General features: G+C 42.4%; 1 protein-coding gene, 1 long non-coding RNA gene and 2 pseudogenes across 2 annotated transcripts; 2 read left to right on the forward strand and 2 right to left on the reverse strand.

Annotated features, from left to right (window-relative positions):
• Nucleotides 1–4,851: 4,851 nt before the first annotated feature.
• LOC118972190 (protein Shroom1-like) lies at nt 4,852–116,234 on the forward strand (annotated as a pseudogene).
• A 1,318-nt stretch (nt 116,235–117,552) lies between these two features.
• Nucleotides 117,553–120,399, reverse strand: LOC140846299 (ankyrin repeat domain-containing protein SOWAHA-like; annotated as a pseudogene).
• A 34,644-nt stretch (nt 120,400–155,043) lies between these two features.
• Nucleotides 155,044–161,406, forward strand: LOC140846301 (uncharacterized). Its single transcript, XR_012125329.1, has 4 exons — nt 155,044–155,326; nt 156,510–156,688; nt 158,014–158,436; nt 161,294–161,406. It is a non-coding gene; the product is annotated as an uncharacterized lncRNA (long non-coding RNA).
• A 31,765-nt stretch (nt 161,407–193,171) lies between these two features.
• LOC140846300 (protein FAM170A-like) lies at nt 193,172–204,963 on the reverse strand. The gene is made up of 2 exons (XM_073222170.1): nt 202,715–204,963; nt 193,172–197,103 (listed from the first exon to the last, which is right to left on the reverse strand). The coding sequence occupies exons 1-2, from the start codon at nt 202,914–202,916 to the stop codon at nt 196,316–196,318; spliced, it is 990 nt and encodes a 329-aa protein (XP_073078271.1). The 5' UTR covers nt 202,917–204,963; the 3' UTR covers nt 193,172–196,315.
• Between the last annotated feature and the right edge of the window lie 66,290 nt (nt 204,964–271,253).

Raw genomic sequence — 271,253 nt, forward strand, 5'->3', positions numbered from 1 at the left:
TAAAACTAAGAGCTGGGCTATGCGGTCTCCCGGGGATATAGGATAGATTCCTCTGGGAGCCGAACACATGATTTTTACCTGTCCTTCATAATCTTGATCTATGACTCCGGGATGAACTACCAGGCCTTTCAATGCAGCAGAAGAGCGCCCTAGGAGTAACCCAATGGTATTTGGTGGTAGGGGGCCTTTAAAGTCTGAAGGGATAGGCTGAACTCCCATCTGTGGAGTCAACACTATTCTGGTGGTGGCACGGATGTCCAATGCAGCGGCACCTGAAGTGGCTCTCCTTGGGGGGCCTGGTTGTTCCCGAATGACACTTGCGTGCTGGTTGCCCCATATATTTGCGGGCCCTGGTGACGGGGGCCCCTCTGGGCGTTTTTTGGCAACTCTAAGGGTTTCCCTTCTATATCTTTAATAGACCGGCACTCATTAGCCCAATGCCTGCCTTTCTTACACTTAGGGCACAACTCAGGGGTCTTTTGGGTTGTTTGTTCTGAAGCTGGGCTCCTACACTCTCTCTTTATATGTCCTAATTTCCCGCATTGAAAGCATTTGATACTTCTGTTAGTGATCCTGGCTTGTTTGTGGCTCTGTAATATGGCCGCGGCTAGGCCCGCATTGGTGAGTGGCCCTCCTATTTCTCTACAGGCTTTCAACCAGGCATGTATCCCTTTTTGTTTCCAGGGTGTTATTGCCTGTCTGCATTCCTTGGTACATTGTTCAAACACTAATTGCTCCACTAGGGGCATTGCTTGTTCCTGATCTCCAAATATTCTGCCTGCGGCCTCCATCATACGAGCGACAAAGTCAGAAAATGGCTCGCTCAGCCCCCCGATAATTTTTGTCAAATTGCCTGATACTTCTCCTTTGTTGGTGAGGGCTTTCCATGCCTTGGCGGCGCACGTGTTTATTTGTGCATATACCTGTAAGGGGAAGGCGGTCTGGTCGGCTACCCACTGTCCTTGGCCCGTCAGCATATCATATGACCATGCAGGCTGTCCTTCGGCCGCGTTTGCGCGTGCCTGGGTCATGCTGATATCATGCCACAATGCCTTCCATTCTATGTATTGCCCCATACTAGAAAGGCATGCCTTAGTTACATATTGCCAGTCTGCGGGTGTCATGGCTGTCTCTGTTAATCTCTCAACTTGTGCTAATATAGGACTTTTAATTTAGCTAAAGGGCTAAAATGTTTGTGTTTTCCAAGTTTTGTATACGGTGTTTTCAAGTGTACGTACACACACACACACACACACACACACACACACACACACAGAGCTTGCTGGCAAACAATATTTGTATCACCACATTTCTTTGATGTTTTATGAGATAAACTAGGAAAAAAAAACTGTTAATTTTAAATATGTTTATAACAATAAGTGTTGAGAAAATCTGTTTAGGTTTGTCTATGAAGATTCAAATAATGGTAGATTTTGATCCTTGGCAGTAGGCAAGTCTACATTTTATCTAAAAACATTTGCCTGCTTGTTCTGTGAGATTCGTGGAAAATATTTATTTCCTCTAACTGGTGATATTTCCTATGTAATCTAAAAGGTCCAAGGCACCTTTCCCAAATTTAAGTATGTGGAAAAGGTGGCAAAGACACCAGTTTCAGTTTGAATATTTTTATTTTGATATTAATATTTGAAGCTAATACTTATGGGACTTTTTTGATTTTGCTAACATATAAGTAACTTTTTTTACATAAATGAATTCCTCATCCACATGTCTTTTTCCTATTTTTAGAGCATAATTCATTTTGAAGAATTCCTCAATGGAAGTATTTTATATAATTGATAAAAGAAGCTGTGGAATTATCCCTAAGTTATATTGAAAAATATAGGAGATATAGGAAGAAGCTCCCAAAACAAGTAGCAGAACAGTGTGTCTAGTGCAGTACCATTTATGTAAAAATAAGGATGGATGAAAGGGAGACTATATGAGAGAAAGCTTGTATGCATTTGTTTTAAGCACAAAAATTTGTGGAAGCCTTATTAAATTAAAATAAATATAAAGTATGAAAATAAAGTTAACATTAAAAGAAAGCCAGTGTAGGAAAAGGTGGGAAACAGTTCTCAAGCTTCAGAGAATAGTGCCAATTCATAGATTTAGTTTTTGATGTTGAAATAGTTTGTTTCTCTTCTGTCTTTTCAATTTTTGTGGCATGACAGCACATATGATTGCATTTTCTTTTTTAATATTGTGAATTTTAAAATCTTATTTCTTCAACTGATTTTTATATTACCCACTTTTAAACTTTTTTTTTGGAATAATTTACAGAAAGTATGGGAAGAAAGTGAAGAGAATTTCTGTATATCTTTCACCCAACTTTCCCTAATGTTAACATCTTACATAGCAATGGTATGTTTGTTAAGCCTCACAAAATAACACTGGTATAGTATTATTAACTAAATACAGAGTTCAGTCACATTTTTTTAACTGTTGTCCTTTTTCTGTTTCATGATCCAGTCTAGCACATCACGTTGCATTTAGTTACATCCCCTTGGTCTCTTGTAATCTTTGACAGTTTTGTAGTTATTGGTTTTTATAGACCTTGTTTTTCATGACTTGAGTACAACTTTTGAAGACTACTGGTCAAGTACATTGTACTCAATTTGGGATTCTCTGATGTCATCTCATGATTATACTGGGGTTATAGATTTTGAAAAAGAATACAACAAAGGTGAAGTACCCTTCTATCTTACATCAGGGGATACATGATGTTAACATGACTTGTCACTGATGATGTTAAACGTGATCACCTGCTTATGGTGGTGTCTGCCATCTCTCTCCACTGCAAAGTCACTATTTTTCCATTTCCATTCCCTATTCATTGGAAGTGAATCACTAAGTTAAATACACCTATATGAGGAGTAGAATTAAAATCTACATCCTGGAAGAAATATCTAAATATATCATTAGGAATTTTCTATAAGTGAGTGTCTTTAAGAATTCTTCCTTTCTTCCACACCTTTTCTGTCTAGTCATTTATTTGTATCAGTATTGATTCATGGATATTTGTTAATTTTTTGAGTCTTATACTTATCTATTTTGTTGCTCAAATTGTTCTGCCTTCGGCCTTTGGGAGTTCTGTCAGGTTGGTTCCTGTGTCCTTTGATGTGCTTCATCCTTTGTTTACCTCTGTCTTTTCCTACGCAATTCCTTACTTTCTGTCACTACATGGTACCCCAGACTTATCTTGTATTTTTCCTGCCCTAGTTCTGAAATTTCTCCAGCTCAGCCATTTCTCAAGGCCTCCTGGCTCCTGTTGTTGATGAGTTGTGTTTGGAAACCAAGGTATAGGCTGTTGCTGCTCCTGGGGTGTCACCTTTCTAGGCCCTCTCATTTGGTAGTACTAGAAAGGATACCTGTGTATGCCAACCCATGTGTACACATATGTCTAATTATTTCTGTGTCTGGTTATCTGTATGTATATTAAAACAAAGGAGTTTGTACTGATAATGCAACTATAATCCAGCACCACAGGGTCATTCTACCCTTTCCCCTTGCTTAATTGTAAATTCTTTCTCTGACCCTGAGAAACCTGGCTCCCTATTTGTTCAACCTGAGTATACATGTAAACTAGTTTCAGGATTATTAACTCCTTTAAGTTAATAATAACTCCCATAAGAAACCGTGTACCAACTAGAGCACTATGTTTGTGTGTAGGCCTTTCTGTCTTTAGCCAAACAATATCAAGATAAGATATCATTTTTCAAAAAGGTACTTAGGTGAGCTCTATTTCTTATCATCTCCAGGGAAATTATTTTATATCACTTTTAATAGTTAATTGTTAAAAGTAATGGTGCTGCATAAAATGGTGATATATTTCATGATAACCTGAAATATTGGAAGAAAAATATGTAAGATAAGAAACCTTTTGTAGCTTTTATTTTGATATATTTTTTATACTCTAATTTTTTAGAATTAAGATATACAATCTTTATGAAGGTTTTACCTGAACAACACGTTCAACATTCACCTATGTTATCAAGTCCTCACACCCCATTGCAGCCACTATCAGCGTACTAAGATGCTATGGAGTCATTACTTGTCTTCTCCACGCTGTACTTCCTTCCCTGTGACGTACCAATATTGTGAGTGCTAATTATAAACCCCTTAATCCCCTTCTCCCTCCCCATCTACCTCCCCAACCTCTTCCCTTTGGTAACCAGTAGTCCCTTCTCAGGGTTTGCGAGTCTGCTGTTCCTTCAGTTTTGCTTTGTTTTTATACTCCACAAATGAGTCATCAAATGATATTTTAACAGGAATCTATTACAGGAAAATTTCTTACAGATCTGCATTTTGTTTTTCGAGGTAGTGATCTTTAAAATGGAATTATTTTCTCATATATGCCATCTTTAATATACTTAGATATAATCAGTAGTCTGAAAGATATTACCAATTGTAAAATTATTTTCCTAAAATAAGAAAACAATGTTATTCTCAGATAAAAGTATCATTTCCTAGATTGATAGGACTTTAATTACAGATGAAGAAGTCTATTCTATTTGTCCATTTTACCTTATTTAATCTTAGCTAGCCTATCACAAATGAGGTAATATTACTGTTAAAGACCAAGGATATGGAAAATGAGTTAGGAGAAAAATGGAGAAAAAGTGTTCTGTTTGTACATATATTTAATTAATGGGAAGCCATTTCCTAATCCAGTTATGAAATTTTGTTTAGCTTAATTGTTGTATGGTTTTGAACATCTCATAGTTCTCCTGCTAAAGGTTTATTTAAAAAAATGAACCAAATGTAAATAAGTCATGGTAGTTATAGTTCATCAATCTATTAACCACATTCAAACTGTTTTTTTCTACCTCATATATTTGTTCATACAAAGTGGCTTTTTCAATAGCAAAAATTTGCACACAAAATATAAACTATGGCACATTGTTGAATATAGTTTCACTGTGGAAAGCAGTTCTATCCTCTCTTTAACTTATTTAACACTTTTATTTAAATCATTCTTTTCTGTCATTTAGTAATTGTTTATAAGAAAATTTCCTTGCCAAAGTTACACTTTAATTCTTACTGAATGGTTGTTAGGGGGTTAGATTCCTTGTCCTGTTCTTACTTTCAGTAGTAACTCCCGTAATGGAGACAGGAAACCAGTTTGGAGCTATGCAGTGTTTTATGATTCAAAGGGTGTCTGGTGAATTGTGCTATTGTATACATTTTTCCCCATAACTATCACAAAGTATCCTAGTGCAGAAATCGCTTCTCTGTTTGCTGTCTTCTTCATAAATCTTAAGTATTTTTCTGTCACTTAATGAGATCCTATTTCAGGGTACTTTCCTTACTGGTGAGGAACAAAAGATAGAATCAGAAGTAACAGTCCTGACTGCCCTGGGGAGGGAGTGGAATTGATTGGTTTGTCTTGTGTTTGCTTGCACATGTGTTTATAAAGCAAAACTTTATTAATAATCTTTTATGTGCCAGGCCCTTTGTTACGTAACATAAACACAAAGATAAGGAGAGAACAAGATTTATTTTCTCAAGGGGCACAGTTGAGTTGGGTGAGACAAATGCATAAATATGTAGTATCTGCAGCAGCCCAGAGCCTTTATTGTGCTCAGTGCATTCCTTCCTCACGTCCCCAGCCAGGCCAACTCCACTTTTATTTTTAGCAGACGTAGCGCGATAGCTGTGTTACATCTGATATTTTCGAGAATTTTGATCAGTGGAGTGGGAACCTTTATTTTGAGGACATATTTCTTTTTTACTATTCCAATTCATAGTCAAAAGGAATAATGTTCTTTATTATTAAAAACAAATACCAAAGCCTAATAAATCTAAGTTGTCAATTTCTTCATGCAAAAGACAGAGTTGTCAAAACTCTAATGACCTTTTTAACATTTGTAGTGACTACTTAGCAAACAGAGTAATGTCTTGCTTTATTTTTGGTCATTTACATATAATATCCTCTATAGGATGATTCATAAGTGTAAGACTCATTTTTAGCCATAGATTTTACATTCAGTCAGCAAACAGTCTAAACAGATCACCCTAAATCTGGATATTTGACGAAGACTCTCCTTAATCAAACTGTAGTCAGGTGCCTCTGCATTCTCTTTTTGGCTGGAACTTGCTCTTGAGCTCTGTCCTTTGCCTATTTAGTCATTGTAGGGACTTGCTCTTGGGCTCTGTCCTTTGCCTATTTAGTCATTATAGCAAGACTCCTGTTGGCTTAGTTGGGAGAAAATTCCGTGTCCTTGATGTCTGAAAAAGTTCCTCACCCTCCATCCTTGGAATTTGACCACTCTTGGTATCTGCTGAAATTCTTTATCCTCCATCTAAAATCTTCCCACCCTGGCCTGCCCTCAGCAATAATCCTGTTAAGTCAGTTTAGACAGAACACCCTTAGCCCTGTCGTTTCCTCTTAGTAATTTTCCATCACTGACCTCTACCCTGCTTCTTAACTATAAATCTCCGCTTGCCTTTGCTGTATTCATCAGAGTTGAGCCGGATCTCTCTCCCCTACTTTAAGACCTCATTGTAGTAGTCCCCCTGAATAAAGTTGGCCTCAGCATTCTGTAACAAATGTCATGAGTCATTTTTTCTTTAACATACTATAAGTCAGAATGAGCTACAAGTTTTTATTTCATGTTAATAATTAACATATTAATTAAACGTGTGCATGTGTATGCTATATGATTTTGCTATAAACTTCTCAGTAACCTCCAAAATTAGATATTTAGGGGAAAAAATATGGAAGACTTTGAAATGGACCAAAAAAGATTAGTGGGACTCTTCGATGGAAAACTAAGTACTTTCTAGGATACATTCTTCCTGGTTATCTAATTCAGTAGATTTATGCCTTTAACTGGCTTTGAGCTTTTAACAAGTTTTTTAAATTGTAGATAAGTGATTGAAATGGAAAACTGTTCTTGACCATAGACATCAAATGGATTCTTACAGTAAAGAGACACCTGACCCTACCCCCGGCCCTTGCTTGCCACCCACTTGTGGGAAAAGCCAACAACTGCACCTATCTGCAAATTAATTTAAACATTCCTGATTACTTATATCTCTGTGGTATTATCTGAATTTAAATCTTACTGTGTGCAGAAGAATATGTCCGAGGCTGAACTATAATGTAAGCCTGGACAATAAGGCATGGTTGTTAGAAGTGCAGGAATCATCACAAATACAAGACAAAAACTAGGTACAAAAATTGGTCACTCGATTAATCCTTTTATCAAAGCTCTTTTATATTGAGACACATATTGGGACACAAAGCCAATGTCCTTACAAAACCAGGCCACATCTACCGTCTACAAACGAGTATAATAAAATGAGCATCTTGAAAACGTTCAGAACGCAGGAACTGCTTGCAAAGCACCCTCTGGGGCGCAGGCCTGAGCCCAGTTTCCATAGGAGCGCGCAGATCCGGCGCGTAGGGCTCTGTTCCGGAAGTTATTCCCGTCAGTACCGTTCTTCCTGTCAGAGCTGGTCTCACTTTTCCTCAGGCGTAGGCCGAAGCCGACTGCAGACGAGTTTTGGACGGAAGGGCCTGCCGTATGGGGGCGTGGCCACGCAGCCGACTCCCCGCCAACACAGTTAACGTGCCGGCAGCGGCCAGTCGGTGGCGGCTGCTCTCGCTTTGTAGACCTCTTGTGGCCTGGCTGGGGACTCCGAACCTCAATAACGAGGTAAGTGCCGCGGTCTGGGAGCCGGTGGAGCTCCTTTTCGGGCCTCAGAGCGGCTCTTCTGCGTCCCTCCGTCGAGCGCGTGGTCTGACGCGGAGCGAGAGTGGGGAGCGCAGCTGCAGGTTCCCCGGAGCCCGCATGATGGCAGCAGGACCTCCCCTTCTCGGTCTGTAGGCGTGATCCCTCACACCTTGTGTACCAAACATAATACCCCTCAATCCCCTTCACCCTCCCCACTCCTCCCCTTTGGTAACCGCTGGTCCCTTCTTGGAGTCTGTGAGCCTGCTGCTGTTTTGTTCCTTCAGTTTCGCTTTGTTATACTCCGCAAATGAGGGAAATCATTTGGCTCTTGTCTTTCTCTGTGGCCTATTTCACTGAGCATAATATACCCCAGCTCCATCCATGTTGTTGCATGTGGTAGGATTTCTTTCTTTATTCTGACTGAATAGTATTCCATTGTGTCTATATACCACATCTTCTTTCTCCATTCATCTACTGAGGGACACTTAAGTTGCTTCCCTATCTTGGCTATTGTAAATAGTGCTGTGATAAACATAGGGGTGCGTATGTCTTTTTGAATCTGAGAAGTTGTATTCTTTTGGTAAATTCCTAGGAGTCAGAATCCAGGGTCAAATGGTATTTCTATTTTTAATTTTTTGAGGAACTTCCATATTGCTCTCCACAATGGTTGTACTAGCTTACATTGCCACCAGCAGTGTAGGAGGGTTCCCTTTTCTCTGCACCCTCTCCAGCATTTGTTGTTTTTAGTCTTTTCCGTGCTGGCTATCCTAACTGGTGTGAGATGATATCTCATTGTGGTTTTAATTTGCATTCTGTGATGATTAGTGATGTGGAACATCTATTCGTGTGTCTGTTGGCCATCTAGATTTCTTCTTTGGAGAATTGTCTCTTCATATCCTCTGCCCATTTTTTAATCGGGTTATCTTTAATTTCTCTCATGAATGTCTTGTAGTTTCAGAGTATAGGTCTTTCACTTCCTTGGTTAGGTTTATTTCTAGGTATTTTATTCTTTTTGATGCAATTGTGAATGGCATTATTTTCCTGATTTCTCTTTCTGCTGGTTCATCATTAGTGTACAGGAATGCAACAGATTTCTCTGTATTAATTTTGTATCCTGCAACTTTGCTGAATTCAGATATTATACCTAGTACTTTTGGAATGGATTCTTCAGGGTTTTTTTAATGTACAATATGATGTCATCTGCAAACAGTGACAATTTAACTTCTTCCCTACCAATATGGATGCCCTTTATTTCTTTGTGTTGTCTAATTACTGTGGTGCTGACCTCCAGAACTATGTGGAATAAAAGTGGAGAGAGTGAGCATCCTTGTCTTGTTACTGATCTTGGAGGAAAAGCTTTCAGGTTCTCGCTGTTCAGTATGATGTTGGTTGTGGGCTTGACATACATGGCCTTTATTATGTTAAGGTACTTGCCCTCTGTATCCATTTTGTTGAGAGTTTTTATCTTGAATGGATGTTGAATTTTATGAAGTGCATTTTCGGCTTCTATGGAGATGGTCATGTGGTTTTTGTCCTTTTTGTTGATGGGGTGGGTGATGTTGATTGATTTTCTAATATTGTACCATCCTTGCATCCCTGGATGAATCCCACTTGATCATGGTGTATGATCCTCTCGATGTATTTTTGAATTTGGTTAGCTAATGTTTTGTTGAGTATTTTTGCATCTATGTTCATCAGGGCTGTTGGTCTGTAATTTTCTTTTTTGGTGGGGTCTTTGCCTGGTTTTGGTATTAGGGTGATGTTGGCTTCATAGAATGAGTTTGGGAGTATTCCCTCTTCCTCTATTTTTTGGAACAGTTTAAAGAGAATGGGTATTATGTCTTCTCTGTGTGTCTGATAAAATTCCGAGGTAAATCCGTCCGGCCCCGGGATTTTGTTCTTGGGTAGTTTTTTTATTCCTGATTCAATTTCTTTGCTGGTAATTGGTCTTTAGATTTTCTGTGCCTTGGTCAGTCTTGGAAGGTTGTATTTTTCTAAAAAGTTGTCCATTTCTTCTAGTTTATCCAGTCTTTTAGCACACAGTTTTTCATAGTATTCTCTAATAATTCTTTGTATTTCTGTGGTGTCCATAGTGATTTTTCCTTTTTCCTTTTTATTCTGTTTATGTTAGACTTTTTTTCTTAATAAGTCTGGCTAGGGGGTTATCTATTTTTATTTTGTCAAAGAACCAGCTCTTGGTTTCATTAATTTTTTTATTGTTTTATTCATCCCAATTTTATTCATTTCTTCTCTGATCTTTATTTTGTCCTTCCTTTTACTGACTTTGTGCCTCATTTGTTCTTTTCCAGCTTCAATAATTGTGAATTTAAACTATTCATTTGGGATTGTTCTTCATTCTTTAAATAGGCCTGGATTGCCATACACTTCCCTCTTAGAACTGCCTTTGCTGTGTCCCACAGAAGTTGGGGCATTGTGCTGTTGTTTTCATTTCTATCCATATATTGCTGGATCTCCATTTTAATTTGGTCATTGATCCATTGATTATTTAGGAGCATGTTGTTAGGCCTCCATGTTTTTGTGGCCCTTTTTGTTTTCTTTGTACAATTTATTTCTAGTTTTATATCTTTGTGATCTGAGATGTTGGTTGGTACAATGTGAATCTTTTAAAATTTACTAAGGCTCTTTTTGTGGCCTAGTATGTGGTCTATTCTGGAAAATGTTCCATGTGCACTTGTGAAGAATGTGTATCCCGCTTCTTTTCAGTAGAATGTTCTATAGATGTCTGTTAGGTCCATCTGTTCTAATGTGTTGTTTAGTGCCTCTGTGTCCTTAACTTATTTTCTGTCTGGTTGATCTGTCCTTCAGAGTGAGTGAAGTGTTGAAGTCTCCTAGAATGAATGCATTGCATTATATTTCCCCTTTTAATTCTGTTAGTATTTGTTTCACATATGTAGGTGCTTCTGTGTTGGGTGCATACATATTTATCATGGTTATATCCTCTTGCTGGACTGACCCCTTTATCTTTATGTAATGTCTTTCTTTATCTCTTGTGACTTTCTTTTGAAGACTATTTTGTCTGATACAAGTATTGCAACTCTTGCTTTTTTCTCCCTATTAGTTGCATGAAATATCTTTTTTCCATCCCTTCACTTTTAGTGTGTGTATGTCTTTCAGTTTGAAGTGAGTCTCTTGTTGGCAGCATATATATGGGTCTTGCTTTTTTATTCATTCTGTAACTCTGTGTCTTTTGATTGGTGCATTCCGTCCATTTACATTTAGGGTGATTATCGATAACTATGTACTTATTGCCATTGCAGGCTTTGGATTCGTGGTTACCAAAGGTTCAAGGGCAGCCTCTTTACTTCTACCTGTGTAACTTAACTCAATTATTATACTATTATAAACACAGTCTGATGATTCTTTATTTCTCTCCCTTCTTTTTCTTCCTTCTCCACTCTTCATATGTTAGCTGGTTTATTCTGTACTCCTTGTGTTTCCCTTGACTGACTTTGTGGATAGGTGATTTTATTTTTCAATTAGGTAGTATAGAGTTGGTCTACTGCCTTTGCTGTGGTTTTATTTTCTCGGTTTACAGATATTTGGCCTAAGGCATACTTCCATCTAGAGCAGTCCATTTAAAATACACTGTAGAGTTGCTTTGTGTGAGATAAACTCCCTCAACATTTGCTTATCTGGAAATTGTTTAATCCCCCCTTCAAATTTAAATGATAATCATTCTGGATAGAGTATTCTTTGTTCTAGGCCCTTCTGTTTTATTGTGTTGAATATATCATACCATTCCCTTCTGGCCTGTAAGCATTCTGCTGAGAAGTCTGATGATAGCCTGATGGGTTTTCCTTTGTAGGTGAACTTTTTTTCTCTCTCTGGCTTCTTTTAATACTCTGTCCTTGTCTTTGATCTTTGCAATTTTAATTATTACATCTCTTGGTGTTGTCCTCCTTGGGTCCCTTGTGTTGGGAGATCTGCGGACTTTCATGACCTGAGAGACTATGTCCTTCCCCAGATTGGGGAAGTCTTCAGCAATTACTTGTTCAAACACACTTTCTATCCCTTTTTCTCTTGCTTCTTCTTCTGTTTTTGCTATAATGCGAATATTGTTCCAATTGGATTAGTCACACAGTTCTCTTAATATTCTTTCATTCCTAGATGTCCTTTTTTCTCTTTCTGCCGCAGCTTCTCTTTATTCCTGTTCTCGGATTTATATTCCATTAACAGTCTCTTCCATCTCATCCAGTCTGCTCTTAAATCCTTCCATTGTTTGTTTCATTTCTGTTATCTCCCTCCAGAATTCATCCCTTAGCTCTTGAATATTTTTCTGTGGCTCCATCAGCATGGTTGTGACTTTTATTTTAAATTCTTTTTCAGGAAGATTGGTGATTTTAGTTTCAGCAAGCCCTCTTTCTGGTATTTGAGGGATTTTGTATTGAATAAGGTGCTTCAGCCTTTTCATGGCAATGGAAGTGGTTGCTGGTGAGTGGCGCCTGTGTCAGCTGGGAGAACAAAGTCTGTTCCTGCTAGCGGGTCGCCTTGCCTGTCTCTGCTGTCTATACTGGTTAACTGCACACAGGGAGCTGCCTCTGGGTTAATCCCCTAAGCTGCTGTGGGCGGGGCTGCACTTGGGAAGGCCTAGGGGAAAGGTGGGGGTCACAGATCATTGGCATGTGTTCTGCAGCAACAGCAAAGCCCCTTCGTGCTTCCTGGTCTCTGCACCCATCTCCTCTACTGTGCCAGTCAACCGTGTACAGCGCACAGCCCCTGGGTTAATCCTGTAAGGTGCCATGTGAAGGGTGGCCTTTGGGATTGCCTAGGGTGCTGGTGGGGGTCACTCCTGACTGGCACATGTTCTAACACGAGAATAGAGCCCCTTTGTGCCTCCCAGACTCTATGCCCGTGTCCACTATCTGTGCCAGTCAGCTGCGCATAGGGAGATTCCTGTGTGGTTGCTGTAGGTGGGGCTGCTCTCCGGCTGGTCCACAACAATGGTGGAGACCACCAGTTTGCTTGCAGGTGACACTGGGGAAGAAGGAATGGCAGACTTGTTATTGGTGTGAGGGGCCTTGGAGCTGAGTTGCCACCTATGGCTATAGGGCACCTGAAGTTCCTTAAAGTTTCCACCCTGCTGGGCTGAGTGTGCTGGGACGATTTTGTCCACCTGTTAAACCCTTTTCCCTTTAAGGCTTTTAAAGTGCCTGCTTTTCTTTTGTCCCAGTGCACCTGACTGTGGGAACCTGTTTGCAGTTTTAGTGTTGGATTTTGCTTTTCCGCTCCTCTAATATGCAGAGCACCATGCAATGTGTGTCTGTGCTCCTGGGGCAGATTATTTGAGCTGGTTATTTAGCAGTCCTGTGCTTCCACTCCCTCCGGACTCTGATTCTTTTCTTCCCGCTGGTCAGCTGGGGTGGGAGAATTGCTCAGGTCCTGCAGGGTCAAGGCTTTGTATCTTACCTTTTTCCGTGAGATATTGGGTTCTTGTAGATGTAGCCTGGCTGGTGCACTGTATCTTCTGGTCACTCTTGTAGGAAGAGTTGTATTTGCTGTATTTTTTAGATGTATATGGTTTTGGCAGGAGATATACGCCACCTTACTCACTCCGCCATCTTTTGCTGTCTAGAATTTTTAAATTGTTGCTCATCACAAGTAAAAAGAAGTAAATTCAATAATTTATTCCCCAAATGGCCAAATTAGAAATCCCCATATAAAAAACATAAATTTTGTTAAGTATAAAATATTTCAAAAATGGAAAATGTTGTAACAAATGATCCTTACTCTACCCTGTGTTTAGCGCATGTCAGTATTTTTCTGAATTGTAGTATTTAATTTCACCCACCTTCTTTTCCACCTCAGAGGTAATTACTCTTACAGTGTGTGCTTTTCTTATACATATTTTTCATAATTTTAGTAACATATACCCACTGTATAGTATTGTGTTGTATAGTTTTAAACTTTGCCTGTGTGGTGTGATACTGTGTCATACTACATGTATCATCTAAAAGTGACCTTTTTTGCCAAACATTATTTTCAAGGTTTATCTGTGATATGCTTGCAAGTCCTCTGTATTGATTTAAAATACTACATTGCTTTTGCTTCATTTATATACAATTTTTTATCTCACTTGCAACATTTTATTGTTGCAACATTTTGTTGTGTGACATAAGAATGCTGCCATATAGAGTCTTGTGTGCAGCCTTTTCCTGTTAGGAGAGCTGTGTCTCTGGACAGATTCCTGGAAATAGGATTTTTATTAAATGTTGCTGGAGTTCCCTCCAGATGGAGTATACCAGTTTACATTTCTACCAGCAGTGTATGACCGTGCCTGTTTCCTTGCAGCCTCATCAACAGAATGTATTGTCAATTTTTTTGTTTTGCAATCTCGCAGATATGTCATGAATACTCAGAATTTTTAATGTATCTAAGAAACACAGATATACTCTTTTTTCTTTGTACTGCAGGCTTCCCTAGAATAGTACGAGCTATTGGAATAATTGTTTTCTAAGAACCCTGGGGGGTTTTGTTGCAGGTTAATTAAAATGCATGGCAGAGTCACTGCATTACCAAAAGAGGCTGGCTAGTTGACTGTAGCAGATAGCCAACTAAGAGTCAGTTCAAAGTAGACTTTACCTTTATGTTTGCTCACAGCTTTGTAGATCAGAAACTTATCATTGTTACCCCACAAGTATAGGTCATTCTCTCAAAAGCAAATTCACATGAACTGTAAGCTTATAGAAGTCTGTGTACATGAGAAAGCTAGTTTATTAAGAAATATATCTAATGTAGATAGTAGCGCTCACCTTGTAAAACACATTATTTTCCTTTCCTTTGACCTACATTAGCTGCTTGGAATATAGAGCCACGGAAAGGGTTTTATTTTAGTTGCATGATTCAGTGTTCAGTTATGACACATCTGTTCCCATTATTGAGTTATTCCAGTACAAATTGGATTTTTTTAGTCTCTGAGCAGGGGAACTCTTCTTGGAATCTCCTTGAGTTGGACACTGCCAGCTTTTGCTCTTTGTGGTTCCCTTTTTGTGTCATTGTCTACCAAAGAGGTGATGCAGGTTACATCACCAGGCTAACTGAGGGCTTGTGCATGGCTGGGCTCTACATGACGCCTCCCTTTCAGCACCTGTGTTGTGTGCTCTGTGTGTAAGTCCTCACTCCTCCTCCTGCTCTCATAGATTATATTGAATGCATTCTTTTGCTGTTTGGGCTTGTCAGTCGTAGTGATGACCTACAAGTTTGTCCTTCAGTTTCTGTCTTCATATTTTTTCCTGTCGTTTCTCTTTCATTTTGTTTCTTCTCTGTCAGCACATATGATTTCCATTATTATGCCACTGTTATCGCCCACTCAGTTTATTTCTCTTTCCTTCCTTCTTTTCCATCAAAATCATACTTTTCCACATTTCTAACAATGATAGTTCTGTGCGCTTTTGGTTGAAGAATCATGAAAAAAAAACATTGGCCTTCAAACAGTGCATGGCGTTCTGATGATACTGGGTGTTTTTAGGTCTGTTTGTTGACTTGTAGGTTATCTGTCAACCAACTTCATAATTAGTAGGTGCAAATGCATTGTCAACCTTTTAAATCCTAACTAAAAGGCTATTGGGAGCTAGCTAGCTGTCAGTGGTACAAAAATGTAAATGCTCGGAGGAAACTTAAGTGCTTGAGGTGAGTACTTGTGAGAAAAATAAAACTGTAACTCCATTTTTACATAAAGTGAATATACTTATGTTTTTTATATACTGAGCTTATCAAATTTTCTTGCTGCCTATACACTGGTACTGAAGAAATCAGCATACTGAAGGAAAAGCACTAAAGTCAGTATACATACTGAAAAAAAAAAGGCTGTAAAAGCACTTCTTGGCATTGGCGTGAAACAAAGTGCATGAAACATTCCTTTTGCTTTTAAGTAGTACCCTGATGTAGTACTGGCAACCATAAAACTTCTTCCATTGGAATTTTAAAATTGGAGTCTCGCTTTCCCATAATTCGAATGCAGTGCAATTGAGGACTAACTCTGCAATCGATTAGTTAAGTTTGGTTTATAGTGCTTAGCAAATGGTATATAGTCACCTCAAGCACCAGCAGGGTATAGCACTTAGAAACATTCGTTAATAAATTTTAGTGCATAATTTATCACTTGTTATTAATTATTTTTTGAATGACTCAATTTTCAAAAAAATGTCATAAATCCCTATTACGTTGCTTATAAAATGTAGCCATTCTTTTTTACTTAAACCTAGTCTAATGACTTTTCATTGATGCATGTATTTTATTAATTGAGATACCTAAAATAAAATGCACAAATCTTAGTGTACAGCTTGAGGCATTTTGACATGTATATACATTCATGATCACTTGATATCACTGAGATCAAGATATCAGACATTCTAACTAATTTTTTTCCTCTTTCATCAATTTCACCCATCCCCCTATCTCCTTCCCTGTGGCAATCATCAGTCTGTTCTGTGTTTATGGATCGGTTTCTGTTTTGTTTTCAGGTTCCACATAGAGTATTTGTCTTTGTTTTATTTCACTTAGCTTAATACCTTCTAGGCCCATCTATGTTGCACATGGTGAGATTTCATTAACTTTTATGACTGAGTAATACTCCGGTATATACATATGTACCTCATCTTCCTTATCCATCTGTCTGGTGATGGACACTCACATTGTTTTCATATTTTGGCTATTGGAATTGATACTTCAGTGAACATAGGGGTACATACATCATTCTGACTTAGTGATTTTGTTTTCTTCAAGTTAAATTCTCAGAAGTGGAATTACTAGGTCGTATGGTATTTTTCCTTTTTTGAGAAACCTCCATCTCCATACTGCTTTCCATAGTGGCTGCATTAACTTACATTCTCATCAACAATTTAGGAGAGTTCCTTTCTCCACATTCTCTCCAATTCTTGTTATTTCTTGTCTTCTTGAAATTAGTAGCCAGTGTGACTGGTGTGAAGTATCTCATTGTGATTTTGATTTGCATTTTCTTGATGATTAATGATGTTGAGTATCTTTTCACATCTGTTGGCCATCTATATGCCTTCTTAGGAAAAACGTCTATTTGGGTGCTGTGCACACTTTTAAATTGGACTACATTATTTATTTTCTTTCTGGAGTTGAGTTGTATGAGTTATTTTATATATTTTGTTTATTAGCCCCGTATTGGATATATAATTTGCAGATATATTCTCCCGTATGGTAGGTTGCCTTTGCATTTTGTTGGTGGTTTCCTTTGCTGTGCAGAAGCCTTTTAGTTTGATGTAGTCCTACTTGTGTATTTTTGCTTTTGGTTCCCTTGCCTGAGGAGACACATCCCCCCCAAAAATTACTAATATGAATGTTCAAGAATTTAGTGCCTATGTTTTCTTCTAGTTTTATAAAAACTGTGTTTTAAAGTTTCAGGGTTTATATTTAGGTGTTTAATCCATTTTGAGTTTGTTTTTGGATGTGGTGTAAGACAGTGGTCCGGTTTCATCCTTTTTCAGGAAGCTATCCAATTTTCCCAACAACATTTACTGAAGAGAGTCTTTTCAATGTGACTTTTTTCTACATGGATCTAACTTCGAAACAAATTCTAAAGAGGGCAACATATCTAGTGGGAAAGAAACCTGATGACTCTGCATTCTGTTGGTATATACTTACTGCATTTGAAACAGTGAATGAAAAAATGATTATTGCAAACTTTCTGGTTATTAATTTAACAAATATTTATTGAACAATTACTGTATGTCATCCATTGTGTTAGGTCGTAAGATTCAGTGTTGAGTAAAACAAGATACTTGACCTTCATGGAATTTATTACCTACTGGAAAAAGACACATTAAACATAATTAGATTAAAAGTAAAATATTGAACTAAAACTAACAGTCATGATAAGTTCTAGGAGCACTCTAAGTGTTCACAAATGGAATGATTTACCTTCTCCGGGAGGCCAGAAAATAGTTCACTGAGAAGTGACAGTTGAGCCACCATCAGAGGGATCAGATGTTTACAAGCTAACTTGCATAGAAAGAGCATTCATACTAGAGGATATTGCAAGTATAAAGACTTGGAGGTAGATGTGATCATGGCGAGTGTGAAGGAATAAACAAGGCCCATGTGACCATCCTAAGAGCAATTGGAAGCCACTGGGGAGAGTTAAGTAAAGGTGTGACATCAGATCTGCATGTTAAATAATGTGTTATGACTTAATTATGGATAACTGGGGAGGGACAAGTGTGAGTTGGAAATAATTTTAAACACACTCAAGAGGAAATGCCAGCTAGGCAGTTGTGTATTTAGATCTGGACCTAAAAGAGAGATCACAGACAAAGGTAGAAAATTTAAGTCATCTTTGTTTAGGTGGCAGATTAAAACAATATATACATGTACAATTATTTAGGGTTCAAAAGTATTTTGTGAAGAGTTGCCCTTGAACTCATGACTGATGAGAGGTCTGTGAGCCTTAAAAAACCAAGACAGATTGTGTAGAGAGGCAGTAGGAAAACCAGGAGAGTGATCTGTCCTGGAGACCAAGGACAGAGTGTTTCAAGGAGGAAGCAGTCAACAGTGTCAAATGCTGCTGAGATGGCAAGTAAATGAAGTCTGAAAAATTCCTGTTGAATTTTGTGATAACTTTAAGTGGACCATTGGGAAGGGAAACTGGAATTATGTGGAATGCATGAAATAGTTTGAACTCTTTAAAAGCTTAGCTCTGAGGCAGTTGAAGAGAGAGGGTGCTCCTAGTAAACTTTGTAGTGTGGATGTTTTGTTTTGTCTTTAGTGAAAATAATCCTGGCATGATTAAAAATCACTAGGAAACATCCATTTAAGAAAGTGACAATGCTAGAGGAAAGCAATAGTCTATAGAAAGGCTTCTAGGAAAGCAGAAAAGGATGGGATCCAAAAACACAATTAGGAAACTAACCTGACATATGTGTAGGGGTATTTCTTATAACTTTATTAATAGAGGATGAGGATGCAAGTTAGTTTGTATTTGTGGTAATCACAGATTATGGTCCCCATCTGATATTTACTTTCTCCATGAAATTGAAAAAAAAGAGGGAGAAGGTCTGATGTTTTAGGAAAGCACGCAAAGGTTTATGATAGTTGTTATAGAGTGTATTGACCAAGAAGATACAGTAGGGTTGCTAGGAAGTGTAGAGGCCCATTGAAGGTTAGCCATGGGTGATTTATAGTAGAATCTCAAGTACTTCCTGCCTCCTTCGGGTGCTGTGAAAAAGACTCAGAATGTTGCTTTCATCCAGTATCAACTAGAGGAAGTAAGGTATTGGCAAGTGTTGATCATGTACCCAACCTGGATAAAAGAAGGAAAATTAAAAAAGCCTAATAACCCTTTGAGAGATGGTGAAAGGGGTCAGTGAACTGGTGGTTTCAGTGAAGTCACAGACCATGTGGTGGATGAAGTTGAATAAGCAAGCCAATGGAAGTTGTGCTCTCATTGTGTGGAGTATTTGAATTCATGATTTTAGAAATGGAATAGTTATTAGTGAATGACAAGGAATACAGTGTGACCATGGCATTGGGTGGCTGAGATGGAATAGATTAGGTCATTAGAAAAGAGGAAGTTAAGAAGTGAGGATATAATATCAGATGGGTTATTCAAGTGGACATCTACCTCACCCAGAATGATGGCAAAACTTAGGATGGAGAGAAACTGTAAATTGGTTGCCAATATCTTCAATGGATAAGGGATGAATGATACTAATAGAGGGTAAGAGAAGGTGTTAAGGCTAAATCCAAGAGCCTTGAAGAAACAGGATGAGGTTGATAATGTTATTTTGGTGAGAAGAACTTGAGGGATTGTGTGTGCCAGGCACTCTTGCAAGGCACAGAAACACTGTAAATATTGCAAGGCCGTGTCCTCTGAGAGGAGCTCAGACTATAGAACAAGACAGCCACATGTGCAGTTAGTGACAGTACAGTGAGATCCTACCTACAAAGTATAGTGGGAACCTCAAGGAAGAACAGGTTATGTTTAGCTGAAGAAAACATTGAAGGTTTCACAGGAGAGATGATATCTGAACTGAAGTTTATGTAGTTTCTCAAGTGGAGAAGGCGAAGGACATTACAGGAAGAATTATAAGATGTACAGTTCCTAACAATGACAGAGGAACATACACTCAAAATGATAGCATCCCTTCTCGTACTATGCACTTCGTAATACGGAGTTCTTTATCATTATAATATCTCCATCTCTTTGCCAATAGTTCTATTTTTTTGTTGTAGAGTTCAACATTATTCTCTAATAGGATGAGTGAAAGCTTGTATCTGGTGTATGTATGTCCTTGTGTTTTTGGTGTTTCTTTTAAAATTATGGTTGAAATAATATATTACCAAAAACAAATGCATAGAGGCTCTATAAATAAATAAAATACAATTCTTTGACATTTTTGCCATTGTTGTTACAAACACTCCTTCAGGAAATGAAATGTCTACCATTATGGGTGAAATTCTGTTTTAAACCACAAGGATACAAAGATGAACATGATGGTCTCTGATCTCAGGGAACTTTATTATGATCCAGGAACAAGATGTACAGGTAATATCAATATATTAACCGCAGGGAATGCTGTGACCTTTTTAGAAGTCACAACTTACTTCTCTTAAATCCTCAGACATGTTTTTAGAATGTTGATGAATTTTTTCGCTGTTTATGGAATAGGTTTGACTTCATCAAACAATATAGTTAAAACAAAAATTTGGTTCAAATGGTAGAGTCATCTATAATAAGACTCAAAAGAAAGTATGTTCCTTCTTGAATTAAGAGCCTTCCTAATTTTGGCTTTATTCCTCAAAGGTTGTGAAGATGAGAAAAGAAGTGAAGAAAATCTGAGCTTTGGTTTTCTGAAAATTTGTCAGGAGTGTGAGCAGACTGAAGTCAGAAAAGTTAGTCACTTAAACTAATGGTCCTGGGACTAATGAAATGTCAAACGTTGTCTTTATTCATATTCACAAAAGTGAAGGGTGGGACCTAGAGGAATAATTAAATATCTTACTCATGCAGCACTTTGTTTTATATGTGGAAAGGATGTGAGATCAAATGTGCTGTGTCAGCATGTCATTATATGGTTTGGACCTTACTGACTTTAAAATATGTGATGAATTTTTCTGATTTTCCCCAAAACACTCCTTTTGGCCATTTTGGAATGAAAGCTCTTTGGGGTTGCATATGTGTTTTATGTTACTGGAAGTTAAGATGTTGCTATAGTATAACAAATGTACTAATACCTTGGATCAGTTATAAAGATTTTATATCACTTTATTCCTTGAATTGGTAATTAATTTGAAATTCTCTGTATCTTGTGGAAGTGCTTATGAAAACAATGTGTTCAACCTAATTTTTTTGAAAATATACTTTGTAATTTTAGTTTCACTAGTATTAGGGGCAAATATGCTATTTATAATTTTCATGCTTTAAGGTGTGTTTCATTCTTTTAAATATTTCAGAAGGTAACCTTCCTTTCTAATATAATCAGATTTTTAAGTTACATATTCCATTAATTCTAGAGAACAAGTGTTCATTTAATAAAATTTAAGTCAACCTTTAATTATTGCTTATGAAATTTGTATTACGTTAAAACAATGTGTCAATCTGTTATTTAAAAAATATTATTTGATCATCTTATAAAGGAATAGAAGGCAAACTGTTCTGTTAATAAGTCTTTAATATACTGCTAGTACAATGCTTATCTTTGTGAAAAACTTGAGTTCGTTGATGGAATTGGGGCATGTATTGGGCAAGGGGAGGACAGTACAGGATGACAGAGCGTTTGTTAGTTGGAGATTTATTATGCCTTTTTAAGAGAAATGAAGAGATTTTTCATTTGATAGGAGTCTAAGAGTCTAAGATAAATGGTTTTCTTCGCTACATATTGTATTATCTGTAGGGGTACTGAAGATGCACTGTTAAAAAACCAGAGACGGGCATGATTGCTTGAAGAAATCCATGCCATGAAGGTAAGGACTTCCGTGGGTGTGTACATATGTTGTCTCCATGTCTCCTGTCAGCCTGCACTTTGTGGGTGTGCAGGGGGTAGAGGTAGTGGTTGTATTTATTTGAATATTACTTCGAGTTGACTAAGACTTATTTATATGGGTCTGTTTAGTGCAGAATGTGCACATCTAGAAAATTGTAATGTTTAAGCTTGCCTTTTTCCATGTCTTTTTATGGAATTTGTTAAAGTACTAGACTGATTTGAGCCTAACAGTGCTAAACTAAACTCCTGTATGTTTAATGATGCCTCATGCCTAAGGTTTTTGTTTTTACTGTAACGTTAGCCATAAAGTCTGAGAAGTTCAAGCAGTGAATGTTCATGCTGTTTGGCAGTGTGGGTGGTGATATTGGAGGCTGACATCATGCTTTGCCTATTGCCAACTCAATAAAGTTTTGTGTGGTGGTGTCAGCATTTTATTCAGCTCTGTAGTAACTTGAGATAAAATTAGTGTTGGGTCAAAATGATCCATGTTTTTGTTTCTTTCAGCCAGACTCTTCACTAACATAATTTTTAGGTCTTCTCACTGCTGTTACTTTGTGGAAAATTTCATTTACCAAATGACATACTATTGAATGTTTGGGAGACTGTTTTATTGCAGAACTTAAAAACAGCATTTGGTACCAACAGTTACCTTAATTGTAGGGTCATTTTGCATGTATAGCTGACTGTTACGTTTTGGTATTACTTCTAAGTTTTGAGATAGATAAGAAAGCAAGACAATTCTCCAATAATGCTTTAACTGAGTTAGATTATCAAAACTTCTCAGCATGTTTTCCTTTTGAAGAGATGATTAAGTGTTTTATAGGACAAAATTACCACAGTTAATCTGAGTCAAAGTTGTAGGACATGGTTTTTCTTTGGTGTGAAGTATGTTTTTTGTGAGGTATTTTCATTTGTTTTATTTTCACAATACTGCAAAATTCATGGAATCTATTTGATACATCATTCTCAAAGCTCCAGTCCCCTTTTTATCCAATCATTCAGTAAAAATACCCTATATTTGACTTCTGATTATCATTTGTGTCAATTTGTGTTACACATTGTTTAGGCTTTTTCATATACTGTATTTTTCCCTATGAAATTTCTATGGAAATAAAATCTTAAAAAAAAAAATCTTTAGAGATCTTTGTTCTGAGGATGACACTAAGATGGGAAATTACGATTTATCCTTTTGCCTCTTTCACTTTCTCTTAACCAAGGTCCTTACTAAATTACATTTCTTTATCTAAATTTTTCCATATGATTTCTTCTGAATAGTTTATAATCATAGTCCTAAATTATCCAGAGGCTTTGAACTACTATACAACTGTTGATTTTATTTTATCATGAAAGGATGCATTATATATAATAAGGCTATGTGCAGTATGTGAAGAGTTTGAGAAAAGAAGATTCATTACTGTTTAGAATACATTCCTTCTGTAACTCTCAATAGTTGCTTTAATTTAATTAATTAAAAAAGAAAATCCTATTTGATCTATGTGTGGAAGTTGTTTTTTTCTTATCCTTAAATTTCCTCAGCAGTAAGAAATCAGGCTCAGTCATAGAGTTCATAGGTTTTTAAGACCTTTATGGAATTGTTGCCTAATAGAAAGCTAAAATTCAAGGCAGGTATGTTCCTTGCACTCATAAAATTAGTAGTGTATATGTTCTTTGAATTTGTGGTAGTGGTTAGGGTAGTCTAGATTGGTTGCTGTGACTTCAACACTTTTTGTAATGTTATTTGAAAATTGGATTAAGTTTAAGTGTAGAAACCGGAATAAAAGGAACACGAGGAAGACTGTGTTTGCTTTTGTTACATGTCAAATTTCATTTCTTTTACAGAGTTGGTCTTCCTTTCTAAAAGAGGCAAATAGAGCATTAAAAAATTGAAAGGTCATTTCTAATTTCTCAAGGAAGTGTTTATCATGTACATGGGAATATCAAAGAAATGGTCACAAGGTAGAAAATTCACAGTTTCAATTAAATTTGGAGAAAAACCTCTACTTACTTGTTTTTTTCCAGATGGATTTTTTTCCTTGACTCATATACCACTACGTTTTTATAGCCTTGTGCATGACATACTGTCCTTTACTTGCTTTCTTTGATGATAGGGTGTTTTGTTGCAAGATGACTTCTTTGAAGAAAACCTGAGATATTTTTAGAAATGAGAGTTTGTGTTTTCTGGCCAAGAAAACAAATGACCTGATCTTTATGATGCTATAAAGTCATAGGTTCTAATTTTATAGACTATAATGGATGAATACCAAGTCTTTGTTCATGCTTCTGTTCAAGCAACTTTTGCCTGTGTTTTCTTCTAAGAGTTTTACGGTTTCATGTTTTTGATCTGTTTTGAGTTTACTTTGTGTATGGTGTAGGCACTAGTCCAGTTTCATTCTTTTGCATGTAGCTGTCCAGTTTTCCAAACACCAGTTGTTGAAGAAGCAGTCTTTTCCCCATTGTATATCCATGGTTCCTTTATCATATATTAATTGACCATATATGTATGGGTTTATACCTGGGCTTAATTCTGTTCCATTGATCTATGGATTCTCTTCTTATGCCGGTACTATACTGTTTCTGATTACTGTACCTGTGGAGTATAGGTTGAAGTCAGGGGGGTATTACAGCTTTTTTCTAATAGTTCTCACACTGAAAACTTCAGTATTAGTATAAATACTGGCTTCTGAGATTGTTCCATGTTTTTCTTTGGAAATTAGTTTGTCAACTTTCACAGATCCTTAAGTTACTGAGCTAGAGAAGAAGATGGTAAACTTAAGTCATAAAATCAGTCAATCCAAATGTACAGGAAATTGCTTTCTCCACAGTAAATGTAGTAACTAACTTTTACTGAGCATTTTCTCCATGCCTGGTACTCTATAGTATGTTTTATATTCATTGTTGCATGAGGTAGAGATCATTATTATCCCTATCTTATAGACTAAGAAACAGAGACTTAGAGAAATTAAGAATTTTCCCAAGGTCAGATAGTTGTTCGGTGGTGGACATGATTGTACTGCTAAGGCAAGAACTTCCTGAAATATGTCTGGGCGCTACTCTTCCTAGAGGTTGAATTCTTGAGATAAAATAGTAAATATTGATACTTGACCTCTTGGTGTGAAAAAAGGCCCAAAGATGTGCAATATGTTTGTTTGTTTGTTTGTTTTTTCAGATTCTTTCGTGCCTCACAGCTAAATATATGCAGTTACCTCTGTCTACATTTTTTTTCCCCTTTCTTGTTCTCTGGGCCATTACTTTTCCCTATCCTGATTATTCCTATGCACTGAGAACTTGCATATTCTTCTGTGAGACCTTGCTCAGACTGCTACCCCTTTCTTCTCTGTTTTAAAACTCTTTCTCCCTCTGTTTGATTCTTCCCTGATTTTTACATGCCCAAGTCTGTATTAGCAAAGACATGGCTTGAGCTTGCATCAGATGCTGGGATTGCCGTGCCTCCTGCTCCTTTGGACCCTGTTTCTAAGTGGTTGTCATTAGCGGACCCCAAATAGGAAAAATGATGTAGATTATGATAATTATATCATTTGAACTTTACCACAACCCTGTAAATTAGGCATAATCTTATTTCCGGACTTGCTTACAAGTGTTCTACCCTGCACACATCCGTTGGATTTCAGGCTTATCATCATATATATTAATGTAGTAGAATTTTGGAATACTTCTGGTTATGCATGCTTTCAAAAAGTTGAGATTTCTCTCTGTACTTTCACATACTGTGATTTTGTGAGTTTTTTCTTATGAATGCTTAAAAATAATGCCTTATCCTGTAAGTACACTATGTTAATTATTTGTGTCAAATGAACATTCAGCTTGCTTGTTCTACTAAAATAACGCATAACTTAATCTAAGTATAATTATTTTTGACAGTTTGACCTTTTATTTGTAAGCCAATACAAAGAATCAAGTCAGACTCACATATTAGAGATCTTACCTAAAGTCCAGGTTTACTAATAGTTTCAAAGAAACATGCAGTCAGAAAGCCCAAGTGAAGCAAGGAAGGATCTGGGATTCTGTGCGGTTGGTTCCACATGGCCTGCCTTTCTACACCAGACGTGCGCTTTCCTAGCCCAGAGTGGGTGAGATCTTGAAATGAGGAAGTCTAGTTGTTACCTCATGGCAGACAGTATTTAGATTTTGAAACTTCTCCAGTACCCCAGGGTTGTGTATAAACTTACATGATATTATTTTCCAGTGTGCCATGTCTCAAATCCATGGATTCTGGGTTTATTTAGTATCAGCCTCATTAACAAGGAACATCCTACAAAGAACATTCTTCACGTAAGGACTTTTCTGTTAAAAAAAATCATTAGCCTGTTTCCAGAAGGACCAGTTATTAGTATATTAACACATAGATTAAACTCTGTTACCTACTTTTCCCTGAATTTCCTTCTGGTAAAGATTTGAATGGATCCCAGGACAGCTGCTTTAATTCTCTCTGCAATTTTTAATATGTCCCCTTTAAGCTTCGTTTGTGTTTTCCTCCAACATTTTGGACATACTTCAAACCTACAGAAAAATTGTAATACCACAATATGATGACGATAATAATAATAATAATAATGCATTGTATCATGTCCATGTTTGTCCCTTTGCTGGTGATGCTGAGTTCCAATCATTTCGCTTAGATGTTGTCTGCTGGATTTTGCCATTTTAAAGGCGTGGTTTTTTAATACTTATTAAGTATTTTATGAGATGATAAGTTTGAGACTGACTTTCATACTAGTTTCATCTCTGTAGTCTTTCATTCAGTGATGTTCTACAACAGAATCAGTTAACACTTTTTTATCATTTCTATTTCTCTGCTGGGATTTTTTTTGTTTCTGGTAATATTTCAATTCATTGAGGGGAATTTGTTTTTCCTCTTATATCTATTGAGGATAGTGATAACAGCCATTATTGCCTGAAGAGAGGAAAAATGTTTATTTCTTGGTTCTTTGTATGCTGTGTACTTTTGTATTTTAACCTGGATATTTCAAAGATTAAGTAGTAGAGATTCTGGGTTTGCTTCCTTTTTCTGCAGAGTGGTTGTTGTATGGTTTGGCTTTGACTTCAAACTGTTTTCTTTTTGATAGCAGCTCCAGCCTCAGTTTAAATCTTTTGTAGTGAACTACTTTGAACCTGTTCCTGCATGAGAGGTTCAGGGTTCAGGGTTAGGGATCTGTTACATGGTTCTTCCCTTTGTGGGTTTCCCTTGCTCTCTCCGTGGATAAGCTCTCCTGACTTTACTCTTCCACAGGGTGGTTCCTTTGCCACTGCTCCTGACCATGCAGACTGCAGGTAGCCTCAGGCGAAACTCTGAAGAGATGCTGACTTTGTACAGCTTCCTATCTTTTCTCCCAGGACGCTTGCACTTGCCGTCAGAGTCTGTGTGCTTCCACGCACCCTTCATTACCTTCAGGCAGGACTTTTTGTTGTATGTCCAGGTTTTATGGTCGTTATTGGGGGAGGTGGAAGAGAAGGAGGTTAGTCACATCGTCTGTTAGTATCTTAGCCTCTCATAACCAGAAATGGGATTAACCAAAGTTGGAAGTAATTGTAAATAGCTAAGGAAAGAGGCCTGTGAACCTCAAGACCCTGTAAATGTGAATAAGTAAGAGACTGAAGAAGAAAGAGAACCCAAGACAGTAGGTCTAAGACACCAAGAGAAGAGACTGTTTCAAGAAGGGAGTGATGAATTAGGGCTTTTTGTTGATGATGTTGTTGTTTTTGAAGTTAGCAGTATTATTTTCAAAGCAGAAACTCATATATTAGATCATGATTGATGAGTTTATCAAGTTGTGGTTCCTCTGTGGTCTAGCCTACTTAGCAGGGCTGTGCTGATAGAATCAAAATGGTTTTTGTTGTTATTCATGTGATCTAAGTATATCTTCCCACCTCTCCTCTTCTCCCATCCTGTTACTTCTGTGTAAAAAGAAGTCTAACTAACTCTAAATTCTGAATTGTTTGAGTAGCTTTATTTTCTTCCTTCAGGTCTGAAACCTAGAAGGGAGAAGTGTAATATTTCTTTCTCATTGACTTCCTTACACCGTAAGCCTACCCATATATACCCAGATAGGGTCTCTTATGGCCACATGATCTGCCACAGTCAGTACTGTGACCTGTGAATCCCTTTCATAAATCTATACTTTATAAGATTATTTTTCTTAAATGCATTAAAGAAACCAAATAATAAATAATTTCTTGACATCTTTAGTTCACCTTAAAAATCTCCAGTAAAAACTTTCACCTTGGCATAGTATTTTTACCAAGAGGAAGCACTTACATAGTGCAGGTATCAATGAGAATGGTTCCATCTATATGACTGTTACCTTTATTTATACTTATCCTGGTACATTTTCTCTTCTGTTTTTTTTTGTTTTGGCTATCTCTTATGTTATTGGTGTTCTCTTTTGGTGGTCGCTTGATTAAATAGATAACTAATGTAATAGGTAAATCTGTAGGCTGAACAATGTAAAATTTAATGGCTGTTGTACTAAGGTGAATCAGAAAAAATAGCTGTTCTTGGAGAGGATGCCACTACATGGACAGGCTATTAACTCTTGGAGGGCATAAAAACTGGTGTATCCTTTTGAACCAGACATTTGGCAACATGTGTTGAAATTATTGACTAAGCATTTCCATTTTAAGAATATATTCTACAAAAATACTTGTAGATACACAAGGCTAGAAGGGAATATTCATAAAAATATTGTAATACTGGAAAATACTGTGCTTAGCATAATTTAAAAAAATTTTGAAATCACTAAATTACAAATTCATGTAAATTTATATGTAAATTATAAATCAATAGATTGTAAAATTAAATGGAGAGTGAATAAAATAAGGTGGGGAAAAATATCGACCCTAATGAGTTGTTTCATTTTATACATATACATTTATATATATATATATATATATATATACACACACACACACATATATATATTTTGTTATCATTAATCTACAATTACATGAAGAACATTATGTTTACTAGGGTTCCCCCTTCACCAAGTCCCCCCCACAAACCCCATTACAGTCACTGTCCATCAGCATAGTAAGATGTTGTAGAATCAGTACTTGTCTTCTCTGATATACATGTATATTTAATGGTTTTACATAGAAACAGATACATTCTTCTTATACAGTAGATTTTTATTTAAATAGAGACTTTAAAAAAATGTAAAGCAATATGAATTGAAAAACTTTCCTCTTAAAAAAATATTCATTGTACAGCAAAAATTTATGGAAAGTAAAGACATTATATTGACATCATATGGGTGGGTGTGTGCACGTGTGTGTATGAGTGAGCAGTGCATTTTTTTTCATTATCATTAATCTACAATTACATGAAGAATATTATGTTTGCTAGGGTCCCCCCTTCAGCAAGTCCCCCCCACAAACCCCATTACAGTCACTGTCCATCAGCGTAGTAAGATGCTGTAGAATCACTACTTGTCTTCTCTATTTTGCACAGCCCTCCCCATTCCACCCACCCCACATTATACATGCTAATCGTAATACCCCCTTTCTTCTTCCCCGCCCTTATCCCTCCCTACCCTCCCGTTCTCCCCAGCCCCTTTCCCTTTGGTAACTGTTAGTGCATTCTTGGGTTCTGTGATTCTGCTGCTGTTTTGTTCCTTCAGTTTTTCTTTGTTCTTATACTCCGCATATGAGTGAAATCATTCGGTATTTGTCTTTCTTCGCTTGGCTTATTTCACGAGCAGTACAGTTTTATATCGTAAAAGTTTTGAAAGTTTTAATGTGTTACTATTTAATTTTTTACAATGATTTGTTCTAAACTGACTTTTTTTTGGTATCATTAATCTACAATTACATGAGGAACATTATGTTTACTACGCTCCCTCCTTCACCAAGTCCCCCCACAAAACCCATTTCAGTCACTGTCCATGAGCGTAGTAAGATGCTGTAGAATCACTTCTTGTCTTCTCTGTGTTGCACAGCCCTCCCTGTACCTCCCCCCACATTATACATGCTAATCGTAATCCTCCTTTCATTTTCCCTCTCCTTACCCCTCCCTTCCCACCCATCCTCCCCAGTCCCTTTTCCTTTGGTAACTGTTAGTCCATTCTCGGTTTCTGTGATTCTGCTGCTGTTTTGTTGCTTCAGTTTTTTCTTTGTTCTTATACACCACATATGAGTGAAATCATTTGGTACTTGTCTTTCTCTGCCTGGTTTATTTCACTGAGCATACTACCCTCTGGCTCCATCCATGTTGTTGCAAATGGTAGGATTTGTTTTCTTCTTATGGCTGAATAATATTCCATTGCGTGTATGTTCATCTTCTTTATCCATTCATCTACTGATGGACACTTGGGTTGCTTCCATATCTTGGCTATTGTGAATAGTGCTGCGATAAACATAGGGGTGCATCTGTCTTTTTCAAACTGGGCTGCTGTATTCTTAGGGTAAATTACTAGAAGTGGAATTCCTGGGTCAAATGGTATTTCTATTTTTAGTTTTTTGAGGAACCTCCATATTGCTTTCCACAATGGTTGAACTAACTTACATTCCCACCATCAGTGTACGAGGGATCCCCTTCCTCCACTACCTCGCCAACATTTGTTGTTGTTTGTCTTTTGGATGGTGGCGATCCTTACTGGTGTGAGGTGATATCTCATTGTGGTTTTCATTTGTATTTCTCTGGTGATTAGCAATGTGGAGCATCTTTTCATGTGTCTGTTGGCCATCTGTATTTCTTTTTTGGAGAACTGTCTGTTCAGTTCCTCTGCCCATTTTTTAATTGGATTATTTGTTTTTTGTTTGTTGAGGCGTGTGAGCTCTTTATATATTCTGGACGTCAAGCCTTTATCAGATCTGTCATTTACAAATATGTTCTCCCATACTGTAGGGTTCCTTTTTGTTCTATTGATGGTGTCTTTTGCTGTACAGAAGCTTTTCACCTTCATATAGTCCCACTTGTTCATTTTTGCTGTTGTTTTCCTTGCCCGGGAGATACATTCATGAAGAAGTCACTCATGTTTATGTCCATGAGATTTTTGCCTATGTTTTTTTCTAAGAGTTTTATGGTTTCATGACTTACATTCAGGTCTTTGATGCATTTGGAGTTTACTTTTGTGTATGGGGTTAGACAGTGATCCAGTTTCATTCTCTTACATGTAGCTGTCCAGTTTTGCCAGCACCATCTGTTGAAGAGACTTGTCATTTCCCCATTGTATGTTCATGGCTCCTTTATCGTATATTAATTGGCCATATATGTTTGGGTTAATGTCCGGAATCTCTATTCTGTTCCAGTGGTCTGTGGCTCTGTTCTTGTGCCAGTACCAAATTGTCTTGATTACTATGGCTTTGTAGTAGAGCTTGAAGTTGGGGAGTGAGATCCCCCCTAGTTTATTCTTCTTTTTCAGGATTGCTTTGGCTATTCGGGGTCTTTGGTGTTTCCATATGAATTTTTGAACTATTTGTTCCAGTTCGTTGAAGAATGCTGTTGGTAATTTGATAGGGATTGCATCAAATCTGTATATTGCTTTGGACAGGATGGCCATTTTGACTATATTAATTCTTCCTAGCCACAAGCATGGGATGAGTTTCCATTTGTTAGTGTCCCCTTTAATTTCTCTTAAGAGTGACTTGTAGTTTTCAGGGTATAGGTCTTTCACTTCTTTGGTTAGGTTTATTCCTAGGTATTTTATTCTTTTTGATGCAATTGTGAATGGAGTTGTTGTCCTGATTTCTCTTTCTGTTGGTTCATTGTTAGTGTATAGGAAAGCCACAGATTTCTGTGTGTTAATTTTGTATCCTGCAACTTTCCTGTATTCCGGTATCAGTTCTTGTAGTTTTGGAGTGGAGTCTTTAGGGTTTTTTATGTACAATATCATGTCATCTGCAAATAGTGACAGTTTAACTTCTTCTTTACCAATCTGGATTCCTTGTATTTCTTTGTTTTGTCTGATTGCTGTGGCTAGGACCTCCAGTACTACGTTAAATAACAGTGGGGAGAGTGAGCATCCCTGTCTTGTTCCTGATCGCAGAGGAAAAGCTTTCAGCTTCTCGCTGTTCAGTGTAATGTTGGCTGTGGGTTTATCATATATGGCCTTTATTATGTTGACATACTTGCCGTCCATACCCATTTTGCTGAGAGTTTTTATCATGAATGGATGTTGAATTTTGTCAAATGCTTTTTCAGCATCTATGGAGATGATCATGTGGTTTTTGTCTTTCTTTTTTGTATATGTGGTGGATGATGTTGATGGATTTTCGAATGTTGTACCGTCCTTGCATCCCTTGGATGAATCCCACTTGGTCGTGGTGTATGATCCTTTTGATGTATTTTTGAATTCAGTTTCCTAATATTTTGTTGAGTATTTTTGCTTCTACATTCATCAGTGATACTGGTCTATAATTTTCTTTTTTGGTGGGGTCTTTGCCTGGTTTTGGTATTAGGGTAATGTTGGCATCATAGAATGAGTTTGGGAGTATTCCGTCCTCTTGCAATTTTTGGAAAACTTTAAGGAGAATGGGTGTTATGTCTTCTCTGTATGTGTGATAAAATTCTAAGGTAAATCCATCTGGCCCAGGGGTTTTGTTCTTGGGTAGTTTTTTGATTACCACTTCAGTTTCTTTGCTGGTAATTGGTTTGTTTAGATTTTGTGTTTCTTCCTTGGTTAGTCTTGGGAGGTTTCATTTTTCTAAGAAGTTGTCCATTTCTTCTAGGTTTTCCAGTTTGTTAGCATATAGGTTTTCACTGTATTCTCTAATAATTCCTTGTATTTCTTTGGGGTCTGTCATGATTTTTCCTTTCTCATGTCTGATTCTGTTGATGTGTGTTGATTCTCTTTTTCTCTTAACAAGTCTGGCTACTGGCTTATCTATTTTGTGTATTTTCTCAAAGAACCAGCTCTTGGTTTCATTGGTTTTTTTCTATTGTTTTATTCTTCTCAATTTTGTTTATTTCTTCTCTAATCTTTATTATGTCCCTCCTTCTGCTGACTTTAAGCCTCATTTGTTCTTCTTTTTCCAATTTCGATAATTGTGACGTTAGGCTGTTCATTTGGGATTGTTCTTCCTTCTTTAAATATGTCTGAATTGCTATATACTTTCCTCTTAAGACTGCTATTGCCGTGTCCCACAGAAGTTGGGGCTTTGTGTTGTCGTCATTTGTTTCCATATATTGCTTGATCTTATTTCAATTTGGTTGCTGATCCATTGATTATTTAGGAGCATGTTGTTAAGCCTCCATGTGTTTGTGGGCCTTCTTGCTTTCTTTGTACAATTTATTTCTAGTTTTATACCTTTGTGGTCTGAAAAGTTGATGGGTAGAATTTTAATCTTTTGGAATTTAGTGAGGCTCTTTTTGTGTCCTTGTATGTAGTCTATTCTGGAGAATTTTCCATGTGCACTTGAGAGGAATGTGTATCCTGTTGCTTTTGGCTGCAGAGTTCTATAGATGTCTGTTAGGTCCATCTGTTCTAGTGCATTGTTCAGTGCCTCTGTGTCCTTTCTTATTTTCTGTCTGGTGGATCTGTCCTTTGGAGTGAGTGGTGTGTTGAAGTCTCCTATAATGAATGCATTATGTTCTATTTCCTCCTTTAATTCTGTTAGTATTTTCTCACATATTGTGGTGCTCCTGTGTGAGGTGCATGTATATTTATAATGGTTATATCCTCTTGTTGGACTGAGCCCTTTATCGTTATGTAATATCCTTCTTTATCTCTTGTTACTTTCTTTGTTTTGAAGTCTATTTAGTCAGTCAGTACTAGTCTAATACTAGTACTACAACACCTGCTTTTTTCTCTCTGTTGTTTGCATGGAATATCTTTTTCCATCCCTTGACTTTTAGTCTGTGCATGTCTTTGGGTTTGAGTTGAGTCTCTTGTAAGCAGCATATAGATGGGTCTTGCTTTTTTATCCATTCTGTTACTCTGTGTCTTTTGATTGGTGCATTCAGTTGATTTACATTTAGGGTGATTATTGGAAGATATGTAGTTATTGCCATTGCAGGCTTTAGATTCGTGGTTACAAAAGGTTCAAGGTTAGCTTCTTTAGTATCTTACTGTCTAAATTTTCTCATTTATTGAGCTATTATGAACACTGTTGATTCTTTATTTCTCTCCCTTCTTATTCCTCCTCCTCCATTCTTTATATGTTGGGTGATTTATTCTGTGCTCTTTTGTGTTTCCTTTAACTGCATTTGTGGATAGTTGATTTTATTTTTTGTCTTCAGTTAGTATTTTGTTGGTCAGCTTTCTTTGTTGTGATTTTATTTTCCCTGGTTTCATCTGTTTAGCCTTAAGAGTGCTCCCATCTAGAGCAGTCCCTCTAGAATACCCTGTAGAGGTGGGTTGTTGGAGGCAAATTCCCTCAACTTTTGCTTGTCTGGGATTTGTTTAATCCCTCCTTCATATTTAAATGATAATCGTGCTGGATACAGTATTCTTAGTTCAAGGCCCTTCTATTTCATTGCATTAAATATATCATGCCATTCTCTTCTGGCCTGTATGGTTTCTGTTAAGAAGTCTGATGATAGCTTGATGGGTTTTCCTTTGTAGGTGACCTTTTTCCTCTCTCTCTAGCTGCCTTTAAAGCTGTGTCCTTGTCCTTGATCTTTGCCATTTTAATTATTATGTGTCTTGGTGTTGTCCTCCCTGGCTCCCTTCTGTTGGGATTTCTGTGTACTTCCGTGGTCTGAACGATTATTTCTTCCCCCAGTTTGGGGAAGTTTTCAGCAATTATTTCTTCAAATACACTTTCTATCCCTTTTCCTCTCTCTTCTTCTTCTGGTACCCCTATAATGTGGATGTTGTTCCTTTTGCATTGGTCACACAGTTCTCTTAATATTGTTTCATTCTTGGAGATCCTTTTATCTCTCTCTGCGTCAGCTTCTATGCGTTCCTGTTCTCTGGTTTCTATTCCATCAGTGGCCTCTTGCATCTTATCCATTCTACTTATAAATCCTTCCAGAGATTGTTTCATTTCTGTTATCTCCTTACGGACTTCATCCCTTGCCTCTTGCATATTTCTCTGCAGCTCCATCAGCATGGTTATGACCTTTATTTTGAATTCTTTTTCAGTGCGATTGGTTAGGTCTATCTCCCCAGATTCCTTCTCAGGGGAGGATCACTGGGTTAGTCTGGTCTGTATCAAATTCTTCTGCCTTTTCCTGGCAATAGAGGTAGTTGTGGGGAACTGGCACATGTGTTGGCTGGGAGAATGTCCCTTCTTGCTGTTTTGTGAGGTAGTTGTTGGGAACTGGCACATGTGTTGGCTGGGAGAATGTCCCTTCTTGCTGTTTTGTGGCCTTCCTCTCCTGGGAGAATGGCGACCCCTAGTGGCTTGTGCGGGGTAGTTGTGCACAGACGGGGTTTCTAATTCTTGTCTGGTCGCTGTGAAAGAAGCTCTGCCCTGCTGCCTCAGGCTACTGCTCCACTATGGCGGAGCGGCATCGGAGGGGAAATGGGCAGGAGATATTTATCTCCGTGAGGGGCCTCTGAGCTGCACTGCTGCCCAGGGGGTTAGAGCGCCCGGAGTTCCCCGCGATTCCCACCTGCAGGGCTAAGTGTCCCGGGGCGCTTCCGTCCAGCTGTGCGGTCCCTGTCCCTTTAAGTCTTTCAAAAAGCACTCGCTTTTCTTTTTCCCAGGGGCACTGACTCGGGGACCTACTCACAGGTTTTATTGTCCCATTCCTCTAGTATCCAGTGCCCCACTCAGTGTGTGTCTGCCATCCCCGTGCTAATGGCTAGGCTGGGTGTTTAGCAGTCCTGGGCTCCCTCTCCCTCCCCGCCCTGACTCCTCTCTTCCCGCCAGGAGCTGGCGTGAGGGACGCTCAGGTCTTGCCGGGCCGCAGCTTGTATCTTACCCCCATCGCAAGGCGCTGGGTTCTCGCAGGTGTAGATGTAGCCTGGCTGTTGTCCTGTACTTTCTGGTTTCTCTTTTAGGGATAGTTGTTTTTGTTGTATTTTCAAAAATATATATGGTTTTGGGAGGAGATTTCCACTACTTTCACGATGCCATCTTGGCTCCACCCCTCCACATCCTTTTTATTTCTTGTCTTTTTGGTTCTTGCTATTCTGACTGGAGTGAGATGATATCTCACTGTGGTTTTGATTTGCATTTCCCTTATGGTTAGTGATGTGGAGCATCTATTCATGTTCCTGTTAGCCATCTATATATCCTCTTCAAGAAAATGTCTTTTCAGATCTTTTTCTGCTCATTTTTTAATGGGATTATTTGTTTCTTTTTGGTGTTGAGTTGTATGCATTCTTTGTATATTTTGGGTATTAGTCCCTTATTGAATTTATTGTTTGCAGATAAAGTCTCCCATTCCATAGGCTACCTTTTCACTTTGCTGCTGGTTTCTTTTGCTGTGCAGAAGTTTGATGTAGTCCCACTTGTTTATTTTTGCTTTTGTTTCCTCTGCATGGGGAGGAAAAAATTGCCAATGCTGATGTTCAAGAGTTTAATGCCTAGGTCTTCCATTAGGAATTTTATGGTTTCATGTGTTGTTGTAGGTCTTTAATCCATTTTGAGTTTATTTTTATAACACTAAATCATTTTTGCAAATACTGGGAAACACCCTACTTTATTATTATTTTAGTATTCTGTTGAATTTTGTTTTCTGACATTTAGGATTATTATACCTACTTCCATAAATGAGAAGGAGTCATAGTATTTTCTTATTTTTACTATTTCTAATACATTTTGGTGTTAGATTTATGATAGTTTCTTAAAATAAATTAGAAAAGCAAACATTGGGTGACTTTTTCAACTTTTTCCTTGATGTTGGTGTTAAAAAATTCTTATAGGGTTGACTTTGATCATTTATATTTTTTCCAGAAAATCATCCAAGAGTTTTTGATTCTTTCCTGTATCTGCTTTATCATTTAAATTTTTTATCTTTTTTGTTATTTGCCAGAGATGTGACTATTTTAAGTCTGGTTTTCTGCAAACAACAACCTCTAGTGTATTTATTAGTATTCTTATCGTGTATGAATTATTTGGTTTCTCTGTTCTTCTTGAAATAATCTAATATTTTCAATCCATGTCAGCATTGCCTGTTTTTCACAAAGGTGGTGAAAGTTGGGCTTCCTCTTTGATCTGTCACTGTTTTGCTGCTGCTTTTTGGCATTTCCAGATTATTCCATGAATAAATGCTACAAAACAGAGATCTCTGTTATTTCTGCCTGATCTATCCCAAGCATCTAGCATAGTTCCTGGCACATGGTAGGGGTAGAACAAACACATACTCGTTGGCCAAGGAAAGAATGAATCTGGGGAACTTCCAGGAGGCACCTCTCCCAGGGAGACCTCCTGGATTCTAGGAGGAGGAGGAGACAGGTGACAAGCCTGAATGCCTCAGAGCGCCATTGCTTCTCCCGGCCTCACCACCCCCAGCCAGCTCCCACACAGTGCACAGGAAGTTCTGGGGAGCTGTTGCTGAGGGCCATCCCCTTTTGAGCTCTCTTCTCCCCTGCCTGTGACCTCAGGCGGGGAAGCCAGGAAGATCATGAGTTCCCTCCCTCCCAGGCACATCCTCAGTGCCATTTACTTCCAGGGGCCCTGAAAAAGCTGAAGGACAAAGTCTAAGTTTGTGGGCCACAAAATAAGCTTTGAGAAGCAAGTGTCGTGGAGGCAGTAACCTCTAGGTATCGTCATGGAGTTGGTGTTACCTTCAGACTAGCCTCATTTATTTCTGGCCAAAGGTTAAAAACTATACAAATAATTTTAATGGACATAATTATGTTCTCATCACAAAATAATGTGGCACAGTTCCATAATTACTCAAAAATGATCATTGTGAGGGCAGCTATTAAGTAGTGAATAGCTTTGAAAAAAATTTCATTAGATTTGAGAAGCACTGTTAATAACCCATTGTGATATATCTGGGGGTCAAATCACCATGTTGTGTCAAAGCGGAGATTTATGGCTCCATTTTAAATCCTTTCAAAATAATTAAGAATGTGCTCTGCATCTGACTGGGCAGGTTTGAGGCAAGAAAACCATGTATCTGCATTAGGAAGGGAATGGATCATTTCCGGCCAAAATGGAGATCAAAGCTCTTTGGACATCCATTTGGCAAGAGCATGCACATTTTATAGCTTCTCAGAAAGCATTAATGATTTTCGACAAATAGCATTCAGCTTTTCTTTCGCTTTTCCCATGGCCTTTTTCAAGCCCAGAGAGGAAATCCACATTGTCAGGGACTTCTAACCTTGACTTGGCACTTCAGGGAGTCCGGCCATGTGTGCCATTATTGGCAAACGCAGGGTATTTCTACTCTTTTTTTCTCCAGAGCAGGTCTGCGGGAGGGAGCTCTGCCCTTACCTGTGAGGGAGACACGTACCCTTTTGGTGGGTAGGTTGCTGGAATCCCCTTTGGTCCAGAAACCTTCCTGTCTCTCCGGAGCCTGAAATATTAGGGCATTTTGAGCCTTTGGGAGCAGCCCTTCCTCAGGGACTTCCCTGGACTCCTTATTGGGGAGGCGGGCAGGCAGTTGGTGCTTCTTGGGTGTCTCTGCACCGGGTGCTGATCCGGACACTTCACATGCATCATCTCCACCCTCCAGTGGAGCAGGTACCCTCATCCCTGTGTTACCAGGGAGGAAGCTGAAGCTCAGTGGGCTGACAGCATCCCGCCAGACTGTCTCGGGGAGGAGGTCCAAGGCTGGAGAGGCTCTTTAGGTCCAATAGACCATCTGATCTTTGGCCCCTTTGGTGACTCAGCCAGGAAGAGGTCATCCAGCCCCAGCGTTCATTGCTCAGGGACGGGTGCTCAGTACAAATGCCGTGTCCCATTCAGCATGAGCGATGATTATATCCTCCCATTGTTTAAACCAAAAATGCGTAAAAAGTAAAAGATGATCTTTTCCCCACCTTACAGTCTTCTGATCCTATCTTCTAATCCTATTCGTCAGAGGAAATCACTGTTAGCTGTTGAGAGTGTACATTCCAAATACCTTCCTATGCATGTGTAAACATGTAATATTTTTAGTGTAAGGATCATAAAAACTGCTCTTATGATATGCCTCTCACGCAGTAGGTTATGGATGTGCTTTGGGCATGTATATGCAGTTGCTTCATTCTGTTGATCCGTCATCTGTCAGCTCTCCTGCTATCACCTATTATTTGTTATCTCTCTACTATCTATCTATCTATCTATCTATCTATCTATCTATCTATCTATCTATCTATCTATCTATCAATCATCTATCTATCTATCTATCTGTCATCTGTCTTTCATTCTTTTCTTTCTGTCTGTCTTTCTGAATCCCTCCCTCCCCCCTTCTCCCCTCCTCTCTTCCTTTCCTTCTCTCTTGTCTAGTTAGTTCTCCCTTCATACTGTGGTCTTCAGAACAGATCTGACTGGTCACCACTTCTCCCTCCCTGTCCCCTGTTTCTTTGACTTTGTTCCCACCATTCTCCCCCTTGGTCGCTCTGCTTCTGCTGTGCTGGTCTCCTTGCTGTTCTTTGGACTTGCCAGACATGCCACTGCCTCAGGCCTTTGGAGTCACTGTTTATACTACTTGGCATGTTCTTCCCAGAAAGCCCTGTGGCTCCCTCTCTTCCTTCCTTTCATAGTTGTGCTCAAATGTAGTAAGGACCTTCATGACCATCTCTCCAAAGATGGATATAATTTTGTAAGGTGATTTAAAAAAATCATGTACAGATAACACCCGAAGTCAAGGTCAATATTATCCTTCCTGATGAAATAATAGAAGCTGAAATTTACAAGATAAAAAAGTGGAATGGCCTCTCTATTCATGCACCTGCACCACACCACATGCAGAAGAGGAAGGGAAGGACTGGAGGCCCAGGACCTGTCAGAGTGTCCAGAGAGGCAGTGGTCTGACCATCAGGCAGAAGGCGGAGCTGTGGCCTGAGGGTGAGGCTTCAGTTATTGACAGGGGGCGTGACTGGTAGTGACGAGGTCTAGTGTGTGGCTCTGGGTGGCCACATGGGGTAGAGGAGGAGGACACTGGAATAAGGTGGTCTAGGAAGTGGAGGTCAGGATGCAGGATGGGCCATCCATGTGGGTGTCAGTCACCTAGGAGGGGGAAGGAGGGGAAGATCGTGCCAGGGACCCAAGTTGTGGTGAATGAGTTGCCAGTCATTGAGGAGGTATGGAGGTGGGAAGTGACATGATGGCAGAGAGGAGAGGGACCCCACTTCCCATGCCCAAGGGCCTGGGGAAGTGGCGTCCTCCGTGGGAAGCCGGGTTTCCAGAAAAGGCATGAGGGCTTTTGAGTAGACGCTGATGACACGGGAGAGTTTTTAAATTATGGAGCTGTAGTTCTAGAAAGCCCAGTGGAAGGCTGGGGTTTTTAGGAAGCTCTGTCCTAGAGAACTACGACTACTGAAATTCCTCATTGAAAAATATCTCAGACGCCCTTAATAAGAGAGTGTATTTGTAGCATTTTGTACCCATTTCCCTTCAGCTTACCAACTTAAGTATAGTTAGCATCTGATTTAGGCCAAAGAAATGCTCCCTCATTCCCTTCCTGCCATCCTTCCTTCCTTCTTTCCTTTTTCTTTCTTTCTTTCCACTTAATGATTCCCTGTTGTCTGAGTTGCTGTGTCACCTCCAGCTCTGAATGAAAAACACCTTTGGCTGTAATGGCTCTGCCTCTTTCCTAAGTTCATACCTGTGTCCATGAGCCCAGCTGGGCAGTTTCCCGCTGGATTCTCCCTGCCCCACCATCCTCTGAACAGCGGAGTGCCGGTGCAGACGGGAGCACAGACACAGAGGACACTGGCAGCTTGGGCCCAGGGGGCCGGGCCTCCCTCCTAGGGTCTTGGCTGTGGACGTCACAGAGACTTCCAGAGAGGGCTGTGCGAGCTCAGGAAAGACTGCTCCGAAGATCCTAGTTTTACTCTGGTTCTGGGAAAACTAGCGTATATGACAGAGCCTGTGAAAATGTCCAGCAGGTTTCCTGGTGCACAGTAGGTTGGTTTTTTTTTATTGGTCAAAAGGCTTCTGGTGGCAGTGGGGTGTCCAAGCCATCTGTTCGGCCTCCAGGGGGTTCGCATGGAGCCGCTGCTGCTGCACAGTGAGTTGCTGATGCACAGCCATGAATCACAGCACGAGAGCTGCTCACAATCACCTTATATGTGTTTTCAGTTCTCGAATTTAAAACCATTTACTGCTGGGAACAGATGTTAAATTCAGGACGCTTGTCAATTGTTGGCACTGTACACAAAAAAGATGCTTAAAATTAGAAGCCTGATTGAATTTTAAGTATAGTGATCACAGTGGTTGGAACTAAAATAATTGAAATAGTAAACAGCTTATTGTGGGAGGTGGGAGTAGGCAATGGAAAGAGGGGCTGAACTTGATGTGAAAACCCACTATGCGGAGTTACATGACTGTTGAGTTAATTAATGCTTAATTGTGATGGAAACCCTCCAGCATTGTGTCAGCCTTAACACATTCATTCATGACTTAGATCAGAAGAATAGCCACCAGGATTCACTAATAACAGTGAGGGCGACACCCATTATCAGTGGGCATCTTCTGTGTGCCTGGTACTGGACTTGAACCTTTATGTATCTGATTAATGTCTAAACTGTTTATTTTTTATTTTCCAGGGTTAGGAAGGGCTGACAATTTAGGTGATCTCTTGCTCTGGCCAATTTAAAAAAATGTCATGAAATTTCATAACTCATGACTTCCCATTTTAGCCACTTTTACATAAACAACCCTGTGACATTAAGTACATCGACATGTTGGACAACCATCACCACTATCCATTCGTAGCATTTTTTCATCATCTCAAACAGAAACTCTGAACCTATTACACAGTAACTCTCCATGTCTCCCTCCTTTGGCCCCTGGTAACCTCTCTTCTACTTTCTCCATGAATTTGCCTTGGCCAAACTGGATAAGGCTGATGCCGCCTCTCACTCACTCCAGACCCTCAGATAGAAGGGATCCGCTGTTCTCACTGTGGTTACCCTTTCTGGGATGCAGAGCAAGGCAGGCTGACCCGAGGCCCCTCTGGATGCCCCCGGAGCACCACAAGGAGGGTGTACTCAGGGAAGGCTGGGTCTCAGACCCCAAGGTCTGGGAGGCCTGCTTCCCCTGCAAAAGCCTCCTGCCAGCTCCCTGCGTGGCTCTCTATCCTGTCAGGGCTTGGGATGGCGCAAGTGCTGCAGGCCTCCAGCAGTAACAGCTTTTCGTTCTTTGGACATATGGGTCCTTCTCTGAGGAGTACCTTCTCCCAGGCCCCCACCGTTGCCAAGGTGGCTGCTTCTCCTTTTCATCCCAGCTCAGGAGTTTCTCCAGGAGGCTTCGCTGGGGTTCATCATGACTCTCACTCTCTGCTGGTTCTGGGCACCGCTGGTCCCTCCAGAGAGTTCTGCATGCCTTGCATCCTGGTGCTGGCCACGCGGGGCTGCTGGTGTCTGCTCACCTGCCCATCTGCTCTGCAAGCTTGTGGGTTGTGTGAGGGCCACAGGTCCCATTCAGCTGTAGCCCCGTGCCTGCATGTAGTTGATACCTGGTACGGAAGTGTGGGGTGAATTCCCTCCATGACCTCCTGTTGTGGAAAGAATTGGTGTGTGCCACTTGGCAGCCTGCTTTCACTGGCATCTGCCTTGTGCTTCCCCAGGTTCCTGCCCAAGTACACAGACTGCTGGGCATAGGCGTGCACAGAAGGTGTGGGAAGGAACAGAAAGGTGGGGTCTTAGAGCAGCAAGAGGCCCAGGCCACCTCAGTGGCTGATGTCCCCTGCTCAGGAATGTGCTCTGACCCCTCCAGGGGGAAATGTGTTGTGTGGGAATGGGTGTTGAAATTCAAGTGAGTTCAACTGAGGACTCAGTTTCCCTATTTCTTTATGAGGTTTGTTCCTTAACAGGGCTTCCTGGCCATGCTGGAGGGCTGTGTGCTTCACAGGCCTGCTGGTTTCCTGGTGCTATTGTTGGTGGACTGGGAACAAAGTAGATTTTAATTTTCCACAAGTGGTGTTTCAGTTTGAAATGACACAGAGATATCTATTTCTGCCTTGTTAGGTGCTTCATGTGATAGTCAAGATAATTGTTCCATAAATACTGTTGTAGGCTTGGATCTTGCAATGAGGCACTAAGAGACAGCCAGCTACCCCAGGAAAGTCCTTGGTGATGTTGCAAGGTTAGAGTTCAAACCGGAAGCATGCAGTCCTTGGCGTGGAAGAAATGTGGTCAACAGTGTCTGTTGGTATTAACAGAAGAATGACATCTAAGAAAAGTCAAGAACCCCAATCTGTTTTCACCAAATATCTCCTCTCTCACAAACGTATTTCTCAGAGGCATGCGTATGTAATTTTTTAATTGCAAGAAGGTACACAGTAATTAAGACCTCTAGATTTGAATCCAGATTCTATCACCTGCCAGCCCCAGGCCTCTTTTCCTCTTTGGGACTCAGCTTTACCAGGTATAAAGTGAGGGCGAGAAGCCCAGCATCTAGGGTGACTGCAAGAATGAAATGAGGTGAAGCAAGGGCTCACCCCTGGGCCTGGCATAACACGAATGTTAAATGTGGAATGGGTACGGTTGCAGTTCAGTTTGATTAGAATTCCTCACTCCTACTGAACCTGGACTGCAGTCTCTCACATGATCCCAGACAGACTGTGGTCTCAATCACCTCTCTTCCCCGAGTAGAATCTTCAGTGATTCTGATTGGAGAGTTCTTTACGCCGTGGCCCATAAAAGGCCTTTGGGAGGGTATCCCAGCCAGTTCTGTGCCTTCCTGCTTGGGGAAGACTCAATTCTGTTTCAGGGTCTTCCTGCCAAACGTGTTGGGCAATATGTCTGTGAAAGAAAAGGAGATGTTTGGTGTGGGTAAGGACTGTGTGTGTGGTTGGGGCAGGTGAGAAAGGACCTGTGGGCTGGTCTGGGGGACATGCACTCCTCAGCCGTGCCCTCAGCAGGCGAAGGCTGCTTGTGCTGTGTGTGCATGGTGGGGTGTGTGTGGCTAAGAAGGGGTCTCTGTGCTCAGTGGGAACCTGGGATTCACCCAGCTGATGAATGCTGCTTCTGTGACAGCTGACTTTTTGTTTTGAGATTCATTTTGGGGTACATAGTACAAAAACTTGAGGTGAACAGTTACTGATGAGAGATGCAGACGCTACATGAAAACCGCTTTGCTATCGATCTGAGTTAATGGGCAGATAACCCAGAGTTCTCGAGATAGTCATCTGCCCTCTACTGAGCACAATTTGTCAGTTAATGGTGTGAGAACCTGCTGCGTGGCAGCCTGTGAGGTTTGCAGTTGCTCTCTGAGCTCCAAGGATGCACTGGAAGCTGTTCGTGGAAGTGTCTACCAGTACCCTCCCCACCCACTCTGTCTCAGCCGAAATCTCACCAAATCCTGGTGACAAGAGGTAGAGGGAAAGAGCCAGGCCCGGAAGTCAGGCTCTGCCATTTGTTTGCCATGTGACAACTTTTTGTCTTTTCCTGGCCTCATGCATGCTGGTACCTCTCACTGTTAGGGGCAGGTCCTGCCCGCCCCTCCAGCGGCCCGGAAGCACTGGCTTCGCAGGGCAACAGTTGCTCTGCACAGCTCTGACACGCCTGTGGGGAAAGGAACATTAGGACCCCGAAGCTTTCTCTTCATCTTCCAGACACCCAGGGCTGTAGATCTGGGAGGCGGCCGCTGTACAGGTGTGGCTCCTCTGGGGTTAGGAAAGGTTAGTGGAAGTAAAACGCAATGTTTATTGATCTCCCCTAGTGTTTTATCTTCCAGGGCCTCACTCTCTCTCACTGGTGTGTTGTCTTTAGAAGGTTCTGGACAAGTCTGAAGAATATTTGGCAAATGCAGCCGGAATGCCCATCTTTTCTACAGGTATGTTACCTCCTCAGGACAATGAAAACTGGTTTTCTTGGTAGCCATAGAATTCTTTGCCTTTCTGTGTTTTCCACTGTGCATCTGGAACAGTGTTTCCTCTCAACAGCCTCAGGAGCTGGTTTTCTTAAACAAGTGAGAAAAAGGAAGATGATTAAAATGAACCAAAACAGAAAAAAGCATTGAAGGGTGAGATCTCCATCTCATTTATCTAGCATTATAAAATCTTATTTACCTTGACTAGTATTTCCCTATTTCATTTCATTCCTATGTATTCATATATCAAATCAACATGGTGTTACTTGTCCAATAAAGAGGAACTGAAAGTTAAGATATTCAATTGCCCAGTAGCCACAGGGACCCTTTTCTGTGTAACACCTGACTGGTTAACAAATGGAATTCTGCTTATGGATTCTGAGCTCACAGTGTTCTTCACAAGAACTGTCACAGCAGAAGCATGGCTGCTCATCTGTAAAATCCATATCTGCCTTTGCTGGTTCCCTCAGGCATCTCCCTGAACTTGAGTGGCTGGTGGCAGGTGGGTGCGCCCAGCTTTCCACTCCTGTGTCAGGAATCCCGGTCCTTCTTCCTGGTATCAGGAGCTGTGTCCAGGTCCCAGTACAAAGAGGGCGTCCAGCTCACTGTGGGTCTCCTTGCCAAGCTCCAGGCTTGGCTTGTTGGCTTGGAGAGAAGTTGTACCAAATCAGAGGCTTTCCCTTTTCAGCTGGGCCCAAGTCAATCGAGATTTCCCGTTGCTGAGAAATACTGCCCCCACCAACTTGAGTGCATGTGAACTTCCTAGAGCTCTGCCCTTTCTGTGTTCAGGTAACCCTCCTTTATCTGTAAAGCTATGACCTTGGCAATGGAGGGAGTTGGGGGTTCAAATCCTTTCCCTAAGGTCAGGGCTGGGCCCTGGGGCAAGGGAGGCAGAGGCTTCAAAGTCATAGAGTGGCTGGGAGCTTTGGTGTCATACCCATCACCTCGTTCAGAGGGAGGCGGCCCTTCCAGTGCTTGGAATGAGGGACTTGGTCACCAGGGTGAAGGAGTTGCCTGGGGTCCTGCGCTGTGAGCTGCTAGACTTGGGCCCTATGATCAGTAAATTCTGGGATGAAAGCTGAAGAGAAAACTGACAGAGATTTACCTCTGAGAGTGGCTCCCAGAAGTTCTCTTGTGTTTCTGGAGTCCCCATGGAGTCTGCTCAGGCTTGTTCTGGACTTAGGTGGTTTTAGCCATGCCAGTCTCCTGTCCGGGAGACCCTTCTGCCCGGTGGCTGGGTGGCAGAGGAGCTGATCCTCGCTCGCCCAGGGGCTGTGTCTGACTTCAGGCTGGGAGCTGCGACCGGGAGCCAAGCCCTGGCACACCTGGCTCCCGGAGGACGGAAGGTGGGGCCGGGTGTTGGGTGGGCACAGCAAGCCTCTGCCCCGGCCCCTTCCTCGGTTGTCCGTGCGCCTCTCCCCGAGTCACCATGGGGCAGCTGACCGCACCAGCTCGGCCCCGCTCCTCCTCTGTGCCTCCTGCCTGCTCTCCAGCCCTGTGTTGGCCTCTGCCACCCCCGCTCCAGCTTCTCTGGCTAAGAAAAAGGAAAAAAAAGTTCAGTTTCACAGACACATCGGTTTTCCTTGTGCGCCCCCTTTTCTTCTCTGGGGGTTTCCCAGTGGCTACTGTGGCATCTGCGTGCAAAGGGGCCAGGCTTCAGGCGGAGGATCGGCTCTGCTGTGAAGGCCCAGTTTTCCTCAGTGCCCTTGTCCTGCCTCAGTGGCTGTGCGGGCTAGGCTTGCGAGCCCTGACCTGAGGCTGCGGCCTCAAAGGCAGTGTGGCTTGTAGGGATGAATCCTCTTAACCCCAAATGGCTCCACTGTGGCTTGGCCGCCAGAGCCCTTTAGTGCACTGGTTGTGCGATGAGCCACAGCTGGCGGCCCCTTCAGCCCCTGCCTCTGTGCCCTGACCCCTCTGCAGACAGTGGGCTCCTCTGGCCGGCTCTGTCTCCCCCTGAGGGCTGGGGCCTGCATGCTGGCACCTGGCCACTGCCAGGAGTTTGTGAAGATGCCTAGGTGGAGGATATGAGAGGATCAGGGCGTGGGGGGCTTCACAGTCAGTAACACTGTCTAGGGTGGAAAGAAAATTTTCCCACAGTCCTAGGAGCTGAAAACAAGGGGGCATGTAGAATCAAGACCACTTCCTTTGGGGCTCATGTCTGAAGTGGGAGATGCAGATCTGATCATCAGATTCCATCAAAGTGCCACACGCAGGCCAGGTAGGCTGGTTGGGAGCTCCAGAACCAGGGCGTCAGTCCAGCCTGCAGTTCAATCGTGTCTGATGCAAGGGAGCATGGAGAGTCAGCTAATATCTGTGATTTCCAGAAAAATCAATTTGTGTCACAATCAGACTGCGGAATTAGAGTGAAGGAGGTGCCCAAGCAGCTGATGGGGGTCTTTCGAGGGAAGTGGGTTTCAGTCATGGATTTTACATTTACCAGAGGGGAGCAAAGGGAGCCCAAAAAATCCGATGTCTCTGGCCCTCAAACCCGCCTGGAAGAGCCTGTGTCCTGTTGTCTGTCCCTGAAGACTCTTCATGGTCTGACTCCTGACACCAGCCACCAGCAGGGACGGGAGCTGTTCCTCCACCAGGGAGGAAGCAGGCTCCTCTGTGCAAGGAGTGAGGTTCTCTTTTGGCTGCCCGCGGTCAGGACCCAGCCATTCTGGAGGGCTCTTGGCTGTTCTGCCCGTCCCAGGCGGGGTGGGTCACGGCAATGCTCGTGCTACCTGGAGGCCGGTGCCATGAGAGTGGGCTGGGAGATGCCGTGGAGAAGAGAGCACGGGTCCTGTGGGTTGTTAGAGCTCCTGGGCTGAGACTTGGGCGGAGGCAGCAGGAACGAGGCAAATTGCCTCTGCTGCTGGATGCCAAGCCGACCTTCAAAACCTCTCCTGATGATGTATTTATATTCTTTAACAGGCCATTGCTCTTCGAATGTAGGGAGCTGCAAGGAAGGAAAGCATTAGGCCGTGATCTTCCCATCCAGAAAAATCCTGTTGCTATTATCGAAAAAGAAAGACATTTTTAGAAAACTTAAGCTACATAAAGGGAAAACAGAAAAGCTCTGAGCCTTGTTGCTCTACCCTGTCCTCATAGATAACTGTTACAGTTTCTCAGGGATTCCCTGGGGGAAAAATTAGGCACATACTTGCATATATGGAGCTAGATTCTTTTTTAAACTCAAAAAGGATTATACTTTTCTACATGTTGCTTTTTTTTCCCAAATAATAATTAAGCCTAGAGATTTTCTTTGTCAGTCAAAACAAATCTATCCCACCCTTTTTCATAGCTGCCTAGCGGTCCTTTTCTGAATATATTGCATTTTGTTAGTCCACCTGATGGTCACTCCTGTTGGTTTTGGTTTTGCTCTTACCAACAGTGCTATGACGATTTTGTATATATTTTGGGGGGAAGCTTTGCAATCAGTTCACAGAGTAAATCCTAGTAGTGGAACTACTCAGTCAAAGGGCAGATGATTTTTTTGTCTTGGTAGCCATCATCCTGCTGAAACCAGGATAGGCACGGAGGCAGGAAAATAGGCAGTGGAAATTGGCTTGCTTTATGTTTCTTCTTGTCAATTGTTTACATCTGTATTTCAGTTTCCTATTAAGCTGAGTTTTTCTTATTGATTTTTGTGAGTCTTGATAAATTAGTCTTTGTTGTATATGTTATATATATTTTTGAGGTTTTTCAACTTTCTTTTTGTGGGCATAGATAAATTTCAATGATCATGTAATCAAATTTGTCACTCTTTTTCCACTGTAACATTTGTGATTTGTGTCATATTTTGAAAATTTTGGAGTCAAAATCCTGCCAGTCTCTGACCAGCTCCATGACCTACAACCCTACTGCACAGGGTTATTTGTGGAAAGAATTGTAAGAGGATGTGTGTGTCAGGTGCCGCTGCTTGCCACTTGTGATACGTATGACTTAGCGCTAGACCCCACATTGGCCTACTAAAGTGCGTTTTCCCAAAGAGCAGTCTCTTCAGGAAGCATTTTGCTTCATCTGTAACTCAGTTGGTCTGGAAAGGTGTGAGGTTCCTCTTATGAGTGGGTGATGCAGTGGGTGATGAGTGGGTGCTGAGTGGGTGACGCAGTGGGTGATGCAGAGAACAAATGATCCAAATCAAGGTACCGGGTGGGCAAAGACTGGAGGCAGCAGGGCATTAGGGTTCTGGGATGGGGGACTGGAGCAAATGGGCGCATTGTGCTGTCACCACCTGGGTTTGGGGTGACGGCCCTTCCCTTGTCCTGGGTGTTCTCCTGACCTTTGATTTGTAAATTTCTTGGTAGAAACTTGGGGCTTGTACTCAGGGCCAAGGTTTGGAATTGGAATTTGCAAGATAAGAGATATAATGGCTTCTCTCTTCTCATGGGCGTTAGAGACAGTGGGACTTGCCTGGGGTCCAGGGCCTCGGGACAGAGCAGCTTTCTCCCTATCTGTGTGTGCCCATGTGTGTAGCTGGCTATATGGTAAGTCACTAGGCTAGAAGCCAAGCGCCCTGAAGCGCCTTCCTCACCCTCTGAGTGTCCATTCTGTTCTCTGTGTATCTCTCTCTGAAGAGGTGCTGGGCTTCCGTTGGCCCAGGGCCCCTTGGCATTGTCAGTAGGGCTGCCGTACGGGCACAGCTGCACTTTACTCCTCTGGTGGGAGGGTAGCTCTTGGGCCAGGCTGCGAGGTACGGGCTCTCTGGGCAGAGCCATAATCTGGGGTACAGCTTTGAAAATGAAGGGAGTTTTTTAACCTTGGCAGAGGACATCAATGGGCTTACTTTGAGGGCAGACCATTTAAGCTCGCTCTGGAGGTGCCGGGCCACGCCAGTCAGTGTGTTCATTCTGGCTGACATCTCTCAGACTACGTGTTTCTGAAGCTATTTTCCTTGGTCCTTCTTTCCCTTTTATACAGAATAAAACTTACAAAACTTTGACTTATTAATGTGGAATACAGTAAGAGGATCTATCTGTGCTTGGCTCCTCACAGTGGTTGATGAGGATTTTGTTATAAACTATTATTTAAAAAATATAATTTTAATTACCCCAATAGTACATTCATAAATATATCCTTACTTGAAAAGGAAAATCTTATAAAAAAGGCTGCAGGCCCCTTTGACCTGCCCGGTCTTGGCTCTTTCCCCACTTTCCTAAGGGTTGCTGTGGTACCCAGTTCGGCGTATGTCCTTCTAGACCTTCATTCGTGCACCTGCATACATACACACTGACCCAGGAAATCTGTAGGATTTGTGTGTCTACATGTGAAGCATTGTGTGTCTATGTGCTGAAAACATGAGAGGTAATATACCACATATCTTTCTACAGCTTGTGTTTTTCAGTTAAAAATATAGCTTGGTGATCCAGCCATGTTGGTACCCAGAGTCCACTTCATTTTTAAAACTGCCTCATGGTTGTGGTAGAATAATGTCCTTCTTTCCCTAAGATGTCCATGAAAGAAAAGACCGGGACCGCCTCCATTTTGTGTCCTCCATCATGAATAAGTATGACCCCTACATGACTCCTAGGCGACAGGACCACCTCCAGTTTGCTCTGTGTCCTCCATCTTGACCAAGAAGTTTCCCGCTCAAGCCACGCCCATTCCCGGTCAAACCATGCCCAGCAACCTGCGCACCAAGACCTGACCCTCCCCAGCCAATCAGCTAAGGCCACACCCATCACCCCACCAACTGCCCCTAGACCCCTATAAAATCTGTGCTTTCGAAACTTGCTCGTCTTTCCGGCGTCTGGCTTCGGTGCGCGTAGGAGATTGAGCTCGAGCGCTCGAGTAAAGGCTCTTTGCGTTTGCATCGGACTCAGTGGCAGAGGGACTCTGCAGATGTGATTCAAGGTGCAGAGCTTGCAGTGGGAGATTATTTTGCGTTCTGCGGGCCCAGCCATCACTTGTCCTGAACAGTGAAAGAAGAAGGTGGAAGGACAGGTAAGAGAGGGGTGATGTGAGAGGGGGGCAGGTGCCGGGTTTGAAGATGGAGGAGGGGCCATGAGCCGAGAAGGCAGTGACCTCTGGAAACGGGGGTGGCTCTCAGTTGGTAGCCAGCAAGAAAAGCAACCTGTTTTACAACTGCAGGGAACTGAAGTCTGTCGGCGGCCCGAATGAGCAGGCAGTAGCTTCTCTCCTAGAGCTGCCTGGCGGGAACAGGCCCTGTGATTTTGTCATTTTCACAATGTTATGTAATGGAATCTCTTTTAAGATGTGACCTTTTGAGATTGGCTTTTTTCACCCGCATGATGCCCTAGAGGTGCTTCCAAGTTACTGTGTGTATCAGTAGTTCCTTCCTTTTCTTTGATGAGTAATGTTCTTTCCATGTATCATGAATTAACCATTCACCTATTAAGGGAGGTGTTTGGTTTCCAGTGTTCGGCTGTTATGAGGAAAGCTGTCCTGAACAATCATATTTAAGTAGTGTGTGGATATAAATTGTTATTTCTCTGGGATTGCTTATCATATGATAAATCAATTTTTAGTTTGATAAGAAATTGCCAAACTGCTTTTTGGAGTGGCTGTACCACCTCACATTCCCACCTGCAATGTATGAGAAACACACTTTGTCTACATTCTTGTTAGCATTTGGCAATGTCACTGTTTATGTTACTGTTCAAATAGGCGTGGTGGTAGCTCGCTGTGGTCTTCATTTGCGTTTCCCTCATGGCTAATGATGCCGGACATCTTTTTGTGTGCTTGTTCGCCATCTGTATATCCTTTCTGGTGAAATGTCTCTTCATGTCTGTTTTTTATTTTGAGAGTTGCGTATTAGTCTGGTGGATGGTGGGTAGGGAGGCATGGTATTGTTTGGTGCTTTTTGGTTCTGAATGTAGGAGAAGAATGGAAGCTTCTGATGTTAGGACAGTCAGACATGGATGAAATGGCCATGCTTGTTTATATTTCCCCCAGCACTCCTTTGAGTGCCTGTTTCCCCATATCTTGGTAAATATTAAAGTTATTGACCTTTTTTTTTGTCAATTTGAGCGAAAATAGATCTGCCTTTGAGACTAAGCATCTTTTCAAAGGTTTTCAGCATTTGTATTTACTCTTCCTAGAGTTACCTGTTTGTAGCCTTTGCCACTAAATAAAATTAATCTTTAGTCACACCAATAATTCTGTTACTCATTTTTTTAAAAGAAAATTTACAAGTAAGGCTAATGTACTCCGAGTACCATCCTATTCCTTAACATACTGCCCCCAAACTTAGTAGGGGGTGGGTGTGCCAGCCTAGCTGTGGCCTGGTCGGTCTGGGTGGCCTGCGCTGGAATGACTGCTCGCTTCCATTAGGGTTTTCCAGGAATGTTCTCATTGTGAAGCCCAGCAAAGGAAACAAACATGTAAGCCATTTTTTAAGTCTCTGCTTGTGTCCAGTTTGCTGCTGTCCCATTAGCTAAAGCAAGTCATGTGGTTAAGGCCACCATCAGTGTGCGAGGGCACTGTTAAAAGGCGTAGGTATAAGGAGGCATGAAATGGGGGCCATTATAGAACCAGTCTACCATGGTCCCCCTTTGGCTGCAATTAGTCACATGCCTCCCATATGCAAAATATGCTTTCCCCCATTCCAGGATCCCCAAAGATTTTCCAGTCGTGTCCTTATACTTGGAGCCTAAGATCTCATGCTTTATAATCAGATCTGTATGTGGTTCCCTGGATGCAACTTCTCTTGGTCTGGGCCCTGTGAACTAAAGACAGGTCACAGCTGCCCCCCACCCCCACCTTTTCTTGTGGTGAGACAAGGACAGGACCACAGCAATAGATGCTCTCATTCAAAAGGGGAAGAATGGGAGGAATATTGCCTCACTGTCTGTAGCAATCCTAGAATCAGGTGGGAAAAATGTTGCCAGGTTCCCCTATTTTTGGTGGGTCTTAGCTTCTAGGTACTTGCTGCTTCAGAGGTGGTGAATGTGCCTTGATTCATCATCTTCCAAAGCCTTGGCACCACCCTCCCTTTTCCACTTCCTGCCTTGGTCACTCCTGAAGAGAAAACATGCTCTATGAGCAGTTTCTCATCTTTTCCTATCCATAGGTCACTGCACATTTTGAATAATTTCAACCCAGCCCAGAGGCACTTAGGATAATACAACCTTCTCAAAAGCTTTGTGGGTTTTCTGTGCATCTGATTCCATTTTCCCAAAACCATACCCATGATTGTTTAAGAACTTTGTCTTACCTAGGCTTAGTAACTGCTATTCTGGTCATGTCAGACAGTGTTCTTACGCTTTCCTAGGTTTGCCTATGTTCAGCTGAGAGAGTCTGTGGAGCAGCATCTTAAGTGTTTATTGAATCTTTTGCTTGTGTCCGGTTTTCTACTGCCCCCTTGGCCAAAGCAGGTCACATAGCAAACCCAGAGTCAGTATGGGCAGGTGTTGCAAAAGGTCATGGATTCAGGGAGGTACGAAAAAATGAGGCATTGATGTGTTCCATCTACCACAAAAGGTAATTTTGAAAAGTTTGGTGTGATGTGTGTGTGTGAACATGTTGTATGATATGATTCTGCATTTGTTGTTTTCATTCAGTAGTATCTTTTGGTGTGTGATCTATTCCCTTTTACTGCTATAAGAATGTCACCGTGTATGTATAGTGCATTTTACTGAGCCATTTCTGTGAGGAATAAACATTTAGGTTATTTCCAATTTTTTCACTATTGCTGTATTTCAGATAGTCTAGGATGTACCTTTTTTTCTCACTCTAACATCTCTGATTCATGATGTCTTAAAGTTATTTCACAGGGTTGTTCTTTTGTTGGTACACAAACAGTGCTGCACTTTGCCATCAGTGTTTGGTTAGATTTGATGAAACACGGTATCAGCATTGATGAACATGCTGCATGGACTGATCTCCAAATTCGTTGTAACCATTTATGTTCTTATCCTTGCTCTCTGTCCCTGCCAACATTGGTGCCTGGTTAGATGTTTTCTTGTTTAGCCAACCTGAAAGAAATGAGACGGTATCTCACTGCAGTGTTAAGTGCATATCCCTGATTAAACATGACCTCATATGTACTGGTCATTTATTTTTTCCTTTCTGTGAATTGCCTGTTTAAATCTGTTGCCTGTTTTTTTTATAGGGTTGTATTTTTCTTACTGATTAATAGGAATTCTTTATATGTGCTAGACTCTAATATTTCATTAATGCGTTGCAAATATCTTCTTCCAGTTTGAAGTTTATCTTTTCACTTTAAGTATAGAGTTCTTTTTTATAGATAATTTAAATGTTAATGGAGTTGAATTTTTAAAATCAGTCGTTTCTACCTGTATGCTTTTGTGTCTTAAAAATTCCTTCACTCCTACTACTCTAACTACTAATAGTGGTGTGCACTATTTCTTGAGCAGTTACGGTGTGTCAGGCACTGTTCTAAGTGCTTTACACGTACGTAGTCACTTGTTATCTCAACAACCTTATCAGATAGTAATTATTAACTCCACTCTACACCAAGGAAATGGGGACAAGTAGCTGTGGTAGGTTGAATAATGCCCCCTCCCTCCCACAAAGATAATCACATCCTAAACCCTGGAAACTGAATATTACCTTATATGACGAAGGATGAATATTACTTTATGTGGCTACCAATGTAATCAAGTTAAGGATCAAGGATCCTCGAGGTGGGGAGAGGCCCCACAGTGTCCGGGTGTGCCCAGGGGTGATCAGAGGTATCCTTATGAGAGGGAGGTTTTACTGCACAGAAGAAAAGGCAAAGGGACCGAAGTGGCAGTGAGGTGGCCACAAGCCAAGGAACGCCAGGAGCCACTAGAAGCTGGAAGAAGCAAGGGGCAGATGACATTTTCATGTTGTTGTCCATGGGTTTTGTCTTAAATGAATTATCTCTCTTTTTCTCCTTTTAGGAGGATTAGCTCATCTCTTTTTTTCTATTGGGTGATTTTTGTTCCTAGGAGATCTTTATATGTGTATGACACATGTACTTTCCAATAGGCAACATCACTTTTCACATGGTTTATGTTGTCTTCCCATTCAGACTTCTACATTTTTAATCCAATTGATCATTTTTTATTTATATATAGAGCTGTGATTTGCTTAAGAAGACTTTCTCTAACTTCACATTTTCTTCTAAGGTTTTGAGTCTTTTGCATGTTTAGGTTTTTCATGTATCTGTAATTTATTTTTGAGAAAAGTGGTTGGGGACATAATGTAATTTCTTACCCCACTATGGAGAATCGGTTACCACAGTCCCATTGTTAAAAGGCCCGATTTCCTCCCTCGGACCTGAAATGTCTGTCACACGCATGGATCCCTTTCTGGCCTCCCTGACAGTCTGCTGCTCCGCCGGCCTCTCTGTAATACAGACACTGTTCATTCTTCTAGTTCTACACGGTTTGATGTTCACAAGGCCAAGCTCCCCCTTTTTCAAAATGGTTTTAGTACTTTTCTATGTTTACATGTTTAAAAATTAAAAAGCATTTATTAGAGAAGCTTTAGAGCAGTTTAAGGTTCTTAGCAAAGTTGAGGGAAAGGTACAGAGTTTCCCGCACGCCCGTGGCCCCCGCACATGCACGGCCTCCCCCATGATCAACAGACCCACCAGTGGTGCATTTGTTAGATTCTATGAACTTCACCTGCCACCTTGGAACCACCCAAGACCACGGTTTACATTAGGGTTCACTCCTGGTGCTGTACATTCTTTGGGTTTGGACAAATGTGTGATGACATGTGTCCACTGTTGCCCTAAAAATCATCTGTGACCCATCTTTTCATCCCACCCTCCCCCCAAAATCCTGGCAACCACAGACTTTTTTACTGTCTCCATGATTCTGCCTTTTCCAAAATGTCATATAGTTGGACTTATACAGTGTGTAACCTTGTCAGATTGGCTTCTTTCACTTAGTAAAACATTTAATTTTCCTACACTTCTTTTTGTGGTTTGATAACTTATTTTTTTTAGTACTAAATAATGTTCTATCATTTGGTTGTATTGCAATTTATTAATTCACCTGCAAAGGACACCTTGGTTTCTTCCAAGTTTTGGCAGTTATGAATAAAGCTGTTATAAACATGTGGGTAGGTTTTTATGTGGAGATAAGTTTTCAACACCTGAGGGTAAATATGGAGCACAGTTGCTGGATCATATGGTAAGGCTCTGTTTAATTTTGTAAGAACTTGCTAAACTTTTTTCAAAGTGATTTTTGTATTTATATTTTCATATACATTTTGGAATTACCTTCTATAATTCCTTGAAAAATCTGGTTGATATTAAAATTGCAACTGCATTGACTTTATAGTTTATTTGAGAGAGAATTGATAACTTTGCTATAACCTTCTCCTCTCAAAAATGAGTTCTTTCTCCAGTTAGGTCACTTTTTATTATCTTCTAGTTAAGTCTTATAGTTGTACTATTTCTTGCACATTTCTTATCAGTTATATTCCAAGTACATAATGTACTGATACCTTTCTTTTCCTACTATGTATTATAATTTGTTAGTGCTAGCACATAGGAGCTATTGATTTTTTTTGTCATTAAAGTCTGACTTGTAGTCTTAGTTTTTTCTTTGTTTCTGGATTTGGGTTGTAGTAAGGGACATTTTCCACACTTTTTTTCAGTCATGCTGGATATTCACCCATTTTTTTCCCTAATACTTCTGTGGTTTCACTTTTTATTTTTAGCCCTTTGATCAGGTTGGAATTTATTCTGGGCTTGGTGTGAGGAACCAATCCAGTTTTGCCTTCTTTTCTATGACTGTATAGTGTGCCGCTACCATTCTTTCCTTTCCTCACCAATTTGAGCTACTGCCTTGATGTTGGCTACGTTTCCATATTTCTGGCTCTTCTCTCCCATTGGCCCGTCCGGCGAGGCAGGCGTAGTACCATGCTGTTTTATCAGAAGGGCTTTACAATGTATATCTGGTAGGGCTGGTGTGTACATGTGTGGGTGATTTATTCATTTTAGTGCTAGTGGACCCTTTCATTTTGCAGACACATATCTCTCTTCAGCTGTGGAAGATGTTTAATGTTTATTTTTCATGAGTTTTCTTAATGTAGTTTCCATTATCTTTCAATTCCTTGGTGCCCTGTTTTGAAAGTGTTTCTGCCCCTCTGGTTCATTGTTTAGGTTTGTCTATTCTGCAACTCAGCCCTTTTATTGAGTCTTTTTACTATCAACAGCTCAATTTTTATTTAGATTGGTGTGTTTTCATAACCTTCTTCTTAATTTGCTATCCTCTTAGTTTTCAAAGTATGTAAAATATTCTTAGGATAAAAACTCCTGTCCGAATTGTTCTACTAACTCTATTCCCTTTGAGTTAGGTTTCCTATTTGCTAAGTTTGTCTCTCCCGCACGGTTGTGCAGTTGGGTGGCCCGTCACTGTGCACTTACCTTTAATTGTACGTCCCGTAGTGTCTGTCTGCTGTCTGCACAGGGCGTTTGTCGGAATGTGTGGGAACCGCCACTGCTGCTTGTATCAGGAAGGGTATCGTGGGGGCTGAGCTGATGGGCAGGGGGGAGCCTGGTTCTCTTTCCACTAGTGTCCTTTTGGGATACCACCTTGTCTTTATTACCCAAGCATCACATGCACTGCTCCTCCCTGGAGGCAGACTCCTTCTTGCTGACTCTTGGCTCACTGGGGATGGAGGTGGGGAGGTGCAGGATTACGTCTGTGTTCTTGTTTCAGCGTCCCTGCTAGTCAGTCCCAGTGACCCAAGCCTTGTCTGGCTATGTTTTCTACCATGAGCACGAAGCATCTTCCGTGTTGACACTATTTTCTTTTTTGGGGGCACCTGCATTGTTTTATATCTGGGCCAATGGCATCCCTCTTCATTCTCTCAGTTCTCCTTCTCTCCTTTTCTCTCTCTCTCCCCGTCTAACTCCGTCTCTCAGTCTGTCCCTTTTTTGTCTTTCAGCGTTTTCTCACATTTTGTGGTCAACTAGAGTTTCCTTTCTTGTTTTGAACACAAATATATATTGGTTATTAAAAGATTTTGCAAGTGTTTTTGTGGTATTGTTGCAGGAGGAGAAGGCTGTAGCCTTCATTTATTTTATCATCTTGAAACTGAAACTTCATTATTTTTTCTCTTTTCTTTCCTTTTTCAAATTTTGAAACAAATTTTTGTTTGTTAAAAAAAAGTTTAGAAAATTATAGCTACATCCAGAGCCTTATTTGTTTTAAAGAATAGATTATTACAATTTATGGTATATACTTGGTTAGTTGCCCTTTAAATAATAAGTATAGCAATGAGTTAATTTTTAAAATAGGATATATAGTAAAGTGCAGAGGATGGAATTCTTTCAAAATCCTTAAATTATTTACAGTCTGCATCTAACTTAAAAAATGTGTTCATTATATAGAAGAGAATAGAGACGTGTATAGCAAACACTGATGTACCCTGTTGTCTACTACTCCGGCCTGTCAGATATCCATATCTTGCCACATTTCCTTTAGATTAAAAAATAAAAGGTAGGATGTCACAGATACAGTTGAAGTCTCTTACATGGACTTCCTTTATCCTGTGCTCTTCACTACCGCTCCTAAGGAAACCACTGATGGGGTTATTTTGGTTATATTTATCATGCTTTTGTGCAATCATTACATATGAAAGTATCAACAGATAATGTATTATATTTTCCATGTTTTAAAAACTGTATATTAATGACATCATATTGTGCATATCTATATGTAATTTACATTTCAAATCAACTTTGTTTTATTTATTTAATTATTTATTAATTAAGGTATCATTGGCATACAATCGTATGCTCAGATTTCACATGAGCAACATTGTGATGTTATTTTTCAGGAAGACTGGTTATTTCATCTCACCGAGCCCTCTTTCTGGTGTTTCAGGAATTTTGGATTGAAGAGGGTTCTTGTGCCTTTTCATAGTCCTGGAGCGATGGGAGTCATCGTATGTGAGTGGCGTGGGTGTCAGCTTGGAGGACAAAGTCTCTCCTGCTTCCTGGTCCAGTCACAGTGCCTGTCTCTGCTGTCTGTGCCGGTAAGCTGCATGCAGGGGGCAGCCTCTGTGTTGATCCCCTAAGCTGCCATTGGCAGGGAGGCCCTTGGGATGGCCTGAGATGATGGTGGGGGTGTCAGGTGAACAGCGCGGGAATCTGCCACGAGTTCATAGCCCTTTTACGCCTCCCGGTCACCATGCCTGTCTCTGCTGTCTGTGCCAGTCAGTCACACACCGGGAGTGGCCTCTAGGTTGATCCCCTAAACTGCCTTTGGCTGGTGGCCCTTGGGATGGCCTAGGGAGATGGCGGCGGTTGCTGGCCAGCGATGTGGTTGTTTATAGGAAAGGCAAAGCCCTTTGGTGCTTCCCACTCACCATGCCTGTCTCCACTGTCTGGGCCAGTTGGTCACGCGCAGGGAGAAGCCTTTGTGTTAAACTGTGTAGTTGCTGTAGGCGGGGCTGCTCTCATGCTTGTCTGTAGTAATGGCATGGACAGTGGGATTGTGTGCAGGTACTGGCGGGGAGGAAAGAGTGGCAGGCTACTTATGGCAGTGAGGGACCTGGGGCTGCGTTGCCAATCTGGGGGATGAAGCCCCTGAAGCTCCTGAAAGTTCCCAACCTGCTGGGCTGAGTGTGCCAGGCTGATTTTGTGCACCTGTTCCTTCTGCTAAACTCTTGCCCCTTTAGCAGCCTTCTGACTGGTGAGAAGTCTTTCAAAGCACCTGCTATTCTTTTGTCCCAGGGCATCCTGTTGTGGGAACCTGTTCACAGTCTTAGTCTCGGACTTTGCTTTTCAGCCCCTCTGATCTCCAGAGCACCCTGCAGTGTGGGTGTGTGCTCCCAGGGTAGATTTCTAGGGCTGGGTATTTAGCAGCCCTGTGCTTCCACTCCCTCCCCACTCTGATTCTCCTCTTCTCACTGGTGAGCTGGGGTCGGGGGAGTGTTTGGTTCCCCTGGGTGGCGGGGTTTTTTTTACTTTACCCTTTTCTGTGAGATGTTTGCTTCTCCCAGATGTAGACTGGCTGGTGTACTGTTACTTGTGGTCACTGTTTTAGGAATAGTTAGTTGTACTTGCTCTATTTTCAAAATATATGTGGTTTTGGGAGATTGCCACCAAACTTCTCATGCCACCATGTTTTTCCCCTCTTCAACCTTGTTTTTTTAATTGAAATATAGTTGATATATAATATTATATTGGTTTCAGATGCACAACACTGTGATTCAATAATTATGTAGATTTCTAAATGCTCACCATGATAAGTGCAGGTACCATCTGTCAAAACACACAAAGAAATTACAGTATTATTGACTGTAATCTCTATGCTATCCTTCCATCCCCATGACTATTTTATGACTGGAAGTATGTACCTCTTTATCCCCTTCAGGTGTTTCACCCCCTCCTCTCCCAACTCCTCTATGGCAACCAGCAGTCTGTTCTCTGTGTTTATTAGTCTATTACTGTTTTGTTTGTTCATTTGTTTGTTTTGTTTTTTAGATTCTACCTACAAGTGAAATTATATGTGGTGTTTGTCTGACTTATTTCACTCAGCATAATAACCTCTCAGTCCATCCATGTTGTCACGAATAGCAAGAGCTCATTCTTCATTATGGCTGAATAATATTCCTTTGAATATATGTGCCACTTCTTTATTCATCTACTGATGGACACTTATATTGCTTCCATATCTTGTATTTATTGTAGCAATATTTACAATACTCAAGATGTAGAACCCACTTTGTGTTTGAGATTTATCCATGTTAATACATGTAGCTCTAATTTGTTCACTTAACAATCCATGCTGTAAATATACCACAATTTATTCTTTTGCTGATGGTCATTTAGGTTGTTTCCCATTTGTGTTTATTATAAACAGTGGTGCTATGAGCATTCTTTAAATGTTTCTTTGTGCATATACATTAGAGTCTCTCTAGGGTATATAGTTATAATTGTAGTGCTGGATTACAGGATGTACACATCTTTAACTTAATTAGTTTTTGCCAAATTGCTCTCCAAAGTGGTAGTACCAGTTTGCACTTCCACTTAGAAGTGTATGAGTCCCTGTTTCCACAACACTCATCAACAGTGGGTATTACTGGACTTAATTACTCCCGCACTTAGGAGGGTGAAATTGTATTACTGTGTAAACTTAAATAGCATTCCTGATTATTAATGGAATTGAGTAACCTTTCAATTTTTTATTGGCCATCAGGTTTCACTTCTATGATTTGCATGTTCATTTCTTTGCCCAGTTTTTATTGGATTGTGTTTTCTTGTTAAGAATTTCTTTAGTAGTAGTCTGGATATGAATACTTTGTTACATGACTATAAACATCTTGCCTCAGATTATGGCCTGTCTTTTCACTTTGCTTATGGTATCTGCTGGTATATAGATGTTAAAAAATGTACTTTTAAATAGGTACTATACTCACATGGTTAACAGTACTCTTAAGTATAAAGGAAATGATCTCCTCTCTTGTTCCCCATCTGTCACCCCTCCAGCACTTTTACTCATTTCTTGTGCATTCTTCCAGACTTTCTTTGTGTGCCTACTGTACGCGAGCAAGTACAAATACGTATCCCTCTGAGGGCAGATATATTTGTCTTTCCTTAATGGTTTGTATTTTTAGTCACTTGTTTAAGTTTTCTTACCCTGAATTTTCAAGATGTTTTATGTTTTCCTCTTAAGGTTTTATACTTTTACTCTAACTTTATCATATTTTAATATGGAAAGTTAATTGTCTTAGAACCATTGATTGAGTTGTGTGTATTTTCTCCCTGATTTGTTTTGAGGACTTCCTCTTGTGGTATGTATCTGGCTCCCATTTGTATGTAGGTCTGTTTTGACTTCGTTGCTGCTCAGTTTCATTGGTGTATTTATTCATCCCTGTAGAAATACAACTGTTTTAATTACTATAGCTTTGTAAGAAATCTTAAGATCAATCCTACCATTTCCAACTCCCCTGATTGTCTTAGCTATTCTTGTTCTCATTAGCATTTGGTTAGATTTGATTGGAATGGCATGAAATTTGTATATTAATATGGTGTAGAAGTTTTCTCTTTTGGATATTGAGCCTTCCTAGTCATGAACATAACACATCTAATTATTTATATAAGTATTTGAAGTGTCTTTGGTAAACATAATATTTTCTCTATAAAACGCTTGCATACCTTTTTGTTAGATTTATTCTTTAATACGTTGTGTTTTTTGTGCTATTATAAATTGTATATTGTTTAAAGATTACATTTTCTAATTATTTGTTGCTATTATATAAGATCACAAGTGACGTTTCTGTATTGGTTGTCAAAATCTCCAGTCTCTTTTATTCTTTTTTTAATTTGAAGTATTGATGATATACAATGTTATACTGGTTTCAAGTATAGAGCACAGTGGTTTAGCAGTTACCCATATTATTAAATCCTTACCTCAAGTAGTGCGATTACTATCTGTCAACGTGGGAATGTGTTAAAAAAATCATTCTTAATAGTGTGTCTTTAGAAACTCTCGGATTTTCTGCATATTTACATACAGAATAAATAATGACATTTTTGTTTTTCCTTTTCAATCTTATGCTGTCTGCGTGCGCCTCCCCTCTCCCCACATCCATCCATACCCACCAGTCAGTCACATCCCCGTACTTGCTAGGGCGTCCAGCACCCACTGAAAGGGGAGGTCACTGAACAGTCTTCATTTTCTGACTGTAAAAGGAACAAGTTTAACATTTCACCTTAAGTCTGATGTAGGTTTTAAATACTTCTATTAATTAAGATAATACGAGCTGCTACAACAGGCATCAAAATCTCAATCTCTGTCTCCAAAAATAAGTTTCTTGCTTGCTTAAGTGTCGATTCCTGTGTTTTTGATGAGTGGTCAGTTCTTTAAATGATCACAGAAGGGACCCAACTTTTTTCCATCTAGTAGCTTCCTAGCGTACGAAAGAATGTGGAGGGTCACATACAGGATTTTATGAGTCAGGGCAGAAGTGGTGCACACCACGTATGCCTTCATTCCAGTCGCCAGGACTCAGTCATCTCACCACGTGTAACTGTGAAGAAGGCCGGATTCTCTAGTACCCCTTGTACCCAGAAGGAAGAAGAAAGGTTTGTGAACAGCCAGGCAGTTTTTGCCACAGTCTGCCCTTATCTTTGCCAAATGTCTATTTTATCTTCCTCACCCACATGTAGGGACACACACTAGGTCACATCTAGTCACTATCTTCAGATCAAATTCCAGATGTGGTGATGCGCAAGCTCTCCTTCAGGTCCTGATGGAGGTCCGTGTCATCTCTGATTTATGAAATCAGGAGACAAACCCAGACCACCCCACCCCCAGCAAATGGCCAGTGGGGAGGCAGGTGTAGGACAAGCCCAAGAAGTTTTGTTCAGAACAGGGAAGAAGAGGAGACACAGCAGCCTGTGGTCAGCAGCAGTGAGTGAATGCAGCCAGGCAGGCACTGGGCGGACTCTCTACCTGCTTAGTTTCACATGCCAGTAATGGCACCCAAGGGGCATTACTGGAGATAATTCTCAAAACTGGTTTATGTCCTCGGGGGTTTCCTTCCATTCTAATTTGTTAAGAGATTAAAAAAGGATCATGAATTGGGTATAAAAACTTTTATCAATTGCTTTTCCTGTATCTACTGAGGTGATCACAGATTTTTCTTTTTTAATGTGTTAATGTGGTGATTTACATGAAAAGATTAGATTAGAATTTATTTACACTTGTATTACCGGGATATGCTCTTGAGGTCATGAGATATTGCCTTCTAAAGTCTGAGTTGCTAACATTTTATTTAGAATTTTTCTCTCTATTTTCATAAGTGAGATTGGCACATAATTTTCATTACTTTTCACTGTTCTTGTCTGTCATTTAAGAGTTTACTGGTATCATAAAATCAATTGAAGAGCTTTCCCTTCTTTTCTATTTTCTGAAACATTGTATCTAAGACAGAACTGCCTGTTAAACTGTCTGGGCCTGGTGTTTTGGTATTATTTTTGTGAGTAGGGTAACTATTGATTTGCTTTCTTTTATAGGCTTATTCAGATTTTCCATTTTTTCTCGAGTTTGTTTTGGCAAACCATCTTTCTAGGAAATGTTCCATTTCATTTACCTTTTCATATGGATTGCATACAGTTGCTCAGAGTAATCTGTTTTGCTTAAAAAACTCTTAAGTCTGTGATAACTATTCTTTTTCATTCCTAATGTTGTTTATACTCTTTCCTGATCATTCTTGCTGTGGGTTTGCTATTTTATTAGTTTTTGCGAAGAACAAGCTTTTAGTTTTATTAATCCTTTTTATTGATATTCTGTCTCATTTTAGTTTCATGTATACAGCACAGTGGTTCAACAGTTACCCATATTATTAAATCCTTACTCCCACTAGCACAGATACTATCAACTTATGTTGATAAGAAGGTTGTTACAGAATCATTGGCTTTATTCTCTGTGACCAGCCTACATTATGATTGAAAATTGTTGTGCCCCTTTGATGCTAGGGTTGTTGTTTGTGGAGTTGAAGAATGAACTTCACAAACACTCAAGGTAGGAGAGCAAGTGAGAGGCTTTTATTTAGAGATAAAGTGAGAGTACAGAGCTACTAGCTCACACCAGGAGGGGACAAAAGAGGCCCGGGTTGGTGCGTTGTCTAGGGGTTTTATGGGTGGTTGAGAGACAAAGGGCTAGGGATGTACACCTGCTAAGCGGTCCAAAAATGTGTATCTTTGAAGAGACACTACGTTTCTTATTAGTCTTCTGGGTTATTTACAAGAAATTTACCGCTCTGATTTCCTCCAAGGATAGCAGTTTCCTGGTCTGGAAGCATGTCACTCAAGACTGCCTGCTTTGCTCCCAAGGTGAGCTGAGTTATTGTCTGTTTGTTAAACAGTATGTTAAGAACCTTACTTTTTAACTAATAGGGTTTTTGTTTTTTTATTATTTTTATTTTGGTATCATTAGTCTACAATTACATGAAGGACATTATGTTTACTAGGTTCCCCCCTTCACCAAGTCCCCTCCACATACCCCTTCACAGTCACTGTTCATCTGCGTAGTAAGATGCTGTAAAATCACTACTTGTCTTCTCTCTGTTGCACAGCCCTCCCCATACCCCCCTCGCACTATACATGCTAATCGTAATGCCCTCTTTCTTTTTCCCTACCCTTATCCCTCCCTTCCCTCCCATCCTCCCCAGTCCCTTTTCCTTTGGTAACTATTAGTCCATTCTTTTTTTTTTTTTAATCTTGGTATCATTAATATACAGTTACAGAAAGAACATTATGTTTACTAGGTTCCCCGCTTCACCAAATCCCCCCCACATACCCCTTCACAGTCACTGTCCATCTGCATAGTAAGATGCTGTAAAATCACTGCTTGTCTTGTCTGTGTTGCGCAGCCCTCTCCGTGTCCCCCACGCACTACACATGCTAATCGTAATGCCCTCTTTCTTTTTTTCCCCACCCTTGTCCCTCCATTCCCACCCATTGTCCCCAGTCCCTTTCCCTTTGGTAACTATTAGTCCATTCTTGGATTCTGTGATTCTGCTGCTGTTTTGTTCCTCCAGTTTTCCTTTGTTCTTATACTCCACATATGAGTGAAATCATTTGGTACTTGTCCTTCTCCGCTTGGCTTATTACACTGAGCATAATACCCTCTAGCTCCATCCATGTTGTTGTGAATGGTAGGATCTGTTTTTTTCTTACGGCTGCGTAATATTCCATTGTGTATATGTACCACATCTTCTTTATCCATTCATCTACTGATGGACATTTAGGTTGCTTCCATATCTTGGCTACTGTAAACAGTGCAGTGATAAATATAGGGGTGCATCTGTCTTTTTCAAACTGGAGTGCTGCATTCTTAGGGTAAATTCCTAGAAGTGGAATTCCTGGGTCAAGTGGTATTTCTATTTTGAGCATTCTGAGGAACCTCCATACTGCTTTCCACAATGGTTGAAGTAATTTATATTCCCACCAGCAGTGTAGGAAGATTCCCTTTTCTCCACAACCTCGCCAACATTTGTTGTTGTTAGTCTTTTCGATGATGGTGATCCTTACTGGTGTGAGGTGATATCTCATTTTGGTTTTAATTTGCATTTCTCTGATGATTAGCAATGTGGAGCATCTTTTCATGTGCCTGTTGGGCATCTGGATTTCTTCTTTAGAGAACTGTCTATTCAGCTCCTCTGCCCATGTTTTAATTGGATTATTTTCTTTTTATTTGTTGAGGTGTGTGAGCTCTTTATATATTTTGGATGTCAATCCTTTATTGGATCTGTCATTTATGAATATGTTCTCCCATAGTGTAGGATACCTTTTTGTTCTATTCATAGTGTCCTTTGCTGTACAGAAGCTTTTTAGCTTGATATAGTCCCACTTGTTCATTTTTGCCTTTGTTTCCCTTGCCCAGGGAGATGTATTTATGAAGAAGTCACTCATGTTTATGTCCATGAGATTTTTGCCTATGTTTTTTTCTAAGAGTTTTATGGTTTCATGACTTACATTCAGGTCTTTGATCCATTTGGAGTTTACTTTTGTGTATGGGGTTAGACAGTGATCCAGTTTCATTCACTTACATGTAGCTGTCCAGTTTTCCAGCACCATCTGTTGAAGAGACTGTCATTTCCCCATTGTATGTCCATGGCTCCTTTGTCGTATATTAATTGGCCATATATGTTTGGGTTAATGTCTGGAGTCTCTATTCTGTTCCAGTGGTCTGTGGCTCTGTTGTTGTGCCAGTACCAAATTGTCTTGATTACTATGGCTTTGTAGTACAGCTTGAAGTTGGGGAGCGAGATCCCCCCCCCACTTTATTATTCCTTCTCAGGATTGCTTTGGCTATTTGGGGTCTTTGATGGTTCCATATGAATTTTTGAATTATTTATTCCAGTTCGTTGAAGAATGCTGTTGGTAATTTAATAGGGATTACATCAAATCTGTATATTGCTTTGGGCAGGATGGCCATTTTGACGATATTAATTCTTCCTAGCCAGGAGCACGGGATGAGTTTTCATTTGTTAGTGACCTCTTTAATTTCTCTTAAGAGTGTCTTGTAGTTTTCAGGGTATAGGTCTTTCACTTCCTTCGTTAGGTTTATTCCTAGGTATTTTATTCTTTTTGATGCTATTGTGAATGGAATTGTTTTCCTGATTTCTCTTTCTATTAGTTCATTGTTTGTGTATAGGAAAGCTACAGATTTCTGTATGTTTGTGTTAATTTTGTATCCTGCAACTTTGCTGAATTCCGATACTGGTTCTAGTAGTTTTGCAGTGGAGTCTTCAGGGTTTTTTATGTACAATATCATGTCATCTGCAAATAGTGACAGTTTGACTTCTTCTTTACTAATCTGGATTCCTTGTATTTATTTTGTCTGATTGATGTGGCTAGGACCTCCAGTACCACGTTGAATAACAGTGGGGAGAGTGGGCATCCCTGTGTTGTTCCCGATCTCCAAGGAAAAGCTTTCAGCTTCTCGCTGTTCAGTATGATATTGGCTGTGGGTTTATCATATATGGCCTTTATTATGTTGAGGCACTTGCCCTCTATGTCCATTTTGTTGAGAGTTTTTATCATGAATGGATGTTGAATTTTGTTGAATGCTTTTTCAGCATCTATGGAGATGATCATGTGGTTTATGTCCTTCTTTTTGTTGGTGTGGTGGATGATGTTGATGGATTTTCGAATGTTGTACCACCCTTGCATCCCTGGGATGAATCCCACTTGGTCATGGTGTATGATCCTCTTGATGTATTTTTGAATTCGGTTTGCTGGTGTTTTGTTGAGTATTTTTGCATCTATGTTCATCAGGGATATTGGTCTGTAGTTTTCTTTTTTGGTGGGGTCTTTGCCTGGTTTGGGTATTAGGGTGATGTTGACTTCATAGAATGAGTTGGGGAGTATTCCCTCCTCTTCTATTTTTTGGAAAACTTTAAGGAGAATGGGTGTTATGTCTTTTCTGTACGTCTGATAGAATTCCGAGGTAAATCCATCTGGCCCCGGGGGTTTTGTTCTTGGGTAGTTTTTTGATTACTGATTCAATTTCATTGCTGGTTATTGGTCTGTTTAGATATTCTGTTTCTATCTGGGTCAGTCTTGGAAGGTTGTATTTTTCTAGGAAGTTGTCCATTTCTCCTAGGTTTTCCAGCTTGTTAGCATATAGGTTTTCATAGTATTCTGTAATAATTATTTGTGTTTCTGTGGGGTCCGTCGTGATTTTTCCTTCTCATTTCTGTTTCTGTTGATGTGTGTTGACTCTCTTTTTCTCTTAATAAGTCTGGCTAGAGGTTTATCTATTTTGTTTATTTTCTCGAAGAACCAGCTCTTGGTTTCATTGATTTTTTCTATTGTTTTATTCTTCTCAATTTTATTTCTTCTCTGATCTTTATTATGTCCCTCCTTCTGCTGACCTTAGGCCTCATTTGTTCTTCTTTTTCCAATTTCGATAACTGTGACATTAGACCTTTCATTTGGGATTGTTCTTCCTCCTTTAAATATGGCTGGATTGCTATATATTTTCCTCTTAAGACTGCTTTTGCTGTGTCCCACAGAAGTTGGGGCTTTGTGTTGTTGTTGTCATTTGTTTCTATATATTGCTGGATCTCCATTTTAATTTGGTCTTTGATCCATTGATTATTTAGGAGCATGTTGTTAAGCCTCCATGTGTCTGTGAGCCTTTTTGCTTTCTTTGTGCAATTTATTTGTAGTTTTATACCTTTGTGGTCTGAAAAGTTGGTTGGTGGGATTTCAATCTTTTGGAATTTACTGAGGTTCTTTTTGTGACCTAGTATGTGGTCTATTCTGGAGAATGTTCCATGTGCACTTGAGAAGAATGTGTATCCTGTTGCTTTTGGATGTAGAGCTCTATAGATGTCTGTTAGGTCCATCTGTTCTAGTGCGTTGTTCAGTGCCTCTGTCTACTTAGTTATTTTCTGTCTGGTAGATCTTTCCTTTGGAGTGAGTGGTGTGTTAAAGTCTCCCAAAATGAATGCATTGCATTCTATTTCCTCCTTTAATTCTGTTAGCATTTGTTTCACATATATTGGTGTTCCTGTATTGGGTGCATATATGTTTATAATGGTCATATCCTCTTGTTGGACTGAGCCAGCCCTTTGTCATTATGTAATGTCCTTCTTTACCTCTTGTTATTTTCTTTATTTTGAAGTCTATTTTGTCTGATACTCGTATTGCAACACCTGCCTTTTTCTCTCTGTTGTTCGCATGAAATATCTTTCTCCATCCCTTGACTTTTAATCTGTGCATGTCTTTGGGTTTGAGGTTCATCTCTTATAAGGAGCATATAGATGGGTCTTGCTTTTTTATCCATTCTATTACTCTGTCTTTTGATTGGTGCATTCAGTCCATTTACATTTAGAGTGATTATTGAAAGATATGTACTTAATTGCCATTGCAGGCTTTAGATTCGTGGTTACCAAAGGTTCAAGGTTAACTTGTTTACTACCTTTCTGTCTGACTTAACTCACCTATTGAGCTGTTATGAACACAGTCTGATGATTATTTCTTTCCCTTCTTTTTCCTCCTCCTCCATTCTTCATATGTTGGTTGTTTTGTTCTGTGCTCTTTTTAGGAGTGCTCCCATCTAGAGCAGTCCCTGTAGGATGCCCTGTAGAGGTAGTTTGTGGGAGGCAAATTCCCTCAAGTTTTGCTTGTCTGGGAATTCTTTAATCCCTCCTTCGTATTTAAATAATTGTGCTGGATACAGTATCCTTGTTTCAAGGCCCTTCTGTTTCATTGCATTAAATATATCATGCCATTCTCTTCTGGCCTGTAAGGTTTCTGTTGAGAAGTCTGATGATAGATAGCCTGATGGGTTTTCCTTTGTAGGTGACCTTTTTTCTCTCTGGCTGTCTTTAATACTCTGTCCTTGTCCTTGATCTTTGCCATTTTAATTATTATGTGTCTTGGTGTTGTTCTCTTTGGGTCCCATCTCTTGGGACTTCTTTGTGCCTCTGTAGACTGAGCAACTATTTCCTCTCCCAGTTTGGGGAGGTTCTCAGCAATTATTTCTTCAAAGACACTTTCTATCCCTTTTTCTCTCTCTTCTTCCTCTGGTACCCCTGTAATGCGGATATTGTTCCTTTTGGATTGGTCACACAGTTCTCTTAATATTGTTTCATTCCGGAGATCCTTTTATCTCTCTCTGCGTCAGCTTCTATGCATTCCTGTTCTTTGCTTTCTGTTCCATCAATGGCCTCTTGCATCTTATCCATTCTGCTTATAAATCCTTCTAGAGTTTGTTTCACTTCTGTAATCTCCCTCTGGACGTCTGTACTCTCCCTCCGGACTTCATCCCTTAGCTCTTGCATATTTCTCTGCAGCTCTGTCAGCATGTTATGAGTTTTATTTTGAATTCTTTTTTAGGGAGACTGGTTAGGTCTGCCTCTGCAGATCTTTTCTCAGGTGTTGTTTGAACTATCTTGGAGTGGCTGCCATGCGCTGCCACTCTCCCTCTACTGGGCTGGTGTGTTGGGGTCTGTGCCAGTTGGAGTAACAACTGGCAGGCTGCTTAGTGCTGTGAGGGGCTTCAGAGCTGCACTGCCTCCCCGGGGTTTAGGGTGCCTAAGTTTCCCCGGGATTCCCAGCTGCTGGCTAATTGTGCCGGGGTAAGTTCGTCTAGCTATGGGGTCCCTATCTTTTTAAGACTTTCAGAAAGCACTAGCTTTTCTTTTGTCTCAGGGGCGCCGGTTCCGGGGACGTGCCCACAGGTTTTGGTTTTCTGTTTCTCTAATATCCAGCACCCCATGCACCTTGACTCTGCGCTCTGGGTGTGGATTTCTAGAGCTGGTTGTTTAGCAGTCCTGGGCTTTCACTCCCTCCCCGTTCTGACTCCTTTCTTCCCACTGGGTTTTGGGGTGGGGGAGCATTTGGGTCCCACCTGGCTGCGGCTTGTATCTTATCCCCTTCATGTGATTTTGAGTTCTCACAGATGTAGATGTATCCTGGCTGTTGTACTGCATCCACTGGTGTCTCTTTTAGGAATAGTTGTATTTATTGTATTTTGATAAATATATATGTTTTGGGGAGGAGATTTCTTCTGAACTACTCACGCCGTCATCTCCCGTGATCCCTGTCTTTGTTTGTTATTTGATGGTTTTCTGTAGTGCTGTGGTTGGATTTCTCTTTTTTAATTTTTTGTATCTATTATTATTATAGGCTTTAGGTTTGTGGTTACCAAAGGCTCTAGGATAGCTTCCTTACTGTATAACAGTCTATATTAAGTTGCTGATGACTGTATTTCAAACACAGCCTAAAAGTGCTTTTTTTCCTTCTTCTTCCTCCACCCTTCATGTATTAGATGTCCTAATCAAAACTATTTAGCCTTAGGAACATTTTCATCTACAGCAATCCCTTTAACATCCTGTAATGCTGGTTTTGTTGTTATAAATTCTTTGAGCCTTCCTTCACCTGGAGATTATTTAACCCCTGCTTCAAATTAAATTATAATCTTGCTGGGTTGAGGATTCTTGGTTGAAGGTCTTTCTGTTTCAGTACGTTAAATATTTCATGCGTCTCCCTTCTGGCCTGTAAAGTTTCTGCTGAGAAGTGTGCTCATAGCCTGATGGGGTTTCCCTTGTAAGTCGCAATTTTTTTCTGGATATGATACCAAGCATAAAACACATATGTTTGCAGGGAAGGTAGTGGATACATTTAAACCAAGTGGGTATCATGGCTGCTAAGAGATGAAGGCCCTGAGTAGAGTCTGGGCTACTTCACTTCCACTTTCCTAGGACCTGAAAAAGTCTATATACTTGCAGGAGGATGTCTTCCTGCCAAAGTGTTCTTTGGTCTACCATCTAAATGATCGTGGATTGATTCTCCTCCTTCTCCTCTTTTTCCTTATTCTTATCATTCAGCCAAGCCAGGATGCGATGGAAAACCTGGCAGCTGAAGCCCTCACGGACCGCATTGTCCACGTGGTCCTGCAGGACCTCCAAGCTGGGGAAAACCCGGCAGCAGCCCAGGCACCTGAAGCCACTGTCCAGGGCCACCAGCCACTCAGGCGTCTCGGCCCTGGGGATCCCTTCCTGGGCTGGAGGCTCCCCCGCACTGCCAGCCTGCTCCCTCTCCTCTGAGGCTTCGCTATAGTCGCTGACATCTATGAGTTCCCGTGTAGACAAGCGACTCCATATGTCTGAGGCCTCTTCATGCTTTTTTTCAGCCTCTTCAAAAAAAGCAGATTCTCTTTTGGTCTTCTTTGAGGCGGGCTCATAGACTTCCACCTCATCCCATGACACAGCCACGCCTCTTTTCATCTGGACCGGCCTGTAGTAAATCTCCGTGACGGGTGCCGTTCCCAGGTATGGTGGAAAGGGGTCTTGAGTACAGGTGGAGGAAAATTCCCATTCCTCCAAGGCCTCGGGTAGAGTCATCTCTAGAGGCTGAGTTTGAAGAATATACTGATGCCACTGAAGGATTCCTCCTTCTCCTCCTCCTGGGAAAGGAAATTTCAGACATGAGAAAACTAGAAAAAGTGTGTGAAGTCTGTAGGAGTTGAGATGGTCATGAGAATATTCCTATGTGGGCACATGGCCTGGAAGTACATACGTATGTGAAATCACAGAATGCCGTGTGACATACATTTTATCTGAGGTATGTGTGTGGTGTGATTATGTGGGATTGAGGGTGTGGAGGTCTGTGTATGTTCTGGGACACACCTGGTGAGTGTTTCTGACATTGGTAAGGGTGTGGTGAATGATGGTGTACAGGTGTGTGTGTGAGTGAGTTTGTGCTGATCTGAGGGAAGAGGTCATTGAATTCCCACCCTGTTACCAGCACAGCCCACCATCTCACAGCTGTCCCAGTGGTGTTCACACGGGGAACTGCCCTATCCTTGAAAGCACACCCCCAGTTTGTCCCTCTGCGGAGGCTTCAGTCTTAGTTCCTCTGCCCTGAAACCCTTTCGTGTTTTTGAAAGGAAAGTGAAGTAAGTAGGGATTGGGCCGAGCCACGCCAGCTATTCATCCCGTCCAGCCTTTGTGTCTCCCTTACCGTCCTCAGCAGCACCAGGAAGCTTTCCTGGAGACACGCAGGAGAAATACTCCGAGACAGAGGACTCTTCTCCCGGTGTCTGACTGTGGCCTGGGACCACACATGCCTCCGGCTGAGGAGAATCCTCTTGAGAATTCTGGCATTCTGAGGAATGAATACAAAAAGCAGATGTGGCATTTTCTGGGTTCTCTATCCATTGAAAAAAGACATGTTAAGTCGATTATCAGGTTAGGCATTGAAACCCGCCCCCCACCCCCATGAAATTAAGCATTTGAAACTTCACTTGCTCCAAAATATAAGGAGACAATTATGAAAATTCTGTGCAGTTGATGTCAGTGATACTGGGCATCTTGTGTGTGTTGTTTCTAAAGATGTATACCGCAGTATATCAGAGGCTCAGATTCTCACCTAGTACATAGTAAGTTGCCTGTATTATTTGATGATATTACTTTACTTACTGGAAGAATATACTTGGAGTACATATACATGGGTTCAGTGCTTCCATCTGTCATCTGGGGACCATCAAACAAAAGTGCCCATCTCCTACCCCTCGGGAGAGTCGGAAGGGACAGGAGAGCCCTCCCGCCCACCTCCTGTCCCCGGCTCCTTTCGCAGGTGTCCGCTCTGGGGAACCTGACGGGGGCCTCTGTTGCCAGAGCTGTGCAGGGCCAGGGCTTGGTGGGAACTGCTGAGTTCTGAGCTGGAGTAGGAGACTCCAGGAGGGCCTCCACGGTTGGCTCCAGACAACCGCTCCCAGCGCTGGCCCCAGCCCTGCTCTCCAGAGTGTACATGCCCTTAAATGGCACAGCTGTCAGCGGACTACTCAGTGTGCCACCCTCCTCCGTGTCCGCGGCCCACACAGGGGTCGGACTCGGTAGTTCGTCTGTACTTACCATGCTCATCGCCTATCTTGAATTTTATACCTTCTCAATTTACAGAATACTTCTATGCTGCTCTTTTTTCCCAGTTAAATACATACATTTCTTAAATCTGCTCTACTGTGGATTTAAATACATCCTGAAAATCCCCAGACAGGTTTCCTTCCTCTTCCTCCACATTTCCAATAAAAAGACTATGCCTTCAAATTCACAAACTTCAGTAAATAAATAGGTAAATTCTTATTCCTGACAAAATAACCTGTCCTCTGTTTAAAAACTGCAGCCCAATGTTTACTCTCCAAATTGCATCCACTTTGTCTCTTAGGTGGCTAGAGAGTGTCTGGCGGTGGGGCGGGGATGGGAACATTTGGTGCGCGTCCTATTTAAGTGTGGCGAGTATAATCTGATGTGTATGTGCCTGTCATGTTTCCTCCACAATTTTAGGTAGTGAGTCTAGAGATGAGATGGCCCGGATGTGTGAAGGTGGTGTGATGTGCTGGGTGACATGAAGCATAATTCTGTATTTATGGAGGCAGTGTATCTTCCATGTATTTATGAGTAACCTGTGTTTTATGTGCTATGAAAGTTTCAGTAGTTATATAATATCTATTTGATTTATAGCAAAGACTGTGAGGATTTGAAGAACTTTGTGAGATGTGTTGAGACCGTGAAAGCGTACAGAGTGGCCACGTGAAGGCTAGATAGGAGACAGGTCACTAGATGGATGGTGGAATTTGGGGATTATGTGAAGGGACTAAGAGCCTGGGAACAAAGAGGAGTTTTAGACGTTGTTATACAGTTGTGATGGTTTCAAGCCCTATTGGTGTGAAATACAGAGTGCTACAAGAGTGGGATTATCTGCGGGGTCAGAGACTGTGGTACTGAAGGAATGATGTTAGAGAAAGTAAATTAGAGGAATGTGTGTGCAGAAAAGTGAGGGAGTGATGGATTAACACATGTGGATATCAGCTTGGGCGTGTGCATGTGAGTGAGTGTGAGTAGCTGTGGGTGTGATTGAGTGTCACACCTGTGTGCCGATGAGGACAGGAGGTGGCTGGATGCAAGAACTGAGGGGCCACATTCAAATCTGTGGCCACTCTTCATGCACGAGAGGACACACACATCATGTCTGGACAGGGGGTTGTATCAGCAAACCCCTGTTTGTACAGAGGAGCTTTGCTCTCCTGTGTAAGACAAAGGAGGAGTATGCAGGTTCCTGCATGGGAAAATTGTTCTGGACGTTCCTGCCTCCCTTCCAGCTGGCTGTGAAAGATTTGTGACATGGTGACCAGGGGAGCACAGCTTCCCAGGTTCAGGCTGAGTTAGTCTGCCCGTTTCTCTGTCATTTTGTCAGTTTTCCTGCTTTTTCAAACACGGCCCCGTCTGATACCCTTGCACTTTTGTGCACTTGGCCTTGTTGAGATTTCCGTTGAATCTCAAGGCTGTGTCTTATGTACATGCCCTGCATATCTCCGAGGGCAGAAAGAAACTTTGCTGTGTTTCTGTGTTCTCTCACGTCTGGACAGGGGTTTGTAGCAGCTTCTATCTCCAGTCAACCAGGAAACTAATATACATCCTCTCAGGCCACCGCTGTGAACCCGCTCTCGAGGTACAGCCTCTCTTTCATCGATTCCGTACATTTTGATGGCTCGCTCTGTGTCCTCTATGCATGGAGACTGCAGTCTCTTTTCTGGCCAGAGCGCCAAAATACAAGTATTCAACAGTTTCTGATTTTTCCCAAGTGTTAATGGCTAGGAGGGTATAAAACACGTATGTTGTCTCTATGGACATTCTTGCCCTGTGTCTTGTACCTATGGTGCCACAGAGTACTGATTAGATAAAATACTTTAATATTTGTTTACCTGACTACATATGTCATTGGGTTAAACACACTTTGTTTTAGTTGTCATAATCTGGGTAAGGCCCCCCACTGTTGCAAGATGCCATCTCCTATTCCCCAGAACCTATGAATGTTAACCATAGGAGGCCAATGGGACTCTGCAGATGTGATTAAATTAAGGGAGTATTTGAAATGAGTTCCTGTAGATGGCGTGGAACCAGAGCCCTAGGCTCCCAGATTGGAGAGGAGGAGACTGCGGCTGGGCCCAAAGTAGACCTTTCTCTCTGGCTGAGCAGAGACGCTGAGCTCGATCTCTGCAGGTCTGTGCGGACTCCCACTGCCCTGATCTGCCCAGACTTCGGCAGCTCTTCCTCTCTACTTAGCACCACAAGAGGCCGAGTCAAGAGAGGAGCCAGAGGCGTAGCGTTCTGATTCAGAGGGTCAGTCATGTCCCTCAGGACCCCCAGCTTTGTCTTCCGAAGAGTACCCAGGCGGTGCACCCCATGCGTGGAGCTTTGAGACTCCTGGAAAATGGAGTGAAAGTAATGGAGGCGGCTGGTTCCATTCTGTTCCCTCATACACTCTTCTCCGTAATGTACTCTCCCCACTGTACCTCATGGAAATACTGAGTTTGTAATACACAGTTATCTCTGGCTTGGACAGAGAATTGGCCTATGTCAGCTTTCTGGGTTACTCTCTGGACCCTGTAGTCCAGGCTCCTCACACTCACTCACTCACCTTGCTTAAGATTTTTGGTACCATTGGTTTTCTTCCTCCATCTTTTTGTGGGTGTGCCCTTTTTATTCCCCTCATAGATCTTCAATCTCAGATGGAACAATTGGTGAATTTTTATCTTTGCAGAATTTACCTATTTATTATTAGTCAGTGTCTTTGTTTTGCTGACCAAGCTCACTTTTCCTCAGTGAATTAAGATGACCTGCATCTCTAATGAATGTGTCAGGTGTGTGTATCATGCACACATTGTGGCAGAATGGTATGAGGAATGTCATGTGCTTTGTGTGTATAAATTCTTTAATGTCTGACTGATCTGTTGTTTGCACTTTTGAATATGGGATAGTTTTCTGTGTGTGAGAATGGTATGTGTGCTTTGTGTCTGTGTTTTAGGTCAGCACGTATCTATGCGTGCAGACGGTGTGTCCTACGATTATGCATTTGTGTGCGTGTTTCACATGTTAGGTGGCTTAGTTGTGCAACAGGTTTATTGGGAGTATTCTCTTTGAGACTAGTGTAAGGTAACAGTGAAAGCACAGATGGATATGAAAAATCAATGGCTGTAAGAGAAAGAATATATGAGTTTTCAATTTAGAACTGTTTGAAGATCCAAAGTAAATGAGGGCACAGGACAGAGAGTGCAAGAATAAATGTAGAGTAGCATGTGATTGATTGTATGACAAAGTAAAATCTTGAAAGATTGAGGTTTAAGGCATAGGGATGGAATATGAGCACTGAAGCCTAGCTCTCTAACTCTTAGGCATTCACCAATTAGAAATATATCCACATAGCAAAATACATGTAATAGAATTTTCAGAATATCACCTTTTAGAGTAGCCCCAGATTAAAATAACCAAAATGCTCGTAAAAGTATAATCAATAAAGACACTATTTATATGCAAAAAATGAAGGAACTACAGTCACATATATCACGGATGATTATTACAAACACAAGTACAGGGAGTGAAGAGAAGTTGACACAAAGCATGTACTGTGCATTTGTGTTCATGTAACATTAAAACACAGGGACAACTAATGCAGCACTTTTGTATGGTTGGGAAAAAACAGAGCAGAAAACTCAGATGCATCTGGAATATGACAAGGAAGTGAATGGTGATGATTGGGGGCGCAGATTGGTCTATATAGGGTTGAACTTGCGAACATTGGCTATGAAAAGATATTGCTGTGCTGGGGTCTCGGACCATGTATGTCTCTACTCGGGTCAGGACCTGCTTTAGGCTATTAGTGCTGTCACATCTTCCTGGTAATATAACCTGTCCTTGCCCAGTTCATACTGATATGTTCTTCCATGTTCCTCTGATACAACTCATCCCCTTAGGCCCTCTTCCACCTATTCCTCAAATAACTCTCTGCCCTCCCCTTGTCTCCTTGGGCTCGCTCCAGTCCTTCAAAGTATTTTCTCTTGGGGTTTACTACTTCCCCTGGGGATTATACTAACGAAGATGGAGAAGCATTTTGAGTTTCTTTCTGTACTGGGTATCCTTGTGCTGACTGATGAGCAGAATCACTCAGCTCATCTCTGGGCTCTGCCTAGATCCCCACTCTCTACTGCATCCCATTCAGTGGTCCCTTCTTACCAGGGCCAGGAAGCCTTTCCATTGCTTTCTGGCTTTTGGTTGGGACCATTGTCCTGTGTCCATGCTGTAGAGCTGCTTTTGTGGAAAAATTAAATGAAAATGATAGATGTGGTCCGTGCGTGGTGTTTGTATATTTATCCATCCATTCAATAAACAGTAAAAGTCTGCTATGTAATGTCTTCAGTGAACCCACATAGCCTCGGTTTATGTGGATCGCATAATACCGTTTTCCCTTGAAAATTTTAAATGTGTGGTAATATTGGTTGTTCCATCTATAGATCATGAGTGACTGGATTTCAGAAAGTGTGTCTTTGTAAATGGAACCGAGATACGGAGCTAGCTCTAATGAGGGCGGTAAAACAAGTTACCTGTGTGACAGGGTGCACATTATTTAAGGGTTAGTGTGTAGACAGCAGAGTTTGAGCATGACTCCTTGAGCAGGAAAGGTGTAAGTGTGTATCTATGTAACGCTTGTAGAGAATGGGAAGGACGCATCTGGAATGAAGGCATGTGCATATGAGAGAAAACGTGACAGGAAAGGATAATGGGGCTGTATCTGTTATGAAGGAATATAGTGTGTGTGTGAGTGAGTTTGTGCTGATTCTAGGGAACAGATTGTGATTGAATTCCCACACTGTTATCAGCACAGCCCACTATCTCACAGCTGTCCCAGTGGTGTTCACATGGGGAACTGTCCTATCCTTGAAAGCACACCCCCAATTTGTCCCTCTGCAGAGGCTTCAGTCTTTGTTCCTCTGCCCTGAAGCCCTTTGCTGTTTTTGTAGGGAAAGTGAAGTAAGTAGGGATTGGACTGAGCCACGGCAGCTATTGATCCTGTCCAGCCTTTGTGTCTCCCTTACCGTCCTCAGCAGCAGTTTGCAGCTTTCCTGGAGACCACACGCAGGAGAAATACTCCGAGACAGAGGACTCTTCTCCCGGTGTCTGACTCTGGTCTGGGACCACACGTGCCTCCGGCTGAGGAGAATCCCATTGAGTCTTCTCGAATTCTGAGGAATGAATACAAAAAATCAGATGTAGCATTTTCTGGGTTCTGAATCCATTCAAAAAAGACATGTTGAGTGAACAATCATGTTAGGAATGGAAACCCACCCCCCATGAAATCAAGCATTTGAAATTTCACTTGCTCCAAAATATAAGGAAACAACAATTATGAAAATTGGGTGTAGATGTCTGTCATACTAGGTATCTTGTATGTGACATTTCTAAAGATGTATACAGAATATCCCAAACTAGTGACTAAAATTGGGTACTAGTTCCTTTTTCCTCACGAGAAATTACATAGTTAGAGGACATGGGATACAAGTTTTAAAAGACTTCTGCATGTCTGCCGGCCTGCCTGTCTAGATTGGTATCTATATTGATGTATGGAAAGATCGGGATGTCAATATAGATATAGAGAGGGGTAGAGATACAGCATTTTTGCAGGGAATTCCTGGGCAGCAGCCATGGTGCTGGAGATGCTCTAATGAAGACTTTACACACTTGCCCCAGACTCCTCTTCTGGGAATGTATTTCTATATTCCTCCAAGACTCTCAGCCTCCCTATTCAGATCTTTTGAAAACCTCTTTCAAAGGAGGCAGACACACCCAAGTGCTATATTTCTTCCCAGGGATTGGAAACGGACACCTTGGGCAGTTCTTGGGCAAGGGGTCATTTATGGCCCTGCTGAGGGTAGGGACTCAGTTCTGAGCCTGGGCCATCACGTTGCCCCGTCTCCCCGCCTGGCTCCTCCTCAGCCCCTTCTCGCTCTCAGCCCACACCACAGTGACTCAGAGTGTCTCCAGCAGAGGTGGGGCAGTGGAGTGTGTGCCAGGCTGGGGAGCATGAGCTGCCAGTGACTGCAAGGAAGAAAAGCCTTTCTCCCAACCTGCCCTCTTCCTGGATTTGTCTTGGTTTCACTGGTTCCAGAGGGGGCCAAGTCCCTTGGCCTTGAATGCCCTTCGTCCAGAGCTACAGTAGTTCTGACCATGTGAGCAAGTTTTCTGCAGTGGGAAATGATTGGCAAGGACACGTGCCCCAACCAGGCATAGGCATGAAGTCCTCCTCTGTGCCCCACTGTGTTCTTCACTTTTTTAGCTAACTGGGATGTTGATAACCTAGGGTCTATTTGAAAGCTGAGTTTTAATGATAAAAAGTTTCTATCAGCAGGGAGACTTGCCCTATTCCTTCACATTCACTAATTGTTACCTAAGAAATAGATAGGTTCCTTCTTGCATTAGTTACTCAGGCCTAATCTACTCCAACTACTGAATCTTGAGTTTTGAGAAGCAAATAATTGGACGTGGTACATATTAAGCAAGCCATTATATTAGAAACTGCTCTGTGTCTTCCCTTGGCTTACTTATGCTGTACAAGGCAAGGGAAGACACACGGTCACCTCACAGTCACTACCACTATTTCAGTTTCCCATTTTTCCAGGCAGAGCCAAAGTTTATGAATTCAACTATGGTGCTTAAAAGGGTGTGTGTGTGTGTGTGTGCGTGTGTGTGTGTGTGTGTGTGTGTGTGTGTGTGTGAGTGTGTGTGTGTGTGTGTGTCCTGCTCACATTTACATGTCTATACTCTCACACAATGAAAGAAAGGTCTCAATGTCTGAGACAATCTAAGAAATCAATTCATTTTCTGTATGACTTTACACTCATCCCTGCACCTCCAATTTTAGGCACTCAAACCTTCTTCCTAATTTTACATTTACCTCTTCGATCCATACTTTCATCATTAACTGGAAAAAGTATTATTGGAAAACTTGTAACATTGTAAAAAATGAAATAAAGGGAAAAACATTATGAAAGAAAAATTATACTAATCAATCACTACATCTGTGATACAGTAACCTAGAGCGGCATGATGTAGGGAACACAGGTCCTACGCCACAGAAACAAGGTCCTAATCACAGGAACCTCCTCTCGACCCTCAGATGATCTGACCTCTTAGAAAGACCGGCGCACCCACACCTTTTCCTCCCTCCTGCCTTCCTGCCCTTTCTCTCCCATAGGTAGGAATCTTCATTCCTTTTTTCTTTATAAGACGGTTTCTACATCCCCATTGCTCATAGGTTATCACTGAGACACACCTCCTGACATCCTGGCAACTTTGGGGGAACGTGTGGTTTCAAGATGTTTCCTTTTTCGTTTGTGCTTCATGGCTCAGCACTTCAGAGAGTGACTTAAAATCAGGTGCCTTCCTCCCTGGAACTCTGCCGCCAGAGGTTTAAGTGATGACAGCCAAGAAGCAGGTCAGTATATTCAAGAACAACCAACAACTGGAGAGGCTCTCTCCTCACTCACTCTCTCACTCACTCACTGGCCTGGCTGGTGCTTAAGTACAGCAGGAGGGCCATTATGATGTAAGTGAGACAGGGTTCCACAGCATTGTGACACGTGCATCAGAGCAGGCCACTGCCGAGGGGGGGATCCCTTTTACCCAATACAAATTTTACCATCAACTTGAATTTTTATCTTGAACTTCATATCAAAACTTGAGAAACAATGATATGGATTGAACAAAAGACAATTACTATATGTACTGTATGTATCTAAGGTCACCACATTACTAAATCTCCCCAAGGGTGAGGATAAGGCATTAGCTGAGAGAAACTCTTCAACTAATGAAGGTACTCCGTTAGTGATATAATGAGTTTTGAGAAGCAAATAATTCGAGCTGGTACATATTAAGAAGCCATTATATTAGAATTACTCTGTGTCTTCCCGTTGGCTTATTTATGCTGTATATGTATGTGGGAATTGGTGTGAACGTGTTTGGCATGTCTTGTAGTTTACACAGAATCTCTGAACAGGCACTGTTTGTATTGAAGCTGGATTGCAGACAGACTCACTTCCGAAGCCTCTCCCCAAAGCCCCCCTGGGGTGTGCTGAAATCCAGATGTCACGTTCTCTTCATGAGCCACCACTGGGACCCTCGGTTTTGGTCCTGATCTGTCCCCTCCCGTTCCTGAGCATTGGCTCTTCCTCATAGGACCTGTTTACTTTTTAAACATAAGTCACTGGAAATTTCAGGTTCCCGTTTTTCCAGAAAGAGCCAAACTTTCTCAATTCAACCGTTGTGGTTAAATGGTATTGTGTGTACATGTGCGTGCATGCGTGTGTGTGTGTGTGTGTGTGTGTGTGTGTGTGTGTGTTTGTGTATCCTGCTGGTTTTTTTCCTTACATTTCATAAAGGAGCCTCACATTTACACCTCTGTGCCCTGAGACAGTGAACGAAAGGTCTTTATGTCGGAGACAGTCTAAGAAATCAATCCATTTTCTCTGTGACTTCACACTCTCATCCCTGCACCTCCAATTTTAGGTACTCAAACTTTTTTCCTACTTTTTCACTTATCTTTTTGAGCCACACTTTCTTCATTAACTGGAAAAAATATTACTGGAAAACTTATAACAATATCCATTTACTTAACAAATGGCCTCGGTTATGTAAAAAGGAGGGAAATACATTATATAAGAAAAATTATACTAATCAATCACTACATCTGTGATACAGTAACCCAGAGTGGCCTGATTACTATGCCACAGAGACAAGGACCTAGTCACAGGAACCTCCTCTTGACCCCCAGAAGATCTGATCCCTTAGAAAGACCCACCCATACCTTTTCCTCCCTCCCACCTTCCTGCCCTTTCTCTCCCATAAGTAGGAATCTTTGTTCTTTTTTTCTTTATAAGACCATTTCTAGACCCACAATGCTCAGAGAATATCACTGACACACACCTCCTGACATCCTGGCAACTTTGGGGGAACGTGTGGTTTCAAGATGTTTCCTTTTTCGTTTGTGCTTCATGGCTCAGCACTTCAGAGAGTGACTTAAAATCAGGTGCCTTCCTCCCTGGAACTCTGCTGCCAGAGGTTCAAGTGATGACAGCCAGGAATCAAGTCAACAATTCACGAACAAGCAACTGAAGAGGCTCTCTCCTCACTCACTCACTCACTCACTCACTCACTCACTCACTCACTGGCCTGGCTGGTGCTTAAGTACAGCAGGAGGGCTATTATGATGTAAGTGAGACAGGGTTCCATAGCTTTCTGACACGTGCATCAGAGCAGACCACTGACTGGGGAGGGGGGTGGACAGGGGATGTGGGATCCCTTTTACCCAATACAAATTCTACCATCAACTTGAATGTTTATCTTGCACTTCATGTCAAAAGTTGAGAACCAATGATATGGATTAAACAAAAGAGAATTACTGTATGTATCTAGGGTAACCACATTACTAAATCTCCCCAAGGGTGAGGATAAGGAATTACCTGAGAGAAACAGGCTTAGACCCATGCGTGCCCCATAGAACATGGTTAAGTGTCCTATCTTAGCAGTACCATGTATCTCATGTATGCATGTAAGTTATATGTGTGGTGCATGTGTATAGTGGGTCTGCAGACACCTTGTGATTCCATTCAGCTCCTACATTTATTGAGTTTTCCCCACTATAGGGAACAGGCTCATGTATTTCAACAACCCACTGTGTCTTTTGCAAGTCTTTTTGCTTCACTTTCCCAGAGCCTTCAGGGTGAGAGGAAGACTCTGGCTTTACATCCCATGGCTCTATCATGGCTCATAGGTGATATACTCATTAATTTCATAAAATGTTGGTTAATTGTTCTCCAAAACAGCTACATAGTTCAATACTTCACTTTATATCATGAAGGTTCTTTTTTTTACCCATATTGTTACTATCATTTGTATAGGTTGATGTAATTTTTACCAACTTGGTACCTGTGAGGGATCTAATTTTTGATTTGGGTTTTTCCAATAGCTGTCAAGGCTGAGAATATCTTGGGAAATGTGCCTACTGTTTGGTGGCTGCCAAGAGGCCGAGCCCATGTGGGAGGCACAGCGTGAGGCAGGACCTACTGGAGATAAAGAAGGCTGAAGCTGGCTGGATTACTGGCCTTGCTCTAGAGCAGCTGCTCACTTAGAAGGAAATACACATGGCCCCTCAGGGAGGAGACAGTCAGTGGGAAGTTGGAAGTAGAATAGAGCTAAGTAGAGTTCCAACCCTGTGCAGAGCCATATAATATCCAGGAGACTGGGGCCTAGAACAGAAGCCAGGGAATGAAGTCTTCATGCTTAACAAGCACAAGATTCATGATGAGGGCCATGAGATTTAGTAATGTGGTTACCCTAGATACATAAAGTAACTGTCTTTTATTTAATCACATCATTGGTTCTCAAGTTTTGATATGAAGTGCAAGATAAAAATTCAAGTTGATCGTAAAATTTGTATTGGGTAAAAGGGATCCCCCCCTGGGCAGTGGTCTGCTCTGATGCACGTGTCAGAATGCTATGGAACCCTGTCTCACTTACATCATAATAGCCCTCCTGCTGTACTTAAGCACCAGCCAGGCCAGTGAGTGAGTGAGTGAGGAGAGAGGAGAGAGGAGAGAGGAGAGAGCCTCTCCAGTTGTTGGTTGTTCTTGAATATACTGACCTGCTTCTTGGCTGCCATCACTTGAACCTCTGGCAACAGAGTTCCAGGGAGGAAGGCACCTGATTTTAAGTCACTCTCTGAAGTGCTGAGCCATGAAGCACAAACGAAAAAGGAAACATCTTGAAACCACACGTTCCCCCAAAGTTGCCAGGATGTCAGGAGGTGTGTGTCAGTGATATTGTCTGAGCATTGGGGGTCTAGAAATGGTCTTATAAAGAAAAAAAAGGAATGAAGATTCCTACTTATGGGAAAGGGCAGGAAGGCAGAAGGGAGGAAAAGGTGTGGGTGCACTGGTCTTTCTAAGAGATCAGATAATCTGGGGGGTCAAGAGAAGGTTCCTGTGACTAGGTCCTTGTCTCTGTGGTGTAGTACCTGTGTTCCCTACATCATGCCACTCTGGGTTACTGTATCACAGATGAAGTCATTGATTAGTATAATTTTTCTTATATAGTGTATTTCCCTTTCTTTCATTTTTTGCCATGTTAGAAGTTTTCCAATAATACTTTATCCAGTTATTGATGAAAGCGTGGCTCGAAGAGGTAAATGAAAAATTAGGAAAAAAGTTTGAGTGCCTAAAATTGGAGGTGCAGGGATGAGTGTAAAGTCATACAGAAAATGAGTTGATTTCTTAGATTGTCTCAGACATTGAGACCTTTCTTTCATTGTCTTAGAGTACAGACATGTAAATGTGAGGCTCCTTAATGAAAGAGAAAAACCAGCAGGACACACACACACACACACACACACACACACACACACACACACACACAAATACCATTTAAGCAGGACAGTAGAATTGAGAAAGTTTGGCTCTTTCTGGACAAACGGGAAACTGAAATAGTTGTAGTGACTGTGAGGTGACTGTGTGTCTTCCCCTGGCTTATACAGCATAAGTAAGCCAAGGGAAGACACAGAGCAGTTTCTAATATAATGGCTTGCTTAATATGTACCACGTCCAATTATTTGCTTCTCAAAACTCAACTCAAGATTCATTAGTTGGAGTAGATTAGGCCTGAATAACTAATGCACGAAGGAACCTATCTATTTCTTATGCAACAATCAGTGTATGTCAAGGAATAGGGCAAGTCTCCCTGCTGATAAACTTTTTATCCTGAACACTCAGCTTTCAAATAGACCCCAGGTTATCAACATCCCAGGCAGCTAGAAAAGGGAAGAACACAGCGGGGCACAGAGGAGGACATCATGCCTATGCCTGGTTGGGGCACGTGTCCTTGCCAATCACTTCGAACTCCAGAAAACTTACTCACATGGTCAGAACTACTGTAGCTACGGAGGAAGGGCGTTTCAGGCCCAGGGCCTCGGCCCCCTCTGGAATCGGTGAAACCAAGACAAGTCCTGGAAGAGGGCAGGTTGGGAGAAAGGCTTTTCTTCTTTGCAGTCACTGGCAGCTCATGCTCCCCAGCCTGGCACACACTCCGCTGCCCCACCTGTGCTGGAGACACTCTGAGTCACCGTGGTGTGGGCTGAGAGCGAGAAAGGGCTGAGGAGGAGCCAGGCGAGGAGACAGGGCAACGTGATGGCCCAGGCTCAGAACTGAGTCCCTACCCTCAGCAGGGCCATAAATGACCCCTTGCCCAAGAACTGCCCGGGGTGTCCGTTTCCAATCCCCGGGCAGAAATGTATCATGTGGGTGTGTCTGCCTCCTTTGAAAGTGGTTTTCAAAAGATGTGAATAGGGAGGCTGAGAGTCTTGGAGAAATGCAGAAATACATTCCCAGAAGAGGAGTCTGGGGCAAGTGTGTAAAGTCTTCATTAGAGCATCTCCAGCACCATGGCTGCTGCCCAGGAATTCCCTGCGAAAATGCTGTATCTCTACACCTCTGTATTTATACTGACATCCCTATCTTTCCATACATCGAACTAGATACCAATCTAGACAGGCAGGCAGGCAGACATGCGGAAGTCTTTTAAAACTTGTACCCCATGTCCCCTAATTATATAATTTCTCATGAGGAAAAAGGAGCTAGTATCCAATTTTAGTCACTTGTTTGTGATATTCTTTAGACATCTTTAGAAATATCACATACAAGGTACCCAGTATCACTGATATCTACTACACACAATTTTCATAGTTGCTATTTCCTTATATTTTGGAGCAAATGAAGTTTCAAATGTTTAATTCCATGGGAGGGGTTTCAGTGCCTAATGTGATTATCCACTCAACATGTCTTTTTTGAATGGATACAGATCCCAGAAAATGCTCCATCTGTTTTTCTTGTATTCATTCCTCAGAATTCGAGAATTCTCAAGAGGATTCTTCTGATCCTGAGGCACGTGTGGTGGTCCCAGACCGCAGTCAGACACCGGGAGAAGCGTCCTCTGTCTCGGAGTATTTCTTCTGCGTGTCGAGTGCAGGAAAGCTTCCCACTGCTGCTGAGGACGGTAAGGGAGACACAAAGGCTGCACGGGATGAATAGCTGGCGTGGCTCAGCCCAATCCCTACTTACTTCACTTTCCTTCAGAAACAGGAAAGGGCTTCAGGGCAGAGGAACTAAGGCTGAAGCCTCTGCAGAGGGACAAACTGGGGGTGTGCTTTCAAGGATAGGACAGTTCCCCATGTGAACATTGGGACAGCTGTGAGATAGTGGGCTGTGCTGATAAGTGTGGGAATTCAATTACCTCTTCCGTCAGATCAGCACAAGTTCACTCACACACACACACTATATTCCTTCATACCAGATATGGCCCCATTATCCTTTCCTGTCACTTTTTCTCTCATATGCACATGCCTTCATTCCACATGTGTCTTTCCCATTCTCTACAAGCATTACACACATACACACTTCCACCTTCCCTGCTCACGCAGTCAGGCTCAGCTCAGACTCTGCTGTCTACACACTAACCCAAAGATAATGTGCACCCCTTCACACAGGTAACCTGTTTTACCTCCCTCATTAGAGCTAGCTCCGTATCTCTGTTCCATTTATAAAGACACACTTTGTGAAATCCAGTCACTCATGATCTATACATGGAACAACCAATATTACCACACATGTAAAGTTTTCAAGGGAAAATGGAATTATGCTATCCACATAAACCGAGGCTATCTGGGTTCACTGAAGACATTACATAGCAGACTCTTATTGTTTATTTAATGGATGGATAAATATACAAACACCAAGCACAGACCACATCTATCATTTTTATTTAATTTTTCCACAAAAGCAGCTCTACAGCATGGACACAGGACAGTGGCCGCAACCCAAGGCCAGAAAGCAATGGAAAAGCTTTCTGGCCCTGGTAAGAAGGGAGCACTGAATGGGATGCAGTAGAGAGTGGGGATCTAGGCAGAGCCCAGAGATGAGCTGAGTGATTCTGCTCATCAGTCAGCACAAGGCTGCCCAGTACAGTGAGAAACTCAAAATGCTTCTCCATCTTCGTTAATATAATCCCCTGCCGAAGTAGTAAATCCCAAGGGAAAATACTTCAAAGGATTGGAGCGATCCCAAGGAGACAAGGGGAGGGCAGAGAGTTATTTGAGGAAATGGTGGAAGAGGGCCTAAGGGGATGAGCTGTATCAGAGGAACATGGAAGAACATGTCAGTATGAGCTGGGCGAGGACAGGTTACATTACCAGGAAGGTGTGACAGCACTAATAGCCTAAAGCAGGCCCAACACTGTAGGATCCTCAGGTCCTGACCCGAGTAGAGACATACCTGGTCGAGACCCCAGCACAGCAGTATCTTTTGTAGCCGATGTTCTCAAGTTCAACCCTATACAGACCCATCTGCACCCCTGATCATCCATGCACTTCCTTGTCATCTTCCACATGCATGTGAGTTCTCTACTCTGTTTTTGTCCCAACCATACAAAAGTGCTGCATTAGTTGTCCCCGTGTTTTAATGTTACGTGAACACGAGTGCGCAATACATGCTTTGCGTCTTCTTCTTTTCACTCTCTGTACTTGTGTTTGTAATCAGCATCAGCATCCATGTTATATGTGACTATAGTTCCTTCATTCTTGGCACATAAATAGTGTGTTTATTTATTACACTTTTATGAGCATTTGGGTTTCTTTCAATCTGGGGCTACTCTAAAAGGTGATATTCTCAAAATTCTATTACATGTAATTTGCTATATGGACATATTTCTAATTGGTGAATGCCTCAGAGTTAGAGGGCTAGGCTTTAGTGCTCATATTCTACTCAACCTCTTAGAGCTCAATCTTTCAAGATTTTACTTTGTAATGCAATCATTCACATGCTGCTCTACATTTATTGTTGCATGCGCTGTCCTGTGCCCTCATTTACTTTGGATCTTCAAACAGTTCTATATTGAAAACTCATATATTCTTTCTCTTACAGCCATTGATTTTCATATCCTTCGGTGCTTTCACGGTTGCCTTAGATTTCACAAATACATTAATTACCCTAGTGTCAAAGAGAATACTCCCAATAATCCTGTTGCACAACTAAGCCACCTACCAACATGTGAAACACACACACACATGCATAATCATAGGACACCCCGTCTGCACACATAGATACGTGCTGACCTAAAACGCAGATGCAAAGCACACATACCATTCTCACACACACAGAACTATCCCATGTTCAAATGTGCAAACAACAGATCAGTCAGACATTAAAGAATTTATGCACACAAAGCACATGAAATTCCTCACACCATTCTGCCACAATGTGTGCATGATACACACACCTGACACATTCGTTAGAGATGAAGGTCATCTTAATTCACTGAGGAAAAGTGAGCTTGGTCAGCAAAACAAAGACACTGACTAATAATAAATAGGTAAATTCTGCAAAGATAAAAATTCACCAATTGTTCCATCTGAGACTGAAGATCTATGAGGGGAATAAAAAGGGCACACCCACAAAAAGATGGAGGAAGAAAACCAATGGTACCAAAAATCTTAAGCAAGGTGAGTGAGTGAGTGTGAGGAGCCTGGACTACAGGGTCCAGAGAGTAACCCAGAAAGCTGACATAGGCCAATTCTCTGTCCAAGCCAGAGATAACTGTGTATTACAAACTCAGTATTTCCATGAGGTACAGTGGGGAGAGTACATTACGGAGAAGAGTGTATGAGGGAACAGAATGGAACCAGCCGCCTCCATTACTTTCACTCCATTTTCCAGGAGTCTCAAAGCTCCACGCATGGGGTGCACCGCCTGGGTACTCTTCGGAAGACAAAGCTGGGGGTCCTGAGGGACATGACTGACCCTCTGAATCAGAACGCTACGCCTCTGGCTCCTCTCTTGACTCGGCCTCTTGTGGTGCTAAGTAGAGAGGAAGAGCTGCCGAAGTCTGGGCAGATCAGGGCAGTGGGAGTCCGCACAGACCTGCAGAGATCGAGCTCAGCGTCTCTGCTCAGCCAGAGAGAAAGGTCTACTTTGGGCCTAGCCGCAGTCTCCTCCTCTCCAATCTGGGAGCCTAGGGCTCTGGTTCCACGCCATCTACAGGAACTCATTTCAAATACTCCCTTAATTTAATCACATCTGCAGAGTCCCATTGGCCTCCTATGGTTAACATTCATAGGTTCTGGGGAATAGGAGATGGCATCTTGCAACAGTGGGGGGCCTTACCCAGATTATGACAACTAAAACAAAGTGTGTTTAACCCAATGACATATGTAGTCAGGTAAACAAATATTAAAGTATTTTATCTAATCAGTACTCTGTGGCACCACAGGTACAAGACACAGGGCAAGAATGTCCATAGAGACAATGTATGTGTTTTATACCCTCCTAGCCCTAACACTTGGGCAAAATCAGAAACTGTTGAATACTTGTATTTTGGTGTTCTGGCCAGAAAAGAGACTGCAGTCTCCATGCATGGAGGACACAGAGCGAGCAATCAAAATGTACGGAATCGAGGAAAGAGAGGCTGTACCTCGAGAGCAGGTTCACAGCGGTGGCCTGAGAGGATGTATATTAGTTTCCCGGTTGACTGGAGATAGAAGCTGCTACAAACCCCTGTCCAGACGTGAGAGAACACAGAAACACAGCAAAGTTTCTTTCTGCCCTCGGAGATATGCAGGGCATGTACATAAGACACAACCTTGAGATTCAACGGAAATCTCAACAAGGCCAAGTGCACAAAAGTGCAAGGGTATCAGACGGGGCCGTGTTTGAAAAAGCAGGAAAACTGACAAAATGACAGAGAAACGGGCAGACTAACTCAGCCTGAACCTGGGAAGCTGTGCTCCCCTGGTCACCATGTCACAAATCTTTCACAGCCAGCTGGAAGGGAGGCAGGAACGTCCAGAACAATTTTCCCACGCAGGAACCTGCATACTCCTCCTTTGTCTTACACAGGAGAGCAAAGCTCCTCTGTACAAACAGGGGTTTGCTGATACAACCCCCTGTCCAGACGTGATGTGTGTGTCCTCTCGTGCATGAAGAGTGGCCACAGATTTGAAAGGGGCCCCTCAGTTCTTGCATCCAGCCACCTCCTGTCCTCATAAGCACACAGGTGTGACACTCCATCACACCCACAGCTACACACACTCACTCACGTGCACACGCCCAAGCTGATATCCACATGTGTTAATCCATCACACCCTCACTTTTCTGCACACACATTCCTCTAATTTACTTTCTCTAACATCATTCCTTCAGTACCACAGTCTCTGACCCCACAGATAATCCCACTCTTGTACCACTCCGTATTTCACACCAATAGGGCTTGAAACCATCACAACTGTATAACAACGTCTAAAACTCCTCTTTGTTCCCAGGCTCTTAGTCCCTTCACATAATCCCCAAATTCCACCATCCATCTAGTGACCTGTCTCCTATCTAGCCTTCACGTGGCCACTCTGGTACGCTTTCACGGTCTCAACACATCTCACAAAGTTCTTCAAATCCTCACAGTCTTTGCTATAAATCAAATAGATATTATATAACTACTGAAACTTTCATAGCACATAAAACACAGGTTACTCATAAATACATGGAAGATACACTGCCTCCATAAATACAGAATTATGCTTCATGTCACCCAGCACATCACACCACCTTCACACATCCGGGCCATCTCATCTCTAGACTCACTACCTAAAATTGTGGAGGAAACATGACAGGCACATACACATCAGATTATACTCGCCACACTTAAATAGGACGCGCACCAAATGTTCCCATCCCCGCCCCACCGCCAGACACTCTCTAGCCACCTAAGAGACAAAGTGGATGCAATTTGGAGAGTAAACATTGGGCTGCAGTTTTTAAACAGAGGATAGGTTATTTTGTCAGGAATAAGAATTTACCTATTTATTTACTGAAGTTTGTGAATTTGAAGGCACAGTCTTTTTACTGGAAATGTGGAGGAAGAGGAAGGAAACCTGTCTGGGGATTTTCAGGATATATTTAAATCCACAGTAGAGCTGATTTAAGAAATGTACGTATTTTACTGGGAAAAAAAAGCAAGCTAGAAGTAATCTGTAAATTGAGAAGGTGTAAAATTCAAGATAGGCAATGAGCATGGTAAGCACAGATGAACTACCGAGTCCGAGCCCTGTGTGGGCCGGGGACATGGAGGAGGGTGGCACACTGAGTAGGCCACTGACAGCTGTGCCATTTAAGGGCACGTACACTCTGGAGAGCAGGGCAGGGGCCAGCGCTGGGAGGGGTTGTCTGGAGCCAACCGTGGAGGCCCTCCTGGAGTCTCCTACTCCAGCTCAGAACTCAGCAGTTCCCCCCAAGCCCTGTCCCTGCACAGCTCTGGCAACAGAGGCCCCCGTCAGGTTCCCCAGAGCGGACACCTGCGAGAGGAGCCGGGGACAGGAGGTGGGCGGGAGGGCTCTCCTGTCCCTTCCAACCCCCCCCGCCCCCGGGGGCAGGAGATGGGCACTTTTGTTTGATGGTCCCCAGCTGACAGACGGAAACACTGAACCCATGTATATGTACTCCAAGTATATTCTTCCAGTAAGTAGAGTAATATCATCAAATAATACAGGCAACTTACTATGTACTAGGCGAGAACCTGAGCCTCTGATATACTGCAGTATACATCTTTAGAAATATCACATACAAGATGCCCAGTGTCACTGACATCTACTACACACAATTTTCCTAATTGTTTCCTTATATTTTGGAGCAAGTGAAGTTTCAAATGCTTCATTTCATGGGGCGGGGGGGAGTTTCAATGCCTGACCTGATTATTGACTTAACATGTCTTTTTTGAATGGATACAGATCCCAGAAAATGCCACATCTCTTTTCTTGTATTCCATTCCTCAGAATTCCAGAATTCCCAAGAGGATTCTCCTCAGCTAGAGGCACGTGTGGTGGTCCCAGACCGCCGTCAGACACCAGGAGAAGAGTCGTCTGTCTCGGAGTATTTCTCCTGCGTGTCTCCAGGAAAGCTTCGTGCTGCTGGTGAGGACAGTAAGGGAGACACAAAGGCTGGACAGGATGAATAGCTGGCATGGCTTGGCCCAATCCCTCCTTACTTCACTTTCCCTTCAAAAACAGGAAAGGGTTTCAGGGCAGAGGAACTAAGACTGAAGCCTCTGCAGAGGGACAAACTGGGGGTGTGCTTTCAAGGATAGGGCAGTTCCCCATGTGAACACTGGGACAGCTGTGAGATAGTGGGCTGTGCTGGTAACAGGGCGGCAATTCAATGACCTCTTCCCTCAGATCAGCACAAACTCACTCACACACACACCCTATATTCCTTCACACCAGATAGAGCCCCACTATTCCTTCCTTTCACTTTTTCTCTCATACACACATCCCTTCATTCCAGATGCGTACTTCCCATTCTCTACAAGCGTTACAGATACACACTTCCACCTTCCCTCCTCACACAATCATTCTCAGACTCCGCTGTCTACACACGAACCCGTAAGGAATGTACACCCTCTCACCAGATAACTTGTTCCAGCTCCCCCATTAGAGCCAGCCTAAGCACTGAAACACTCATAGGCCGTGAAATGAATGCACTGTCATATACAGGCTTTCTATTCCGCACACCCCTCACCCACAAAACCTTCAGCCCAAAGCCTTCAGCCCCTCAGAGAGCTGCGCTTCTGGGAGACTCAAGCACACGTCCTCCAACACGCTCTGTCTTTAACTGTTTCACAGTAAGAACACGCACCACCCCTGTTCACGTGTACTGTCGTACCACACACACATGTACAGTGTCATTCACCACCCCCTTACCAATGTCAGAAGCACTCACCAGGTATGTCCCAGAACACACACTGACCTCCACACGCTCAATGCCACATATACCTCAGGTAAAATGTATGTCACATAGCATTCTGTGATTTCACATATGTGTGTACTTCCAGGCCATGTGCCCACATAGGAATATTCTCATGAGCATCTCAACTCCTACAGACTTCACACACTTATTCTAGTTTTCTCATGTCTGAAATTTCCTTTCCCAGGAGGAGGAGGAGGAGGAATCCCTCAGTGGCATCAAGATGTTCCTCGTACTGAGCCTCTTGAGGTGACTCAACCCCAGGTCTTGGAGGAACAGGAAGCTCCCTCCATCTCTACTGAAGACTCCTTTCCACCATACCTGGGAAGGGCACGCGTCAAGAAGATCTACTACAGGCGTGTCCAGATGAAAAGAGGTGTGGCTGTGTCATGGGATGACGTGGAAGTCTATGGGCCTGCCTCTAAGAAGACCAAAAGAGAATTTGCTATTTTTGAAGAGGCTGAAAAAAAGGGTGAACAGGCCTCAGACATATGGAGCGGCTTGTCTACACAGGAACTCCTGACTGTCAGCGACGACAGTGAAGACCCACAGGAGAGGGAGCAGGCTGGCAGTGCGGGGGAGCCTCCAGCCCAGGAGGGGGAGCAGGCTGGCAGTGCAGTGGAGCCTCCAGCCCAGGAGGGGGAGCAGGCTGGCAGTGCAGTGGAGCCTCCAGCCCAGGAGGGGGAGCAGGCTGGCAGTGCGGGGGAGCCTCCAGCCCAGGAGGAGGGGGAGCAGGCTGGCAGTGCAGTGGAGCCTCCAGCCCAGGAGGAGAGCCCCAGGGCTGAGACGCCTGAGTGGCTGGTGGCCCTGGACAGCGGCTTCAGGTGCCTGGGCTGCTGCCGGGTTTTCCCCAGCGTGGAGGTCCTGCAGGACCACGTGGACAATGCGCTCGGTGAGGGCTTCAGCTGCCATGTTTTCCAGCATGCCTTGGCTTGGCTGAATAAGAATAAGAAAGAAGAGGACAAGGAGGAGGAGGAGGAGGACAAGGAGTATCAATGCGAGACCACTTAGATGGTAGACCGAAGAACACTTTGGCAGGAAGACGTCCTCCTGCGAGTACACAGACTTTTTCCGGCCCTAGGAATGTAGAAGTGAAGTAGTCCAGACTCTACTGAGGGCCTTCCTCTCTTAGCAGCCATGATACCCACTCTGTGTCAATGTATCCACCACCTTCCCTACCACCACGCAGGAACAGGAGCGGAGCGCCCCTTTTAATAGTTTCCACTGCTCTCCTGAAGACGAGGGACAAAAGGCAGATCCCACCATGCAGAAGACCAAGGCGTCCTCATGCAAACCAAAGAACGAGGAGCACCAGTCTAGCATCGCTACCACTACGGCTGAGAACAGGAAACTGGCTGGAAGGAGAAACTATTAAAAGGGGCCAGCTGCAGAAGAGGTGAGGGCCCAGGGTAAGAGCACATCTCAGGGATACTTGGGATTCAGTATCAAAGGCCAGGGGAGTGAGAAGGCTCAGGATGCGGTAGAGCTAGGCCTTCTGTCCTTGAGGGGTTGGTTCTACCCTTTTCCTGGATGTGAGTGGGATCTCATACTCCATTATGTGATTCCCATACCTGAGAGGAGACTGCTTAGCAGTTGCAACCACTTGATAGAAACAAACCATGCAATCCTTTCTCAAAATGGTCTTTGTTAGGGAGGAGGCACTATGGCCGCGTGAGTAGGGCAGCGGAAAACTCCTCCCAAAACCATATATATTTTTGAAAATATAACAACTACAACTATTCCTAAAAGAGAGACCAGAAGACACAGTACAACAACCAGGCTACATCTACACCTGCAAGAACCCAGCGCCTCACGGAGGGGGTAAGATACAAGCCACGATCTGATGGGACCCTTGCATGCCCCCATCCCAGCTCCCCAGCAGGAGGAGAGGAGTCGGAGCGGGGAAGAAGTGGGAGCCCAGGACTGCTAAATACCAAGCCCTAGTGATCCACACCAGGAGTGCAGACAACATAGTGCATGGTGTGCTGGACACTAGGGAAACGGAACAGTAAAACCTGTGAGTGGGTTCTCACAGCTGGCGCCCCTGGGACAAAAGAAAAGGGAGTGCATTTTGAAAGTCTTAAAGGGACAGGAGCCTTACAGCTTGAAGGAAGTGTCCTGGCACACTCAGCCCAGCAGCTGGGAATCCTGGGGAACTCTGGGCACCCTAACCCCCTGGGCAGCAGTGCAGCTCTGAGGGCCGTCACGGTGATAAACAGCCTCTCACTCGTTCCCCCTCTGGCACGGCCCCACCATAGCAGTGCAGCAGCCTGAGACTGTCCACACCCACAGCAGCCGTGCAGAGCCTCCTCTGTAGCCCCCGGGGCCAGACTCAGAGGTCCTGTTAGCATGCAGCTGCACACCACAAGCTGCTAGGGGGCGCTGTTCTCACAGGAAGGGAAGGTGACAGGCAAGCAGAAAGGGACTTTGTTATCCGAGCTGTCACTGCCCACGACTACTTCTGTTGCCATGAAAAGGCAAAACAATTTGATACAAGAATAAACCAGACATCCCCTGAGAGGGAGCCTGGGGAGATAGATTTAACCAATCTTCTTGAAAAAGAATTCAAAATAAAGGTCATAACTATGCTGATGGAGCTGCAGAGAAATATGCAAGAGCTAACATATCAAGTTGGGAAGGAGAATACAGAAATAAAACAATCTCTGGAAGGACTTAAAAGCAGAATGGATAAATAGAAATCAGAGAACAGGAATGCAGAGAAGCTGTCGCAGAGGGATAAAAAGATCTCAAGGAAGGAAAGAACATTAAGAGAACTGTGTGACCAATCCAAATGTAACATTATCTGCATTATAGGGGTACCAGAAGAAGAAGAAAGACAAAAAGGGATAGAAAGGGTATTTGAAGAAATAATTGCTGAAAACATCCCCAAACTGGGGGAGGAAATAGTCGCTCAGACCACTGAAGCACACAGAACTCCCAACAGGAGGGACCTGCCCTTTGATTTTATGTTTGTCAGGGAAATCTTGATTTTGTTTTTATAATAAATGTTTACGCCTTTGAACCAGGAGTTTGCCTGCCTTTTTCTCCTATGCTGCTTTATCCTGTTCCCTGAGTTGCTAGTTTTGAGACTGTGTAAGAACTGATAGAGAATCGCCAGCCACATCAAGACCAAGGGGCAGAACTGCATCTTCTTGGCCCCAGAGATGCTGTGGGACATCTCTTTTGCCTTCTTGCCTGACAGTTGCTTCTTCCAGGGAAAGAGTAGCTCTGAACACCCAAATCTGGCTAGATTTTCCTCCTGCCTAACACTGGCATCCCAGTATGGAAAGGTATTTTGGTTTTATATCAGTAACTTTGCAGTTTCAAGCAACAGTAACAGCTCTGTCTGACTCACTCAAAAAGGAATGTATTGGAAGGAGGTCTGGTAGTTCACAAAACTGATCAGAAGGCAGGAGAACTAGGCTGTGAAAATAGGAACCAACGGAGGCTGAGTAGCAAGAGCAGCTTAGGACCCCCACTGTCATTATACCCCCCAGGCTCCTGATAGTTTCTCACCTGCATCTCTTTGTCACTCACACGAGAGTCCAGTCCTTGGCAGGAGCATCAGATTGTCAAACCCAAGTTTCAGGTCTGTGCTGTGTCTGGCTGGCTTTTAAAATGGGAGGAGGAGCTCTGTCTCCCAAAGACCTATTTACTATGGGGATCCCCCAAAGAAGAAAGTGTTCAGATGTCCACAGCAATCCTCTTGAAGTAATAAGCAAAGTTTAGGAGAGGATCTACCAACAGCCTGAGCAGCACCCATGGGAGACCTCTGGTGTATAAGCCAATCCTCAGGGACAACACTGGGGCTGGGGGTTAGTTGAGATGATAGTCCACACAGGAGTAGCCCAAGTGAGGAATAATAATGCTAACTGATGCTGTTTATTGAAGGCCTGCTGTGAGCTGCCTCTGAATGTATGTGATGAAATCTCATTTAATCGTTACCTGGTAAATATGTAGTAGTTCCCCTTTTTTGTAGATGATGAAATGGATTTCAGGAAGGCTGGAATATCTCCAGGATCGTACAGCTACTGCCATTCACACTCAGGTCTGAGAGGCTATGTAGTCACACTCTTTTTTTCTCACTGCGATGGTCTTCCTGTACCCTAATTGGAGAATACCTCTTTCTCTCTGTTTCACAATGGGGAGTCTATGAATCCATCTCTGCCCCTTCCAGGCAATTGCAGTTAGTGCTATTTGCCCCAGAATTCCTTTAGTGTCACCTAATAAAAAGACATAGTCTCCCTTCATCTTGCTAGATGATTTGCTAGGACGTCAAAACAGCTGCCAACTGATGTGTGTGTGTGTGTGTGTGTGTGTGACATTCATTCCTAGCAGTGTCCTAAAAAGGCCGGGACCATGATGGATGCCAGAGATACTCACCCACAGATTTTAGAGCTAAGTCTCCTCGATTTGAAAAACTGACCAGGTATATCAGGTAAAACCAGCAGAATCGTCTAGGTGAATGTTAAGGACATGCATTATTGGCTTCCAGAGCCAATGACCAAAATTCACCCCACATGCATATGGCATGATGTGACCCAATCCTGCACCAAGTCCACTACATGGCTTCTGTGTGCAGTCCTGGGCCCAGAGCTCTAGAATCTGATTGTTCCCTCATTGATAAGACTGATCAGGTGACTCTTTGGCAAGTAAGCAGAGAATTGGGAGATTTCGCCCCAATAGAAGACTAAGGAGAGAGGCTTTTATAGACCATGTCATCCCTTTGTTGGGGCCTTAAAGCAGGGGCAGTCTAACCCATTCCTGGGCTTGAGCCAGCTGTTGCCTTCTCTGGGAGATGCTGGAGGTCTTGTTCACAGTTTGAGTTTATTTCTGTTCTTGAGAACCAAAAGGACGCTTAGGTGACACTCTGTCTGGGTCCCAGGAGAAGCAAACCAGAGGTGCAAAGTGGAAAAATACACTTGACCACCACTTACCTGTCCTGTGTCCACAGGAGTAGGAAAAAGAGGAGAGAGGCATATATCCACACCTCTCATGTAACCTTTCTTGTCCAAGGATGTGAGGGTCACAACTGAATGAGGGAAGACCAGCAGGATGGAATGGTCCCAGGCCTCCAACTTGGGACCAGGCTATAGGAGAAAAGCTAAGATATTATGGGCAAAGCCAAAGGAGACTGGGGTGTCACCCAGAGTCTGTAGGGAAAGGGTGGTGGTAAGTGTACTTGATAGGAATGTGACAGGCCAGCATTCCTTCCCAGGAACAGCTGATCTGAAAAGGAACTTGGGTTAATCCCTGGGACCACCAATTTCTACCCAACCTTGCCCGGAGATCTTGCCTGTCAGAAGCCCCCGCAGGAGAGGGTGAGCTCCGTTCTCCCTGTACTTTCTTCCTGTGGCTGCCTTCTTATAAAGCCTTGTCTTTGGGTAAGTGTGGGGAGTACATTGCATAACTGAAAAGCAAACAAAATGTGCTCCAAGGGAACATGTGCGATTTAAGTAGACATTTGTATATGTACTGATTTATGCTTTGCTGGATTCCAAAAATAACATGATTTTGTTGAAAGATTTCTCGTCTCTAATGTATTTTAACCAATACATGACTATCTCTGTATTAGGACAGCTATGTAGCTGCTGTCTAAAAGAAAGATACATCTTTTACTTCAACCATGGGTTATAGATTAACTGCTACCCCAAACAAAGTCAAAAGACACAGACTTGGAAAAATATTTGCCCCACATAGAGAAAAAAAATACCTCCCTTAATATATAAAAAGATCTTATAAATCAATAAGAAAATGAGAAATGGTCTAACAGATATATGGGCAAAGGAAATGGACAGATCACAGAAATTAAGACAAATGGCTTTTAAATGCACAGAATGATGTGTAATTTCATTTATTTAAAAAATGTAAATTAAAACAATGAGATACTATTTTCACGTTTCAGATTTCAGATATAAAGTTTGACGGTGCACTGTTTTAGTGAGGATGTAGAAAAATGGGTACTCATATATTTATGGGATTGTACATTGGTACAACTTTTTTGTAAGAAATTTAACAAGATCAATCAAAATTAAAAATTTGCATACCCTGTCACAGTTATCTATTACTGTGTAACAGACTACCCCAAAACTTAGCGGCTTACACATTCACAATTATTTGGCTCATGGTTTTGAGGTTCAGAAATTGAGGAAGGACTGAGTTGGGCAGTTCTCTGATCAATATGGTTGTCAGCTGGGGTGACTGACACAGGAGGACCCACTTCCAATTCATCTTGTAGGAATTTATCATATAGGCTTCCAAATGTGAGCAAAGATATATGATGAAGGCCATTTATTATAGAATTAATAATAGCAAAAAACTGAATTAACCCAAATGCCCAATAGGGGATTAGGTTAAATAATCCAATTTATTTATGCCCATGCAATTGATTACTATGCTCCTGTTAAAATGAATGATACAGCTGTGTGTACTGACAGTCAATGAGCTCCAAGATAAAACTTAAAATGAAAAATCAAGGTGTACCTTGAAAAGGTACCTATAGTAAGAAATGTTTTTATAAGCCATCTACAATAAAGCTCTGGAAACCATATATGAAATTTAGCTCAGGCACATGTTGGACTGTTGGCACACAGAGAGAAGGAAGTCGTGATTGGGGTCTTGCTGCAGCTCATTTCTCATCTTCCCAACTCAATTTCTAGTCCTGTTCAAACTGAAGTCCAAATCCTACTTTCTCAGGAAGCCTGCACGGATGTCCACAACTTGTAGCTATTTTCACCTGTCATGTGAAAATAGCCTTTGGAACCAACCACCATGGGGTCAAATTTTGCCGCTACTGCTTATGAGCTGTTTGACCTTGACAGGATATTTAAATTCTCTATGTCTCAGTTTTCTCACTTGTAAAATGGGGTTACAGTGATACCTATTTCTCAGGAATAACCAGGTTAAAAAGATACGTAGAGCACTTAGCCCAGTGATCTAAACAAAGGTAGTCTTTAGTATTCAAACCATTGTTACATCAAATCACCGAAATCCACCAGAGAGAATGAGAATCAGAACAAGAAACAATAGGGGTTAGTGAGGTGGGCGGTTGCTTTGGTACGGTTTCAGTAGTTCAGATTATAAGTGCCAAACCATGTGGAGTGCGCTTTGAAACAAGTCTCCCAGGCCTGGGAAAATACTGAAATACAGAGGGGCACGGGCATCTTTTTATGTAGCATGGAACATGACATATGTGCATGTCTCCACCCTCACCACAGCCTGTTCCCCACCACCACCACTAAAGGAGACTCAACTTTGTGGGAGTTCCTTACCCTTCCGTTCCTCCAAGAGTCTCTGGGCTTTTGTAATAAAGAGATAGGAAATGCCAATGCCCTCCAGTCAAAGACCCCCAGGCACACGCCTGTGGTTGAACAAACCAGATATACAGCAGTCAGCGTGAACACACAGCATGGAGAACCATGGGGCATTTCAAGAAGAGGGCATTAGAAAGAACTTAGAAGATTTGGGCTTGTGTTAGTGACTTTGGAGAGAGTGAGAAGGACTTTTTTCAGTGTTTGATGCCATCGGGAAGCAAGTGTGATTCTATGATTGGTTATATTAATACATCTTATTTAAAAAGAGCAAAGCTAATGCTGCAATTGGTACAGAAACAGTAATCTCTCATGTTAGCCAGGACAGCAAGATGTTTGGTCATTTCTGTGACTTGGACAGTATTCACAGTTTGTGTTCAAATACTGCGGGAGTCCAGCTCCAGCCTAGGGATGGGATGCCCGAAGGTGCAGGACGGAGTCGGCGTATGGAGAGACAGGACACGGAGTCAGATGGAGGTGGTCTCTCGACAAAGTGCCTATGACAGCTTTATTTATACCATTTTTCACAAGGATATGATTATTTTTTACTGTTCTGTAGATTAATTGGTATAGGCAGTTGATTAGTAGGTATAGGCAAGCTTTTTACTTTATTTTTCTTTCTAATCTATTCATGGTTGGTCAAGTGTTAGACAGGTGACTGTTTTCTGTTCCTTGACCGAAACTTTTCCTATCAACATGGACTCTATTGTGTTTTACGTTTCTATGCAATGCAGTTTCTTAGTAGTGCATGTGACCGTAGGAGCATGCAGTATGTAGCAGCGACTATGGAGTCTATCAGCTTAGGGTGATATACAGGTCACCTAGTGCCACAGTTAGCTAGGATTCTTTCCCACAAAAATATTCTTAGCAGCTTTAATAAATTTATAATCAATCTAAAATCATAAACTCATATCTTCATTATACACCCTTTACAGGGCACAGTAGGCAGCAAACTAAATTTCCCCTTCTTATCTACATTTCTCTTTCTTCTGCGTGGATACCAAAATCTCCCTGACATATGCTACACAGGTCTCCATGACTCCACTACTGCAGGGACTAAACAAGTTCTTACATGGTGAACAATGCAAGGGCATTCATATCACAGAAACTGTTTCTGTTATAACTACAAACCTTAAACCATAAACAATCACGTCAAATGTACGATTATTCATTTGATTTTTATACTTTATATGTGATTCTAATGTTGATGTAGTAGGTAGATGCAAGATAGAGATAGAAAGCATGATTTAGAACTGTAAGAAGGCAGGTGTAGATGATCAGGTTTGTGCCTACAGACCACATATTAATCCAAGCTGAACAAGGGCAACAAAACATCCATGGGTGTAGACAATTTCTCTCAAAACTGGGGGGGTGAGGTTCTAAGCCTCACCTCTGTTGGCCCCCATTTTCTCACCTGATGGCCCCCCTGCGACTGTGCCTGTTTTACATTGTTCCTCCCTTGAGGAATCTTACCCATCTCTGGCTAACCAGCCATCTTACGGGGCCATACAGGGAATGTAAAGCTGGTGAGAGAGAAGTAATATTCTTTATAAAGGTTAGTTTTTCACTTCTTTGCAGATTTATGCTCCGTGGCTTCTATGCCCAGCACTTGTCTTGAGGTATCTTTACTTCCTGAAAAATTATGGTATTTGGTAATCTCACATATAAGGCACAAAGTCTAGTAAATGGCTGTAATTAGGAAAGAAGAAAAATAAAACTATAGAAGTAGCAGAGGGAAGAAAACATGAGAAGATTAAGTGTCAGACAGGGTTACTCTATTCAACATTCTCTCATAACTCTATTTCTAGAAAACTTTCCATCACTAGTTTCACTAGCAGTGTAATAATAAAAAAAGGGGGGTGATCTCACTGGAAATGGGGTGGTCAGTGTTTGACTAACAGTAGGTTTTGGTACTTTATGCCAAGATCGCCATTTGGCCCCTGCGTGTTCCATTCTTCAGGAGCACTGTCCTGAAAAGCTCCTGGGAAACTTATGTTCTCATCCTTTCCACACTGCTCAGCAAAGGTTAGTTAACCCTTAAGCAAAAAATGCAGGTAAAAGCAAAGCCAACAGTATAATAGAAAAAGCAAAATCAAGGTGGGTAATAGGGGGAGCCAGCTGCAAAAGCCCCTGCTTTGTGGGGGTCTTCTTCCAGCTTGAGCTTCGCTACACAGCTTGAGTAGCATGGCTCCTGGCAAAATATGATTACAGAGTGGTCTTATTTATGCAACCACGGTCCAGCATCCTTGCAGCTGCGCTTGTCTGATGGTAATGTCCCATGGAATTGTTTGTGCGCAACAGGAGAACTCCAAGGCCTTGGCTATGGATGTCAGGTCAGCTCCTATCAATACCAAGGTCTAGCTGATAGTACGGGCCAACTTCCAGATGTCAGGGGCTGCTTTTCTCTTTCTCAAAAGAGAGGAGGCAAGGAGAGATGAGGGTGGGCAGTATTTCAGTTTTCTGAAAATCAGCTAAAGAGTTTCTATAGTGTATGCAGAGGAAGTAACAGGGCAGGAAGGCAGAGTAGGTTAATATGAATTGATAAGACCCTGTGTCTGCATCATGGTTTTCAAGAAATATATATTTTTTAATATAAAAGTTTAAATATAAATTAAAAACTTGAGCAATTTTGAATTGGCTTCTTGGTTGCTGGGTTGTGTTCCTGCTATTGTGAGACCAATCATGTGGATCAGGATCTTAAAGGGTAGGCTTTGAAAGCCAGGAGATGCTGAGCTATTGTCTTAGAGTCCAGAGCCCGGGCTCCAGCTGAAGCTGATGCCTGGGTCCCCATGTGTTTGAAGAAGTAACAGAGCCAGTAGGGCACCAATCAGAAGCTAGGCTCAGGTACCCACTGTCTCCATCCCCTGAAGATCCAAGGAGACAGAGTTTCCTAGGCTCTCAATGTCCCCAGAAACTGGCAGCCCTGACATCCACCTCAGTTCTGGGCCCTGCTTATTGTCCCAGCAAACCTCATCAGCCAAGGATGCCAAGGTCGGGGACACGGTCCCTGCTCCCGGGCATGCTGATTCTATGGGAGAGTGAGGGCATCCCACACCAACAGCAGAGAACTAGCCAATACTCATAGGATAGAGTTTTGGGAAGTGGGGTCGGGGAAGGCTGAGGACACGGCAGAGAGGAAAGCACCGTCGTAGGTGAATTCAGAGCACTCTTTGAGGTCTGAAGATCCCCAAGGAAGACAGTGAGAGCCAAACTCTAAGGCGGAAGAGAACCCTCTCCAAGCCATAGCAGATACGCATTCGTCCAGCACCCAACAGCCTCGTGAAAGCAGCTGGAATGAACACCCAACAGCGCCCTCCCCTTCCCATCCGGCTCCCTGGGTCAGGGGGCTGGTCCGAAGGGCCTAGATTATGCGGGGTAGGGAGAGAGATGGAAAGAGAGGCCTCAAAAATGGGAGTGCAAGGGTTGGAAGAGTTTTGGAAACGGAGCAGCTGGAGGGAGAGCTGGTCAAGGGGTGCAGAGGTATCAGGAGGGTGTGTTTCCTTGGCCAGGCTTGAAAAGAATGGGGTGGCCGTCTGGAGCCTCTCGGGGTCCGGGCCGCCCCCTGCGCTGGGGACTTGCGCGGCCGGCCGGCGCCGGAGGCGGGCGGGGGTGCCGAGGCCGCCCTCGTCCCCATCGTCTCCCGCTCCCCCTGCCGGGAGCCACAGCTCTGTGCCGGCGGGGGAACCGGTGATTGGCCACCTCTGGGCCCGCCGTTGGCAGCGCCCCCGCCCCCGGGGCTGGACGTGCGCCACCCCACCCCACCCCCCGCGGCGGCCTGAGGCTGGGGGTGGGGTCTGGCGCCGGAGCCCGGGGCCCAGATGTCACGGCGCGGCGCCGGGCTTCCCGCCGTGCGTCCCGGCCGGGAGCGCAGGTACGCGACGAGGCGGGGCGCCTGGCAGTGCGGGCCGGGCTGCGGGGTCCGGGCCGCTGCGCTCCCAGAGGGCTCGGGGCCCCGCCGGACGGCCGGGCTGCGGGGGACGCTCCGGAGGGCCTCCCAACGCGCCCCCCGGTCGCGCCCTTCGGCCCTCGCATCGCGCTGGCCCCTACTGTCACCTCTTTCCCCGACGGTGAACCCAGCCCGAAAGGCCGAGAAGTGCCCCGCGCCGCGGCCATCCGCCCTCCTGGCGGCCCCAGGCCCTGCTGTCCCTCCGCCCCGCGTGCCTTTGCCGCCCCCTGCGGTGGCCAGGCCGGAGCCCCTCCCCTCCCTCGGCCGCCTTGCCTCTCAGAGCTTGAAGCCCCAGGTATATGTTCCTCCTCACCCCGTACGTATGCGGCCAGAATCTTGAATTTTCTGCGCGCGGCACAGAGCGAGAGCCTCTGGATACTCTGCATGTGGGCTGGAGCGATGATGCTGGACGGGGTGCGGGACCGCGGTGACAGGACGGGAGAATGGGGGGCCCTGAGGGGACTGGGAGAGCCGCGGGGTTTCCCCCAAAAGGCGGTCTGGGTCCAGAAACTCTAGAGTGGCGGGGAGACTGCAGTGCAGGTAGCGTCCCCACAGTAAGCCTCCTACTTGAGGGAAGACCATCCGTGAGAGGTGGCAACCCCTCCACAGTTGTGATGTGGGGTGACGTGGGATGTGAGGTGGGTTTTGAAAGAGGTGTGATTAAATTTATGATTATTACCGATCATTTGAGGCTGTCCACCTTTCTGGTCGCCTTACCTGGATATGCTCCCATTGCTTTGATGTAGTTTTACCCACTTGATCCAACCTCTTTGCTGAGGTCTAGACCCACATCCCAAATTCCCAACTGCTGCCAGACTTGCCACAAGCAGTGCCAAGCCCACAGGCCCCAGACCAGTTGAGCAGTGGGCCCCTTGACCAGTCCCCATCTGAGCTCCCTCCTTCCTGAAACTGGCACCTCCAACTCCCTGGCCCCCCAGCTCTGAACTCTGGAGTCATTTTTGTCTCCTTTTCTTCTCTTGCTGTTTCATTGAGGTGGCAAATATATCTCAGATGCCCCCCACCACACACACACAGCACGACCCCAGTCATTGTCTAGCAGGGATTCCATGCTGTCCCCCCTGCTCTGGCGAGCTTTGGCAAAAGGCCTGAAGAGCTCTTTGAGCTCCAGCTTCCAGACCTCTGTTCTGTGCAGGAACTGGCTCTGCAGCCCAGCTCACTCAGAGCCTAACCTTACGCTAAGACGCCTGGGTTTTGGCCACCACCAGCCACAGGGGTTGGCTGGACTGCATGATGCTCCCTGCAGCCACACAGTGTGAAAACTCCTTGATCTTTTTAATGAGGCCCAAAACACACTAAAGGAGTTGGACTTTCCTGGCACATCTGGTTCTGCAAAGGGCACCAAGTGAGCATCCTACCTGGGTATCAGCTTATTGGGGCCACCACTGCAAAAGCATCCTTGAGACACGTTAGTGTCAATAAGAAAACAGATAGATATACACATTTTCATTATCCATTCAAGCTGTTTTTATTTGTTGACCTCAGAATCCTTTGTCGACACAGTGATTCACAAATAAGATTTTTCAAGGCCTTTTCTGAGGAAACATCTTGCTATTTGAACAGTCACCCGTGACTGTAGGTGCAGCAAGCCAACAGGGGCAGGCATGGGCAGCCTGAGCCAGGGTATGCAATGCTCCCAAGCCGGGCTCAGAAGGACAGGAGGAGAGAGCTAGTGTCTGGGCAGCTAAGGTGGGTTTCCTACAGGAAGTCACTAGGGGCTGCTATGCAGAGTAGCTTCTCATCTTCCTGAAGTCCAGAGAATGGAAACACTTTGCAAAAGAGGTCCCCCAACCTGAGTGTGAGGACCAACCTACGGGGCTGGCCTTAGTTGGCATAAAGATGCCTCCAGGTGGTTGACACCAAAATGTTCTGATCCCAGGTTGGCTGAGAAATGTTACAGGTACGCCTCTCCCTTCTAGGAAATGCTATATCCTCCCACCCCTAACTCCCTACCTGCTCGGAGCAGCAAACTGTACTGGGGCCTCAGGGAAGGGAATAGAGGGTGATCCTGAGCTCCAAATAGTATCTGGATGGCTCACATGAGCCTGCTTTTTCAGTTCCCACCCCAGCTGCAGCTAACCCTCCTCTGCATCCCATGCCAAACAGTTCAGGGAAGGCAAGCACATAGGCTAGAGGGAGACCCAGGTCCCCAAGACTCAAAGCTTCTCTCACCCCTGACCCAGCCACACCCACCCAACTCCCCTTGCTCCCCAGAACTAGGAAGGTACTGGTTTCTTGCCAGTCCTCCTCTAAGCTGTGCTTGTCTGATCTTTGAGTTCCTATTAATACACAAGTAATATGGTCAGTGTCCTGGTGGCAACTGCCTCACTCCTGTTCACCTCCCCAGAAAAGACTAATAGGGAGAGAAGAGTGGACAGAAGCAAAAGAGCCCTCTTCCTTCTCCACCAGAGCCACCCCTGTCTACTCCCTGCAAGTCCGCCATTCAACAAATATTTCAACATCTGCTGCTTGCCAGGCACTAGGCTGCAGAGATGAGTAAGTGCAGTGCGTGTCCTCAGGAAGCTCAGGGGCGGGAATGGGAAGAGGGGATCACAAGCAAGCCAACAATCACAATGCAGGGTGGCCAGTGCTGTGATGGGCACTGCAGGGGTCCCTGAAGGTGAGATCTCTAAGTCTTGCTCTCTAGGAGGAGCAAGAGTAGCAGGAAGAAGAAGGGGGTGGGCCTAGACAAAAGGCAGTCTCTGAAATAGAGGCCATATATTCTGGAACCTGCCAGTGTTTTGAAGGAGGTGGGGGTTACTTTCCCACGGTGGCGTTTGGGCCTTGCTGGAGGCTGCAGGCATCGGGGTAGAGAAGTAAACTGGCTTCAGCAGGGTTTGCTTCTAGGAAGTTGGTTCTGGCTGCAGTAAGCTTGGAGGCAGGCCCAGCTTCCAGGCAGGGCTTTGCCCCTTACCAGCTGTGTGTTCCTGGGCAAATCATTTCCCCCTCTGAACCTCAGTGTCCACATTTGTGAAATGCAGATAGCAGTTCTGAGAATCAAGATAAATATTTATAGAAAGCACCTGGAACATAACAGGCACAGAGGGACAGAGGGAGGCTGTGAAGCTGCCCCTGCCACCCGGTCTGGGTCTTCCCCCCTCCTCTTTTGGCTCCTCTGTGATCTCAGAACTTCTTGACCATTGTTTATCAGGGAAAGATCACAGGGAGAGGCTAAGAAAGCAGCCAGGAAGAAGCCTGGGTGGGACAGGGTTGGGAGGGAAGAAGCATGGGTACACTCTCCGTGCTCCAGGAGGAGCCAGGGTAGAGGTCAGGGCCTCAGGCCAGGAGAGTCCTGGGGGTGGGGGTGGGGGTGGGGGAGGGGAAGGCGGGGAGAATGGGCTAGTCACCAATTTCTGTCCCTGAGCTAAGATCGCGGGGTGGTCCTATGCCATCCCTGACCTAGAGGGAAATGCCAGCGCTAAGGATTGTGTGCCTAGGGAGGGGATGTGTAAGCAACCTGGCTGTCCAGGTTGGAGGAGCCAGCAGGCTGTCCTGAGCCTCACCCAGAGCTCCTTAACCCTCGTGCTGTGTTCCACCAGGCCCCACGGAGCTGGCCAGCCTCAGCATTGGCCCATGGAGGCCCTGGGGCCTGGGGATGACAGCACCTCCCCAGCCTCGTCCACTCGCAGCTTGGATCTGCGGCGGCTGTCTGCACGCGCCGACTTGGCCTACAGCTCCTTCTCCGCGGCCTCTGGGGGTCCCGAGACACACACGCCGTCGCCCGGGACCGGCATCCTTCCTTACCTCGACTGGGAGTACGTGCGCGTGGTGTGGGGCGGACCGGCCCCTGCCGCGCCCGCCGCTGTCCTGCACACATCCCCGCAGCCGCGGTACGCAGTGGGCCGCGATCCCCAGAAGTCTGGGGTCCCCCGGGCCGCTCAGCCGGCAGACCACCCTGCCGCTGTACGCGCTGACCGCGGAGGCGGAGGCTGCAGCGCGGGCCGCCGAGCCACCCAGCCCGCCGGCCTCACGGGCCGCCTACCGCCAGCGGCTGCGGTGAGCGCAGCGGCGAGGGCTCCGGGAGACGTCCTTCCAGCGCAAGCAGCTCCGCATGAGCCCGCCAGCCCGCCGGCGGCACTCCGCACCCGCACGGCCCCCGGCGGCGCACCCGCGCTCCGCACCGCTCAGCCACCCGGGCGGGGAAGTGGAATCGGCGCGCCCTAGGGCTTCCGCGCCACAAACTGGTGAGCGCGGAGACCTCGCCAAGCAGCAGCGGAAGTGGTGTTTCTCTGAGCCAGGGAGGCTGGATTGCGTGGGTCGGGGCGGTGGTGGGTTGGTTGGGGAAGGCGGCGGCGAGGCCTGCTCCAGCTCTTGCCGTCCCAGGCCCCAGGAGCATCAGGGGTCCCAGGAGCATGGAGTACTAGCCGAGTTTGAAGGTTTGTCTGAACCCCAGACCCTTGGCATAGAAGACCCAGATCCTGGGTCCTTAAAGCTCAGTGCTGCCTACAGGCCTCGCAGTCAGAGTCGAAGCCCTTCAGGTGAAATCTTGGCTCCCTGGGGAGGACCGGGAGAGGGCATGCCCATTATGCAGGTATGGAAGATAGAGGGTGCAGCAGGCTTGGGGTGGGGAGCATCTGGGAGACTGAAAACTTGAGCCATATTTCATCGGTTTGCCATTCCCCCAGGCTGTTCCCCAAGGAGCAGAAACCCCCAGACCATTGTTTAAGACCACACTTTGCAGGTGAGAGAGAGAGAGACCACTCTGGGGGCTGAAAACTGGGAGGCAGCTTTCATAGCTCTTGCCCAGCAGGAAAGGAGAGGGCTTCCCACCTACCCTCAGTTTGAGCTTCCTTACTGTCTTTTGCAAACTGCATCCCCTACTCCCCTCACAACACCCTGTTGTCTCTCTGGTGCAGCACCAAGAGCTTCCTTCCTGGTCACTGCGGTCAGTATGGGGTCCCTGCTTCCAGAGTCCTGAATCAGAAGGAAGCTGCAGTGGCATGTCCTGCAGAGGGCCTCCAGAGCAGTCCTGCGTGTGTGCGGAGGGTCTGCCCGGCTCCCATCCCTTCCTGATAATGAAGTTTTCCTGGAAGAAGCCCTGCTGGTCAGGATGAGGTCACTTCCAGACTCTCATGTGCCCCCAGGGCTCCCAACCAAGTGAGTTCCCTCTTGCTTCTAAGCAGAGTAAGACCTTCCCTTTCCACATGTCTACATAATGCCTGAAGGGCAGGGAACTCTCTCCTAGGTGAAGCCTGGGAACCCAGGTGGGCTGGGTGGGGGCAGGTGGCCCTTGGAAGCCGCCACTTGTCCTGGCCAGAGCTTTTTCTAATTCAATGTCTCTTCCACTTTCAGTGTACATGCCTCTGACCAGTAGTATGAAGCTGGCTTGGGCCAACAAGCTGACCATGCTGTAGTCCTCCAAGAGTACTCCCTCAACGAACACCCAGAGATTGCAGCGATAGATGACTGCTGGCAGGGGATAGATGGTTCTGTCTCCAGGTCCTGCTATAGCCCCCCAGGAACTGCAAATGGTGACATCCCAACCTTTGACCCCACTGGACTGCTAACTACTGACCCCCACACAGCTGCAGAGAATGAGCCTTTCAAATCTTTCCCAGTTGATACCCTGGGACTTCCAGACAATGATTCACCAGAGACTCCCTCCCACATTGCCCTAGCTTGGGGCACTGGCCAGCCTGGTTCCAGGTCAACATTGTCCAGTCCGCGCCTCGAGGAACTAGTTCAGGAGCTGGCCAGACTGGATCCCTCTCTGAGTGACACTATTAACTCCTATCCCAGCCCAGAGCCACCTGTGGGGCTTCTGGATGGGCTGATTCCTTTAACTGAGGTCAGGGCTGCAATGAGGCCAGACTGTGGGGAGATTGGAGAGGAGGCTGCTGGTCCTTCCGAGGCAGGGTGAGTGAGGGGGTCACCAGGGACTCGGGATTGTCCCTGCAGTCTGGGGCAGGACAACCCAGGGAGCTCTGGCCTTGTCCCCAGCTATCTCTTTAGCTCCACCCAGCTCCTGCCAACCTCTCTGGAGGAGACAAAGCCTGAAAACCTTAGTACCCACCCTGTGACTGACCAGCCATGTGGCCAGGGTCTCCCTGAGCCAAATAGCAGCATCCAAGTCAAGAAAGTGAGTGTGGAAGGGCTGCTGGATGCTGGGTGGGGCAAGAGCCCAGAGTCTATGTAAGTCTGGTCCCTGGCCCCAGCTTCAAGTACCCCCGTTTTCCCTGCAGGTGGAGTTAGCTCACCTCCTCCAAAAGATGCTGCAGGTCCTTCAGGCTGAGCAGGAACAGCTGCAGTGGGCGGCCTGGGAGGAGGCCAGGCGTGAGGCCGCTCTGGAGGCTGCAGTGGGCCAGGCCTGTGCACCCCATGAGCTAGAGCGGTTCAGCGGGTTCATAGCTGACCTAGAGCGGGTGCTTGGCCTCCTTCTGCTGCTTGGCAGTCGCCTGGACCGCATGCGCGGTGCCCTGACTCGGGCTGGTGCAGACTGTGACCCTGATGAACAGGTAACTAGTTCAGGCTAGGGGTTGGAGGGTGGTGATGGGCCTGCCGGCTCTGGCTGGCACCCTCGACCCACTCACAGTGCCCCTCTCCCTGCGGCTCCAGGCCTCTCTCCTGCAGCGACTGGGGCTCCTGGAGCGGCAGCAGGAAGATGCCAAGGAGCTGAAGAGGCACGTGGCAGGGCGCGAGCTGGCCCTGCGGGAGGTGCTGGTGCAGGCCCTGTCAGCTGCAGAGCTGTGGGCCTACAGCGCCCTGCTGGCGGGCAAGGCCGCGGTCCTGGCCCAGCAGCGCAGCCTGGACAAGCGGGTCCGACTCCTTCAGGATAACTGGATGCTGTCAGGAGCAACCTTGGCCATCCTCCCCCATCCCGCAGGCCAACCTGGCCCCCAGGAACCCGCCCTTCCGGTAAACCTCCCCCCTCCCCAGTTCCCCTCACCTAGTTACAGGCTGTGGGGTCGGGGTGGGGGTGGGGAGCATGGCGCATACCTCTTACCAACATGACTGGGACAGCCCCCTGGTTTCCTGCGTCTTTTCCCTCAGGGAGGGGAAGACCCAGACCGGGCCTTCCCAGAATGCTTCTTCCAGGTGTCCTCCTGTGGCTCCACCTGGGTCTTATGGATTATTTGGTAATTAATTTATGGATTTAAAAACTAGTATTTCCCCTTTTTGTGATGAGAGGCCTGATCAGGGTTGGTTGGAGGGAATGAAGTAAGAGTTGTATTTCAATTTAAGTTGCAAAATGACCTTTTCTTTCAGTAATGATGTGAAAAGATCTGAAGCTATGTTGTTTACAAACTATAGATCCACACCGTGCCTGACTAGAGCAGAAGAGGGATGGCAGTTGCTAGGAAGACTGGAGAGAATAGGCCTGAAGACAGGAGGAATCGGGGGGATGCTGGGCCCTCAATGCTACTGCCCCCATGCCCCAATTCCTAACTGTTTCAGTGACTGTCACACAACAGAAGCCTAGGCCTGGTTGGCTGAGTCCAGTTCTCCTTTGCTGTTTTTACCCAAGCCCACAGCCCCACAGTGGAAGTAGGGTACTGCTTCCCTTCAAGACTCCAGGGATAGAGAATTTCTCCAAATGGAAAAAAGGTTCAGTTACTTTGCTGCCTAATAACCCTGACAAATGTCCAGTACACTTAGATTTTCCAGTACATTCATTCCAAGACCCAGAAAAAACTTTCTTCCTCTTTCAATTATGTTATGAAAACGGAGTTTATCTAACTCTCCTTTGGAAACCCCACTGGGTCCCCCAGGCTTGAGGAGGCAGTTGGGGGAGGGAGCTGAAGCTCAGGCTTAGGGGACTTGGAGGCCTACCATGCAGGGGATGAGAACCTGGAGAGGCAGCTCCACTTGTGTGCTAGAGATGCTGATCTGGGACGGGCTAGGGTTGGGAGTCGGGAATTAGGGGCTGGAGTGGTATAAACATAGGACTCATACTCCCCTTTATGTGTGCATCTGCCCTGTGTACACAGAATCAACGTTAAGTTCTCAAATATGCATGTGAAAATCTGCTTTAGTATTTGTAGCTGCAAGTCTAGGGACAAGAACGTTGTTCATGCAAATGTTCAGTGTATTTTTGGAAGTTGGTCACATTAAAAGGCATGTGTATGTGTATTTAAAGCCAACTGACCCCCCAAAATGAGAAATCTCTTGCTTCTGGGTTTGTTTTCTGAAATGTATTGTCAGTAAATGCAACTGGTTGGGAATTTTAAATGGTATTCATACCAAAAGCATTAGTTCTAACAGTGGGACTATTGAGCACAGAACAATGCTCACATTGTTCCTTTTTATGGAAAACATGGGGCTCTTGCTGAGGCAGTTGCAGGTTCTAACATTCTGCTTTGCTTCTCTCTGAACACTGTGGGTGGGGCCTCCCCTCCAAGGCCCTCATCCTGGCTGGGCAGCTCACTTGGAGACCTAATCTGGATAGAATTTATTCTTATTTCTGCTTTTTGCCCTGTACAGGCCCCCTTTGCATTTAACCATTGTGATATTTTTAGAAACACACTTAACATGATCTTTTAGGCCAGTGAAAACTACATACATCAGACAAAGTACCCCCAGTACAGGATGAGCATGGGGAGCAGTTGTCCCACTGAACTGCACTTTGGTTCTGGTGGGGTGGGGGGATTCCATGGGGAAATAAGAGGCCTCTGTGGTGGTCCCAGCCAGAGCAGGAAAACCCCAAAATTAGGGCCATACCTCCTGTGCCCGTCCTTCCATTGTGCCTCTGCCTTCTCTTGCCCCACTTATCTCCTTTCCACACTCCTTTAGAGAGCAAGAATGAGCTCTCGGTTGTTCTGTATTGGCACCACAACCAGAATTGTAAGGCACCAGAAGCCTGGGGAATGCCACCCTCAAGGACACTGCCAGCAGAGGGCACTGTTCTCGTTGTGATGAAAACTACCCACGTTTTCCTGCCGCCACCCCAGCTCCCAGGCCCTGTGGGCTAGCTAGCCTCAGGGACCTGGGCTTGCCCAGGTGAGCAGTGCCTCTGCTGGGCCTGAAGGCTGGGGCCGAGCCTTTTTGCCCTGTCGGAAAGAAGCTCGGCCAGCCAGGTTTTTTGCTGTCTCGCTTTCCTTTGCCACTAGGTTTTCACTGGAAAGCTGTTGGTAAATAACTGGGGAAGACGGGGGTGTTGATGTACCAAGCCAGTATAAAAAAGAGCGTTACTTAGTTCTCCAGGATGGAAAAGAGGGTTTTGAGGTCCCCGTTGGGGTCTCTGACCCCACCTCCTTCGGCCCTGGGCGTCCTGCCCGCCGAGGCGCCTCCGGGCTTTAGCAGGCGCTGGCTTTGCTGGGCGTCGTTGGGGCAACAGGCAGCCCGGCTGCTGCCTCCGCCTCTCGCCTCAGCCCGCCCCCGCTGCTCTCCCTAATATGGATTTAATTAGTGTGCTTTTCCCCTTCAGACTGTGCATGGGAAACTGCATAGGGAAGCAGTGTTGCGCGGTGACCCAAACCCGCGTGTCCTGTCTTCAGGAGGCTGCTCTGCACACCACAGCCCTCCGCGGGCGGCTGGCGTGAACCTCAGGGATCCTCGCAGGAACAGACCGCGGTGCCATTCCCTCACATGTCATTCAGAAGCTTTAGAGGAAATTTAGGTCAAATGTGGCTGAGGACCGCGGAGAGATGAGGTGAAAGAGGAATGGGGTATGGGGTGCTGGGAGGGCAGCAGTTGCTATAAGGCAAGCCTCTCGGCGACCCCGTCGGTTTCTCTCAGCCTGGCTACAGTTTAGACCGTCACGATGGGTGTTGGTTGTCTGGCATTTAGATCAGCACCAGCTTGATAACCCTCATTCGGCCTCCAGACCCTGCCTCCCAGTCTCTGTCTCAGGCTCTCTGCCTATCATTTCTCTCACTACCTCTTCGTTCATTCTTCCCACCTGCAGAAACTCCTGAGCTCCCTTTGCTTCAAGTCCAGAGGTTTGGCAGTTCTGGGACGGTGAGGCCAGGACAAAGAGGTTCAAGGCAAAAAGCTATCTGGAGAGAGCAACAGCGAGTCTATTTATGAAATCATGTTAAAAGGTCAAATAATTTCTTCCAGGTAAAGGCCAAAACAGAGGGAGCCTGTGGGGCCGGAGCGGGCTCAGCTTTATAACTGTTGAGAGATGCTTTTGATTCAGCTGTTTATGTCTGGAAGGTAGGGACGCTAGAGGATTTTGCATTAAGAAAGACATTGTTGTATCTATTTTAACTGAAGTGACAGCACATAAAGAATATGGGGTAACTTCCCTTTTGTGGGAATATTTTTTTCCCAGCAGACCCCATTGTTCTTTATGTATACAAATACTAACATGATAAAAGAATGATGATCATGTAAAGCAGAGCCACAGATCAGAGCTGTTTGGCCTTGGGATGCAGCCAGACACCCCTTGGGAACAACTCAGCCCCCTTGGTATTTCAGGATGATATATTGCAGTTCACAAAGAAGTCTGCTGTCTCATTCCCTGGGCTCCTCCTTCCCCACAGTCTGTAGGATGGGCACTGCCAGTTTTATGTCCCACAGACGGAGATGGGGCTTGGAGAATCGGATAACTTACGAAAGGTAACTAAGTGAGCAAAGAGCTGAGATGAGACCACCTTGCTTTTGTGCAATAGGACAATGTAGTGGAAAAGAGCACCGGGATGCCATCTCGACTGACAGTTAATAGCCGTGAGACCTGGACAAGTTAATTCCGTTTTTTCTAGGCTTCAATTTCCTCGCTTTATAATTAAGATACTAACAGTACACACCTTGTAAGATCGTGATTGATAACTGTTAAGTGTTTAGAACTGTGCCTGGCACTTAATAAACACAGGTCACATATGTATTACCCAAGCAATCCCTGGTCTCCATTAGGTAAGAGACCTGTGCTCAAGAACAACCTCCAGCCTCCTTTAGAGGAAATGGAGAACTTTATTAAAAAGCCTGCTCTGGATATGACTCATACACATCTACATCAATGATTAACTTCTCCCCTACTAAAAGAAGTAATTCTCTTCCTTGTGACAGTTCCAACCACCTAAACTGCCTTATCTTGTAGACGACTATTTTTTTGTCAGTTGTGGAAAATACCCTTCTACATTAACTGTAGTTCCCTAGTGATTTACCTTATAGTTTCAGAAAGTCTTGGCCTGTAAGGACGATGCAGTGGTTTCTAACACCTGAGTTTTACTCTTACTGATCCTAAACTCTTGCCAAATGTTGTACTTTACTTGGCTGAAGTACATCCTTCTCAAATACAAAGCTTCTTCTGGAAGGTGAAGTAAGTCTACTGTGATTTCAATGTGCAATAAATAAGAATTATTCTTATTACGAATTTGCTAGTTTAGATTTTGTCTTTCTTAAGGCAGATCATCCCTTGTTTGTGACATTTATTCCCCGCAGTCAAACCTCTTTTACCATGGGAAATCGCTAGTATCTTGTTCTGTCTTCTAGACCTTCAGCGCCTCAAAGTTGCTGTAATTATTGCCTCCCACAATTTTTCTGCAGAGGCAGATCTCATTTGCATTTTTAAATAATTTTTGCAGTTTAGCAGAATTCCAGGCAAGGAAGGTGGAAAGGGTCAGTTTAGGGCCTACATTTATCTACAGTTTTTGACTACCATATCTGTATGTGGTTGACCCTTTCATTTTGCAGAGCAATGCAAACATTCTCAATAATAGAATGCTTGAAAAAAAGCAGAATGAGGAGAAAAGGAAGAAATTAAGTAGATGAAAAGAAAAAATACAGTAGTAAGAGCTATAAAATAGTTATGGGAAATAAATCATCACACAAGTAGGAACGAAATGTGAGACTATTTCATTACTTAAATCTAATATTTAATTAAAATCTTAAATTAAATTTAAATCTGATATATGTATAAATAGCACGGGAGCCCCACTGCCCTAAACTATTTGATGTAACTAATGACATGCAAACACGATTTGCAAAAGTACAGCATTACCACAAAATGATATAAACAAAGTTGGTTGAGCAAATAGATTCCACACCTTTAAAACAGAAAAAGAGCCATTCTAATTGAACCTGGGAAATCTGGGCAAGACCTACAAACATTCTCAATTACAGACAGGAGTAAAGGTCCAGAAAAGTTAAGCCACCACTCTAAGGTCACTGTGCAAAGAAATTCTACAGTTGCTATTTTGGAATAAGTTGTTTGCCTTCAGATGGTTTTTAAAGTGGTTACCACATAATTTTTGCTTGTACAGAACTTTCTTATAAAATGGTTGCTTCAGTGTATCCATTATTGTTTAACCAGTTTTTTGTGGGGTTTTTTTGCTGTAAAATTATGACATTGTTTTTCCTTTGCATATTCACCTAATGCACTGAAAGGCTCAGCCTGATTTGAAAACCACAGATTCAGAAACATGGCACAATGGTGCAATTCACAAATAAATCAAACTTTAAAAAAATCAAAATATTCATGCCAAATCAAAGTAGCCATCCACGAGTGCCAAAGATACATTTATATTTCACTGTAAAGACAACCACAAATTAAAAGTATTTGCCAAAATGTCCCTTTTTCTTTCCTTGTTAAATCACCGTACTCCCAAGATGTACTTGTTTCCTACAATTTAGCATTCACAGTACAACTGAAATTAAGTACGTTCCCAATGGTCACATTCTGTGTTCAAGACTCCCTATCGAGAGCCTTGATTGCCTAAAATGAGGTAGATAAACATCTAAGGGTTTTGTTGATTGGGACCAAATACCTTTAGATCTTGATCATCTATTTCTTTAAAATAGAATTCCAAAATATTTAACAAAAGATTGAAAATTTCTTAGCATTTTTCTTAACAGTGGAAAAATATAATTTCAAAAGGTTATTATGAAAATTGTTTTACCTCATTTCAATTGAAAAACTGGATGAAAGCATCAAATTACAAACACCATTACATATCTTAAAGCTGAAAATCCAACATCATTCAACATTTCAGAAGACCCTTGCTGGAATTCTGGCTTGGGAGTGTTTTAGAGGCAGAGGCCTTGGTTGGTGAACTCACTCAGGGGCCCCTTAACCTTTCATCCTAAATGCCAAGCCTTCAGAGTTCAAGCCTGATTTCTGGAATTCTTCATAGTGAACCTCTCCCTGAGATCTTGGATCTCATCTCTGGAGAGAGGAGGGCAAGCTTCACACAGAAGCTAGAAGCATAGGCCCACCTGGGTAAAACAGGCTGCAGTGGACAAGGCTGGAAATAGGATAGAGCCACACGTGGTTGGGGCGCCGGCTTGGGCAGGCTTAGATCATGAGGGGCAGGCCCGGTTAGATCTACCAAGCAGTAGCCCCAGGGACCGTCAGGCTGTGGGGGGCAGGCTGGGCATTAGACCGGCAAGGGGCCCCGCAGTGGGTCGACGAGAGATTTCTGAAAAGGCCGGCAAGCCACTGCGAGTCTTTGACTTTTTATGAGGAGCTATGGGTGAGGCACCCAAGAACTTGCTGAGGGAGCCCGACTTCCTGAGGCCTCGAGCCAGGTCCTGAAGCATCAGGTCGTCGGCCAGGACACCCAGAAACACGCTGGTGGTGGAACTGAGGATGGTGGCTGCCACCTGCACTGGACGCCACGCCGCAAGACTGCCACTACGTCCAGCAGTGGCGTCGGGTTCGGTGAAGTCTCGCAAACCAGGGACGCCGAGTAGACAACGCAGCACATACGAGGCGCCGGTCCGCAGGTAGTAGTAGGCGCGCCGCCCACTGTGATCACGCACGTGCACCTGCGCACCTAGGCGTTCTCGTGGCCGTGCAGTGCCGCCAGGTGCAGTGGCGTGTAGCCGCCGTGTGAACGCGCGTTCACGTCGATTGGCGCGCCCCCACGCCGCGCGACCTCCACCAGCTGCAGCGCCATCTCGCGGTCGCCGCTCTTGGCGGCCCAATGCAGGGCCGTGAAGCCAGACATGAAGTCGCGCTTGGCCGCCAGACCGCTGTCGCGCAGCAGCAACCCGTGCAGCTGTAAGTCCAGCGGCCACCGGCCGCCCGCACCAGCCACTCGTGCTCGGCCGTCTCTATGGGCACGGGGGACGGCGGCGGCGCAGCGGGTACTTCCTCCGTGTCGGGGCTCAGCAGGCGCGGGCCGGCGCGCGACAGGCGCCTCAGGTGCGGGGAGCGGCCCGCACCGAGGCCAATGCCCAGGCCGGACTCCTCTACAGAGAGCCTCCGAAGCAGCAGCGGGGAGCTCCGCGGGCTCGGCTCCTCCGACAGCTGCCGGCGCAGGCCCTGCTCCTCCGCCCGGATCCGGAGCGCGGCGCGGCCCGGGACGCAGCGCGCGGGCAGCATGCAGGGCTTCGGCGGCGCGAGCGGACGGGGTGGTGGAGTCCCTTTTGTCTCCCCAGACCCAAGTTCCGGGTCTGACGCCTCCGTGTGGGACAAGGCCGCTGCCGACAGTGCCCTAGACGGTGGGGACACATCTGCAGGGAGTTCCTCAGAGGGCTGGACTAGCTCAAATGCTGGAATCCGAGCGCCCGAGGGACCCCCTGACTGCTGTGCTGCGCCAGACAACAGCGCCACCGTCGGCTGAGCGGGCTCGGAGGCCAGAGGCCGGCGGGCGTCCGGTGACTGCGATGGCAGGGCTGGGTCCTCGGGTGGCTCCACGGACCGCTGTGCCGAGGCCAGTGCTGGAGCCTCTGCGGCAGCGGCCTCCCCCGGTGAGGAAGAAGCGAGCTTCGACGGCGCGGCTGCGGACGCGGAGGTGCTGGGGACGCAGGAGGGCAGGGGTTCTGGACCCTCGCGGGGCCGCGGCTTCTAACGCAGCACCACGAACTTAACACCGTCGAACTCCCTCACCACGGCCACGTCGTTGACAAACTGCTTGAAGCTGTCCCTGCGGGCGGCGCGGCCGCGAGGGTCGCCCGCATCCAGCAGCGGCTTGAAGCGGCTCAGCAGCCCCGAGTTGTGCACCTTTCCGCCGTGCTCCTGCAGGAAGCCCAGCACCACCGCCTGGCTCACCCCGGCCGCCGCAGCGGCCACGGCCGCGGCCAGGGCCATGGTCAGCGCGCGCCGTGCGGGGGAGCCGGGGCCGTCGCCTCCCACCGGCCCTCGGGTCCCGGCTGCTGGGCCAGGTGGGCGTCGCGGCGCCGGAGCAGGATTCCGGAAGTCGCATCAGCCTGGGCCAGGCTCACCGGGGCCGGACGGGCGTGTCCCCGATGCTGGACCTTGGTCGCGCCCGCGCCGCGGAGTCCGGGTGTCTCCTGGAGAAAGGCGCTGGGGGCGGTGGCGCGCGCCCACCCCCGCCTCCCCTCTGGGCCCCCAGGCTTCGGGGTAGGTCTCTGCCTCTTTATTCTGTCCAGTGGGCGCCGGGCTCCATCCCCCGAGCGCGGTGCTTGCCTTAAGGTGACAACTGCCACCAGGGCTGCGGAGGGAGTGGGGGGAGCGGAAATTCTCTCCACCGCCCTCCCCCAAACCCGGGAATTGAAGGCGCAGCGCTGTGCTTCAGCTCTGCTCCCTGTTGCTAGGTGGGTGGGTGTGTTTCTCCGGGATGCGCAGTCAACAGGCGAGGCAAGGACTTTTATTCCTTGAAGGAATATTTAACCACAATATACCGGGCGAGTATTTAAAAGCAATCATTTACTTCAGGACCATTCATATCAATACCTTTGCAGTGATCGATTGCTGCAAATTGTATGAAGCCGTTTTTCTGTTTGAAACGCAAAGATAATTAGCTGTGCTTGGCAACGCATGCTACCCGAGGTTTAGGAGAGACTTAAAAAGCAATTTTTTCATGATTAAAATAATGCATTTTAACATCGAATTTTAGGAATAGAGCCACAGGGAAACAAAAACGATAATAAAGGAAACATATCACTTGAAATCACCACTACCATTTTGAATTTTTTTCTTCTCTCCCACCATACATGAATATACATGCTTATAATGTAAAGAAAGAAAGCAAAGTTGGAATTACACTGTTTTAAAAACTTATTTAATCCACCAATACTTGTTGAGCATCTGGTTTTGTGCCAGTACCTTTTCAGGATATGATACAACAGTTAGCAAGACAGATAAAAACCCCTGACCTAGTGGAGTTCACATGGAAGGGGGAGCAGAAATAATGCGGCGAATCTGAAAACTGTGTAATGTGCTAGATAAATACTATGGAAAAAAATAAAGCAGAGTAAAAGAGGAGAAGCGGGTTGCAATTTTGAACCCTTTGTTCATTGTGAAGGTCGCAGTTAAGCAAGGGCTTGAAGAGATCAGGGAGTTAGATAGCTGGGTGGGAGAAGCTTTTACACCTGAAGGAACGGCCAGAGCTGAGGTGGGGTCAATTTCTTAATTTAGAGACACAATACTACAAATATATAAACAGAGGCACCCCGTGTCTTTAAAGAGACAAAGACTCTGCAGTCAAAATTCTACACTTGAATCCTAGCTTTGAGCTACTTGTTTGACTCTCTGTGCCTCAGTTTCCTGATCTATAAAAGGGGGATGATAATAACAGTACTTACCTAATCAGATTGTTGTGAGATTCAGTGGGAAAACAAACACAAAACACTTAGCACAATGCTTGACCCACAGTAAACATTCAAATTACTATTAGTAGTATAGTCACTACTATTGTTATTACTTATTGAAAAGAAAAAACGAACAGTAAAATGTGAAAGATCTCGCTTTCCTCAGAGGCAGTTTTTATTTTCAGTCCTGTTTCCAGAATGCATCTTCTTATTTTCTCCAGCTTTATATTATATTATAAGCATTTTCCCCAATGACAGCAACTATTCTCTAAAAATATATAATTATTAGAGCTTGCATCAAATAAATGTGGCATTATACCTTAATTTTGTTCTTATAGTTGATAGTCTTGTTTCTAGTTTTTAATCTTATGAATGGTGCTGCTTGTATATAAAACTTTGTGCATATTTCTGATTAATTCCTATGGGTAGAATTACAGGTCAAAGGGAATTAATTATTTTTAAAACTCTTGAAACTTATTACTGAATTGTTTTCCAGAAAAGTTACAGCCCCATGAAGGTGCCTGATCTTTTGCTCACTGGCATTGAGTAGTACCTTTTCTCACTTTGAAACACAAAATAATTGTATATAGCTCTAATTCCCATTTATTTTGTTACAAATCAAGTTAAGCTTCTTTCCCTCTTATTCATTGTCTACTTGGATTTTTTCTTTTCGTGAATGGGTTTTTTCACCCTTTACCCATTTACTAATATTTTGTTGTTGATATGCAATTATTAATTAACCCTTTATTATACACATTGTAAATACTTTTCCAGTTTGTCATTTGTCTTTTAATTTTCTTTTCCGATGACTCTTTTTTTAAAATTGAAATATAGTTGATATACAATCTTTTTTTATTGAACTATCATTAATATACAGCTTACATTGGTTTCAAATGTACAACACAGTGGTTCAATAGTTACCCATATTATTTAATCCTTACTCCCTCCAGTGCAGTTACTATCTATCATGTAGAAAGGTGTTACGGAATCATTGACTATATTCTCCATTCTGTACTACAATCCCATGACCACCTTATATTGTGATTGTGAATTATTGTGGCACTTTATCCCCCCTCTCCCCGCATCCACCCCAACCCCTCCTCCTTGGTGACCACTAGTCACTTCTCAGTGTCTATGAGTCTACTTTTTGTTCCTTCTGTTTTACTTTGTTTTTATTCCACAAATAAGTGACATCATATGGTACTTGTCTGTCTCTGCCTGGCTTATTTCACTGAGCATAATACTCTTCAGATCAATCCATATTGTTGCAAATGGCAGGATTTATTTTCTTTTATGGCTGAATAATATTTCATTGTTGATGGACACTTATAGTGCTTCCATACCTTGACTATTACAAATTGTGCAGTGATAAACATAGGGGTGCATACATCTTTTCGAATCAGGGATTTTGTTTTCTTTGGCTAAATTCCTGGAAGTGGAGTTACTGGATCAAATGGCATTTCTATTTTTAGTTTTTTGAGGAACCTCCATACTGCCTTCCGCAGGGGTTGCACCAATTTATATTTCCACCAACAGTGTAGGAGGGTTCCTGATATGCAATCTTATATTGCTTTTAACACAGTGGTTCAACAGTTACCCATATTATTAAGTCCTCACCCCAACTAGTGCAGTTACCATCTGTCAACATTAGGAAGATGTTACAGATCCAATGGCTATATTTCTCCGTGATGTACTAACACCCCGTGAGCAACTTATATCATTGAGAATTTTTGTGCCCCTTTATGCCCCTCACCCTCCTCACTCACCCACTCCAACCCCTCCTCGACGGTAACCACCAGTCACTTCTCAGTCTGATGACACTTTCTTTTTTAACTAGTTTTTAATTGTAAATATTGTATTCTTTTAGGTTAAGAATAGAAGTGCAAAATAAGAAGATATATCTCCCATTTAAAAGATAACTTTTAGGATCAATGTTCTCTGTAGTATTAAGCAATCTAAGAATGATAAAGCCTTTGAAAGAATCCAATGGTAAGTGTAATCAGCTGTCTTTTCTGTCTAAATATTACCTCTTTTTAACCCAGCTCAAATCCCACCCCTAAAAGTCTTCTGCAACTGCCCCAGGTGTATCATCCTCTCCACTTCATTAGCCAACGTCTATTGGCTATTTTTGGATGAAGGGAAGTGAGCCAGGTATTCTGGGAAGAAGACACACCTGCCTTTGAGGAGCTTACTGCTTACAATTTTGTTACATATCCGTAAGAAATGAATGCTTTGTGTGCTTACCGGCAGGTATAGGCCCCTGGGAAGTTGTCAAAACACAGGCTATGAAATAGACTGAGCTTGGAAGTTGGGCTGTGAATTCAGGGTAAACAGTGCCTAGCATTCGGTTTAGGTTACATGTCAGAAATACAGGAGAAGATAATATTGAAAAAGTCTGGGGTCATGACTGGAGGACCTTAAATTCCAGTTTGGTCTTTTTCCTATTTGCAGTATAATGTCACTGAAAGCTTTCTTCCTTATTTTTTCTTTTTTAAAAGTAGTTTTAATTATCTTCAGATTGTAAAATAATATTTTCCTAATTCTCAATAGTTTCTAAAATATAAAGACTAGAGAACATGTTAGAGAACCACTTTCAAAATTGTTAGGTTTATTCTGTGTGTGGGTTTTCTGTATACATCCATAAATATATTCACAGTCCTATATACCATTCTATACAGATAGAATTAGACCACACACACATTATTTCATAACCCATGTTTCTTTACTGCCTGCAGTTACCAGTGCTGATGTTAGGAGGGAGGAGGGAGTCTTGGAGGAGGTGATCTCAGGGTCCCTGGAAAAGGTGGTGAGGGTCATCAAGCTAGGGCGGTGGGGAAAGTTAGGGAGGGGAGCCAAAGGTCGCAGTTAATAATTGGCTGAGCTCAAACCCGAAACCCAGGCTGTCTGATTCTAAAGTTTGTGCTCATTTACTGTGCAAAATTAGATCACCAATTGCTTAAAATCAATGTTCTGAATATTTAATAAATAAAAGGAAAAATCCCTCAAATAAAAATCACCTTAAATCTTTACACTTGTGCATCTGTACATTCTCTACTTTAATATTTTAAGTGATTAGCTTATAGTGTGAGCAAACAGAATAAGGATGCCAATGACATCCAATTCCCCAGACTGCTTTAAATTTTGGTGCCCTGCTGCCAGTAAGGCCATTGAATCAGTTCTTCCTGTGACCCTGCAGTTTTCCTATAAACATCAGGAAAATCAAATGTCAAATGTATATTTATAGCAAGGGTTTTATCATGTGTCCTGAATTCTTTTTTCTGTCCAGATTCTATGATGTGTCCTGAACATGGGTAAAAGCAGTAGGAGGGCCACTTGTTCCTATCTCAGTATCTTAAATTTGGGAGAGGTCAAGGTAGAAAGAAGGCCTTTTGTGTTTTTTAAAGCCACATTATTAAATAAATATAAAATTAAAAACCCTCTGTAATCTGTGTTATGTTCTGTTGCGTTACCTATTCTAACTCACACTACACTCTGAACCCTATGCCTGGGCCCACAGAGTCCCATCCCGGATCCTTTATGTTTGTAACTGTCCCTGTCATGGTGGTGGTAGCCACGTGCATCAGCCCCTTCCATGAGGCTCAGTGTACCAGTCTGGCTCCTGTGCCCCCTGGTGTCTCCTCAGTGTCTGGCACCTGTAGGCAGGAGCTGTAGGACATGAGGGGGATGGGCCGCCTGGAGTGGCTGTAAAGGGACTTTGCCCAGATACAGATACCAATCTTTTGCAGTTAAGACTGGAACAAATCATGTTTTGTTCTTGCTTACCGAGCCCAGGGGAAGCAAAAAGGGCCTCTTCTTTCTCAGGCCTGCAACTTGTTAAGCCCACTCCTCTCCAAGCTCAGAGGGACTTTCTTTATTTCTAAATCATAGTGGCAAATCTCAGATCATTTGCACCTGTTGTAAACTCAATTTTTATATTTGTGATTCATTTTTCAGGCCACTTTATGTGATTCCTCAGACTTGCTTGGTTGCTTGGAAGGGAACCAGCAGGCCTGGTCCACGGACACATGGAAAGACCTTGCCTTTTGTACCTTTAGTCATTCCTCCTTGGCTGGTTTTATTCTCACAGATGAGCTTTGACTTAAAAGGCTCTTTTTTTCCCCTCAAGAGTGCATTTTGGGGCTCTGTATTCCTTTCACATAGGTCAGTGTCCAAATCAGGAAAGCTGAATCTGAAAGACCTGCAAAGTGCTATTTAACCATTTCATAATTGTAAAGTGGAGTACCTGCTTGGGTCAGGGTGGACAAAATCAGCAACCCAGAGGCCAGACTTCCATGTGTTATGGAATATGCCTTCAGATGGGCTTGGAGAAGAAGACAGCACCAAATGTTTGGAAATGTGAAATCCACCAACTGCATCTGGCTTTAAAGATGGCAGGTAAGAACAGCTCAGCTCTTACCTAAACTCTTGTCCTAGTTAGTATAACTTGCTTAACTTACCTTCCACTTACCAATATGGGTACAGGTAGAAAAAATCCTTAGAGATCACTTATACAGCTTTCTATTCAATGGTTCTAAGAGCTCATTAGCAGAGAGCTCAAAATAAGATAATCTGAAGTAAGTTATACCAAAAGACTGAAAGGTAAGTGTTGATGGACACCTTCCCTTCTAGACAGGATATGTCGGGGGGGTGGCGGGAGGCGGGAGGAGGGGTGCACAGGTAGCCAAAGAGTGAGTTCCAAATTCTCAGAAGAGCTGCTTACTGGCAGCTTTGAGACTATTAAATGGAGATAGAACAGTTGTAACAGCCCTCAGCGTAATAATTTGTGACATTGAACAATGAGCAAGAAACAGATGAGCTCTGCCTCTGAGACTGTGGTCTGAGGACGAAATCACAAGTAGAATGGGGTTTGCTGATCTGACTGAGCATCGATGAAATATTAGCATTGTTAAATGCAAACAAGGATGATGTAGGTCTCTTTTCATGACCTATTCCCAAGATGGCTCAAGTTCCCAGGAGCAAGATACCATATTTTCATCAGTTGGAATATAACTGAATGTTCAAGAGATGCTGATCATGATGAAATGGCAGCAATTTGTCACATAGTAGTGATTTTCATTGCTATGATTTTTCTTTTTCAGAATAGGGTCAGAGGGCACTGTTCTCAATAACTACCAAATAGTTTTTTAATATGTTCAGTGATCATTGCTAAATGTCAATTTGTCACATGGCAGTGATTCTCGTCACTTGGATTGTCCCTTTCAAAATAGGGGCAGAATTTACTGTCTACATACCTGACTCTCATCTGAGAGTCTGTAAACAACAATAGGTTAATGTGGTTCAAGAGTCCATTAATTTCAGTAGCTAGGAATGAGGTCATGGAGGGGCTGTTTTTCCTGGACTTTTCTGAATGTAAACTTCTGGTTACATTCTCAGATGTTGATCAAATAGAGGCTAGCATAGCGTAGTTAGCAACGCAAACATCTATCTAACCCTACAGGACTCCAATTCTAGACAGAATGCCTGGAGCAGGAGCCGGGAACAGAAATACAGATGTGCTCGGGGCATTCGGCAAAGAGGAAAGGCCCTGCTCCCGCATCCAGACTAAAATGCAAACCACGAGGGTCTCTCTCGGCAGGAAAGGCTGGAGGCTGCGCGTGGCCCCTCATGCGTGGCCCCTCATGCGTGGCCCCGTGCTTCTTCCTCTCTTCTTCCTTCTCCAATCATTCTCTTCTTTAGCAGTGATGATAGAATTTCCTGTGCAAAATAACCCTTTCTTTTTTAAGTAGAAATTTTTGGCAAAATGTCACAATGATCTACTGTCCTCAGAGCTCAACACACTGGGCCTTAGAAGCTTTCCAGGGGAGAGACAATAAGACCACAGTCTGCACAGAGGCTTCTGTGTGACTGTGACAACAAAGACATAAACAATCATATTAATGTTGTTGGTTAGGTTTGGGCTTTTTTGCTGCTGCTTTTTTGTGGTAGTTTTTCACTATTCAGTCTAAATTCTTAAAGAATATTGTGTATGTCTCCTTTAAGAGAAATTGTTTACATTCCAAAATTAACAGGTCCTGTGTTCTACTTGCATTTTCCATGCAGACAGTGTAGTGGGCAGGATGGCGTCCCCCCAAAAAGATATGCCTATATCCCCAAACTATGAATATGGCTTTATTTGGAAAAAGACCTTTGAGATGTAATTAAATTAAGAATCTCGAGATGAGAACATCTTGGATTATTCAAGTGGTTGGTAAATTCATTGACAAGTGTCCTTATAAGAGATGGAAAGGATAAGACACAGAAGAGGAGACAGGCAAGTGAAGACAGAGACAGACACTGGAGCAATGCAGCCCAGCAAGCCAGGGACCTCCTGGCATCTCCAGAAGCTGGGAGAGACAAGGAAGGAAAACATTCTAGAGTCTTCTGGGGAGTGCGGCCTGCTGACACTTGCTTTTGATTTCTGGTCTCCAGATCTGCGAGAGAACACTTTTCTGTTGCTTTAAGCCACCCAGTTTGTGGTAATTTGGTATGGCAGCTACAGAAAGCTAATACCAAAGGTTAGAAGGAAATAAGAGTTTTTACCCACATCTTGCTATACTGAAAGATTCCATCCTGAAATGACTTTCCTTGGGACCCTAGGACTCAGATGTCCCAGGGCTGTGATGAGATCTGGCCCAGGCATGTCTCAACTAAAACCCATGTTGTGCCTGTGTGTCAGAGAGTCCTGATGTGTAGATAAAATTTTTAGAGAAAAATTTCCCAATGGCTGGTACATTTGGTATCCTGAGGCAGGCTTCTCTTTCTAGCAGGTATTTTATGAGATGAGATGTCAGGCCAACAGACTATTTTTACTCTGGGAGAGGTGTTTCTTGTTAGTTCATCCTGAGCTCCTGGTTCCTGTCTCCTTCACCCTGGCAGGCTTTCATATTCCCAGAACCCCATCACCACATTGCCCTGCCCGCATCCCTCCAGAATCATCTACAGTGTGGCATTCCAGGTACTCATCACCCAGCAGAGAGAGCTGACAAACACAATGTAATATCTTCATGCTTATAGTATAAAGTATAATAAGCAACAGTTCCTTTCCTCTATAGAATAATCATCTGGTGAGGAAGATAGACATATAAACAGAGATCTATGGGAGGATGTGCTCAGGGCTAGACAGCGATCTGTTACTGTGCTGGGTGCCCAGTGGAGGGGGCACTTCTTGGGAGAATCTGAAAGCTTTCTGAGAAGACAGGGTATTTGAGCCAAATAATGACCAGGAACTCTGCAGGCTGAGAGAGGAGAGGAAAACATTCTCTGCAGAGGCATCAGAGGAAGCAAAGGCAGACATAGTATGTTTGTGCAACAGCAAGAAGCTCAGAGTGACAAGAGAACGGGGTGAGGACAGGTGGGGTGCAAGAACCAGGTTGCATAGGGTGATTGGTGCCAGACTGCTGAGGGCCTCACACATCTTCAATGGCTCAAACTCAACATGTCCAAAATGAACTGCCCATCTTCTTCCAGAACTCTCCTGTCCCTCCCCCAGAGTTCTCCAGCTCAAGAAAAGGACCACTGCGCACCTAGCTGGCAGAGACCTGGGCATCAGCACGATTGTTCCGTACCCTCTTTACTACCTCCTGAATCCATCCAGCTCTCTCTACTGCTGTGCCAGGCCTTTGTCTTTTCCAGCCTGGACTTCTGCGGTTGTCCTCCCGTCTTGCCCCCACTCCCTTGCCCCCAGTGGGGCTTGCCTCCATTCCATTCTCTACCTGCAGCCAGAGTAATCCATTTAGAACACAGATCTAATCATATCACTTGGTGTCTGTGTAAAACTCTATAAACTATTTTAAATGGCTCACAAGACACTCTGTAATATGGCCTTTGATCAAAGCAATACGTGCACCAAAGACCCCATTATAATGGAAGCAGCTGCTCTCTGACCTAGAGCTCCCCATCCCCCAGAGAAATCTTTCAGCTGGTTCTGGGTTTTGGTACTTGCAGTAGTTACCTCCATATCCACGTACTATGCTTACATCAAAGTTCCTCAGTTTATCAGTCTTGAACATCCTAATATAGTAAATGGCTTAGTTGACTTCTATTACCTTTTGTCTCTCTTCTCCATCACCAAACTCTTCCTAGTTCCTCCTCAGGTCACTTCTCAAACCTCAAAAAATATACTTAAACCTTAATTTTTTGCCTCATCGATCTTGCACAGATCTACCGCTAACTTGCACTTTGTAAGATGGGAGCGTGAGAGCTCCCAGTCTACCATCCACCTTCCCTGCACCATCTATTCCTTCCCTTACACGCTATGCAGTTTGATGACATTTATATTTCATTTAACCAGAATGAATATTCTATAAACTTTTTCCGAGTTGATTCTAAAAGGCAAAACAATTTGACTTTATAATAACCATGAGAATGTATTCACTGCAACTCAACTCTGCGCTGTGTTTCCATTTGCTTCATATTTGGTTCTGCCTTTCTTGTATACTTTTAGTTTGGGAGCATAATTGCCATCTTTTTTTTTTTGCAGTTGGTGAGTTTTCCAAGCCGTTGTCTATTCCGATGAATCCGTCCCTCTGGCCCCTCACCTCTCTGCAGGGTCTCCGGCGGCTCTGGCTTCCGGGGCCAGCTGCACAGCTCTCCGCTCTCATACTGGGACTTCCTGGAACTGCTTTCCTGAGTCGGGTACACCGTTTCTGAATGTCTCATCTTGCTCTTTCTCCTGGGAAGTGCTGAGCCATGCTCTTAAATAAGTTCCTAAAAAACAATGCTTAGAGGATAATTTATATTTTTGTATGGAAAACCTCAAAAACATATAAAGGAGGGAAAACAATATAATGAACCCTCATATACCCATCAACCAGCTCTAATAATTACTAATTCATGGCCAAACTTATTTCACTTATACTCCTAAGCTACTTCTCTCCACTCCCAGATTCTTTTGAAGCAAATTCCAGGTGTTATATTACCAATAAATATTCAAGTATGTATCTCAGAAAGGTAAAGGCTCTTTTTTTATGGTAGATTTATTTCTTTATTCATTTTTAACTATTACAGTGCTTTTCCCCCCATCCTGAGTATACACACTCACTTTTCTGTACAGTTGCACAGCTGTCATTCTTACAATATTTTTATTAGCTGCAAGAGATTGTTTTGATTGTATATTCTGTCTAGCAGCTCCTCTGATACTGAGTATGTTGGTTGTTTCTAATGTGCTACCAGTAGTTTAGTCAACGCTAACAGTCCCTACAGCTCTGCAGGCCCTGCCCTAGACATTGATTGGGGTTGTAGTGTGAATAAGAGAAACAGTCCTTTCTGCAAGGAGGTTACATCCTGTTGTGGCTGTTTCATTCTTTCTTCTTTTTTATTATCAAATGTATATCACGGTGGTTCATCAGTACTCCTCCCCCACCCTCTCCCCCTGTCCACTCCCCTTCCCCTTGGTAACCACTAGTCCCTTCTCAGTGTTTATGAGTCCCCTGCTGTTTTGTTCCTTCTGTTTTGACTTGTTTTTATACTCCACAGATGAATGAAATCATTTGGTACTTGTCTTTCTCCACCTGGCTTATTTCTCTGAGCATGATAACCTCTAGCTCCATCCATGTTGTTGCAAATGGCAGGATTTGTTTTCTTTTTATGGCTGAATAATATTCCATTGTGTATATGTACATCTTCTTTATCCACTCATCTATTCGTGGGCACTTGGGTTGCTTCCATATCTTGGCTACTGCATACAGTGCAGGGATAAACATAGGAATGCAAGGTAAGGACTCTTTAAAAAAACATAGTCACCATACTGTTAACACACCTAAAAATAGCTATCATTTCTTAGTATCATCAAATGGCCAGTTAGTTTTCAAATTTCCCTGATATATATAAAGGTATGGTCTCCTTTTTCTTTCCTTCCTTCATTTAACGGAGCTTTTAGGATCTTTCTTTCACCCTTATAGTTCCGAGATCTTACTATGACATGTCTAGGTGTGAGTCTTTTAAAATTAACCCTCCACAATGTAGTTGGATGGGGAGAAATATCAATATGCAGGTGGCCATCAGCCTGTGGCTCTCAGCTCCCCTCTGACGCCTGCTCTCCACAGCGTCTGTGCGCTCTAAGTCCAGGGCCTGGGACGGGCGTTGGGCTGGGTGGGAACAGCCCTCTCCGTGAGGGTTCTGGGCCCCACCCACTCTGCTTCAGCCCTGAATGCTCATCCTTCCGCTTCCTGCCCTCTAGAAATTCGTTGAAGTCCTTCATCTGCGGATATGTCGTCCTTTTCTTTTCTGTGCTGTATCAGAAAGGAAGACACTTCAAATTTTTTCTTACAATTACTGTAATGGGATCGTGAAAAAAGAGGCAACAGGCATGAGCTGCGAGTCTCAGGCTGCCCCTCAGTGCTTCTCCCCTGCCTTCAGCTCCTCCCAGGGCCTGGATAGGTCTCTCTTTCTCAAAATCCTGCTCTCTTGTCTTGAAATACTCCTCCTTCCCTGTATCTGCCCCACACAGACTTTTGTCTGGTGACCTCCTGCTCATCTTCCAGTCCACGCCCCTTCCTGCATGGGGGCTCCTCTGGTCCCCCACTCAGTCAGGTCCCCCTGCTGGTGCACCGCTCACATTCTAAACTTTCCTCATCACTTTTCCACATGTCTCCATCTACTGTTACTACTTGTGCCTGTCTTCAGACTGAGCCCCCTGAGGGTAGGCTCTCATCTGCCTTGTTCGGGGATATACTCGGGTTTCAGAGAAGTTCTGTGTGGCAGCCAAGAGTCAGTGTGTGGCCACCGTGGTTTCTAGGAAGCCATCTGGTGGCAATGTTGGTGATGAGCGGGAGAGAACCGTGCTCAGGAGATGGATTAGGGAGCTCCCACCAGGGTCCACGGGAGACGAGGAAGCCCTGATCAGGGCGGAGGCAGGAGGGATGGGGAGAGAGGCTGGCTGAGGAGATGTTTCTGAGGCCACAGTCAGGATCTCGTAGCCCTGCACATGGAGATGAGGGAACATGAGTATTCAAGGATGATTCTGGTTTCTGTCTTGTGAGAAGAAGAAACCAGTGTCCCCGACTGCTGATGTAGGGACGGGGTACAGAAGGGAAGGCACAGGTGACCTCTGGACAGGTTTTTGAGTTAAAGGGTGGTTGTGGGTCACCTGGCAAGTACCTGCAAAGGAGGATCTGAAGCTCAGGAGAGACATTCGGGCTGGAGTCCCATGTGGGTGTCATGAACTTCTAAATGGTAGATGACATGAGGGTGTGGGTGAGCCCACCTAGAGAGAAGGTACAGAGGAGCAAGAAGGAGCACGGAGCACCCTGGGGAATCTCAGTCCTGCAGTGGCAGGTGAAGGAAAATCCCTTGGAGGGGAAGGCGAAGGGGAAGGCATGGACAGAGAGGCAGAAGGGGAGCAGGAAAACCAAGGAAGGAAAGAATTCCAAGAGATAAGGACATAGGGAAATGGCTAACTTGTGGCCTGATGGCACCCTTAGAACATGAATGAAGAACTGTATGTGCTGCTAAGGAGCAAGGGGCATGCATGATATGTGCTAAATGAACCCAGCAACTTCATTATGACCAATGCCTTAATGTCTACCCTCCTGGTGAGCTCTAACAGGAAGCAGCCACGCTGATCATCCTCGTGCCCAGACCATGCAGTGAATGCTCGCGATGTCTTAGTTGTGTGAGTGGCTGAGTGGCCTCAGTGTTTAGCCAGCCCAACAACTTCTATAATCATAATTGTGCACCAGCAGGATCTTGAGAAGTGAGCCAGTTCTTCATTTCCCCTCCAAGAGGGACTTCACAGATGAGAACAGATTCTAAAGGTGCCATATCTGCAAGTTATCAAAACAAATGGACTCTTTTCTCTCAAATGAACTTAGAATACTTGATCTGGATTGAAGAACAGACCAAGTGAATCTTGTGACTTTGGCCACCTACCCAACAGCCATTCTCCCTTTCTTTCTAACGGGACTCCAGCTTTGTTTGGAGAGCAATGTGCCCAGCTCTGGGGACAAGTCATCATTACTGCCTGTCATGTTGGAATTATCTCAATTTGATGTAGATTCTAAGTACTCTGTCGGGCAAGCTGTCCAGAGGTCATGAACAGAAGGACTCAGACCAATTTAAGATAATCCAATCACCCAGCTTAAGAATAAAATTTAAAGCTTGCAGTAAGAAATAAGGGGAAAGTGAACCCATTTAGAGTGAGGTGCACACAGGCTGGGGGAACCCTGTGTCCCTGAGCCCTGAGCCCCACAGTGTTCACGTTCTCCCTGTCTCCGTCTGTCTCTCTGTCCTCTCTGTCAGCTATCACCCTTCCCTGCTGGCAGTGGGGCTGTGAGAGCAGGGTGGAGATTGAACACAGGGGGTCAGCAGACAGACGGTGCCTGGAGCCAACAAATGCTCCATCAAAGAAACGGGGCATGTACCCCTGGCTACAACCGTAGCATATGGATGCCTCTACGGGCAGCTAGGGAAAGGCACACAAGGGGTCAGGATTGGACCAGAATGTGGGTCACCAAGGGAGTGGATTTGGGGATGACAGACATCAATCTGGAATTAGCATGCTCTTTACCTTAATAAGTTGGCTTTTCCATCCCTTTCTATCTACAAGTAACATTCTTATGCTCTTGCATCCTTTTTGATCTATATTCACCATTCCTTTCCTTCATTCTATGTCTAGCACATCTTGTGAGTTAACAACTTACTACCTATATTTAACATATATTTTGAATTTTTCCTTTTTTTTTTCTTGCCTTCTCCAGAAGACTTAAAGATCCTCAATAGTGAGCCGACACACGTTACGTTCTAAGACAACCTTCGGCAATCGTGTGCCTTCTGTGTGGTCACGTGATGCATTTCTGATCCGTGAGAGCCCAGCAGGACTTTTTAGGAGGCATCTGGAAAAGATTTTCTTCCCTAAGAATAGGCAGACGCAATGCGAGCGCAGAGTCCTTTGTCCCCTCCTCCCTTCCTCCATCCTCAGCACTGAAACAGTGGCTGGCACATAATAGACACTCAACAAATAGTCGGTTGAATGAATGGGTGAATGGTATTGGGGCTCAGCCTTAACATCTGTACTGTGTCTTCTGATCAAGCTTCATTTCTAAGTCCAGAGTTGGGAAGGTGAAAGCAGGATGGTGAAAATGAATCTTGTGATGATCATTTAATTATATTACTATAGAAAGCAGCTAACCTTTATTGAAAGTTTCCTTGGTATCATAAATGGTTCTAAGCACTTCACATTTAATCCTCGCAACAACCATACGAGGAGGAAATGAGTACTATCCTCATTTTGTACCTGAAGACACTGAGGCACAGAGTGTAAGGGAATTTACCTGAGGTTGTTCAGCTGGCAAGTGGTGGTCCTGGAATCTGAATGTGGGCGACCTGAGTTCAGAGTGCACACATGTAGATACAGCACCGCCTGTGTTAGTTTCCTATTGCCCCCGCAGCAAATTATAACAAACTGTGGGCTTTAAGTGAAGCACATTTGCTGGCTTACAGTTCTCAAGGTCGGCAGCCCAACAAATTAAGTCCAACAACTTAATACGGCCAAAATTAAGGTACTGGCAGTGCTGCTGTCCTCCTGCACGCTGTAGAACAGATTTCCAGGCCTTCCCAGGCTGAGAGGCTGGCTGCAGTCCCTGCCCTGTGGTCCCTTCACTCTGGTCTCTGCTTCCATTGTCACATTGCCTTCTTCAACACTCCTGACTCCCTCTTATAATGACTCTTGTGATTATAATGGGCCCATCTGGATAATCTGAGATAATTTCTCCATCTCAAGATCCTTAATCACATTTGCAAAATCCCTTTTGCCATGTAAGGTAACATACTCGCAGGTTCTGAGGATTAGGACCGGGACATCTTTGTGGGCCTTGATCTTGCCTGTGCGGGTCCAGCACGCTGCGCCACACCCGGCCCCGGACCAAAGGTCCCGAGCCCCACAGCAGGCCCGCCCCATGCCCAGGAGCTCAGGCCTGTCCGTGCAGACTTCTGCCCGCTTTCATAGAAGTTTCTGTCTTATCTACCTGCTCTCAAGTACCCCTGCTGCCAAGCCCTAAGCAGGGGAGGACTACTTAGTAAACCAGTAGTAAGAACCAAACAGGTGAGGTAGGGGGCCTTGGCCTCTTGCCCCTCAGTTCATCTAGGTTGGGTTCTATACGTTAATCAGGTCCTTAGTTCTAGTTCCCTTCCTCAGTCAGCTGGCTCTGTCCTCATGTGTATGTTTTCTTTACTGCTACTTTACTTTTATTTCTACTCCTAATTCAAGTCAGAGTAATTTCTCTTAGCAACCTTGAATTCATTCTTGCAACCTCTGCAGACAGCCCCTGGTTCCAGGTAAAAGTCTGCCTCGCAGCTGCTCGGACTCAAGGCTCCGTGCTTTCCCTGGGTTCCTTCCAGCGGCAGCCTCTTCCAGACACCTTTTGTCTGTCAGAATAAATTCCCCTCAGAGATGTGGTTTTCAGATTTATTTTTAGCTGCAGAAGAACCATTTGTTGAAATGAAAGCCCGATATATAAAGCAGATGGAGTGGAGCTGCTTGGGGAGGGGTGGAGCCCCCCATCTTCCCCACCCTTCCCCGGGGCCCCTCTGGGCCCAGTTTGAAAACCATGGCTCTGCAGACCCGCCCACTTTAAGTCTTGCCCTGCAGAGTTCAGTTTGCTTCTGCTCAGTTAACTGTCTGCTTTCCTGAGGGTTTCCTCGAGCGCCTTGGCCTTCGTGAGGCATTCTTCCTCTTTGTCTTCCTTTATGCTCTTCGAAGGTCACAATTTTCCAAATAAGCAAAACGTTTTAAGTTCCTCATCCTCTGCCTAGCATGTCACCCCGTGGGGCTTCCTCTCACCTGCTTGTCACCCACCTGTTCGTGGCTGCAGGGATGGAGGCCACACTGAAATTGGCTGGCCAGCTAGTGGCACATCACCTGACCTCCTCTCCATAATGGGAGCATCTTAAGTACTCCACGTTTATAGATTATAGCTTGCTGGTTACTGGACAGTTTGCACATTTTTTTCTAGAGAATACCTTGGAGGAGCAGAAATGTTTCCGCTTCAGAGAGGCCCAGGTTCCAACCTGCCTGTGGGGGTGGGGGTGGGGAGGAGGAGTTGGCAGACCTCTGACAAGCCACATGGGCTCCTTTGTAAAGCTGGTATCAATCCCTGCCCTTGGGCCCTCCAGGCCAGCTTTGAGGTGGGGTTTCCCCCTCAGAAAGCAGCTCTGGACCATGGGGGTTGCCCCAGGAATCCCCATAGCCTCAGGTCATAGGGACCCTGGGCATCTCTGTGGTCCATTTACTGCCCCCCACCCACAGCACCCTGACTCCCATAAGCTTAAACTTCCAGGCCTCTCATCGCGTGGGTTCCAAGTCCTGCTTTTTTCTCACTCAGAATAAGTAATTACTTCCAGGCCTAGTCTTGTATTTGTAATTGTGTATTTTTTTCCTCAAAGAAACCTTCTCAGTTCTGTAAGCTTCAGATCCTACCAACCCTGGATGCGTCCTGCGGCCTCAGGAGTCACCCGGGGACCCAGGGATCCTGTGCTGGGGGAGCCTGTTCTGTGGGAAAAACAGAGACCCTCATCTTTGAGACTTTCCACGGCATTCCTAGTACTTGTGTACGGGGTATCCATGCCAAATGCTCTGGTGGAAGACAGGGAGGCCTAAGTTTTGACCTGCTTCCCATCCCAGCTGCAGCGTGCGCTTCCACTGTGGGACTGTGGGGCACAGGACTCCCAGAAACCCACGAGGCCAGGGAGAGCCTGCTTTCTGCTGCTATTCCCCTTGTGCCACGGGCTCCTGTGTCCAGCTTCGGTGTAAATTCTGGCCAGTCTTTTTGGAAGAAGGATTCAGAACAGGGTTCCTTCTCTCCACGACAGCTTTTCCAGCGGACCTGGATTCCCGGTTTAGCCTCTAACTGGCAATGCTGCCAATGTACTGAGATTCCTAAATCTGGCTTTTAAGTGTCATGTTTTGCAAAATGGGAGTTTGCCTGCCTGGTTAGGTTAGCTTGGGGCCTGTGCACACAGTGCCTGGGGCCCAGCAGGCTCCTCCTATCTGCTCTGCTCTATACCACTTGGCAGCCGTTGGTACAAGTCAGATGTGAAAGCCAGAGATGGCAAATCCTATTTAAAAATGGGTAGTGGCTCTTCTGGATACAGATGGTAGGTTAAAGCCTCCCCACATAACTTCTCTTTTTCAGTTCTTAACACCACCAAACAGAAAGTAGATAAAACCACAGGGGAAATTTATTTTCAGCAATCCACACAATACCCTTCAAATTTGGCATCTAAAGAAAGATACAGAAGATTTTGGAGCAGCAAAGAGTGGCTCAGCACATCTCTACTCCCTACCCTGTCCTCTGTGCCCAGAAATGGACAATCCTGAGCATTCTCCTCAGCACTCTTGAATCTGAAAGGAAACAGGTGTGAATCATGTCCTATATTCTCCCCCTTTGAGGCAGCAGTATTGAACAGTGTGCTGGGGAGAAATGGGGGAAGCAAGCGGCATGATCCATGGATCTGACTCGGCTGGTGGCATCTCCAGAGCAACACCCCAGCTTGGAAAATTGATCCAAAGCCCGAGTTATCCCCCTGCCTTGTAAAAGGTGTTCACCGTCCTTCTCTGCTGCCCCAGTCAGGCGACAGGAGCTTCCTACAGGACAGTAATCAGAACCTCTGGAGAGCAGTGCACAGGTACTCCAGCAGAGCCTGCTCCCTGCTTCGGCTGAGCTCTCTTCTCTCCTTCCCTCCCCTGCAGACTACCAAGAAGTGTACAACATCCAAATACCCAGCCTTTCGTATAGCTCAGAGGGAAAATCATACTGATATCACATAGTGGGGAGACAGCCAGGAAGCCCCCCCTCTCCTGCCATCCCATTATAGCAGCAGAAAGAAGGTCTGGACAGAGCCACCAAACCAAGATGAAGAGAAATGGATGCAAACACATGGCAGCAAACTCATGATAAAGAGAGGGAAAACAGTCAGCAAAATACAGGCTCCTCCTCTCCTCCCAAAAAGAAAATTCCTTAAACTGTTTCACACAAGACATGAATTTAATGAATTAGAGGCTTAAAGATGAGATGATAAAACAGAATTGATGGAAAGGAAACAAATTGAGGACAAAAACAACATCATTATAGGACAAATAAATACATTAGTACCAACAAGAAAGAGAACTGACACATTGAAACTCAAATTACTGAACTGGGGCAGCTAAACAATGTCAAGAAATTTAAGAAATTAGCATTAACAGGAATGGAATAATACAAAGATGATCCAGTATAAGGATTAACTGATATTTCTGAAGAAGAGAAACCAAAAATAGAGCCAAAAGAGAATGTCTAATGCAGAGAAAACAACACTAAAACTGCAGATTGAAACATTATGTCCAGAAAAGCTTGATTGGATGTTTAATACTAAGACATGCCTTAGTTAAATTACTGAACAACAACAAAAATGATGAAGTGTGACATCTTTAGGCATACAAGCAGGAAGGAAAGGTCACCTACATGGGGAAAATTCAGGCTGTTTTCATCTTTTTACCCAGAAGAAAAAGGAACAAAAACTACCATAGTCTAGGGGAAAGAAGGTGGGACCCAAGGATATAACACCCGGCCAAGATATAGTTCCAGTGTAAAGGCAACAGACATTCTTAAGCATCCAAAACCCTTCTCTAAAAAACAGCTTAACAATGAAATGCAGCCCATAAAGACATGAACTGAAATAATTTGCAAATAAAGTAGCCTTGATAAAAGGGCCAGTGATGAGCTTTGAATTCATTTAAATCTAGAATGTATCCCAAGTAACTATGCAATTATGTTTCTACAGAACAGAGTTTGATTGTCCTAAACCTGGACAATGTAACAATAATAACATAAGTAATAGGCAAGGTCAAGGGAAATAAAAAGACTGAAAGAATCATGAGAGCTAACACACACACACACACACACACACACACACACACACACACACACACACACACACATAATTGAAATGTCTAACTTAAAAAAACAACTCCAACATCATGTTTTTCACCATTTTGTTGAATCTTGGAGGTAGGTAACTTTCAGGAAGTAATATCTCCTGTGGTCAAGAAATATTATTTGCAGTTCAACTCTTCCTTCAGTTTCACTTATTTTAAATTCAAGTAAAATAATATTCAGTGCTTTTTGTGAAAATATAGCATCTGTATTATGGTCCAATTCTTATAAAAATCTGTCTGTGATCTCTCCTCCTATCTGTAAAAATGCATAGAAAGCTTTCTGGAATTATGTAATGATATATAAGTTATTTCTGTGGTTGATTGTGAAAGGTAGTATATATAGCTGATTATTTCCTTGTCACTTTTTTATATTTTAATTCTCCAATAAATAGATAAAAATTTAAACATATTAGAAAAAATCTTTTCAGGCATCTCATTGGAACAGAATAAATAGTCAGGGAACAGACTTAGCAGAGATTGCTATATCCTAATGTCTACTCTCCTAACATTTTGTGGAATTTTTAGTTGTGTATATGATGGCCAGAATAAAGACCATATTTCCTAGCTCTGGCCAATGGGATGTAAGCATATGTGACCTGTGGCAGCTTCTGGACTCATTTTAGAGTGTTTACTCATTTTCTCTTTATCCCCGTAATTCCCTCCTGCCACCTGGAATGCAGATATGGCCATATGGGACCATGAGGTCAAGGCCTTTCAAAGCAAACTAACAGGTATGTATAGAATGTCACACCATCTGGCTGCCTACCTGGATAATGTGAGAAAGAAAAGAAAATTCTATCTTGTTGAAGTAAATGAACCTCATCCTAACTGATCCACAGCACTACAGACACATTGAAATCTAGTCTGATACTATTGGCACTGTATAAAGATGAAATGATTGGTGTGGCACCCACATAAACAAATGGACCTAAATGTGACAAGAGATTTGAAACATTAAAACATAGTTTTTCTCTGCCTGCAGCCCACATACGCACCCATTGCCTCATGTGACAAATGACTGTTGCATTCACCTTTGTGTCCCCACAGGTAATTTAAAAATACAAAGAGAATATCTGTGAACTTGAGGTGCAGAAGGATTTTTAAAAATAGGTTTTATGGTGAAAACCATAAAGGAAATAATGGGTAAACTTTACAACATCACTTAAAACTTTTGTAGGACAAAAGAAACTAGAAACAAAAGACAAGCAATAGTGAGATCTGTCGTGTTCAAGTTCAGTGCGGTGCTGGGCAGGTGTGTGGACTGGGGGCAGAGGGGTGGTCAGCTAAGTCTGGGGACAGCTGCATATTTCCTCTACCTCTCTGACAGGCAGTGACAATTCATATTAGCTTATCAAAAGATCTGAGGACTTCTACAGAAAACTTGTTCCTGTATGGAACTCAGCAATCTATATGCACAGTTACTTCACCATGGGACCACTGTGTGTGTGTGTGTGTGTGTGTGTGTGTGTGTGTGTGTGGTGTGTGTGTGACATCTATGAACTTCTCCTGGGTGTGTAAGGAACACTTGGAAATGCCACTGCCTCATGTGAGAAATGATTGTTCGGTCATCCGTGTGTGCTCTCCCTTGCTGAGTAGTTCTGACCAGCAGCAGCATTGGATGGGGGTTGGGGGAGAGGGAAAGGAGGGAGAGGGAGAGAAGGAGATGGGGAAGAGGAAGAGGGAGAAAGAAAGAAATGTGGGGTTGGGGAAGCAGGTGTACATTCCCCTTGTGGAGGAAACATCTCCCCGAGAGAAGGAGGTCAGCTATAATCTGGGCTTTGCCTTCTCACAGACACCAGCTGGGACGGCTGGAAGTTTATTTTGAAATATGACCAAGTATGGGAAAAAAAGATCATTTTAAAGATAATTTAGGGCAGATTCCAGAGAGTTGTGATGCAGAAAATGGCAGTTGGGACAGATTTCTTGCCCGTTATTGGAAAATAAAAAGGAAACAGATAAGGTCAGGATGATCAATTCAGCATTGATTCTCCACTCTCCTCCCCTCTCTGGGCTCTGACATGAAGGGCTTTGTAGTCTAGAGAGGGAAGTTTATTAAGCATTTTATTTCAAGCATCGTTTAAAGCCCTTTACATATTTTATCTCGTAAGGACTATATTATTCTCACTTTTAGGATGAGGAAAGGGAGGCACATTAAGTAAACTGTCTAAGGTTAAAAAGCTAGCAAGGGATGGAAGCAGGATTCCAACCCAGGCAATAGGTCCAGCTCCGTTTACCACTGCTCTGCCCTTTTCTTGCAGATAAATATGATAACAGCACGTGAAACCCCATCATAGAGAGGAACAAAGTGAAAACCTGAGTCAGAAAGAACCAGAGGGGTGTCAGTTCATCTTAATGACAAGCTGCAGTTGGCCTGGGAGACAAGGGAGATGAAAACGACTTCAGGGTTAGGTCGGTCTGAATACCAGGGGAAGGGGCAGAAAGGGGGCTCCTCTTAAAGCCAAGTGCGCCAAGTCCAGATATAGTCTTTGGTCACTTCCAGACAGCATATGGTTCTGAGTAGAAGGGACAGGCTGTGTTGTTTCTCAGAAGATATTAGAGGGTGAGGAGGGGAGGTGTAGAGGGCGGATCCACTCCCAAAGGGTTCCCAACGACTCCCACTCTTCTGCCAGTTCTTGATGTATTGTTAGCGTGAGAAATAGCAATAAATTGAGCTTGTTATTTTTTTAAAATTTGCTTTTGAAAGCCTTTCTTTAAAAAGTTGTGTTAACTGTTTGGATTAGTAACTAGCATGCCTAATCCTCAGCTCTCTAATGACATGTAGTTTTTTTGTATTGTGAAATTAACTTTGTAAGATTTTGTATAAGGCATGTGCATCCTGGTGAAGTCTTTTAGTTGCCGCCTTATGTGTGTCTTTGGCCTTTAAATCTATTTCTTGAGTGTTTTAAAAACTGGGATTGCTTTTCCTTGAATATTTGTAAGGAACTGAATGTTTGTTTAGATGGTGAAGCTAAATGTGCTTCACTGAATGATTGTAACTTTTTGAAAGATGGTGAAGAGCTAGACAGTATTTGGGTGGGGAGAATTATTCTTTGACTTACCTGGTTGACTACTGGTTCTAGGAGGACCAGTATGACAACTTGGATGCTGCTGACATGACGAAAGTGGAAAAAAGCACGAACAAGGCCATTGAGTGGATGAATAACAAGCTGAATCTGCAGAACAAGCAGAGCCTGACCGTGGAGCCAGTTGTCAAGGCAAGAGATATAGAAGCTAAAATTAAGGTAATTTACAGCACTAAATATGTCATTCTTTTCTTACCTGCCTTCCTATTTATTATTAATAGTCCTTAAAATGGCGTTTAGGAGGGGACTTCATGATTGTACCTTAGCTTCTGGTTTGGGGACTGGGTGAGAGAGGGTGGACTTGGTTTACTTGTCATGGAAAATTTATTTTAAAAGAAGCCACAGTTTTCTCTCTGACGATTCTAGGAGCTGACATATATCTGTAGCCCTATAATTTCAAAGCCAAAACCCAAAGTGGAACCTCCAAAAGAGGAGCACAAAAATGCAGAGCAGAGTGGACCCGTGGGTGGACAGGGAGACAGCCCAGGCCCTCGGACTGCGGGGCAGGGCGCAGACGCAGCGGTGCCTTCAGATCTAGCAAGAAGCTTCCTGAAATGGACATTGATTGATTCCAGCAATTGTTTATATTAAAACAGACTATTATAAAGCTTTAAGTTGTCAACTTTGTTCTAAATATCAACTAGAGCAATCAAATACTGGAGATTTCTTAGTCAGTTTTTAGGGGGCTTGGGAGGAGGGGATCTATAGATAATGTATGGAACATTTTGACTTCTAGATAGCTAGATACGGAAATTAAGTGCATTGTATCTTTTTCATAATGGTACTATTTAGAAGCTTAGTCTTACTGAGCTTACGTTTCACTCCTTTTATGTTTAATCATGCTTATTATACAAAGATTAGTTTGTTTTGAAAAGTTGAGTTATAGCAAAAGCTGTAACTCGCTATCAGGCAGACTTTTCGTTATGACATGTACAGCAGGAACTCTGGGCTTCAAAAATTGGTTGCGGAGATTGCCACGGACTCCCTGCCTGGTGTGGGGAGGGGGTGGGGTGCCCCTTATTTCTGAGGGCTGGAGTGTGGTTCGGCGTGGATTACATAGCAGCATAGAAGAGGTGTGCACTGAGTTGATCCACACCCTACTTCCTCTCCACTTCCGCTCTCTCCCCACCATCCCCAGGAAGGAGCCCCCAGTGCAGACGCCATGTGCTCTCCTGGGAAAATAGATGCTCCTGCTGGGGCATGTTGCTGACCAAGGATTCTAGACCTGGAGGCTCTCAGAGAAATTATGTCGCTGAAAGCATGTCCGCTGATAGCCTAAGCATCCAAGTCTAAGTAATTTTCTCTTTGGAAGGTTAGAATTGTGGGTAGATGTGTTGTCAGATGTAGGGATGGTAAATTTAATCGAGGACTTGATTTCTTGTTTATTATGGTGCAAAGATTTGTATCCCCAGCCTGCTTATTCAGGTGAGAGATGTGTAAATTTGAGGTATAGCTTCAAGTCTTAGGACAAATAGTTAAACGTTCTTTGTAGCTCATTCACAATCACTTGTGTGTTAAGTGTTAACATCTGTCATGAATCGTCCAATTTGATGTGATAAACAAGTGACAGATTATACAAAAAATTTAAGAGACACTGGATTGTACTGGATGAGTCTGAAATTAGTGTTACAGAAGGGTGGTGCCTGACTTCAGCAACACCTCATTTCTGACTGTGCAGACGACATCGGGAGCTGCAGAGCATTCCCTGTGACTGTCCTTTGGGGTGGTGTCGATAGGAACGAGGCATTTTGGAAACCCCAAGGGAAGCTGTGTCAGAGGCCAGAGCTGGTACCCACCTTAGAAACTCACAAGCTTTGTTGGTTACATTTTGGATCTTCATAGAAATCCTTCCTCTGTATAACAGAGTGCCTCTGTTCATGTTGGCTTATGTTAGAAATGAGATTACACTTTGCATATTTACAGTAAGTCTTTGTCCATCTCTTCACTAAAAATTTTTAGTGTTAGGAGCTATAAAGTGCTACAGAGAAACTGCTTAGAGAGAGCGACAGTGGAAGTGTATTTACGTTGGTGTGTGAGCTTCAGGCAAGCCAGGATGTGGCCCTACTCTTCGAGCACCTCTATCCACTCTCTGCCTGTCCTGCTTCAAGAGTGCCAGCTGGCCTGCTGGGAGGGCAATGGCTACTTTGCAGTGTTGGCTGCAGGATGGAGCCAATTCTTATGCAACTGACTCAGTCCTTAATGGCCATTTCTTCTAAAAGAATTTTTGTGTGTCGGGGGGAGGGTATGGGTGATGGGATGGGGGTGAATTTGAAGTTTAAATTAGAAGTAAAATGATGTGGTCTACTTGCTCTTTGTTTATTCAGGCTTAAGACCAATTGGATGTACATAGACGCCCCAGAGAGAGTGTGATAATGACTTGTGTGCAAACAAGTATTTATCCAGGTTGCATTATCCGAATTGGTTTGTTAAAGCTCCAGCCACATTCTTACACTAAAAAACATTCAGTAAACATGAGACAAGTTTAGGAAAAATTAATAAAAGAAACCTGTCTTAAACACTCAATGTTTTCCTTAATTTCATGACAAAGGGTGGTGTGTGTGTGTACGTATGTATGTATGTGCTGTAAATACTTTTCTTCAGAGGTGAGAGCCCTCTTAGCTGAGTTGCAGTTAATTTTTTTTTATTTAAGTATCATTGATACACAGTCTTATGAAGGTTTTATGTGAACAACATGTGGTTTCAACATTCTCCCATATTATCAAGACCCCCACATCAGCCCCTGTTGTATTACGGTCTTACCAGCGCAGTAAGAGTTGCGGTTAACTTGTCAGAGACCTCCACTCTCAAGAACAGTTGAGGCAGAGCACATTGGGTGGCTGGAAGTTGCTTTTTTCTACTCGGCATATCCCATGTTGAGTCTTGGCCCAGTTCTCTGGCGTTGGAATTCTTACCTTGTTGCTGTGAGTGGGTCTTAGTAGCAGTAGGTGGGCTGTGGCCCCATCAAGGGCCAGTGCCAGGACTGATGCCTGCCTCTTTAAAAGACTGCATGGCCCAGAATATGCTAGTGACAGTTACTACTGGATGTGTGGTGTGAGTGTGTGTGGTTGTACTTCAGGGGTGGTGAGGAGTGTTGACCCAAAGGGGTTGAAGCCATCAGAAGAGACTTAACTGCACAGGTGTGGAAGCCTATATGGGAAGGGCTCCAGGGCGCTACTTGCTGGAGTTCTGCAGACCTGGTGCTTGTGCTAGAAGGATCTTACCTGCCCAGACCTACTAACCACCTGTGCCAGCCACCTTTGGGAACACATTCCTAGTAAGGCTGGCTTTCTCCTGGTCCTCTGACTTTGGGAGGTGAGTGGGCAGCCTGGGACCCGTCAGCAATCATGCAGAGCACAGCCATTTCACAAGGGTGTTGGGGTCATGTGGAAAGATCCCCATTCACCCAGAAGAGGTACCAGTGTCCTTGCATGTCATGGGAAGAGTGTAGAGGCGAAGCCAGGGCAGGTGTGGAAGTCGTGTAATGAGGCAGTTTCAGTTTAATGTGAACTCAGAGCTGCCACGGGGTGGGTGGTGAGCGTTCATGCAGAGGGGTAGACCAATGGTCTTGGAGGTGCTGTTCAGGCATCTCAGGTGGTATTTGCAGGGGAGCTGTCAGGTGGTGGTGCTAAGGGGTTCCGGTGTGGAGCACTGGGGGCGACAGACTCTAGCTTGAGAGGAACAGCGTGTTAGGGATGTTTCTGTGGTGTGTGCAGAATGAATTGGGCCTGGGGGAAGTTGAAGGTAGTGGGACTGATGTTTCAGGAAGAGGAGGGACTCAGAAGTGGCCAAGGAAACCTTGCTGTTGGAAGTTGGGAAGGAAGTTAACCTTCGGGGAAATGACAAGGTTTCAGAGGCCTGATGTTTTGCTTTTTGATCTGGCTTTTGTTAATAAACTTCTGTACACATGTCATTGAGTCATTTTTCTTTTAAGTAGTTTTAGCGGATTATAGTTTTACATGAGACATGTATGTTTGGAAAGAACAATAAATGTGTATGCATAAAAACGAAAAATAGATCTTTCATGACATGGTTTCCTCCCAAGTGGAAATATTGGGTAATTTTTGTTTCTAAATTTTTGCTTGTTTGTAGTAAGACTTCTGTAGTAAGCATTTTGGAATTTTATGTTAAAAATTGTTAGAAGTGTCTATTAAAGAATGGCTCCAAGATTTCAAGCCTGGAGTAAAAGACATGATAGACAGTTGGGGCTTCAAGTTCCTAGGAGTCGGTGGAGATGGTGGTGTGAGTCTGGCTGAGGAAGTTGTGGCAGGTGGTGCTGAGACGTCTTGAAGCCACCGTTGGGTGTGGCAGGAAGCTTTAGGGCTTGGGGTGTGTTCTGGTTTAGGGAACGAAGGGCTGCTTGGGTGCGTCAGGAAGAGCAAGTGGAAGCTTTGAAGGAAACAGGTTGCTGCCAGAGAGGAACGGTGACGACTGAGGCCTGTGAGGGAAGAGGGTGACGTGGAAAGGGAGGTGGCAGTGGCCAGCAGGTTTGATGTTCAAGCAGCCCTTCGGGTGGTGTGAGCTGGGCTGTAAGGGGCATGTGGCAAGGCTGCGGGTGGGGAGTACTTGGTCCAGAAGCTTGGCTGACTTGAAGTGAGGGAGGCCTCAGCTTGGGGAAGAAGGCAGTTAGGCAGCGTCCTGGGCCCCTGTCCTGTGTGCACATGGCATTCGTGCTGGTCACCCAGAGGCCAGGGCGTCTTGGAGTTGCCAGCGCAGTTCTCCCCAGGTTAATTCCCCCGTGCTTCTGGCTGCAGCAGCCTGGGACATGATCTGCAATCCCTTATCCTCTGTGAGGGAGCTGCTGCTATTTGGGGCCAGAGATGGAAAGGGGGCCTCTTAAGCAGCAGGTTAGGAGGTACGATGGAAAAATGGCAACGTTGAGGGAGGAGGAACACAGGACGACAAAGGAGGGAGTGACCTGATGGGGAGTCAGGCAGGGGGAGACCTCCGAGGATGTGAAAAAGATGCAGAATACTTCCCAGGTGTATCCAGTGTCCATGGCCAAGCCCCAGGCTGAGGCTGACTTTGTCACATGCTAGGAGGACAGGGAGAAAAAGAGGGAATATTTCCTTTAACTTCTCAGTGGAATTTGCCGGGGCAAGGAAAATGCAGGAAAAAACAGCTTTGTATGGGGCCTTACTCATTGGCTGTGCCTAGGGGTTACCTCCCCTGAAGACCAGATGGACACTGAGATTTGGAGCCCTGGATCAATGGAGAGGGCACTTAAAACACCACAGCTTAGCAGGTCCACCACAAACTAGCCAGCCCTTGGCCCGCCACATACATTGTTCTTTCTACATGCACTTTAAAAATGTAAAATTCATTGGTCTGCCATTCAGTTAAGACTCAGCTAATGCTTGCGAGGAGAGAAAGCAGGAAACACTTGGAAAACCGTATCAACAGCTCAGCTTCCAAGATGTAAACGCCCACGAAGCACTTCTGCGGATAAGCTGGACCAGTAGGTGTTCCAGAAAGGAGAAGGTGCCTGCCTTTCAGCAACGCCCGTGGGGAGGCTTCTAGGACCAGCGTGAGATGCCTCAAGGTCCAGGAGGGCTGCGGGCATAGGGCTCAGGAAACGAGAGGGCCCGTGCAGTAGGAAAGGAAGCCCAGGCTGGGTGTCGGGCCTTCCTGTCTATTCTACATCCTACAGCTGAAGGATGGACTCTGCCCTGTTCACAGCTACCTGCTTGCAGCCAGCGCGAAGCATGAATGTAGTCAGCACTCAGTGAGTACTTGACTACAGAAGTGCAATATTTTCAGTGAGGGAAAAGCTCCTGAACATTTTAAGTAGAAATATCAACCCTCCACTCTTGGATGAGGAAAGGGCCAAAGCAGGTGCAGCTCAAGGAGCAGGGTAATGGCAGAGCCAGAATCCTAAAGCTGGCTGTTCTAAAGAATGTTAATTTTTCCGGAAGTTGTGTGGCTAGGATATGGGGCTTTTGCTCTCCAAAAAACCACACTGAATAAGCACTGTCTGGAGTAGCACCAGTTCCCCGCGAAAGATGGCCCTCCAGCCAGTTCAGGTTTGGCCTGTGTGAGTGGCAGTGTTGAAGCTGCCACACGAGGGCGGCATTGCTCTTTGCCTTGGGTCAGAATCGGTAAAAACCACTCCGTGAGGACTTGGCTTGGAGGGTCCAGATGGCCCGCTTCTCCTGCAGGGTAGCTAAAGGCAAAACAGATGTGGGCTGGTAGGCCTCAGGCTAGGAAGCAGGGGTTCCTCGGTGGCCTTTGCTCCTAACCTCTTAAGTCCTTATTACTCAGAGTGTGGTATCACTTGTCCTAAAAGAATATTGGACTGCCCCCAAATCTGGGGTAAGTAACCAGCTGGGTGCTGCTCAAACCCAGCGGGGATCTTCCTGAAAGGTGGGTTCTGACTCAGTAGGTCAGAACGGGGCTTGAGAGTCTACAGCTGTAATGACCTTCCAGGTGATGCTGAACAGGATGGCATTTGGACTTGGAGAGGCTTAACCTCCAGGAGCCTCAGTTTCTTCATTCGTAAAACTGATCCCACCAGTCCTGCCCATCACATGAGATGATGGATGTGGAAGATCCTCAAGACAGACAAGGATAGAGTAACTGGCCTTCTGCAACCACACTGAAACCCCTTGAAGCCGCAAGGAGTGGCTGCCCCAGGTGCAAGCAGCCCAGGGCTTTGGAGGACCCCTCTTTCTTGTCCTTAACCCTGCTAGTTGCCCGGCTGCTGAGGCACAATGTTGACCTCCTCCTTGGGGGGTGGCCCTGAGCCCCTGGGTGGGGGAGGGAGTGTCACCTCCTGCCCAGGAGTGACCTGAATCCATCCCACCTTGGCCACGGGTCCTGCCATTCTTTTAACTTGAGCCACTGCTCTTGACGCAGTATGATCCCATTAGTAACACCAGAGGGGGCTGACACTGACCTCTGCAGAGCAGGGGCCTCAGGCTGTGGATAGAGACCCCCAGGTGGCAGCTGTATGGCTCTCTGAATCCTGGGTGTCCGCTGCAGAGCGAAGAGCTTCAGAGCGATGGGTAAATGTGGGCCCCAGACACCTGGTTTAGCCGCCTCTCCTTGACTCCTGGTTGAGCTCCCAGTTCTGAGTGGTATGAACGATGCAAGGTTCCTTGGTGGGTAAGGATCCCCAGGCCTTCTGCATGCCCGTCCCTTCACAGAGGGGTTTCTCCTGCCATTGCCCACCCTCTATGAATTCTGTCTCGGCTAGCTTGTTTTCCAGATTTCTGTAATGCCAAGTCGGGAGAATGGGTGCAAGAGACTGAGGTGGTATGGGAGAGAGCGGTGGGACGGCCTTCGCTTTGGGTCAGTTCCTGGACTCTCCTTCAAAGTACAGAGTACCTCACCGGGCCTCCCACTCCCCAGGCTGCTGGGCGCCACCCCCCAGAGATGTTGATTCAGGTGGTCTGCAGTGGCGACCCAGGGTTTGCATTTTTCAGAAGCTCCCAGGTGGCGCTGATGCTTTTGTTTTGAGGCTAGAACCTGGGTAACGGTAAAACCAAAATAAATGAGGCTGTTGATTGACATAAACAGCTGAGGATGGAGGCAGGTGTGGGTGGGTACAATTGTGGGGAAGTAGGAGGAGAGGAGAATGCAAAGCGTTCCCTGAGCAATGCCAAGTCAAGCATGGAATTTCTCTGAAACTACTGATGGCAGGACTGTGTGTCTCTGAATGCTGCATCCAGTTTACAGTGGCTGGTGGGTGGACGGGATCTTGGGCTACATGAATGTGCCCTGATTGGGGTCACTAGTGCTTGGGAAACTGGTCTTTGCTTATCGCCGGGGTGCATCCCACTTCCCTTGCCCTTACAGGGGAGGCAAGTCTGTGACTTCTCTCTCTGTGTACGTCTGTCTTCAGGCCAGGCTGAGAGCTGCACCAGGGCGGAGCAGCGTTGGCTGAGATGAGCTCCCTTCTCTAGCTGGGCCACAGCCTCCAGACCCTGGCTGACCTCAGGTGTGCACATCCCTGTCCACTCCCTCTTCAGACCAGAGGAGAAGTCTGTGGCTTGGAGGGGTCCTCTCAGGTCAAGAGAGAGGCCTTGTTCCCAGGTGAGATAGTGCCCTTCAGTTCCCATTAAATCCAACTCAGGTCTTCAGCCGGCTCCGCACAGCTTCTAAGGGCATCGTGCGAATAAGCCCTGGATGGGAACAGACTCCTGAAGCAGCACTCTGTGTGAAGGAAGTTGCTTCCTGTTAAGTTGAGTTTACAAAATAAATGGCTCCTGACGATCTGGCATCACTGATGGTGCCCACCTCTTAGGAATGGGCTGCCGGCAGTGGCCACTGGAGGACCTCCCTTGGGAGCCATTTTGCACCCGTCTGAGGGGACAGGCTGGACCTGGTGGTTGCCGCAAATGGGGAGCTGTAGGGAAGGCCCCCACCCCCGCCCCACCTTCCCCTACTTCTCTATGAGGACAGCTGTCTGCTGCTTCACCCCAGATATGACAACAGCGTGTTGTACCCCTGGGAAAGGAGATAGATAAGGACCTTGAAAGCCAGGCACCTGGCCACGAAGGCCACATGCATGTGCGTCTTAAACACTTAGGTAACCATGAATTAGCTCTATAGCAATTAAAGAAGTACAGCTTTGTGCAGAATGAATGGCCTCTCTTGAGCACCCTCCATGACGACTCCCGCTGTCTTCTCTGCTCTTCACGTTTCTCCAAAACCTCGAAGGCAACCCCCAGACCCCGACGGGAGCCTGGACCTCATTTGTTAGCTTGTTGGTCCCACCTGCAAACAGTCGTTGAGCAGCCATGGGGCCCTGCCCTGGCCGTGGCAGGCAGGTATCAGTAGGGCCACAGCTGTCTTCATGTGGCTCCTAGTCTGCAGATTATTCCCAATGTGCAGGATAGGATGGGGCCATGGAGCAGCCTGACAGGCAGGGCCGGGGGGGAGAAGGAAGGGGTGAGTGGCTGCACATGAAGGTAAGAGGGTGTGTTGGTGAGGGAGCACTGGACAGGGGACAGATCGTCCAAAGGTGTGCAGGGATCGACAAACAGCTTGGGGCAGAAAGGGAGCGCCCAGATATAAGGGGCCAGGGCCTAGTGGGGGGAGTCACCTAAATGCCCCACCCCGACTTTGTGCAGCCCTTATTTTATATAGAGTTTGGGGCCTTTTGAAATTGAAGATGTTAACACCCTCCGAGATTGCAGGGTCAGACTGAGTAAGGCCAGATTACAGGCAAGGCCAGAGGGACACTTGAAAGGGGTGATAAAGCAAGTTGGAATCTGACCTGGTGATGTAAGAGGGAGGAGGAAGGCATCCTCCCCGCACCCCCTGCACCCCCGGGGGCCCCTGGCACCTCTGCTGGGGGGTGGGGGTACTGCTGCCTGGGTGTGGCTCCTTGAGCAGGCAGACAAATGGCCAGTTAGTAGGGGTCTGGGGGGCTGCCGGTGGCTACCCGCCTAACCTCAGGGCCTGTGCTGATGACTGGCACCCCATGCAGGACATGGCAGGTAAGTGGCCCATGCAAGCAACATCTTGGGGGAGGCCTGAAGCACTGGGGGCAGCAGTTCGTGGGGCTCAGAACCCTTGTTATCTTTTGTACAGAGACCAAAGGATTTTCTGCTGAGGGTGAGTTTTAAGGCCAGGACACAGCATGGTGTGATCTGCGCTTTCTGGAGGCTGGGGAGGAGCTGCCACAGGGGTGGGGCTGAGGGCGCGGTGGTTGTGCGCCTTCAGCCTTGTGCCTAGGGGGTTCACTGTGAGGGGGAGAGTGGCCAGAGATTATGGAATCAGGTTTTCCTGGCAGAGTACGGTAGCACAAGTGCTATGAGTAGAATCCAGGGAATCTGCTTTTTAGGAAAAAGTGTCACATGGTGAGAAAGGCATGGCGTGTGTTTGGAGTGGGGATCCTGTGAGCCTCCAGCAGAACAATGTGTTCGGTTAGTTCTCTCCTGGGCACGCCTGTGCTCCGGCTCCTGGCCCCGGCCTCAGGGGAGCTGAGGGTGTCGGGTGAGGCCTGGGGGATCTGCAGCAGGAGAGGCCTTTGTGAGGCCTCTTGACTTGACAGCGCAGGCCAGGTGGGGCTCTGGCCCTGGCGCTCCCTGGGAGCGCGCATCTGAAGGCATGTTGGCCATTAGTTGTCCTTGTTCAGCCAGGCGTCCTAATTCCCAGCATCTGTCTGTCACATGCATCTGGCTGGGGTTCCTCTGGGAGGGGCGACCCCATCCACGATTGCAGTGATCATGGTGGTTCTGTGGCTCCCTGACGAGTGAGTGACCTCATCCCTTACAGGGACACAGCTGTCCTGGGGCACTGAGGAGGCAGTCTAGTGTGGTGGTGGCAGCATCGCGGGTGGCTGTTCCGGTAAAGGGCGCCTCTTTCATCCCCTCACCATATCCCCTCTGCTCGGCCTTCCCTCTCTCTCCCTGGCGCACCTCCGTTTACCGTCGGCGGCAGCTCTGGCTTCCTGGTGAAAATGTGGATGGATATTCCTACCTTCTACTCACCCCGGCTCCTGGGGAACAAGCCGGGCAGTGTTTTAAGGGGCTTCTGTGGAGCTTTCCTGCCCTTTTACAGCCTTTTTCTTCTTATTTCATAGGCTGACTTGGTGGCAATTCAATGTTCTCCTCTTTTCAGCACTATTTGGGTTAAAATGCTCCAGGTTACACCTTCACCCCAACATGGGACCACTTGGACACCTTTCTAGGGCCCGTTCTGGGACCTGGAGGAGGCTCGTGTTAGGGGGTCTGCCTTTGCCCTGGACCTTTGATGGGCCAAAGGGCATAGCTGTGCTGCCTAGAAATGCTGGATGGCCTGTTTCCAGCTTCGCTGCTTCTGTCTAACCTGCTGTTCCGGGGGCGGTGGGCGTGTCCCCTTCCCGGGCTTCAGGGATGAAGTGCCGCACACAGGGGACTTGTGCTGCTGAGTCGGTTGTTTCCCACCATTCAGGAGGCCAGCGGTTCAGAATCAGGCTGTCAGCAGGGTCGGCACCTTCTGAGGCTGTTGTGGAGAATCTGCTTCAGGCCTCCCTCCAGGCTTCTGGTGGCCCCAGGTGCCCCTTAGCTTGTGGATGGCTTCTTCCTGAAACTTCACTTCATCTTCCCTCTGTGGAAAGTTTTCTGTGTCCAAAAATTTCCCCCTTTTATAAGGACACCAGTCATATTGGGTTAGGGCCCCCTAGTGACCTTATTTTACCTTGTAAAGACCCTCTTTTCAAATAAGGTCCCATTCTGAGGTATAGGGGTTAGGATTTCAACATATTATTTTGTGGGGACACAACCCATAACAGGCCCCTGAATACGTGAGTTTTTCAGGGATTTCCAGGGCTTGCATGCTCAGAGACAGGCCTGGATTGGCTGACGGTTTCCAGGATTGCCCTGCGAGCAGGCTGGGAGGTTGGTCGGCCAGAAGGGGCCTCCGAGCTTGAGCAAAGATACCAAGTAACTTTGTTGCTGAGAATTCTGGGCAGGGAGCCCCACTTTCCCCTGTCCCTCCTGCTTCCACACCTCCAGCTCCCTCTGTGGGCGGCCGAGTGAGGAGACATGTGAGCAGGGCTGGCGGCATGCCTGGCTTCCTGGAGTCCCTGCTGTGAGCGGCCCAGGGAAATTCCAGGAGACCAGGTATAACCCTATAGGCAAATCACACCTAAATGTGCAAGAACCTATCTTCCTGCTTGGCCTGTATAAATGGGCCCAAAGTCAGGCTGATCAGGTTCTGGAAGCGTGGGAGGAGCCTAGTTGGCTGGCCCAGATTTGAGTCACCCACAGTGTAAACCCTGGACGGCAGGGCTGGTGACTCCTGTTACTGTGTCCCAGAACCAGGGGGTCAGAGGGGAGCCCTGGGTGGCCGTCTTCTGCGGTACTTTGTGCCAGTTCTCTTCCACATGTTTCTCCTGGAGTTGCAGGGTAATTACCAGAACACCAACTCCAAATGTAGCCTTGGTTGGCTTCTGAACCATGGGACAGAATGGCAACAACTGAATTTCAGATGTAGATCTCTCTGCATTCAACATTTATGAGTGGCAATAAAAGAGAAAGCTGGAATTGTATCTGCAGTTCCCAACCATGAGCCATAATTTTACACACTCAAACATCTGTTTTAAGATCATGGCAGAGAATGTCGGGTAATTGGCTCCCTTTTGTCCTGGGCCCATCAGTTAGGCCCCATCAACTTTATTATAAATTCTCAGGGATTTATTAGTAAACAACATTTGGGGAGCCCGCTGCTGCCACCCTGCAGCCAGGGAGCTTGATGTATGTGAGCGTGGGTCCATCTATGCTTTCCTGAGCAGCCACAGAGCTTATGATCCAGGGAGAGCTGCTCTGCATGGAGCCCCCGAGCAGGAGGTGGGAGAGAGAAGCTGGCGGGTAGAGCTCCCTGGGCGGGAGGCAGGGCGGGGTGGTTCCTGCCACGAGATGCTGCCTGGGGTGGGTGCTTGGGAGATGTGGGTGCAGAGATGGCTGCTGGAGTCCGGAGGCCGGGGCACTAGCTGCTGGGTCCTGCAGCTGGACAGGACAGGCCTTCGACCCAGCCACCTCTACCACACGTGAGCTGGGTGACTGTGGGTCAGGCATTTACGTTTTCTGTGCTTCTCTTACCCCATCTGCAAAGGGGATGACAGCAACAGGTCCTATCTGCCCAGGTGAGTGTGAGGATTAACAGCAACGTGTGTGAGCCCCAGCCCCACTCCAGGCATGTAGAGAGGCCCCACAAGGAGTTTTTAATACCAGGGCAGTGAGGGGAATTAGTACCAGCTGAACCGAACCCCCGCAGAGCAGCTGTGCCCACAGGGGCACTTGAGGTCACACTGGGTTTGTGCCCCTTTACCCGTGGTCCCATGTGGCTTTCCCCTATGGCAGTGTGGGCCTGTGCAGGAGGGGAAGCTGCTGATTGCACGTTGCCGTCTGGGCTGAGGGAGCGGACAGCGTCCCTGTGCTGCGCGGCCCCTCCTGGCTCGTCCGGGCCCCCATTCTAGCCCTTGGGCTGTCGTGGTGCATCCCTAGCCCTCTGCCCAGACTGCCTATGGGCCCACCTGCCCTGCCTCAACTCCCGCAGGAGCAACAGTGCTGAGCAAGGCCCAGGCGGGTGGAGGGGACCCACAGGGGGGACTGGCTCTCAGTGCCCTCTGTCTGGGGGTGGCATTCTGGCTGAGCTTCCTCTTTGTGTTCTCATGGCAGGGCATTCCCAGGACACAGGGGGTACTAGGGACCCAACAGGCCCTGTGGTCTGGGTTTTGAGGTGTTCTGGGGGAGAGGGACTGCCTAGCTTGGGGCCTCTCATTTGAGTCCATTGGCCCCAGCACAGCCTGTCCAGCTGACTTGCCTGGACGAGCTGAAGCTAGAGCAATTCCTCTGGGGAGACATGTCCCGAGGTGGCTGCTCCCAGCCTGGCCCAGAGATAGGCTCAGCTTTCCTCATTGTGCCTGAGGCTCCGGTCTGGCCTCCCTTTTGGGGTGATGAGGAATCCCTGGTTCCGGGCCGCCCTGGAGCTCCCAGGACAACAGAGTCCAGCAACAGACGCGGACCTGGTCACGTCATTCATACAGCTCTGATCCTGCACACCTGCTGCCCCGCACTGGCCCTGGAGTTTGCAATTTGCCTCTGGGGACTTGGCGTCCTGATTTATGAAAGGCAGTGAGGATTGGATCTACAGTGAGGATTGAACTGAATAGCGTCTGTCTAGTGCCTAGCACCCCACCTGGCACCCGGTAAGTTCTAAGTGAATGTTAATTCTTCTTGTTCATTAGGTTAAATGAGGCATGCTGACATCCAGTGTGAAATAAACCCGTCCAGGGTCTCTGTTGTAAAGAGATTCCTCTTGATGAGGCATAAATAATACAGACTGTGAAGTCAGGGCACAGTTCAAATCCAGGCTCCATCACCTGCGTGGCCTCGAGCACATCACTCATTCTCTCTGGGGCTCCAGTTCTTCATCCACAATGTGGGCACAAGAACACCGCCTCCCTCACAGCACTGTTGTGAGTGTCTGGCTAGGTGGGCGTCCGGGTTGTCAGTATAAATGTGGCAGCATGATGACTGCCCTCCAGGGAATGAGGTTTTTCTGAGACCTGCTCCTGTGCCCTCACAGCCCCTGGCCCAGTGCTCCAGTGCATGTGTGGGGTGAGCGAGGGGACAAACCCCATCTGTGTGCGGCGCAGGCAGTGAGGAGGAGCCGAGGCCAAAAAGGTTACCTCTGAATTCCCTGTGGTCAGCATGTATCCATATTTCTCACCTGAATGCTAAACAAAGAAAACCTTGGGTTTCCTGGCACAGAACTGTGGCAGGTCTATGAAGGAAAAGATATTTTTAGCCCCAAATGGGAAGTTAGTGTCAAGAGAGGCCAGCTTGGCAGGGGACGTGCACCAAACTGTCTGCCAATTGGATTTAGAGGTGCCCTCGCTGGCAAGCTGGGGCTCTGGGCTCACTCAAGAAGCTAGCCTCTCCCTACCTTCCCTGCCCCTGGCGTGACCTCTGGGCTGCCCTCCCCGCCCCAGGGGAGCATGCGAGAGCTCTGTTTCCCTCACCCATAAGGCTTCCTCTTAGGTGATCTCTCCAAAGGCTGCAGAATGTGCCTGGGCCCCAGGCAGAGGGGGAAATGGAGGCTCAGTGCCCCAGGCTGTGCGTCATCTGCCTTCTGCCAGAAAGAATAGGAGCGGCCAGGGCTGGCTCAGGGTTGCTCACAGCTGCCTTTTGTTGCACCCTCCCTCTCCACCAAGGGGGTCCCAGCCTGGCCACCTCCCGCCGCCTCGCTCTGGCCCTGGACACCAGCCCTCCTCTCACTCCTTGGTCCTTTGTGCCACCGTGTCGGCATCTGACGCTGTTCCTTGCTCACTTCCCTCAGGTCTCTGTCCTTCCTCAGACAGGGTGTCCACCCCTTTTCTGCCTTCACAGGTCTTATCACAAGAGGTGCAGAGTGATGGGGCTGAGAAAGAGGGTTAGCATGGGACACAGCTGTGCTTGGTCCTGATCCCCCATTTACTGGCTGTGTGACCTCAGATGACCTGTCTACCTGCTCTGTGCATCATGTGTGAAATGGAGATAAGAGCACCTGCCTCAGAGGATTAGATGAGGTAATACTTGTCAAATACTGAGGACTGGGCCTGCCATGGAGTCAGCGCTTAGGAAATAGAGGCTCTTATGATTTTTATCGCAGTCTGTGCTTATCTTGTTCACTGGTGTTGTAGCAGCTGGCCTGTAAGCTCTGGGAGGAGACGAGCCATGTCTGACCTGGCCATCGCTATACTCCAGTGCCTGCGACACACCTGTGTCACGGTGGCCAGTACACTTGCGCTGAGTGAACCGGCACACCAAGGCTGTGACAGTGCCTGGCTTTGGACTGTGTGGGCCTTTCTTCACTATGTCCTGAGCCCTGGGGCTCAGCCCAAAGTCCAAAACAGGCAAATTCCATGTAGTACCATTTACTCCACTAAACTGGAGACCGGCCCAGTCTAGGAACTGCTCTTTTGGGCTTGATTCCCTCCGTTCCCAGGCCTGGCTGGCTGGGGTGCTCGGTCAGGCTGGGCAACGGCAAGGACTACCAAACGGATCACATCCTTCAGTCCATGGCATGAACTCAGGGCCTGCTGGGAGCCAGGCTCTTTCTGCCCCCTGAGCCTGAAGTCCTGTGGCAGAGGTTTGAGGGTGGGCCTGGTCAGTGTGGAATGGCCTGAAGATCAGGCCTTCACCTGTGCCTGTCCCCCTGCCCTCTCTGAATAAAGTGTCCATGAGACTTAGTGGCCCATGTCTATGAATCCTCATTACTAATGGGGCCTCAGCCACATTTGTCGGATTTATGTCTAATGTTTTGCCGGTTTATACCTTTTCTCAGCAGTTTAACAATGATCCATAAATCTGTCTCCCTGGGCTTAGATTTGGAAGATCTGAGTCTCTGAGGGCCATTTTGATTTTACAAATTTTGTAAAGTAACTGGGGCATTTAAACTTTATCCTGGCTGGCACATAGTCACACATGTTTCTTTGGCCCCTGGCTTATTAGGAACTGGTTCCCAGCATGGTCTCTCTGGTACTTTGTGGTTCCCTTTTATGTCTGTGAGCAGATTGAGTCAGGGGCCATGGGGGTGTCTGGCTAGGGTCGTGTTCCCTTCCTGTGCTCCAGCTCCACCTCCTGGGCCCCACGCTATTAGTGCACCTGGGTAGGCCCTCCCTCTGGTTCTGAAGAGCGCTGTCACCTCTCTCCAGAGCTCCCCTCTTGGGCATTTCAGGTTCATGCACGTGGCCCTGAACTCATGCGGAAGTGAAGAGAAGGTACTCCTTTCCCGTGCCTTCCTCGGTTGGGAGGTGCTACAGCCCCGGCTACTGATGCCCCCTCAGCACCGCAGTGTCTGTGGGAGGCGGCTCTTTGGCTTGGTTTGTATCCTCTTCTCCCTTGCACCCAGGTTGGATCGCCAGGGACAGAGCAGATGACATACCCCAATATCTCAGCAGATGGATGCATAGGGACGTCCTACCATGTTGTCAAGCCTGCTGGTCGTGAGCGCAGCTGGGCTCAGCCTGCAACATCAGCTACACGTGGTTTTCCTGGCAGTTGTTCAGAGATGATAGTTTTCACGGAAGCATGTTGAAAGCCTGCAAGATAAGGGCTCCTTGTGGTCTGGAGACAGACAAGGGAAGGTGGAGCTGCCCACGAGTGTGTGCGTGGCTCTGACTTAGTGGACACCACACTTCAGAGAGAGAAGCTTACTGCTTCTTGTCCTGCGGTGTCACTGGTGAGCTTCAGAAGGGCCTGGGAGAGCACTGCAGTGCACGTCTCCAGGCGCATGGACGCGTGGCCCTGAGCCACCCACACTTTCTCACTCAAGGTAGGAATAAATGAGGGGCTGGTGGTAAGAGTCAGATTACTGTTGGGGTCAAGGGTCAGTCAAGGGCCCCTGGGGCTATTTAGGCTGCGTCTTATGGTCAGTAAGTTCTCTTCCTTTGAGAAAAGGTGCTTGGCCCATGGCATTGGAGCCCTGATCTTGTCCTTACTCATCATTCATTTATACAATAATTATTCACTGGGGGTGTGGTGATGTGCAAAATAGACTCATGGAGCATAGATTCGAGTGGGTGCAGACACTGAATACCCACGTGGACGAACGCAGTACCATGTGCTGTGCTGAGCACTGTGAGGAAATGTCCACAGTAGGGGAGACTTCTACCATGAGGAGGCATGTCTACGCTGGGACCCTGAGGGTGACCTTGAGGTGATTAATCAAGAAAGGTGGGGTGGGCATAGAGGATCAAGGCCCTGTGTGGGAGGGAGCAAGGTGAGTTCTAAGGGACCCCACAAAGGTGGTGGCTGAAGTGCAGGGAGCAGGTGGCCATGCTGGGTGGAGGCCAGGGGAGGAGATGGCGTCTCCATCCTAAGAGCAGTGGGATGTAGTTGCTGGTGTTAAGCCTGGAGGGACTTACCCTGGCTTCTGACTGAGAATGGATTGCCCAGGAGCCAGAATGGCAACTAGCTGGGAGGTGACTTTTAAGTGTCCAGGCGATAGACAGCAGTGGCTTGGGCCAGGGTGGTGGTGGTGGAGATGTAGTGAAGTGCATGTATTTGAAAGAGATTGAAGGAGTGGGATCACCAGGGCTAGGGGGGAGCTTGGGCATGCTCTGTGAGGAAAGGGAAGGTGCTGGGGGTGGCTCCCAGGCAGCCCAGTGGGATGGCTGGCTGGATGGGGTTGCCACTTAAGTAGGGAATATTAAGGTTTGGTGGAAAAAGTCATCAGCCCAAATCTGGATGATTGAGTTTTTATGTCTATTACTTTGCAATAATGTTCTAATGTCTGAGAGGAAATGTCAAGCTGGCTATTGGATGTTTTAGACTGGCACCCAGAGAGCAGGCTAGACATAGGTATCTGAGAGTCGTGTGGTAATAGGACGCACACGGGTGAAGGAGATGGCCCAAGGACTGTGTCCAGGTGACGAGGGATCCAGCAGCTAAGCAAGGTGCCCAGTGTCCAGCTTCCCTCTTGTCCATCCCAGGCTGTGCGGGGCTGCCTACCTTGGGTTCTGGAACCCAGGCCTGTGGGTTTTCCCAGGCACCAGGAGGGAGGGTCCTTCATGTGGGGGCTGTGCATGAAGAAGGCCAGGAGTCCCGCAGCCCACCCTCCGTGACTGTGGCCAACCTTTGTGTGGCTTGATGTCTAGACACTCCCAGAGCCCACCTCTACCTGGAAGCAGGCTCCAAACCCTAGCCAAGAGCCCTTTAGCATAAGCATCCCTGGATTTTGACGGCCAAGATGTTGACCCCCAAGAGTCCAGGGCTCTGGCAGTTTGCATGAGGGGCAAGTGCTGGGAAGACTCCCCTGGGCCATTGCAGTGAGGGCCATGCAGGCCTCAGACCCGCAGGGGGACTCGGGGTCTTCCTCTGAGGAAGAGGGAGGATGAAGCGGTTCGCTCACACAGTGGGGCCCTGGCCACCCCCACCCATCAGTTTAGATGGGCTGTGGCCACTCTGGAAATGATGCCCAGCATTTGTACTTATTGGGAAAACTGTTAGTGTTCAGAAGATTAAATTTTTTGGCTGGTCTGAAGATACCTATTTTCCTATTCTTTATTCATTGTTATGAATTGCAATCAAAGACAGTTTAATGGTGAAATTGCTATAAAACGGCGGGGGAAATATTTCTTTGGGTATTAGTTTTGTTTTAGTAAATTACCAAGTAGTGATTTAACTTGCCACCTTCAGGATTATTTCTGCCTCTCAGTGGGGTAATATAATCTGCAAGATCTACTATGGCCTTCATTTTCTAGAGAACACAGATAAATAATCTCCCAATATGCTCTTGAGCAAACTGAAGTACCTGTGACTTTTGATATCTCCTATTCGGAACAAGGGGCTGCCACTCTGTGTGGGTGGGGAGGGGAGATGCTGCAGGTCTGCGGACAGTCCGCTGTGATGGGGGCAGTTAGGGATGGAGGCTGGGGCCTGTGGAGAGTCACTGCTGGAGGGGGTCTGCAGGAACAGAAGTGGGCAGGGGTTTCCCAGTGGCCCCATTGCACCACCATGGAGAGGTTCCACAGGCACACAGGGTTCTAGGGAAATGGGAGGGGGCCAGCACTAAGAGTGGGGCTCTGCCCAGCCCACTGGGGACACAGGCTATTAGTGCACCATAAACTACCCACCTGGTTATTTAATTTTTTCTGAGTTCCTACTATATGCCAGCCCCCTGCTTGTTCGGCACAATTAGTTGTGTGGAGGGCACTGGAACAGGATGCCAACAGGTATATTGTTCATAGGAAAAAATGCAGGTGGAGCAGCCATTCTGCCTGGGGCTGCCAGGGATGGCTTCACTGAGCCGAGCTCTGGCTGAGCCTTGATGGCTGGAAGGAATTTTCTGGGGAGGGAAGGAAGAACAGTACAGGCAGAAGGAGCCGTGTGGGCAAACACATGGAGGAATGAGGTCCTGGGCTTGTGGAGGGCAGCTTGCAGGCTGCGGTCTCCAGGGACACTCTTTCTGGGATGGAAGGATGGGTGGAAGGTAGGACAGACGGGGAGGCCGCCTCTTCATGGGGCTGGAATGGCTCTGAGACTCGGAGGAGACCCTCTGAGACCCTTCTCAGCTTAGCCCCTGTCTAGACAGGCTGTTCGGGGTCAAGGGGGAGAAGGAAGGGGACAGCAGAGTGGGCAGGGCAATCTGGGATCTAATCTGCTTCTTTATGATGCCCTGTATGACTTAGGGTGATTCACTAAGACCCTTTGAGCCTCAGTTTCTTCATCTGGAGAGCGAGACAGTCTTGCCTGCCCCATATGCTGCTGTCAGGAGAGCCTCACATCCACAGGAATTGGGCAGCCTCTGACGTGTGGATCAGTGCGTCTATATTTACACAGCCTGTCTGCTGGTCCTGGGGAGAGAGAAGATAAACTCGTTTTATCACCCGAGTGATAAAACTGGAGAGGAGGTTGGCTGGACAGTGTCCCGGAGCCCCATCCCTGAGAGCAGCTACCCTAGTCCTGAGCACACAGAAGACGGAGGAGGCGGCAGTGGCGGAGCAGCTCTCACTGGGTGTGCAGGTGAGTTGCCCTGAGGGGCTTCTCAGAAGTGGGCACAGCTAAGCAACTTGGGAGGGGCATGGTCAAGTGACTAGCGAGGGTGGCTGGACTGTGTTTTCAGGAGGCCAGTCTGGTGACTGGCTGTGCTGGTTTGGGGCTGGACCCTGATTACTCTGGACCATGGAAGAAGGGTTGTATCATCTGTGGTGCCTTTTGTCTTCCTGTCACAGGGCTCAGCTCTCCTCTCATTAACTGCTTAGCAATTACTTAGAAACCTTCAATTTGAAAAGGCCCCTCCTTATTGGGGTGGCCTCATGTGTTGGTCTGGCCTTAGAACAGCAGTGGTGGGGTAGAGCTGCACTATCCTGGGGTGGCCACCAGCCACTGTGGCCACTGAGCACTTGAAATGTGGTTCGTCTGAATGGCAGTGTGCTGCAAGTATAAAATACACGCTGGATTTTGAAGACTGGACAAAAAAAGTACACTAGCTCAATGATTTTTATACTGTGAATATGTTGAAATGATATTTTAGATATATCGATATTGACATTTTAGATATACTAAGTAAATCTATATTTATATAGATATATTAAGTAAAATAAATTACAGAATTAATTTCACCTTTATAAAACTTTTTCTTTAATGTGGTCACAAGTAAATGTAAAATTAAACATGTGCTGCATTTTGTTTCTATTGGGCAGTACTGCTCTAGAGGCTGGAGGGAGGAAGTGATGTAGATGCGCCTGTACGGAGTACCCCTCCTGCCGGGGCTGGGCGCTTGAGTGGCACTGCTCTGAGGCACCGGACGCTCAGTTCTTGGCAGCTTCGCATGGGCTCTTATTGCTTCCCTCTTCTGCCTTCTGGGCCTGCTAGGAAACTGTCCCTGGTCCAGGCTGTGGTGGGGAAGCCAGAAAGTTCCACTCGAGGATCCCAGAAAACACACTCAGGTGTCCAGAGGAGATCACTGCCCAGGCCCTCTCTTCACTGGGCAGAGGTCTTTATGGGTTGGGGACAGCTCATATCATTTCTGTAGCTACAGAAACTGGCATAGCCCTTCACGCAGAAGGTTGGCTGGTTAGATGGATAGACGGATGCGGGGCGGGTAGTAGTACGGCAGGATGGATTTTCAAGGACATAAGTGAACCTAGAGGTTGAAAACATTGCAGCTGGATGAATGGATGGCTCTGTGGGGCTCAGAGAGATGGACAGGGGAATGGTTGGGTGGGAGGATGGATGACTGAAAGGGCAGATGAAAATAGAGGATGTGCATTTGTGGCTGAAGAGATGGAGGGAGGCTGGCTGGCTGCGTAACTGGATGGAGAGGGTGCAAGGACATCGGGTGATCAGGAGGAGGGGGAATTGGATGGCGGGTTAATGGAGGGGTGAACGAAGAGGGCCCGCTCCCCCACGGGCGTTGTTCAAGGTCTGCTGGGCACCTATCCTCTTCCTGTCAGCATGTGGTACATGTCCTTCCCTGATGTTTTTGTGTTCTGCCCACACACGTCTGGAGCTTCTCCGGACTTTCACCGGATCCTCCAGGGAGTTCTCATTGCTGTGGCCATGGTAACCAAGTCATTCCCTCACTAGGACTGTCGGCTCCCTGCTGGGCCAGCTCTGTCGTATTTCGGGGTGCAGGCTGGGACATGAGGTGTACGGCGGGGGCAGATGCTGTGTTAGACTGTGCGTGGGGAATTCTTTATGACAGGCTGATCATCTTTTTTTGCAAACCTCATTGGACTTTACAAATTATCAAGGAATCAAGAGTGTGACTGGGAGGAAGAAGGAAGGGAAAGCATCTTAAAATATTCCGAGTTACTGGGAGAGGAGAGAGAGGATAGAGAGAAGCTCCTTTTTAGAACACTATTTCTGACCCATGTGGTTGTGTAATGACTTCCCTCTCATATGCAGACCGGGACCTTCCAGAAAGTGCTTTCTCTGATAGCTCATTCTCCTTGGTCAGCAATCCCAGAAGGCCCCGTAGACAGCCTGTGTCCTTTGGGGAAAAGGAGTTTCAGAGAGAAGAAAGGACCGCCTCATGTCCCTGGATTTGAATCGTTTTCCGTAGGTGGAGGGAACGGATGCTGGGTGGGAAGCACTTTGTCTGGTGCCAGGGCCCCTGAGGTGTGAAGGGAGCACAGGCCCTGTTCCTACCCAGGGCAGTGGGGGTCTCAGGCCAGGTCTGGCCACTTCAGGTTCTGGATTTTCTGCATCAGCAAAGGCTTTAATCACAGTGATCAGCAATCAACTTATCACCATTAATTCAATTACATTTCAAGCAGGATTCCTGGGGAGGTTCCTTCCCAAATGGTGCAGAGGAATGGGGCCTTCCTGCGCAGCGCACGCCTTGCCCGACCTCTGGGAGGCTGTCGGGATGTGCGGCGACCGGCAGTGCTCTCCTCAGAAGATGCACAAACCTTTCTACAATGCCCTTTCCTCTTAGTTTGAAGATTACAACCAGCAAATCTCATTCTCCTTGCTCAAAGTAGTGCATTTGTTGTTTTCCCCCCCTGAAGTCAGAAAAACCTGGACCTCCTTTCACTAAGACAATCTTAGTACAACTGAGCATGCAAGAGAAATGCACAAGGCTCCAGGGCAGCTGTGAGCGTGATGGACAGCTTCACCCAAGTTTTCTAAATGCGGTCGCTAAACAAGAGTTACACGGCAAGCTTCCTAAATGTTCTCTCTTACCACTTAATGTCCTTGAAGACTGGATCTTCTAGCAACTTCTCAGACCTGTTTTCTCTTCAAAATATCCCCTCTTTGGGCCAGCTTCCTTCCCTCACTACAACTTCTGGCTCTGGCCAAGACCTTTGAAGCATCTCCCAACTCCAAAATTTTGGTTTTCTTTCCATTAAAGACAAGAGTGTTAGTTTTTTTCTTTTGTATTAAGGTATCATCGATATACACTCTTATGAAGGTTTCTCATGAAAATCACTGTGATCACTACATTCACGCATATTATCAAGTCCCCTCCCACCCCGTTGCAGTCACTGTCCACCAGTGTAGTCAGATGCCACAGAGTCACTACTTGCCTTCGACAAGAGCATTCTTAACGTAGATGGCTTTAGGCCTTCTTGCTCATTCCCATCCTCCTCTGGTCCCCCAACCTTAGGCCAGTCCAATGGAAGGAGCTAGACCCATTGTCACCAAGCTGGTTTGGCCAAATTTGCTGGAGAGATTTTAGCTCAGCTATGCTGGCTCAGGTACAAGGCTCAGCCTCTGGGAAGGTGAAGGTAGACAGAAAAGAAGTCGGGCATGCTAAGGGTGAGGCATGCTCAGATTGCCCATGGCATCTCATATTTCAGCTTTAGAAACATGCTGGTGAAGTTATTCCTGGTTCTGAGTAACAGAAACTCAGACCAGTTAGTGACAAAAAAGCATATAAGGACACAGGACTTTCTTTGAGATCCCAGGGACAGGGAGGAAGCTAGGACTCAGACTGGGCTGAGATCAGGGCCTAGAGTGTTGCCCGCTCTCTCCCCACCCTGCTCCCAGGTCCCCGCCTTCTCTACTTTCTCTGCAGGCCGGCCTTCCCCCTTCTCTGGACATGCGGAGGGAGGTGGGCACCCGGTCCCTCTGGGTTCTTATTTGGCGCTCAGCTCTGGTCACATGAGGAAATATGCTTCTGAGTCCTGCTACCTGAAGAAGATTCTCACTGGCCCAGGCTTGGGCCTGGCAGTCTCCCTGGGTCCAGCCAGTGTGGTCGGGGAAGGGGTGGTCATGAGGCAGGAACGTGGCTGCCAGGACCTGCACATGTGGTGTGGGAAGGCACATCCTCAGGGATGATGGGGTGACTCCTGGGCTGTGCAGGCACCCCCAAGGTGTTTGTCACAGGAGGTACTTGGGGCAAATAAAAGGAATCTTTTACCCAAGGTTGAGAAGTTCTTAGGGCACCCTCAGTCCTGTTAATATGGCTGAGGTCAAACTACATATGATTTGGTACTATTGCACTATTGTAAGAGTAGTTTCCCATGTCATTAAAATATTTTATAGACTTCACGTGGCTTCATTACAAAATAATAATTTTTGTCAATGTGGTACATTGAACTACCAATCAGTAGTCTGAAAGATATTACCAATTGTAAAATTATTTTCCTGAAATAGGAAAACAATGTTATTCTCAGATAAAAGTATCATTTCCTAGATTGATAGGACTTTAATTACAGATGAAGAAGTCTATTCTATTTGTCCATTTTACCTTCTTTAATCTTAGCTAGCCTATCACAAATGAGGTAATGTTACTGTTAAAGACCAAGGATAAGGAAAATGAGTTAGGAGAAAAATGGAGAAAAAGTGTTCTGTTTGTACATACATTTAATTAAAGGGAAGCCATTTCCTACTCCAGTTATGAAATTTTGTTTAGCTTAATTGTATGGTTTTGAACATCTCATAGTTCTCCTGCTAAAGGTTTATTTTTAAAAATGAACCAAATATAAATAAGTCATGGTAGTTATAGTTCATCAATCTATTAACCACATTCAAACTGTTTTTTTTCTACTGCATGTATTTGTTCATACAAAGTGGCTTTTTCAATAGCAAATAAAAATTTGCACACAAAATATAAACTATGGCACATTGTTGAATATAGTCTCACTGTGGAAAGCAGTTCTATCCTCTCTTTAACTTATTTAATACCTTTATTTAAATAATTCGTTTCTGTCATTTAGTAATTGTTTATAAGAAAATTTCCTTGCCAAAGTTACATTTTAATTCTTACTGAATGGTTGTTAGGGGGTTAGATTCCTTGTCCTGTTCTTACTTTCAGTAGTAACTCCCGTAATGGAGACAGGAAACCAATTTGGAGCTATGCAGTGTTTTATGATTCAAAGGGCATCTGGTGAATTGTGCTATTATATACATTATTCCCCATAACTATCACAAAGTATCCTAGTGCAGAAACCACTTCTCTATTTGCTGTCTTCTTCATAAATATTAAGTATTTTTCTGTCACTTAATGAGATCCTATTTTGGGGTACTTTCCTTACTGGTGAGGAACAAAAGATGGAAAGAATCAGAAGTAACAGTCCTGACTGCCCTGGGGAGGGAGTGGAATTGATTGGTTTGTCTTGTGTTTGCTTGCACATGTGTTTATAAAGCAAAACTTTATTAATAATCTTTTATGTGCCAGGCCCTTTGTTACATAACATAAACGCAAAGATAAGGAGAGAACAAGATTTATTTTCTAAAGGGCACAGTTGAGTTTGGCGAGACAAATGCATAAATATATAGTATCTGCAGCAGCCCAGAGCCTTTATTGTGCTCAGTGCATTCCTTCCTCAGGTCCCCAGCCAGGCCAACTCCACTTTAATTTTAGCAAATGTAGTGCGATAGCTGTGTTACATCTGATATTTTCGAGATTTTTGATCAGTGGAGTGTGAACCTTTATTTTGAGGACATATTTCTTTTTTACTATTCCAGTTCATAGTCAAAAGGAATAATGTTCTTTATTATTAAAAACAAATACCAAAGCCTAATAAATCTAAATTGTCAATTTCTTCATGCAAAAGACAGAGTTGTCAAAACTCTAATGAGCTTTTTAACATTTGTAGTAACTGCTTAGCAAACAGAGTAATGTCTTGCTTTATTTTTGGTCATTTACACATAATATCCTCTATAAGATGATTCATAATTGTAAGACTCACTTTTAGCCATAGATTTTACATTCAATCAGCAAACAGTCTAAACAGATCACCCTAAATCTGGATATTTGACGAAGACTCTCCTTAATCAAACTGTAGTCAGGCGCCTCTGCATTCTCTTTTTGGCTGGGACTTGCTCTTGAGCTCTGTCCTTTGCCTATTTAGTCGTTATAGCAAGACTCCTGTTGACTTAGTTGGGAGAAAAATACCGTGTCCTTGATGTCTGAAAAAGTTCCTCACCCTCCATCCTTGGAATCTGACCGCTCTTGGTATCTGCTGAAATTCTTTATCTTCCATCTAAAATCTTCCCACCCTGGCCTGCCCTCAGCGATGATCCTGTTAAGTCAGATTAGACAGAACCCCCTTACCCCTGTCGTTTCCTTTTAGTAATTTTCCATCACTGACCTTAACTATAAGTCTTTGCTGTATTCATTAGAGTTGAGCCGGATCTCTCTCCCCTACTTTAAGACCTCATTGTAGTAGTCTCCCTGAATGAAGTCGGCCTCAGCATTCTGTAACAATGTCGTGAGTCATTTTTTCTTTAACATACTATAAGTCAGAATGAATTGCGACAAGTTTTTATTTCATGTTAATAATTAACATATTAATTAAATGTGTGTGTATGCTATATGATTTTGCTATAAACTTCTCAGTAACCTCCAAAATTAGATATTTAGGGGAAAAAAATATGGAAGACTTTGAAATGGACCAAAAAAGATTAGTGGGACTCTTCGATGGAAAACTAAGTACTTTCTAGGATACATTCTTCCTGGTTATTTAATTCAGTAGATTTATGCTTTTAACTGGCTTTGAGCATTTTACAAGTTTTTAAAATTGTAGATAAATGATTGAAATGGAAAACTGTTCTTGACCATACACATCAAATGGATTCTTACAGTAGAGACACTTGACCCTACCCCCGGCCCTTGCTTGCAAGGGAAAAGCCAGCAAGTGCACCTATCTGCAAATTAATTTAAACATTCCTGATTACTTATATGTCTGTGGTATTATCTAAATTTAAATCTTACTGTGTGCAGAAGAGTATGTCCGAGGCTGAACTATAATGAAAGCCTGGACAATAAGGCATGGTTGTTAGAAGTGCAGGAAACATAACTAACACAAGACAAAAAGTAGGTACAAAAATTGGTCACTCGATTAATCCTTTCATAAAAGCTCTTTCATATTGAGACACATATTGGGACACAAAGCCAATGTCCTTACAAAACCAGGCCACATCTACCGTCTACAAACGAGTATAATAAAATGAGCATCTTGAAAACGTTCAGAACGCAGGAACTGCTTGCAAAGCACCCTCTGGGGCGCCGGCCTGAGCCCAGTTTCCACAGGAGCGCGCAGATCCGGCGCGTAGGGCTCTGTTCCGGAAGTTATTCCCGTCAGTACCGTTCTTTGTGTCAAAACTGGTCTCACTTTTCCTCAGGCGTAGGCCGAAGCCGACTGCAGACGAGTTTTGGACGGAAGGGCCTGCCGTATGGGGGCGTGGCCACGCAGCCGACTCCCCGCCGACGCAGTTCACGTGCCGGCGGCGGCCAGGAGGCGGCCAGGCGGTGGCGGCTGCTGTCGCTTTGTAGACCTCTTGTGGCCCGGCTGGGGACTCCGAACCTCAATAACGAGGTAAGTGCCACAGTCTCGGAGCCTGTGGAGCTCCTTTTCGGTCCTTAGAGCGGCTCTTCTGCGCCCCTCCGTCGAGCGCGTGGTCTGGCGCGGAGCGAGGGTGGGGAGCGCGGCTGCAGGTTCCCGCATGATGGCAGCAGGACCTCCCCTTCTCGGTCTGTAGGCGTGATCCCTCACACCTTGTGTACCAAACATAATACCCCTCAATCCCCTTCACCCTCCCCACCCCTCCCCTTTGGTAACCGCTGGTCCCTTCTTGGAGTCTGTGAGCCTGCTGCTGTTTTGTTCCTTCAGTTTCGCTTTGTTGTTATACTCCGCAAATGAGGGAAATCATTTGGCTCTTGTCTTTCTCTCTGGCTTATTTCACTGAGCATAATATCGCCCAGCTCCATCCATGTTGTTGCGTGTGGTAGGATTTCCTTCTTTCTCCTGGCTGAATAGTATTCCATTGTGTCTATATACCACATCTTCTTTATCCATTCATCTACTGAGGGACACTTAAGTTGCTGTGATAAACATAGGGGTGTATATGTCTTTTTGCATCTGAGAACTTGTATTCTTTTGGTGAATTCCTAGGAGTCGGAATCCTGGGTCAAATGGTATTTTTATTTTTAATTTTTTGAGGAACCTCCGTATTGCTCTCCACAGTGGTTGTACTAGCTTACATTTCCACCAGCAGTGTAGGAGAGTTCCCCTTTCTCTGCATCCTCGCCAGCATATGTTGTCTATTCGTGTGTCTGTTGGCCATCTGGATTTCTTCTTTGGATAATTGTCTCTTCATATCCTCTGCCCATTTTTTAATCGGGTTATCTTCTTTAATTTCTCTCATGAATGTCTTGTAGTGTCAGAGTATAGGTCTTTCACTTCCTTGGTTAGGTTTATTCCTAGGTACTTTATTCTTTTTGATGCAATTGTGAATGGCATTGTTTTCCTGATTTCTCTTTCTGCTGGTTCATCGTTAGTATATAGGAATGCAACAGATTTCTGTGTATTAATTTTGTATCCTGCAACTTTGCTGAATTCAGATATTATACCTAGTACTTTTGGAATGGATTCTTCAGGGTCTTTCTAATGTACAATATGATGTCATCTGTAAACAGTGACAGTTTAACTTCTTCCTTACCAATCTGGATGCCCTTTATTTCTTTCTGTTGTCTAATTACTGTGGCGCCAACCTCCAGAACTGTGTGGAATAAAAGTGGAGAGAGTGAGCATCCTTGTCTTGTTACTGATCTTGGAGGAAAAGCTTTCAGGTTCTTGCTGTTCAGTATGATGTTGGTTGTGGGCTTGACATACATGGCCTTTATTATGTTAAGGTACTTGCCCTCTGTATCCATTTTGTTGAGAGTTTTTATCTTGAATGGATGTTGAATTTTATGAAGTGCATTTTCAGCATCAATGGAGATGATCATGTGGTTTTTGTCCTTTTTGTTGATGGGGTGGATGATGTTGATTGATTTTCTAATATCGTACCATGGAGTTGGCTTAGGGTCCTGAAGATAGGCCTTTCTCAGGTATATGTAGAGTTTGGGCATCCCAGGCCTGCTGAGTTAACCAGCCTTCTCTGTGTATAGAATTATGTGAAAGCTGAAGTCCTTTATATTTCTGTCATTTTATGAATGGATTAGTAACTCCTGGCATGTGTGTTGTAAGTAATTTAATGCTTTATTTCATCTTTAAGATTAATTGGATAATATTAACTATTTGAAAGCTTGAATGAAAGAAGCAAATTACACGGATGCTAGAAAATAGAGCTGGATTGAATGTCTAAAAATAAAACAATGTGTGTCTTACACAAATCAACACTTTCAAGTGGGAAGGTGAAGATTTTCCTACTTTGGTCATTTTAAGAAAATCCGAACGGAAACCATTTTAAGCCCAGTTTCAGAAGCTATTTTAGTTAGTATTTGATTAGCAAATTACTGATATTTTTAATTTCCCTTGCATTGCAGCTTTTTTTATGAAAAACTTTTGCATCATTTTTGTACAATTGAGAAAAAGTGCTCAAATTTTACTTGTCTAATTTAGTATGAGTCTCTCATACTTATTTTAATGTTGTTTAGTGCAGTATCCTATATTTAGGATACATAGCTCTGGTATCTTCATTTTCCTCTTGTTTATCCTTAATCCATGGTTTTCTAATGGAGAGTGCTTTTACTACTTGCCTTTCTTGTTTTTAAAGCTGCTCAATATGTTTGTCTCCTACTTAAAATCTTTGATATGAAAATTTTCAAAATTTTCTTTTTCTAAATTGAAAATGTATCTAGGTTGTATTTTTTTCTCCCAAATATTTAATATATTTCTATGGCATAAAATTTACAAATTACCATATGAAATAATCCATTTTGTTCTGCATTTGAAATTGCAGCAGACTTGAAATAGTTACATTCAATTTAAAGTAAAGAAAATCTTTCTAATTTAAAAGAAATAGCTTTATCTGAAAAAGGGGATTGGATTTAGTTTTGTATAAAAGAAACCAAAGTGTTCCTGTCTGGTTAGTCATTTTACTTAGAATTGACCCCATGTACTAGAAATGGCATAGTGTAAAATTATCATATAAGAGCACAGAACTGGTGTTTTTTTCTTTCACAGTTTTAGTGGATCTTATCTTCACCATGTGTAAGTGTGATGTACAAGGGGACCAAATGACTTTTCAACACTGAATACATATAATATGTCCTTGGAATAGCTACATAGCTACTCTCTAAAACGTCTATTGCTGGATCTAGAAATGGATCTGAGTTTTCCAGGTGGCATGAAATCTTTTCTGAGAGAGAGCAGTGCCTTACCTTTTAGCCAACACTTGCCTGTCTTATTAGCTACTGTGGTGCCCTGGCCCTTCACCACGTAGTATCTATCTTTCAGTGAGTCCCTAGTAGTGTTTTACCATCACCTGTTATTATATAAAAATCAGAGTAATGTGGAATACTTTTGAGCAGCAAGTGCTCTACTTCGCAGGGTAATTTTAGGATTCATCCTGGCTTTTCCCCCCTAGTATTTGTTTTCTTCAGCTTTCCTTCTGTACAGAAAAAGTCTATATTGGCAACTGAAAATTCCTTGGCAAAGCCTGAATGTGACTTTTCTGTTGATAACAGACTTTACTGACCTCTTAGATTTTCTCTTTTCTTATTAAGAAGTAGGCATTTTAAGTTTCTTCACTCTGACCCAGTTCTGTTAAACAAATGTGTTATTGTACTAGAATTCAGTAGTCAAAGGTGAATAAGACAGTGTTCCCGCCCTTGAAGAACTTAACACTCTAAGCTCTTCATTCCATTTTTATCAAGAAAATGGAAGACAGCTGTTAATATAAGCATAAATTATTCTCTGACTGTTTTATGTAATTCCCTAGAGCTATTTTCTTCTGACTACATGGCTTCCTGCCTGACCACGTTCAAGCTTGCATTCCTCTCCATCCCAAGCACTTGAAGCAGAATTTTTCCAAATAGGCTGGGTAGAGTGTACTTCCACTTCTGAATAGTTGGCAGAAAGCTGGAATTGTTAAAACTCTTCATGTTTAAGCCTCTAAATACCATTTATGTTTCAGGGTTCTTCAGTTTTTACCTAGATTAAGGCCCTTTGGAGTTTTATCCACAAATCTTGCAATCTTACTTGCTTTTCAAGCTTTGTGGGAAATCATTCATGTATCATAAAGAGAGTAGATGCATTGTTAGGTGAGATACCGCAGCCCAGAATCTAGGAAGTTGCCCATCCCTTGAATTACTTTGGATCTTAAAGTAAATTCCCAGTATCTCCTGTTAGTTAAGTTACTCATCTAGTGGACCCTAGTGAGTTTTGCTCTAGCAAATGGCTTGCATAATCAGTTTGAAGGGTAATTTATTCTTAATATATGAGTAAATTAAAATTTTGTGGCCATATTTTACCCTATTATTTAAAGTATTAAATTCAATCCAAGAATAATGAAAGTTGTCTTTTAAAACTCCCTTTAAAAGTATATTAGATACTCTTGAGTCAAAATATACACGAATCTAGACTTCAGAGCAGTTAAAGAGAATTTGTAAATCTTGGCACTTAACATGAACTTCCCAAGGCTCAGAGGGCTCCAGAAAGACTGTGTGTTAAATTTCCTCTCACCTCCTGAGGGGAATAGTTAACACTTGAGGTGCTCGCTATCCACTTGTGATAACGCATCAAGAGCTGTCTTATTCTGAAAGTCAGTAACTGATCTCTTCTGAATCAGTGTAGTGTAGTGAAAGGAGAGTAACTTCATATTTTTTATTTCAGTTTTTGTGTTGTCTAGAAAATTATTTGATTAGTTCTCCAGTGTCCACTTAATGATAACACTGAACAAAAATCTAGTTATGGCACAGCATTCCTCTCCATATACTTTTGCTACTTAAACAGCATTTAAAAATATTATATGAACTATATCTTAGGAGACGGCATTTCCTTTTAATTACACATTTGGTTATATTTAAAACTAAGGCAATAAATGAATTGGCCCCAAATATTGAAGTATATGAGCATTATAATAATGAAAGGTTAATATTCAAATGCATCTAAATTTTACTTTGATAGTTTTAAGGTAATTATTTAATTTTGGTTATTATTTATGATACATGTTGCTTATCCATACAACATGGTATAATGAGTTATTTTATAATACGAAGATTGGAGGGGGGAGACAGAAAGTGTATTAGTTTCCTAGTGCTGCTGTGATGATGTACTACAAATTGAGTGACTTGAAATAATACAGATTAGCTCTCAAGTAGGCCCAGCCTTTTTAGTGGTGCACTAAATATACTCCTTAACTATACTCAACCTGATTAAATTCAAATCAACTTCAATTTATACATATATTTCAAATGTAATCTGCTTATTTTAAACCTTCATGACATTTTCCCTGTACTATTCCTGAAAGAACACAGTAGTTGCCAAAATTACCTACTGGGGTTGCTTAATACCTCATGCTTATTAAAACAATATGTATTATTTCTTTGTGTGGAAAGGTATAATCACACTCTCATATAAATCATTACCTGCTTCACTTTAAAATCTGTGGTTTTTATAACTGGAAGATTCTGATATTTTAAGTGGTCACATGACTTGTGAACCATGAAATATAAGTTGATTTTGTTTTTTGCATGAGTACTTCTAAATATGGTAGAGATCTTTTGGATTATATGAGAAAAGCAGTAAAATAGAAAAATGATCTAGTAGAAGCACTGATTAAAGTCAGTCTTAACACCACTAACTTTAGGGCTTTGGACAAATAACATAATTTATTTTCATCTTCCTTTCCATTTAATAAATGAAGAACTGAACAAAGGTAATTTAGGTTCCTTTTAGTTGAGCCTTCATTTATTTTCATTATTTTATTGTTATTAATATAGTTTTAAGACTAAAACCATTTTACATCCCATAGATTCTGAAATGTAGTGGATCCTTATTAATTTACAGAAATCCTGAAATTTTTATTTACATTTCCCCTTTCCCAAGAGCCTTAGTTGAGGGTTTTTGTTTGTTTTAATTCCTGGTAGAAGGGTCTTCTTGTTTGTTGGTTCATTGTCTTTAATTTCTACTGTTTCATTGTGATCACAGAGGATTTTTACAATATTCTGTTTGATGGAGCTTACTGATGCTTCCTTTGACTTCATATATGATCTATTTTATGAATGTTTTGTGTGTACTTGAGAAGAAGATGTAATTTGTATTAATAGGATATAATCAAAATAAATCCATAAGACAGATATGCCATACTATGTGAAGACCTTCTAATACTTTTTCCCCCCTATGTTGAGCTTTCTTGAGTTTGTTGTAAACTTTTCTGTTAGTAATGCTTTCCTAGTTCTTCATTTCTTGTAGTTTCTGCTTTGTCTCATTTCAGCTTTTTTCTTTACTGAAATTAGTTTTGAGTGATACAGGATCTCAGCTCCTACTCTAACTGTTCCATTTTGCTTCTTGTATCTTCGCCCATCCCTTTATTTTTGGCCTTTGGATCACAGTTCACGTGTCTCTTATATATAGCATAGACTTAGGTTTTGCTTTTGGATCCAGTGTGAACATTTTTTTCATCTAATTCACACCAAATTATATCCCTGGTGTTTCCTGTCAACTCTGTCATATTATTTTACATTCTAATTAATGAGTAGTCTGTTCTATTTACAGTGTTACTTCTCCACTTGATGTGTCTTTCTTTGTGCTTTTTAAGAAAAAATGTTTGGCATTTAGAAAGATTTGTATTTTCGTTCCATGGCTACCTTTTTATTTATGTCTTTTATAGTAATGTTTCCCATTTTCTTCTGTAATCTTTATTTTCTAGTCTGTCCATTTTAGATGGTATCCCAGACTCCTACCTATTACATAAATCTAGGTAATACTCAGTGATGTTATTCTACTTCCCTTTTCTCCTCTATTTTTTTTCAGTTGCATTTTTTTTTTACTTAATCAACACATATAAAGTTTACCTACTGTTCTTTGTCCCCACTTTGTTTTAATTCTAGCTCTACAAATGCATATTCACCATCATTCCTTCTTCCAAGGTTATCTCTTGCTGGCTGAGGCTCCTTCTCTGAAGATTGCTATGGAGAGGCACATGTGAACAACATTCTCTTGAGTTCTTGCAAGTGTAAAACTATTTTCTGTAGACTTGATACTCGTATACCTGTGTGACTCATTATAAACTCCTTGGTTTGATTGCACTTGCTTATCTAGAAACTGCACTAGACTTGCTTACATGTTCTTCTCCATGTCTGATACCAGCCTTCTTTTTTTTTCTTAACCCTTAAAACTAAATTGGTATTTTTGCCTACGGGCTCTGAAGATTCATTTCCTTTGTCTTTAAGGTCCAATAGTTTTGACAGGATAGGTTTCATTATTTCTCCTTCCAAGTCACTTTAGTAAGGTACATAGCAAGCCCTTTCACTAAGTTTTTTGTTCAGTGGTTTCCTTCCAGAAAGTTTTTTAGAATTATACATTTAGGTTTTGGTTTTCTTCTAATATTTTTGCTTTTTTTTTTTTTTTTGGAGACTCCAATTATACATGTGTGGAATCATCCTTTGCCACTTTCACTTTCTGTCCCTTTTTCATTTTCATTTTCTTGGTATTTTTCTTGACTTTCTTAACTGTCCCTTATTGAATTTTTCTTTGCCTCTGTATTTCCTAAGCTTTATCAGGTGTTGATATATTTCTGAGTTTTACCTATACATCTGTTCTTAGTGTTGTACTTTCTTACTTTGCATATTTTTTTAGTAACTCCAAATGCTTGTTTGAGGTTCCTTCATGCAGTTTGGAGGGTTATCTTAACTGTCTTTTGTTTCATGATTGGTATTTTAGGAAAGAATATCAAATAAAATGTTTTGTTTTACATGTTCTATTTTCTTCTTACATTAATTTTTTTTAGTAAGATATTATTGATGTACAATCTTATGAAGGTTTCACATGAGCAACATTGTGGTTACTACATTCACCCATATTATCCAGTCCTCCACACATACCCCATTACAGTTGCTGTGCATCAGTGTTGTAAGATGCTGCAGAGTCACTACTTGACTTCTCTGTGCTATATAGTGCCTTCCCTGTGCCCTGCCTACATTATGTGTGCTAATCATAATAACCCATAATCCTCTTCTCCCTTCCTTCCCACCCAACTCCCCACCCCCTTTCCCTTTGGCAACCACTAGTCCCTTCTTGGAGTCTATGAGTCTACTGCTGTTTTGTTCCTTCAGTTTTTGCTTCATTGTTATACTCCACAAATGAGTGAAATCATTTGGTACTTGTCTTTCTCCGCTTGGCTTATTTCACTGAGCATAATACCCTCTAGCTCCATCCATGTTGTTGCAAATGGTAGGATTTGTTTTCTTCCTCTGGCTGAATAAATACTGCATTGTGTATATGTATCACAACATCTTGATCCATTCATTTCCCCATTGTACATCCTTGGTTGCTTTATCAAATATTAATTGGCCAAACATGTGTGGGTTTATATCTGGGTTCTTTATTCTGTTCATTGACCTATGGGTCTTTTCTTGTGCCAGTACCAAATTGTCTTGATTATTGTGGCTTTGTAGTAGAGATTGAGGTTGGGGAGCATAATCCTTCCTGCTTTACTCTTCCTTCTCAGGATTGCTTTGGCAATTCGGGGTCTTTGTATTTCCATATGAATCTTAGAACTATTTGCTCTTGTTTGTTGAAAAATGCTGTTGTATTTTGATAGGGATAGCATTGAATCTGTAGATTGCTTTAGGCAGGATGGCCATTTTGACAATGTTAATTCTTCCTACCCAAGAACAGGAATGTATTTCCATTTATTGGTGTTTTCTTTAATTTCTCTCACAAGTGTCTTGTTGTTTTCAGGCTATAGGACTTTCACCTCCTTAGGTGCTTTCCTAGGTATTTTGTTCTTTTTGATGCAATTGTAAATGGAGTTGCTTTCCTGATTTCTCTTTCTGCTAGTTCATTGTTAGTATATAGGAATGCAACGGATTTCTGTGTATTAATTTTGTATCCTGCAACTTTGCTGAATTCAGTTATTAGTTTTAGTAGTTTTTTGGTGGATTCTTTGGGGTTTTTTTATGTACAATATCATGTCATCTGCAAACAATGATAGTTTAACTTCTTCCTTACCAGTCTGTATGCCTTTTATTTCTTTGTGTTGTCTGATTGCCATGGCTAGGACCTCCAGAACTATGTTGAATAAAAGTGGGGAGAGTGGGCATCCTTGTCTTGTTCCCAATCTTAGAGGAAAAGCTTTCAGCTTTTTGTGGTTAAATATGATGTAGTCAGTGGGTTTGTCATGTATGGCTTTTATTATGTTGAGGTCTTGCCCTCTATACCCATTTTGTTGAGAGTTTTTATTGTGAATGGGTGTTGAATTTTGTCAGATGCTTTTTCATCATCTATGGAGATGATCATGTGATTTTTGTCCTTCTTTTTATTTATGTAATGGATGATGTTGATGGATTTTCAAATGCTGTACCATCCTTGCATCCCTGGGATGAATCCCACTTGATCATAATGTATGGTTGTCCTCTTGATGTATTTTTGAATTTGGTTTGCTAATATTTTGTTGATAAATTCTAAAAGTATTTCATTAATGTTTAATTTGTGGTGAAAGTAAAAAACAATTTACTTTTAGTTCCCTAATAATATCATGTTTTCATTTAGACTCTAATAGTAAAACTTGCAATTTGAACTTGAAAATATCCAAACTAAAATGTCTTGTGTCTTTTTTTTTCTAATTTCTCAGCCAGGTTATTTTCTCTTTTGAAGGTTAATATTAGTTCATGTGTATACAATCAGTTTTTAGGGTATCTTCTTCTATTTACAACCCTTTTGTTCAACCTTCCATTGTGTGAAATATCATTTATCTTAAAAAATGGGGATACAAACATCCATGTTAGCTTATCATTGCTATTTTGTAATATTAAACTTATTTGCATATAGCCAGATTTGTACCATGATATTTATAATAGTAATTCAGGTAGAAATCTGAATTACTATTAGGATCTGAGTGAAATATTTTCAAGTGAAACCTGATTTCATTTCTGGTTTGTTTTTTTTTTTGTACCTTCATTCAAACAAAAGGATGGAAGGGAAAGTAGAGGAGAGAGGGAGTAGGGAGTAAGGGCAAACAGTTCCTCAAAATTCTTGATGGAACCCTTGAGGCACTTAAAGCCAAGTGGAACTGCCATGCTTAAAAATCATTTCTAATTTCTCCTACACTGTTTTAATTTTAGCTCTTTGGTTAAAATTTTAGTTTATTGTTGATATCCTTCCACTGGATTCAGGTTCTTCCATATCAAAATATGTTAGTAAATTAAAACTCTAAAATAAAAGTAAGGCAGATGCAGAGTGTTGGGGAGGGAGGGCTGATTATTCTTTAGTTTATCATAGGAAGGTAGCTTAGTAGAAGGTGACCAGATAGGAAATAAGTCTATTACATAGAGCTCTGCACATTTGAGGAGGTCTGACCATCAGAATAGAACAGAACAAACTGATTTGTATAACATCTTAGAGCTTGCATAGTTCTTCCATATACATTTTTATCTCAGTTGGTCTCACAGCAGTGATCTCATATGGAAAGCATTCATGTAGGTACGAGTATGTGTGGTAATAATAGTAGTGTGTTCATTTTAAGTGTGGAAAGAGGGTAGAAAGCTTAAGTAGCCACTTAATGTGTATATGATGAGATTTTAAAGCTAGAGTTTAGGGACTAGAACTGACATTTCCATATAGCTATTGCCAAAATTTCAGGAACTTCTCAGTTCAAAACATCTGTTGTTTGAAAGAAATGAAGAGAATACAGGACAGAATATTTTCTGGAGCAATAAATATGTAATCGAGTACAAAATAAAGGACAGTTCATGTTAAACAAGTAGAGGATAAGAGGAAACAAATTAGTATGCCTGACTTGTTAGGTGCTTTATATGTGTTCGCTTTCTCAGGGAAGATGATAGTAAATGCCACTTAACAGATGAGGCAGTGCACCAGAAAGGTAAAAAACATACCTGTAGTCTATCAGTGGGACATGGCAGGTCCAGGTCTCTGCCGACAAAACAAAAGTTTAGGACAAAAGGATGAATAAATGCCATATGTGTAAAACTACATTTTAGAATCATGCATCATAGGAATTATAAATCTTTTAATAAACACAGATATTAATATGGTGTTTTATAATCTTAGGTAGAACCTAGAATTGAAATTAAGTCCGGTTAATATTAAAAGTACTGATACCAGCATTCTACCTCTACTATTTCCTTTAGAACATTGCATGTTAGAGAGCCCTTTCATTTTTAGACTGTTTATGTTCACATTGTACATTCTTAAAATTCTTTTCAAAATTGAACACCAAACACTTGGGTTCATAATAAAAAGTAATAAAGTCCCACAGTTGAGGTGTGTGCATGGGGTAAAGGCCATGGGCTTACCACCCCCTCCAAAAAAATAAAGGCTAAGAGAGGGGCACATTTGTTGGTGTTTCAAAATATTCTGCCACCATATATATGTTGACATAAATTCTTTGTCTACCAGACAGTGTGCTTTGGTATAGATGCTGTCCTTTATTATCTTTAAGCAGAAGCCTACTTAAAAGATGTAAGAGGCCATGCTTGACTTGTTCGTTTTCCTTAACTCCGAACAGAAGGGAAGTTGATTTGGGTAAAGATCACATATAACAAAACACAGAACTCACTCTTCTACACAAAGAGATGAATTCCATTTAAAATAAATATTCTTATCAAAGCACCACGTTGTATACTTGAGATACCTTAACATTTTTATTCCTCAGTTATACCTCAGTAATGCTGAAAACAAATTTTTTTTTCTCAAGAGAACTTTTGTTTGGTGAACGTAAATTATAATTTAAATATGGGGAAGTCCCTGTTAAGCGTTGTTTGAAATGCAAGCACGGGTTAAGCAAGCACTTCAAGTTCACAAATGCAGATAGGATACTACTACAAAGCCACAGTTGTCTTCCACAGTATGTAGTACTTTTCGATCAAAAATACTGTATATTTTGTCTGTTGAAGAAGACCTTCTATGTTAAAATTCTCTTTGTGAACTGATATACTGCCCTGTCACTATCTATCTATATAATTTACTATTACTAAGCTAGTTAACTGTCACAATTATGCAAGTTATCTAAGAGATTCTTTCCACAATACAAATTAGATATGCTTTAACAAGGGAGAGAATATGAAACTTTTGCAAAGTTCTGGTCCATAGTCCATTTTGTTCAGAAATTATAAATACAAGGTTTCTATTTAAAAAAAATTAAGACCTACAAAGCTTATAGGAAGTTGAAGAGGAGACCTTGTCCCATCATTTATGTCCTGAAATTTGTGACTCAGTGCAATGAAAATAATCAGAATGAAATTTAGCTGGGAGGGAAGTCATCTCAGACTCTGGCAGGGTTCCACTATCTTCCCCATCATCATCCCTCATTTTCTTTGAAATATTGGAAATTTTCTGACCTGCTAGTAGAATCTATGCCAAATAGTTGTACTGGGAAAGAGATTTTAAGGTGGACTGAAAGTATATTCTTTTAATCCTTTCACATTCTGATTGATTTACTCTAATCTGGATAAACTAAAATGGCTGAAGACCTTAAGAAATGGCATGAGATTTCATCTCAGAGAAAGTTGTTCTCATAGTTTAAAACCACTATGAAATTAAGAGTCTATCAACGAGTTTTAACTCAATCCTCTTGAAGCTGAGAAGAGATTAGAGTTTGCTTTCACACAATTTTCAATCTTTTTATGGCTTCTCTTAAGTCTAACTCAAGGCAAGATTCTGTATTGCTAATAAATATTCCCGTGATTTAGGGTACTGACCTCAGATTTCTTCATATAATTTGTTGGTGCAAATAACATTGGTTTTTCTTATGTTTTTTTTTACCCCACATTTGCAGGGACATATCTTAATGCATTTAATTTTGAAAAGTTTTACGGGACACCTCAAAAGAGTCAGTCCTTCTCATCCAGAAAAAGTAAACCTAGAAATAGATATTTTTAATGAGTTTGGAAGGTGGATTTGGTGTAGTTTGGATCAAAATATAGGCCATTTGGCACATGTGAAAATGGTATCATATGCCTTTGAGAGCATCTCATAAAGAAGGGTAGTCATCTTCCAAAACAGGTGGAATGTTGTAATTAGAGACCAGGGTAACTTCTAATGGCTGGTGATATTATCACGACACGTTGGACTACAAAAAACAAAGATGTTTCTGATATAATTTTCAGACCAAAGATATAAAAGGAGCCTTTCTAATTTGAATAACTTCATAGCATGTTTCTCAATGACCTATAGCATGGCATTAATTTCCTTCTTTTATTTGTAGGGAATACTTGGTATCTTATCCATAGGTTTTCCCTGAATAGGTATTTGTCTTTAATTACTTTTAACGTTTTTCCCAATTGATGAAATTTGAACTTTTTAATTCATTCACTCAGCCATATACACATATTTAATGACATGAGCACACGAGTCAGAGTCTGGATATAGTGGGGACACAGAAAAGACTAGATGGACATTTCCCTCCAAGAGCACAGTCTAATGATGGGTGGTAGTGGCATATGTTGTTATTTTATAATGGAGTCAATATTAAAATAAAGCTAAGCAGCGAGTTTTATAGATTGGGAAGAGAAATACCATTTTTACATGGAGCAGCTGGGGAATAATCTCAGGTAAAATAGAAGAAGAAGCAAGGAATTGGGTCATTCTATAGGGAAGAGGCAGCATGAACAACACCTGAAGCAGTTATTTCATAGATATTAACTGGATGGGTTTGGATGTTCTCATGATTAACTCAGTCTCCCAAAATGGAATATGTGGAGTGATTGTCAACTTGAGTAGAAGAGGAGATGACAGGAGGTGTATATAGGTAGGGAGATGAATACATGTTATATTTGAAGCTAGTGCTTCTCATGTCCTAGGTGCTTCCCATGTTTTCTCTCTTTTATTTTTCACTACAGCAATGCCTCTGTTAGGTATTTGTATGCAACTTCTACAGATAAGGGAATGAATTTACACCATTACATTTAACAAATACTGATGAGGGCATGCTGCAAGCATTTGCTGACTTCTAGTCCATGTTTCCACCATTACCAGTAAAGTCCATTGATTTCCAGAGGAAAGAATTTTGGTTTTGTAAAGTTAAGAAGAAAACAAATACTCTTACAACAAGATCTTAAGATTGAGAATCCTAAGATTCTAGCAGCCAGTCCTGTGGATAATGGCAGAAAACGGTATTAAAAAGTGCATTCTAACAGAAAAGGCAGAAGGTAATTTCCATAAGTAGGATAGCACATGTGACTTCCCTTTGTAGAGAGTGGAATGGAGAGCTATTGGGGAGCAGATTTCAAAGAAAGCAGGTGAAGGAGAGACACGTGATATAGTGAGCACTCTGTGACAGATACTTTATGTGTATCTGTACATTGTGTCACTTAAATCCTCACAATAAGCTTATGTTCTCATTTGTTCAAACAACAGATGTTGGTGATGTCCTGTGAGGAACAGGAGACAGAATAATGAATGAAACATAGTCACTGTTGTGAAGTAGTTTATAGTCTACTAGGGTATCATTATGTTTCTTTTACAAATATGGAAACATCAAATGAGAGAGATTATCTCCTCCAAATTCATACAGTGTCTTAGCCTTACATGCTCCCTCCCAACCTTCTGAGTCCTTTTCTCACATCTATATACCAGGGGTCCAGTATGCCCACTTATTTCTGGTAGATCATTGTAGTATAGCTTCAAGGAGTCAGATGATTAGGACTTGCTCCAGCTGTTGTCAGAGCACTGAATATTGATTTCTGAGTGAGTGGACTCACAACAAGAAATTCTTCCTTGTCCAACCTGATACTCTGCTTCATATTCTGGTCCAAGTCTCAAAGAGCGACTCATACATGTGTTCCTGGTTCCTGACAGTAGAACTTAATTGAATATGGAAATTGCTTTGGCATGTCAGCTATGTCTTCGTGGAGAAGTGTCTTTATTTTACCACTTCAACTGTGCTAAGACAGGTACTATTTGCCTGGAGGCAGTGAGGCAATGAGGAGAGCTGGGGCATGTCTAGAAGAGAACAAGTACTTGAAAGAGGCATCTGATTCATCTGAAGTCATCGCACAATTTCCAATCAAGTTGATACATGGGTGAAATGAGGCTACTCCTACTAAAGCATAGGATTCCGAGAAGTTGGGATTTAGGATTCTCATGGTCATCTAACAGATAATCCCTGCTTAGAGTTCCTAGTTCTGCTCTTCTCCTTTTAAGGATCTGAATTTGACAAATAACTGAATGAAAGTGTAGTAATATCTTGGTCTGGTTTTCAGCACAGTCCACCCTTTAAGAAATTGGAGTCTCCTTCAAAAGATGAAGAGGCCCTCTGGCTTTCAAATTGTACCTTCAACTGGCAAATGGCTTCCTGAGCCTTCCTGCTTACCTGAGACTTCTTATTCCATTAATGGAAGCTAGCCTACTTCACAACTCTTAAGGTTGTTGATAATCTTAGTAATTGTGAAGCCACTACCTGTAAAGGGTTGTCATGACCCCAAATAACACCAATCCTTGGGTCCGTTGTTGTTAACCTGTGAGCAATTGGTCCCAGGCTTGGTTCACTCATGTCTGTTTTTCGAACTCTCATCTCTAAATTAGGTGTGTGTAGAAGGGGAAAATGAGGGGCTGTGTGTTTTGGAAATTTTGGGTGGTTGATATTTGATCCTTGGCATCAGCTTGCTTTGGAGAAACATAAAACCCTTTAATTGACAGCATCTAGTCTCTGTAGATGCTATGGTTCTATCCAGGTCACCACCTGCTCTATCAGGAGAAACAGTGTTTCATAGAAACCAGACCAAATTGCTGATACCACTGTACTAGCTTGTGCATCTTCTTTCCTGCTTCTTAGCATCTATGTTGGAATGCAAATGGTTTCATGTTTCCACACCACTGAATCCACCCCCGACAGCCTGTAATGGGAACCAGAATACACAGTGAGGAACATACTGGGTCCTGTGTCCATCAAAACCAGTCTCAATATCTGGAAATAGAAATGTCTGGAAGACAGTCGTGATAACTCTGAAAGCCCTACACAAATCTCACTTTTCCTCCAGAGAAAGGTAGCAAAGCTCTGGAACATGCCCCAAAGTAGAAGGTGGTGTTGAACCAGAACTGTACCTTTTACCTCAGCTAAAATCACCTAGGAATCCCAGAAGGGGAGCTGCTGACTCTAGTTTTGGGGGGAATTGCAGAGAACCAATATTAGCTAATTCTGAACATCCCTTCCTTCCATTTGTTCTCCTCATTGCTAAACTCACAGCTGTGATTTTTTACTTTCCTCTGGTGCTTCTGAATCGGGTCTGGCCCAGCAGCTGAAGGTCAGTTGTTTGCTCTCAGATCTCCAGGGTCTTCCCGTGCCACTGATTCTGACATTTGGCTCTTCTCAAGTGGTAACTGCTTACTCCAGACCTTGACTGGCACAACCCAAGGTCATTCATTCACCCTGCCAGCATTGGGCTGGGTCCCCCAGCTTTCAGTTCAGCAGAGTAGAAGGAAATCGGACAAGCAGCATCCCCTAATTCAAATAATCACAGGTCAATGGAGAGTGAAGAACACATTTCTAGCAGTTAGTTCACAAAAGGTGAATTTGCTTTAAGAAGTCCCAAGAGGAGAAAACAGTTTGGATATGTAAGAGATTTTAGTGATATCTGGAGTGTTTTCCTTGGCTGTAAAGCATCCTTTAGGAAGGACATGCCCCAGCCATGCCAGTTACCGATCAGTTACAGTACGCTGCCTTCCTTCATAACGCACAACCTTGTGTCCCAACAGCTTGGAAGCGTTACTCTCCAAAATCTGCCAGAAGCATTTCAGGGTGTAACATTCTCTAAAGGCCTCTGACTGGGCTTATGAGATTTTAGCCTCAGAAAGAATGAATCCAAAGAAGGTTCTGGTTCAAGGCCTTTGCCTGAGATGCTGATAATGTTTAACTACTGGAGATCTGAGGTAAAAAAAAAAATGAAAAGGGGAACAGAATGGTGATGAAGAATCTCACTTGTAGGACTTGGTCATTTTGCTCTGGAGGCCACTGCCTCTTTGGTTGACCACATTCTGCAGAACACAGGGTATCCCAGCAATATCACAATTCTAGAATACACACACACAGATCTTTTAAATATGGTGTTTCTACATAAAAGTATGTCATTTTATAATGACAAGTCATTGAATGTTGCCAGTCTTGGAATCCAGTGAGTGTAGCACCAGCAATTTTAGTAACACACAGGGATGGCAAAGATCCTAAGGAGAAAAATTGAATTCTTAAGTATATAGTTTATACTTGTTTACATGTGGAAGTTTGTCTGCAGGTCAGGATATTGCTGTGTTTACTATTTGGGGGCTCATTTTTCAGCTAGGGAAACCTTCAGTATTTGACATGCCTGTGTATTACCTTCCAGTAGTGATTGTGCTTTTCTTCCCACTCCCTGGGGACGTGCACAGTCCTTTCTGGGTAGGCAGGTTTCTCCCATGAACTCCTGCAGATGTAAAGAAAACGTGTGCCCTATCTCCACTATTTTATTCCTAGCAAAGTTAGACTCTCTGGGCTTTAGTTTCTTCAGCTGTAAAATAGGGACTAGTAACTACCTTAATAGAGGGTTATTAGGAGAAAAATAGAAATAGCATATGAAAAATCATCTGGCAAAACACATAGCACAATTCAGGCTGAAAACATTGCAGTTCTTATATTATGGGTATAAAAATCACAATTTCATTACGTCAAATAAGATTTATATTTTTCTTTTCTTTTGGAAGCTTCACCTCTAATTTCAGTATCCTTAGAAGTGGGTTAATCTTTCTTCTTATTTTGAATATGCCAGCCTTGGTCATCTGAAGCTATATGGTGAAAATAATTTCTCTTTACTAGGCAAATCCTATTTAGATACTTTTAGTTGAGTCCAGTTGAAGGTATTTGTAGTCAAATCATAATCTGTTTCTAAATTTCTCAATTTAAGTGCTTGCTTTTGTCAGTGATTTTAAAAATTAGAGATGCATATCAAAAGAGTCATCTATATTTCTTTGTGCTTTAAGGTGTTATTTTAAACTAGCTAATCCTATTTGTTTTGCCCACACATTTCCTTTCCCCAGTTTGTGTATGTTGGGTGAGATGCAGCCTGGTTAGTAAACACAGGGCCTGGAATGGGAAGTATGCATGGAGTACATAGGAAAAGCCAGGACCCAGTTGCCTTGGAGCAGTACTGAATTCATCCATCAAGGGTCTGTTTACAGAGTCTGACTGTTCGCAACTCTGTCAGTTCTGATTGGGTAGTGATGATGCCATTCAAATTGTTAAATATTTTAACCATTACTTATGTCAAGAGGGAATTTGAAGCTTCATATAATCTGCATGTGTTAAAGATTGGTCAAAAAAAACGCCAGAAGAAGTCTGGAAACAAGTGAATAGGGTACTAGGATGATAGTAATTTAGAATTAAACACGATATTGGTGTAAATTTCACATCTATGTGCCTGATGTTGAAGCTCACACATACAGTATACAGACATTCTAGTGCCTGGTGACCTCACACAGATGAGTTTGAATGCTGCCTCTGCTACTCACTTGCTCTGTTACCTTGAATAACTTTCTCTCGGATTATCTTTCTATGAGCATTTTAGGATTCTTGTGGTGTTTATTATGATTAAACATGACAGATAAATGTGAACTTCTGAAACCCAGAGGATGCACAGTACTTTTCAGATAACTCCTCCTTCCCCTGGACATACACCATTGTATTGAAGTAACTATTCCATTTGCACAGAAACACAGTATGACCTGCCTTCTCAAATCTGTCCCTCATCCTCCTAAAATGGATGATTTTGTTTTATATGGTGGCAAAAAGAAAAACTATTTTGAGGTTTATTCTTGGAGTCAATTAATTTTGTTTCTACAAATAAACTAATTATATTTTGTCTTTGCGTGTTCAAATGGATCATTTTAAATCCACTTTGTAATTAAGAGTCTATTTAAAGGTCTTCTTGATGAGTTTCTTTTGTTTCCATATCTTCAGACTCTTCATTATTTGTATTTTGCATTTTCCCTAGAACTGTCAGTTATGTTAGTATTAAGGGAGCCATTGAGGGAAATATAGATGTATGCGTATAAAATAATAGGAATTAGTATTTAATAGGAGTCCTAGTTATTACTGATGAGATGTTGATTTCTTAAAAAGTTTTAGTGTGTATTTAAAATTCCTTTCATCAATATTTTGTAGCTTTCAGTGTATGACCTTCACATTGTTGGTAAAGTTTATTCCAAAGTGGTGTGTGTGTGTGTGTGTGTGTGTGTGTGTGTGTGTGTGTGTGTGTGTGTGTAATGTTATTTTAAATGAGGTCATGTTTTTAACTTCATTTTCAGATAGCTTGTTTTAGTATATAGAAATACAACTGATTTTTATATGTTGACTTTGTATCCTGCAACTTTTTTGAACTCATTGTTAGTTCTGTCAGCTTTCTGTGGAGTGTTAAAGGTATTCTACATATAAGATCATGTCATCTTGCAAACAGAGATAATTTTACTTCTTCCTTTATGATTTAGATGCCTTTGGTTTCTTTCTCTTGACTAATCGCACCAGCTGGGGCTTCCAGACTATATAGAATAGGAGCAGCAAGAGTAGACATCCTTGTCTCCTTATTCCTGATCTTAGGGGAAAAGCTTTCAGTTTTTCACTGCTGAGCATGATGTTAGCTGTGGCCCTGTCAAATATGGCTTTCATTATGTTGAGGTAAATTCCTTCTTTACCTAATATGTTGAGAGTTTTTATTTTGAAAGAGGGTTGAATTTTGTCAAATGCTTTCCTGAATCTATGGAGATGATCATGTGATTTTTATTCTTCATTCTGTTACTGTGGTATATAGCACATCAATGGATTTGTGTACATTGAACCATCCTTGCATCCTAAGGATAAATCCCACTTGGTCATGGCACATGATTCCCTTAATGTCATGGAATTCAGTTTGGTCATACTTTCTTAAGGATTTTGCATTTCTGTTCATCAGAGATATCAGCTTGAAATTTTCTTTTCTTGTGGTGTCTGTCTTTATCGTTGGTAGCAGGGTAGTGCTGGCCTCATAAAATTTTAGGAATGTTCATTCCTCTTTGATTTTTTTGAAAGTTTGAGAAAGAACAACAATTCTTTAGATGCTTGGTAAAATTTATCAGTGGTACCATCTGGTACTGGCTTTTCTTTATTGGGAAACTTTCCATTACTGATTTGATCTCCTTATTCATTATTAGTCTGTTCCAATTTTATATTTCTTCTTGATTCAGTCTTAGTAGGTTATGTTTATGGGAATTTATTCATTTCTTCTATGTTATCTAATCCTTTGGTCTATAATAGTTCATAGTAGCCTCTTATAATCCTTTTATTTCTCTAGCAGCAGTTATAATGCCTCCTCTTCATTTCTGATTTTATTTATTTGAGTGTTCTCTTTGTTTTCTTAGTCTAGCTAAAGATTTGCCAATTTTCTTTTCAAAAATACTTGTTCACTTTTTTAAAACTTTTCCCTATCTTGTATATCATGTATTTCCTAAATTGGATCCTTAACTTAGCACCACATACAAAGTCAACCCAAAATGGATTAAAGACTTAAATTTAAGACTTGGAACTGTGAGACTTCTACAAGAAAACAGGAGAAAAGCTTTACAGTGGTCTTGGCAATGGCTTTCTGGATATGATACCAAAAGCATAAGCAGCAAAAAAGCAAAGTAGACAAGTGGGACTTCATCAAACTAAAAAGCTTCTACACTGCAAAGCAAACAGTCAACAAAGTGAAATGGCAACCTGTGGAATGGGAGAAGATTCTTTTAAATCATGTATTTGATAAGGAAATATACAAAGAGCACCTAGAATTCATTAGCCAAAAAGAAACCTGAATAAAAAATGGGCAAAGGATTTGAATCGACATTTCTCTAAAGATGGCACACAAAGGGTCAGCAAGTATACAAAAAGATGCTCAACATCACTACTACTTAGGGAAATGAAAATGAAAACCACTATGAAATATTGTCTCACCTCTATTAGGATGAGTATTATCAAAACACAAAAGATAGCAAGTGTTGGTGAGGATGTTGAAAAATTGGGAGCCCTTGTATACTGTTGAATGGGAATGTAGAGAGTTTACTCAAAGAATCAAAAATCGAACTGCCATGTGATCCAACATTCCCTCTCCAACAGAACTGAAATCAAGATCTCAAAGAGACATCTGCACCCCCATGTTCATTTCAAACATTATTAAAGAAGGAAATACTGCTATCTGTGACAAAGTAGATGGACCCATAAGACATTATACTATGCGAAATGTCAGTTACAGAATGACAAATACTACTCGACTCCACTTACATGAAATATCTAACATCGTCAAACTCATAGAAGCAGAGAGCAGAATGGCTGAGGGAAGGGAGACGTGGTAAGTTGCCATTCAACAAGTATAAAGTTTCATTTATGCAAGATGAGCAAGTCTACATACCTGCTGTATGGTATTTGCCTATACTTAACAGTGCTGGAGTTGCTCTGTATAGGTGCTCTTACAAATCTAAGAGGTTAGAGCTCTGGTTAAGTGTTATTAGCACAACGAAAAAGTTTTGGACAAGAAATCGAGTTAAAATATTTCATAAATAAAATTATAACTTACTTTCATTTTGAATTTTACTAATCCACCCTTACCATGTAATGTTTTGTTGTATGATGAAATAGTTTCTCCACAGAATTTCTAGTCAGATTTTCTGACAGATCAGGAATGGGTAACAGTGATATGAAGGAGAAATATTAAGCCTCCATTTTCATTTAAATTCAGATTAGTTTGTTGCAATTTCACCATGTCTTACCTTTCATTACAGATTTTATCTTGGATGTAGGCAGCTCCTTGTAGACCTTCCATTGATACAAATTGGCTTGTCTAGTTTTGATCATAGCAACATTTATTCATAATATTTAATGTGACAAACACCTGAAAAGCATTATCTTCCTCTGTTATTCCAGTCCTCTGAGATAGGAACTATCATTATCCCTATTTTGCATATTAGAAGATCAGGCCTTAAGAGGTTAAGTAATGAGCCCATGGTGATACTGCTCCTCAGAAGCAGAGACGGAACACAAGACAGCATTTCAGAACATTTAGAGAAAAAAAGGGAGTTATAAGACAGTCTCTCATTGTTGCTTTCTTTTCAGAAGTAAGATCTATAACTTTGGATTAGAATATTCATGTTGTCTTGAGGTTATTTTTTCTTCAAGTCACAACTATTCCCAATCAATAATAATCACTGAAATATTTAGGTATAAGTTTCAGCAGTACAGTTCATAGGGTCAATCATGATATTTTACCCTATTCAATCATCAAAGATACAATCTCACAGATGAAGTCATCCTTCCAGGACTGGAGGGAAAAATTTTGTGTCTTTGATATTTTGTGTTTCTTCCCTTGAAATTGGTCTTCAGCAATAAATTGTAAATGGACAACACACATCTGAAAGAATATTCAGCCTAAGATAAATGCAATGAAACTTTGAGGAATAAAGTATTTTTTTTACCTTTGAGTTTAGTAAATTAAAGACTGATAATCCATGTTGGTAAGAAAATGGGCAAGCAGTCCTTGATGGTGGGTGTATAAAAGGAAATAATAATTGTATAGGGCAATTTGCCAATAACTCTGTAAACTTTGGACACAGCTATTCTACTTCTAAGAAAATTTCCTATGTCTTAATTATGCAAATAAATGAGAAAGGCTACTACTGAATCCACATACAAACTGTGATTTAGGATGATTAAACTATCATACTCTTTCTTAACTCCCTTATAAATTGGAGCTTTTAGTACAATCTAGCTTGTTATGTGTTGTATGCAGTAATCTTTAAGCAATAAATTTGATCTAGCATCCATAATTTTGCTATGATCTTTTAAAAAATAAAATGTTTCTTCCTTTAACGTTGTTTCTAAGTTGCAAAAGTCATATATGTTTGTTAGAACATGTAAAACAGTATGAGATGCATAAATTTCCTCCCCTCACCCCAAGTTGTAGGGCTCAATACATATATATAATATCCAGAACATATAAAGGACTTTCTCAATAATAACCCAACTAAAAGATGGGCAAAAAGCTTACACAGACAACTCACAAAAGAAATATGCAAATGATAAGTACAGGAAAAGATGTTTAGCAACCCTTATCATTAGGGAAATGCAAGTTAAAACCACAAGATACTACTGTGTATCTGTTAAAATGGCTTAAAAACACTTCACACTATCAAATACTGGTGAGGATGCAGGGAAATAGAATTACTCATACATCAGTGGGAATACAAAAATTCTAAGTCCACTATGAAAACTGGTGAGCAGTTTTTTTTTTATTTTATTTTTTTTATTGAAGGGTAGTTGACACACAGTATTACATTAGTTTCAGGTGTACAACACAGTGATTCAACATTTATATACATGATAATTCTAGCTACCAGCTATCACCATACAAAGTTGTTACCATATTTTGACTATATTCTTTATGCTATACATTACATCCTGGTTACTTATTTATTTTACAATTGGAAGTCTGTAGTTTTTTTTTGTTTGTTTTTTGAGAGGGCATCTCTCATATTTATTGATCAAATGGTTGTTAACAACAATAAAATTCTGTATAGGGGAGTCAGTGCTCAATGCACAATCATTAATCCACCCCAAGTCTAATTTTCGTCAGTCTCCAATCTTCTGAAGCATAACGAACAAGTTCTTACATGGAGAACAAATTCTTACATAGTGAATAAGTTACATGGTGAACAGTAAAAGGGCAGTCATCACAGAAACTTTCAGTTTTGATCATGCATTATGAACTATAGACAATCAGTTCAAATATTAATATTCGTTTGATTTTTATACTTGATTTATATGTGGATACCACATTTCTCTCTTTATTATTATTATTTTTAATAAAATGCTGAAGTGGTAGGTAGATGCAAGATAAAGGTAGAAAACATAGTTTAGTGTTGTAAGAGAGCAAATGTAGATGATCAGGTGTGTGCCTGTAGACTAAGTGTTACTCCAAGCTAGTCAAGGGCAATAAACATCCATGGATGCAGAAGATTTCTCTCAGAACAGGGGGGGTGAGGTTCTAAGCCTCACCTCTGTTGATCCCCAATTTCTCACCTGATGGGCCCCCTGCGACTGTGCCTGTCTTAGGTTGTTCCTCCCTTGAGGAATCTTACCCGTCTCTGGCTAACCAGTCATCTTCCAGGGCCATACAGGGAAATGTAAAGTTGGTAAGTGAGAGAGAAGCCTTATTGTTTGAAAAGGTTAGCTTTTTTACTTTTTTGCATATTTATGCCCTGTGGCATTTATGCCCAGCATTTGTCTTGAGGTATCTTTACCACTTGGAAGAATTATGATACTCGGTAAATTCGATATCAGGCACGAATTCTATTTAAGGGTTGTAATTAGGAAGGAAGAAGAAAAGCTATAGAAGTAGCAGGCAGAGGAAAACATGGGAAGATTGATTATTTCTTTGACATATCTTCTTCTAGAGTAACTTCAGCATGTATAGGTTTTAAACTACTAATTAAATTGCGCACACACATTGACATAATAGGAGGACAGTTACATAACCAAAGCATACGTATAATTACCAGCCATCTCCAGTGAACCCAAGAAAACCAGTTAGGCACCTTAGGCATTTGTGAAAACTTATCTATGATATGGTGGGTATTGTTCAACTGAACTTGAACAGTCTGAGAGAAATCAGAAAAATTAAAACAACCCATTCCTGGGGACTGTTCACATCCCATATGTTCTTTTAATAGTAGATAGTCTGTAGTTGTAAGATTTTGGAGCGCTACAATTTGCACTTCTCCTAATTCTTGGTTGAGTTCCAACAGTATAGATCCAGTCAAATTTGTTGTTTTACTGTATGCACAGGCCAGCTTAGATACCTCCTTCTTCATTCCCATGGCAAGTCCAGGAACTGGTGGGATGAGTGCATCTACAGCTGTAGCAGCGTGTGGATCTTTGTTGGGGTTTTTTGATGATCATCTTCTGGTATGAGTCTTCCAGAGAGTGTAGTGAGCAGTTTTTAAAGAGGGTATACTCTTACTGTATGACCAAACACTAACACTCTTAGGCATTTATATGAGAAAGATGAAAACAATTTATCTCAAAAACCTCGACATTATTATCGTAGAAACTTAACCTATAATCACCAGTAATGTGAAACGGCAAAATGCCCTTGTGAATATATGATACCCTGAACTGTTCTACATCATGAAATGGAATACTCAGCAATAAAAGTAATAGACTATTAATATATGCAATGACTTGGCTGGGTTTTAAGGGAATTATGTTTGAAATAAAAATGTAAACTCAAAAGTTTACATACTAAATGATTCCATTTATATTAAGTTCTTGACATGAAAAGGAAGTAGAGAGAGATGGAGAGTGGTCACCAAGAGTTAGGGAAAGGAAGGAGAGATGGGACTGACTATCAAGAGCCATGTGAGGGGTTTGCTTTGAGGAAACAGAACATCTCTGTATCTTGATTGCAGTGATGGGCGTATAAATCTACACATAGGAGAAAATGCCATAGAATTATACTTGAAAACATAAGCATGACACCTGATAACATAGTGAAATCTGAGGAAGGTCTGTAGTCTGGCTTATGGTATTGTTCCAATCAACTTCCTTGTTTGGATAACGTACTGTGATCATGTTGGGGGCGGCGCATGATGGGTAGATGGGACCACCCTAGACTGCTTTGCAACCTCTTGTGAGTTTATATCAACATTTAAAAGTTTGCTTTTTTTTTAAAGCTCAGAAAATCTTAATAATAGAAACTACAAAAATAAAAAACCCTACCCAGACACATAATCAAACTGCTGATTATCGGAGGTAAGGAAAACAAACCTCAAAAATGAATGAGAAATTATTTTGAGCCTCCATTTATGCCAGACAGTGTCTGTTACCTTCACAATCCCTGTTATTTTAGGTAACATGCTCTCCTCTTTGAAGATGAGGGCACTGACCCAATGTATGCAAAGCTGCTAAGAGTTGGTAAAGAATTTAAGCCTGGGTCTTCTCTACTGAAGTCTAATTATTTGTATACTTATCTAAACCTTCTCAACACAGCGTCCTAATAAATCAAGAACATAGTGTACATACTGAGTATAAATATATATCCCATACTGCTTCAGTATAAACTCAGAGGAATATTGTGTGCTACTCCTTCCTAGGCTATACCATTTCAGTGAACAAAAAGGAAGCAATTATTCTAAAGCTAATTTGCATATCCATTAAGATATGTTAGATTACAAACAACAGTAAATGACTCAGGCTAATTGAGATGAAACAAAGATTTATTGAAGGGTTAGTAAGGATGCTTACTTAGTTAAAGTAACGGCTGAAACAGCCAAGTCTTCAAAAGAGAGGAGCTGAAAATAAGTCCAGTTGTAGTGGCTCATAGACCTTAATTTGAGTTGCAGACAAAAGATAAACTATTAGCACAGGTTGGCCCAACACAGATATGTATGAAGAGACTTGAGAACACAGAAGTAGAACTCAGCAGTGGCCCCTGCCTCCCTGCCAGGGACGAGCAGGAGCAGGAACTTCTTTCCACGGGTCTCCTGCATGTGTGGCAGTCCCAGCATTCTGTGGGCTCTGCCTCGCTGTGTGTGGCTATCTTCTCCAGAGCCGGCCACCACATGTTCCCAGGGCAACAGGGAACAGCTCCAGAGGCTCGGGCCACTGTTGCTGTGGTGCTCATGAGAAGTGCAGCGCTCTCGTCAGACTGCAGGGCTGTGTCGGACGCCTTCGTTTGAAATCTTCAGGCCAGTAGGTCTACGTTGCTCTGAAGGAACCAAAACAGAGAAGGGGATCCATTCAATGAGAGAGGCAGCTCTTATTTCAGTGACAAGTGTTCAGCCACTCTCAGCATTTCCTGCATGATTTAGAAAGCTGAGGACCATTTCCAGGTTCCATTCTAACTGTGACTTTTGGAACGTGGAGAAACAGCCCTTCATTTGTCCCTCTAACTAAAAAGACACACTCTCTTTATTGGCTTTACAATGTCTCTTCAGCTTTGTCTATGTTTAACTCCTCCACTGGCTGCTGAGAGAACAAGACACTTGGTGCTGTAATAGTAAGAAGCTGATGTGAGGACTGTGAAGCATCATAAGAGCACATGGGTGTCCCTACAAGAAGCAACATGTTGAACTGAGAAATGGTCCACGGCAAAAGCATAGCCTTTTTCTCCCTCCTTCCCTGGTTACATTTGACACTTTAAGGAAGTGGCCAGAAGTACTACATCTTGGTATATACCTAGGGATATTTTTCCTAGGGGGAAAGAAAGGATTGCATGGTTTGTTTCTCTCAAGTGGTTGCAACTGCTAAGCAGTCTCCTCTCAGGTATGCGAATCACATAATGGAGTTTGAGATCCCACTCACACCCAGGAAAAGGGTAGAACCAACCCTCAAGGACAGAAGGCCTGGCTCTGCCGCATCCTGAGCCTTCTGACTCCCCTGGCCTTTGATACTGAATCCCAAGTATCCCTGAGATGTGCTCTTACCCTGGGCCCTCACCTCTTCTGCAGCTGGCCCCTTTTAATAGTTTCCACTTCCAGCCAGTTTCCTGTTCTCAGCTGTACTGGTAGCGATGCTAGACTGGTGCTCCTTGTTCTTTGGTTTGCATGAGGACGCCTTGGTCTTCTGCATGGTGGGATCTGCCTTCTTGTCCCTCGTCTTCAGGAGAGCAGTGAAAATTATTAAAAGGGGCGCTCCGCTCCTGTTCCTGCGTGGTGGTAGGGAAGGTGGTGGATACATTGACACAGAGTGGGTATCATGGCTGCTAAGAGAGGAAGGCCCTCAGTAGAGTCTGGACTACTTCACTTCCACTTTCCTAGGGCCGGAAAAAGTCTGTGTACTCGCAGGAGGACGTCTTCCTGCCAAAGTGTTCTTCGGTCTACCATCTAAGTGGTCTCGCATTGATACTCCTTGTCCTCCTCCTCCTCCTCCTTGTCCTCTTCTTTCCTATTCTTATTCAGCCAAGCCAAGGCATGCTGGAAAACATGGCAGCTGAAGCCCTCACGGACCGCATTGTCCACGTGGTCCTGCAGGACCTCCAAGCTGGGGAAAACCCGGCAGCAGCCCAGGCACCTGAAGCCGCTGTCCAGGGCCACCAGCCACTCAGGCGTCTCAGCCCTGGGGCTCTCCTCCTGGGCTGGAGGCTCCACTGCACTGCCAGCCTGCTCCGTCTCCTCCTGTGCTGGAGGCTCCACTGCACTGCCAGCCTGCTCCATCTCCTCCTGGGCTGGAGGCTCCCCCGCGCTGCCAGCCTGCTCCCCCTCCTCCTGGGCTGGAGGCTCCCCCGCACTGCCAGCCTGCTCCCTCTCCTGTGGGTCTTCACTGTCGTCGCTGACAGTCAGGAGTTCCTGTGTAGACAAGCCGCTCCATATGTCTGAGGCCTGTTCACCCTTTTTTTCAGCCTCTTCAAAAATAGCAAATACTCTTTTGGTCCTCTTAGAGGCGGGCTCATAGACTTCCACCTCATCCCATGACTCAGCTAAGCCTCTTTTCATCTGGACACGCCTGTAGTAGATCTTCTTGACGCGTGCCCTTCCCAGGTATGGTGGAAAGGAGTCTTCAGTAGAGATGGAGGGAGCTTCCTGTTCCTCCAAGACCTGGGGTTGAGTCACCTCAAGAGGCTCAGTACGAGGAACATCCTGATGCCACTGAGGGGTTCCTCCTCCTCCTCCTCCTGGGAAAGGAAATTTCAGACATGAGAAAACTAGAATAAGTGTGTGAAGTCTGTAGGAGTTGAGATGGTCAAGAGAATATTCCTATGTGGGCACATGGCCTGGAAGTACACACATATGTGAAATCACAGAATGCCGTGTGACACACATTTTATCTGAGGTATGTGTGTGGTGTGATTATGTGGGATTGAGGGTGTGGAGGTCTGTGTGTGTTCTGGGACACACCTGGTGAGTGCTTCTGACATTGGTAAGGGGGTGGTGAATGACAGTGTACATGTGTGTGTGGTGCAACAATACACGTGAACAGGGGTGGTATGTGTTCTTACCGTGAAACAGTTAAAGATGGAGCATGTTGGAGGAAGTGTGCTTGAGTCTCCCAGAAGCGCAGCTCTCTGAGGGGCTGAAGGCTTTGGGCTGAAGGTTTTGTGGGTGAGGGGTGTGCGGAATAGAAAGCCTGTATATGACAGTGCATTCATTTCATGGCCTATGAGTGTTTCAGTGCTTAGGCTGGCTCTAATGGGGGAGCTGGAACAAGTTACCTGTGTGAGAGGGTGTACATTCTTTACGGGTTCGTGTGTAGACAGCAGAGTCTGAGAATGATTGTGTGAGGAGGGAAGGTGGAAGTGTGTATCTGTAACGCTCGTAGAGAATGGGAAGGACGCATCTGGAATGAAGGGATGTGTGTATGAGAGAAAAAGTGAAAGGAAGGAATAGTGGGGCTCTATCTGGTGTGAAGGAATATAGGGTGTGTGTGTGAGTGAGTTTGTGCTGATCTGAGGGAAGAGGTCATTGAATTGCCACCCTGTTACCAGCACAGCCCACTATCTCACAGCTGTCCCAGTGTTCACATGGGGAACTGCCCTATCCTTGAAAGCACACCCCCAGTTTGTCCCTCTGCAGAGGCTTCAGTCTTAGTTCCTCTGCCCTGAAGCCCTTTCCTGTTTTTGAAGGGAAAGTGAAGTAAGGAGGGATTGGGCCGAGCCACACCAGGTATTCATCCCGTCCAGCCTTTGTGTCTCCCTTACCGTCCTCAGCAGCACCAGGAAGCTTTCCTGGAGACACGCAGGAGAAATACTCCGAGACAGAGGACTCTTCTCCCGGTGTCTGACTGCGGTCTGGGACCACCACATGTGCCTCCCGCTGAGGAGAATCCTCTTGGGAATTCTGGAATTCTGAGGAATGGAATACAAGAAAAGAGATGTGGCATTTTCTGGGATCTCTATCCATTCAAAAAAGACATGTTAAGTCAATAATCAGGTTAGGCATTGAAACCTGCCGCCTACCCCCCATAAATTAAGCATTTGAAATTTCACTTGCTCCAAAATATAAGGAAACAGGAAAATTGTGTGTAGTAGATGTCAGTGACATTGGGCATCTTGTATGTGATGTTTCTAAAGATGTATACTGCAGTATATCAGAGGCTCAGAGTCTCACCTAGTACATAGTAACTTGCCTGTATTATTTGATGATATTACTCTGCTTACTGGATGAATATGTTTGGTGTATATATACATGGATTCAGTGCTTCCGTCTGTCAGCTGGGGACCATCAAACAAAAGTGTCCACCTCCTGCCCCGGGGACAGTCGGAAGGGACAGGAGAGCCCTCCCGCCCACCTCCTGTCCCTGGCTCCTCTCGCAGGTGTCTGCTCTGGGGAACCTGACGGGGGCCTCTGTTGCCAGAGCAGTGCAGAGCCAGGGCTTGGGGGGAACTGCTGAGTTCTGAGCTAGAGTAGGAGACTCCAGGAGGGCCTCCACGGTTGGCTCCAGACTACCCCTCCCAGTGCTGGCCCCTGCCCTGCTCTCCAGACTGTATGTGCCCTTAAATGGCACAGTTGTCAGCGGCCTACTCAGTGTGCCACCCTCCTCCGTGTACCCTGCCCACACAGGGCTCGGACTGAGTAGTTCATCTGTGCTTACCATCCTCATTGCCTATCTTGAATTTTACACCTTCTCAATTTCTCTGTCATTTTGTCAGTTTTTCTACCTTTTCAAATATGGCCTCGTCTGATACATTGCACTTTTGGGCACTTGTCCTTGTTGAGATTTCCCTTGAATCTCAAGGTTGTGCCTTATGTACATGCCCTGCATATCTCGGAGAGCAGAAAGAAACTTTGTTGTGTTTCTGTGTTCTCTCACATCTGGACAGGGGTTTGTATCAGCTTCTATCTCTAGTCAACCGGGAAACTGATATACATCCTCTCAGGCCACCTCTGTGAACCCGCTCTCGAGGTCCAGCCTCTCTTTCATCGATTTCGCACATTCTGATTGCTCGCTCTGTGTCATACATGCATGGAGACTGCAGTCTCTTTTCTGGCCAGAGTTCCAAAATACAAGTATTTAACAGTTTCTGATTTTGCCCAAGTTTTAATGGCTAGGAGGGTATAAAACACACATGTTGTCTGTATGGAAATTCTTGCCCTCTGTCTTGGACCTGTGCTACCACAGAGTACTAATTAGATAAAATACTTTAATATTTGTTTACCTAACTACATATGTCATGGGTTAAACACATTTTGTTTTAGTTGTCATAATCTGGGTAAGGTCCCCCACCATTGAAAGATGCCAAATCCTATTCCCCATATCCTATGAATGTTAACCTTAGGAGGCCAATGGGACTCTGCAGATGTGATTAAATTAAGGAAGTATTTGAAATGAGTTCCTGTAGATGGCATGGAACCAGAGCCCTAGGCTCCCAGATTGGAGAGGAGGAGACTGTGGCTGGGCCCAAAGTAGACCTTTCTCTCTGGCTGAGCAGAAACGCTGAGCTCGATCTCTGCAGGTCTGTGTGGACTCCCTCTGCCCTGATCTGCCCAGACTTCAGCAGCTCTTCCTCTCTGCTTAGCAGCACAAGAGGCCGAGTCAAGAGAGGGGCCAGAGGCGTAGCGTTCTGATTCAGAGGGTCAGTCATGTCCCTCAGGACCCCCAGCTTTGTCTTCCAAAGAGTACCCAGGTGGTGCACCCCATGCATGGAGCTTTGAGACTCCTGGAAAATGGAGCAAAAGTAATGGAGGCGGCTGGTTCCATTCTGTTCCCTCCTACACTCTTCTCCCTAACGTACTCTCCCCACTTTCCCTCACGGAAATACTGAGTTGGTCCTAAACAGTTATCTCTGGCTTGGACAGAGAATTGGCCTATGTCAGCTTTCTGGGTTACTCTCTGGACCCTGTAGTCCAGGCTCCTCACACTCACTCACTCACCTTGCTTAAGATTTTTGGTACCATTGGCTTTCCTCCACCATTTTTTTTTTTTGTGGGTGTGCCCTTTGCATTCCCCCTCTTAGATCTACAGTCTCAGATGAAACAATTGGTGAATTTTTATCTTTGCAGAATTTAACTATTTATTATTAGTCAGTGTGTTTGTTTTGCTGACCAAGCTCACTTTTCCTGAGTGAATTAAGATGACCTTCATCTCTAATGAATGTGTCAGGTGTGTGTATCATGCACACATTGTGGCAGAATGCTGTGAGGAATGTCATGTGCTTTGTGTGTATAAATTCTTTAATGTGTGACTGATCTGGTGTTTGCACATTTGAACATGGGATAGTTCTGTGTGTGTGAGAATGGTATGTGTGCTTTGTGTCTGTGTTTTAGGTCAGCACGTATCTATGTGTACAGACTGTGTGTCCTACGATTATGCATGTGTGTGCGTCGTTTCACATGTTAGGTGGCTTAGCTGTGCAACAGGATTATTACGAGTATTCTCTTTGAGACTAGTGTAAGGTAACAGTGAAAGCGCAGAAGAATATGAAAAATCAATGGCTGTAAGAGAAAGAATATATGAGTTTTCAATGTAGAACTGTTTGACGTTCCAAAGTAAATGAGGGCACAGGACAGCGCATGCAACAATAAATGCAGAGCAGCATGTGAATGATTGCATTACAAGGTAAAATCTTGAAAGACTGAGCTCTGAGGGGCTGAGTAGAATATGAGCATTAAAGCCTAGCCCTCTAACTCTGAGGCATTCACCAATTAGAAATATGTCCATATAGCAAAATACCCAAATGCTCGTAAAAGTGTAATCAATAAAGACACTATGTGCCAAGAATGAAGGAACTACAGTCACATATAACATGGATGCTGATTATAAACACAAGTACAGAGAGTGAAAAGAAGAAGACACAAAGCATGTATTGTGTGCTCGTGTTCACATAACATTAAAACACGGGGACAACTAATGCAGCACTTTTGTATGGTTGTGACAAAAACAGAGTAGAGAACTCACATGCATGTGGAAGATGACAAGGAAGTGAATGATGATGATCGGGGGCGCAGATGGGTCTGTATAGGGTTGAACTTGCGAACATCGGCTATGAAAAGATACTGGTGTGCGGGGGTCTCGGACCAGGTATGTCTCTACTCGGGTCAGGACCTGAGGATCCTACCGTGTTGGGCCTGCTTTAGGCTATTAGTGCTGTCACATCTTTCTGGTAATGTAACCTGTCCTCGCCCAGCTCATACTGACATGTTCTTCCATGTTCCTCTGATACAGCTCATCCCCTTAGGCCCTCTTCCACCATTTCCTCAAATAACTCTCTGCCCTCCCCTTGTCTCCTTGGGCTCGCTCCAGTCCTTCGAAGTATTTTCCCTTGGAATTTACTACTTCCTCTGGGGATTATATTAACAAAGATGGAGAAGCATTTTGAGTTTCTCTCTGTACTGGGCAGCCTTGTGCTGACTGATGAGCAGAATCACTCAGCTCATCTCTGGGCTCTGCCTAGATCTCCACTGTCTATTGCATCCCACTCAGTGGTCCCTTCTTACCAGTGCCAGGAAGCTTTTCCATTGCTTTCTGGCTTTGGGTTGTGGCCACTGTCCTGTGTCCATGCTGTAGAGCTGCTTTTGTGAAAAAATTAAATAAAAATGATAGATGTGGTCCATGCTTGGTGTTTATGTATTTATCCATCCATTAAATAAACAGTAAGAGTCTGCTGTGTAATGTCTTCAGTGAACCCAGATAGCCTCCATTTATGTGGATAGCATAATACTGTTTTCCCTTGAAAATTTCAAATGTGTGGTAATATTGGTTGTTCCATCTATAGATCATGAGTGACTGGATTTCACAAAGTGTGACTTTATAAATGGAACAGAGATACGGAGCTAGCTCTAATGAGGGAGGTAAAACAGGTTACCTGTGTGAAAGGGTGCACATTATTTAAGGGTTAGTGTGTAGACAGCAGAGTCTGAGCATGACTGCGTGAGCAGGGAAGGTGGAAGTGTGTATCTGTGTAACGCTTGTAGAGAATGGGAAGGACGCGTCTGGAATGAAGGGATGTGTATATGAGAGAAAAAGTGAAAGGAAGGAATAGTGGGGCTCTGGTATAAAGGAATATAGGGTGTGTGTGTGGGTGAGTTTGTGTTCATCTGAGGGAAGAGGTCATTGAATTCTCACACTGTTACCAGCACAGCCCACTATCTCACAGCTGTCCCAGTGTTCACATGGGGAACTGCCCTATCCTTGAAAGCACACCCCCAATTTGTCCCTCTGCAGAGGCTTCAGTCTTAGTTCCTCTGCCCTGAAGCCCTTTCCTGTTTTTGAAGGGAAAGTGAAGTAAGTAGGGATTGGGCCGAGCCATGCCAGCTATTCATCCTGTCCAGCCTTTGTGTCTCCCTTACCATCCTCAGCAGCAGCACGACGCTTTCCTGGAGACACGCAGGAGAAATACTCCGAGACAGAGGACGCTTCTCCTGGTGTCTGACTGTGGTCTGGGACCACCACACGTGCCTCTGGTTCAGTAGAATCCTCTTGAGAGTTCTCGAATTCTGAGGAATGAATACAAGAAAAACAGATGTAGCATTTTCTGGGATCTGTATTCATTCAAAAAAGACATGTTGAGTGGATAATCACATTAGGCACTGAGACCCCTCCCATGGAATTAAGCATTTGAAACTTCACTTGCTCCAAAATACAAGGAAACAGCAATTATGAAAATTGTGTGTAGTAGATGTCAGTGATACTGGGTATCTTGTATGTGATATTTCTAAAGATGTATACAGAATATCAAAAACTAGTGACTAAAATTGGGTACTAGCTCCTTTTTCCTCACGAGAAATTATATAATTAGAGGACAAGGGGTGCAAGTTTTAAAAGACTTCTGCATGTCTGCCTGCCTGCCTGTCTAGATTGGTATCTATATTGATGTATAGAAAGATAGGGATGTCAGTATAAATACAGAGAGGTGTAGAGATACAGCATTTTCGCAGGGAATTCCTGGGCAGCAGCCATGGTGCTGGAGATGCTCTAATGAAGACTTTACACACTCGCCCCAGACTCCTCTTCTGGGAATGTATTTCTGTATTTCTCCAAGACTCTCAGCCTCCCTATTCACATCTTTTGAAAACCTCTTTCAAAGGAGGCAGACACACCCACATGATACATTTCTGCCCGGGAATTGGAAATGGACACCCCGGGCAGTTCTTGGGCAAGGGGTCACTTATGGCCCTGCTGAGGGAGGGACACAGTTCTGAGCCTGGGCTATCGCGTTGCCCTGTCTCCTCGCCTGGCTCCTCCTCAGCCCCTTCTCGCTCTCAGCCCACACCACGGTGACTCAGAGTGCCTCCAGCAGAGGTGGGGCAGCGGAGTGTGTGCCAGGCTGGGGAGCATGAGCTGCCAGTGACTGCAAGGAAGAAAAGCCTTTCTCCCAACCTGCCCTTTTCCTGGACTTCATTTCACCACTTTCAGAGGGGGACCGGGCCCTGGGTCGGAAGCATGCTTCCTCCAGAGCTAATGTAGTTCTGACCATGTGACTAAGTTTTCTGCGGTGGGAAATGAGTGGCAGCCAGGTACAGGCATGAAATCCTCCTCTGCACCGCCGTGTTCTTTCCTTTTCTGGGATGTTGATAACCTTGGGTCTATTTGAAAGTGAGTATTAATTATAAAAAAGTTTCTATCAGCAGGGAGACTTGCCCTATTCCTTCACATACACTAATTGTTATATAAGAAATAGATTCCTTCGTGTATTAGTTATTAAGGCCTCTTCTAGTCCAACTAATGAGTCTACTCCGTTAGTGATAAAATGAGTTTTGAGAAGGAAATAATTGGACCTGGTATGTATTAAGCAAGTCATTATCTTAGAAACTACTCTGTGTCTTCACTTGGCTTATTTATGATGTATATGTGTGTAGGTGTGAATTGATGTGAATGTGTTTTACATGTCATAGTTTACACTAAAAAATATCTCTGAACATGCACTGTTTGTATTGAAGCTGAGTTGAGGACAGACTCATTTTCCAAGCCTCTCTCCTAGGCCCCACTGGAGTGTGCTGAAATCCCAAACATTGTTGGAAATGTCACGTTCTCTTCATGAGCCACCACTGGGACCCTCGGTTTTGGTCCTGACCTGTCCCCTCCCACTACTGAGCACCTGCTCTTCCTCATAGGACTTGTTTACTTTTTAAAACCTCACAGTCACTACAACTATTTCAGTTTCCCCTTTTTCCAGAAAGATCCACTTTATCAATTCAACCATCGTGGTTAAATGGTATTGTCTGTACATATGTGGGCAAGTGTGTGTGTGTGTGTGTGTGTGTGTGTGTGTGTGTGTGTGTGTGTGTGTGTGTGTGTCCCGCTGGTCTTTTTCTTACATTTCATAAAGGAGCCTCACATTTACATGTCTATACACTGAGACAGTGAAAGAAAGGTCTCAATGTCTGAGACAATCTAAGAAATCAATTCATTTTCTGTATGACTTTACTCTCTCATCCCTGCACCTCCAGTTTTAGGTAGTCAGACTGTTTTCCTAATTTTTCATTTACCTCTTTGAGCTACACTTTCTTCATTAACTGGAAAGAGTATTATTGGAAAATTTGTAACATTGTAAAAAAGGAAATAAAAGGAAATACATTCTATAAGAAATATTATACTAATCAGTCACTACGTCTGTGATACAGGAACCCAGATTGGCATGATGTGGGGAACACAGGTCCTGAGCCACAGAGACAAGGACCTGGTCATGGGAACCTCCTCTCGGCCCTCAGATGATCTGGTCCGTGAGAATGAGCAGCGAACCCACACCTTCTCCACCCTCCCGCCTTCCTGCCCTTTCTCTCCCATAAGTAGGAATCTTCGCTCCTTTTTTCTTTAGAAGACGGTTTCTAGCTCCCCAGTGCTCAGAGAATATCACTGACACAAACCTCCTGACATCCTGGCAGCTTTGGGGGCACGTGTGGTTTCAAGATGTTTCCTTTTCAGTTTACGCTTCATGGTTCAGCACTTCACAGAGTGAGTGACCAAAATCAGGTGCCTTCCTCCCCGGAACTCTGCTGCCGGAGGTTAAAGTGATGACAGCCAAGAATCAAGTAGGTACATTCAAGAACAACAAACAACTCTCTCCACACTCACTCACTCACTCACTCACTGACTGGCCTGGCCAGTGCTAAAGTACAGCAGGAGGGCCATTATGATGTGAGACAGTGTTCCATAGCATTGTGACACGTGCATCAGAGCAGACCACTGACGGGGGGATCCCTTGTACCCAACAGAAACTCTACCATCAACTTGGATTTTTATCTTGCACTTCATATCAGACCTTGAGAACCAATGATATGGATTAAGCAAAAGACAGTTACTTTATGTATCTAGGGTAACCCCATTACTAAATCTCCCATTACTAAAGGATGAGGATAAGGCATTACCTGAGAGAAACAGGCTTAGACCCATGCCTGCCCCATAGAACATGGTTAAGTGTCCTATCTTTGCAGTACCTTATAACTTATATACACACATAAGTTATATGTGAGGTGTATGTGTATATTGGGTTTGTAAACACCTTGTGATTCCACACAGCCCCAACATTTATTGAATTTTCCCCACTGTAGGGAACAGGCTCATGTATTTCAATAACCCATTGTTTCTTTTGCAACTCTTTTTCCCTGTCACTTCCCCAGAGCCTTTAGGGAAAGAGGAAGCCCCTGGCTTTACATTTCATGGCCCTCATCATGGATCCTGTGCTTGTCAAGCATGAAGGCTTCATTCCTGGCTTCTGTTCTAGACCCCAGTCTCCTGGAAACAAAAGGGTTTGAACTCCAATTAGCTCCATTCTACTTCCAACTTCCCACTGACTGTCTCCTCCCTTAGGGACAATATGTATTTGCTCTAGAGTGAGGCCATGATCCAGCCAGCTTCAGCCTTCTTTACCTCCAGTAGGTCCTGCTTTATGCTGTTCCCCCCATGTGGGCTCGGCCTCTTGGCAGCCACTAAGTGGTAGGCACATTTCCCAAGATATTCTCAACCTTGTCAGCTATTAGAAAAACCCAAACCAGAAATTAGATCATTTTACACATACCAAGCTGGTAAAAATTAGATCAACCTATACAAATGGTAGTAAGGATATGGGTAAAAAAAGGAACCTTCATGATATAAAATGAAGTATTGACCTATGTAGCTGTTCTGGAGAACTATGAGCCAACATTTTATGAAATTAGTAAGTATATCACCTATGAACCATGATACCAATAAATGAAAACACATCCTGTGCTCATGAATAGGAAGAATTAATATGTCAAAATGGCCATCCTGCCTAAAGCAATCTACAGATTCAATGCAATCCCTACACTCAACATACCAACAGCATTCTTCAATGAACTAGAGGAAATAATTCAAAAATTCATATGGAACCACAAAAGACCTTGAATAGCATAAGCAATCCTGAGAAGGAAGAATAAAGCAGGGGGTGGTATGCTCCCTAACTTCAAGCTCTACTACAAAGCCACAGTAATCAAGACAATTGGTACTGGCACAAGAACAGACCCGTAGACCAATGGAACAGACTAGAGAGCCCAGATATAAGCCCAAGCATATATCATCAATTAATATATGATAAAGGAGCCACATGGATATACAATGGGGAAATGACAGCCTTTTCAACAACTGGTGTTGGCAAAACTGGACAGCTACATGCAAGAGAATGAACCTAGATTATTGTCTAATCCCATACACAAAAGGAATCTCAAAATAGATCAAAGACCTGAATTTGTCGTGAAACCGTAAAACTTTTAGAAGAAAACATAGGCAAAAATCTCTTGAATATAAACATGAGCAACTGTTTCCTGAATATATCTCCTTGGGCAAGGGAATCAAAATAAAAAATAAACAAATGGGACTACGTCAAGATAAAAAGCTTCTGTGTATAGCAAAGGACGCCATCAGCAGAACAAAAAGGCATCCTACCATATGGGATAATATATTTTTAAATGACATATCCGACAAAGAGTTAACATCCAAAATATATAAAGAACTCACATGCCTCAATACCCAAAAAGCAAATAACCCTATTAAAAAATGGGTGGAGGATATGAACAGACACTTCTCTAAAGAAGAAATTTAGATGGCCAACAGGCACATGAAAAGATGCTGCACATCACTAATTATCAGGGAAATGCAAATTTAAACCACAGTGAGTATCACCTCACACCAGTTAGGATGGCCACTTTAGAAGACTAGGAACAACAAATGCTGGTGAGGAGGCAGAGAAAGGGGAGCCCTCTTTTCACTGCTGGTGGGAATGTAAACTCGTTCAACCATTGTGGAAAGCAATATGGAGGTTCCTCAAAAAACTAAAAATAGAAATACTGTTTGATCCAGGAATTGCATTCCTAGGAATTTACCCAAAGAAAACAACTTCTTAGATTCAACAAGATATGCACCCCTATGTTTACTGCAGCAGTATTTGCAATAGCCAAGTTATGGAAGGAACCCATGTATCCCTCAGTAGATGAATGGATAAAAATATCTGGTACGTATACACAATGGAATATTATTCATCCATAAGAAAGAAACAAATCCTACCATTTGCAGCAACATGGATGGAGCTAGAGGGCATTATGCTCATTGAAATGTCAGGCAGAGATAGACAAATAGCAAATGATTTCCTTCATTTTTGGAGTGTAACAATGAAGCAAAACTGAATGAACAAAATAGCAGCAGACTCACAGACTCCAAAATGGGACTAGTGGTCACCAAAGGGAGGGTTGGGGGAAGGCGGGTGGGTAGGGAGGGATTACGGATTGTGGGGTGACATTATTGATGCCCATGGTGTATGTGGGGTCGTGGGGAAGACCGTGTAGCTCAGAGAAGATAAATAAGGACTCTGTGGCATCTTACTACACTGATGGACAGCGATTGCAATTTGGGATGGGGGGGGGCTTGATAATAAGGGTGAATGTTATAACCATATTGTTTTTCTTGTGAAACCTTCATAAGAATTTATATCAATGGTACCTTAATAAAAAAAGAACCAAAAAACCCACAAACCTTCATTGCTGTGAGTCACTACTACAGGCTTGTTTAAATATGTCAGAAGTGGGTGCAGAGGAAATAAGAGTTGGCAGTTTTCCCACCTGTTGTAAAACAACAGAAGCCCATTGTGAATGAAAGCACACACTACACTTACCACGTGCAGAGCTTCCAAATCTCTTGCATTTTATAGCAGTAGCCTGCCAAATGTCCAGAAATCCAAACCAGAATAAAGCCCCCAGTCCAGAAGGGAGAATACAACCACCAGTCTGAAAAATATGGCAAATGATAAAATTGTCCAGACAGAAGAGAAAGAAAATTGCAGAAAATCAGACCAAAATAACAAAACTGTCAAGCCGTGTGGACAGAACTCTGGGAAATGCCTATGAAAGAGGATTTGGAGAAAAATGGATGACTGAGGATAATGCAAACCATTGTTAAGTTGAAAGGTTTTCCAAAGCCAGTGTGCTCGCTGGTAAGAAAATGTTAAGCCTTTCCAGCTAATCTTTTTTCTTGCTCATTTCTTGTGTTCTAGCTGTGTTTGTCTGAGATAAAGCAAACCTTACGTCTTTGAGCTGTTAGGTCCCATTTTATTTTGATAAGGATAGCCTTTTGAGAGAGACTCAAACCAAACCAGGGTTTAATAGTTCTTAATTTGTCAATTGGGATATATTCAAAATCAGAAGCCAAATAAACACAGCTTTGCAGAATTTAAAGCTAATAATCTTCAAGGCATTTTTAGGCAGTTGCTAATCGGATTGTGATTTTGATTTTACGTAGTTAGTAGTAGCAACTCTAGAAATCAGAATGTATCAGGTGCCTTCTATATCTATTAATAAATTAATCAGAGGAAGCAAATCTATATAGAATTTTTAAAAATGTTTCTCTCATTTCCCTAAGAAGTAGAACATGAAGGCATGAACAGCACGGTATTTACCAAAATGACAGATAACAAATCCATGTGTATGTGTATTAAGTATTCAGTTAATGCTGGTTTTTCCTATAGTCTCTGGCTGATGCATTTCATTTTCCAAAATCGAGTTAAAGATAACGTGGGACAATTAGGTTTTCTATGCAGTTGGCAACTGCACTGCGGGGGAGTGTTCTGCAGAAATTATTCCTGCTAGTGTTCATCTAAAACTGGAAGTGTATCCACATTTTATCAGTAGTCCCTGAGATCTGGACATCTCTTCTGTTGGGGGCTCAAAGCCTGTAGATGAGCCTCGTTCTCTTTGGCCCAGGGACATGGCTCAAGATGTAGCTCGACTGTGCACGCACTAATGTCAGCATGCACTGGGAAGGCTCCTCCTGTGCAGGGGATGAGTAAGCTCTGCAGAGCTAGAAAACAAGATGACTTTCCTAGGTTAGAGTTCCTGAGAATAAGGACAGTTTACTTCATGTTAGCACATCAAGAAGGGTGAAAATGGGTAATGGGGAGGAATGGATTGTTAGGACAAAGACAGTGTCAAAGAGAAGAAAACCAGGAGGAGCTATTACTTAACTCTTGCCTCCAAGAGCTTCAGCAGGCCTGCAACAGAAGAGGAGTCGTGCTCTTCCTGGGCACCCCCAGCCCCTCCTGGAAAAGGGAAGGGGAACATCTGGGGTCTTTCTGCTCCTAAGCATCTATCCAAGGAAACCCAAAGAACAGGACACTTGAGCTGAGACCTCTAGGGACAGTGGCAGCTCCTTCACGATGGAAGCTTCTCTAGCTACTTTTCCAGACAGCCCTGCACTCCCCCTGCTTGCAACAGGATCATCCTTGTTTCAAAGCAGATTCAGTGGTGAATAGGATTCAGCCATTTACCTGGGCCCAGTGAGGATGAATTGAGGGTACTCCGTGGAGCACTGAAAACAGCAGGAAGTAAGAGGCTGGTGAGATTACTGCAGATCAACTCAGAAGCTCACTATTTCCTGACCCAGCCCAAGAGCCCAACAGGCTCCTCATAGACAGGGACTGCATCTTGGACTCCTTGGCATCACTGGTTTTAACTATAGTCGTTTATGCTCAGTGAGTGCTTAATAAAGACTTTTTGAATAAATGATTATTCCCATGCAGTGTGACTTTGAAGCCATTTTCTAGGATTGGAAGGCTGGCTCTGCTATTTATTGAGTGTGTAACTTTAGGCAACTTAATTAACTTCTCTGAACGTCACTTTCCACATCTATAAAATTATGATAATAATAATCAGATTGCAGTGAACATTAAACAAGTGTGTCTGTTGAAAATATCTGGCATGATGTCTGAGCCTCTTCCCTATGCTACTCTTTTCCTAGGAGTTGATATTCCTTGGAATAACTTCCTGTCTTTGCTTTTTTTATTATTCATTTGCCAAGATCAAATTCAAGTACAATTTTCTCTGCAAAGGTTTTTCTACTCCCCTGCTTTCTCCCTCTCCTCCCATGTAATTGGGTAAAATCTTTATCTCCTTTGAGCCTATATATTATTATATTTGCTCTCTAAGAATAATTCAAAGTCAGCATGTCTATGTTTTATTCACTGACTCATATTTGGGAGGATGGGTTGCATTTTTTCTTATTAAGATATCTTTTACATGTGAAAGGATATAGAAGCAAATGTAACAAAAACAATCAACTTGGTTTGCAGAAGAAAAGTTTTCTGCCTTATGTGTGCCGCAAGTAAATCATTTTGCTTTCTGAGATGATATAAATACAGTGGACAATTTAAAAGTGTTGGCTTTTAAAACGTATTTTTTTCTTCTCCTGCCTACTTGAAGCTTATGTCAATAAGTATTTATATGGCATATCATTTGACAAGTCACAAGAAACAAGATTCTTTATGAAAAATGTTATTCAAATGTACAAAGTAGTAGGTTTCTACTCCAATGTAGAAGTCAACCTGATCCCCTTTATTTTATAGTTTTAAGTATGTTTTAAGATGATACTCTTAACACCTTTCCTGATAGAACATCTGATATTTAGAGAGACAATGGTAAGTGAAGAATTAGGTATAGTAGAAAGAATCAAAATCTCAATAAAACTCCTTAATCAAAAGAGTCCTTGCAAATGATCTAATCTAGTACCTCCAATTATTTTATAGAGTTTATTATTATGGAGCCATATAGTTAATCATGGTTAATTAAATGGGTTTATGTCCCTTAAAATACTATTTTGGGCAGGGGAGTAATAGATTCAACATTCTCACCTTCAAAGCAAGTGTTATGAGGAAGGATCTGAGTAGGTAATATATTTGTGTTAATCTGTTAGTGTATGGTAAGCTGACTGTAAAGATGGTTGCTACTCCATCATGAAATAGAAGTCTGAGGACTGTAGAATATTTAAATTGCCGATAAGATATTTGTATCCATTTTCTGAAATACTGCATAATTCAGAATCATTACTGTACTCCTATGGGAAGAGCATCTTATCACTTCTTTATTAGCTTTAACTTCCAGTAATCTATCCGTAATTACAGAATAACGAGTTGAAATTGAATGTTAGGACAAAAATATGTGACTATCACATTCTGTGTTGTAATCAGCTCTTGATTGTGATTATCAATGGAGGTAAAGGTTAAAATGCCATCTTTGTGGGCTCCCCTCCAAAGCCCAGCTGAGCAGGACCTGGGATAGTCTCTTCTACTCTTGTTTCCTTCTCTGTGATGTGGTCCCGCAAGTGATACATTTGTATTAACTCCTTACTATTAATAATCCCTCTGTCCTTGGCTACAGTGAATGTGCTCCTTAGCAAAAACTGAGCAGAATTTTGGCTTCTTTCTTTCCATGAGGCAGGTAACTGAAATTTTCAAAGGTACAAAAAGCATGGACACTGACTATTTGATGATATTAAGGTTTTACTGAAGGTATTTTTTTTAGACATGATAATGGTATTGTGGTGGTTTTGTCGAACGCAAGGTGACAGGCCCCAAATGGAGTCTGATTTAGTAGAATCAGACTACCAAAGAGCGCCTCTGGCATTAAGGAGAGGATCAGAACTGGATTCCATGTCCTCAAAATTATAGACCAATGAAAGTGACATTGCTGTAGTGTTCTCAAGATTCAGCCCAAAGGCTACCCTGTCCATGGAAATTCCCTGACTGCTCCACAAAAGCAGATTGCTCCCTCTCAGGGATCTGTTAAGTATCTGCATACATCTCTGCTCAAGTCCCTACCACACTGTGTGTTTTATTTAATGGTTTGACTTTGAAAGTCTTACACACTTGTAGCAAAAATCCAAAATAAAGGATTGCCTAATGTACACAGATACAGTCTCACTTTGTTGTTTTAAAACTACCTCTCTAAAGGAATTTCTTAGGTACTGATTTTTTACAAATCCTAAAACGTTCATTATTATATTCTTTGCTTGTACAAATATAAAAGGCATTTATACATACAGATAAAAACAATATTGTGATCAACTAATATATATTACTAGGTAACTTGTTCTTTTCAACAATGAGGTAATCTTTTTGCAAGTTAATGCATACAGTCTGCCTTAATTCTTTTAAGAGCTCAGAGAATTCTGTTAAATAGGTATAACATAATTGGTCAAAGCCTTTCTTTATAAATGGGTCCCTTCTTAGACCTCAGACTGGACTGTCTCCAGTTGTTTTTTTTTCCAATTATAAATAATGCCCCTGTAAATCTCTCTATATAGATCTGTAAGTACTTGCACTTTTATTTCAGTTGGATACTTTCCCAGAGTGGGATTTTTGGGGTCAAAGGGTATGTGATTTTAAAGTTTATTAAGTATTTCCAGATTACTTTTTCCAAAAATTTGTCATAATTTATAACCTTACTAACAGTGTCTGAGAGAAAATATTTTTCTAAGTCTTTATCAGTCCTGAATGCAGTTGGCTGCATTATTTTGTCGAATTTTTATTATTTTGTCAAATTATTTGACAAAATTTCTTTTCTTGTTTACATAATTTATGTATTTTCTGATGACTACTCAGATTGTGATTCTTTTTTATTTTCTGATATGCAAAACTGGTTGTGATTCATAGCTGTTGTCCATTTTTATGATGGGTAGTTTATCCATTTTAGAGCATTTTTTTGCATGTTCAGAATACTTACTGTATGTTTTACAGATATTTTCTTCTAATCTTTCATTTGTTTTTTGACTTTGTTTATGGGTTCTGTGACCATATATATATATAATATGTTAATTTTTTAATGGTGTTAATATATGTCTACATTTTCTTTATTGGTTTAAAAATCTCTACTTTTAAGAAGATGTCCCTAAGCTCAAGGTTATAAAATATTCTCCTTACTTTTAAAGTTTTATGACTTTTCTTTCTACATTTAGTGCTTTGATGCACCTGTAGTGAAAATTTGATATAATGGATTAATATTATATTTTCCTAGCTAGTGATGGATTTTATAAAAAATACTCCCTCAGTTCTAAGAATGAGGAAATGAGGTTTACTACAGCAAAATGACTCGTCCAAGATCACCCAGATGAACTGTTTGTGTGCTTGCTTTTCTTCCTTTGCCCCTTTGGAATTTAAGCTCATCTGAGTGATGACTTTGCATGTATTACTCACTTCTATATCATGGGCACCTGACACTCTAAATAAATATGAATGAAAAAATTATCTTGATTATTAGACGTAAAGGTATCTGCTTTTTGCTCTAAAAATGTTGTCAGTATGGTGGTGCTGAGTAATCACACCGTTGGCGGGAGCGTTTCCCACTGTGGAGATGTCTGAGTAAGAAGGAAGCAGAGATTTTTTGGAACAGGATTCAGTGTCCTGTTGCCGGCAAAGATTATCTCAAGTTTCCTTCGGAGGAAAAAGGAACCCAGTGAATTCAGTGAAAGGAGGAAGTGGCCCTGGGGATGAGCTGTCTTGGCTAAGCAGAAGTGGTACCAGCCCCAGGACGTCTGTATGAAACATACACGTGCATACACACACTAACACAAGGGGTAGTTTTATGTACTACAGGAAGGACTGTATAAGGGAGTCCCAGGTCCTCCATAAGGGAGCTGGGATTTTGCTCTGGTTTCATCAGTAGTAATCTTTCACTCACCTTCAATTTCCTCATTTCTAAAATATACATTACAGCAGGTAACATGTACTACCTGATATTTATTGAGTGTTGACTGCATAGTAAGACCTCACTTATTCTGGTGCCAGGATCCCTATCTGCTGTAATTTTTAATGCTCCATGAGAGAAATACTCCTCTCTATACTTGACGAGTGAGAAAACTGCATCCTAGGTTAATATCTCCAAGATCACTTAACCAGTGAGTGGGTAGCAGAGGGACACTGGTCTTCCCTGCTGTGTGTGACTCTCCAAGGCCCATGATCTTTCTGATTCTAATACGTGAAGTTGGCACCATATGAAATACACTGCAGTGCCATTACCCATCTGCAGGTGGGCAGAAGCCCTTTAGATTTACCAGTCTCTTTGGACTCTTATGCACATTGTTACATAGTATCTTTTTCATAGTGCAAATGTCCCCAGATGTGATGATCTTTCAGTTTTCTTTGCTCTGGTCTTGGGAAACTGGAGACTACAGCAAGTTCTAATACTATTGAGATGTTAGAAGTTAAAGAAAAATAATGATTTGTTAACTCATACCTTCCTAAAAGTAATTTTCCTGTCTCTTAATTAAACAAGACAATGAAATAGTTATGGATGGCTGAGAAAAATTGGGGATCGCTATTTATCACCAAGAACTTGGTGCCAAAAGCAGCAATCGTCAGTCTGAAAGTACTGAGCCTACAAATGCATTCAGCAGGCTAATGTTTTGGGTATGCAGTGAGCAAAGGAGAAAAATCCAAGTGCATAACCATCATGTGCTCATTTACATCTTAAGATTTAGTTGTTGGAGCTATTAAAATAATGCATCATGAAATTCTGGCAAGCTTTCAGATGCTTCCATCAGAGGTTCACTCTGCCTTCTGATGTGGCAACACGTTTCCTCTGTACTTTTTGTGAATTGTGAATTGTGGTAACTAGTCCTAGTAGAAAATGCCTCTCTAACTTTGTACGCCACCACCAAACTCTACTGTGAAATGCTGCCAACTTAAGACGGCAGCTAAAGGATCGTCAGTCATCTGTCCCAGAGGACACGCTGCCGTGAATGAACATACCGAACTCCTTTAGATGAGGACTGTCGCTTGGGTGTCCTCAGACATGCTGCTCAAGCCTCAGATCCTGCTCAGTTGGACTCTGCTTAATCACAGATAAGCTGCTTGTTTTGATTTTGAGTCATTAAGTAGGAAACCTGAAACTCCGAATGGTATTTCATCTTTGTTCTGCATGTGGGATCAGAGACATTCTTTCTAATTGTTCACATAATGTTTGTCTGAAGGTTTATTTGTCTCAGAAGTATTGTAGATAATGATGTTCTCTGCCCCAGACTCTATCAAACACCTTGCCTGGCTGCATGCATCCTGCTCTTATTATACTTAACCTCCATCAGGTGGGCACAAAGGAGGGCCTTTGTAAGCGTGAGAATAATCTTCAAGCGGAGATAGATGCCATGGTGGACTGTGCCACCGCCACCCAGAGACCCTGTGGGAATTTGAGGCCGTGAGCCAACTCTCCCACTGCAGTTTATTGCCAGGTAGCCTGGAGGGAACCACTGGAACCATCCTGTGTCATTCCTGTCTCCACATAGTGACAATGTAATTCCCATTTAGTATGAAAGAGAAATTAAGAAACCAGTTCCTGTCCTTGGTGGTTAAGGAAAATAAGGACAATTTATGGCAATGCAACTTAGGCTGTGTAATGCCTGGATCCTTCTCCTCCCTGTTAATCATCTCTCTCTCCCTATCTCACGCAGTGTGGCCAGTGATTTTAAATCAGCTTAACACTAAGACAATCAAATAGATTTCTATGAGTGTACACACTTACTGTTTCAGTGTACAAGTATACACATAAAGGCCTGTTCTTTTTCAATGTGCTTGAGTAGTTCTCATTGATGTCAACGGAGTTGTGAATGCATATCAAGGAGTGAATAAAAGGCATTTGAAGCCTTTGAAAGTGGTCATTCACACAAACCCTGTTTTATATATGTATTAAAACAATGAAATTTGCTCTTATTCTTTTCTCTAAGTTGAGGCAATATGTGTCAGTGTTCATTTCTTTAAATGATTGTCAGTTCCTGCATTCAAAGAATTAATCAGCAGTGTAGATGTAGCCAAAAGCCTGCACTGTTCCAGCCAGTTTTGTGGTAGGAAGAGTGAGTTACTGATGGTATTTTCATTGCTGTGGTTGTGGTCATGACTTTTTTTAAAACTGCAGTTTTGAAATTAACAATGCATCATCATAACCCTTTTTTCATGCAGGAAACACCCACTTAAAATAGTTTTCTTTTTTCTCTGAATTCCCATAGGCAGATAATTTTCACAATCAAGTTCCATAGAAACCCTTCATTCATAAGGGATAACATCTGAGATACATCAGCGAAACATTCATGACCTCTGCTTTTCTAAACAGTAGGCAGTGGCTTTGAAACTGCCCAGTTTTTCTTTTCTTTGGAAAAAAAATAAGATCAAAACAGCACCTGCATGGAGGTATGTGCGTGTTTTTATGTGCCTACACATTATTATAATGAGAAGTCATGCAGTGGTAGCCTGACATCCTTAAGGATAGAAGCCATGTCTGTTCATTCAGTAATGTTGTGTTAGGTGCCTGCAACTGGGCTGAGCATGAAGCTCCAATGAATAATTGTAAAATACTTTTGCAAATGGTATTCCAGAACCCTCTAGACTCTACATATAGACAATGCCAGCTTACCTGTAAATTCACCACACTTTGTAGTTTAGAATCAAAACATTATCTTTCAAAGACTGATTTTAGTCAAGACAAATGAGTGAACTTTTGCCTTATGGATTTTATGTTGTTTACATTCCTGTTTATTAGAAGCGATACTGTAAAAATGGAATGATGACAGACCTTGCTGTTTTGACAGCATATTAAGAATATATATGGTTAAAAGCAGAGAAAGAACTGGAGTGGAAAATGTCTTAATATCCAGATAATACTTTGCAGTTTATTTTAAAGAGGAATCATAAAAGCATCATCAGTAATTTCATATAACATGAACATGGAGATCATTTATAATGTAGCTTTTTATCAGTTCAAGTCCATGTACATGTGGCTCAAGCCAGCTATGTGATACCCACATACACACATGTATCTATACAGTGATGTCTTTGGCCTTCTTTTCCAATGGGAGAAACCCACTTGAAAATCTCCTTGTGGTGGAAAAATAGCGGAGCACCCACTGATTAGGGAGGTTGCATAAGGACTGGGGAATAGGGACATTTTAAATTCTGCCTGAGTTGTAACATATTCAGATATGCCTGTCTCTGCTTTAGAAACATGCTTTATGAGATCTTGACATTTTACAATCACAGAAGTTTCCCTAAGTACATACACAAAACTTTTTATTCAGATTTGGGAGAAAGAATATACAGATTTATTTTATTATTGCAAAGTAACATTATAGGTAAACAGCAACTGGAGAGGAAGGAACACACATTAGATATGTATAGTATTCTATTTCTCTGGCTCCCTTTTTAAAGGAGACCCAAATTAGTATGGAAAACATGCAACTTAATTCCCTTTTTATTACCTTAAATGGAAGGAATCATAATACAGTAGGAGATTAGATGAACCCATTCTATAAATTATACAGGATTAGAAAATGCATCCTATAAACAGATTTTTGAGATTTAAGAGCCTGATTTCCTCCTGAATATTTCTGTGTCTTTTAGGAAATACACATTTTTCTAAAACCACAGTGATAAAGTACAGGTCACAAACATGTTTTTTAATACAGATGAGAAGAAAAAGTATCTAGTTTGGAAATTAAGTTTTTCTGCCTTGTTCTGACTGCTTATATTGACTGAGTCAGTTTTATGCCGACTAAGTGAGGACTGAGAAAAGTGTAAGCTCTGTCACCCCATGAACCTTCAGTCATCACAGGGAACTGAAAACTCCAGCAATTTTTATAGTGGTTCTGAATGTTTTCCCCTAGAATGGGAAGTGATTGTGAACTTAAAAATGTGGAAAAAGGACTTCTAATTATGAACATATTGGTCTCTGAAAAGCTATAAATCCATTTTTTTAAGTCCGTTTCTTCCTGTGAATAGTGACTAAAATGTACCCCAGCTTGCAGCCTCTTCATGTATCACATTCAATGCTCTTGCTGTTCATGAATATTTTTTGAGCAACGACTCTGAACCTGGTACAGTTATGGCCACTGAGGAAACAGCAGTAAAAGTATAGAAATAGATATATCTATAATATAATGTTAGAAAATGAGAAGGACTATAAATAAACATAAAATATGGAAGGACATAAAGGACGGGCTGTAATTTTACATTTGATGGTCAGGAGAGATTTCTCTGAGGTGATAATTTGGACAAAACCATGAAGGAGGTGATGAATGAGGGGAGGGTGTGAACCATGTGTCTACCTGGAGGATTAATGCTCCAAGGGAACGTGTGTGCAGACAACTTGGGGCATGGGTTTGTTTGGTGTGTCGAACAGCAAGAAGACCAGCATGGCCACTGGTGGTGGGGAGAAGGGATGGACCGAAATGAGGCTGGAGGTGGAGCCAGGCTCCATATCATACAGGGCCTTCTAGGTGTAGCAGCGCCTTGGGTTTCTGTCCTGAGTGTCATCACTCTGAGTCAGCAAAGCTATAGGGTTATAAATGAAGAACCACAAACGCCATGTAGGAGGCTAAGGCAGCTCCCCTGGAGAGGACAGTGGCTTGGACTGGTGGGATATCGGTGGAGTTGATAAGAAGTAGTTGAACTTGGTAGACTGGGTGTGTGTTAGAGACAATAATGTCAAAGATAGCCTGAGAATCCTAGCTTAATATTTTCAAGCTGAACATTTTCAGGTATTGTTGTTCTTGGTTAAAGCCATCTTACTTAGAAGTAAATAATGGAATAGTTTTGTCTGCTTGGGAAATTTGTTGAGTTTGGAAAACACTCACGCAGATCTCCGCTGTTCTTTCATCTCTGCCATGTGCCCTGCTTTTTCATAGAACTCTAACTTTCTCTTCAGTTAATAGTAAGCTAATAGGTGCCTAAATGCATCTTTATCTTCTAGCTATACTCATAAAGTCCCATTCACAAATCATGTTCCTTCATTGCTGACTTTCATTTTTTGTTCTTCATTCATTAGTTCACTCAATAAAAATATACTCATTCCCTTAACAAATATTTGTTGAATATCTACTGCATGCTTGGTGACCAGGACTAAACAAAACAGACAAAATCTTGTCCTCAGGGAACTTCTTTCAAATGGAAGGAGAGAGAAAATAAGCAGATAAATAAACATAGTCACCATATGCTCGTCCGCACTGTGGCGACTCAAGCGAGCGGGAGAAGGTGCACTGAGTTAGAAGGGGAGAAAGGGAGCATCCCAGTTTATATCAGATGCAAAGGAAGGCCTCTTTGGAAAGGTGACATCAGAGGCAAACCTGAAAGCGGATGAGGGAACACTGTGTGTATGTGGAAGGAAATTGGTCCAGGGAGAGAAGTACGTGTAAAGGTGTGGAGGTTGGAGTGTGCCTGATGCTTTCCTGGAAGAGCAGGGAGGCCAGTGTGGTCAGCAGCGTGAGCAGAAGGAGAGGAGCACTGCGTGGGGCAAGAGGGGCAGCTAGGGGCGGGGGGAGGGGCATCTAATAATCATTAGCTCTTTGAGTGAGAGCAGAAGGCTTTGGACGATTTTTAGTAGGCGAGTGACATGTTCTTATATTTTATTGGAATCCACTTTGGGTTTGCATTGTATGTTTTACATTATCTCTCATTTTCTCTGTCTTAAGACTGTAAGCCTCTCTTCTTAGAACTTTAAATCTTCTGAGTTTGTTTTGTTTTACTGAGTTCCCAAGAATAGGGCAAGTGATCCTTGCAAAATATCTCAAGATTATGCCAAGTGGGGAATGTGTTTTGCAGGTGAGGGTCAACATACACACCCACAAAGATTTGAAATTATAGGCACTAATGCTAATTTCATCCCTAGGAAGTGGGCAGATTAACCTGCTTTTTCAATGGAGTAAAGTCAATGTAATTTGGTTGGTATCTATGAAAATGTGTAAATCAAAAATTTAAGCAGAGCAGCCCTTGCCCACGTTTTCATTAATCTGAAAATATGTAATTATATCTATATATGTTTCTATAGATACAGCTACTTTGAAGTTAATTGGCTGCCCCCAAATTATAACTTGCTGGTTTTTAAATACTGTGAATAGCAGCTCTCTGATCTCCCAACAGTCACCAAATTCCCCAAGGCTCGTTTTGCATTGTGTGGCTGCATGTCTGACTGAAGGGTTTCTGTCAAGCTTCTGCACTAAAGTGCAGTGAAAGCTAAAAACACAACAGTGTGCAGTTCTTTTGCCTATCCTCAAAGGATCGTTTATTTGAAGTCAAAAGAATTGAAATAGATTCTTAAGCAACTTTCCGGCTATAACTTTTGCAAGGAAGCCCTACTGTAACATGTAGTGTAGAAAGAAGGATGGGAAATACAACACAAAACAAGAAAATGAGTCTCTTAAAAAAACAGACACCACCACAAGATACAGCCCAAGTTTTTACTCACTGGAGGAATATGTCACGTGTGCTCAGAAATTACTAGGATTTACCTTCTAGAGATTCTATGACCTCATTGTTCCAAGGCCCCTTGCCTAAATGTAAGTGGGCAGTTAGAGAGCTATTGATGAACTAACTCATCCATTCCTGCTGGCCCTGTGCAGCACTTCTGAGTGGCCAGATTTAGCCTCTTCCCTCGCTGGGTACAGGGCAGCTGCTCTCCTGATTGCTGTCCTGGGGACCACCTCTGTTCCTGTCTGAGCTCAGGTGTAGCTGCTGTCCTCTTCTGCTGAGGAGAGCTCTCTTCCGCCCAGGGAGGGAGGGTAGAAGAATGACATTGAGCCTGAAGCAAAAGGAGGTAATTCAGGAATCTCCGAAAACAAAGCCTTGCTGGGTATTAACAAGAAGACAAATAGGGGAATGGATTCTGATGTTTAGGAGACATGCACGAAATGAGAATAATATTAAGAAACCCAGACCAAAGCCAGCTTTCGGTTGTTCCTGGACTCGGTTTCTCATTTATATCATCTGCCTTTTGTCCTCTCCTCCTAATAATATTTTCAAAATGGAGAATATACTTTAAAATATAAAAACATAAAGTTCAGGTATAAAAGTTGTGGCAAGCCAAAAGTATGTGACATAAAAAACTAGATTCTGTCTCAGTTCTCATGACTTCACTCCTCAGAGACAACCATGACTAATATATGTGTATTTGCATCTACCTAACCAAAGTATTTTAACTAATCTTAAATATACCATACACTACATATGTTATTCTGTGAACTGGGAGTTTACTCAATACCACATCATAAACATTGTAACTCCTGGGAGAAAATATGTTCCCAGCCTGGGGCAAATAACCTTTGAAGCCAAAATCAGTCAAAGGGAGAAATAAAGTGGGAGAAATCCATTTATTGCTTGCAAGCAGTTATCTACTTCTGCTTACCCATGTCTGTCCCTTGTGACCCAGTTGCAAAAGGACCCCCCAAAATACCTCTCTGGTGCAGGTGCCCCATTGCTCCCCAACCTCCTTGTAAGTACCTATTGATATGGAGATGGACTACTTCTCTCCATCCCTTGAAAACCCTGTTGATATGGAGATGCACTGAGGCCAGGCAACAGATTCTGGAAATATCACAGTTTTACCCACAAATATAGTTCTGTGTCTACCTCTTATTTGTTGTATTGACTGCAATACAGATATAAAATAAAATAAAAATATTATCACTTTCATATTTTTTATGTCAACTACATTACAGGGAGTGTTTTTGTATCTGTATCTTTGCTTTTGTATGTGATTTCTCTTTAGATTGAATTCAGAAAATCGACATATGTCTTGCAATTTGGATACACACCTTCATATTACCCTCTAATTACATATACTAATTTATAGTCTCACCAGAGGAGAGTTTATGAGAGTGCCCATTTTTCAAGATCAAAGTCAACACTGGAATTTATCATTATTTACTGGATTTGTAAAGATGAAAAAGGTTGACATTTCATTGCTATTTTAATTAAGTGTATATTCAGTTATTAATGAGATTCAACACTTTTGTTGGCTATTTGTCATTATATTTTTGAGACATATTCATATATTTTACCCATTTTTCTAATCGTGCTCATTATATGCCCTACTCTTCAATATACTTCCTGAGCATGTTAATGATACTTAATTTTGTTGTCATAAAGACTTGACTAAAGAAGGTGTATCAAATATGTTGCATCATTTTTCAAAAGCTATACACATTCACACACACATACATGTGTATATATACACATATACACACATTCTCAAACATATATTTGTGTATAAACACATCTGTTTATATATCATCTATAAAATGGTAAGCCTCATCTCAACAGTGGGTTAATAACAGGAGCAAAATGAAAATCCACGTCATGTCATTTTGAGAATAGATTACAGACTTAATATCAATTCATCCAATTGTCATTACAAAGAAAAAAACTGGGCCCAAAAGGCTGGAGTTAGTGTTACTAGTAATATCAGATTGGCTCACCGGTGTGATGTTTTTCAGCCCAGTTTTTGGTCCTTTATACTGAGAGCAAAAACCTGGAAAATATCTTTCTGCATAGATACCAAGCTAGTGATTCCACAAGCTTATTTACCCTTCCCAACCTGGAAGAAAAGTGGGATAAAAACATTAAATGCAGCATTCTTGCCCATCCCACTCTCCTGAGTCATCAACCATCTGTGGTTTCTGAGCCCATCTCTGCAAAATACTACTCAGTACCCGAACAGACCCTGAATGTGTGGGCGGGAGCACAGCACAGCTGTTTCCTGTGGGTAATGAGTCCATACTCTTCAATAATTTCTTTGTTATTGAGACTAAACGTACAAGGAGAAAATTCTGCCCTCCTTGAAAACTCCATGCTCAGGGGAAGAAGCTGCCCTTCCCCATCCCAGTGTGTGTGCAGTTCATTGACGAGGTCTTCCTTCCCCCTCCTCCCTCCCTCTCTCCCTCACTTGCAGGTCCACACCAGTAATTGTAAATTAACATATCTTAACGTTCCCTTTGTTGTGTTTCAATAAATATACATACTTGCAGTATTCATTTTATTGTGTTGTTTTCGCCACTGTTATCTATGGGAAAATAAGTACTCATAAAAATACATAGGTAATGTAAGAAAGAGAATGAGAACCTTATAATAGACAAGGACAGTTATTTCATAAGGCACAGTGAATATAAAAGCAAAGAAGGCAGAGAACGTACTATGTAGAGAAGATACTATTTTATTTTTTTGAGGACTTTAATTTTCAAAGAATTGGGAAGAGTAATATATCCAACACCCAGAATTAATAATGGTTAGTTAGCATTTCTTCATATTCATTTCTAGTTTTTCTTTTACCTGAAGCGATCATTATTATATAACATGGATGTTACAGATATCACTGAACTCACCTTTTACCACTACTTACATTTCTATTCTTCTTCCAAACCCGAAAGCCACTGATACCATACATTTAGTATTTATCCTTTTATTCCATTTTATACACATAGGTATGCATTGACAATGTAAAAATATTATTTTTGGTGTATTTTAAGTGTCACAAATTATAAGATGATGTGTAGATCATCCTACATCTTAACAGCATTATGGTTTGGAAATGTTTCCACATTCTATCTGCTTTATGAACTTCCTTCCTGAGATTGTGCCCTAGCATATGAATATCTGTATCCACTTCTCTCCTTATAGACACTTAGGTTGTTACCAGGATTTTGTGATTAAGGAGAAATGTTTCTTTGTGTAGGTCTCTTTGTATATGTGTAGGATTTCTATCAGGTGTCACCCGGAAGTGCAGTTGCTAAATTGAGCTGTGTGATGTACAATAAATCCACTAGCAATTGCCGAATTGTGCTCTAAGTAATTATCAATTTATGCTTCTACTAGCTGTAGCTGAGAGAACCATTCCTTTTCTGAAGCTTCCCCAAACCTGACGTTATCAGACATTGTAGGATCTGAAGAATCAAAAGTTAGCATAAGTACAGCCATCTTAAGGCCTAAATACCACCCCCTAACCCAGAAGAAGGAAAATCATTAGAATCTTGAAAAACAAGTTAGTTAGCCTGTGTCAATTGTAGTGACCTTTAGTTAGCCAAACGTAAATCAGTTAATCATACACGCCTAGCTTATCTTACTAGAACCACCCTAGACATTCCGAAGGTGATCTCATCTAATCAGACCCCAGGATGTGGCACCAGCAAAAGATTTATGAGCCTATAGAAAAAAACCCTGTATTGTGATTATGGAAAATTTTACCCCTTTTGAAAATGCTATAAAACCTTCTGCCTTTGTGTGCTCTGAGTCCTCGTTGAGACCCACTGCGACGGGCTGACTTGGACCCCAACTAGTTGGCTTCCGAATAAATTCCTCTTGCTTGTTGCATCAAGAAACGTCTTTGGTGAGTGATTTGGGGCGGCGCCTTCCTCAGGAGAATCCAACAACATGTCAGTTTTTACCAACTGGCAAATTAAGTGGGAAGTGTTTGTACTAATTAATTTATTCAGTAATTAGGTTGGATGACTTCATAATTTACTGGCTATTCTGGTTTCTACTTTTCATCTCTTTGATGATTGAGTATATTTTTCTTATTATTGATTTGTGGATGTTCTTTACAAATTCTAGAGTATAGAGAAGTTAAGGATGACTCAATGATTTTGGCATGAGAAACTACAAGAATGGAGTTGCTATTTATTGACACAGATGGGTTTAATTTTTTTATGTATATCAATTTATTAGGATAGTAATCCAACTATTTCAGGTAGATTTCTTCAGTCTTGTGGACACTAATGCTATAGAGAAATCAGCAATGATTATGCAAAGAGCTATACAGCTTCTGGTTTCTTCGCACCTTGGGATGGAGCCAGTTCCACTTGGCCAGCACTGTCGGTGGTGGTGTGAATCATGTCAGTGACACAGAGGGGTCCACTAACTTCCAGTTTGTTTCTAGAGCATCCTTTCTCCCTGGGTAGGTAGGAAGGTGACTTCCTACAGTCCTGAGTCTCACAGCAATTACAAATATCAGTGTTAGCTTCTCGAGGATACCACAGACTGCTTGATCTATTGAAAGAGCAAGTCTTCTTTGAAGAATGTAGCTCAGCTGATGCTCCAGTAGCCTTCAGATGGCCTGTGACAGAGATTCAGCTGCAAACATCACCAGAATCTAAACATGTTAACTCTGAACTGAAGATTGGATATGAATCCTTTGATGGTTATACGTATTGTCTGCTGTCAGCCATCCGCATTTTCACCTTATAGCAAACTGATGTGCCTTATTTATTTATTTATTTATTTATTTATTTATTTATTTAATTTTGGTATCATTAATCTACAATTACATGAAGAACATTATGTTTACTAGGCTCCCACCTTTACCAAGTCTCCCTAACATACCCCTTAACAGTCACTGTCCATCAGCGTAGTAAGATGCTGTAAAATCACTACTTGTCTTCTCTGTGTTGTAGAGCCCACCCCGTTACCCCCCACATTATACATGCTAATTGTAATGCCCCCTTTCTTTTTCCCTGCCCTTATCCCTCCCTTCCCACCCATCATCCCCAGTCCTTTTCCCTTTGGTAACTGTTAGTCCATTCATGGGTTCTGTGATTCTGCTGCTGTTTTGTTCCTTCAGTTTTTCTTTGTTCTTATACTCCACATATGAGTGAAATGATTTGGTACTTGTCTTTCTCCGCCTGGCTTATTTCACTGAGCATAATACCCTCTAGCTCCATCGATGTTGTTGCAAATGGTAGGATTTGTTTTCTTCTTATGGCTGAATAATATTCCATTGTGTATATGTACCACATCTTCTTTATCCATTCATCTACTGATGGAGGTTGCTTCCATTTCTTGGCTATTGTAAATAGTGCTGCAATAAACATAGGGGTGCATCTGTCTTTTTCAAACTGGGCTACTGCATTCTTAGGGTAAATTCCTAGAAGTAGAATTCCTGGGTCAAATGGCATTTCTATTTTAAGCATTTTGAGTAACCTCCATACTGCTTTCCACAATGGTTGAACTAATATACATTCCCACCAACAGTGTAGGAGGGTTCCCTTTTCTCCACAACCTCGCCAACATTTGTTGTTGTTTGTCTTTCAGATGGTGGCAATCCTTACTGGTGTGAGGTGATATCTCATTGTGGTTTTAATTTGCGTTTCTCTGATGGAAAGTGATGTGGAGCATCTTTTCATGTTTCTGTTGGCCATCTGAATTTCTTCTTTAGAGAACTGTCTATTCAGCTCCTCTGTCCATTTTTTAATTGGTTTATTTGCTTTTTGTTGAGGTGTATGAGCTCTTTATATATTTTGTATGTGAACCCTTTATTGGATCTGTCATTTATGAGTATATTCTTCCATATTGTAGGATACCTTTTTGTTCTATTGATTGCTGTACAGAAGCTTTTCAGCTTGATATAATCCCACTTGTTCATTTTTGCTTTTGTTTCCCTTGCCCAGGGAGATATATTCATGAAGAAGTCACTCATGTTTATGTCTAAGAGATTTTTGCCTATGTTTTTTTCTAAGAGTTTTATGGTTTCATGACTTATATTCAGGTCTTTGATCCATTTTTGAATTTACTTTTGTGTATGGGGTTAGACAGTGAACCAGTTTCATTCTCTTACATGTTGTTGTCCAGTTTTGCCAGCACCATCTGTTGAAGAGACTGTCATTTTCCCATTTTGTATGTCCATGACTCCTTTATCATATATTAATTGACCATATATGTTTGGGTTAATGTCTGAAGACTCTTTTCTGTTCCACTGGTCTGTTGCTCTGTTCTTGTGCCAGTACCAAATTGTCTTGATTACTATGGCTTTGTAGTAGAGCTTGAAGTTGGGGAGTGAGATCCCCCCCCACTTTATTTTTCCTTCTCAGGATTGCTTTGACTATTCACAGTCTTTGGTGGTTCCATATGAATTTTAGACCTATTTTTTCCAATTCATTGAAGAATGCTGTTGGTAATTTGATAGGGATTGTATCGAATCTGTATATTGCTTTGGGCAGGATGGCCATTTTGATGATATTAATTCTTCCTAACCAGGAGCATGGGATGAGTTTCCATTTGTTAGTGTCCTCTTTAATTTCTCTTAAGAGTATCTTATAGTTTTCAGGGTATAGGTCTTTCACTTCCTTGGTTAGGTTTATTCCTAGGTATTTCATTCTTTTTGGTGCTATTCTGAATGGAATTGTTTTCCTGATTTCTCTTTCTATTAGTTCATTGTTAGTGTATTAGAAAGCCACAGATTTCTGTGTATTAATTTTGTATCCTGCAACTTTGCTGAATTCCGATATTAGCTCTAGTAGTTTTGGAGTGAATTCTTTAGAGTTTTTTATGTACAATATCATGTCATCTGCAAACAGGGACAGTTTGACTTTTCTTTACCAATCTGGATTCCTTGTATTTCTTTGTTTTGTCTAATTGCCGTGGCTAGGACCTCCTGTACTATGTTAAATAACAGTGGGGAGAGTGGGCATCCCTGTCTTGTTCCTGATCTCAGAGGAAAAGCTTTCAGCCTCTTGCTGTTCAGTATGATGTTAGCTGTGGGTTTATCATATATGGCCTTTATTATGTTGAGGTACTTGCCCTCTATTCCCATTTTGTTGAGAGTTTTTATCATGAATGGATGTTGAATTTTGACGATGTGTTTTATTTTAAGGTGTCCACATTTATTATTGTTTTCGGTACTTCTATGTCTTATTTAAGAAATCTTTTTCCACCTGAGTCCTTATAGTCTATTTTAGATATATTTAACCTTTGTTGATTATGTTTATTTTTAAGTAAGTTCATTTATTGAAAAGATCATCTCTTCTCCACTGACTCCCAGCCAAGTGTTGAACAGGAGTGCTGAGAAGTGGGTAGCTTTGTCTTGTTCCTGATTTTAGGGAGAAATTATCTACTTTTCCAACATTAAGGTTGAAGTTAGCTGTCTGTTTCTGTAGGTGTTCTGTATAGAGTTGAGGAAGTTGCCCTCTACTCTTAGTTTTCTGATAGTTTTTATCATGAAGTGGTATTGGACTTTGTCCAGTGTTTTTTATGAGTCTGTTGGTATGGTTAGGTAGGTAGGATGTGATTTTTCTTCTTTAGCCAATTGATGGGATAGATTATATTAATTGATGTTTGCAAATTGAACTAGTCTTGCATACTTGGGATAAATCCTGCTTGGTCATGGTGAATAATCTTTTTTCATATTGTTAGATTTAATTTGCTAATATCTTTACCTGTATATTTATGAGACTTATTAGTTTTTAGTCTCCCCTTCTTGTAGTATCTTTACTTTTGAGATTAGGGTGATGCTCGACTCATAGGATGAGTTAGGACGTAATCTTTCTGCTTCTGTTTTCTGGAAGAGATTGTAGAGAATGGGCATCACTCCTTCCATAAATGTTTGATAGACTTTTATTTTCACACTGTATTTCCCTCAATCCTCCATTTGTGGGATTATTTTTATTCTTCCTGGAATATATCTTTTAGTAATTAAGTGCCCATTTATGTGTAGAAATTCTTTTGGACACCTTATATCTAAAAATGTCTCCTTTTTATTTTCAAGCTGATTTGTTGGGATTTTAGGTTGATATATGTTGCCTTGGCACTTTGGCAATATTATTATTCTGTGGTCCTCTCATTTCAGTTTTTCACGCTGAGCAGTCTGCCCTCCATTTTGATTGGGCTTGTGTTCATTCTGCTGGGTCTGTTCCCCGGGTACTGATTTCTGAGTACTGATTTTTTCCTCATGTGGAAAATGTTTATAATTTTTTGCTAATAATTTTTACGTCTAAGTGAAATTTTTAAAAATCATCTCTGTGTGATTTTATTTTTTAATTCAGTGCAAAATGTGTTCAGAGTAGCTAAATAGCTGCTTGACCTTGATTAAAGTAAGTCCCTGGTAGAATCGTCTTTCTGTTGCCAGTATTTACTGACTCCAATATTTATTGACTCCCTACTCTGAAAGTTGCCTGAAACTTATCGAGTCCTTTGGATTTATAAGCTTCTGTTTTATTGTCTCCTCAGGAAAATCTGGAAATCGTAGCTTGGATCTGTGTTTCTTGTCCTTAACATCTTTTACCCTACATCATTTTCATCTCTTTATTTCCTCTAGATTAACAGTCATGTTTGTCCTCAACACAACTGGTGTGACTTTTTTCAATGTCTATTCTTTTCACTAAGGGATTATAAATCTATAAAAGATTTCCTTCTTTTTCTGTTAAATCAAATCATTGCGTTTCTGTTTTCATCTCATGTTCTTTTTTGTGACCCTTTGTTCTTGATTCAAAAATTGTTATTTCTTTTTTTTTTGTGGACTTCTGTAATCATATTTCTCATTGTCCGCAGAGATAGAACACTCTGATTTGGAGAAATGTCCTCTTTCCTTTGTGTTCTAGTGTTTCTTATACACCCTGCAAGAAACCTGGCTAATCCCAGTGCTTCCTGAAAGACTGGTGGGATGGAGTGCCGAATGTCCTTTCCAGTTGGATGGCAACAGCTTTGGGCTTTCAGGTCTAAATCTGAAGGAAAAGAAGATGTACTCAATTCTGCTTGAATTACCTGCCAAACACACAATTCATTTTTAAAAACTGGGCTGACATGGGCTTCTCCGTGCTGCACACTGAATCATGAGCTACTCCCAAGTGTGCTTCCCAGACTGGTGCACATATGCAAAATATTTGCTACAGGTCCACAAAAGATAAGTAAAGAAATTGAAAGTAAAGCCTTTGAAACTTTTTTTTAAAGAATCACAATTAGAATAGTTTGATGTCTGTTGGATGTAATTGTTCAAAAAAATACTGTCTTCTGTTTTGTATGGCAGGTGATTAATTTTCTAAGTAGTTCATTTTTATTTTAATTTCTAAAGTTTAAGTCTGCAGCAGATTGGAAATTTTAAAAAATGCATAAACTGGTCCCTCACAAAAGATAATTTGAGAAGCGCTGGTCTAGATAAGCAACAGAATACTGAGCAGTAGGCTTTTTATTCATGAATTCCGAACACTATGCTCCTTTGCGATTCCAATCTTCAAGTTTTGCTGTAGTTTCTAAATGGCTCTAGGAAGAGAAGAGTTCATGAGAACCAGGGGAAGGAGTTCGAATGGCTCAGAGTCTGGCTGATTCAAGAGAGAAGTCGCATGGGTTTGGGGAGCAGCTCCTTCTCATTGAGCAGTGATGATCTGGCATTCAGGGACTGAACCCGACCGTCAGGGTTGCTCTTCCCTTCGTGAGCAGTTTTAGGGGTACCCTTCAGACCCAGCCAAGCAGGACGGGTTAAAGAATGGATTTTTGAATCTGCCCCCACTGAATGTACTTTCAGTGTGAACTGCTGTCCTCTCCCTGCCCAGATGTTTGGCACATTGTCAACTCTTTTGTTTTCAGGGATTTTCTCCGTTCCTATATACTTGTTTGGATTCATGGATATTTTATCAGGATCACTAGGAGGGGTCCTGTAGCCAATTAATCTGCTGCCCTCATTTCACAGGAAGCCTTCCAAGGTAGTTTACAAAGACACCCTTTTATTTTCCTTTAGTCACAAAGAAAAAAACGTGTCCTCTGTACTTTCTTTATGAACACATCCCAAGAGATATATTGAAGTTTCATAAGGGAGGAGGCTTTTCATGACAGAGATTTCTAGCATGGAGACAGCTCTTTTAAGGGGAGCTAATGATGTATTGATTAATGTGAATTGAGCTTGGGGTTAGCTCTTTTTTCTTCTTTCATCCATTATCTGACTCTGACACTTTAGGTCCTTTAGTATTGAATTTCTGCTCTGGAACAAAACTCTAGTCCATAACCGTCATTTCGGTTTTATTTATCTGACGCAGGTAAGACACTAACCCTGTATGATCACGATCTTTGTCATCCATAGTAATCCCCAGAATTGGCCAGCTTCTGCAGTAAACCTTATCTGTCATCATTTAGCTTGAAACACACTCTGTCACCATTTACAAAGAGCGTAAACATTTTCTGAGTGTAAATAAAACTGTCCCTGAACACAAACTGATAAGCATAAAAATAAGCCAAATAAATGCTTACATACAGGCTAGAGGAAATGACAATGAAATGTGAAGGGCTGAATCTGAAACCCTTGGCATATAGAAACTGATGGCCTTACCTGCCCATGCATTCTCCTGGGAAATAAGATCTCTTTCTTTGCTTTCACTTTAGCAGCCTTTCAGTACATCTGCCATCTCTTGCTCCAAAACACAGATGCAACTAAATATTAAACAAGGAGCCGATAAAATTAAGTTTAATCTAGTATCATGACTGTGTCAAACTTGCCAACCTATTTCTCCAAATAGGTTTCATGATTCCTGAACACTTTCTCAGCATTTCAGATGTCATGAATATTTTTTGCTTTGCCTCTGAGCAGTTGTCCCTGCTGCTACTCCAAGCTGTCTTCTTCGTCTCCTTAACTGCACTGCAACATTAATCTATGTTCAGCCCGGCAGAAGGTGGGGAGAGCTTTCAACTTTTCTAGATGATGCAGCAGAGAAGTGATGAATGGTGAAAAGGAAATGTTGTGCTGAATTAACGGTAAATTCCCCCTTAGGGTTAAACCTTTCAGGAATTGATTTGGAGTATGTACACTCTTACTAAAAATAAAAATAAAAAAAGAAATGAAAAAAATCTCTGAAAAGACTTCAGTTGAACTCATCCTTGTCTTGATATTACTCATTTCTGTCAAACCATAATGTGGAAGCAAACAAAATGCCATTACCAAAAAGGTCTTATTTCAAAATATTACTGGATATTAGACTCAGATTTGTAGGTACTTGCACTTAATTCATGTCGGCATCTGTGTAAATCTCTTTCTAACATGAAACTTACAATCCATCTAAAAACTGCAGGGAAGAAAGGAAGGACAACTGAGGTTGGCCTCCTATACTATGACTACAACAATTAGTTTTCTTTCAACTTCAAGTAGGCCCTTTGATGTTAGGGTAGATTTGTGATCTGAAAAACACTGAAGCAGAATCCCAGCATGAATGAACGACCATGAGCCCTGTGTGGTTGGAAACAAGAGGGACGGAAGCTGTGGTGCTTGCTGAAGGACTTCCCTGGGATGTTTTAAGTTAGAACAGCATGCTTGGTGCATGTGAATAAGAAGAGTATCCTCCAGCCCCTAGGGTCCCTTGGCGGTCACCAGCTCTGTCGATGTTAACCTTCTCTGTGCACTGACTTCAGGAATGGAAGCTGTTATACACTAGGGCAGCCTGCCCAAGACTGTTGAGAACACTGGGTCACACATTCACAGCCTCAGCATTGCCATGTCTGTGGCTCAGCAGGGCTTGCAGTCCCAGGGCCTTCATTGTTCTAGCTTCTTAGAGCACATCCTTTATGGCTGGCACCCTTTAGTAATCAGTTGTTGCCACTACAATCTGACTCTGTTAGAACCCAGCCCTCGCACTGTTCTCAGGGTCTTGATGATACTGGGCAAACTTTTATAAAGTGCAAGTCCCAGAGAAATCTCTATCTCTGATTTCCCTAAAGGTGGTCTTGTGAATTTTATGGCAGGTTAATCAATATTGGTTTGATCACTCACATTAATTTATTATAGTCACAGGTCAGCAATCTCAGACCTTGGTAATATTTCTGCATTTTCAATAATGCACTTTTTTGTTAGTTTGCAGTTTAGAATCCATTTAGACTATCTTTTGGTCTTTCCTTCTGTGATCCAAGTCAACAGGATGACTAAAAGCTTACTGTAAAGTTTGCATTTCATATCATCTTAACAATAAGTTGCTAAGCAACTTAACTCAAGCAAAATACATTCTTCTGATCTGACCCACATTAGCACCTAGCTTGTATTGTGTTCAGTATCTTTTGAATTAATAGATGCATGGGTTAAATAAAACCCATATCAGCCTCACATTTCCACTTGGAAGACAAATTTTATTTATTAAGAGGAAAAATAGGGATTCAAAATGGCAGCATGAGAGGTGAGACAGAGAACTCACCCAGAAGCACATATAGTACCAAAATACAGTTAATACAACTAATCCTAAAAGAGCAACAAGAAAGAAAGCTGCACCAGACTGCATCCACCTGGAGAACAGAACAGACCTCACAAAACAGGGTAACATACCAAAGCCTTGATCCGGCAGGACACAAGCCCTTCCCCCACCACAGCTCACCGCTGATGGGAGGAAGAGAAATGGAGTGGGGAGGGGGTGAAAGCCCAGGACTGCTTAACACCCAGCCCTGGAGATCTGCTTTGGGAGCACAAACCTACATTGCATGGTGCTCTGGAGATTAGTGGGGTTGTAAAGCTAAGACAGGGGGAATACTTGGAGAGATTCCAGCTGTTCATGGAGGACAGAGATCCACATCCGGCTGCTCTGAGACAAAGGAAAGGCGGGCGGTCTGAGAGGCTTCCTAGCAGTGAAAGGGCTGCTGAAAGGGCGGGGTTTGCATGGAGCTTGCTGTGTGGGATAGGTGGACAAGGTTGTCTGGATGTGCTCTGCCCAGCAGTTTGGGAACTTTCAGGAGCTTCAGATGCTCCATCCCTCTGGCTGCCTACTCACAGCTCTGAGACTGCCCCCCCCCACTGTGATACACAGCCTGCTGTGCCTTCCTCCTGGTCTGCCGGCACCAGCTTCCAAACCAACAGTCCCTGCCCTGGTGTCAGGCTAGCCAGAGGGAGGCTCTGCCTACGGCAGCTACAAATGAAAAGCAAAGAGGCTTACACCTGTGTACTTGGCCCACTGGTTCTGATGGGAGACAGGCACTGTAGCTGGGAAGCAGGAAACAGCTCTTTCCTCCCTGCAAGCACCAGCACCATTCCCCTATGACCCCAGACATCACTCCAAGGGCTGAGGACCTCCAGAGACTAAAGCTTCTGGGCACTAGAAGGTGCCACATAAAAATGTGAAACATCAAAGGTACCTGATTCAAACAAAAATCTCACAAACACCAGAAAAAGGGCCAAGTGAAACTGAACTCACCAATCTTCCTGAAAGAGAGTTCAAAATAAAAATCATAAACATGCTCCTGGAGGTACAGGAAAATATTCAAGAACTTAGTGACAAATTTAGGATGGAGATTCAATCATTAAGAAATTCCATATTTGAAATGAAGCACACAATGAAGGGATTTAAAAGCAGATTAGATGTAGTAGAAGAGTGGTAAATGGAAGCAATTAGAGAAGAGGAATACAAAGAAGCTGAGGCACAGAGAGAAAAAAGGATCTCTAGGAATGAAAGAATATTGAGAGAACTGTGTGACTAATCCAAATGGAACAATATTTGCATTATAGGGGTATGAGGAGAAGAAGAAAGAGAAAAAGGGATAGAAAGTGTCTTTGAGGAGATAATTGCTGAGAAATTTCCCAATCTTGGGAAGCAGATAGTCTCTCAGGCCATGGAGGGGCACAGATCTCTGAACACAAGGGACCCAAGAAGACAACACCAAGACATACAGTAATTAAAATGGCAAAGATCAAGGATAAACACAGACTTTTAAAGGCAGCTAGAGAGAGAAAAAAGATCACATACAAAGGGAAACCCATCAGGCTAACATCAGATTTCTCAACAGAAACCTTACAGGCCAGAAGGGAATGACATTATATATTTAATGCAATGAAGCAGAAGGGCCTCGAACCAAGAATTCTCTACTCAGAAAGATTACCATTTAAATTGAAAGGAGGGATTAAACAAGTTTCAGATAAGGAAAAGCTGAGAGATTTACCTCCCACAAACAACCTCTACAGTGCATTTTGGAGGGACTAATATAGATGGAAGTCTTGCTAAGACCAAAAAGCTGTCATCAGGGGAAATAAAATCACAGCAAAGAAAGTAGAGCAATTAATTACTAAGCAGATGCAAAATCAAATCAGCTACCTCCAAAGTCAACCAATGGAGAGAAAAAGAGAACAGAATATGATACCTAATATATAAAGAATGGAGGAAGAAGAAAAAGGAGGGAATAAAAGAACCTTTAGGTTGTGTTTGTAATAGCATACTAAGTGAGTTGAATTAGACTGTTAGGTATTAAGGGAATTACCCTTGAACCTTTGGTAACCACGAATCTAAAGCCTGCAATGGCAATAAGTACATACCTATTGATAATCACCCTAAGTGTAAATGGTCTGAATGCACCAATCAAAAGACATACAGTCACTGAATGGATAAAAAAACATGAGCCATCTATATGCTGCCTACAAGAGACTCACTTCAAACCCAAAGACATACACAGACTGCAAGTAAAGGGAAGGAAAAGATACTTCATGCAACTAATAGACAAAAGCAGTAGTTGCCGTACTTTTATCAGAAAAAAACATGCTTCTAAACAAAGAAAGTAACCAGAGACAAAGAAGAACATTACATAATGATAAAGGGGTCAGTCCAACAAGAGGATATAACTATTATAAATATCTATGCACCCAACACAGGATCACCTACATATGTGAAACAAATACTAACAGAATTACAGGGGGAAATAGAATGCAATGCATTCATTTCAAGAGACTTCAACACCATTCACTCCAAAGGACAAATCAGCCAGACAAAAAATAAGTAAGGAGACAGAGGCACTGAACAGTGTATTAGAACAGATGGACCCAATATACATCTACCGAACACTCCATCCAAAAGCAACAGGGTACACATTCTTCTCAAGTGCACATGGAACATTTTCCAGAATTGATCGTATGCTAGGCCACAAAAAGAGCCTCAGTAAATTAAAAAATACTGAAATTTCACCAACCAGCTTCTCAGATCACAAAGGTATGAAACTAGAAATAAATTACACAGAGAAAATGACAAAGTCCACAAACACATGGAGGCTTAATAATATACTCCTAGATAATCAATGGATCAATGACCAAATAAAAACAGATCAAGCAGTATATGGAGACAAATAACAATAATTCAACAGTGCAAAATCTGTGGGACACAACAAAGGCCATGCTAAGAGGGAAGTATACTGCAATACAGGCCTCCCTCAGGAAAGAAGAACAATCCCCAATGAACAGTCTAAACTCACAATTAATGGAACTATAAAAAGAAGAACAAATGAGGCCCATAGTAAGTAGAAGGAGGGACATAATAAAGATTAGAGCAGAAATAAATAAAATCAAGAAGAATGAAACAATAGAAAGAATCAATGAAAGCAAGAGCTGGTTATTCGAGAAAATAAACAAAATAGATAAACCCCTAGTCAGACTTACCAAGAAAAAAAGAGAGTCTACACACATAAACAGAATCAGAAATGAGAAAGGAAAAATTACTATGGACACCAGAGAAATACAAAGAATTATTAGAGACTACTATGAAAAATTATATGCTAACAAACTGGATAACCTAGAAGAAATGAACAAGTTTGTAGAAAAATACAGTCTTCCAAAGCTGATGCAGGAAGAAACAGAAAATCTGAATAGACCAATTACAGCAAAGAAATTGAATTGGTAATCAAAAAACTACCTAAGAACAAAATTTCTGGACCAGATAGTTTCACTGCTGAATTTTACCAAACATTTAGTGAAGATTTAATACACCTCCCATCCTCCTTAAAGTTTTACAAAAAGTAGAGAGGAGGAAATACTCCCAAACTCATTCTATGAGGCCAGCATCCCTCTAATACCAATACCAGGTAAAGACACCACAAAAAAAGAAAATTACAGACCAATATCCCTGATGAACATAGATACAAAAATACTCAACAAAATATAAGCAAACCAAATTCAAAAATGCATCAAAAATATCATTCTATCATGCAAGGATGGTACAACATTTGAAAATCCATCAACATCATCCACCACATCAACAAATTGAGGACAAAACCACATTATCATCTCCATAGATGCAGAAAAAGTATTTGACAAAATTCAACATCCATTCATGATAAAAACTGTCAACAAAACAGATATAGAGGGCAAGTACTTCAATATAATAAAGGCCATATATGACAAACCCACAGACAACATCATACTTAATAGCAAGAAGCTGAAAGCTTTAACTTTAAGATCAGGAACAAGACAAGGATGCCCACTCTCCCCACTTCTATTCAACATAGTTCTGGAAGTCCTAGCCATAGCATCCAGGCAACACAAAGGAATAAAAGGCATCCAGATTGGCAAGGATGCCAATAACTGTATTAAACTGGTCCCTGTTTGCAGATGATATGATATTGTACATTAAAAAACCTAAAGAATCCACTTCAAAACTACTAGATCTAATATCTGAATTCAGCAAAGTTGCAAGGTAAAATTAATACTCAGAAATCTGTTGCATTCCTATACACTAATGATGAACTATCAGAAAATAGAAATCAGGAAAACAATTCTATTCACAATTGTATCAAAAAGAATAAAATATCTAGGAATTAACCTAACCAAGGAAGTGAAAGACTTATACTCTTAAAACTGCAAGACACTCATGAGAGAAATTAAAGAAGATACCAATAAATGGAAACACATCCTGTGCTCATAGATAGGAAGAATTAATATTGTCAAAATGGCCACCTGCCTAAAGCAATCTACAAATTCAATGCAATCCCTATCAAAATACCAACACCATTCTTCAACGAACTAGAGCAAATAGTTATAAAACTCATATGGAACCAAAAAAAACACCAAATAGCCAAAGCAATCCTGGGAAGGAATAATAAAGCAGGGGGGATTATGCTCCCTGACTTTAAGGTCTACTACAAAGCCACAGTAATCAAGACAATTTGGTACTGGCACAAGAACAGACCAATGGAACAGAATAGAGAGCCCAGATATAAACCCAACCATATATGGTCAATTAATATATGATAAAGGATCCACGGACGTACAATGGGGAAATGACAGCCTCTTCAACAACTGGTGTTGGCAAAGCTGGACAGCTACATGCAAGAGAATGAAACTGGACTACCGTCTAACCCTTTACACAAAAGTAAATTCAAAATTAATCAAAGACCTGAATGTAAGTCATGAAACCATAGAACTCTTAGAAGAACATGTAGGAAAAAATCTCTTGAATATAAACATGAGCAGCTTTTTCCTAAGCACATCTCTTTGGGCAAGGGAAACAAAAGAAAAAATGAGCAAATCGACTACATCAAACTAAAAAGCTTCTGTACAGCAAGGGACGCCATCAGCAGAACAAAAAGGCATCCTACAGTATGAGAGAATATATTTGTAAACGACATATCTGACAATGGGTTAACATCCAAAATACATAAAGAACTCACATGCCTCAACACCCAAAAATGCAAATAACCCTATAAGAAAAATGGACAGAGGATATGAACAGACACTTCTCCAAAGAAGAAATTCAGATGGCCAACAGGTACATGAAAAGATGCTTCACATTGCTAATTATCAAGGAAATGCAAATAAAAACCACAATGAGATATCACCTCACACCAGTTAGGATGGCCAACATCGAAAAGGCAAGGAACAACAACTGCTGGTGAGGATGCGGAAAACAGGGATTCCTCCTACCCTGCTGGTGGGAATGTAAACTAATTCAACCATTTGGAAAGCAATATGGATGTTCCTCAAGAAACTAAAAATAGAAATACCATTTGACTTGATAACTCCACTCCTAGGAATTTACCCAAAGAAATCAACTTCTCAGATTCAAAAAGACATATGCATCCCTATGTTTATTGCAGCACTATTTACAATAGCTTAGATATGGAAGCAACCTAGGTGTCCATCAGTAAATGAATGGGTAAAGAAGAGGTGGTACATACACACAATAGAATATTATTCAGCCTTAAGAAAGAAACAAATCCTACCATTTGCAACAACATGGATGGAGCTAGAGGGTATTATGCTCAATGAAATAAGCCAGGCAGAGAAAGACAAGTACCAAATGATTTCACTCATATGTGGAGTATAAGAACAAAGAAAAACTGAAGGAACAAACTAGCAGCAGGCTAACAGACTCCAATAAAGGACTAGCGGTTACCAAAGGGTTGGGGTGGGAGGGGTCCTTGGGGAGGGAGGGAGAAGGGGATTGTGGGATATCATGATTGGTCCACATGGTATGTGTGGGGTCACAGGGAAGACAGTGTAGCTCAGACAAGACAAATAGGGACTCTGGCATCTTACTACAGTGATGGACAGTGACTGCAATGGGGCATGGGGGGGGACATGATAATAAAGGTGAATGTAATAACCACATTGGTTTTCTTGTGAAACCTTCATAAGAGTGTGTATCATGATACCTTAATAAAAAAACAGCAAAATAAATGTTTTATTTTTATATTTTAAACTGTTAGACTCTGGTCAGAAATTAGTTCCTTGTGAAAAGCACACTGTAATAAACTCAAAAGAGCATAGTTTTTAGGAATACACATTTTGTCATAAAATGTTAAATCTAAAAAAGACTATGAATGAAAGTCTAAACAGAAGTGCAGCACTCTTGCCTTATTGACTACAGTACCCTGGAGTCAGGACTGATCCTCCCTTTTTAGCTATATCCAGAGAAAAGCTCATAAAAGTTCAATGATCTTTTTTCCATTTTCTTCTAGAAGATAGTCAAAATACTAACAAAATGGACATTCAGTTTGTACTTATAGATTTAGCCTAGGTTATACCTCTGCAATGCTTGAATAATTGTTCAGTTAAGAAAAGAAGGCCTATTAGGTAGAGTCCAGAAAATACAGTGAAGTTTTTTATTGACTGGCTGTCTAATGTTTAGGAAATGGTTTTTTGATTTTTGACTTGTTTAGGTATACATTCTGCTGACAAAGAGCTACCTGGGAATATATACAATTGCAGAAGGATGATGCATTGTGCTTAAAGATTTCAGGTTGTAATTCGTGCATGGATTTGTTTTTTTTCCTATAGAAACTGAGCCATATATAGTGTTTTTGGTTACTGTGAGAGCCTGGAGAACAATATTTAACATAAAAGGTACTTAAAATCACTTGGGGTAGCATTGGTAATACCAATACCAAACTGTCACTTTGACAGCCCTTTACTGTGAAACAGCCAAATTTCCACTAGAGTTGTTAGGAGCCAATCTTGCCTGCAGAAAGTGGGAACTGAAAGATTACCTCTCACCCAATCTTATTTTGATAAGTGAGAAGAGGGCCTTAGAGTGGTAACCCTTCCTCAGGGGAACTGGTTAATGGTGACAGAAGCTTAAATTTCCCAGCCTCCAGTCTAGTTTTTTAGTTTCCCAGCTTAGGATTCCCTGAACTGAAAATATTTTGCACAATATTCCAAGTGGTAAAAATCATGATTTTCCTTGGAAATAGAAAATACTTACAGGACTAGAGTATTTCAAAGTTTTATGATAATTAACACATATTTCTTAGGAAATATTTGTTTATTGCTTTTTATGTGCCAGGCTCTGTAAAGGACAGAAAGACAAATAAGACCCTCTCTTGTCCTGTCTAATGGAGAATCATTGTTTTGAGATTTGAGAAGAATGAAGTGTACTGCTTAAAACACCTACAACTGATCCACATCAGCCACAGAAGCTTTTTATTGCTTTAATACTGTACACAGTTAAAACTAAATATGTTATATTGTAAAGAGCCAATATATGGAAGCAATCTAAGTACCCACTGGTAGATGAATGGGTAAGGAATATATATACAAGTTATATATGTAGTGGAGTATTACTTAGCCACAAAAAAGCATGGACTTACGCCATTTGTGACAACATAATTTGACCTAGAGGGTATTATGCTAATGGCTGTCAGAGGGGAGGGCTATGGATGAAACAGGTGAAGGGGATTAAAAGGTACAAACTTCCAGTTATAAAATAAATAAGTCATGGGGATGGAAAATACAGCATAGGGAATACAGTCAATAATATTGTAGTGACTTTGTATGGTGACCCATAGGAAGTACACTTACCAAGGTGATCATTTCCTAATGTATATAAATATCAAATCACTGTATTGTGTATCAACTTGAATTTTAAAAAAGCTAAATATGTTTTCAAATGTTATTTATTTTTCTTGCTTTTTATGTCCCGTGGATTATCTAGACGTGCCTTATAAATAATACAGAATTGCTTTTCTCTTTACATAGCTGTATTGACTGTTTTTGGAATCTGGCAAAATGGTGTAGATGAGAATACAATACTGTGGGGATAATATTTTTAAACAATCAGGAATATTTTGTTAATCATATTAGGTTATCTTTTTCTTTTGCTTATTATTGCCATCTTTTGCAGTATATAAGGTTTTATATACAAGATATATTAAAAATTTGCAATATATATAAAATAAATATATATTTTAAAATCTGTTTAATTCTAATGGCCATCTGTCAACTTCCTTCTGGGACTTTCTTTTAGTAGAAACAAACAACTAATATAATTTATTTGTAAATGTGTAACATAAAAGGCTCACTGATGGTTTCCCACCAAACCAAAATTAAGTTTTGAATAAGGCCTCTAGGAAAAACCATTTTAAAAATTATTCTTCTATCCTTGATTCTGAAAAAACAGGGATAATCCTAGGACCAAAATTTAATATCATATTCAACTTTAAAAAGGCATATGTAGTGATGACAGGTATCTTTGAAGCTTATCACTTAAATTTTTTTCAAATTCCACCAGGAACAAATAACAGTTAAAATAAATCCTCAGCTGTAGTCAGTGTTAAAACCTTTACTTCAGTAACTTTTTAAGTGACTTATTAGGTACTGTGCTACCTGTAGCAACTTAGATATGTTTGTTTGAAGGCTGATAGATTGCTGTGACCCCTTCTCCTTTCTCCTGCTATCTGCTCATAGTTAGAGTGATGTATTAGGTTTTCCTTGGCATGACAGAGCAAAAGCTTTCAAAAACCTACTTGCTTTTTTTTTTTTTCTCAGTCAGAGTTTGAATGCCTTTACAAACCAATACAAAACAAAATCTCTCCCGACCAACTATCTTCCTGTGATTTGAATTGTACGGGTCCCTTTTAATTTTTCTTTATTTGCTCCTGACTGACTACCCATGCAGAGATAACACACTCTTCTCATCTCGTTATTAATATTTTCACGTATGTTATCTCAAGTATATAGCCAGAGTATACCAGCTGCTAAAACATATAAGCTGTATTTATGGACAGAAAATGAGTTGCAAGTTTGAGGAACTGTTTCTGATTAAACCGTGTAAGCTGGTGTGCCCCTCCTTCCCCCCCAGACATATGTGACACTCTCACTTAGTTTGAGTCCAATACTTGTCTCAGCTTTCACTCTGCATGTGTGGGTACAATCACATTGGAGCTGTAAGCTCTAATTTCTGAAAATGATTATAAAAATGTAGAAAAAATTATAGTATGGAAAGATGAATTACCCATACTCTCCCTTCATTCATTCATTTATTCTTTTTTTTTTAACATTCTGCAGCAAAAGTGACAGCACTTTTATAACAGAAAAATGGAAAGCGAAACTCACTACAAAAATGATTTCATAATGAAAAAGAGAGTAGAATTTTATTCCATTACCTATTCATCAACTTCAATCACCCATGTACTTTATATAATGGAAATATTTATAATTATTTCTAGTGCAGAGCACCACTGTTCCTTCGTATCTTTTTTTCTTTTTTTTTTTAAATTTTCTGAGGCAGAATGGAAGCAGCTTACCTAGATTGGGAAAGCCTGTGATTCAAAAGACCTGAATTTCAGTCCCAGCTCTGTTACTACTTAGCAGATGGGAGATGGAGCAAGTTACTTACCCACTTTGAGATTCCATTTGCTCATCTGGCAGCTGGCATAGTTGCACCTACTTCATTGAGTGGTTGTGAAGTTAAGCTGGGGCTCCTTCCAACGTGTAGATCTGGCCACTGTTGTTACAGTGTCTAGTGTGTGGCAAAGAGTTAAGGTTGAACAGACAGAAAATGGGATGCCAGTGACCTACAGAAGCTTCCCCATGACAGGGATGTTGAATGTCAGAGGAACAGGGTTTCAGAGTTTGTATCTTGTGACCCCCACATTTAACTGGTGGAGAAAGTGAACTAGAGAGAAATGCAGACGTTGGTTCAAAATTCACCCGGTCAGTGATAGATTTGGAACCAGAACTTACCTCCTGGTGTCTAGGCTGGTGCCTTTTGTATTAACCATGTGGCTATCTAATCCCAATATCTTTATTTATTTATTTTTTAATTCATTATGATAGAACTACAAAAAACTCAGAACAAACATTTCTCTAATTTAGTACATTCATAATGGGCCTACATCCACTCTGTAGTAACACATGTTAACATTAGTCAAAGGATTATAGAAAATGAGGACTCTGCTGATACATTGCCATATTTTGCCACTTACGCAACATGAATTTATTGAGTCCCTAGGTATCAGCCATGTGTGTATGTACAGCATTGTATTGGCTCAGGGAATACCCAGAAGACAACACAAGCCCTCAAGTGGACAGATGCATAAAGAAATGAATTCCCCACATCCCGGTAAGGGCTCTCTCTCCAAGACATGAGGGGATGTAAGAGAGCAGAAGTCAGATTGTGAGAGAAACAGAGATTTTCCAGATGGATTGAGCAAAGGACAAGGTTTTAGTTAGAAAGAATAAACATTAGGCACCCAGAGAGACAAGAAATACATCGATGTGAAATATTGAATGAACTAAGAATTTTGACAGAATGGAGCTTAGCCTTCAAGTGGAATGGCAGTGGGACACAAAGCTGCCCAGGTCAACAGAAGCCGATCCTGGGAACACCTGGTATTTCATGCCAAGGAGTTTGGCCTTTACTATATGGCTTTATATTTCAACACATTTATTTCAACAGTTAGCTTGTGGGAAATAACTATCAAGTGATCAGAAATTCAGAACAGTTACACTAGAGTTAATATATTCAGCAAATATTTATTATGCAGTTGCTTGGTAATTTGAAGAAGGTCTCTCCACAGCTCATGGGACTCATAGGAAAAATTATTAGTCTAAGACAGCAGAAAAGCTACTGAGAAACTAACATTGGAACTAAGGTACTACCATTAGTGCCCTCAAGGAAAACTTGTCAGACAAGCATTTAAATATGATTTAAACATGCACTATGCAATGGAATATAACTATGTAAGAGTCCTTATTTTTTTATTAGTAAGACATATGCATAGAAGCATTTTGTGTCTTCTTTTTTTGGGGATGGAGGAAAGAGGATATTCCTTCTGCCTGTTATTCCTTCAGTGTATCAGCAATGACCCAGCAATAATAAACAGACATAACAAAGGGACACAGGTAAAATGGCACAAATATTGTTGCACTCCCTTATACCTGAAATGTAGTAGGGGTTTTCCCCTCGGCAGACAAGATTATAAAAAACCAACTTCCTGTCATTATTTAAAATACTCTCTTCTGGTCCATGGTTAGAAGTGGCGCTCAAGAGTTTGTTGCCTAAGGAATGAAGCCAAGACATTTGAAAATTAATGACATTGTTGTCTAGTATAAAGGTAACTGAAAAGTTGTTTACATAAAAATGAGCATTTTAGGGAAGAAAAACATTAAGCAGTAATAAAAACAGAGATGCATCTGTTCTTTATTTTGCCCTTTAAATGTGTTCTCCCCACCAATTTCACTAAAGGAGAAATTTTTCAAGTACATTTATACCCCCCACCCCATGCACAGCACATAACTGGCAATATGGAGAAACACTAACAATAAGAAGAAAAATTATCATGGCTTCAAAAATGAGTAGAAACCTGAGATGGTTGCCAAAGTGGTCTGTCTTTTAAAGTCAGGTTTTTGATTAATGGTAAGAAGATAAACGAGTCTTGTTAAATTCTTCCTGCACCTTTAATGCGATTCATATGAGGGGAAGGAATATATATATATGATCATGCAGTTTCAAATGTGGATGAAGTCTGATTGTTACTGATGTGAAATTAACCTATATCTAGAATTGTATTTTTGGTAAATGATTCAAATTATATCATTCCAAATAAGATGGGGGCTCCATTTCTCCTTTTTGTCTGGGCACCGTAAATACTGAGAAACAAGAATACCGATCTTGTGTTTGGCTTCTCTGCTCCATCTCTGGATCTGTTTTATCAAGTCTTTTACTCTTCTGGTTCTGGTTCTGGCTCTGGAAGTGGAGGTAAAGGAAGCTGTTACCAGCAGGGGCCCTTGCCGGGTGATTTGAGGCTGGGGTGGCAGGAAGTCCAGAGGGTCCCAGCCATCTGCCCGAGGACTGGGGAGGGAGCAGGACGGTTCCCACTGAAAGCCCTTCAGCCTCAGCCCGGGGAAACCAGAGCTGGGCTTCTCCCTCCAGCACTGAAGGCTTCATCTCTCTGATTCCAGAAACACCCAGGGCAAATCTCCCTCCTGGAGTTGTCTTTAGGAGAACATGAGGTAATACTGTGAAAGCCATCTTTCAAATTACACATTTACTTGATACATTATTACCCAGGCTGAAAAGGCCATGATATTTCCCAAATATACTCAGAACTAGTCTCCCAAGGACTGTGGATGGGAGGGACTTGGTAGTAAAAACAAAAAGAGCAGAGCCACGTTTGGTTTTCTTTCATTGCCCAAAGCCGAGAAGTGAACCAGTTGAGTTGAGGGAACAGTTCAGATGCAGATCTTTAATTTCTCTCTTAGGGTGAGAGGCACAGGTTGAATTGGTCCATCAGACGTCCGCGTCCCAGAAGTGGTCTGGGTTCCGGCCGGTGTTCCCTCTCGAGCTGACATCCATCTGGACTTAATGGGTTTCCAGGTTCTAGTCATGCTTCAATAAGAAACACTAAAGTGCCCCATCCCAACTTTCTGAAGCATGGTACCATGCAGTTTTCGATGTACACTCTGTGGACATGCGGGTATATGTGAAAAATTCTGTAACCTGGGTATTTTGGAAGGAAGGAGGGACAGGGAGAGAGAGGGAAGGGAAAAGTTGCAAATAAATTAAAAAATGACCAGCATTTCAGTTGTGCTATTGATCCCTGACAGTTTGGCTAATGTCTCAACTTTGGAAAAATACTCAGTGGAAACTTTTTTTTTAAATCAGTCATGAGAAATGAAAGAAGAGGAAATGGTTATCCACAAAGTGTAGAGCACATTTTCCTTGGTGCTGCATTTTAGCCTGGAATGAATTTTTATGACCACATTATAAGCCTCTGAAAATAGAGTTTAGTGGAAGTACCGAAACTGCCTTAAATATATTTTACTGGCAAATGTGCTCCTGGAATGATTTTTGTAAATGTAAAGACCCTTATTTTATGCAATCCATATGAATGTGTGTTTTAAAACATTTGAGGGGTTACTTATTTTCAGCATAACTAGCCCATAATCAAAGATGGAACAGAATGATTTGAAGAGTTTTTCAAGAAGAAATTACACATGCTGTCTGTCAAAGGTTCTGCGTAATTCATTTTATTCTAATACTGTGGTGCATTTAGCTCCTTACAATGTAAGCACCGGGGAAGATAGATCATCTGGTATGATTCCAGAATTTCCTCCTCAGAGACCAATACCCATTTGATTTCTGATGAGAGTATTCAACCTGAGTGTGGAAAAAGTCTCTTCTCCCGTCAGGATGTATGTGGTTCTAAATTCAACAACTGATCTGAGAATTTAGAAACAGCAGAAATGGATTTTCCCAGTAAACAGTATCATCCTTATTGAGTAATATCTGAAAGACTGGAGAGTTATGATCTGTATATGAGTGTTTTAGCATAGGACGCTCACATGTAGACATACTCTTTTAACAAAGTTTAACTAAAATTTGAAGAAAAACAGTATCTCCCATAATAGATATGAAATTTTCCTCCATTTAAGGTAGGTTAGACTACTTTAGCCAGGTTGCTGCGGGGAAGAGGCTTCAAGCTTTCTGTAAGTTCTCTTCTATTGCCACAAGGCAAGAATTACCAACTGAGATAAAATATAGGTTGGAAGGAAAATCATAAGCAACTTTTAAAAGTAGGAACTTTTAAAGCACATTTTGATTTTGGATAGTTCTAAACTTGGATGTAAAAGGAAGGACAAGAGGAAGAAAGGAAAAAAGAAAAAAGGGAAATCTGCTCTTTAGAAAGATTATAGGGAAAGTGCTTAACTAGAAACTGAGTGGAAAATAAGCAGACTCTTTGACAGATGTCTCTTGCAGCGTACAGTCCCGTGTGACCCCGCCCTCATCGTACTGCACCCTGTTCTGTAATTGTTCTGAGCTGCACATGTTAGGAGGGTGATGACATCATAGGCAAGTGAAGGAGAGTGACTCAGATGACGAGGTGTCTGAAGATAGTAGCCGAGGAGCTGTGGAGAAGAACTTAAGTTCATGAAATGAAGGCTTAGTAGTGGAACATGATACCATCTTCAAGTATTACTGAGAACATTTATTCTGGGTGGCTCCGAGAAGGCAGAGTGAGGACCAGTGGTTCTAGTTTAGTCTGGTGGATTTTCCCTCAAGACAAGTTAGAAGTGTTTTAAAGTTATGAGCTCTTGGAAGATGGAATACGTCACCTCATCAACTGGTGACTTAGTTACCTGTCCCTGGAGGCTTTGAGGAGAAGCTGAGGGACTTGGTAAGAATCAGTTGATCATGTGGCGTGCTGAGCTGGCTGCTGCCTGAGAGTCTTTCTGACTGTGACCAACTGTGTGTCTTTGGGGTAGCTCCATTCGCAGAACTGCTCTTTACTCAGGAGAGTACATTGGTGGGACAGGTCAACACTGACATACCCTGAATCATTGACCTTCCTGGGCTGAGTGCTTGAGCTTAACCTTGACTTGCATGAGAGTAGGTGTTTTGCCCTTTGCAGAAATCAGTAATGGAAACCTAAAGTACTTTTGCCTCTCACCTTCTACTCTACTCTTCTTTGGGAGAAAAGAGAACATTAAAGCAAGACAACCCTGAGAAGAAAAGAAATGTGATTTAGAATAAGGGATCTTTGAATGCTAGGAATGCCTGGGTCACTAGCTCAAACTGTTTGAGTTATTGCTTGATGTTCTAGATGTCAAGCTTACATGTTGCAAACCTGAAGCCCGGTAGATTTCAACTCAGCTTTGACCTGCTGTGCTCTTGTGTGTGAGCAGTAAATTCCCCACAGGAATTTGTCCTCTTGGCAGGGTTGGTGTAAGAATTTGCTGTGATAATGGAAATATACTGTTCACTTCTGGCTTATTATAGCCACTTAATAATTTCTGTTTCTGGTGTTATAAAAGTTATTACTCAGCTATGCATGCCATAAGCAAGTATCTCCCTTGTGCAGTGGATATCAATATTGACTGTAGCTTCTATTAACTGAGGTGCTTTTTTCCCTTATTGATACATAAATTCCTATTACTTTAGAGTAATAGAGAGGGGATTGTTGATCATATGTATCCAAATTCAAAGAATTTACTGTAAACCATTTGAAATTTATTTTTCTCTTTGGTACAGCTTGCAGATGTGAGCTTTCTCCAAGACCTCTAGATCCACGGCTGATCACCTGTGTCACTTTTTCAGTATATCTCTCTCTCTCTCTTAAAAAGTTACATTACTTTATCAATTGATATTAAGACAGTTCATGTTGATTTAGGGTCTAAGTTGTTATTTTGGGCAGTAAAAACATTTAAACATTATTTATTTCTTTTCATGTATATAGAAAAGAATGGCCCTATAGTTGCGGGGAGGAACATACATTCACAAATTCAGTTAAGTAAAAATTTGTATTTTATCCTATCCCTTTTTAATTCTAAACAATGCACGTCAGTAAGATCAGTTGTATAATTATATTGAACTGCCACTGAACTATATTGACAAACAGAAACTTGACAGGTTTTAAGGTTATATTATTTGAATTCATTGAAACAGTTGTCTCAGTTTTTCTCAGTTCTTTTCTCCCAAAGAAGAGTAGAGTAGAAGGTGAGAGGCAAAAGTACTTTAGGTTTCCAACAACTTGTTGGATTATCTTGTTTCACTTAGCTGGGGAATATTTCTTTACTTTTTTTGTTGAGGTAAAATTGGCATGTCACGTTAGATGAGTTTCAGTTGTACAACATTATAATTTGATATTTGTTTGCTCTACAATATAATCACCACCATAAGTCTAGTGGTAATCCTCCATCACCTTACAATGGAGCCCCACCACCCATTGAAAACCTGTTGGTGTCTGGGTCCTACTCTGTACTATTTAGATCAGAATCTCTGGGGATGGTGCCCTGCCCATTAGTATTAATTTCTCCAGACAATTGTAACATACATTATCAGGATTCACTGTGCTATGTTGTTGGCTGTACCTTAAGTAAAGCCAAATACCTAATTACAGGGAAAAAACGATTGGTTTAATAGAAAATAACCTACATGTAGCTGATCACTAATTTAGGTCAATGCAAAAAGTGAAAATGAAGGAAGAGCAGAGTGATTTCCCAGTTTATCTATCAAGTCAGTGTAGGTCTGTGGATGCTTGTGGTATGGTTGTTCTAATATCACCTTCAGAACTTTGATTGCCATCCTGATGTTTGTGTGTGTAAGTATTAAACATTAAGATATTTGGTATCTAAAATAATAAACTAGAAGCAAACTGTTAATTTACATTTAGAAGTGAATCCCCATGGTGGCTTTCCTGAACTGAACATAATACAGCAAACCAGAATGTTCCAATAAATGAGATGAACACAATCGGTATTAGTTTGTGAGTTTGGCCAGGAGAAGATGTTTCATATGGAGGTATAATTCTCTTAAGAGATGTACAAAAACAGACCCCAAAATGTTAACCTGGAATCATTTGTTAGGGTGTAACAGGAGGGATCTTGAGGAAGATGACAGCTTCTCTCAATTCATTGAGTCTTTGTCACATATCTTGGCCTTTAAATAACCAAAAGAAGCTGTAACATGACAGAGTATGTTGGCTCATTCAAAAGCAACAGTTTTATGAGGAGGGATATGCCCCTAGTACTGACAACCAGAAATTGATGTGTTTGGTACATATCTGAAAGACAATATAGAATTTATTAACAACCAACTAGGATATCAGTGGTGAAGCCATCCCTATTGGAAATAAAGATGACAATGTGTGATATGTGATGGATATTTAGACTAGTTCATTGGTATATAATATTTCTATATGTCAGAACGGTGATACCCTTTCAGAAGTAAGAAAGTTTTCTTCCTTCTTATGCATCTGCTTTCTATTCCCCCAAATAATAGGGCTTGCTACTAGATATGAATAATGAGGACTAGGGATTTTGTGGTTTGAAGGAGGCTCCCTGTGGAATTTCTTTGAACTACAGAAACCCTGCCACTTGCTGTGTCTTTCTTCTTTTTACCAGGTTAGCACAAATGTTGCCTTTCGATGTAACTACGTGTTCAAAGTAAAACATAAAATTGTGCTCGTTTAAAGGACTCATTAATTTCCTTTGTACTCCGAATCTTCTGCATTAACAAATACAGTATGCTGATTCTATATTACAGCTTATTCCATTTTGGCTGCTGTTAACTTCAAAGGAAACCTGAAAAAAGAGTGGAAGAGAATTGAGTTCTTGTGTTGAAAAATTAATACATTCTGACAGCTGACCCACTTTTTAGTTTCTCTATTTTATGAAATTTTAAAGTCTTTCTATTTGTAAGACAGAGCTGTAGTTAAACTTGTTCCAGGGTATTGCTTCCTTAAACATTAAACTATCTATCAAGTCAGTGTAGATCTGTGGATGCTTGTGGTATGGTTGTTCTAATATCACCTTCAGAACTTTGATTGCCATCCTGATGTGTGTGTGTGTGTGTAAGTATTAAACATTAAGATATTTGGTATCTAAAATGATAAACTAGAAGCAAACTGTTAATTCAAGAAAAAGGATTTGAATTTATGTTGCAGCTCTTAAGACATCCACTACTTAAATAATTTTCACATTATTGGGAATTATCAGTGTACATAAATATTGCAACTGAACTTTTAATAAGTATTAATAAATATAAATGTATGTGTGATTCAATATTATCTCTTACTGAAAGAAATAACCAGGGTATCAATTTAGAAAATCAAATGCATATAGTTGGCCCAAAATTCATACAACCCTAATGAATAAATTCTAACAATCTTTCCCCTTCTATGATGATAACTAAGTTTGGTATTTTGCAGTGACAGATGCTAAGCAAGATAAAAGGAAATGCAGTTGGTGTGTGATATCAATAATTCATTCATTTAATATTAGCAGGAAATTTAAATCCCAAGATGATATGACAGTTTTTGAAGAATATCTACATCTAGCATAAAATAGATATCAATTTCTTAGGGTATCTTTCTTCTGTATGAGTATAAAATAAATACCTTTTCTATTAAATTATTTTTAAAAATCTGTTTTCTAAGTTCCTAGTTTAATTTACCATTCAGTGCTATATTTGTGTAAACAAACACACAAACAAAAAACACATGTAGGCAAAAGCTCAAAGTATTCTAACAGTTTTTCTCTCTTATTTCTCATATTGTTCCCAATACAATTGAGGCTCATGATTGGGTTTTCAAAATCATTTTACTTGAAAATTGGCACATCCTTCCTAACTCAAAGATTCTTAAGGGTTATTTTTTCTGGGGCTGGTGAGATTGCTGTAAAATCTGAAAGGTTTTTATTCTTTAAAACGATGGGGATTTTGTACTGATGGGTCAGAAGGCTGGTGAAGCCCCTGTGTGTCACATCCTCTAATAAGATTCAGAGATGATGCCCTTGAAGGCCCTGTCTGTATTAACAATGGGGTCTGCCTCACCATTCAATCAGTTAGTAAAATCAAGTGAAATTTTCACGCAGATCTTACTGGTGTTTCCACTTCATCTCTTGCCTAGTTACTCCCTGAATAAAAAAATTCCATCTTTGTTCTATCTCTATTGCTTTATCATTACTTTTTAACCTATAAATTTAAAAGTATCTGTAGCAAAAAAAAACAAAAGTGCAACATTTACTATAATTAAAATGTCCATGAAGGGCTTAACATAGCAGACATGAAAGATGGTAAAGAGATGTGACAAACTCTAACTACAGATTGGGCAGGTGAGCTGAATAAGTATGAGGTGTCAAGTGGAGACCTCATGCCACATTAATGTCAGAGACTACTTAGCTCCAAGGGATGATTTTCATGTAGACGTGACAGTGCTGAGTTGCCAGATCTGCTTATTTTTCAAGAGAATCCCATGCTCTGGGATTTTATGTAAAATCTCCCAACATTTAAATTTTAGCTTAATTTTTTAAAAGTCAGATAAAAAAATTATCTGTGAGCAGGATCTGGGTCAGGACATGAAAACTTTTTTCTAGGAACCAAGAAATGCCCACCAGTGATGTTTACATATATGTTCACGTACGCAATGACAGCTGGCATCTCTAGGTATAAAGCTTCTTTTTTTCCTCTCTGTAGGGTACATGTAGCTTGGAGGTGGTATCCATATCTCTTGCCACCATCCAAGGATGTCCATGGCCATCTTCTTAGCTATATGCATCTGGTCAAGTTCTTGAAATTTTATTACCCTTAGTTTCTTTGTGCACATGAGATGGAGGATGCAGCTGGATAATATGTCAGTTAGTACCACATAGTTTCTTGTTTTAAAATGCTCATTTAAATTTTTGTTTCATATTTTTATTATTTCCCTTGCATAAAATGAAAGAATCGAGAGCTTTCATTTGTACATCATCACACAGGTTTAATGGTGATTTGCAGACTTCTAAGTATCTCATCTGTTGGCTAAATATCTCTTTCTGAGAGTTTTTGACTTTATCGGTTCAAACCCAAGCTAGGCTTAAATTATCATTGTGTCATGTTATGTGCAGACATAGGCTTTTTGCCCTTTGCACTTTTGCCTTCTTGCTTCTGGAAGATGAGCATCATTTTATGGCCTCAAGGCCTTAGTAAGGATTTCTTGGGACTTTATCCAACCAGTTTTGCAGTTGTATTTTGGAGGCGCTGACAAGGATAGGGGAATATGAATTCAGGAGCATGTAAAGGGTCATTCACTGTTACCAGATCTCCTATTTCCAATGGTTTATTTCAAATTCTTGTTTGTCTCTGAGTAATACTTCAGTCCGTCGTTCATAGTAGCTCAGTATAGCTGCATTTAATGTAGGAACAGATTTTTCAACACAGTAGTAATTCAGCTAGTGGGTGAGAGTACTAATGTCACCACTGTAGCCTTTTTTTCAAAATTTTCTAAGATAATTCAAAATGTAAAAAAATATTAGTAAGTGTATTATTTTCATCTCCCCCTTGAAATGGTTCCCCATACTCCCCACCCCCCACAGCCATTCTTGCTTTCCTCAGATCTTTATCTCATGATTTTGATCATTTGTATTCCTCTTATCCTCCTCCCTCCCCAAGTCTTGTTATATTAATAATTCATGGAAAAGTGAAACAAAGTCTCTCATTTTAAATCAACCCTAGGAGGCTCTAACATTCTCTGTAGGGAACTCAGCTTCTGGAACAATTTTATGTTACGCTGTCAGGCCCCGAGCTTTCCCACCTGTCCCAGGTGAGACAGTACCAGCACCGAGTGAATAACAAAGGCCAGTGAGGCTGGATTCCCTGGCTTCTAGCAGAAGACAAGGCAGAGCTGGGTGCCCATTCTCATATCCGACATCAAAGCAGCCAGTGTCTGTGAGCAGGCAGGCTGGTTGGTAGTAATGGGTTGCGTACTTGGCTGTCTTTTCCTTCTCTTCCAGCAGAAAAGCTGCTGGGGGAGAGTGAGGTTGGAGGTATGGATACAGCCAGTGCGTGAGTCCAAGGGGAAGACGCTAATGCCCTAATGTGAAGTAGTCGTAAGTGGGGCTGGATCGATGGGAAGGAAAGGAGAAATACCTGGAGGTAAACTCTGCTGAAATATGTGGAGAATAAAGAGTTAAAGCAGGTTACATAGGATAACTCATGGGTCTCTAACTTCAGAGACTGGACATCACTTCAGGTTATGACTATCCTGAAAGAGTGGCTATAGGTTTGGGAGGGGGCAGAATGAGTTAAGTTTTAGTGAGTTAGGTTGTTGAGTTTGAGATATCTGTGATGCTACATTCAAGTAGAAGCATCCAGAAGTAAGCATGATATACAGATTTAAAGCTCAGGCAAGAGGCTTAGGAGGATGCATAATATGGAATTGCCACAAGAGCACAAGAAATTGAGGGCACGCCCAGTGTATACATGGAGAATATTGCATGCTAAGAAATACAAATGTTGAAGAAGGGAAAGGAGGAAAAGGGACCTGTGGGGAAATTGAGCGATAGCCAGTGAGATTAAAAAATAGTCACTAGGGAAGCCATCCTAGACACCAGGGAGTGTTTGAAGACCTTGAAGACAGTGGATTGAGCAATGAATGAATGGATACATGAATGAAAGAATTAGAGACTTGGATAAGACATGTTTTAGAAGTGAAGGTAGAGTTGTAATTTCAGTGGATATAAAAATATAGTTTCATTATGAGAAAGAGAACTAAAAGGTCAATAAACTGAGAGATTTTGCTTATTCCATTGATGTGCTTTTCCCTTTTTGTTTTGATTTTTTAGATGAGAGAAGCTGGCACATATTTATAGGTGGTAGGGATGGGAGATGAGGAGAGAGCACAGAGAAAGCCTGAAGCTCTAGGAGATGGGAGAAGTAGCCACGGCAAAGCTCAGAGGACAGGGTCTGAGCACAGGAGCCTGGAAGGCACTGGCCAGAAGGAGGTTTGAGGGAGTGGAGACATAATGACCTGGGTGGGTACAGGAGACCGAATCTGTGACCTCCCTTTCTTCCTAAGTAGGTGAGAGTGTTCTCTGGGTGGCCTTGAAGACGTTAATGAAAGGTTGGATCAACCATTATGGGAAACGGGAGCAGTTGCTGGCTGGGGTCATGTTAAGAATGGTGAGGGGTACTAGGGACCCAGCATTTCTCTAACTTAAGTGTTAAAATTTAGGGAGGTGATAAGAAAAAAGTAAGTGATAAGGAGCCCATTGCTGCAGCAGGGAGAGATCCTCACTGACAATGCTCAGCTCATGGGCTTGCAAAAGCCTGGAGTTTCCAGTCACCCCGTTTACAGGATCCTGAATTTCTCATAGGAGATAGACATCAATTCGAGGAGTCTGTTTGGAACGGTGATTTCCTGCTGAGTTCAAGCTGCTTTGAGCCTTGGGTGCATTCTGAAAAGTTCATGAGTAATAAAGAAAGCCCTTCAACAAGGGAGGAAATGGGAAAGCCATTTATAACAACAAATTGGTAACATTACCCTCCAACACATCCATTAACTAATTAGACACAATTTCAATGCAAGGAATTTGGCTTGGTGTCTTTGCTCACTTGGAACCGATGAAAAGCACTTTTACTCTGTTTCCTTATAACTTTGGTAAGTCACCTTTGTTCTGGGTGCTCAGCCACGTCTTTGCAGCTCACTCATCTGTGGCCCAATTTAATGAAACCTACATCTTGCTGTGAAGTAGGTTGTGGAAATTATTGTAATGATTATTAAATCATTTCCCCAAGTCCTTTTAATCTTTGAGATGTTTAATTTCCCAAACCCCAAGTCATCTAGTGAAATGAAAAGACCGCAAAAGCAGCAGTGCTCCCCTATCTTACCTATAGTGCATATTTCCCCTCTTATCTCCCTGATATTTACCGACATCCATTATGGAAATTACAAAGCAGCAGTAACCCCACATCATGAGGTTCCTGCTGTTTGTTTGGAGATCTGAGTATGAAAGTTGAGGAGAACCAAAACAAAACTTTTAAGTTTCCAGGGCAAAATGTTATGCCAATGGTGGGCTGGAGTACAAGGAAAATACTTGGCAAAATTCGTAATTTTATTACTTGGAAATCCAAGTATGAGGAATATATGTTTTATTTTGCTAAACCCTGGAGACATATATTTATGAGTACATTATTGATAGGTTGTGAGTTGCTTAAAAGACATTTGGGGAACTTATTTATGGCAGTCAGTTATAGCCAAGGTGACCCATACATGCAGTGTGGCCAGCAAATCCCAGTTTACGTATGTTGTCACTCATGTATTATTAGTGCCCTCCTTTTCTCTCTGCTTTAAAAGATGAATTTTATGTTTACCCTAACTAGTTATAGATATTATATGTTACATATGTCCTAGAATAGCAAGGGGCAAAACAAATTCAGCTTACAAACTTGAATAATCTATCCAGTTCAATTTTCCTTGAAAGGTGAGTTGTAAAGTGATCCCTGACACAAACCCTTCTCTCTTAGAAATGGTAAGAAGCCTGCATTTAAGCAACTTTTCAAAATATAGGAAAATGTGAACATTGCTGCAATTGTGTCATTTACCACTCATTGCCAAATTTATATTTTGCTATAAATTGAAGAGCTTGAAAATGTTATCAAGAGCAGATCTTGGAAATGCTACATATTTCCTCCCATACATCATGCTAAGTGAGGAATGATTCATTTCTATCTATAAAGTTCAGAAAAGTAAATATTTGATGATATTACAATCTTTGAAAAATGGGCTGCTTTTGAGAAATTCATTAGATTCCTTCATCACTTTTACTTAAAGAATATTGAAATTGCTTCTGAAATAATCAGTGTTTACTACCAAAGGCAAGGGGAGCACATTATGCCAACATGAAACAAAACTACAATGTAGGACTGTGTACCTAATTCACGAATTTTTTTCTTTGCTTTCAAGAACTTCAGGTATTGCTATGTCAATTCTAAAGGATTGAAAATACAAATGAAAAAACATTTTAAGAAGTTTGCTAGTTATGATTATTTCTGAACAAAAGGGAGCCAATAGCGTGTAAGCAGAACCCGAATTTATTCTTCTCTGCCACTCCCTGATAACACCTACCGCTAAGACAATTTTCTGTGCCAAATGATTATTTTCTTACCCCAGGGTGGAACCAACTATATCGCTAAGTTTTAACAGCGCTTTATAGATAAAAGGTCTCCAATTCCTTGTAGAGCCAAAAACGGTCTTGTTCACTTGGAAACATGCTCAACATCAGTAATCACGGGGGAAACACAGATCAAAACCACAATGAGACATCACCTCATACCAGTCAAAATGGCTAATATGAAAAAAGAAAAGAAATAAAAATATTGGTCAGGGTGTGGAGAAAAGGGGACCTTCATATACTGTTGGTGGGAATGTAAATTGGTGCAGCCACTATGAAATAGGAATATCATGTGACCTAGTAATCCACTTCAGGAAATTTACCCAGAGGAAACAATAATTGGAAAATATGTGTACCCCTATGTTCATTGCAGCATTATTTACAATAGCTAAGATATGGAAGCAACGTAAGTGTCCATTGATGGATGAATGGATAAAGAAGACATGGTACTTACATACATTGGAACATTACTTAGCCATAAAAAAGAATGAAATCTTGCTATTTGAGACAATATGGATATACCTTGAAGGTAGAGGATAGGCAAAATAGGTGAATGGGCTGAAGAGGTACAAAGTTCCAGTTATGAAATAAATTAGCCACAGGAATGAAAGTACAGCATAGGGAATATATCAATGATAGAGTAATAACTGTTATGGTAATATATGGCAACTACACTTATTATGGTGAGCATTTATATAATTGTCAAATTACTCTGTTTTAAGCATGAATACAATATAATACTGTATATAAATTATACTTCAATTTTTAAAAAAGAACTCAAAGCATGTTACAGTTAAAAAAACAGTCTTATTTGTGTTAAGATGTCTCTGACAGAGAAATAATCATGTAATTCCAATCTTGGGTGGGCTTCAGGTTGGGAAACCTGGAAAGGGGGAAGGTGACAGTTTTTCATCTCTTTCTTCCTTTTTTCCTTCTTCCTTCCCTATGCTTCTCTGTGGGGAGGATGTTTTTAGGGAAAGAGGCACAAGCTTTGGTGGCAGTCACAATTATAATCCTTTACTGGGTTTTTTTCAATTTGTAAGGTGTACACTTGCTGACTCTTCATTGGATGCTTTGGGCTTTCCAAACCATTTCTCCCATGGAGCTCCATGCACATGGTAGGTTCCTTAGGGCTGGAAAACAGAGGCTCCTGTCTCCTAAGTCCTTTAAATCCACACAGATGCCCAACCCCCTGACTCCCAATGTGAACCCCACACACATTTTCTTTGTTGGTGTCTCTTTTCCTTGGGCTGTCTTACTATTAGTGACCCCTTTAAAATGAATGTAGGTCAGGTTCCTCTCTTGGGCCAAACAAAAACTCATCCGTTCTTGCTTTCCCACAGACTGAAGTGCATGGATCTGCCAGTGCAGCTCTGTTTCTGTCTGCCTCTCAAACCAAGAGTTCAAGGTAAGCACATTGTCTTCATGTACCAGGAAGCACGCCTCGTTTCTCCGGATGTTGAGAGTGGTGGGGAAATAACAGCGTGCTGTGAACCCTCTCATAGGAATTTTTTTCTGAACCTCTTTAACTTTCCAAATGTTTTCTTGCCTTAAGGTGGGGAGAAAGTTCTATCAGGGAGAAAAGAGAATGCCATAACACTTCAGTTTTCTTTTCCAAAGAAATATATATATACATATATATATTTTTTCACCCTGTCAAACCTCTATCATTTTATATATTCTGGAAGTGGGACATAACAAATACTATTAAAATTTATTTTATAATCTCTTAGTATGTCCTATGTTGGTAGTCTCACACCTCACTATAGAAAAGAGATTGGTGAGTTTTGGCCTGCTGGTCAAATTTTTTGTATGATTTGTGCTCTAAGAATGGTTTTTACACTTTTAAACGGTTGGAAAAAAAGTCAAAAGAAAATAATGTTTTGTAACATGTGAAAATGATCTGAAATCCAGATTTCAATGTCTGTAAAACTTTATTCAGTGTGGAAAACAGCCACACCCTTTCATTTGCATGTTATCTGCATATGCTTCCTCCAAACTATGGTACAGATGAGTGATTGAAACCTTATGAACTGCAAAGCCTGAACTATTTATTAACTAGTCCTTTTTGGGAAAAGTTTGCTGAACCCTGGTATGAATAGGCTGTTCTTGATTATTGAGATTTTGGTTGAAATTGAAAGAGCAAATGTTGCATTGTAGCCTCCTTTTGTTCTACCTATGAAAACTGTTGAAATATTAATCTCTTAATTTATGATTCTTAAATCACTGTGGCATCTTTAATGTGACTTGTTAGCTTGCCATTGTGCATCTAGATAGAGATTTTCAAGAACATATATAATATACTATGCATTCTCATCAGGGATATTTTGGGCAGGAAATAGTGTACAACAGACCTCCAGAATCATTCGTAACATACTACATTTAACATCTGTGACAAGACTGAGCTTAGGAACGAGGCATATGTTACTCTGAGCCTCAAAATGTTGGTGATCTGTTGGTAGTGCCTATTAGGATGAATATTCTAGATCTGCTTACTTGGTTTCAGATTCTTAAAAGTTGCAAAAGGGTAGCAATTTATATATATGATGTTTCAGCAGTTTAGACTTGAGTATGAGAGCCATCTAATGAAACAAAAAAAAATCACAAAATGGTAACAGTTGAGAAGAAATGTTAATTTGGAGAATCATAAGTAAGATGGGATGGAAATTACCAGCCCTCTCACCATGGCATTCCACAAAATAATTTACATGATTGTTTCCAGAAACTGTGGTTTGGCATAACTGGCTGTTTACTATTATTTGGAAACTCTTTATGATTTAGGTAAAAGATAGAAATATAAATCTTCTCCAATGCCCATGTCTCACCTGAGGGTTTCAGGGGCATATACCAAGCTTTATTCTCATGGTGGCAGGTCAAGCACTAGAATCCCGTCTGCCTCAATCTCAGCCTCTGCCCCAGCTGCTGCCTCCACTCTGGACTCTGCCCTCACTTCCAGCCTCTGCTCTTCTCCTCTCCTGCTTTCCTCTCTTGCTGTCTCTTTAGACTGTGCTCTTAGCACTAGGGGAGCTCTTTTTATAGCAACACAACCAATAATGGCTTATCACCAACAGGTATACAAGCATGTGCCTGCGCAGTAGGTGAGGTATTACATCATTGCACGTACACAGTGGGTAGATTAGAACCAGGTGAGGATCCTGACCATCGAACTTCCATTTTCCCTGCACCACCCCACTAGACTACTTGTGGTTTCAGAGTGTTTCATACCCTTTGCATTCTTTATGTATTCGCTCTGATTCCTTGTTTTCACCTGTTGAAATGCCTCCTGGTCTCAAGACCCAACTCAGTTTTATCTCTGCTGTGGCATTAATTGCACCTTCTCTTTTTCTCTCATTGCACTTTATTATGGCTTTTATTATTTCAAAGTCATAGTTTGATTTGCTACATAGTCATTTGTATTTACCATATAGTCATATCAGATAGTCATCTGCTGTGTAGTCATCCCTTTATCATGCTTTTGAGGGCAGGAATCTTATCTTGAGTGTTTGGCTTCACTACAATGCTGGCACTAAGTAGGTTTCACAAAATCTAGCTATTAAAAACAGGGAGACTTTTAAGTTTAATAAGCTTAAGTTTAATAAATTTTAAGCATAAGTTAGAAAAATGACTTTCCATATCTCTAGGCAAAGTTATGGTATTTTAGTTTTCATTTTTTCCCAGAAAAATCAACTTTGCAATGTGCAATTAGCTTTTATATACTTATTGTGCAATAAAAGTTTTACCACCCCGTGGAGGCTTTCTCTCCTTATTTATTTCTCTATCTCCTTATTTACTTATTTTTTAATTTTGAAAGATACCATATAAGCGAGAAATTGGATCTTGAAGAGTTTGGCCAATAAGAATACACTGTATGCTTCTATAGAAGTTGAAATAAGAAAGTCCAGTAGGTCCAGAGGTTCATTCATGTAGTTCAGGATGCAGAGTGCTGTCCGGTGGTGTTGTGTTTCTATAAATGATGTTCTGACTACCTACTTCCAATGGAGTTTGAGTTGTTGATGGGCTTGGCTAGGCTAATTAAGCTTCACTAAAGTACTTTTCTGCAAGATACCTGTAATTCTGCTTAGGGTAGTTTCAGGCCCTGAGTTCTGCATAAAAGAAGTAAAATTGGCCATGCACATGGTAACTGAGCCCCATTTAGCAAGTGGTTACCATCTAACTTGATTTTGTTATCTTTATTCCAAAAATTGCTTCTATTAAAATGGCAGCATATTATTGTATAAAGAAAGACACTGGGTTTTTTGAAGAGATCATCATGGCATTTTCTGACTAGGCTTTTAAATAATATATTTTGACTGGTTGACTTATTCAATGCTAGTTGAATATGGAAAAGGACAACATAATAAAGAAGTAACAACACTGTGGAAATTCATAATGTTTGTTCAAAATCTATTTATTGGTATCTGATCACATCAAATTACCCACAGTTCTGTATTACCGGTGTTTTGCACACTGAAAAGGAAAAAAGAAAAAAGGTGAGAAGTCTTATTACCATCCTTCACTCACTTCACATTGAATATGGTCATTATGCAAACTTACTTTAGAGTTTCTCTGTCTCATATCCCATGAATAGCCAATGATTTAATGCAAATGTGTTCCCAAGGTGTTATTAGTCATTGGTTTTGAAATTTTACTTTCAACACTGTTCTGTAGACCAGTCACTTAATTTTCCTACCTTAATTTTTGCACTTTCTAAATGCTATGACTATGATTTTCAAGTTTATCAAATTTTATTCAAAATGAGTTTGAATTTTTTAAGTGATAGTATAAAGGATATGTTACATACAGCATCATTTTATGCAATGACAACATAACTTATTATACATGTATCCCAATGGGTAAATCATATTGCTGTTTGTATCATCCCCTGGAATGACACATGTGGGGAAAAGTATGCATTTTGCCAAGCCTCCAGGCTTATTCTTGTGACTGTGGGCAGTCTGGGAGACCCGACACCCATCTTTCTATGTAATAGTGTGTTTGTGTAAACTGCTTTTCTGAAACTATGGGTTTAGAGAAGGACTCTTTCCCCACTTTCCATGAAGGGATGCAGTGGGGGAGGGAATCATCTGTATGAAAAGTACAGTTGCTTTATCTTGATGCAAAAATTTAAGGTAGAAGGCAGAATGTGGCTAGATAATAATGTAAATGTTCTGTGGATTACTTGAGTGTGTTTTGTTTGTGTACCTTGACCTTTCCTCATTTCAGATGTTACACGTAAACAATCCTTTGTTTTAAAGTGGAAGCTTGCCACTTTATAACCACAGAACAAAGGTATTACATTTTTGGCTTTTGTGTTCTAAAGCTGCGGTCCAGGTATAAGACAGAAGGACTGGAGGCGGTGCAGGAAGGCGGGACCACCTTTCCTCTGAGGAGACACGGTGGGTCTGAAGTCAGGAGGGGGAGGAAGAAGGTAACGGAACGGAAGAGGAAGACGCTGAGAAAGGCCTCCTGGAAGGAGATTCTGGGAGAGCTGAGAGGGCTTTTTTTCTCATGGTTGCCAAGGAGATTTCTTCCTGTAGGCACCACAGGCCAGGCCGTAAGCACACCCAGGACAGAGATGCTTCCCTGGGGGAGAGAGGGAGCAAGGGAGATGAGACGGGAACAGACTGCTTTTACTCTGAACCTTTTAATTAGAAAGGTTATATTTTCCAATTCTATATGGAATGAGACTTTCAGCTGGACAGTAAATTCAGCTTTTATAGAAAATGGAGAAAGTGAAATTTCTTGTACCCTGGTAGGGTTTCATATGCTATTAAAATTTAACTGTCAAGACCAGTTTAAGCACAAATAGCAAGGCTATTCCTCAATGTTTTCTTGCTTTTCTGGCTTCCCTTTGAGCAACACCCTGCTTCTGACTTTGTCCTGTGGGCTCGTTTAGCTGCTGTCGTCTTTCATTTTGATGCAGCACACCACCACCCGAGATCCGCAGCACACACCCCGGATCGTTGGCAGGTCATTTCTTGCTGTGGTATCAGTGATGAACTATTCCATACCATGCAATGATTCCTTGAGCAATCGCATTTTAATAGGGGATCTCTTCAAATGCTGTGCAATTTGTGGGAGGTGGGGGGGAAGACAGTTGATGTGAATATATAAAAATAAAAGGCCTCTGTTCAATAAGGGAACCACAGATAAAGGTAGCAGCCCTATGATCAATCGAGAGAAGGGGTGTGCAACATGAAAACTGATGAGGATATCCTTGTCAGTAGAGCTCTTTAAAATGTTTGTGTTCTTATGTAGCACTTCAGTTATATATCTTCAGACAAAATATCTTATGCATTCAAATTTAGATGGATAATATATACATATGTATGTCTGTATTTTATATTATATAAATATATGTCTAAGTATACACACTGGATTATATACCATATGTATCTAGATGTGTTTTACACTCTCCTCTACCTTCATGCACTGCAGAGAAATAGCTAATACCAGTCTCTCAGCACCATTTGGTATGTTAAAGGTGAGGGAAATGGGCATATTAAGACATATTAATACCAGCCTAATGTCCCTTGGGCATTCACAGATATGATGCTCAATTTGTCTCAGTTCTCATGCTTTAAGGTTGTGTGTCAGAAGCTCCAAGCTTGGTCTCCAGTAGACTGACAGAATGAAGTCATCTCTTTGCTCCAGGGACCATTAGATCTAAGCAAGATTGGCTTGGTGGAGAGAAATGGAACTGCATGCAATTGTCATTTCCCCAGAATCCTCTCTCTCTCTTTTTTTTTTTTACCATCACTGTCTTATAATTTTAAAGAGTACAAACTGTGTTACCTTCAGTTAGTTTATCACTGCAAACTTGTAGATAGACTTAATGCTAGTACCTTTGAATTAGTCATTCCTATGTTCCATCAATCGGACAATATACAGAATCTAGTCTAGGTTGGTGCTATTCTGTTGGAATCTATAACTACTTCTAACTTGGCTGTGGACATGTGGTATACCTACCTTGTTTCACCCAAGCAGATTGCAAGTCTCAAGTGAATACTTCTCAAAGTAGAAAATAATAATGCACTGAGGGTAAAAAGAAATTGAAGAGCAGTTCTAAAAGGCCCTTAGAAATTGTTTTACCTTGAGTGGGCATGACTCTAATGGAGCAGATAATAAACCTCTTTAGGTGTCAGAGAAAGGCTGTTTTCCACTTACGAGGTATTTCAGAACCAGTGTAGTCTCCAGGCATACTGAAGGGCACATCAAACTCTGCTGTTATATTTTCACAGACAGGGTAGAGCTGCCCACACAGATACGCATTATTGTTTACACTGGAAAAACAGCCATGACATTGCTGATTTTCATTCTTAATCTTATCACATTATGATATAATATTATGGGTGGATGTTTTCCTCTCCAAGGGAAACAATTTTGGCAAAACAAAGTCAGGGACATGATTTTATGGACATGCTCCTTAAAAACATTTTTGTTAAAATACTGATTGTCTGAAAAATGGGGAGTATGTGATGTGAGGAAGGAAACACCTCACACCCATGGGATGCTCAAATACTAAATTATATTGCCTCTCCCTTAGCACTGGTGAACACTGCTTTGTTTAGTGTATTGACCCCAGATGCTGTGAAATACCCAATCTGTTTAGGAGAGCTCAGATTTCCCGCACAGTGGTTCATGGTTACACTCTGTATGTAACACACATGCTACAGCACCATAATGAATGGCTACAACTTGTTTATCTGAAACAGTAATTCCTTACTATTCCCAAGTAGGTACCACTCTAGCTACTGGGGACTCATGTGAATAAAATCCCAGTGACTGAACATTAGAGGTAGTTCACTGAAGTGTCTGAGCCATACCCCCGGAAATATGCATTGAATATTTTCAGTGATGAATATTTTCATTTATTCCCACCCTCCATTTAATCCTCATGACACCTGTTGAGGTAAGCATTGTTATTACTTGTCACTTGCCTAATATTATACAGCTGGTGCCAGAGCTGGGACTTAAGCCTAGTAATCTGATTCCAGAATCAGTGTTCTTTCTTCCCTGCCTCATGAGCTTTGAAACTTCTTATAATCACTCTGTATCTCAATTTTCTCAGCCATAAAATAGGGATAAATTAAGGTTGATAATTCATTGAGCACCTGGCACATGTTAAACATTCGAGAAATAACTATTGCTGTTATTATAATAATAATTATTAAGTATATATTACATACTAGGTACATGCCTCACTCTGCCATGCCTGAAGCAGAGAATCGGGCACATACTAGGCAGAGTCCATGTCTCCTTAAAAAGTATGGAGTCACCAGATATTAAACTAGAGCAGCTTGAAATACAAAAATCAAGTCAGGTCTGTCCCCACTGGTTCCTCAGTGCTGTATCTGCTCCTTTTCTTGTACCTTCCCACTTCTGCGGATGGCCGTCCCATCTACCCATACCATCAAGCCAGACACCTGGGGGTCACTTCATATTCTCCCCCATTCTTACTCCTTTGTCTTCTTCACTCACCATGTGCTGTGGGTCAGAGCCCATGACCACCCTCTTCCCATTGTTCAGACCTCTTGCCACCCCTGCCTACATGGCCACACTCCTAACTGGCTCCTTGGAGTCCAGTCTTCCCCGTGAACCTGTGCAGTGACCATTCTGAGCACAGATCCTGTTGTGTCAGTCCACTGCCCTGACATCCTGTAGGTCCTGTCCCGTGCCCTATTCCAGCACTCTTCCCCCTGCATCTCCTGCTCCATCTACATAAATAGATATCTGCTTCTCAACGTCTATGAGTTTATTGCTGTTTTATTCATTCTGTTTTGTTTTTAGATTCCACGTATAAGCAAAATCATATGGTATTTATCTTTCTCTGCCTGCCTGGCTTATTTCACAGCATAATACCCTCTGGGGTCCGTCAGGTTGTTGCAAATGGTAGGGTTTCTTTTTTTTTTTTTTTTTTTTTTTTTTGAGAGGGCATCTCTCATATTTATTGATCAAATGGTTGTTAACAACAATAAAATTCAGTATAGGGGGGTCAACGCTCAATGTACAATCATTAATCCATCTCAAGCCTAATTCTCGTCAGTCTCCAATCTTCTGAAGCATAACGAACAAGTTCTTACATGGTGAACGAATTCTTACATAGTGAATAAATTCTTACATGGTGAACAGTACAAGGGCATTCATCACAGAAACTTTCGGTTTTGATCATGCAATATGACCTATAAACAATCAGGTCAAATATGAATATTTGTTTGATTTTTGTACTTGATTTATATGTTGATCCCACATTTCTCCTATTATTATTATTATTTTTATTTTTAATAAAATGCTGAAGTGGTAGGAAGATGCAAGATAAAGGTAGAAAACATAGTTTAGTGCTGTAAGAAGGCAAATGTAGATGATCAGATGATCAGGTGTGTGCCTATGGACTAAGTATTAATCCAGGCTAGACAAGGGCAGCAAGACATCCACGGATGCACAAGATTTCTCTCAAAGCAGGGGGGGTGAGGTTCTGAGCCTCACCTCTGTTGATCCCCAAATTCTCACCTGATGGCCCCCCTGCGACTGTGCCTGTCTTAGGTTGTTCCTCCCTTGAGGAATCTTACCCGTCTCTGGCTAACCAGTCATCTTCCAGGGCCATACAGGGAAATGTAAAGTTGGTAAGTGAGAGAGAAGCCATATTGTTTGCAAAGGTTAGCTTTTTACTTCTTTGCAGATTTATGCCCTGTGGCTTCTATGCCCAGCACTTGTCTCGAGGTATCTTTACCACCTGGAGGAATTATGATACTTGGTAAATTCGATATGAGGCATGAATTCTATTTAAGGGTTGTAATTAGGAAGGAAGAAGAAAAGCTATAGAGGTAGCATATGAAGGAAACATGGGAGGATTGATTATTTCTTTGACATATCTTCTTGTATAGTACCTTAAGTATGTATGGGTTTTAAACTACTAACTAATTTGCACACACATATTAACATAATAGGAATACGGTGACATAAACAAAGCAAATCTATAATTACCATCCATCTCCAGTGAAGCCAAGAAAACCATTTAGGCACCCTAGGTATTTGTGAAAATTTATCTATGATATGATGGATATTGTCCAACTGTACTTGAACCATCAGACAAATTAAAGCAGCCCATTTCTGGGATCTGTTCACATCCCATATGTTCTTTTAACCATAGATAGTCTATAGTCATGAGATTTTGGAGTGCTACAACTTGCACCCCTCCCAACTCCTGGTTGAGTTCCAACAGTACAGATCCGGTCAAATTCGTTGTCTCACTGTATGCACATGCCAGCCTAGACATCTCCCTCCTCATTCCTATGGCAAGTCCAGGAGACGGTGGGCTGGATGCAGCCACAACCGCAGCATCGTCCGGATCCCTGTGGAGGCTTTTTGATGATCATCCCCCGGCACAAGTCCTCCAGAGAGTGCTGATGCCGGAAGCTCCTCCTCATATCGTATCTTAGTTCATTTTCTGGGTATCCAAGCTAGGCCTTGATCTTCTGCATAGAAACAAACAGACCCTTTGCCCACACTTTGACATGCCCTCTATACCACTGTGCAGAACTCATTGGAGGTCAGCACACAGTAACTGCTTTTTTTTTTTTTTTTTTTTAATTAAGAGAAAGGAATATTATCAGAAAAGAGTACCTCCATAGCTGATCATCTGACACCCTTTAAGTGATCAACATTAAGGATATTTAAAGCATGCATTGATCTTTGATTTACCAATAGTTTTATCCTGTTAAGGAGTAATCCCCCTTTTCTTTCTTTCTTTCTTTTTTTGTTTTTTTAATTTTTAATCTACACTTACATGAAGAATACTATGTTTACTATGCTCTCCCCTATATCAGGTCACCCCTAACAACCACATTACGGTTACTGTCCCTCAGCTTAGGAAAATGTTGTAGAGTCACTACTTGTCCTCTGTGTGTTGTGCAGCCCACCCTCCCCTTTCTCCCTCCCCCCATGCATGCTAATCTTAATACCCCCCTTCTTCTTCCCCCCCCTTATCCCTCCCTGCCCACCCTTCCTCCCCAGTTCCTTTCCCTTTGGTACCTGTTAGTCCATTTTTGGGTTCTGTAATTCTGCTGCTGTTTTGTTCCTTCAGTTTTTCCTTTGTTCCTATACTCCTCAGATGAGTGAAATCATTTGGTATTTCTCTTTCTCCGCTTGGCTTATTTCACTGAGCATAATACTCTCCAGCTCCATCCATGTTGCTGCAAATGGTTGAATTTTTCCACTTCTTATGGCTGAGTAGTATTCCATTGTGTATATGTACCACATCTTCTTTATCCATTCATCTACCGATGGACATTTAGGTTGCTTCCAAATCTTGGCTATTGTAAATAGTGCTGCGATAAACATAGGAGTGCATCTGTCTTTCTCAAACTTGATTGCTGCGTTCTTAGGGTAAATTCCTAGGAGTGGAATTCCTGGGTCAAATGGTAGGTCTGTTTTGAGCATTTTGATGCACCTCCATACTGCTTTCCACAATGGTTGAACTAATTTACATTCCCACTAGCAGTGTAGGAGGGTTCCCCTTTCTCCACAGCCTCGCCAACATTTGTTGTTGTTTGTCTTTTGGATGGCAGCTATGCTTACTGGTGTGAGGTGATACCTCATTGTAGTTTTAATTTGCATTTCTCTGATAATTAGCGATGTGGAGCATCTTTTCATGTGTCTCTTGGCCATCTGTATTTCTTTTTTGGAGAACTGTCTGTTCAGTTCCTCTGCCCATTTTTTAATTGGGTTATTTGTTTTTTGTTTGTTGAGGCGTGTGAGCTCTTTATATATTCTGGACGTCAAGCCTTTATCGGATCTGTCATTTTCAAATATATTCTCCCATACTGTAGGGTTCCTTTTTGTTCTATTGATGGTGTCTTTCGCTGTACAGAAGCTTTTCAGCTTAATGTAGTCCCACTTGCTCATTTTTGCTGTTGTTTTCCTTGCCCGGGGAGATATGTTCAAGAAGAGATCACTCATGTTTATGTCTAAGAGGTTTTTGCCTATATTTTTTTCCAAGAGTTTAATGGTTTCATGACTTACATTCAGGTCTTTGATCCATTTTGAGTTTACCTTTGTATATGGGGTTAGACAATGGTCCAGTTTCATTCTCCTACATGTAGCTGTCCAGTTTTGCCAGCACCATCTGTTGAAGAGACTGTCATTTTGCCATTGTATGTCCATGGCTCCTTTATCAAATATTAATTGACCATATATGTTTGGGTTAATTTCTGGGGTCTCTAATCTGTTCCACTGGTCTGTGGCTCTGTTCTTGTGCCAGTACCAAATTGTCTTGATTACTATGGCTTTGTAGTAGAGCTTGAAGTTGGGGAGTGAGATCCCCCCTACTTTATTCTTCTTTTTCAGGATTGCTTTGGCTATTCGGGGTCTTTGGTGTTTCCATATGAATTTTTGAATTATTTGTTCCAATTCATTGAAGAATGTTGCTGGTAATTTGAGAGGGATTGCATCAAATCTGTATATTGCTTTGGGCAGGATGGCCATTTTGACGATATTAATTCTTCCTAGCCATGAGCATGGGATGAGTTTCCATTTAATAGTGTCCCCTTTAATTTCTCTTAAGAGTGACTTGTAGTTTTCAGAGTATAAGTCTTTCACTTCTTTGGTTAGGTTTATTCCTAGGTATTTTATTCTTTTTGATGCAATGGTGAATGGAATTGTTTTCCTGATTTCTCTTTCTATTGATTCATTGTTAGTGTATAGGAAAGCTACAGATTTCTGTGTGTTAATTTTGTATCCTGCAACTTTGCTGTATTCCGATATCAGTTCTAGTAGTTTTGGAGTGGAGTCTTTCGGGTTTTTTATGTACAGTATCATATCATCTGCAAATAGTGACAGTTTAACTTCTTCTTTACCAATCTGGATTCCTTGTATTTCTTTGTTTTGTCTGATTGCCGTGTCTAGGACCTCCAGTACTATGTTAAATAACAGTGGGGAGAGTGGGCATCCCTGTCTGGTTCCCGATCTCAGAGGAAATGCTTTCAGCTTCTCGCTGTTCAGTATAATGCTGGCTGTGGGTTTATCATATATGGCCTTTATTATGTTGAGGTACTTGCCTTCTATTCCCATTTTGCTGAGAGTTTTTATCATGAATGGATGTTGAATTTTGTCAAATGCTTTTTCAGCATCTATGGAGATGATCATGTGGTTTTTGTCTTTCTTTTTGTTGATGTGGTGGATGATGTTGATGGATTTTCGAATATTGTACCATCCTTGCATCCCTGGGATGAACCCCACTTGGTCATGGTGTATGATCCTTTTGATATACTGTTGAATTCTGTTTGCTAATATTTTATTGAGTATTTTTGCATCTACATTCATCAGGGATATTGGTCTGTAATTTTCTTTTTTGGTGGGGTCTTTGCCTGGTTTTGGTATTAGGGTGATGTTGGCCTCATAGAATGAGTTTGGGAGTATTCCCTCTTCTTCTATTTTGTGGAACACTTTAAGGAGAATGGGTATTATGTCTTCTCTGTGTGTCTGATAAAATTCCGAGGTAAATCCGTCCGGCCCCGGGGTTTTGTTCTTGGGTAGTTTTTTGATTACTGTTTCAATTTCTTTGCTTGTAATTGGTTTGTTTAACTTTTGTGTTTCTTCCTTGGTCAGTCTTGGGAGGTTGTATTTTTCTAGGAAGTTGTCCATTTCTTCTAGGTTTTCCAGCTTGTTGGCATATAGGTTTTCATAGTAGTCTTTAATAATTCTTTGTATTTCTGTGGAGTCTGTCGTGATTTTTCCATTCTCATTTTTGATTATGTTGATTTGTGTTGATTCTCTTTTTCTCTTAATAAGTTGGGCTAGAGGCTTATCTATTTTGTTTATTTTCTCAAAGAACCAGCTCTTGGTTCCGTTGATTTTTGCTATTGTTTTATTCTTCTCAATTTTGTTTATTTCTTCTCTGATCTTTATTATGTCCCTCCTTCTACTGACTTTAGGCCTCCTTTGTTCTTCTTTTTCCAGTTTTAATAATTGTGATGTCAGACTATTCATTTGGGATTGTTCTTCCTTCTTCAAGTGTGCCTGGATTGCTATATACTTTCCTCTTAAGACTGCTTTCGCTGCATCCCACAGAAGTTGGGGCTTAGTGTTGTTGTTGTCATTTGTTTCTATATATTCCTTGATCTCTATTTTGATTTGTTCATTGATCCATTGATTATTTAGTAGCATGTTGTTAAGCCTCCATGTGTTTGTGAGCCTTTTTGTTTTCTTTGTAGAATTTATTTCTACTTTCATACCTTTGTGGTCT

The sequence above is a fragment of the Manis javanica genome, chromosome 14 (assembly GCF_040802235.1).
Source record: "Manis javanica isolate MJ-LG chromosome 14, MJ_LKY, whole genome shotgun sequence".
In the NCBI taxonomy this organism is placed as follows: Eukaryota; Metazoa; Chordata; class Mammalia; order Pholidota; family Manidae; genus Manis; species Manis javanica.

Bases quoted from the DNA above. Each gene is read 5' to 3' on its own strand.
- LOC140846300 (XM_073222170.1), bottom strand. From the start codon at position 202,916: ATGAATACAGATCCCAGAAAATGCTACATCTGTTTTTCTTGTATTCAT. The intron at 197,104-202,714 runs GTAAGGGAGACA...TTCCTTTCCCAG, and splicing joins TCGTGCTGCTGCTGAGGATG to GAGGAGGAGGAGGAGGAACC.